At 39.8% G+C, this 288358-nt stretch overlaps 2 protein-coding genes and 1 long non-coding RNA gene across 3 annotated transcripts; 1 reads left to right on the top strand and 2 right to left on the bottom strand.

The window, feature by feature from the left end:
* Positions 1-55746: 55746 nt before the first annotated feature.
* SLCO5A1 (solute carrier organic anion transporter family member 5A1) lies at positions 55747-124563 on the top strand. The gene is made up of 9 exons (XM_066332187.1): positions 55747-56680; positions 88168-88300; positions 94528-94748; positions 101945-102109; positions 105465-105663; positions 113446-113605; positions 117249-117490; positions 120682-120746; positions 121982-124563. The coding sequence occupies exons 1-9, from the start codon at positions 55747-55749 to the stop codon at positions 122425-122427; spliced, it is 2565 nt and encodes an 854-aa protein (XP_066188284.1). The 3' UTR covers positions 122428-124563.
* Positions 124564-132823: 8260 nt separating this feature from the next.
* SULF1 (sulfatase 1) lies at positions 132824-234498 on the bottom strand. The gene is made up of 21 exons (XM_066332174.1): positions 234434-234498; positions 232442-232539; positions 198108-198167; positions 197565-197799; positions 192132-192371; positions 179680-179831; positions 177479-177648; positions 167263-167413; positions 166085-166260; positions 165413-165541; positions 165097-165153; positions 163981-164110; positions 149267-149483; positions 145805-146051; positions 144159-144255; positions 143988-144082; positions 143519-143584; positions 142856-143028; positions 141709-141851; positions 141481-141604; positions 132824-135227 (listed from the first exon to the last, which is right to left on the bottom strand). The coding sequence occupies exons 4-21, from the start codon at positions 197734-197736 to the stop codon at positions 134407-134409; spliced, it is 3360 nt and encodes a 1119-aa protein (XP_066188271.1). The 5' UTR covers positions 197737-197799; positions 198108-198167; positions 232442-232539; positions 234434-234498; the 3' UTR covers positions 132824-134406.
* Positions 234499-255144: 20646 nt separating this feature from the next.
* On the bottom strand, positions 255145-256717 carry LOC136370851 (uncharacterized). Its single transcript, XR_010745251.1, has 2 exons — positions 256484-256717; positions 255145-255237 (listed from the first exon to the last, which is right to left on the bottom strand). It is a non-coding gene; the product is annotated as an uncharacterized lncRNA (long non-coding RNA).
* Between the last annotated feature and the right edge of the window lie 31641 nt (positions 256718-288358).

The raw sequence follows: 288358 nt of genomic DNA, 5'->3' as shown, positions 1-288358 counted from the left end.
TTATTCTCTTTGCTATTGCCAGGTCTATCTACTACTCGTGCAAGAATATTAGAGAAATCTTTTGGTCATACCTTTCTCTGCATTTTCTTGTACTTCTTCGCTCCCAAAACCAATGTTTGTTTTTTTGGATTGTCCTGTATAGAGATAGGAATTGGACTCAGTGATAACCGTGGGTCCCTTTAAACTCAGGATATCCTCTGATTTTATATCTTCCCCACCCCCTGCCCCTCCAATAGTTAAAGAAAGCTAGACCAAGCCAAATAATATAGACAAGAGCAGTACTTTTCACAATAATGGGTGGAGCTACTTTAATGTGAAATCTCTGCTGAACAAACTTTTGGATCCCATTTTCACTGTCAATGCTGCTGCAAGAAAATAATAATAATAATCATCATCATCATCATCATCATCATCATCATAAAAAAAAACCCACAGCATCTACAGAGTGTGCAAGTTAGGTCTAACATACACTTGTAATAAAAATACGTGAAATGGTGGCAATGGTCAATCACTGAGTGGGAAAGTGGCAGCCTGAGAAACAGAGTTGCCTGATAGTTCACAGCTGTCCCAGCCATGCAAAATTCTCTGCTTGCACATTCAGATCATCCCAGGGACGAAAAGAAAAAGTCTGACTTCCTTTTGCCAAGCCTTTTTAAATGTTTAGACCTCCAGCACCAGTGTAGTGACAGATCTCAGGGGAGCTGAGAGCCACAGAAGTGCCATCACTTCCCGGCTCGGTTTCAGCCAGCCATAGTTACACTTGCACTGGCTTATCTATGTCCTGTTTTGACCGTGCTGGCAGTTGCTGAGATAATCCTTCAGCACTGACATATATTCACTGGCATCCTTAAAATTCAGTGAAAGATACTTCTGGCTCTCCTCTCCCTGGCAGGTTCAGGGAAGGCTGTACAGGAGGGAGCATGGGTCAGCCAATGCCTTTCCAGTGCCATTAGCATTTTGTGCAAAAGCCTATAACTCCAACATCGTAGGTACCATTTTCCACAAGAATCCCCTAAATATTTGGAAGAAGGCAGCCCAGAACATAGGTGCCACCAATAGGCCTCCATCAGTATAAGTTTTATTGCTGACATAGTTTAGGTAAGACGGGTGGTGACAAAATTCCTCCCTGAGCAAAAATATTCTTGGTGGATAGTGTTAATTTTGCAACTATGAAGACGTAAAAGAACAGACTGTACATGGCTCTGTGTCTTTGGACAAAATTGCTATCCTTAGTTTGCCCTTCCACAGTTCAGCATCAGTGCATTATTGATTGGAATTAGGAAGTTAATAAGGTTTGGGCTAATTAATCAGATGGGTAGGGACTGGAACTGCACTGCAAGGCTTAATCAAGTCATCAAAGCTCTCAAGCCGTGAAGAAGGTAATTAAAGGAAAAGAATGCCTGTTATATAGTAACAGGAATCTAGGAGAAGACAAGAGCAAGATAGAGAAGCTTCATTTTCTTTTGCACACTTTTCTGCTATAAATCAGACCAAATGACCCGGGTACAGTGCTCAGCTTCCTATCAGCAAATTAAGTTGGATGAATTTATAAATCATGTCAGAGAGGAATTTAGTCCAGCTAGTCTAATTGGCAAGAAATCTCTGTTTGCTTGTAGAAGCTGGGGCTTTTTACAATATCAAGGCCTACCTCAAAACCTCTTACTGCTTGGGTCTGTTATCCCAAGGTTGCTGGATGTGGAATGAAGCAACATGGCTTATAAACCTATTTTTACAAAAAAAAAAAAGAAAAAAGAAAAAAAAAGGCTGTTAAGGCAAAATCAATTATTGTAAAAGCATTGTTTTGTAGCCTATTGAGTAGGCCTTACTATAAAAGGACAAATCTCAAACTTTCTTTACAGAATTACTTTGCTGAAAGTAATCTAAGCACCCCAGAGAACCTTAGTGGTTTCAGAAAGAGGCAGGTTTTATAGCCTTTCTGGTTGTATTTTGTGGCTCATCTCACATTAACAATAATTCAGAAAAGGGTTTGGGGGATTTTTAAAAGGCCATGCAAGAAATAACTAGTAAGGGCCTAGCACATTTATAGTCACTGATGGGTCTAATGTTTTGTGACAATTTGCCACAGTGAGATGAAGTAGCAGGTCACTAACATCCAGTGACAAGTTACGTGTAATTTTACTGGAAATTTCAGAAAAAGAATTTCTGTAACTTATGGTTAGTTTCATTTTCTTGTCAAAACTAAAATTGTCACATTTTAAACCTTTTATTGTAAAAAGAAATAAAATAATATTTGGGGGGAAAATTCAGATAAGTATTTAAAGAACCTGACACTAAAGGATTCAGTTTAATAAAGGAATGGATGAATTTTCATGAGCTGACATTCTCATCGCATGTTCTTACCTGAAAGGACTTTGATTTAAAACTGCCTAGGAAAAAACCAACCAACCAACCAAACAAAAACACCAAAACAAAACAAAAACAAAAACAAACCACCAAAAAAACCCCACTGTAGTAAAACATGCATAACATAGAAAAATTATGAATATTAGTGAGCTGGAAGCTATGTATAGACTAAGTATATTTCAATAATGAAGAAATTATTTGAAATATGCTTTTTGGAATAGAACAATTTAAGAAATTAAGTTCTGTTTGTGTGTCTCTCTCTACATATATAGATATATGTATAATAATTAGGGCCTGACATGTGGGATTCAGATGTTAGTTTTCTAGTCTCTTTTATTTTCAGCTTTGGAGAGACAAAGTCAGACTGAACCTACTTCTGTAGTAGAGGATTAAATCCATATGTTGAAATGATAGCAATTTATGAATTCAGCCTGCAGTGAGTGTTTTGTGTATTAAGGAAAAGCGCTCAGGTAATTTTTCCTATGCTTTTAGATGGAACCGAAAGGGGAAAATGGAAGAGCTGTGGTGCATGTGTCAGGTTTTTGATTTAAGTTGTGTTTTGAGGAGCCGTTTACAGTCAGGAGCACAGGTCTTTAGAATAAAATGAGCCTGATAATGCAAAATCACTGATATTAGGAATAAAATGTTAGTGAAACCAAAAAGGAAAATCCAGTTATCTTCAGTGTCTGTCTGTAAAGAGGATGCTCCATTTAAAGACCTCCTTGTGTTCTACACATGTACACTTTATATGCATTTCTAATCCTATTTGCCTTGGAAAACCGGAGTAAGAACCACAGAGTAACAGTGGTTTTGAAGAGATGCATACTGGAAAATATAACTAAAAATGAAGACATCTTTATGTACATTGCTGACTAACACTTTGGGGAAAGTATGTAGAAAATGGCATCAGTTCTGCTGGTCCATATTTTGAAAAAAGGCTGGAAGAAACTTATAAAGTCTACTGGCTAACATGTTGGTGGAAATAGAGGAAATATATTAATATCTCTTTCATGTGAAATGTTATATCATTTATGTAGCATCCTTGATAAGGTTCAAAGGTAGGAAAAAAGGAAATGAAGCTCAATAAGCTCAAACAAACCTGATATCCAGAAATAATTGAGGTTTCCTTCACATATAAGCAGAACAAGGCTATAAGATAATTTTCATCTTTCTTGGGAACTAATAAATTAATATTATTCAGATCTAAGATCAAAAAAATGTCTGAATGATCATTGATTATATCTTTGAATTAAAAATATGAAAACAGACATAGAAAACTACTACTTCTGATACTTCTTCAAGTTTCCTGCCACCTACATTTTAAGGATTTAATGAGATGAATTTGCATTCAGCATTTTTGTAAACACAGTCCTTGAAGGAATATTTCTAATGTGAGTTTATCAAGTCGTTTTTGGAGCAACTTTTACTACTGCCCGAAAAAAACCCCACCATAGCAATAAATGAGGGCAGGGTTCTTCTTTTCACTGCTTTTTAAAGTTGCTCCGTAGCAATTTTATTTTAAGATTAACAGAAAATATACTTCAGACCGCACTTGCTGCGGGGAAGTAACCCCAAGATTTATGTGGCTGGCTTTAAACTTCACCAAATTTCACTTCATCAAATTTCACATCACCAAGGGACAGTGTGCCCATATCTATGTCTCCACAGCAACAAAGTAGCTGTTTATCTGCGGTAAATGAGGGCTTAATTACCGGCACAGGTTTCCACCAGCACTGGGAAATAAAGTGTTGCAATTGCAAATAGGGTAATTCCTTGCCGGTGTGCCAGCGCCCTCCCGGCTTTAGGAAACCGTGATTTTGGGAGTTCACACTCAGGATTAATTCATCAGGACCCTGATGAGTTTGGTTGCCTAACCATTCACCTTTCCTGCTTGGATCCCAGCTTCCCAAGGACTTGACATCTACTACTGGCTCATCTTTCATGGGTTACTGAACAGCTGGCACCTGGTGCCACCCTGAGTTATATTCTAGACAGCAGTAACACAGAACTGAAAACCTCAACGAACATTAGCAGTCCCTGAATAATCCGGTTGTTTCACCAATTGGTGAGTAACGCTAATGTACACAATCTTCACCCAAACAACCTCTCAAGTAGGGTCAAACTCCCCCCGTACTTTCACGTTGCTCATTTGAGGGAAAACTCCAACAGATTGAATGAGAATTTCAGTAGTACAAAGACTGGAGACAGAGTGGAGCTGTTTTGAATTTCGACCTGCATGCATAGAGAGTAATGCCCCTATGTTCATTCTGCCTGGTACGAGGGATATATGGCCACTGCAAAACCATTTCTCAGGGACTCGGAGAAAAGAAAACCAGCATATGAGGAAACATTAAATTCTGAGAACACCAGCAAGATTTGCATTAGCCGGGTTAATAGTAAAGACGACCAAGAAGTGTTTGCAGTTTGAATTGATCTGAAGGCATGAAAAGGAAATGCATCAAAGAGGAACATGATTGCTGTTGTTGGAAGTGTGGACGGTCTATAGGCAGCTGATACATGAACACAAGCGCTGACACAATTGTACATCATTAATGCTGAGTTTATCACAGTAACACCAATAATTGCTGCAGTCTTCTGTCTCAGGCAGACAGGGCTCAGTGGTGTGAGCTGGGAGAACGGGAAACTTGGAGCAGTGAGAAACAGAGGATTTGACATCAAGGAGACTTTTGATAGAATCATAGAATCACAGAACAATAGAATCATAGAATGGTTTGAGTTGGAAGAGACTTTTAAAGGTCATCTAGTTCCAGCCCCCTGTAATGAGCAGGGACATTAGACCATGTTAATCATTCATTGCAAATTAGCTTGAGAGTCAGCCCTTCAAAACTGGAACCAGTTACTTCTTTCTTTATTTCTTTGGAAGTATCCAGCGCTCATAGCATGGTGTTAATTTTTTTCTCCTGTTCATGCCTAATGATGGTATTTGCTTTTTCCTCCCAGTTTGCTTCATAGAGAGAGGTATCATCTAAGTGATTTGTGAAAGACCATACCCAGTTTTAATAGGGCAGTTACTAATGAAATAATAATTTATTGCTTTGGAAATACTTTTATATTTAAATATGTAAGAAAATAAGTCTGTTATCTTCAGTATTATTTTGTTTTTTAGAATTACTGGGCTCCTAACAAAGTGGAAACTGAAATCTTTCACTGAGTCACTGAGAGTTGGGTAAATAACCCTCTTGTTTGTGAAATGAGGACATAATCCATTTAATCTTTTGTCTGAGATAGGTCGGTTACCTGAGCTGATACCACCTGATATTTCCCTGGAAGTGCCAGTAGCATAACAGCTTTATTGTGGGTCCTTGACAAGACAGTTTTCACTTAAAGAAGTGTATTAGCTCCCCCACTGTCTCTTCAATTGCTTCAAGGGACAGAAACTATGACTGCAGTAACGGTGAATTGCTTGAATGACCTTCAGGAAAGTAGCTATTTTTAATTTTAGTATAAGTATTAGCATTACTGTTAGTATTATATTCCAGGGCTGATATGGACTTTGCAGTTTCATGAAGAAACTTCGTTTTCTTTAATAAGAAAAAGGTTCGTCTCTTAAATTCTTGAAAGTTGGAGAATACAATTTTGTTAAAGCATCTGATCATACATATTACTCCTCGTGCTATTTTCTTTAAGGGAACAATGATATAGTCTCTTACTCCGTCTCTTTATTCTAAATGCTTTAGGCAAAGACACCTTAGTGACTAGAGAGCAACTCCCTTCCTGGCTGTTTGTTAGGTAAAAGAGGATCTGTATTACTTAAGCAATGCTATTGTCCATCAGTAAAACAAGGTATTTGTGCTCCTAGATGCCCATGTAAATGTTGCAGTGTAGTACCTTACAGGTCATTCTTCCCAACACGAATGCTTCAAGTTAAAAAATGGGGTTCGTATCCCCTAGACTCAGTGTATGTTTGAAGGATCACTCCACTGACTTAAGGTAAACCCAGACTGTGGCAGGACCATGGAATTGATATTTGGTCAGTTAAATATTTGGTCAATTAAAACCTGTACTTGGCTCATGTGCTCCAAGTTAAAAGTTTAACTTCCACTCCTGTAGGCTGGACAAGGCATAAAGAGTCAGTCCTGACTAACTATGAGATTTACATCTTCATCGTTATTATCATGTATTTAAGTTCTGTTTCCTACCAGTCATTATTTGTTGTATGTTGATATCATATTAAAAAGATGCACATTATCATTATCTCATCTCTAAGAACTGTTTTTTAACAAAGGTTAACGGTAAATCACTTAGAGCTGAGAAACTTGAAACAGTTTGAAATGCTGTGATTTGTCACACTTAGTTTTGTAAAAGATAGAATGAAGGAAGAGATAAGTTAATATGCTCAGCAGGAGCCAGACTTATCAGAGGGATGTTTTGCCATTCAGTGTAGTTTGATCAAATAAACAATAAGAATAGAAGAGAGGAAGGGAAAGAAGCCAACAAATAAACAAACAAACCAGATTTAACTCACCATTTTTACTTTGGAATGTTATTTGCTGCTTCAACTGCATTGAGAAGATCTTCCAGTCTGTCTGGAATATTTAGTATTTATTTTAGGTCTTACAGTTAGCAAATTTTAAAGTGCCACAGGAAGGGGATACCCTTGGGGTTGAGGATGGTGTACCAATACTATGCAGGGCAAAGCTAGTTATGTCTGAAAGATCCCTTCTGTGTAACAGAGGATGGACATATACTCAGATATCCTTTTCCCCTGTGGGAATGACTGTAAGGCTGTAAGGAAAAAGAAAGGGAGAAAAAGTGTTTAGACTTTTCCTGTGTATAACCTTTTTCCTATTTTGTATTCAACTGTAGTACTAGAGTGAGTTTATCCATTAAGGTGTAAGCAGGACGTTTATAGTGTGATGGTCACTTCTAAAGAGAAATCCTTTATCTTTTGGAATTGATGCTTATTAATGTTGGCCTAATTGTAATCTTAAGCTGTCACTCATTTATTATCTATCTTCAGACCCTTTAACCTGCTTCTCTATTCATTAAAAAAAAAACAAAAGCAAGGCCACTGGAGGATTTGCTTGGTCTAAAACACATGCAACTTCCCAAGTTGCAGATAGCTTTGAGTGTTAATATCCAGCAATATCTCCTATTTGTAAGAGAGGTTGGCTTGTATTAAGTGGAAGTTCTGCTGAGCCACTTGAGGATAGGCAAGCAGGTTTATTACACTGACTGCATTAAACCCCTTTGTCTTCCCTTCTACAGCATTCCTGCTGCTGATATAAGTCACAGTGCTGACTTGTGGGTGTTTTTTCATTCATTTTTAAAGCAATTTTCAATTTGCTTAATGTTTAAAAGCTCAGGTCAGTTCTCCAGTGTCATGCAGAAGATGTGCCTGTGAGCAGCCACATTAGATCAGCTAAGGGAGCAGTATAACCCCGAGTAGGAATAGGAATGAGTGGAGAAGAGAGGGATATCTTACATGGTCACATCCCTTCTCTCTCAGTGATGCGGAGCCATGGGTGCTTGTGCCAATTGTTACTAGATCCCAATGTGCCATTGCTCTTGGGGATTTACTTTGTCAGACATAGGAACCAAACAAGCTGGATTTCAAATCTAGGGCAGAGCACGTTCCATTCACATTGCCAACATTCAGCTATAGCTGTTTGTGGAAATGGCAAAAATGACATTTGGAAATGAGTTCCTAAAAGGTCGCATTTAGGATGCCTTGGGAACTTTATATATATGTTGTTCACTCCTTAGTATCATGGGAAGATGTACCACTAAAAGACATCTTTCTTGAAAAACAGAGGTTGCAAGAACTGAAACTTTAATTTTGTTGGAACATAGTGCAAAGTGATGTATTTTCCAGCTATTCCCATTTTTTACATATTCTGAAGGTCTTTGTGCATAATTTGAATATATATATATATGTATATACATATATGAATACATTTCACTGCTTATTTTTAGGATCATGATATACTTTACTTCTCAAGTTTCCCTTAACCATGATCCAAAATCCACTTTATGGACAATTTAAATGGTAGGAAATACTGCATTTCTGTTTAATTTCAGAAGGATGAGACAGACTCTCCTTGAACCTATACCAGACTTGAGTCAGAGGGTAAGTCAGGATATAAATATAAAAAATGGTTAGATCCTGTATGGAGAATGAAGCACATTTCTGAAAATTCACCCACATTAGACAGAAATGCACAGTGGAGTAAATTGCTTTTTACCTGCATTATCTAAATTTGTGGTAGTTTAAACTTTGAAGGGTTACTTGCTCTTTACAGGTTGGAAAATGTCTCTGACACCAAATCAATGTGATCTTCATGGGGATTTGCCACTTGGCTTTCCAGATCAGAGATATCTGTAATAAAGGCTGGTTAAAAACCCCGAAAATATCTACTACAGAAAATTGCTAAGCAATGTTTCTTCCCAGCCTTCTTTTCTTTAGTGAGGTGAAACCAAGTATTTGAAAGAACAAAAGAAATCAAAATTCAATTTCTTTCCCCTCAAAAAAATAAGTAAATACAGTAAAGAGAGATGTCAAGATCTGATATGATCATTTAATGCACATGAGGTGAACTGAAGGATCACTTGCTACTAAAAAAACCAGTTTTCCTCTTCATTCATGGTTGTGCTTGGCTTTCTTTGTGCTGGTACTGATGATTCTTGGATTCCCTACAAAGAGACAATTTAGAGAGAAGAAATTTTTGTAGACTTAGTATTCACCCATAAACATGGAGCCAAGAAAATGTCACTGATGGAGCAGACAAGAGTGAATTTTGTGAAAAAGTCTGCTCAGAAACTACATGAATAGCAACCAGATGTTTGACAAATTTATTTCTATTATGAAAGAACATAGTTTGAATCACCCAGCAATCAACGGTTTATTTATTCAAAGGAGAAAGCCCTTGGAGGAGATTGAGGAGAATTCTCTTCCTCTTGCAATAGCCCAGGGCTAGTGCAAAGGTGGGATAGAGGAAGAATAGGTCTTCAACATCCCAGTCAAGTGTCACATTAGTGTCCTAATCACTGATCTATTCCTTAGTCTGGGCTGCAGATGTCTCTCCAAATTTCTGTGCTGCAGAGTCCTTTCCTGGTGAGAATTCCTGGAGGGGGGTACATTCCCAGGTAAAGACTCCAACTCCACAAATTAGCATGAGGTTTAAGAAACAAAGCAAAACGAGAAATCCAAAAGTTTGGTTAGAAAATTCCTCAGTGGTTGCCCATTGACACTGGTGTTTTTTGTAAAGATATTTGACAGCTGCTGAAAGGTTGCAGTGATGTCGCTGACCACTCAACATCAACTGCAGAAGTCAGGCAAAAGGAGGGTAACAAGTTCTGTGCAGAAATAACCCAGCCTCAAAACACCTTGACTTTCTTCTCCTGCACATATAAATGGCATGGTAGCAAAACTGTACAGGGAGAACCTTGCACCAATCGATTAATCCTTGACCCATTTTGCTTCTCTAGATAGTTCTTTGGGGACTGACAAGTAATGGATCCAATATTTGGATGCAGTCAACGCTGACATTATGAGAGTTACTAAAACTCATTATCCTCTGGCTGTTTGCTCCCCATGGCAAGGGATAGGATGGTAATTTAACGTCGTTTTAATTAACTAACATTCTAAGTAGTCATAAGCTTGTGCCTCCAGTTAATGTATTAAAAATGGAAACAAAACTCGAAGCTGTTTGTAAAGCAAAAAACTTCAAAATTATGCTACTAGCCAAGCAACTAAAGTTATGACATTTCTCTATTTTTACGAGCTTGCCTTTGGGAGATTATTTTAATTTCACTTTTTCCTCTTTTATGTAATAAAATAATGGTACATTATTTATTCTAATGTAGAAACCATAGAAATGTAGAAAAGTTTATTACCGATTCTGTTATGAGTAAAATATGTACACAAGCAGAGGTTTAGACATCTGGCTTATAACCAGTAAAGAACAAAGTGAAATCAGCAAATTGCTCAAGAATTACATATGGATGCAGATAGGCTTGAGTATAACTGCAAGAGAAAATTCTGCTCCTCCTGGATCTGAAAGCAGAGGAAAGGCTTTTTAGTATGTATAGGTGCAGGATGAGGGATCTGTCTATGTATCTGACTGTGCTAGACACCCTGTGCAAACATTCACCTAAACTTTAACCACTGCAAGCTAAGTACCTGCAGTGAGTTCATTGTGTATGTCCCTGGTGAAGGTAGTCACTGTGGACATCCTCTGGTCCTACCTGGTTCACACTCCTTCTTGGAGTGGGTGGAACATCTCTGTGAAAGTGCCTATTCAGTCTCCACTGCCTGTGGAGGGAGTCCAGGTGAGTGGGCCAGACTTAAAGGAAGGCTTATCTGCTGGGTGGCTAAACCAAGGCAATTCCCAGCCTTGGTGGGAATCCTAGATGGGATTACTAGGACTATTGATTAGACCTAGGGCTCTGATTAAGAAAGAGAAATGAGAAGTTTTCTTTGCTGTCTGTCATAATGCAAAGTCTGTGAGCACACTTCATTTTCTGTAGATTTGTCCAGAGAAAGCATGAGGTTTTGGTCTATACTCACCTTCACTGTTTATTCAAACTGGCAGAGGATTATTGCTCCCTTGGGTCGTTATTTTGCACTTGTGAAAACACACAAATTACATTGCATAAATTCTGCTGCTAAAGCAGTGTACCCAGCTGTGGATTTCAGCATTGCCCCTTCCCCTTAGAGAACAAAAAGCACAGACTGGGGTGACTGTCATGACAGAATGGCTGTTCGCTCAGCACATCACTCCACAGTCACTCCAACATCCTAATTGCAGATATATTGCTACAATGGTGGCAATATAGTAATACAGATATTTTCAGAACAGATTAGGTTAGATGAACATTATACATCTTATGCACACAAACACTATATAATAGAAAAAATTATGAAAAACTTGGGTGGCATTAGACATTCAAAAGTTATCAGGACAGAATATTTTAAAAAGCTCCTGCTTCCTAAATGAAGGTTTTAACTTTCAAGATACCCAGCTTCTGCACTACAACAACATAGGAACATGAGGAACACATGACTATTCTAGTCGTGTATTTCAGATGAAAAGATTCTTACCTCTGCCGACATAACTGAAACTGTTCCAGGCAGATGTTTTGTCTTTCTGGCCATACCCTCTCTTGGGATAAGTGTGACCCTTTAATTTCAAACACGTCTTCTACCAAGGCCAGCCTAGTACTTAACATTTGGCAAGATCCGTGGGATGGGAGCCATGCCTTAGCAAATTTTTGTCCTAAAGACACTACTGATACCTTAAGTCTTAGGCATCACTACCACAGAAATCTTGCCAAGGCTCCTAAAATGTGTGTAACTGCTTTGGTGATTCATTACAGTAGCTAGTTCCACTTACAGCTATGAGCTAAATCATTGGGAAATGAAAACTCAGTCTCATTTCAGTGACTACAGTACGTCTGCAGAGATTTAAACCAGAGTATCACACCCATTGCAGATTAAATACCTCTGTGTTATTTATAAGCACAAATACACTGTTGTTTGTAAATGAGTCTTTGCAAACTTTGGTTTTGCATTAAAAACACACTTTGCAGTCCATTCTGCCTTTGGATCATCTGTCACTGTCTGTCTCTCTTCCCCGGGGCATTCCTGATCCATTCATTGATAAACAACTCATGGACATCAGGGAAGAGAGATTTATCCCTTGGCAAGTACGAACTCTTTATTTACACTGTTTACTGATAGGGCCGCATATCACGGGGAGCATTTTGATATTTCCATGGCAGAGGAAGACTCACTTTATTTAGTACTTTAAAAGTCTCACTTTTATTGGTACTTTACAGTACCAATAAAAAATTCTTTGCCCTTATGTGCAGTAACGATAGATATAATGCATTAGACTGAAACTGGCAATGAAGCTGAAATCCAATTGAGGTCAGTTCTTTTTATATGTTGTTTCTGTTTAAGGGCCTTAAGACACTGCCAATCACCTCTAATTGCTCTAAACAGTCTGCATTAAGTGTGATTACCCTGTTGAATTCCCAGTGTTGTTAGGGTCTTTATTTTAGCAAAAAGTCTAAGCACTTATCAGATCTTCCTAACAAAACACTTTAGCTGCAGCCCAATACCTTAACCCTGCTGTGCTATTGTCTATTTTCAACTACATCCTGTGTCTAACTATGCCATCTTTGATGGATCTATGTAAATAAGGACTGAAAAGCCCCAGTGAAACCTTTTGTTAAATAAATACGGAAATTCAAATAAGGACACAACAGAAATGATTTAATCATAAAGCTTGTGTACAGCCCAGATTTATCCAGTGTTCTTACATAAATATCAGTGAGACAAATGTTTGGTCACACAGGCTTTTGCAATCTAGCGCTTCCAAGAGCTGGAAGATATAACAATAATAATATTCAAGCACAATATAAATAGTCGAACAATAATACAGAAATACAATTACAAATGACAGGACTATTTTAAATGTAGAAGAGGGGCAAGCCTATATGGAGATCTTGTTCATTTAAATTTTTTCTGATGAATCAAAATATGCAAATTCCTGGAGTAGAACGCTGCACTTCACAATGTCTTAATTGATTTTTCCTGATGCCTTGTTCTTCAGTAAATGTTTGCATTGCCATCCTCAAATTTGAGAAAATAAGACAGGCAAGCCTGAGCTTGCAAACTTGATCAAGATAAGCACAAATAAGGCTACAGAAGCTTCAAGTTCATCTACAGCAGTGGTCTAATTTAAGGATCAAGGTTTCCTACCCTGGCTCTCACAACAAGAGACAAGCTGATTTAAAGTCCACTCAAACGAATGCAACAATTCTGGTAGGAGAAATTAGACACATATTATAGATACTCTACTTTACTTGCTGTCAAAGCCGGTTTGGGAGGCTCCTGCCTTGTATGATTTTGGAATTCCTCCTCATGGTGATTTTTTTCACAGCATTGCCCCACAGATCTGCTGTGGTATGCCATGGCAGGCTCTAACCTGCAGCACTGAAAGCAAATTGTGTGAAGTCAAGAGGGGTGAAAAAATGAGAACCAGAAACTTCTCAAGGCCTTTTTGCCCCCAGACAAAATGGCAGTACAACTGCATTCACAGTTTCATATAAATTGTGCAACTGCTCTCATCACGCATCCCTTCTCTGCTGTCATCCTCTGTCTTCAGGGGCAGAAGTTCCAGTATGGAAGAACTTGAAAAATCTCCGGGACAGCATCAAGGTTTGTGAAATCCCTGAGCTATAGATAAGTGCCTTAGCTTAGATCACAGTTGTAACAAACCAATGACATCTCGGTGTTGTGTTTGCTTAGACCACTGGTGTAATCAACAGATGGTAAACTCAAGGTTGTCCTGGGTATTTGGTGGCTCCTGCTGGACTCCATGGATATCGCCATCTGCACTGGCTAGTTCAAAAGTAAAGGACTATGCATGCAGCCGAAGCCACAATTCTGATTGAAACACAGATTTATCCTTACAAATGAAATGTACTTGAGTGCATGTTTTCTAGTTTCACATTTTTAATGGAATGAGTTTGCTTCTTTAATGATTTAATTCAGATTGTGTCTCTCTCATCTAATTTATCTATTGCTCATCTCTAATTTAATTCTACCTACTTACAGTAGGTTCTTCCTACTTCCATTGAGAGCAGGACCTACCTCACTGGGTGTTCACCAGGAGGCCACAAGCTCTCTCCAAGTTCTGAGAAGTTTGATTCTGACTTGTCTCATGGCCTTTTACCCATCAAAATATTTAATGTGGGGTTGCAAGCCTTTACCTCACTACCAACAAATCATCTGCCCATTTAATTTTTGAAAAAGTCAGCATGGATGCATTATTAGTGCTCTTGATTATTAAAAAGAGCGAGCAAGAAGCAGGTATACTGTGTTGTTTTGGTCTCAAACTCAGCAATGAGTGGCTATAATCTATTTTAAGTGTGCTATCAGATAAGATACTCAGTGTCTTCTTATAGTGAGTAGATTAGCACCTTATAAATCAGTAGAGGAACCAGAGTTGGCCGAAAGGTATTGGGAAAACACAATGCTTGAGCGTCCCCTGTCCCAGAGACCTTTCAATGCAAATGGCTGAGATAAGTGCACAGGGAGAAAAAGGAAGTCATGAGACAGCACAGTTAGCTACTGGATGACAGCAAACATTGTTAGTACAGTGGCTTGGGAGGAGCAAAGCAGAGGGAAAGAAAATGAGGGAGTGAAAGAAGGAGGATTAAAACAAAGAGACAATTAGCTCAATGAGGTAAAAATATGCGCACAGTTGAAAATATGCACATCCATACGTCTCTGGATGCTTAGTGACCCACGCTTTGGCTGCTTTTGTGATTCCTTCTACTGCCTGAATTATGTAATATGAGTAAAGTGCATCGTATTTTCTACTGCTTGTAAAATGGGTGTAGAGGTCCATGAATGCTCTTTTTTGCCCTCCTTCTCTCAATTAGTCCTTCCTCTGACTTTTTATGTTCCCCCGAGGAAGTATCTATCCATTGGTATTAGGCCACAGCCCTTGTTCAGAAAGTCATGCCTGCTCACATGGCAGCACTTCGCGTAGTCTGTGTCATACTTTTGTTGTTATTGCTTCTTCTTCTCTTGAGCTATATTATACATGAAGTTTTTTGTTAAAAAACATTAAAAATGCATTATTTGATAGCTTTACAAAGCTAAGATGTATTCAGTGTTTCAGTTCTTTCAATGATTATGTTGCTGTAATCACATTTCTAGAAGGACTAACCTAGACAATAATTTACTTTGTGTCAGATGCCAAGTTCCTTTATTGCCTGGGCATTAAATCCTACATGAAATCAGATGTCATTCATTTAGATGGAATCAAAAACTCTTATTCACACAAAGAATCTGCCCAAAGTTGTGCTCAGGCAGTTGCTGGCTACAAGAACCCAGATTTGTCCTTCTATAACTTCCCACTTCTTGTCTTTTATGATTGGAGGTGATATTAACACCCACCTTGGTGGGCTCATGGTTTGAGAATGGACTGCACAGCTTCCAACTTGAGCATGCAGTCAGATCACTAGTATTGAAAAAATATGAGTCTTTCCTGGCCCTTGGGAGGCAAGTAATATTTTCAGAGTAAAAAGTACTACACAAGGCCTTATTCACATGAGCCGTCTGGTATTACTACTACCCTAAGGATTTCTGACCATGTGGGGCAAAAGCTCCTTTGAGGTTTTCCTTTTGTGTTGGTGTTTATGCAATGGAGACACTCTTTTAAAAATTATTTCAGGGCCTGCAGTAATTTGGAGTTCAGAGATGCTTTAAAAGCTGGTTAGTTCTTCTGAGAGCCCTCAGAAGATCATTAAGTGTACAGAATTTTCTTTTGGCACCCCTGACACCTCTTAGCACAACTTCATGATCTATTGTTCTCATTCCACAGAGAATCTCTGCCCTATGTTAGCACCTGCAGTCATGAAAGAGAAAATAACATTACGTGTTATGATGCTTCTTCCCTGTTTTGCCCTGTTGTTACTTTGTGATATAGCAGGAACTGAAACAGAAGTTGCAAGCTCTGAGTGATCTGCTTAATAAACACTTAGTGTGAATTCATAAGTAGTCCCTGGAGCAATGGTACCATAAGGAGGAGTAAGAGGCGAGTACACAGTTATGATCTCTTCCACCTGAATTGCAACAATGGGGACTAATTCTAGAAATCAAGTGCAGTTACTTGCTACTCACCAAGAGAGCTCACAGTCTTTCAAAACACACCCTGAAGTTATCATGACTTAAAATTATATAATGGACTATAATCTGCCATCTTCTCAGGTTGTAGTTGTTGAATGTGGCCAGTAAAGATTTAAAGTAGCTGCTAACTCTTAGTTATAGGTATTTATATACATATATAAATGAACATATATTTACATGAATGACCAGCTCTCTTTCTCCCTCCCCAGTTCAACCTTAATAAAAAATATCCTTCACAAAAGTAGCTACTAAATAATTCAAAATTAAAGACACACCACAAATTATGATAACTCAGATTCAAGGCTTGTCCACAAAAGCAATACTATGCAATGTAATTATTTTCATTACATTTAGAAAGGAAAATTATTTAAGGTGGAAAGTGTCCCCCCCAGTGAAGGGTTTGAACTAGATGATCTTTAAAGTCCTTTCCAAACCAAACTTTTCTATGATTCTGTGATTAACCAAAGTTATGATGCTAGATTTGCAGACCTTTTTGAACCACTAAGACTAGTTTTCCTTTTATTTTCCCAAATGTCAAGAAGCCTTACAGACTCCAAACATAAAATATCCAACTAGTTGATCAACTGGATTTTATCTACCTTCAAGGAACTTTATCTTATCTTATTAAAAGTGGTAGTTAATGTCTCCCTTGCCTTTTCAGAAATTTCAGTGATGGCATTCAGATGACATGCCATTTCAACCAAAATTCTATTTCTTCTGCCTAAATTTCAGCACAAAGATTTACGTGTATCAAGAACAGTGGATATCAAAGACTGGCTCACTTGTTGGTGTTGAAACTGTAAAAAAAATTCTTCCCTGGCTGAAAATATACTGTGTCATGCTGAAAATGCTAAATGACCCTTCAGACTTTTCTGAGAAACATTATCTATTCAATTAATGGGCCATAAAATGATTTAGATAAAAGACAACCCTGAAATGTCTTTAGAAATCCAAGAGAGGAAAGCTAATGCTATCTAATTTCTTAAACTCTGAGGATATAAAAGGTTTAGGAAATGTAAAACATCACTTGCACAGGATTCTGCATAACACTTTAGGAAACCAGAAACTACAAGCTGAAGGGGAAGAAGAAGTGCAACATCCTATATGCAGTAAAACACACATTAATGCATGAATGCACACTGTCATTTTCCAGGGGCAATGCATTTAACACACTTCCCAGCTGCGATGACTGAGGGAAGAGAAGGTCAAGTTATCTGACCGCAGACTTTGGTCAATGTCTCTGTGTGATCAGAATTAGCACTTTCCTGGCTCCCACAAACCACTACACCAGTACCTCTCACAAATATATGTTTTTCAATCTGTTAAATAATTTATTAGCTGACATGGCTATTATGTCATGATAAACCAGCAACTGTACACCCGTATCGATACATATGCAAAAAAATGTAAAAAAGGAAAAAAAGGAAACCCAAGGATTTAACTTCCATTGTTTTTATCCAACTGGATTTGAAGATTTCATCCTATAGTTGCTCAAGTTGCAATATTATCTCAGCTTTGCAGAAGACTACTTTAATTTTAATGATTTTTTTCTTGCCTTTTTTTTTCCTTTTGTCCTGTATGTTTTCTAGTATAATAATCTGTCTGCTATCAGCTAACCACTTTGCTTTCAACTACACCCCATATGGACATGCCAATGACATCTTCCCTCTCTCAGGTGCAAAGAAATCATCATTTAATTTTTAACAAGTCCTTCAAGTTTTCACTGAACAGTCTTAAGGAGCAGTTGTGAAGTAGAGGAGAGGGAGTCACATGAGCTCCCTATTGGCACACATTTCATGGCAATAAACTGCAGACAAGGCCCTGTGCACTCCAGTGAGCTGTGGTCAGGATAATGTTTTTTATGTTGTTTGGTTTGGGTGACTTAAAATCATTGAACTATTTGAGGAAAACTAATGATTTTCTGCTTCAAAATTTATAGATAGGAAAATGTAGGTGTTTCCAACCAGTGGAAGAGCAATCAGCAGTGGTAAGGAGTCATTGGCACTGTATACAAAATGTTTGTTTTGTCTTCCAGAGCCCTGAAAATATACACTGAATCACACAAGGCCAAGTCAATATAGCTGCCTAGCTCATTATACATATAAAGGCACAAACCAGCCTCAAAGTAGTAAAAAAGATGGAGTTGAGATATTTTAGGCAAACTTAACTTTCATGATTTCAGTAAACTTAATAGAGGTTTATTGCACTAGGAGATAAAACACAGATAAGTAGATTTCAGGTGCTGGATGTCAGGATAAGGAAAGCAAAATGCAAGAAACCAATAAAAATGTGTAAAATGTATTGTAAATTGTAAGTCCAAAGCAAAAAGGACAGTGTATCTAAGGATAGTGAATTTTATAAATAGCTGTTAGCTGGATTTCCAGTCAATGGAGGAATGATGAGGGTCTTCCAATCTTCCACATCCATCCCATGCTGTTGCTGCATGGAGTCCTTGACTGCTGAGTGAGAGCCGGGCCTTTGCCTGGGCAGGAGCTGCTGGGTGCTGCCTTTCCTTGGTAGGAGGATGACTTGGGCTCTTTTCTTTCCAGACACACTGCAGTTATTAGGCAAGCTGCATCAATGTAAGATCTTTGAGGCCTTTATGTCTCTCAGCTTTTGTGGACAGTTGATCAAGGAGTTCAGACATCAGTGTAAGTGAAAGGATTGGCAAAAACAAAAACTGCAGTTGTATTACACCTCCTGCTCTTAAGAAAAATGCAAATATAAGGCAAATAAGAGAACAACTTACTAGCTGTGCCTAGGGATCACATTTTTCTACTCACCAACAGACTGAACCTTCTTATATGTCTGTGTAACAACAGCACAAATTCAGGAAACTGCAGCTCTTGGTACATGGAAAATGATGAAACACGTATAAGATGCGTGGGCTGGCATGCCAGAATGTCCAGCAGATTGTTCAAACCTCCCAGCTATCTCCAGTCCAGGACACAGCACTGCTGCTGCTGTCAACACCTTCTAGGGCTGTTTGCTCCAGATGTGCTGTCATGAGAATGGTGTCAAGCTCCTATGGAGAGATTTCATGCCCTCCTTAACGTGTAGGTGGTAAGATTAGGCTTTGTTAAGATGACTGAGTATTCTGGTAGTGCAGGCCTTGCCAAGGATATGCCATGGTTTCTGTTACTGTGGTCCATCACTAGCTCATGCTGGCTGACTCCTTCTTTGTGCAGGTGCAAACACACCAATGCAGCAACTTTGCCATCACCTATGAAGGCATTTCCATGGATACTGAAGGGACAGTGGGGCAACTGGTCACGGTGTGACCTGACTTTACTCACAGTTTAAACTCTGTAGCATTGTTCCCTCATAAGTACTGTGGTCAAGGAAGCATCCCAAGTTCTGGACAGCAGCCTTATTGCCTGTGCTGTGACCTCGTGAAAGCACTTGGATTGGCCAAGCTGATCCTAGTTAGACTTGGTGGGTTTGCTGAGATGCTGGGGCAGCTGGTGACTTAATAGGCAGCTCTCCTCTGTGCAAGCTACTATCCCACAATGACTTCTTTAATCAGACTTATGGGATGAAAGTGAATAGGTTCTTGGTTTTACAGTAGTGGAAAAACCAAGGAGCTATTCACAGAAGCATTTAGGTGAAGCTACATGTGTTTGGACTAGGTAAAATCCCTTTAAATTTTTAAGGGGGAGCTGGATTTCTGTGGTATGTCAGCTGACTCTTCTTTTTCCCTGGTTATATTAACAAGTAGAGCTGATGAACTTAATTTCTTAGTGTTTATAAAACTCTTGTCAGCTCTTTGAAGCACACAAGGTGCAAATCACTCAAGCCATAGTTGTTAATGCTGTACAGTGTTTCTGCAGGAGTAGGTAATCTGGTTTCTTGTTATTCAGAACAACTAAAGGTCACATGAAAAAAAATTTAGAAGAATCTAGGCATGCTGTTTTGCTTACAGTTAGTCAGCAAGCAACATTTCTGTAGGAAATTGTGTGAGATGTGACTTTTTGATATGAAAAAGCATTAGGCAGATGGAAACCAGTAAATTGTTCAGAGGATGCTGTCTGTCTGTGCTGTCCTGGGGTAATCCTGATAAAGATCTGTGGTGAGTGAGTGCTAGATCGAAACCTTGGCATAGTCTGCCAGGAAACTTGCCCAGATTTGGTAAAAATTGTTTGAATATGAGGTACTTCCAGAGAAATATTTGGGTGTGAGGTGTGTGCTCATCTATGCCATATGTCTGCTTTCCCAACCACTGGCTCCACAAAACAAACCTTCCCTTGGCCCTCATTGCTATGGAAAACCACTGAGAACATGAATAGAATTACTTTACTCACTTCCCTAATTCAGTGAACGGAGATTTTTCTGAGGTGCGAAAGTTCTCACAAAATAGTGAATTAATAACACCCAAAGGGTTTGAGAAAAACCTTTAAGAGGCTCTCCCCTCAGTGGTTTTAGGGCCGAAAACCTGTTCCTCAGTGTCAGTAAGAGTGATATTTGCCTTAAAATTTTGAAGCAGGGAAGCAGAAGAAGAGTCAGGAAGAAACACACAGCAATAAACTTGCCCCATGTACACAGGTTAAAGTTCACAGGGAAAGTGCTGAAGCAGGAAGTGACACTGCTGAAAGTGCTTAAACTGGATGCAGAGGGGAACATAGAGGAGCCCAAAGTGTCCACAAACCTGTGACAGGAAGGCCAACAGGACAGATATGGTGGAAATGGAGGCAGAAAGCTGAAGAGGCACCAAACAGAGGTGGGGTATGAAGGGATTGATAAGCTGGCTGTGTTCACATGGTCACTGCCTCTCACACATATGTAGGTCTGCACTGCCAGTGTGAGAGCTGAACTCCTCTACAGAGACCACTGCTCTCCCTTTCCTGAACTTTCAAAATAAAGTTTTTTGCTTGTTTTTGCCTTTCTTTAACTGTATCTGCACATATACTTTACAATATCCTCTGCTCATTGAAGATAAATCACTGAACTTCACACCCTCATGTGGCAGTTTCAACAGCCTTGGGGTTGGGAGGCTGCGGGGTCTTATGGGACCTAATGTAGGGGTCTAATGGGACCTGCTCCTGGACTGTATAAAGAACTGTGATACAACAGAGGTGCAAGAAGGAGTATAAAAGCTCTATTATATTGGTATAGAAGGTTATGGAGCATCTGCCCTATGAAGACAGGCTGGGATAGTTGGGGTTGCTCAGCCTGGAGAAGAGAAGGCACCAGGGAGACCTCATTGCAACTCTCCCACATCTAAAGGGACTTACGAGAAAGACGGGGACAGACATTTCAGCAGGGCTTCTTGGAATAGGACAATGGGTAAACGTTTTCAACTGAAAGGGGGTAGATTTTTACTAGATAAAAGGAAGAAATTCTTTACAATGAGGGTGATGAAACACTGGCACAGGTTGCCCTGGAGATGCTGTATGTGCTGCATCCCTGGAAACATTCGAGATCAGCTTGGATAGGGCTCTCAGCAATCTGAGTTGAGAACGTCCCTGCTCATTGCAGGAGGGTTGGACCAGTTGGTTTCAGCGGTGCCTTCCAGCCGTGACCACTGTGGGATTCTACGTTTCATGGCTCTGCGGCTGCCTCTCCCCTGGGATCGCAGAAATTCCCGGTCTGCTGAGGCAGAGCGTCCTGCGGGTGTTTTAGATGATGTAATACTTCCCTCTCCTGGCGAAAGGTGGAAAAGCTTTTTTTGGTTTAACTTCGGGAGCACGGGGATGGCTCGGCTGGCGGAGCCCGGGCAGGGTCACCCCGGTTGGGAAGGACTCTGGCACAGCAGCTCCGTGTGCCCCGAGCCGCAGCGCTACGTGTGATGCCTTAAGTTTTAGCTTTCGTGTTTTTCAGATTCTGTGCTGCCTAGGGGTGTAGTTCTGACCCTCACATTAAGTGTTAGTGAGCTGTCTTCACAGAGTAGGCAGACAAAACAAATCTTTTTCCAGACGGACACCAAGGACAATGGTTACAAGTTTTCAGGCCCAAAAGCATAAACAACGGTGGACTGAAGAGAGAAAACAAGAAAGATGGGACTTTATAAGCTGAAGCTGCAAGTGGACAATTAAACCCCAATATGCAAATGGACCAAAACTTATTAAAGTGTGAAACCTCGTGAGTGGTTGTCTGTTTTGTGACCATTTTAAATCCATCCTGGGTGTGGTCCTGGTCAGGCTCTTGTACTGCCCAAGGATTATCTTTAAAGGCTTTTCAACAAATATCTGCTTTATTCTCTAGCTCTGTCCAGTCTCTGTTCCAGGTCAGCCTTCCTAAGGTGAATGCAACACCACAGGTGCTTCCCCATCTCCCCGTGGCTGGAAGTACCGAGCGCTGGTGCCTCTTCAGCGGGGGCACTGATTTTCCTCAGCCTCACCAATTCAGGGTTCAGGTAACAAGAATGGACCACACAAGGCTTTTTCTAGGCACGCATGCAAGCACGTGTTTCAAATAACCACAAATTAATGTTGCTGGATATAAGGCAACTGCTAGAATGTCTAAGTTAAGAGTCAAACAATCAGCACAGTGACACCAACTGAGAAGGTTTTTTTTCCTTCCTGTATTCTGCTCTTTAAGTCAATTTTCAAAGGTACTGTTCTATTAATAAAAAAGATCTTTAAATGGAAAAGGTCATATACTTTCATAAGAAGAAAACAGGTCAGAATGCTGCATATTTGCTTTTTTTCAAGACAAGGGTCTTTATGAATAAAATTAAATCTTGAGACTTGCATTAAACCTGGGGAAATAGAAGGTATCATCTACATTATTAAAATTCCCAAGCTGGTAATTTACACTTGAGGTTACTTTGTCCCTGTCCATTGCCTTGCCTGTCCTCTATTCTGACTGATGAAGGCTGTGTGCACTCTCCTTTTTCAAGACTATGAATGCATTTAACATGCACAACCTACAGAGAGGCTATTCCTGAAATGCATTGCAGACCATTATAGCTTATAATCAAATTCCCTTTTTTTTTGTTTTAATTTTATGGGGAAATATTCTATGCAAAGTATTTTCCATTGCATGCTGTAGAACATGGCAGTCTGGATGAAGGAAGAGAAATTTCTGATTTGTATCTCACTTTTGGAGTATATAGCATAATTGAAACATTAGGCCACAAAAGGCCAGTTTTTATCCCTAGAACAGCAGAGGACTGCTTGGAAACAGAACTCGGGTGCAACAGATATTTGCTTTGGCCTGGAGCCATTCTGCAATGAGCTGAAGAAGGAAGTCCTCTCCTATGAGGGCCTTAATCTAGGATTTGTACCAGTATTGCAGTCAGATAGGCAGTGCCAGCAAGATGCTGAAGGAGCTACTAAGGTTCCAGCCTCCCAGAGAGTGCTGTTGTCCTGCTGTTACCAAGGACTTTCCCAGCACAACAGAGGAATGGACATACTGAGGAGAGTTCAGTGAAGGAAAGCTAAAGGGATTTAAGGACTGGAGCATCTCTCCAGTAAGAAAGACTGAGGCAGCTGGGACTGTCTGGTCTGGAGAAGAGAAGGCTCAGGGGATCTCATCAATGTATATAATACCTGAAGGGAAGAAGAGAGAGCCATGCTGTTTTTATTGGTGCTCAGTGCTAAGACCACGGGCAAGGGGCACACACTGAAACATAGGAGACTCCCTCTGAACATGAAGGAAACACTTCTTCAGCGTGAGGATGAGCGAGCACTGGCCCAGGCTGCCCAGAGAGGTCGTGGAGTCCCCATCCTTGGAGAAACTCAAAGACCATCTGGAGATGATCCTGAGCAACTCACTGTAGATGGTTCTGCTGAGCAGGTGGTTTGGACCAGATTGTGTCCAGAAATCCCTTCCCACCTCAGCTATTCTGTGAGCTTTCTCTCAGAGTCAAAAGGCCTCTGTAAATGTAATACTTTGATCCTTCAGAAATTTCACTATATCCTGACACCATGACACATTTGTTGTAACCATACTGTTTTGGATATGGCTGTGAGCCTGGCAGTTCTGTTTGAACTGGTTATGTGGCAATTTATTGTGAAGGGTCTGTGGTCTCTATATAAGGGACTCAACATACCACTCTTGGAATGTTCATCTTTAAAAAATAATTCAGTCTTAGCTGGCCTGTTTAGTCTAATGTAAAATGTTTTACTTGCAGTATCTGTTTCAATTAATCTGAGAGCTTCCAAGTAACTCTTGCTGAATGTGGAATTCATTATTCACAGATGGTCTACTTTCTATGCAGGTAAAATAGGGTCACTGCATATCTTTATATATTCATTTTTTTTTATTTTGGTGAACATTAGGAATCTAATCCTCTCTGTTCCCAGAACCAGTTGAAGATTTTTTTCTCTCCACTAGATCAGCGTGGTGTGACTCCAAGGATACCTTTGGTCCTTTGGTGCATGACTTCAACAGAAACTTGGTTTGGTCCACTGGCATGGATAACAGAGATATATATGACAGCAGATCTAGAGAAAAAATGTTCATATTCTTCTAACACCAGAGCAAAATGCAGCTATTATGATTTTGAATTGTTGCTCCAAAGTCTCCCTTGGTGAGATATTTCCAGCATCTCTCCAAAGAAGGTGCTTTTTTTTTTTTTTTTTTTTTTTTTTTTTTTTTTTTTTTTGGTAAGTCAGAGAAATTAACTCGAAAGCAATTTCTCAAGTACTTATTTCTATTTGCTGTTGTTTATGACATCCTCCCTGCAAATACCATGTTCTTAGGGCAACACTTCCAGGTGAATTGTATACAACAAACATTCCAGCATTCCAGGTAAGAGAGAGGAGACCTGCTGTCTAAATGGTTCACTGAGAACATTGCTACTACAGCATGGAAAGCTGTGAAAATAACACTTAGCAGCTCACACCCCTACATTTCAGACTTCTGCACCAGATGCCCAACACTCTAGACTTAATAAATGGAAAAATATTACAATAGGTAGCATTGTGTCTGGCGCATTCCTGAATGGTGTTAGTGAAAACACCTTGATTTACACATCTTTCAAGGAAGTCAGTTACTGCAAAGAAACAGTCACAATTAGAGCAGCTGCTGATTTTGTCAACACGTCTTTTCATGTATTCATTTCCTTAGTCAAAGCAGGACAGATTGTTCAAGTATTAGGCTGCAGGTACAACTGCAGCTGGGGTAGGAAAGGTATATTTAATGCAATGCAATCAACTTTCCAGTCTTTTTAAAGAGGGTCATCATTGTTTCTTATCAGTCAGCAGGAAGAGTGGATGAAAGTTCACCAGGTCTTTCTAAAATAGAGCAGAAAACTGGCATTGTTCTCTTCCTCCTATTCTGCTCTGCTCAATAGGGCACATTTAAACATACAGAAGTGTTCATGTTTTTGGAGCCCAGCAAAGAAAAGATTTAAAACAAATGAAATAATGGCACAATAATATAACATGTTGATAGAAAAGAGCTGTCAAGGTAATTAAGACTTGGTTATAGATCAGAATAATGAAAATCACCCAGCAATTAAGTATAGGAAGGGGAAAGTTTTATGGTGAATAAAAACATTTTTTCCAATTTAGCTGTAAACTTTATCTATAAACAACAATTATACTGAATAGCTTGACCAGTCATATGCAAAAAATGCATAATGAAAACATAGAGGGGTTCTGGGCATATTTATGAGCAGGCAAAGAATGAGAATGGTGAGGCAGATCTATACATTCAGTTCTTAGATCAGATAGAGTGTATTAGCAATCAATACACTGTCAAGAAACATGTCTCCTTGGGGCATGTTCAAGATCTCTTTTCTGACTTGCTGTCTCTGGTCATGAACATAAATCTGCTCTGCTGTAAATCTGGATATCAAGTCCTAGGTGTTTCTGTGTCACTGTTTTGCCACATTGGCATTTATCTAAGACCAAATATAGAATAATTGTAGAGATGGTTTTGTATAATATGGCCTTTTTACTTGGAGTGGACTTGCTTGTGTATTCAATCTAAAAAAGGAATTCAGACAAAACACTAGGATATAAACTAGAGCTGGAGCTGGACTACTCAGATATTTCCCTTTCCTTTCATTCTAAAAACCACATATTTTAATTCACAAAAAATCATGTCAGATGATTTACATTTTTGAGACCATTGAGCAAACGTCTCATTAAAAAAAGAATTGCATGTTTACAAAGCAACATCTCAGATTTTTTCTGTTGAGATAAAATTTAATTTAGACCTTGTGAAATTAAATTTCCCCCCATTCTACAATAGACCAAATGAAGCTCTAGCAATGATATAATCATATGGGCGTATATATTCATTTTCCCTCAAGCTTCCCTAGAAGCTTTTGCCCAGGTAGTAATCTCAGATGTTATGAAGACAGGTGTTGTCCAAGGAAGTCTGAACAAAAGAAAGCTGTTCTCTTTACTCACATGAGGATCCCATAAGTCAAAAAAACCTATGGATAGTTGTAGATGAGAACTCTCAGCACTCATATTTTTGACATTGACAGTTCATGTAAGACATAAGATCCAAAATTGTAAGATGTAAGATCCAAATTCTAAGAAAATCAGTTCACTAAGAAAAAGATACCACAAATTTTTTAGCATAAAAAAAATTATTTTCATTTTTACTAAGGGAAAATTACTAAGGGAACTAGTAAATCAGCTGTCCTCAGTGCTCCTTGTGCAAGGCACTGTATTTCAGTGTGGGACTTTCAAAACAATTGCCTTGACTCAAAGCTCAGAGGTCAGACTAGATGACCAGAATCATCTAGAATAGGTGAGCAGGCTCTGTAGGCACCATGGAATCACACCACTAGTGACTCAGTTTTTGGGCTTACCCCAGGGCTGGCAGGAGAAACCAGAGCGAGGTAGAAGGCACTGAAGTATGACTTGTCCAGCTGGGCACTGCTGCTATTTGTGCCACTGTGCTGTTTGTGATTCCTTCCATTTTGCAAGGTTATGAAGGGAAGGTTCTCATCTTAGTTCACCTCTTCCCTTAAAAGTGAGTAGGAGCATCTAGATCCTACAATCAGCAGCAGGTAAATATCTCCATAGGATGTGTCATCCTGTCTTAAACAGAGTGCCAAGAGTAAGATGAACTGCCTTCCTCAATTGCCTATTTCTTTCCACTGATTGACAAAGAAACTCACAAAGCCATCTTAGGCTGCAGCCCTGGCTTATAAATAGATTGAATCAGGTGAGCTAGATCCTCTTTTAGATTGTCCAAGAAAGTCAGGGAGTGACTGTGGGGCACAGACCCTTCTTGCAGGGATTGCAAAGCCTGTAGAAAATACAGACAAAAGTTTGATCAATTCCTGTGGAGGAGAACCAGGTTCCTGACTATAATCCAGCAAAGAGTTAACTGCACTTTAAGTTCCTTCCTCATTAATATTTCCAGAAGTAGCAAGTGTGGTTATAATGCTGTTTTTAATGGTGATTTAAATGATTCATAGCATTTACAAAGACTTTGTTTTGCCATTGCAGTTATTGATTTGTAGTCATGTCTACCACACTACCACTGCCCTTTAAAAGATCACAAAGGTTTTTATTTTTAATGAAAACAAGCTTTGAAAATATCCTTTGAAAACATTTCATTTTCCTTACTGCAACCACCAGAAAATACCCAGACTTTCTAAATGCATTAATTTCTGATTTTCTTGTCTTGGCCTCCCTGGATCACTTGTGTTGTGCAGAGTGGTGAGGATTGTCTACCTGTGCAAGACACGCTGAGAGGCACTGCAGCAATGAGATACAGAACGCCAGTTGAGACAGAGGTGTTTTTCTGCCAATCCTACATGGCTCTTGCACATTTGATGCACAGTGAAATAATTCAGGCTACAGTAAATAAAGTACAGTGTTGCCGTATTAGGGGGCTTTTTTTGTTTGTTTGTGCTTTTGTTGTTGTTTTGGTTTTGACTTTGGTTTTTTCCCATCTCCACAAATGCCAACACAGAGTCACTTCTAGCATGAATTACTGGTATGTATCTGTGTATCATCCTGCTCTCAGCTTCTCAGGACATGACCCAGTCTGAAGGCTATCATTAAGAGCAGATCCTCCCTCTTCACCTCTCCGGAGACTGCAAGAGAGGATTGCTGTTGCTTTTTACGTCTGACAAATAATCAAATCTCCTTTCTGTCTATCAGCTGTGAGGCAGACACCAGCCTGCCATCCAGAAGAGATGCACACACAAAAAGTGCAGAGTTCCTTCTATCAACAGGGGGCAAGACCCGGCGTGGGTCCCGGGTCAGCGTAACCACCTGTTAGAGCAGAGATGTAGGACAGAATCTGTGGTGTCCTTGCGGCGGCCGCAGAAGGAGTTTCTTTCCCTGGGCGCGCTCTGCAGGGCGCAGCTTGCGGAGGGTGGCCCCGGCCCCGGCAGCATGGCGGGGCGCTGCCGTCAGGCAGATGGCGGCAGATGGCGGCAGATGGCGGGGCGGTCCGCCATGTCTGTCTCCTCACGGCCGCGCCGACTGCGTGAGGAAGGTCAGCGGGGCAGCCACCGCTGCGGGATGAGCTTTGACATCCAGGCCTTTGCACGCAGGAACGGCAGGGTCTGACCTTTCTAGCAGCTTAATTAAGATGAACACAGCCTATTTGTTTCCCGAGGTTTAGTTACTGTGACACAACACCGTGTGTCACAACCCTGGCTGCATCGCTTCTCTCGCTGGTTCAGTGGGTGTGAAGGCAGCCCTTGGCTACCCACAGCACTCTCTCCTCTGGGGGTCACAGAGTCCTGGCTTAGGTTTGCCTGCCCTTGCTGGGGCGGGACAGGCGCCTTATGATGCGTTGGGCGGCTTTTAGAGATGCTCTCAGCTCCCTCTGTGCTGGTGTGGCAGGGGACCACAGTCCCGGGTAGGGCCTGGCCACACTGGGCAGCATATCCACGGTGTCCCTTATTGAAGGCGGCATGGAGTCTGACGGCAGTGGGGGACAGTTCTGTTTGATAAGTGCGCTGGAAACACGTTTTGTTTTCCCTTCCACATGCACACCAGTGTCTAGAGAGACCTGAGTGCCACTGCTTCTGTTCGGGTTGTTTCGCCCTGTGGCATGCGAGGGTAACAGGACCACTAAGGGCAGTGGCACCATACAGCTTGTCTGAACATTTTCTTTTGTTGATAACAGCACCCAGCTCTCATAGGTCTGGAGCTGAATGAATGCCATGAACGAAAGTGTGTTTCTAAGTAGAGCACTTGGGAGGAGAATCCGACCCCGTTTGCTTTCTCTGCCCTTTGTCTTTCAGGCAGAAAGTACAATGCTGTTCTAAGGATGACTGCAATGCTGTGGTGATACATTTAAATCAGAGTACATAGCATTACTACTACTGATAATAAAGGTACTGTGTCAGATTCCTTTCTCTTGTAGCGCTACTTGAAGAAAATAATGCCTTCTTCTGTTGGTATGGTGCTCCTTAGCCTGATCCACTCCTAGACACAATTTCTGAAGTACCAGTGATTGCAGTAACTGTTTCTGAGCAGACTGGAAATCAGAGGACAGACAAAGGTTACCAGGTATTAATGTCTGCTTAATGCTGTCACTGGCACTTTTGGTTTAGTGAACATTGCAGACTGGCATACTACAATCTAAATCATTTTTCTCAGGAACATGGGGTTTCCATACAGACCATCTCAAGGTGGCGTTCATAGTAGCTCTTGAGAGATTTATCCCAAAAATTTTTATTTTCAGTGAGTCAGACTGGAAAAGAAATCAGAGGCACTCTTCTACTCTGGTGTACTTTCAGCTCTTTCTTTGAATACATGTATCTACATGTGAAAGCTTTCATTGTCTTAGAAAACATTGATATGAGGCACAAAGACTAAAACAGTAATTTTTTTTTTTTTATACAGACTTCATCTCTCACATCTCCTTTGCTATTTGTCTTGGATCAGCTAGGTTAGGACTAAAATTAATCAATTAGGCATTGCTATTCTCCTCAAGAATCTGAGAAACAGCAAACTGATTGGCATTTCACATCATAGCAGGATTTAACAATCACTAAAAAGTAATTAACAGTGCATTTAGCTTGTTTACACATTGTACTGAAGAAAACCTATGTAAATGTGCTGTTGTTGATGCTACTTTTCAAGTAGGTTTTTATCCAGCTGCTGTTTAATGGCAATACCTCTAAGGTTGTTTTGGGAACAGCTTGATTCAATTCGGATGAGCTGACTGCTGAAATCACAGCTGTACCCTGAGATGCCTGTTAAAACCTGCCCTCACTGAGCACAGCTCCCTGCAGCCATTCTCCTTCCAGAAGCTTTTTCCTTCTGCTTCACACGCAGAGGGCCTTGACCCCATGTGCACACAAGCCTGGGAGGAGGTGGTTGCTCTCAGGTGTCTGCCCTGGCCCTGCACTGATCTGTCTCCAGGAGGCCAGGGACATGCACAGGGCAGCTCTGAATTATGTGCTAGGGCTATTTACTGCAGCAGAGCATGAGTCAGCCCCACACCTACTGAAGATACAAGAATATCCAGCAAAGTCCCTTGCTGCACGAAAGCATTGGCTTATTGGAGACAGACTCCTGCAGTCCTGAAATAGCTCTTCTGCTAATATCCTCCCTTAATTCCCCAGGAGCAGCCAGGGTTATGGATGCTCAACCTGAGAGATGTCTGATACACATGTTTTTTAATAACTGAATGATAAAATATTCAGTAATCCCTGGGACTGCAGTGCCTGGTCTCTAGCCATGACCTAGCATAATTTTCTGAGCAGCTGCCTTTCAGGGCCTGAGGGCTTAATTTAGAATCCATTGAGATGAGTAGGAGTTTTCTGCTAGAACTGGTAATGCTGGATCTGGCCCAAAGGCCTGGATGCTTCACCATCTTATTTGTACAGGTTATCCTTAGGGAGTCTGTGCTAGGAGCATTAACTGTGCAACTGTTATACCATGGCTGGCCTCCTCAGGCTTGAACAAATACGTCCTGAATCTCTTCTTGTATTACTTGGGAAGGAATTTGGGTCACCTGGGAACTAGATATTTGTCATCTGGGAACTAGGATAGAAAAGCATAGGTTAAAAGTCTTGCTATGGATCTAGACAAATTTTGATGCCAAATCTGGTTTGAGCACATCTAGGCAGCATCATATCGTGCAGGACAGACGTAAGAATTTTGGGCTTGTAGCAGATCTATTAATATGCCACACTTCAGCCTGTTTTACTCATTATGGTTAGGCAACCTGTGTTATGCAGTTGATGAAACACAACAGAGTACCACAAAAGGCTGCTTCATGACCTGGGGTAACCATTAAGAGTAACTCTGCTCAGAGGCTTGAGGGACAACTTTCACTAATATATAAATGGTAGATTCCTATATTAGCAGTGAGTCAAAAATGCAGAACAGTTGCTTTCTTATAGTGGAGTGGCCAGGGAGATAAAGGGGATAAATATGTGCACGTTGCAGAAAATCTCCATATCCCTCACAAATGCATCTGTGAGCCCCTGGGTGCAGGGTTTGTTAAAAAGAAGCCCTGGCTGAGTATCTGCAGACATGGATTTGGAGTCCGCATGAGGAAAAGCTAAATGAGTAACTGGCAGAGCAGGGATGCAAAACAGTAAGCAGGGGAGGCAAACATGGGCCTCGCAGTACATGAGGTCTTGTGTCCACAGTGGGTACATCCCATTTCTCAGAGTTTAATCACAGACAGGAAAGAGGGCAGACTTAATCAATCAAATCTGTCTCAGAGCTCCAGGTGGTTTCACTTCACCTGGTGTATCTTCTGGCCAGTGGACTTTGGATCTATCATCAGGACAAAAATTCCCAATTTGAAATTTCCCAGTTTTATTTTCAGCAGTGAATCCTTTTCTACTTTGTTCCCCTGTGTTTTTACAGCAGGTTCAGGGTTATGAAGCCACTGGTTTATTTGTGTCCTTTATTATCACAGCTCAAGTGAATATCTTCTGGAAGGCATAATGCCTGGGATATCACTCACTGAATCAGTCTTGTGAGCTATTGGAATATACCTGCAGCCAAGCACAAAGAGGATTCACAGCTACTAAACACTTTCTGGCTGCTGAAGGAAGAGCCTATCTCAAACGCTGTTGTTGGAAATGAGAACAGCTTATAGGACCAGCTCTGCTGATTTTCTAGCAGCATTTCTGTGGCATTGGTGAAATGCCTTGCCCAATAAACAATGTATGACTAACACCCTTAATAGTTACATTAGAGGCAGTCTCTTCTTAATTGTTTTTCTTTGTTTCTGGAGATGAGTCTGTGGGATTAAAGAAGTGCAGCAAGGGCCAGGGGGTCAACTTTCAAAATTATGTGTGGCAGAACTGAAGAGAGGTTACAGAGGACAAATCTGGCTGCAGCTCATCCAGGTGTTTCTGAATGTTATGAATATATATTAATAGAGTTTCTCTGTTTACTCAATATTTAGGTACTGATGGTTGAAAGGCCAGATTTATAGCTTAATTGATTGACAGAGCTCCTATAATCTCAGTCAAGTTTGTACTACCAGAGAGTTGAAGTCTAAGGAATATATTTGAGGTGTAATTTCGATCACCGCCTGCAATCGATACTCTGAACTTAATGGAGAGATTGTCACTGCTCTGAGCAGAGAGTAAATTCTGCTGTGTTTCTCAGTGACATTGTCCCCCCCTTGAAGGGCAGCAGTCAGACTCAGTCCAAATTCTGCTGTCCCTGCCTAGTCACTGAACCCCTGTTTTGTGAGGGAGAAGCAGGCTCAGGCTGCCCACATTGTGATTGCAGCTGTAACAGGTGCTCAGGAGCAAAGCCATACTACACTCTCCTGCCTCTAATGTTCATCAAGCTGTCTCCTCTGGGAGGTTAAATCGGTAGGCAGGTTTTGCTGGATCTCTCCCAAAGCAGCAATACCATTCTTTGAATCAAATGAACCCATCTTTGAAGCCAACCATCCAAGTTTATCCTTGAGGTAATTTACATCGTTTCATAAACTCAGTCGCTTTTTGAATATTTCCCTGCATCGAGATGTTATATTGCCAATGACAATGGATTTTTTATTTATTTAATTTTTGGTTCTGAATGAAGTGGGAAGTCCCATACAAATATGTTTATATATGACCTTTCTGTAAATTCATGAGTGCTTGCACATGGGTATTGTAACAGAAAATGTTGGTCAGCCTTAGATGGAAGGTTTCTATGTTGATGCTGTCAGTACAAGTGTGTAACACACGCACAGATAGGAGAGGATTCAGCCTCTGCAGTGACTGTGGAGGTGCTCAGCTGTGGTAGTCTGCCCAGAACTTTGTATGTACCATGCCACACAGTGGTAATAGAAGAGGCTACCATGACTCCTTTCTATCCAGCCTAATTACTTACAAAAATGGTTCAACTTTCATTTTTTGTTCAAGAGGTTTTACAGTGGACATAGTTTCCATTGTCTTGCTTGTGAATTTTCTGAGACTCAAAGTGGAATGCCTCTGGGATGTAAATGCTCAGTGAGTGAAGCTCAGGAAAACCTTACATGTCTTTTTGTGTTCTATAACAAAATAAAGAACTCTGGCTAATGAACTAACTCAAACACAATGAATTATCAAGAATCCATTCCCAGCACTTAAATTAGAAGTTAAACATCATTTAGACTGTATCAGCTGGAGAAAAAATTGCTACATTTGCATTCCTATTAACACACAACAAAGTCTGTGAACAGAATAGCAAGAACAGAAGAAGACACACATGAAGCTAGTATGTTCTCCTATCCCCAAAGGACCAGGAGAATAGTGAGATTTATTTTCATGCATTTTTGAACTCACTGTGTTTCTAAATTAGGAGGAATACAAAATAAGTGACCAAAATCAAAGAAATGCTGGCCAGGGACCTGTTCACTATTGTGCCTGTGGCTTGTCAAGGGTGACAGATGAAGCCAGTATACTAGTTAAAAATTACTAATCCATTCGATCACTTGATCTCTTTATAACTCAGCATTCAGTTTTGTAGCCCAGCTCTCAGCTCAGTACTTTAATAGAATGAGTTTGATTTAGTCTGTTTGTAGAATATCTAGCAACAAAAGTGTTCTCAAAGTTATGTAACAAACATGATAGGAACAGCAAATCTACAGCTGAGCTGGCCTGTCCTAAACTTCCTACCATGTAGCCTGGGGCAGAAAGAGGGACAAAATGAAAACACTCTTTGTCAGGCTTCTAGGATGACTTGGAGACTGGTGAGGTCAGGTACTCACTGCCAGTAGAATGGAGGGGAATCTTCCCTCGGCAGGTGTGAGAGAGGAGCTCTAGAGCAAGCAGCCAGCAGCTGGAAGGCAGATAGAGCTGAGAGCATCCATTACTGTGACAACTTGCTTCAGAGCAGTTATTGAAAGGTCCTGGGTGAAGATAGCAGGGAGGGAAGCATCCAGAATATTCTTTTACTACTGATAACCACACAGCCACAGACTAAACAGAGTGGATGGTTTTCAGTTTGTGCCACTCCTGCTTCTGTTTTGCCACCAGCTTGTGCTCTGCGTAAGGAACACAGCTGTTGTGGACAATCTGCGCTGGTGTTGTTTGAATGAGACTGCATTACAGGTGGAAGTTTTTAATTTCTTTGTTTTGATCTGATCTGGCAGCACATTCTCCAGGAAGAAAACATGAATTGTAAGAATTAATTAGCCTTGATTTGAGATGCACAGTGAGTGGTGGTGAAGAAAGCAAAAAGATGTTTATTATTTCATCTTTTCTTTTTTTTTCAGCTGTTCAGATTTGTTTGAGCTTGTGTAGCCCATCTGACTAAGAAAACAAGTCAAAAGTGGAGTCACAATTCTTTTCTAATGCCAAAGTTAGCCAAAGGCATTCTCTGTCATTTTGAACAGACTGGACACATGCAGAATGGATGACTAATGCCCATAACACAGGCTTGATTTCATTTGATTATGTCATTCATAGTTTCAGCACTTTCCCAAGAGAACTTCACTTATTTGTATTTAAAGGGTATTTTTTCCTGAATAGCCATAGCTAAGAAGGCAAAGCATTAAGAAAGAATAATTTCCTTTTGCTGCTATCTATGACAGTGACCTACTGAAGGAGCCATTGCATGGGGTTAGGGTGTAGCAATGTGTTAGGCAGGACTCCTGAGATCTCTTTCAGCCTGTTTTCTGTGACTTTTATACACAGATCGCTTTCTTCTAGGCTGTTTACAAAGATGCAAGATGTCCTGTTCTGGGCTGTGTGAGGGAAAGGAGACACAGCTGTCAGGGACCGGGGGTTGTCTTTTAATTCAATCTTTCTTGCTCTAATTCACTGAAGTATGTTGTTTATATTTGCATGGATAGGAGAATAACCTTATTTGTGTGGATAGGAAAATAACCTTATTTATGTTCTGACAGCCACTGGAGAGGCTGACTGCTTCTTAGCAGAGGCACCAGGCACTCTGTAGCAACCAACTACATTTAAATATATAGCTACTTTACACCAAAAATAATCAAATACATGTAGACAAAGCAGGAACAACAGAGGCAGGCAACTATGCTTAACTCTGCTCAGTCATAATACTATGCAGTAGACACAAAATCCTGATGATTGCATGGCTGGATGTTCTATAATCAGTTCCTTGATTCTCAGTTTCCCAGCTCATATTGCCTGAGATTTGGATAATTACAGCAGTCCCTTAATGTATTTTACCCTTGAATTATTGACAAGTGCTTTCAACCTTAAATCCACTTAAATGTAGAATAGATTTCTGAACTGATCATTATGCTGTCTGGTGTGTCTCTTCCATTACCCTTCAGAGACAATATAGTATTTATATTTATTGAATATTTACATTGTTATATGAAGGAAGTGTCTGAAAAAAACCCTTGGCTATGGACACACGATAAAGTATCTGCATGAGATTGTTACCTCATCTCCTACTCAATTTCTTTTTTTGCTTATTATTTTTATCACATTTAAACTCATCTTACCATTTTCTTCCTTTTAAAATCAAAATTTCTCTTGAGATAGAATTTTGCACATATTTAAAAGACACCAGGCATGCGATAGTAACAGGTACAAAAATAAACCTGACACTCTTAATTTAGAGAAAGATTTGACAGCCATACAATCATGACATTTTTCTGGCTGACAAGGGCAGGATGATTCCTCCCACAGTCTCGGGATAGTTGATTTTGATAAGAGTTGTGATCACACTCAATTTTTCCTAATCCTATACCAATTTTATTCTGGTTTTGATCCAACTTAGAAGTGCTGAAAATTATTCTAAGTACCTATGTTAGGGGTCTACCTGAATCACCTCTTGGAAAAATCATTCTCCTGCTTTGGACTATTGTGAATTTAAGATTTTACTGCTAGATATTTTTAGGTAAAAATGAGAATAATCCCAGTATTTTTGGTGCAATGACCTATACTGCCCTGTCACTGTAAGAAATCACCAAATAAGCACAGTGTGCTTCTCCAAGCACAGCTACTGTTTTAGTCCCAGGGCCCATGGAAAGAACACTTCTCATCCACAAGCTCTCATCCCTGCTCTCACTCACAATCTTGGAAGATGCACCATGGCTTATCAAGCCGAGTGTGGATGTTCCATACCACCTGTGTTCTTGAGGATGATATTACAGTGCCTAAAATACAGTTTAGATGTTCTGGACTTGTTTAAATGTTCTGGACTTGACTTCAATCAGAAGAAGGAAGTAGAGTCAGACATGTGAATGAGCTGAAACTCCAGAAACCCAACAGAGCTCCACAGATGTTTTGCCTGTCCAGCCATGGATCCTCACTCATTAAGATCTTTCTTTATGTGCAAAGAGATCACATGCACACATCTGGCCTCTGCATTCCTCATCCACTCACATCTGGCATAAACTGCTCAGGGAATACCTTGCATGTCTTGCTGTTTCCTGGTATTATATGTGACTGTAATTCTCAAAGCACTGGTTTTAAACCTAGTTATGTGTATTTGATGCTTCAGCAGGAGACATTTATAGAAGGGTGGAAAATGGTCATAATAATAATAATAATAATAATAATAATAATAATAATAATAATAATGATGATGTTCTGTGTTTTAAATCTCAGAAGAACCTGGGTTTAGAACTGGGATCATCCTTCATGCTCAGAAGGGGACAAGGACACTTAAAAGTGTTCTGGTCATTTCTGTGTCATCTAAGTTGTTTTCTGGGAATCCTTTGACAAAGGCCTGAGGGACACTGTGTCTCATTTTTATGCTCATCCATAAATTGCTTTCCTCGCTCTAAATGTGAGATTACATAAACCTCTGCCATTGATGACTGATTGCACCTACTTTGAGAATGCTTTTAAGAGGACATCGGGTTTTCCAGAGATACCAATGATGAGTGGTACTTGGAAAGGAAAAGAGTATTTTCTTACACCAACCACTGCAGATGATTTCTCTGAGATGTTGACTCCAAATTCACTGTTCTGTTTCCTCCCTTCCCTCTCTCCCAAAAATCACCAAATCATTTGAATTGGTAGGCTGGCAACAGATCCATTTAAAATACCACTTTGTCTATTTCTTCTCCCTTTCCAAGCAATGTTAGTATCTGGATTTAGGCCCATATTCCTTAAATGGATGAAACTCTGCACACTCAGCACCACTCAAAAATGCATTTATAAATGGGTTAATCTCTTTGCCAGCTGAGTTTATTTTCAGGGAGCCTCAGCCCTTTTCCCTCTCCTGGATTTCAATATGTACAGGCCCATGTAAAGCCAGTGATATAAATCGGGTCAGCTGTGAGATTAGAGGTGTGGAGGCGAAGCAGAGAGAACATAATCAGTGCCTGCATGCTGCTACAGTGCTAATGACATGGTTACAAGGAGTAACTTTAATCCCAAATGTCCTATGTGCTCTGCAAAAACGTGTCAAGCTAACCTGCCAGGATTTGAGATAAATCCACTGAATTGAACTGTGGTCTTCTTTTTTTTTTTTTTTTTTAAAGTGGCAGATGTGAGTTTAAAAAAAACCAACAAACTGAACAAACCAAAAAAACCTAATTCAAATGCAGAGATTTAAATATAGAAGCTAAACCAGTTTCAGATTTCTGGCTAGATGGCAGATCATCTGACGAGAAAAAAATAATAAAAATACAATGGCAAGAATATATTTTAGAAAACAGAAAGAGTCTCATTATAGCAGTGAGTAATGAAAGATAGAGGAAACACATAATATTTTTGCAGTATGATCATTATCATTCAGATTCTGGCCTTAATTGTCTGCAACAATTGTAATCCAGCATATGCAAAACTGTGAGCTGGCTAGTTGTGCAGTCTCATGCTGTAATTATTACAAGCATAAATAATTAATATTTGGATATAGTATTCCTGGTAGAAAGGTCTTTTTAAAAAATTCTTTCCCAAGGTGATTTGTTATGTAAGTGCACGAATCCCAGACTGGTACCTCTAATTGAATCAGAGATTTCTTCCAAGGTGAGCACATTAGATTACAAAGACAGAAAGCTGCATGGCCAAGCACGCAGGTTGTTGAACTTATTTTTAACCTCTTTATCATACTTGGTTCATCTTTCTTTGAACAGATCAGCTACTAATAGCAACTGCTTTTGGGACTTGTTAACGTTTCTGTAGGATTAGTTTGGATCAGACTGCCAGCCAGTTTAGCCCAATTTTATAACACTGATGAAGGATTTGTCTCAAAAACGCCAGAGCCACAGCTACAGGACCAGGATTTAATGAAATAGAGTAGACCACACATCACAAGTAACAAGGTCCCTTTAGGTATTTGAAGCTTAGTGGATAGTACTAGTGTTTGAGTCCTTCTAGCTTTGTCTTTCATCAGGTGCTTTTGGACTTTTATACTTCAATTGATAGTCTATTTTGGGGCTGCATTAACACTGTTTTAGTGATTTAACATGATTATGTAGTGTGGAATTGTATGGATGATTGTTCTCGTGCTTATGGAATTCATGGCTTAAGGTAATAAGATCTGAGAAATAACCAGATATTTCACTGTAACAGGTAAATTAAGGGGACAATCTTTTAATGAGAGGTTGGGCAAAAACTGTCCAGGGAGCATAGTGACAGGGTGAGCAGATCAGCATCTTCTTGTTATTTCAATACAATTATCAGCAAAGCTTCTGGATAATTTATTCCTTGGAAGTAGATTTGGCAGTTCAGTTCAGTGTAGAAAAAAAATTGGTGGAGACCAAATAAAGCAAAGCTTGGCTTTGGCTTAAAAAGCAAGTTTAAAAACAAAACACATTCTTGGTTTGGTAACATGGACATTTTTGTTACGATGTTTTGCTGTGGAATGGACTTTTTTATATAAAATAAAATAAAACAAAATAAAATAAATATTGCTACTTGAAGTTAACCAGTGTCATGTGTATCTATCATGTGTCCTCCCATGTGTCTCATTCCCCCCTCCTCTCAATTTTAAGCCAATTACACAGATCCTGAAAAAGTAAATCAGGTCTAAGGGCTCAGACAGATCTAGAGAACCTATTCAAGACAAGGATCTTTCCAGCTCTGATAAGGAGCCATACTTAAGTTAGATAATAAGACTAGTTTATTTTTTAAATTAGGTTAAATTACTAGTATTTTCTTCTTTACCGTACATTCTATATTAGAAATTGGTTGTTCCATGAGAATATGACTATTCTTGTAATCTTTCAGTTCAGCCTTGGGAGTGAAGAAATCTGAATTTTATCTAAGTTCACAGCAGTGAAATCCTGGGTGAACTAAGAAAAATGGACATTTTTGTTACAAAGTTCCCTCTGACTTCAGAAGCATCTCACATTTAAGTGTTTTTTTATATCCATAATTTTTTTTTTTTTTTTTGTAAAAGCTGATTTCATAGTCTCCAAAACCCACAAAAAACCTCTTGGTAAGAGGCACTTCCTATCTCTTTTGCCAATCAGTTATGGTCTCCAAGCTTCCTAAAACTGAATTCTACTTTGAACACTCCTTACTCAAAAATTTTTTCTGAATTTCATGTGTACTGCAGAACTAAGGCCCTACAGCTGAAGGCAAATCCCGGTCATGCTCAGGCAAAGGCAATTTCAACACCTGCTGTATGTCAGCAAACTGGTAGCTACCATGAGTGCTTGAACATGATGAGGATGTGATTTTCTAGTTATCTTATGGCTGGGCTCAGAAATCTACTTATTTGACTTTAATTTTTTCCCCATTTCCACTAAGGTTATGCACAGTGGGCAGTGGTTGCAAAGCCTTGTGCACAAGCACAAGATTAATGCAGAATATGTGTATGCAGGTGTAACTAGAGTCCTGAACAGCAGATCTGTGAAGCACATCCTAAATTCCCAAAGAATGCTGCAATGCTTCACTGAATAAAGACAAAGCTTTTTGCATGCTTAATGGTAAATACTTCTTTGGAGAGCGACCTTATCCATCAACTTATTCCAAGTATTGTTTAATTCTGGAAATTGCTGTTCCTTAGAACATCAGCATTACCTGATGCATAGCACATTTTACTTGATCTCTCTACAAATCCCAACAACTTTGTGTTCTTACTTGCACATCCATGGTGAGACTCAGCAGCAGGTCACAGACATTAAGATTTAGGTATCTGAATGCAGCTAACTATGTGGGCACAATCTGTCTAAACTTTGTTAAACTCAACAGGAACCTAACCAAGGCAGCTGACAGACTGCCTGCTGCTCTGAGACCTTCAAGTCACTCTCAAATAGCAGCCTGCATGAGGAGTTACAAACTCCACTAAGTTTGCCTTTGAGCATTCTGCCTGATGTCCTGCTGAAGCTTGGGAAGTCATGGGTCTCCTCTGTAATGTGTGCAACATCTGTCACCTTTGTGCAGTGCTCCCAGGTGTCCTGTGACATGAGTCAAGAGGTTTATCTTCATTGACTAGAGAAGGAATCTTAAACTTGGATTATATGTGGATGCTGTCAGTGTGGGTTAGAACCAGATGATTTTTAGGTCTCTTTCAACCCAAATAATTCCGTGATTTTATGCTTTAGACACTGAAATGTATCAACTTTTAAAAAAGCATTCTTGTGTTATTCATGTAAATCCCATTCAAAAATATTTACATTCTTTAATACTAAAAGTGGAAACAGAATATTGCTTGAGTTTTAACACAGATGATTAAAAATCTGTGCTTTCTTATCACTCACTGAATTGGCAGCACAGCACCAACCGTCTGGTCTTCTAGGGAAGAGTAAGGGCTTTGTATTGCTAAGAGATACTTGAAAATCTTCTCTGTCTACAGTGCTTTGAAGCTTTCTCTATAAATTCTTGACTGAAACTCTTGGATGCACAGATTTTATTGTGCAGGCAAGATAGTGCAGGCAAGATTGGCCAAGTGACACTTGAAAATCTCTCTTTCTCCCAGAGCTGGCAATTCTGATCAAAAGAACCCAATATATGGCCTTTTCCAAAACTAGCAAGGACTATGAAGTTTCAATACTGATGTGCTGTGCATATTCTGAGCTTTAAGAAAGAGCTGAAGGAATATTTTTGCAGCTGAAGGAAAAAAGAAGCTGGGGAAAAAAAATCCCAGAAATGAAAAAAGTTTTCAAAGCCTTGCTGCAAGCGTAAGCTTGCCTAAGATACATCAGTGTGTGAAACATTCATACAGTTCTCATAGTCTTTACTGGTTGTAACATCTTATGCTTTTGTTTGGATGTGCTAGGATGTTTCAGTCTCCAGTAATTTCTGTTCCTTTATAGCCCTGTAGAGAGTGTTTTTCACCTGTTTATCTCCCAGGTATTAAAGCTGTGAAGGAACTGAAAGTGTCCCAGCGCTGGGAATACTTTCTAACATGCATTTCTCTTGTGTTTGGAGGTATAAGAAAGAATACAACAGATCTTGCATGTTTATGAAGTCTTTCTGTATTAAAAAAAACCACCCCAAAAAACAGTGCTTATTAACATATATGTTGTATCAGATACAATACTTTGTTACATCATGATGCCCCTTTGATGATCTGACACAAGCTCTGCTTGACCAATTTAGTTTTGCTCCAAAAGCCAGATTCAGGCCAGCTGGTTTGGCTGAACAGGATGAGGAGAGTACAGAACTGTGCCATCATACCCAAGTGAGGTTAACAGGAACAATTCATCCTTCTGTGGTCTGCACCCACTCCCTTGTGGTGCAGAGACCACACACTCTAGGAGCTGGATTTCCTCCTGCACACCTACGAGGTGACTTCTGGCATAGCTGGCAGAACAGTGGGACAGACCTTTTTGGAAGGAGGTATGAGGAAGGCAATAGGGATGGATAGGAAGAATGGAGGATGCAAGCAAGCTGGACACTAATTAGTCCAGTTTTTTTCAGATTTCTTTAGAATTTCCAATAAAAATAAGAGTAGGAAAATATACAGGGCATACAAAATTTTTTATTTTCTTTTTTTTTTTCCTCTCTAGTAACTAAAACCATAAAGACAATAAAATCCCACATATGAGAAATACATCAACCAAGAAATGGATATAGAAATATATGTAAAGTCTTTAAATAATACATAATGGGCAGCCAATGTCTTAAGTTCTCACACATTTTAGTTTTGTATAAAAATTCTGTTTACAATAAGCAAAACTGTTCAGAGCTATGACAGTGTACAGTATTCTAAGCATTTTCACAAACTACTTGTTGTATGTATATAAAGTAAAGAAAGATACCTGGAGGTCAACCACTGAATTCTCTCTGTATTGCTGAATATAGAGTCTAGTCCATGAACCCAGCATGAATGGCCACATCTAAAACAATTAGAGTCTTAGGGTGGGTTGGATCCCATTTACTGCTTTTAAAAATTTCTTGCCCTGATAAGGGGAAAATGAACACACTTTCCACAACACGAAACTGCAATTTATCATAGATAAAATGGCAATTTTCCTCTATGTGCTTACATTTTCTGTCTTCTACAGCTGTAAAAAGAGTAACTAGCAAATGAGAAAAATACCACTGATATCATGTGAATTATGGGAGCTTCAGCTGATGTCAGTCTACTAATAGATAGGCTTCAAAAGAAAGAAAGAGAGGAAAGAAGAAAGGACAAATTTAAATAATTATCTGGTTCAATATTCTGTTTAAAATCGGGCTGTAAAGGTGTCCATTTAATAAGACAATAGACTTCCTTGCTATGCAGTGTCTGCTCCAATCCTATCTCTATCAGTCGAGCTACATGACCGTAATGCATCACCCCATTTTGGTGACAAAAGTGTGTTTGTGCCAGTAATATTGCAAAGAGGACCATTCTGAAACTGGCAACTCAACAAGAACAGTACTGGAGGACTTAATATGGAAATCTTCTGTCTTTTAATATCCACAGATTTAATTTTGCATTTTGAGGTTTTAAAATTCATAAAACTATTCCTTGCCTTATTCATTTGAGTCATTCTTCAATCTTCTTCCAGCATTCTGTTTCTGATTAATACTTATTAAGGAACATCAATAATAGAAAAATTACTATCTTGTCCTGTAAAATTTGGCATTTCTAATAACTGTTACTATTTCCACAGCTGAATGTCACATGCAAAATACAACCTGAAGCAATGCTAAATTTAAAAATCTTTCTAAAGCATATTGTGTTTCTTTTGCATTTTCATTATGTCTGTGACCTACTATGTTTTCCCAGTAGTTTATTTTAATATTGCTGATATTTCCTTATGTGAAGTAAGCAATAAAGCCAATCTTTCCACTGTATTAAAAAAAAATCTCTGCTGTAGAAGTAATTAAATGCATTGTTGTGCAATATGCCAAAAAGAAGGGCAAATTGGATGATTCAAACATCTGGTTTTGTTCACAAATGCAGTGTAAAGATCCATAAACCTATCCAGGGAACACAGACAGCTTTACATTTAAAAGTCAAATTGACTACCTACAGAAGAGGATCTCTTTTTTCTTATTAGAATGGTCGGGTTTCAAGGTTCTTAACAATGAGGCTCAGTACATATTTCAGGTGAAACCATGGAAACTGTAAGGAGCCATTTTACTCAAAATAGAAATACCACAAATGACCTTGACATTTGGAAGCTGATGCTGCACATTGTTATTTAGATCGTGAACAATGGGCATATTATCATGTCCTCTGTTCCAAAACTGGCATTGCTCACCCAAGAAGGAGCATTTGAAAGCTGGGGAGAGCTCGCACCTCTCTCATGGGTGCAAGGGGTCCCCTGTGTTGAGGAAGACATTTGCTGCAGGTAGCTCAGTGTGCAGCTGCTGGGTGAGCTCTGGGTGATGGAAGCCCAGAAGAGAGCCCGTGAACAGCTGACCTTTTGTGTAACACAGGGCTCGTGGACCTGTGGCTCAGCCAGGTGAGGGACACTCAGAGCAGGCTCCTGAGCACTTAGACTGTGTTGGTGTAAACACCCAGGGTTTCTCTTGTTCCGTGTCCCTGCTTCGAGGCACCCATTTCGAGCCATTGTTTCGTTATGTCACCACAATTACATTCTTTTAAAGGCTTGAGAGGTCTGAGACTCTGCTGCGGGAAACCTCGGGTCAAGATGGTGAGGAAACCGGGTCTGACTGTGTGGGTGTTGATGTGTAGCTACAAAGGAGCCTTAGTCCCAGCTCAGGTGGTGTCAGTGCGGCTCCTGGATGGTCAGACAGGGGAGTTTCCTCAACACCTCTTTTATGGGAATCTTTTTATGGAGATGGGGTAGAAAAGTTGGAAATATGCAGGAAGACATGACAAATTGTAAATGATGAGGCTTGAGAGAGCAGCACTCTGATGAATTCATTTGCACCCAAGGACTAGTTTTAATTCTCAATGAAGGCACAACAGGGGAAACTTCTCCCCTGAGGCAGCTGAGTGTAAATAGCTATGTGTAGAGATAGAATTTTTCAACCTTACATGTCTAAACAATACTAAACATTTCAAAATACTGCTGAATTTACAGATTTAATCTTCTCAAGGATTGCTGGATGATGTGACTTTTTAGTCTACAACTCCTGCATAGCATTCAAACTGCTACCATCTTTAAACAATTGAAAACTGCAAACATTATTTTTGATTTTTGGTATCAAGTCATCCTTCTGGGAGCCATATTTCTCTTCCTCTTTGAATGAAATGCTTGTTGCTGAAATTTAGTTGCTAATCCAAGGCCAAGGAGAGAATAGAGGATTGAAACTTCTCAGAAGAGGACCCCTCCTGACATGGTCCTACAGGAGCACACAGATAGTCAAATACACTACATAAAGAGGTTTCAGATGCACTTCGGTTCTTTGATTTTCAGAGGACAATATAATGGGTTAAAGGCATCAATAACCTGGAGAACAGGTGGATGGCAAAGAAAATCTTACCACAGAATTTTGTGGGACCAGGATTTTACCCTTTGACTTTGGACAACATGTCAGTTCTAGGGTGTAGCTAATACCTAAAAAAAGCTCTTGTTGGATTCACCGCCCATATCTAATTCACAGAACACAAACCAACACATCAGTGGGAATTTCTGCTTGCACAGTGCAAGTAAAAGAGCCAGCACTGGGTACCATATGAGGAAAAAGCAGCTTGGATTGCCTTCTCCAGTAATTTTTATACAGCTCCATTGAATCCACACCCGTTCTTGCAGTTTTTTCAGTCCAATCCTTTCCTTTTATTTGTTACTAGTATGAGAGTAGTTTTGTGTATGAGTATGCCTGTGTACATGCATATGTGCATGTAGATAATAATAGTTTTCACCAGTATTCTCTTCCATTTTGTGCTGTAATATTTCTTGCCAAGATTTTTAATACCTAAAGAAACCCACTAAAATTGCCTTTGAAGCTTCACTTATTTTGTCTTGTCCTTATGCTGGGAGCAACTGTTCCTTTAGGTGATGGATAGGAAGCCCATCTTCTGACACTTCAGATCCAGCAATAATAGCTGCAGGGGCAACCATGACAGATTAAAAACATCAGAGTGAAAATCTGGTTTATGAGCTACATTATAGGAAGGATTTTATTTTAAAACTATTTATTATTAATTTTACATAGTCACTGTATATGCAAAGTAATTTAATTTCATTCACAACAGGTAATGTTGCATTTTGAAAACGAACACACTTCAGCATTTCTTGTAAAAACACAAGCTCTGTCCTTGTGGCACCAAAGGGTTGCTGAGGACTAGTAAAGACAATTAAAAACTCAGTGTTTGTTCCTAGTGACAGTGGCAGGAGCAGTCCCAGAGATATCCTATATGGCATCAAGCCAAGCATGAGAGCCTTCAGGTCACACTCCGCAGTGTGTCCTTGAGCACTGCACAACACCCAGGTCTTAATGGTCCCTACAGACATCTCATAATAACATAAAAAGTAATACAAAACATTTTTTTGCAAGTAAGAAAATGAAATATCACCATCTAGGTGAAAGCAAGGCTGTAGTGTCTTGATTTGGCTGAGAGGACTCCTGCTTGGAGGCAAACTTGGGTCAACAGCCTTCATATACTGCTTGGTCCCTAACTTTTTTGCAAGTTGTATTACTTGTCACAGATATAACAGAGAAAATACCATGTACTTAGTATCCAGGTCAGGACCATATTGCCAGCTGGAGTGAGTGGAGAAAGGCCTCCTCCCTTCACAGTTGTGGAAACTGTATTTGCAGAAGTGCTGAGATCTGGCAATGCTTCACTACTCCAGACAATATTTCTAATGAAAGTATCCCACCTCCCTGCTAGGATTTAACCTGCTAGCTAAAGCTAAAATTAGAATAGGTCTTCTCCAAAATGTCATGACAATAAGTATTTTACAAGTGTCTGTGACCCTAAGCTGAAGAATTGCACAGGCTGCTGACTTAGGTTAGCATATACAGGTAATTATCGTTTAAAGAAGTACTGGAACAATCACCTTCCTCTTCTTGACAGTACTGAGCTAGCTGGATCACATCTGGAGTATGCAGTGGCATCTGCAGTATGACTGCAGAAATTCACTAGGGAAGCCGTGGGACTAGTTTGCTTTTCCCTCTTTGAGAAGGTATCCTTTCAGCCCAACACATATTCACCTGTGCCTTGTGGGGGACACTAAAAATGCCAGTCCTCGTGGGGTGCAGGACACAGCAGATCTCAGCTCTGCTGTGCTGCCTCTCACTTCAGCTCCAGCGCAACAAGGTTCCCAAGTCCCTGCCCAAGTGATGAACAATGGATTACAGTCTGTGTTTATGCTCAGTGACAGCTAAGAGGCTGATCTCAGTCCTACGGGTAGAACAAATCCAAAAGTATTTTCCTGAACCACAGGGAATCACTTTTTCCTTTAACTCACAAGACAATTTGGGGCACACAGAGCAGAACTCAGGGCAACAGTAGGGTAGTCTTTAACACGAAATGGGAGGCTGCAGTAGTTTAAATTTACTGATTGATTTCATAAATAAGCCTCCACAACTGCCATGCCTGAAAGCTTTCTTGGGTCAGCGGCTTCAGAGACTACTGCTTGTTGAAATGAGCCTTCAGAGTGCCTACATCAAAAACATGTTTTTGAGGATAAAAGGTGAATAATGCTTCAGCATATGGTTCCTCTTAAAGCATTTCCTTCAGTTCTTTTTTCAGCCTTATAATAATAAACACATAACTTCAGAATAATTTTGCATGCATTCCTCTAAGAGATCTGCTGGTTTTATTTGTATAGGGACCCTAAGGCTATGAAATATGCCTTATTTTGGGCAAATTATTCTTCCTAAAACCCAACAAAACCCTATTCTCCTATCTGGCCTGTATTTGTTTTGAACATTGGTACCTATTTACCAACTGCTTTCCTTGCTAGCTTTTTGTAACTCCTTTTACACTGTATTGCTTCAGACCAGGTAATTGTAAATAGCTCACTACATTCCTTTCTGGTTTTTATATTCTAGGTAAAGAATTTGGTTTAAGTGTGGGGGTGCACAGTAGCCTAAGGGCTTTGAAATGGCTTTACCATTACAGAGGTAGGTAGGAGAAGAAGCTTTATGGACTTATCTCAGAGTATAATTCTCCTCATTTCAGCAGTTTTCTCCCTTTTCAGGTCTACTGAAACAGGAATGAGCTAGGTTCTGTACTGGCAATTGAAGAATGTTTTTAATATTCTCAGATTTACTGAACTGATTATATTAAATCACATTTTAGATAACAGTGTTTCATGAGAATCTATTCTTATCACTCCTTCTTGTATTACTCTTATTTTTGTGCTACCTTTGTCAATATTCCTCAATGTTCAATTACTTTATTGCTACTCACTAATTAAACTTGCTCATGATTTTATTTAAAGATATTGATTCTGAATGGCATGCACTTTGCCTGGACAAATACTCTTTGTCCTTGTATGAAGGCAGAAGTGCTGGTTCTAGATGGAACACTGCTGATTCCCATCTGCAGTGACTTGCTGGGTGACACCTTGGAGCACCAATTTGGACACTGGAAGGGGCCAGGAAAATGTCTCTGATGTGTCTACCTCTAGACAAACCGTAGATTTACTTAGAAGATGGCATTGAGGTTGATTTTTTCTTGTTCGCTGTTTAATGGTACAATATAGATTTTGTGGCGGGTTTTGTATTTTGTACTAAACCCCCTCCACTTTTAAGTTACTGATGTTTGTAGTCAGGCCACGCTGTGCCCCACTAAAAGCCAACCATGTCTCTGGCCTTGGGGGATGATGACCCAGGAGTTCCCAGATATATTTATGTTCCTGTGTACTAGCTTTTGGGGAGGATATTTTTACTCTCTGGCTTTCTTCCATGTTTCTTCTATTGTGGCACTGCTATTTTGTGATTTTGCCAGTGTGTTTCCCCTGAGAGAAACTAATGATCAGGTGGGAGGAAAAAAACAATGAGGAAATGTTCTATTCTAATATAGAATTTAGAATTTGCATATGAGCAAAGAATTAAAGCAGTTATTTTCAAGTATTTTGATTTTGTCATGTAATATTTAAAACTAGCACATGTAAAACCATATGACTTTAGAGAGAAGAATAATGTTTAAGGTTGGTTAATGTCATAATGCATATATTAGCCAAACATCAGTGCACTAGCTCATAAATAAATACAGAACTTTTGCCAAAGGGCTGTGAAAGGTGACATTGGAATAAAGCAGCAGATGCTGAGAAATGAGAACTTTGTGAATGAGTGAGAGGGAAGTCTAGTTTACTCTTTGTTCATGGCTTTGATCCTAGTTTCAAACAATGCTTCCACAGTTTTGGATGAATGTTTATATCACTTTAAAAGAAGGATGTAGTAGAGGGACTGTGTCTTTCAGGGAAAAGATGTGAGCACAAAGAGTGAAATCACATTGAAAGTCACAGTACAACTCCTTTCTTCCTCTCCCATGTAAATTGTCTGAGTATCTCATGCCTCCTTAATGCCTACTGCTGTGGCAGTAGGAAAAGAAAAGACTTAAAACCAGAGGTATAGGGCTTAGGAAACAATTACAGGCACCAAATGTGTCTTTGCATATATCATCTCTCATCTTATTACCGCTAGGCTACCATGGCCCTGTATACATTCCTAACAAAGTATGTGTTCAATAATCTGGTATATCTTGCTTGTAAATAACTCAGAAAAAAAGATATCTCTGATGATTAGCTGGTGGATTATCTGCCTTTAGATATATCTTGCTTGGGGCTAGAGCGGAGCACTGTGCTGCAGAATGAGTGGTGGGTCAAAGCTGCCCAGAGCCTGTGGTGCTTGAGTGAGGGGTTCCAGCCTGGCTGGCACCAGAGGGGAGGAAAAGGCTGGCTCCTCTCCTTCAATGGACAAAGCCCTCACTGCTTTCCTCAGACCTGAGATACTGCCCAGATGAAGGTTCTGTGCTGACTCTGGAAGCTTCTGCATCACCCCCCTTACCGCTGCCCCACCAGACAAATTCCTAGCAGTCTGACATGTTACAAGATTGGGAATTAGTGTTTCTTCCTGCCCCTGCCTCCTATTTTGTTTGTTAGCATTTATCAATATAATCTCAAGACATTAATGGTATGTATAAAGAGAAAATATGCTTTAGTTTCTCCTTGTGTCTTTTATGCTTTATATTTTTAAAATTTTATTTTATTCTTTACAGTCTTTATGTAAAAAACCTGACACTTATTACACTTCAGTTCATTTTTCAAAAAAAGAGGTTTTCTGTGTGTGCTTGCATAGGAGACAGATATAAACAACTGAGAATCAGGCCCACTTTTAAGATGCTCGCCTAGCTTTTTTAGACACACACACTGGGCTTTCTCTTGAGAAGGAAAGTCTAATTTTGAACACAGTTGTTAAAATTATCTCAAGTAGATTCACTGTAACTTACTTCCTGAGACTTGGCATCTTCTAAAACAAAACAGTAAGTCCTATAAAACCATTGCTATGACTAAGATAAGTGACATGGGCTTTATCTTGCTGCTAGGCACTCAAAGGAGAGGCAGTTACTGGCATGGTGCTGGATTCAGCCCTGCAACAAGCATGGCGTGTCGGAGCCTTCCCAGGCCTCCCTACCACCTGCTGCTTCTGACTGGGCCCCACCTGGTGTAAGCCCTTCACCACCTCTCCATGCCTGACCATCCCTGGATGGCCAACTGAATCCATCATTCCCACTGCCCTGGCCCCACTGGTGCATGGTGGGGATGCTGCCTGGGTGGGAGTGCATGGCAGAGGCAGACTGTAAAGGAGAATTACTTCAGTGAGAAAACATAGTCCTTTCTTCTGTGACATGTACAGTGTTAATACTGATGGCTGTCACCTCTAAGTTCAACCATTATTTCTGAGATTTTTCTCTTTTCTTCCTTTCCCTTTTCCTTATTGCTCTACACCTCCCTGGCATTCATGGTTTCTTTATTTCATTCATAAGACTGTAGCTCATTCTTCTCTGGAGACCAACAAACGTTAATGTGGATGTCTCCCAACAGTATCTGACTGCAGTTAAGCTCATTTCTTGTACTAAACGAGCTCTTTAGTATAAGATCTGCTGTTACAAGTGCTCTCTCTGACATCTGAAATAAAAATAATGAGCTGTTTTCTCCCAGCAGTGAGCTGCCCTCGGGAGTTCATTAGGACACTAGCTTAGGGAAGGTCCCTGAGGAGTGACACTTCTTGTCCTTTTGCTTTATGCTTCCCAATGCTCATGCTCCAGGAGAATCTAGTCCTTTAGCCTCCCAATGCACATACTGTTTTGCTTATTCTTTTACTAATATTGGGCTGGGAATGAAGAGAAGATGTTGCCCAAAAATGGCAGCAGTGTGAGGGGAAGACAAGTGTGTTGATTTATTGCATTTGTGACACTTCATCAAGTGGAAAACCTGGCTGGAAATGTTAAACACTGAAGGAAAAGCAGAGCCATCAACGGATGCCACCCTTCAGCTGAGTGTTTTCCTCTCTTTGTGGCCTGAAATAGACTAGGCTGAGGTACCAGCCTATTCTAGCTGTGTATCGCCAGATTTATGAACCAACATGTAAGGCCTCAAATCTGTCAGCAACTAAAGTGTGACCTTAAAAAGATGGTGCCTTGGTAACTCTGGTACTTTCTTTTGGAACTGATCAGCTCATGAGACCAAGCTGTGGGCTAAGGTCCTGTCCCTCACAGAACAGCAGCTGAGAGGGCTGTGTGAATACTTGTCACCACAGCAGGACAACCCACAAAGGAAGGAGTTTGTCAGCTGGGAACTTAGGAACCCTCAGGATGGAGGGCCTGGCCTGCCTTTCACTAGTCCTGACTTTATGTCTTTCATTAACACAGATAAATCAAAATAGGATGTCAGTCCACATCCCTAATCTAGCAAAAAGGGAACTATGTTCTTTTGCAGTTCTAGCCATAAAGAGGCTGATCTGCAATACCAATTGATTGCTTTGTGCTGGAGAGATATTGTGTATTTTTAATTAATTTTGGTAAAACTTTAAAAGGAGAGATTTTGCATAAGTTTTATACAATTGTATTTTATTGTGAATTTGGGCACCATTGTTGCACCTTCTATAATCAACCTGTAAAGTGAATAGAGTAATACTGATTCCCCATTCGTCACTTGGTGCTTGATGTCCATACCCAACTACCCGTCATTTAAGTATTCAGACACAAAAGTAAGCAAGGAAGTCAAACATTTTAGAACCTGTAGTCAGGTAGAAAAACTTCCCAAAACAAACATCTTCACATAGTCCTAAGAGCAAGTTTCTCTCTTGCCAGGCTTGCCACTGCAGAAAGAATTGAACTTGTACCTGCTCGCAGGCTGTACTGTTTGCAAATGCTGTGAAACTGGGAATGCTGTGCCCTTATATTTTCCCACGGGATTGGAGAATGCTTTTGTATATTTATTGTTATTCTGCTATCTCACAAAAGTTATTGTCAGTTTTACACAACAATGGCTAGGAATCCTAGCACAGAACAAGACCCCAAAGCTGATTAAAAATCACAGAATTGTTTAGGTTGGAAAAGACCTTTAGGATGATTGAGTTCAGCTTTACTCAGCACTGCCAAGTTCACCATGAAACCATGTTCCAAAGTGCCACATCTACATGTCTTTTAAATACCTCCAGGAACAGTGACTCTACCACTTCCCTGAGTGGTCTTTTTCCATGATTCACAATCCTTTTGGTGAAGATTTTTTTCATAATATCCAATCTAAACCTCCCCTGGTGCAACTTGAGGCCATTTTCTCTCATCCTATCACTTGTTACTTGGGATACTGACCCCCACCTGGATACAACCTTCTTTCATGTAGTTGTAGAGAGTGATAAGGTCTCCCCTGAGCCTCCTTTTCTCGAGGCTGAATAATCACAACTCTCTCAGCTGTTCCTCATGAGAGTTTAGCTCCAGACCCTTCTCCAGCTCTGTTGCCTTTCTCTGGACAAGCTCCAGCACCTCAATGTCATTCTTGCAGTGAGGGCCCAAAACTGAACACAGCACTCCAGGTGTGGCCTCACCAGTGCTGAGTACAGGGGGACAATCCCTGCCCTGCTCCTGCTGGGCATAGCATCGCTGATAGAAGCCAGGATGCCATTGGCCTTCTTGGCCACCTGGGCACATACTGGCTCATGTTCAGCAACCTCATGACCAGCACTCCCAGATCCTTTTCTGCCAGGCATCTTTCCAGCCCCTCTTTCTGAAGCCTGCGGTGCTGCGTGGGTTGCTGTGAAACAAGGACAGAACCCAGCACTGAGGTGCCATATATATATCCATTAGACTTACAAACTGAAGTTACTGGTTCATGTACTAGTTCAAGTGCAAAGGAGTGACAGAAGGGATGCTGCCTACCAGGTGAATAACGTGTATGTCCTCAGCGATGGCTGAGTTAGAAGATAGAGTTGAATTAAGAGCTTGTTCTTGTTGAAATGGGTTATCCTCTTTCCTCTACCCCCACGGACCTTCTCTTTTTTCCTCTTTATATTTTTTCAAGTTCTTGTGCTCCTATCCTTGGTTAAGTGATTCAGCTCATAAAACCAGCAAAACACTTTCTTTTTCCTTGGAGTGGTTTTCTGCTGCCTCAGTGAGTTTATTCAGCTTACTGTGCACTGAGGTGAGTGCCAGAGCTGCAGTGATGGAAGAAGTGGCCTGGCCATGGGAAGCTGACAGTGGAAGGGGCAGGAAAGAGGAGCTGCAGTGATAACAACTGCAACTGATAATGAAATAAAAGAAATTGTCATAAGGACCTTATGTAGCAAGACAAACTCATTAGGATGAGTTTTTCAAGAATCCTTGAAAACCCAACTGAATCAAAGGGAATAAAACAACTACAGGCTTAGACAAGCACTAAACTTGGGACACTTTCTTAACAGGAAAAATGTGGTTGAAAACAAACCAACTAAAAAAAAAATATATTGTTTTGGCTATGTTGAGTTTGAGCAGTTGGAGTGTTAAGTGAGTACAGAGTTATCAAAATATCTCTTTGTAAATCTGGATAATAGCTTTATAAAACTTGAAGATGGTATCTTTCATGAATATGACATGAAATGATCTTATTGATCCAGACTATAAATAAGCTAAAAAAATGTGGTGAGTCACTCTTAAATATTTTTTTAAAGGAGGGCAAACAAATCAATGGAAAATCTTCCATCCTGCCATAAAAACCACTAACTGTTCAGAAATGTGTAGGATATTTTGCTCATTTGGTGTATTCCTTCACATTATTCTATGAAAACAAAAGATTACTATCTCAATAGTTAACACTATCAAGCCACAACAAATAAAATAACTTGCAGGACTATTTAGCCTTATCCTGGTACTAGGGCTTTAAATATCGTGACTTGAAAGCAAAACAAACCAGTGCAATCCAAAACACTACAGAAACCTAAAAAGGAGGATTGGGGGAAACTCTGCGAGGAGTTAACTCCAAACTACTTTTCCCATATTTTGCAAGTGCTTAGCAGTTTTGGCGATGGTTTGCATTGAAGACGAGACCCTGGACAAAAACGATCAAGTGGTCAATTTTGCTTAAAATAAATAAATAAAAAAAAATTTTAAAAACATAAGTCCTTGGTTCTTCTCACTTTTCAGCAGACGATGTAACTGAGGTCCCGTCTTCCGAATATTTCTGCCTTTTACACAAGGCGATGCAACACCATCTTCCTAAGCATCCTAAACGCCGCCCGGGGCTGCCAACCGTGGCGCTCCGCCGCGGACTTTCTCAACCACGAGCTCCGAGTTGCAGCCCTCGGCAGCTCCAAGGATGTGCAAGGGCACCGAGCGGGCAGAGCCCAAGGCGTGTCCGGCCGCCGGGCTCTCTGGCGAGCGGGAGTAGCCGGGTAACCGCGGGCGGGCGAGGGCAGTCGGAGAGCATTGGAGCGCCCGGCAGCATCGCCCGGCCCGGCGGGCGCGCCTGCGCTCCGGCGCCCGGGGAGGCGGAGGCGGCCGAGGGGGACCCGGCGTTGGGTGACGGGCGGGGCGGGGGCGCAGGGCCCGGGCCGGCCGTCCCCGGCGCCGCACGCTCGGTGAGTAGCCCCGTCGTTTTAATTCGCGGCGGCCGGGAGGAGAGCCCGGTGCGCCCCGCCGCCCTGCCCGCTGCCCAGCCTCTGGGGGTGGGGGAGATCCGCCGCCGGGGCGCGGCTGCCCGGGTGCCGGTGCCTCCCCTGCCCACCCCTCCGCGGGGCCAGCGAGCAGGAGGCGGCGGGGAGACAAAAGCGGACAAAGGAGGCAAAAAGGCGTGTTCCGCTGCCGGGGTAGGGATGTGTGGGCACCGCTCTGCACCCGGCGGTCCCGGGGGCCACCCGAGCGAGCTGGGCCGGCCGGGTCGGACCCGGGGTGCCGGGTCCCGGGGTGCCCGCAGCCGGCGGTGCCCGGCTCCGGCTTTGTTCCCCTTCCCTCCGCCTGCCGCCGCTCCCCGGGCCGCCGAGTTGTAGCGGAGTATTTATTTCAGCGCATTTATTTTTAGGCTGGAAAATAAAAGGCTTGGCACGGCGACCTTTGGCTGTCGCATCCGGCGCCAAATAAAAGGGTCGCGCTCTGGCCGAGGCCGCCCCAGCTCTTATGTAAATCCATGTGCCGTCCCCAAGGACGCGCGGTCCCCGGGGCGCTGCCGTGATCCAGCCCCCGCCGGGGACGGAGGCGCTCCCCGGAGCTCAGCGCAGACCGCGGGGTCGGGCGGGCAGAGGCCGGGGCGGCGGGGAGGGACGGGGCCGCTGGGGCCGGCACCGCTGACCTCCCGTGTTTGCTCTCCGCCCCGCAGATCGGCAGCAACCCCCTGGAGCTCCGTCACCGGCCTCGGCGGCGAGGAGAGAGGAGGATGCGGGCGGCGGAGCGGGCGGCGCTGCCCCGCGGCGGGCGGGCTGTCCGCGGGGCCGCGGCGGGCGGCTGCTGAGCGCGGCGCCGGGGGCATGCGGCGCCGGGGAGCGGGAGCCGCCGGCAGCGCGGGCGCCCCGGCGGGCGGGCGGCCCCTCGAGCGAGACTGAGGGTGGATGGAGCCACAAAGGAGTTTGGCTGACACGTGCGGCGGGGCGGCCGGCGGCCGCGGCTAGGGCCACCCCCCTCCCCTCCCTCCTCCCCTCCTCGCTATGCTGCGCTCTCGCCGGGCCCCTCAGCGCGCTCGACGCACGGCGGCGATGGAGCCGGCCGGGTTCCTCTGAGGCCGCCGCCGGACCCAGCATGGCCTCGGCGGGGACCCCGCAGCAGCGGCTCCCCGGGGCGGAGCGGCCGGCGGCGGCGGCGGGGGGCCGGGCGGAGGCGCCGCGGTGCCTCGGTCTGCCCGCGCTCGGCTCCCCCCTGGCGGCCGGGGGGGGCGGCGGCCCGCCGAGCCCCGCCGCGGGACCGGCTCCCGAGGCCGAGCGGGGCCGGGGCGCCGCTGCCGCCGCCGAGGCTGCCCGGCCCCCCGCCGCCGCCGCCGGTGGCAGCGGGAGCGTCCCCTGGAAGACGGAGGGCAGCCGGCCGGCGGCGCCCGGCCGAGGGGTATCCCTGGGCCCCCCGCTGCTGCTGCCGCCGCCGCCGCCGGCGCTGCTGCTGGCGGGCCCCCCGGGCAGAGCGTGCCTGCGGGCAGTGCTGGCAGATTCGCGCTTCTTCCTGGTGTGCATGTGCTTCCTGACCTTCATCCAGTCCCTCATGGTCTCCGGCTACCTGAGCAGCGTCATCACCACCATCGAACGAAGATACAGCCTCAAGAGCTCGGAGTCGGGGCTGCTGGTCAGCTGCTTCGACATCGGGAGCCTGGTGGTGGTGGTCTTCATCAGCTACTTCGGGGGTCGCGGGCGGAGGCCGCTCTGGCTGGCCGTCGGGGGGCTTTTCATTGCCCTGGGCGCTGCGCTCTTCTCCTTACCTCACTTCATCTCTCCGCCGTACCAGATCCAGGAACTGAACTCCTCCGTTAGTAACGAGGGCCTGTGCGTGGCCGGCAATGGCACTGCCAAAGAGCAGTGGGACTCGTCGGCCTGCGTCAAGGACACCGGCGGAAATGACCACTCTCTCTATGTAGCTTTATTCATTTGTGCCCAAATCCTCATTGGCATGGGCTCGACACCCATCTATACCTTGGGACCAACCTACTTAGATGACAATGTCAAGAAAGAAAACGCCTCGCTTTACCTAGGTAAGGCAACTTAAGTGCCTGGGTACTTTGAATCCTGAAACCCAGATCTCTGAAGGGCCGGTTACAGGTACTTCTGCCTTAGTCCTGCTGAACAACATCTGTGCTAAGTTTTGCTTTTCAAATGACCTTTTGTAGTAAAATTGCCATGCTTTCCTGTTTTAAAATGTCTTGTGGCGTGGTGAACAGTAGTAACGGGTGAAGCTAACGCAATGTGCCTAAAAGCAGTTGTGCTCACACTGCCTTGCGCGGGTAATAGAACAGCAGAGAAAGTCTTCTTTAGTGCTTTTCAGCACTTGGCAGTAGCCGGTGACTTTTTCAGAAAGCAGCGTTAAAATTTGCCGTCCCCTGTCAAGTTTCTTTTTGTTAACACAGAAGCTTTATATTTCTAAATCCTGGTTGCTGTGCCTTTAGCCTGAAGTCTCTATAAAGTTAGTGTTCAGTAAGCACTTTGAGAGATTTTTAGCATGCTTCGTTTTACTTTTCCAGCATTCATTTGCCTTGAACTAGCAATGAATTTTGACTGACATTGATACGTCATCTGGCATCTCAGAGTTAAAAACCCATCGATAAACCAGGATGTAAAACCTTCAGGGTTGAGTTTAGTTAGGGCAGCTCAAGGAGCACAACGAAATGTCAGTCCAGTCTGGCATCCGTGGCAGGTACAGGCAAGTCTTCTTGATAGTTGTGCAATGGTGGGCACAAAGGGTGTCTCAGGTAACTGGGCACTAAACTTTATTGGAGTATGATCGTGACAGTTTGTGTGATGTGTAAGAAGATTAACTGCTCTCTTACTTTGCATTAGCACCTTACATGCTTCTGTAAGGAATGATCCTCATGTACCCCTTCAAATTCTTTTCAGATAAGGGAGAGGCGCTTAGGGGGCTGGGAGAGCTGTGAAGGGGTTTTGGATACTCTGCATAACCGTTGGCAGTTCAATTTTCTTCGGCTTTACAATAGCCATGGAGATGATAATTGGATGTAAAACTTACGGAAGTTACACACTTGTGGAGTGTGTGTGTGTGTATGCAACTGCTTTACTGAACAAAAGTAGTGATCTGGATCAGTGTTTTTGTTCCTTTTGACCTGTTCTTTGGCAATTTGACTGTTCCCTGAACCGCTTTAAAGCCCTGCACAGTCTGTGTGCAGTGTCTTGAAAAAGCCTGAGGCATTACAGGTTTTTGGAAGGAGAGAGAGGTATTCACTGCATTGCTAATCTGCATGGTGAAGTATTTGTCAAAAAGTGGTTTTTCTCTTTCTTCTCCCATCTGAGAAAGGTTAAGCGGTATGGAAATTAAGATTAACCTAGCATCGACTTTATTGGCAGTATGAAAAAACAAAGCATCTCATTACTCAGGTTACTAAATTGTAGTTTGGAACTTTTGCAAGTAGATGATCTCCCCCAGTCCTCAAAAACGAAAGAAGAAAAGGAAATGGAAATGCTGTAGGTGAGGAATGAAGGGTAAAAGAGGTGAACGGTCAGAGAGGCGGAAATCTTTCTTCAACAAAGGGGAAGGCAAGGTCAATGGGGGGAAATCCTTACTGTGCAGGAGAAATGATGCCTACCACTGATGCGCTTCTAGCACAGGAAATAGTAATGAAGTGACTCAGGTAACTTTAATTGCAGCGAAGTTAACAAAGGTAAAAGGCACCAGCAGCTGGGTAGTCTCCATGTGACCCTGTGCCTGCTAGGCACTGAAGGCAGCTTTGATCTATACTGGGAGGACCTTTATAGAGTCGGAGTTCATTTTTAGTGATTCAGGAGAACAAAGATGAGTACACTCAGCCACAATATATGTGAAAAATTTATGCCTGTAATTTGATTGTGACCACAGGGAAAACTAAAATTAACACAAAGTGTGTTTAGACATTGAATAAAAATGTACTATCAGCTCCAATCAGCCTTGAAGCTACTCAGGGCTAGAAGCAGTGTTGTCTGCTGTTGGAAATCTAGGTATTCTCTTTTTTAAATAGTGTGGAATTCTGAGGAAACTTTTAACTTCTTAACGTTTAAATATTTGCCTCACTTTAGATATACACCAGTGACTTTTTGAGGGGCAGGAGCAAAATCTGAGGTTTTTGGGGAGAGGAGAAAAAAGAGCACTGTATGGCATGTTGATGTGAGCAAACATATTTTGGTTGGATCTTGTCAATGGTTTGGAATGTTGCATGTCCTTGAGGAGAGGGATTTGTGGGCAGCAGGCAGCCCAGCCAGGTGCAGGGATGGGATAGAAGTCTGGGCATGGCTCTGCAGGCCTGCCACCTCACATGCTATGTTATGCAATGCCTGGTTCTCCCAAGTCGTGTGATCCTGTTACTGGGGAGAGCTATGCAAGTGATGTCAAAATGTAAAATGTATGTCTGTGTGTTGGCATGAGCTAACAAAAAGTCTTGGAGTGGGCCATGGTAGTTGAGGTTTTAAAAAGAGAAGAAAGCCCAGGGGAACAGATCCAAATCACACAGATACATGTGTTTGAGTGAGGACAGCTTATTAATAAAAAAAGCACTCTCTTAACACAAAATGGAAGGTCACTAATATGTTTGGTCATAATCATGCAGATTATGTTTGCATTCTATGTTTTTCTTCCAAAGGAAGATAAATATATGTGTGTGCACCTGGTGGAAGGTTTACTGAGCTTCAGAACTGATGAGCTTTCTGACCCTGCAAGTGTGCCCACTAATAGTAGTTCAGTAAAGCCCCCCCTTGAGTATCACTAATCCTGATTCTGCAAAAACTCACCTTATGTGGCTGTGGAAGCTATCTTATTTATTTTCTAAGTTAATCCAGCTCAGGGCTCGAGTAGCGATAGCATATCCTCTTAAGTGTAGGCATGCAAGCTCAGTGTGGACAGCTGTTTTAACATTCCTGGCTGGAAGTCTTCCTCTCAAAAAAACATATTTGATGCTTATACGTAGTCTCTTGGCTGCCTACACTTAAGTCCATCTGTCAGAATGGCACAGTGCCAGTTTACAAGGTGCTGTGCTGTTTGTAGTAGGACAAAGGCGGCAAGCAGGGATGTGTATTTGGGCTGCCCGCATAGCAGTGTGTGAGCTCTTGTGTGTGGGATGGTTTTTCCTTGTGAAGCAGTGTCACCTTCGGGTCCTCCTGCCCCTTAAACTTGACAATGCTTTGATGCTCTGATGCTAACTTTGAGAAATGTGTGACAGCAGGCTTGAAAACAAGTCGTGATTGTAACAGGTGCCTAGGAAATGTAAGAACTGGTTCCCTTAATCACAGATAATCCAAAAGGGAAGTTGCACACTGTGTAAAAACTGGGCGGTCACTAAGCGGTCTTTGTCTTCTCCAAAGTCTCTCCCTTCTTTGCTCAGCTGTACTGTGACATGTCTGTTGTCAGCTGCCTGATGTGTGCAGGTTCTTCTTTTAAGTATTTATCCAATTAAATTAATTGCAATTCATTTTGAAGTTGAATTGGACTTCTTGAGTCTTGTTATGTACTCTTGATGGTGTATCTGATACTTGTCAAATTCTAGCACTTAAAACACTGTGATTTTTCTAAGTGCTGTGGGTTTTTTTTTTTTTTTTAGGGATCCAAGTGTTTGTCTTGCATGTGAGTTTGCCTTGTAATTATATCAGGATTTTTAAAAGCAGTTTTTTAGAGTTAAGTGTGGCACTTAGAAGTTTTATTAGCGGTGTTACAGTGCCTGAATAACTTAAATATTTTTCTTCTTTTGCAAGTGGATATTGTTATAAAAAAATTGATTTATCCTAAAAATTGACATGTAGACAGGCAGTATTAGGTTTTACAGAAATATTGTATTAATGAAAGTATTCTAGCATTCAGGAATGGCTTTTACCAGTACCAGTTACTAGTGAATTATTAGTTACTAGTAATTACTAGTGAACAAATCACTGATTGTGCTAAGGATGTTTTATTTCAGTTTCCAGAATACTATAGGCTGGTTAGGATATGATATGAGAAAAATGCCTTTAATTTCATGCAGCCTTTAATTTCATGCGGACTGTCCCTAGGTTTTGGAACAAGCTGTAATTGCAAAATGCAAAGATAAAGGTTTTATGAGATAATGGCTAAAAAATTGGATAAACCTGTGCAAATGGGCTTGGTTCAGATAATGGCTGAAAGCCAGGGAAGTAAAGTCATTTCATAACCTGGAAAAAAAAATTAGACAATTTTCAAAAATATTTTGACTCCTGCTTTGTTTTCATGAGGATTGTTTGTGGGTTGCTGTTTCTAGGATTAGGTAAACCATTTCACTATGACTGTATTCTGTCTGGAAAACTCCTCCCTACCAGTGTTTTACAGGTGGATGTTCTGTGTACCCCTCATGTCTTTGTTACAGACTTCCCCAGAGTCCTTATATATATATGTATGTATGATGACTGTATGTATCATGTTTCTAGTTAAATCTCCCCCTATATCCACATCCCCCTTGAAAGGAGAGGACAGGAGGGATAGCTTCAGATCAGAAACCCACCCCCTCTCCCTACTGGGTCCCAGGGCATAGCTGAGCTGCGAAACAAGCTAGATCTCTGTAACGTGCTGTTGCTTGAATGTTGGCACAGGAAGCACTGGATTTTTGATCCATTTTGGTCTGGCTGCTTCTGGCGTTATGGATGTCCCTGGGAGACAGGAACTGGAGCCCACTGGGGGGCATCAGGTTCTTTATGTGGGTGCTACAAGGTCATTGAGGATTTCTGAGACAGTATCAACTTTCTAGCTGAGCAGAAGGGACCATTTAGAAGCAGGGAAACAACTGACCAGCATTTAATTTTATTCTCACCATTCAGCTTATGACTGCTTTTGGTTTACTTTTGGAATATGCTTCCTGCTTCCTGATATCCAAAAAGGCTAGTTTCCTACAGGCTTTTCTCAACATTGATCCCTATAGTTGGTAAACCCTACAGAAATAATACATTTATTTTTACAGTATGCCTGTGGGGAGGCAGATTTTTTGAATCAAAAATTGAGGCAAAAGGGCACGTTCATCAGTATTTTTTATTTCTTGCTCTATTTTCCTTGTCAAGGGGAAGTGTGCCGAGCTTATTTCTCAAATACATGATTTTACTTTCTCTGAGAGAAGGCAACATCTTGTTTTATGCAGAGGCAAGCACTAAGACTTGATCCATCAGCAGTCTGGCACAGGAGGGGATTGTCCTCCTTCACTCTGCAGTGGGGCAGCCTCACCTTGAACACTGTGTGCAGTGTTGGGTACCACAATATAAAAAAGACATTGAACTATTAGAGAGCAGAGGAAGGTGGTGAAAATGGTGAAGGGCCTTGAGGGGAAGCCATATGAGGAGCAGCTGAGGTCACTGTGTCTGTTAAGCCTGGGGAAGAGGAGGCTGAGGGGAGACATCATTGCAGTCTACGACTTTCTTGTGAGGGGAACAGAAGGGGTAGGCACTGATCTCTTCTCTGTGGTGACCAGTGACAGGACCCAAGGGAATGGCTCGATATTGTCAGGGGAGGTTTAGGTTGAATATTAAAAAAAAAAAAGGTTCTTCACCTGGAGGGTGTTTGGGCACTGGAACAGGCTCCTCAGGGAAGTGGTCACAGCCCCAGCCTGACTGAGTTCAAGAAATGGTTGGACAATGCTCTCAGGTACATGGTGTGACTCTTGGGGATGGTGCTGTGCAGGGCTTGGAGCTGAACTTGCGGACCCTTGTGGGTCCCTTCCAACTCAGCTAATCCTGTGATTCCATGAAATGTGTGTGTGAAACACACACACTTGTTTTGTTTGCGGATTCAGCTGGCCGGCAGTAGTGCAAGGCTGAGCTCCCTGTGCTCTCAGCTGGGGGTAGGGAGCATCCTGGGATGCAGGTGAAGTGACTGCAGCTCTATTTGTGCTTATGAATTATACTGCTTTCTCCCACAGATGATTTTACACTCAGAGGGTGCAGTATTGTGCTTCTCTGGCACTCTGTAGCATCCCTTTTTTTTTGTTAAAATGCTGATGAGGCAGCTGGCACAATTCCTGCACAGTTCCTAATAATTACTTACAGTAGCGCTGTACAGTTTTATTGTCCTTTCCTATAACGGAGGAAATAGAAAGATAGATTTTACTCTTCTTCTTCACTTTAGTTTCTTACTCCATAGGTGGGTTGATACTTCTTTTTCATACTGTAATCCTAGATATCATTTTCTTAAGAATTTAGTGAGGCTGATTTTTTTTGTCCGTTTAAGCAATGTGTACATACAGTGAGTTCAGTGAAGAGTGGGGGGCAGCCTTTGCTCTGAAGTTTTCTGCCTGCAGGATTTAATGTCGTGAGTGATATATCTTCACATGCTCTGCCAGTGTCGTGTCCCTTAGGGATGCATTCTGTATCTCTTCAGTTGTGTCCTTGCCATGAGCTATGGCATTGTTCACAAGCAGCTGTAATTGACAAAGCATCCTTTCCAGTAACTGGCAAAATGCACTTAGTCTTCTTAGGACTAAGAAGAGACTTAGGCACATGCTTCCCTGATTGTTTGTTTCTCTTTGTATTAAAGGACAAAAACTGGGTTGGATCCAGGGGTCTGAAACTCACTGAATTCCGAGGCCCAGTTGTTTCCCTGCTTAGCATTTGTCAGAATGGTTAGCATTTTGTTTCTGAGCTTGGCAGTGCCCTTTTCACCTGCTTGAGCTTGGGAATAGTGTTTTCTTGGAGAGCAGTTCCCTTCTCTGTCAAGCTCTGCTGCAGGGCTGGTTTGTGCAGACAAGTGTCTCCACCTGCTGTGGTCCGGCAGCAGCTTGGAAACCTAGACATGAAAGTGGCCTTTAAGTAACAGCTTGTTTGTGGCTTTTGCCAGGAACTGAAGGCTTGGGATCTAGTGTCTGATTACCTGGGGGCTGGAAACTTTAGCTGTCTGCTGGATACCCCAAGTGTTTTCTAAAGGGTCACTGTAACTACTCATGTTGCAGGTGGATTAGAGATGCTTTGTGTTTCATCCATTTTCCCTTAACTTTCATTCAGGCTGCCTCACCTGGGAGGACTTAATTGCTGTGAAAGTGCTTGTGCAGTCAAAAGAGAGGAGACTGGATTTCTCTGTACTGTCGTTCAAAGACACATGGGTTTCTGTCTTGGTTGTGCAGGAAATACAGGCCATTTTATAAAAATGAGCCTCTGCCTTCTGTTTCATCCTGAAGGCCAGCATCTAAAAATTAAGATTTTTAAAGTAGATGAATGGAATTTATCCATGGTTTTTAAAAGAACAGAAAACTAACTCAGTCATATTAAACTTTCATGCTCTTGTTTTAATCCTGTGATGTCTTTTTTACCCTGATAGCACTTTAAAAACCCTCATTTCTTGTGGAGAATGAACTCAGTTTTCCTTTTTTGTTGTTTTTACATGCCTTTCTTATTTATTTTGAAAACAGTTGAGAATCCATCATGCAAAAATGGCACATATTGCAGCTGCTTCCCTCTGGCAGTTTTTGCCCCTCTTGACTGAAAGGTCAAAGTAAGCATTAGCTCTGACTTGGTTGCTGATGGATGGGGCAGTGCCACATGGACTCTGAGGGCAGGGCATGCTGGTCACCTGTCTTTCTGTGAATGGTCACCAGAGCTGTTGGAATTTCAGCTCCCAAGTCCAAGGGTGTCTCTGCAACCCCCTCAGCAGCTACCAGGAATGCTGAGACTTACTAGGGCTGTAATCTGAAAGCTCTGAAACGACACAGTTGGAAGAGGGAGCAGACTGTTGGCTTTCTGATTCCTGGTGTCCATGCTTTTATTCAAGCACCGTGGTCCTTTCACCTGAACTCGGTTGGACAATCCGGGCACATGGGATGGAGCTAGCAAACTTAGGATAGCAAGTCAGCTCTGCAGTGTGCATGCAGGCTGATTTCACCTGAGTCAGCCAAATCTATACTCAAACTCCTTCCAAGTGCCCAGAAAAAAATAGGACATTTCCTGTGATGGGAACAAATATATCAGTGCTCAGCAGCGTGGAGATGTATGGGCTCTGTCCTGCTCTGCTGCTGAACAGTTTGGGCATCTGTTGTGCTGTCACAAGGCCAGAAATCTAGACACTGCCAGCATTAAGGAGAGAGCTAATGAACCTGGAGCTTTCAGCTGCTCTTCTTTTCTGCCACAAGGAATTTGTTCTTACCTGAGAAATCAGGAAGTGCAGATGCAGAAATTCCAGTGTTATTTTATGCTGCCATTAGACCTGATAATCTAATCAGAAAATACTAACTCCCATGTAGGTAAACAGCTTACTTGGCAGCAAAGACAAATTACACCAGTGAAAAACATCATGCTCTGGTATGAATTACATTTTGTGGTGAGTTTGAAGGAGATACAGTCAGAAATAGACTCGTATATTTTTCCTTGTAATTTGAACAAGCAGGTAGATGAATTGTGTCACGTGAAGTGTTTGCAAAGCAGTATTGCATGCCCACTAATTGTATGCTCCTGTGCTGTTCATCTTTGATTCTCTTCCCCATTTTCAGTACAGGTTTCTTTTCAGCAACTTGCTTCCTTTTCATTAGCTTGCCAGGATATTTTTTTAGTGCTTCCACTTCTTTCCTTGCTTATATTGACATGAACACTTTACTTATATTGCACCATGCACAGTAGGACGTCAATCTGGTGGTTGCCCTCTGTACCTTTTGTCTTTGATGTTAACTGGATTAGAATGAAATCCTCAGGAGTGTCTCAGCAGTGATTTTCTTAAAATCCAGTTGGTCTGAAATCAGCTACCAGCTCTTCAGTTTCTTGAATTCAGCAAGCTTTTATAAATAAGCAGTGCCTTTCCATATTTACCTGTTTCCAGTCAACTTCTTCAAAGTGACAGAAATTTAATCCTGGTAGGGTTCTCCTGTGATTGATTGTATCCTTCTCTTTCTGTATAAATTAAACTCTTCAGTCAGAGTATTTCAGATAATGCATATATTAGCTGGTATATCTTCCGATACCTTGTGATTTGCTATTTTATACTTGAGTTGTAGTTTACTCCAGTGTTTGTCCTGGATTTGTTCACAGCTATTAACTTCAGGTGTCATACAGGCACTGAAAGTTGCTGGTGTGCCTCTGAAATGAAGTGCTTTCAATCACACCTTGGTGCCTGCTTCTCCTTTTTACATTCTCTGATTAGATTAAAATCTGAGTACCCTGACCTCCCCAGAAGTCATTTCAAGTAACACATTTTTGTAGATAATCCAAAGTAGAGAGGGAAATAGTGAGCTCTGCTGTGGTGGCTGCTAACCTGTGATACTTAAACAGAATCTGTCAAGCAAGTCTCATTAGTATCTACAGATATCTAAAGGAAATACTCTGGAAGATGTTATCTGACATTGCTGTGCATTAAGCTCTCCCTGTACTTGAAGAGAAATTGCTGTATTCAGCTGAGCTGTTAACTCAGTAGATTTTGCTTTGTATAACAATTGAAAACACGACATTTTTGATCAAAAGTTCCAAACAAATCAGCTCATAGGCTCAGAGGTCAGACCCATGTGAAATTCATGAGCAGAATAACCTGTGGATGCTGGTTAGGTGGGAACTTTCTGCTGAAAAAGCCCCAAGAAAAGCGAAGGAGGAGGTTAAGTGTCAGCAGCATGGGGCTGTCAGTGCCCCTTTTGTGTGTTCCAAGGCAGTGAGGGATAAAGCTAGAGTGGACTCTGATCAGGAGGCACCTGCCAGGGACAGTACCTGGAGCCCATGGGAAGGGCTGAAGATGCTGCTGTAAGTGTCTGTGGAGTGCAGGAAAGTCCCTAACAAGGCTGGAGAGTTCTGGCAAAGGAGAGAACTTTGCTTCTGCCATGCTTTACTTCCTCACAGAGCAGTATTTTCCACTTTTGCCCATAGTGCCTCTCCATGCCATTCATTAGTGCCTGCCATTTCAGTAACTGGAGTTTAAAAAGTAGTAGAAAAATAGTTTTTCATTTTGTGATTTTTTAAAATCAAAATTTATGTTTCTTTTCTGCTTATTAATTCATGCCAGTGAGGGAAAAACAGATTTAATAACGAGCATAACCTTCTAGAGTGCAAATAGCTTCAGTAATAATCCTCCCATTTAAAAAAAAGTTTAAAAATTGTTACATAATAAGAGAGTCTGTAATTGTTGTAAATATGATGGGTATTGTTAATCAACTTGATTTAACACAGCTGTCTAGTGACAGAAATAGTGAAGGTATCCCTAGGGAATTTTTATAGTCACAGGAGAAAATAGCACATGAGCTTTCTGAGTCTCCAGTATAGTAGCGCTGACGCACATCAATGTAGGCATTTATCTGATAAGCTATATAATTTGCCTAACATAAGAATTTAAAAAACGGTTTCTTCTGCTAATTAGCATGACCTAGGGAAAGAAGTGGGATTTGGGGGTTATCTGAAACAAATAACCGTTAGTTTGTTACCACAGCTGCATTGTGTTACTGGAGGAATATTAGTCCTGTTACACAATGGGAGTGAAAAGACTGAACTCAGCACATCATCTTTGTAATAAAATGCCATACTGTAAATAATTTTTCAAAAGCATAGCTGAGGACTGAATTGATGCTTGAAGGAAGAGTTGTACTCTCAGTTATAGTTCCTAAGTGGCTACTGCACTATTTTGATACATGGAAGTTCTATACTATTGACCTCAGTGACTGAACTCTTTAATGAGATTGTGATTATAATGTCAAGGATAGAGCTGGCTGGTGTGAATTTCTTTGACTGCAGAAGCAAAGTAGGCAATAGTATCCATGTGTTTACTCCTATGGCTTCTCCAGAACCTCTTACAGGGGGGAGATGAGCACTTTGCAGATTGCCCTCTGCATTTAGGAGTACCTCTGTGACTGAACCTATGGAGAAGTATAAAAAAAGGACCTTTCTTCATTACCTTTTGCTTCTTGTCTTACATGATGTTTGTTAGCAATTAATTTTTGCTTAGATGGAGTCTCTTATCGTTCTTTTTGACTTTATGGTTAGTTGTACTAGCTTTAGACACTCAGAAGTAAGTAGGACACAGACAACAAATAGGGATGCATGTGGCCTTGCAAAGCAAAATGAAAAGAGTGGTTAAGGCTACTGCCCCCATGCATTTGTGATAATTAAAAGAAGATCAGCCTTCTATGAGAAATGTGGTAAAACTTATGGACTAATATTGGCCAGGCCAGCTAATGGAAAAGAACTTGAAAAGAGCTTTTAAGTCCAGTGAGTCAGAAGCCTTGGGTACATATATGCCTTCTCATCTTCACTAAGGATAAGAGATTCAATTTACCAGAGAAAAACGGAGGAGTGTATGAACTAACATAGTTTTAAGAGTTCCTACACTGTCATTAGAGCAGCTATTACTCCTTTCTGTAACTAATAATAAATTTTAAGTATTTGGATAAGGTGAAAGAGAGCTGCATATCATCAGATAGATCTAGAATTAACTTCCTTTTATGCTTGTTTCCCTCTTCGTCTTCCTCTACATCCCCAGACTCCAAATTTAAGTCCTGCAGAAAGAAGAGCCTACCATAGGTCTGATGCAGTGCCACACTTTCAAGAAAACTCCCATGGTTTTATTCTCAGATTTATATTGTGTGCTTATAATTACCTTGAATGTTACGGAGATTGAGGAGGGGTTCTATCACATGTCGCATTTTCAGGATATGTGAGAAGTAACACCTCATGGTTTGCCCAAGTTGGCATACTGGTTAGTGTTTCACTGACTGCCAGACCAAGGCTGACCATTTTCCTCTAGGGAGAGTAGATGTAACTAGTAGAGACAGTGAGAGGACTGATGAATGGTTGTGGTGGTAGAAGAGTTTGCTAGTCATAAGGTTTATATTAGCAGGTAGGCATCCTACACTGTGGGCCAGCTGCTTTTTGTTTGGATTGTGCCTGACAGGAAAAAATGGTGCAGTATATTAGGAATGTAGTACATTTCCCATCTCTAGTTTAATAGGACTCTCAGATCAATTATTTGGTGGTCTGAGCATTAGGATTCCTCCAAAATACAACTGCGGGGTTAAGAAACTTTTCTGGTGCTGGATTTGTCCCAGTTTTCATGGTGTTTTTGGAAATATTAGAAGAATTAGTAGCATAGCATTAGAAAAGAAGGGGTAATGTAACCCTTATGACTGTGTCAGAAAGTTGCTGGATGCTCTTTAGGTCTGCTGTCTGCTGCTTTTCTGTTGAATCAGGATAGAGAGTGTGAGGAGCAAGGTTGGTTACATTTATGTGTGGGGGGCCAAAGAAAGATACAAGAAATCTGCCCTTAATTTACTCTGTGTTGCATTCCCCTTAAAGAGATTTCTTGACTTTTTTGCTTTTCCCCCCCTTATTTTCTTGAGTAACAAAATGGTGTGGAGCTCAGGAGCTGACAGCTGGTGATTTTCTGATGTGGGAGATTTAACTTGAAGAATATGTGTGGGTGTGATACAGCCCCTTGGTGATGGGCTGTATACTCTTGTTATACGTCGTGCCAAAATAGACAGTAATCCTCTTAACGTGGGATTGTCAAGTAAGTAATAATAGAGCACAAGTCAGTGTCATCAGTTCCCAGATTTTTTTTATAAACATAATTATTACTCATATCTCCTAGATTCTTTAGTACTTAATCTTTATATTAAGTAAGTTCTTCTTCAAAGTCCTGCAAATGTTGTTTTACAATAGTGATGTCAGCTGCTATCATCACTTTCCTATTCATCTTTCTAATTGATGCTCTTGCTTTAAAAAGGCCACAGAGATTTTGAGTTTTATAATTCAACTCATTTCCTAATGTGAAAAATTCAAATGAAGAAAAAAATTTGAAGATCATTTTGTCTGAATAAAACATTTCAATTGTCTTACAAGGAACCCTGAAAAGATCTGAAGCAATCAGAGTTACTGTCTGCAGGCTGTTCATGCCATTTAGAAAACATGAAGTTGGCTGCTCTGCAGCAGGGCAGACACAATAAGCTGTGCTGGAGGAGAGACACAATTAGCTGACAGCGAGCACAGTCAGAGCAGAAAGGGAGGTCTGGAGGTGTTTAATTAATACTAATGCTTTTGTGCTTACGAGGTCCAGAGTCCTGGCCTTGCTCCTGTGGCTCTCAAACCTGGCATCTAGTGAATATTAGATTTAGTAAAGCTTTCCAGAAAAGTTAATAAATTACAACTAACTGTGGCACATTCCCCCTGAAGGTAATGAGTTGCACCTCATTTGATACTGAGTGGGAGCATGGTCTGATCTGTAAAGCTTTTTCATTTGTAAACAGATAACAAGGTCTCTTGGGAATTTTGTACTACATTTGTTTAAGTAATCTGAAATAATGGAAAGGCATGTACTTTATTAAACATTTTTCAAGTCACCAAACTAATTAGGGGAGAAATGAACTATTTTTTTTTTCATTACAAAAACAATTTTGGGCAGGTATAATTTTTATTAATCTGAGTTTAATGGCAAAACTACTTTTGATGGAAAAGTGTTTAGCCATCAGTGTATACTTATTTGCATAGATTGACATTTTGAGATGCATTTTGCTATTTAATTCTCAATTTTTATTCATTTCAACTTCCATTCATTCTTGAGTGGAAAATACAAGTAAAATCCATTTTGGTTGAAGGTCATCTCTCTATGTAACTCTTGCTTCTGTTTTCTTCTAGTACATCATTCAAGACATACCTGAGGATTACTTTTTCCATTTGCTCCTTGTGAGAGCAACCAGCTCTGTTGACTTCAGGCTTACGTGTTTTTATATTTATAAATGTTTCCCTTATGGGTTTCAGCAGTGTGTGTTAATAAAAGGATGATCTCTGTGATGATTTATTCTTTGTGCAGGAGCACCAATATAATCCAGTTTGAGTTGTAATCTACAGACTTTAGTTTTGGTTAGATATCGTCTGTGTTTAAATATACATGTGTCATCTCTTCTATTAATGGCTATCTGTATAAGCAGCATTTTATGTTGTTTTGGGAGCAAACTTGGAAATCACATTGCAGTTAATATAGTGTTTTATCACACTAATTGCCTGTTAGTGCAGTATTTGTGTGATTAAAGTATTCTTATTGTACATTACCCTATCACCCAAGTCTTGCATAACAAGGTAATTAATTTACACTATCTCCAAGGAATAAATGAAAAGTACTGGATGAGGGTCACAGCCTTTGATAATTATTTATGTTACAAGAAGAAAGCTGAACAGAAATGCTTGAATTTTCCCATTTTGATGGGAAGTGCATAGCTTTTTCAATCCCATTTTGATTTTTAAGTGCATAGCTTTTTCTTTCCTTTGTCTTCTGAGGCTCTCCAGCTGAACATTGTTACTGCTGAGGTAATAGCTTACATGGTACATAGAATAATGGAATCATTTAGATTGGAAAAGGAATACCTTTAAGATCATTGAGTTCAACCTTAGCTGAGCTTCCTCATTGCACATTTTTCAGTGGAATATTTCCTCTAGACGTTTTTTCTCCTCTATTATTGCAACTGTTTGAAACTGCCACACCATAGCTAACAGTTACATTATCCATTGATAAGCTTTTTACACACTTGTAAATACAAATTTTCAGGGTAATGTTGTAATGAATTGTAATGCATTATTCATAAATGTGGTGCTGGTGTAGAATAGAAGCCAAATATAAAAGCCATTTGGTCTTACACAATATTAAGTATTGAAAATGAATGATAAAGTGATAAATGAAGAAAATATAATAGGGCTAATAGACATGTTTCCTTTTCTTTCCTTTGCAGTAGGAGTTTCCCTGCATTTTGGACAGACAAGCAGACATCTCTGCAGGATCCTGCCAAACTCGCCTTGTTCTCTCTTACCTCAAACATTTCATTTTCTTAAAACCAGGAGAAATTATATTCATGCCAAAGTGTTTGTAATCTGCTTTTGGATACTGCAATGATGAATCTGATCTAAAAAAATAAAATAGTGTAGAATAACCTATGAGATTAAATGCCGTTCTTTCACTGAGTAGCATGTGGGGAGATGGATGTTACAATCTGATAAGGTATGTGTTGTGATTCCACATACATTATTCTTCCAATAAAAGGGCAAAGAATTTTCATTTTAAAATGAATAGAATAGGAAGACAGAGCAACGCATTCGGTTTTTTAGAAATGGCAATAAATCGAAGTAGAGGATCCTGCAGAAATGCCATCCGAAAAAGCTGTGTGAATCCACAGGAGAGGATACACACCAGTGCTAAAGGGAGCGGTGTTGAACCCCACCAGTGGAGAAGGGCTTGTTTTCAAGCCTGGCTTTTCTTTATCCTCATAAATGAAGCTAGTGAGTCTCTGCAGAGATCAATATCTCTACTGTCACAGGGCTACTTGTGCATGTGCTTTTAGCTTGGTTTTATTTCATTTATTATAAATGCAGGAGGGAGAATAGCTTCATTCTTTAAGATTAAGACTCGATTGTTTGGCCTTCCTTACCTTTTCCCTGGCCACAGATAGCTGAAGTTGTATTATTTGAGTGATGACATCCTTGGCTTGTGGCATAGGAGGATCTGTGGGAAGCTGTGCACTGGTGCCATACCAATGAAGGACTTTGGAAAGGAAATAAACAAACCAGTCAATAGTAATAACTAAAATATTTTAGAATTGTTGCAAATGTTGGTTCCTAGAAGAAAATCTCTACAGAAGTGAGTCACCTTTTCTTTTTTTCTTTTTTTTTTATTTTTTTTTTTTTTTTTTTTTTTTGAGTGGAATAAAATAACAACAGTAAACATAGCACATAAAACGTATGACTCAGGTGAGCTTACTGAAAAGCTAGGTGCTAAATAGCTCCACTAATCAGTGCTCCTATTGTCCATGTAAAAGTCTTCAGGATATTCCTGAAAATGGGTAATAAGGAGAAGGCGGCTGTTTTCTAATTTTGCTTCTTCCTGTGACAATTTGAAGGCATTTCATTGATTTCTGTGGATTTTTTCCCTGTATCACATCAATATAAAGGAGACCATGGTGTGATCTAACCTTTTTACTTCTTCTTTTCTTCTAAAACTATGCAGATAATTTTCAGTGCATCTTCTGAGTCAGTTCTATAACTGAAACATTACATATTTTGTGTGATTTTATGGAAACAAACAAAATTACTGTGTAAGTGTCAAATGAAATATTTTCTCTTGGGACATTTGTAAAGGTACAACAGAAATGAATGGATGTATTCACAAAAAATGGCTAGGAAAGGCAGTGTCCATCAGCATTGTGCTAAATATCCTGAATAAAAAAGCCTGGAGTGGTACCTCTGAATTGTTCCTGCACTGGAAAAGGAGATGCATGCTGTTGTAGTTACCTACACAGTTTCACAGGTATGAAACTGAGAAGTAACATTTTAGTTTGGTTATTCAACTGGGTTAGCTATGAACAAGTGTCTGATTCTGCTGCTGCGTCTCTGCTGCTGCTGTCACTGCACTGTTTTGATCTTTCCGTTGCTAATCTTTTCCCAACAGTTTTAGTGTTTGAAAAGCATAATGCTGTGTTACTCTCATTTGTCTGTTCTGAAAGAAACATTTGACTGAGTGGTTTATTTTATGAGTTAGCAGATGGTGATTTAAATGCTTGAACCAGCAAGAGCCTTGGTTCTGTAAGCATGTCTCTGGCTCAGAAAGTCTCCACAAAGCACTTACAAAGTGATGAGCAAAGTAGCTGTGGTGTTTGGGAGCCCAAATGGAGCAACCATGATGTGTTTGAGAAAGGTGTACACAGTTTTGGGGTTAGAATTGGCCTCTAGGCAAGGACATGTTGCTCCAGTGTAACATGCAGTGTGACCTTAGGCGTGGAGCGCGTGAGCTGCTTGGTGGAAAGGGAAATTGCTGTGAGAGATCACAAAGCTGAATTTACTGTGCCATGTTTTCAGTGTTTTGAGTCCTGTGTTCCGTGTATGGGTGTTGACATGATACACTTCATAAAAGCAGCTGAAGAGCTTCACCTGCATAAAAGTTTACAGGAAATGAAGGTCTGTGTTTCTCAAAAGGTCTGCAAAGACCCTTTTAAAACTTGTTTTGTTTTGTCTGGGCCATTTGTGGTGTGACTATAGTGTCAACACTGATGGCAGAAGTAGACTTGTAATCTTGGCGTGGTTTCATGGTTTTTAAAATTTTATTAGAGACTTGCAAATTGAATTAGGGATAGGCAGGTGTCAGATACAATTATCTGTGTAATGATATAAACATATGGATCTAAGCTGTTCTGTTAGCATATATAAGTAATTTTTACAGCAGTTTTAGTTTAAAGGAATGTGATAGATTTTTGTTCTTGAGGCAATTTTTTATTGTAGACTGTATTTTTATTTGCAGAATTTGTTAGAAGCAAGTATGATTTGAACAGTGATTGCAAATTTAAGAGCCTTCTTGCTAGTGTTGCATTTGATTCTTTTAATTTTAACATTATGTGTCTCTCCTAGGATGACAACCAGTCATTTTACAAGAGACAAACAAAGGCTTGCACTGCACTTCAAATGTATGTTTAATAAATATTTGCAAGTGCTCTGTTGAAACTCAGTCTATATTGTCATAAATTAATCTCATTACAATATAGTTTCTTAAAATGATCACTACAGTGGATAACAATTGCAGTTGGGTACGACATGCAGTATAGAAATGTAGTACATGCTTTATATTTGCTCTTTGGAGGAGTACTAGGTGTTTCAGTTTTTAGTGATGGACATTTTTATTGTCTATGAGCCGTGGGCTTCCACTTGTTATGTTGGCAAATTCATCAGTATGAATCTGAACATGTAGTTAAGGATCCAACAGTGTGTGAAGACATGCCTCTTCTGTCACATGTTGTGGATAACTCCCATATAGAGTGGAAAGATGCCAGATCAATTTTCATTAGACTTGGAAAAGCTCTGACAGCAGCAGAGACCACTGGTAACACTTGCAATCATGGTTATTCCAAGCAACTCCGATATCATTCCTTGAGGACCTCCCTGTCAATCTCTTTCTCTCTCTCTGTCAGAATAATTTAATAACTGAGGTTAAAATTTCCCAAGGAGACTAAGGAAGTCAAGGAACCTGACTTTCAGTGAATTTCAGTGGGATTTAGGGCTCAAATTGAATTTTCTTTGCAAACATAAGATTAGTGTTTCAACAAATTGCTTTTTGGTGGTAAATTGATTGAAAGCTGTGATAGTTTGCAGATTGTGTACGTAAGTATAATCTTCCAATTGAATCTTCCTAGTGTAAATAACTGAAAACATGTTCCCTATGAGAATGTGTGCAAGTGGACAAAGATACTAGAAAGAAGAGGTCAGTGAGTTGCTTGAGTGAGCAAAATCTAAGTCAGGAAATGAATTTAATTTTTGTTGGTACTTTATATGCTATTTCCTGAGCCTGCCTGAGCAGTGTCTATGTGTTCAGTACGAGCTCCAGGTCAGATTTTCTGGGGTGTGCTTGCTCTTTGGTGCTCTCAGAGTCACTGTGGCAGAGAGGGATGCCCAAGGGTGGCTCAGGACTGCCTCAGGGTTCCTTGGCTGCTGCAGCCACTTCCAAGGCCACCAGCCATGCCGGGACTGTCTCTGGTAAATGCTCAGCCGATACATCTGTGAAATGGCAAAGTGCTCGGGGCAGCTCTGGCCCTTCCCTTAGCAGGGTAAGGCCTTTGGAAATGTCTGGAGGCAGCATAGCCAGGAAGGAAAGGTGAAGAGGTTTCTTGTCTTATGGCATCCTTCTTTGCAAAGGATGAGGTCTGCAAAATCTACTGTATTAGAGACGGAAAGAGAATTGGTGGGATAATTTCATGCTTTATTGGGCCACAAAGGACTGTTATGTTCATTTACTCTGACATCTGTGTTCAATCAGATTTCATTACAATGTTATCCCTATCCAGAGCTCTATTTGTATACAACCATATAGCTTAAAACAAAGCACTCAGAGAGAATCTGCCATGTCCCTAAGAATGTAATAGGGTTAACTATTTTGTTAAAAAAGTTACTGCCATGAAAGTGTGTCTGAAGTTGGCGGAAAGTCGTAACTATGTAGCCTCTAGCCACTGCATTTTTTATGTGTGTGAAAGCATCTTTTACTATTGAAGAATAAAAGTATGCTTAATCTATTAATCTAAGTAGTAGAGAAACAAAGTTGTCATGTCTAATTCTACTCACAGAAGAAAGAAAAAGCCAGAGTGAACAATCTTTTTTTTAATTGCAGACTAAATGAAAGGATATTGGCGATTTTCTCTAAATCATGTCAGCTGAATAATTAAATTACCCAATTAGTGAAAGTAGCTTTAGCTGATTAGAAGTTTTTCAGATTTTGTAAGTCAGCCATATATGGTGTTTTGAAATATTCTTGGAAAGATCCCTGTAATATAAATAGTTTTCTCTTGGAAATGCCAACACTACAAGTTAGTAATACTTCTGTATTTTATTAACATATCTTATTGGAACTGGGAATCAGCTGCAAGTGGAGCTGTAAATCACAGTGACAATTTATATCTTAAAAGGAAAGACAAATTTAGCTATAATATTAACATTCGTAATAGGAGAACTTTTTGTTAGAGTGTTTTTTTTAAAGGTACACGTGGTGTTTAAATGATGCCATGTAATAACACTGATAAAACTGTTGTGATGGCCTTGCTCTGACAAATTATGATGTAATTAAATCTTGATTATAGGGGGATAGTGATTTAGGGGTTTTTTTGTGTAGAGAAAATTTTTTGGTTTTGATCATATTGAAATATTTAACTTGTATTGAATTATTTTGATCTTTATGTAGGACTACAGATTAGTATTTTAAAAATATTTTTTTTGCTTGATACATAGACAAAATCAAACCAAAGCAAAGCATGTGAAACACATTACTTATAATGTCAAACTAAAATTTTTTTGCAATTTTTATTTTATTATTGGCATTGCATGTCAATATCTACCTTTCCTTATGAGGCATACATTTGTTTCTTTCTGAACTTGACTAAAATAGTCTAAGGAAATATATTTTCAGAATCATATTTATTTATAGAATCAGTTTGTTACTAACAAATTATGACTTTCTGTACAAAAGAAAAATATAAATTTATTTCCTGTCTTTCGGTTTCTTAAAAAACTGTATTCACCTCTCTTTTTTGTGACTGTCTGCAATCTCAATTTTATTTTCTGATTTCTTGAATGAAATTTGAATTTTCTTCATTTTCCTTGATTTCTTGCTTTTAACAATTCACATGCCTTTTTCAGATTTAGGAGGATCTTTTCAGGGATCTGCAGCAGTAGCTCGGTGCTTCTGTATCCTATTTCAAGGGACTGTGTGAGGAGTGGTAGGGTGTGAGGAGTGTTGGAGAACAATTTGTTTCTCCATGGTGTGGCACCCATTAGCTCCTTAACCACAGGGAAGGAAGGATTTGCTGGGGCACTGCTTGATGACATTTTTCCATAGCTGGGAGGAAGTGATTCAATTTGGTGCTACAGCAAGAAACTCTTTTGTCCCCAAGAAGAACATGGAGTTGAATGAGCTCTTATGTCTATCTTACAATCCCTCTGTGGAAAACAGAGGGAGGCAACCTTGCTCAGAACCCAAAGGTCAAGTTTTCTTTCCATAATCAAACATTTCACCATAATTCCAGCTTCATGAAAGTGCCCAAACAATGTTGTTCCTATGAAGATAAAGACCGTATTTTGAAGCTTTGGAAGTTTTAAAAAAATAGTAGTGTTGTCTTTTAGCTAAAATAAATGGTCTGCTCTATAAATGTTTTTCAGACTCTTCGACGTGTAATTATATTTTCAATATTGTCTCAAACATGACTATACAGCTCTGCATTTAACTTTGCCAAATGGTTAATGTATTTTTTTATTGAAGCTTTTGCAGCTTCCAGCCTTTCTGAATGTAGAAAAATAATTTTTTAGCAATACAATAGATGTTAAAACTCACAGGGTCATCTGCAAATTACTGGAATAATGAGCTTTTGCTTACAGGCAGATTTTCAGTCAGATATGAGTAATGAAGTGTAATTACTGTTGTTTCGGTTGAAAGATGAAAATGTAAGTGCAATTTACAAAGAAAATAAAAAGAAATGCTGTGTGCCTTGCCCTTTTTCGCAGTCTGTTAGTGAGAGGTAGCGAAGGGAAAATGATCACCAGCATTTTCAATCATTAACCTATACCTCCTAGGCAGAAACCAATTTTTGAAAGGAAATTAATTCTGAGGAATATGATTGAAGTAATTTCCACCTTTTCTTCTTTGTTCACTTGTCTTGCTGGTAGGACAAAGGAAAAATGAATATATATATATATGTGTGCTTACTGTCAGCACCTAACCTTCCCTTTCAGTAGATATTTGGTCTATTTCCTCTACTTCCTCACATTTTCTTTCCTAGGCATGAAGAACCTGGCTTTGAATAATGATGAAGTATAAAAGAATGCATGTCAAACCTGCCTCTCAAAAACAGATATTTGTGTGCCATTAGATGGTTTGTGCACAATAAAAGCCCACATCCATAGACACTGGGTATTTAGTGTGTATAGATTTTGCTATGGAATAGGTACTTACTCCTGGTTCTTCTGATGGTTCATGATGGCATACTCTTAATATCTGGTTCCGTGCCTGATAAATTTCACTGGGCTCTTCCCTGCTTTTCCTCTGGGGTTGATACATTCTCCCAGCTCAGAGATGAGAGGACCAGAGTAATACATTTCTGTTGGCTTGTGCTCTTAGACTACCTGCATATACTGTAAAACAAATAAAAATAAATCCTAATAGAAAAACTCTGGAATACTCTTCTAGGCTGGGTTCTGCTGAGTCTTGTAGCTATGGACTTTTTCTGCTGTGATTTTAAATTTGATCTCTTTTTTCCCCCCCATTTTCTTATTTGGAATCTACCTGTTGAGGTCTGCTTGAAGGCCAAATCTCAGCTTTCACAGTTTGATAATTTTCAGTTACAATAGCCTGAAGAAAAGGGGATGACATGCAAGTGAACAACCCTGCTCACTCTAGTGTAGTTAGAAGTAATGCTAAAGACATGAAAATCAGTTTTGAGAAGCTGAGATCAACAGAGTCTGTAAGCACGTGCCTGGATATAATCTGTAGTGTAAATAAAATGTGTATGTGTAGCCTTAGCTGCCGAACTATTAAAAAAACCCCAAAGTCAAGCAATTAAAAGGTGGAGATGAAATACTCCCATTTGATGTGACCTTATGGAAAAAATGGCAATGAGTCAAGAGGCTGTTTTAGTATCTTAGCCAGCCAACATCTTCAGTGTCCTTTTAGTAGGAACACCACTGAGTATTAGTGCAAAAGTGCCAGATCCTGCCTACTTCAAGGGAGAAATCACACTGTCTTCAAGAATACTCTTAATGTGAATGTTAAATTGAGTACTGTGGATTTAGCTTCCAGTGTTTGAGTGAATGGGAAATAATACAGTGAAATTACCTAACCAGTTATTAGTTAAAGGTTTTGAAAGTAATTTGTAGTAGCTTGCTTATGATTTAATTAAGAATAGTTCTATTCAGTAAATAATTTTCTGTATGGAAATGAACACTACTTCTATGACATTTCATTGTTTTATTCTTTGGAGTAATCAGAACTTTGGGATGCTGGCAGACCAAGAATTCAGAAGGGTCTGAAGAGTCACTCTGTAAATGTCAACATAAATGGTCAATATCTCTGTCTATTTGCCTTACTATTCACAAAAGAGAACATTTTTAAAAAATGTGCTCTTCTGAAAACTCACAGTTTGGTAATTCATGCCTTGTGAACTTCTTGGGATATGTTACCTTGTGTTTATAACACAACATACCAACTTAAAATAAACTTAAAAAACTTGAAGATGTGGAGAATTTTTGAGAGCTGATTTCCAGAAAGTTAACAGCCAAGAGCAGAACTGTGCCTTCTGTCGCATCTCTTCGGACATTCTGACTCTGTTTAGCACAAGTAGTGTGTGCTGAGTAGTGTCTGAGACCTAAATTTCAGTAACAGTACTTTTCCATATCGAAATTTGCTATGTATGGAAAAAAATTTGGGAGTTTTAAGAAAGATCACTCACATATTTAAGCAGTTGTTGATGCTTCTATTTAAAATAAATTCCAAACATCTGTTTAGGTTACCAATGCCTTTGACTTCATGGAAGGACTATCAGAACGTCTTTGTTTGCAGTTTAGGTTCTAATCATGCAAGTATAGATGTATTTATCTTTGGTCATGCAAACAGTTCACATCAGTGAGGACGACATATGCTTAAAGTTAGTTGTATGTGTTTTTGGAATACCATCATCACCAGAAGATTCTTCTGTAAGAATTGGTTTAAGAACTTAACAAGTTGATAAAACCTGATTTGCTTAATTATCCAATCTAAGAATTTCTTTGTGCATGGTGTCTAAATTCAGTTAATCTCACTTGTAGGAAATTGCACTCAGAAATTGCTGCCATTCTCACTAACGTTTTTCAACAGACATGTCGTTTTCGTATTTACTTGCTAACTGCAAGTTCTTGATAATGTTATCAGCAAATGTTTATTTATAGGTGAATATACTGAGAGAAAAGACAGATTTTGATGAAAACGCCCAAGTAATATTTGTGTGTCCCAAGCAAAACATTTGTCTCTAAAGAACAGGACAGTCTCCAGCTGCCCCATGGATTTCTACTTCCACAGTTCTCAGGTTTTAGGAATAAAGAAATAAAGACTCTCATTTTAAGCACTGGTGTAGTTTTCCTTGGGGCACTCATTTCTCTAGCCAAGTATCTGTAAAGCTGAAGTACCATGGTACAAGTATAAACTTTTCTTCTTTTGTATTTTCGGTGGTTTTGGATTTTGGATTTGAAGCACATTCCTGGTGGTATAACCAAAAGACAAGTACTGAGTCTGTGAACTTTTGGTGTAAGTTAAATTGCTTTGTAGGCACCGTGGCTCTACAGCACACGGTAATGACTTGGAGCAGCATTGCAGTGACAATGTATGCAAGAAGTACAGTTTGGGACAGACAGCCTGTTTTAGCTTGCTTTCTTTGGTCTTGCTTTCCTGTTTTTTTTTTTTTATGGATATTGTAGAATTGAATCCAGTGAAAATGATCATAAAGTTTTAGAACATGACCACAAATTTTGAATCCAAAGCATAAAGCAGCTTAGCTGTTTAAATCAGGGAATGATAACTATTTTAATAGAAATGATATCTTAGCTATAAAGGTGTAAGAGAAAAGTAAAAATCTGTCTCTTTTCATCTGATGTCGGCAAGTCACTTAAATAAAATTGAAACATTTAATTTAACTTCCAGCATTTTTAATGGGGTGATAAGCTGGACCATTTATTTTCTTTTCCATGGTAGCCATGTAAAACTATGCTTTAGTTATGTTTCTCTGTAAATTTGTCTTTCAGGTCTGTGGAATCTGCTAGTTAAAATAGTGACAAATATATTCTATACAAAGATCAAGAGAGGCTACTGAAGTAGTTTTGTTGCTCTGTTTATTATTTTGAGTGGAACACTGGATCTGAGAGACTATTAAAGTCATGGTAACACTAACATGTTCTGAAAGGAAGTGATTTAAAGATGTGAACTGAACATTATTATCTGAACCGCAGTAATGCTCAAAGCATTGTTTTTTCCTGAGCAAATAACCACATTAAAGAAAAAATCCTAAAGCATGTATAGATATGTTTGACTGTGCGTTTGTGATGAAAAGAAGGAAATGAACCAGCTTCCTGACTTAAAACCTTTTGAGAAGTCTGCCTGGCTTCTGCTCACAGCTCAGTTTTGTGTCCTCAGGCTCAAAAGTGGTTAAACCTTATGTTTCTTGGGGTAGCTTATGTGTGGGTGAAATTCGACAGAATGAGGTAAACATGCCTTTATGAAAGGGAGCAATGTTTCTTTGAAAGCTCCTTTATGCTCGATCCTTGCTATCCCGTCACAGTGCTGTGGCATAGGAGGAACAGGGGAAAGCTGGGACCTGTTCCTCTTTGAAACCTCTGCCTATCAGCTTTGCCCTGTGGAGAAATCAAAACCTGCTCTATATCCTAGAGAAATAACAGGGCTGCTCATTCTCCAGTGACAGCGTAGTACAGCTTTCCAAGGAAATGTAGCACTGGGGAGGATGCTGTGGTACCATAGCATTGTGATGCTTCTTTTGCTTGCAAAGTCCTAGGTTCTAACCCTGCAACTATTTTTTAAACCTGTAGCCCTTTAAATTTCTTGACATGTAAATATTCAAGATTATATGAAGTTCATCTTGCATTTCTGTTAATGCTCAGTCCTTAGATTTTAAATAAGTAATCTGTAACCACCGGGCTTGTCTTGAAAATTCATATGAATGTTTTCTTTTTGTTGTTGTTTTTATTCTTCTTTGTGCTGGTCTTTCAGGAGAGTGTTGTTCAGCAGATGGGACACTGAGTTATTGCTTCAATTAAGTGAATTACATTTCTGGACTTACTACTCTACTTCAAGACTATAGGGGATTAATTTTGTCTTTTGTATCTCTGCTTTCCAGTCAGTGTCCTCATGCTAATGGCAGTTAAGATTTTGGAGTAAAAATTTGAAATCTACAGATATAAAAGGATTATAATTCTATGCCACTAAAAAGTATCCTGTAAAAATCTATTAAAATTGCTGTACTCTTCTGACAGTAGCAAACATGCATATACATACTTGTATACATATATTTGATATACCTTTGGAATGCATCCTTTAGCTTCTGCAGAATTTTGCAAATTCTAAACTTGTATTGAAAATAGAATAAAGGTCAAATTCTGCTTGTCTTACACATGTATGAAATGAACAGTTGTACTATGGTGATGTGCTGCCAAGATTTGGACAATGGAGTCTTTCAGAAGTGTTCCTCCTCCTCCAGTGATAACTCTGTGTGGTGACATGTGTGTGCACACAGAGGGGATGAAAGTGAGTGAGCAATGTATGCTCTTTTGTTTTTACTTTTTTAACCAAAGTGTGGTTTTTAGAACCCAGAAGCCAACCTGTTGCAGCTCATTAATGTGTAGCTGGTGTTCCTTTAGGCACAGTATGTGGCTTTTGACTTTAATTTGTACTAGCATGGCTAATATAAAGAGGCACAGTCAAAGGGTTCACATATGCATTCAAAGTTGTCATGGGGACATATGATATATATTCCCATATGCAGAGCCTACTGAAGATGTCTTTTGGTGTGATTAGAAGAGGAAAAAGGCATTCACAACATTTGTATAATCTCTGTCTCATTGAATTTGGTAGTGTAGGTAGATTTAAAAAAAAAAAATCTTTGGCAATGAAGTTTTTTCATGCACTTGATGTTTACACAGAGATTTTCAGACCTGTAGAAAATTAAGCTCATCTTATTGTAGTCAAAAATACTTCAATAGGCTGTATGTAAAGTTTTCCCCTGTTGAACAAGGACCTCCTATGAATAAAGCAATAGACAATATAATAATTTTGTCAAACGTTGTCAGAATGGCAGCATTCATTGCAACATGTCCCAGGGTAACTTCTTTGTGGTAAAGAATGACATTGTTTAATCTCATTTCACATGGATCAGTAAATTCCTCATGTAACTAGGTTGCTAATTCTCTGACTTCCCTTTTCTCTCCCTTCCAGCATCTTAGCTGTGATGGCAGTTTATGGCTAAGCCTGGCTAACCACAGCCAGCTGCAGTTTTCAAACTAGACCACCTTGCTAGTATGGTGGAGAGCCTGAGATATGCCTTGCTGAGGACACGCTCACTGAGGCAGTGAAGCTCCTCCAGTACAAAGCCTCAAGGAGTTAAAATTGCCATGGCTAGATATATTGGGTGAAAATGGGCACTTAACTAACTCTCTCTGAACCAGGATGTTTTTACTCATCTGTGGTCTGTGTCAGAGGTAGAGCTATGATCTGAAAGACCAGGTTTGGGAGGGCTGGGAAAGGCTATCCCTCATCACTGGAGAGAAAGTACACCCAGAGTAAGAGATATGCTTGGTAACAGAAACAATTAACCACAACACTAAGATCTTTGGAGAAGAGGGAGACTTTAAAAAATCCACAGGGTCTTTTTCTTTGAAATTGTCTTGTCTAAAGGCCGTGTAATTTTAGTAAACCAACCTGTGCTTTCCTTTGAATCCTACGTGACAGCAGCAGCAGCAGCAGCACACTACAACAGACTCCTGGGGAAAAGCTTTTGCTGGGTCTAGTCTGAGCTGGTTGTGTTGAATGTCATGAGTTCTCAGATGGCTCTAAGTCACCCTGAGATCAGCTCAGTTGGTTAGAGCACGGTACTGTTAATGCCAAGGTCATGGTTTTGATCCCTGTGTGGGCCAATCACTCAGGAAGGTGGGTGGCTTCCAGCTCAGAATATTGTGTGGTTCTGTGAAGTTGGGTAGATGTGAGTGACCTGCAGATGTGCTTTCCTAGAGAGACCATTGTTCCCACAGAATTGTAATATAGCTTGTCAGCACTGAACGTGCGTGGCTAATGCAGGAGCTCAAAGGGGTGCAATCCTGCATTTCAGTGCAACCCAATCAGGAGAGATTCAGATTGGTGTTGTAGGCCATATGTCTATACTAACAATAGTTTCCTCCTTTTATCTGTTGAAGATGATTCATGGTTTGAAGTAGAGCTTTTAACTCATGAAATGTACATCATCTCTGTTTTATCATGGGAAAGGACATATTACTGCTGTTTTACAGCATAGCTTTTTACAGCCTAGAAATAGTAAGGTAGTGTGCAAATCTAAGTACCAGCCAAGCTTATGGCTGTGAAGTTATAAGACAAATTCTGTATTTCCTTAGGTGTAATTTCGAAAATCATCTGGATACTGTGTGCCCTGCCTCAGCGTCACAGTGCTCCAGCGTGTCCCCTGATAAAAATGTTTGTTACTTCCATTGAAAGGTCTTGGCTGTCACATCTGTGCAACTGGCTATATCAAGACCCCAGATCATGGCCTGAATTGGGAGGACCAAAAAGAGTTAGCTGAAATCTCTGGCAGAAGGCTGAAAGGAAAGTGGTTATACATCATCTACATGTTTTTGAACCTTTTTCATCCAAAAGCTGGAGACCTTCTAGTGATCTGAGTGGAAAAAAATCTGAAAGCGTTCTCCATTAAATTTTTTATTTGTAAAGCAGGTACAATTTTGATGACACCCTTATTGAATCTGTTACCAGTTTAGTTCGCTTTCTATATCATCCAGTAATCCTGGTGGCCTACTTTGAAATCAAAAAGTCTTTATTCCTGAATATAGCTGTGAGGGCTGTGACCAGAATTTTAAGAGTCCAGGACCCTTGAGTAGCCAGGGTGGCAAATGGAGCTGGTTTGCCCTTCACTTCCACAGCAAGGTTTGAGAGTTTGGGGCAAATTCTTTCAAGTACCTAATTTTGATATACTGAAATGTTATGCTTGTCATGCTCTGTTTAGTCCCATCTATAAGTCTAAATAATTTTCTTGCACTTGGTGTCCGGTTTCTGATAGTGACCATCATTAGATGCTGAAAAAGATGCTGCAATGTGTCTTAAAATGGCAGTTTTAAGAACTTACCTGGTGATGCTTCCTTCTGCCATTGACCAGGAACATAGAGGCTCTGTGTTTTCTGAAGGACTCAGAAAATTACATTTTGCCTGTAAGTTATATTAAAAACAAATAACATCTTTAAGCCTGAACAGCATATAGTAATTTTAAAATACTACTGAAGCTGTCAACAGGATTTCTTCTTCTAAAGGAGAACAGTGTACAGTGTTACTTTTATCTTTATTGTGCAATGTCTCTGCTTATAAAGAAAACACTCTGAAGTTTCCAGGTGTACAAATACCCTGTTTGAGTAGTGATTTGAACCTTAAGCAGTTGCTGCATTTGGCTGCTCTCAGTGGTGGAACTAAAGCTGAATTAACACAGCCTTAAATATTTTTCTGAATACTTAAGTGAATGGATTAGGTCAGTCTTTTACTCCCTTTGTGTTTCCTCTCTAAAGATTTTAAAGATCTGAGTTTGCTGTAGTTGCCTGAATCAATTTTCCAAGCAAACATTTGTAGAACAAAATTTATTATTGGTTGTGGGAATGTGAAGATAGTTTTTTGTTCGTTGGTTTTTTCCTCCTCATGATGTGAATTTTGCAAATAGCAGTTGCTGTGGGATTTAACTAACTACTTTCTGCTAAGGAGCAGAGTTTCAATGTCTCATGGAGCATTTTAGGCATACAGAGAATTGTTTGCAATCAATTCAGTAGGGAACATGGCTGGAATAAATTTAAATAGTGAACACAGTTCTAAAAACCATTTTGTGAAAAGGACTTCAGCAAAATCTATTTCTTCAAAATCAGTTTCATAAAACCCAAAAATTTGTTTACAAAAAAAAATTACTTAAAAGTGATAAAACTCTGTAACCAATTTGTGGTCTGGCAGCATTTTTTAGTATAGGCAGTTTTACCTTTTGTGGTAGCTTTTGTGATTTTTTTTTTTTCTGCAATAAGGCTCTCTTTTTACTTGTGAGAATGCTCTTTTTCTTCATTCTCTTATTTCAAAGCGTAAGATGGAAATGTACAAGTTATTTGGGGTTAATCAGGCAGATTTAGTGATTTCTTTTGGCTTATTTTGTCTGTGAGATATAATTTACTGTAACAGGTAACATGGAAACTCAAGCTGTAACAACTCAGCTGTGCTTCTTCAGCTGCTGCAGTCAAGGATTCAGCATGTCTGATTGAGGATGGGACCAAAAATGATGCAGTCTGCATATTCCTGTTGTGGACAGGGACTAGTCGAGTAACCATCTGGATCTAGAGAGAGAAGTAGATAATCAGTTCTTTCATGTGCTGCTAGAGGACCTGCAGCAGCTGAGTTGCTGTGCTGGAGCCTGGGTTTCAGTGGTACAAGATTTGTGAGTGGACAGCAGAGACCAACCCTTCCACCCCCTTGCCTTTTATACTTACAGTCTGACCATATGGGAAGCAGGGCAGAAACATCTTAAAAGAAATGGGTACTGCAGGATATATTAAGGAATGGAAGAGATATTGTAGAGGATTGGAATAGAGTGGGATGGGATGGAATGGAGTGGAATAGAACAGAGCATTTCAGTTGGAAGGGACCTACAAAGATCATCTCTCCCAGCTGCCTGACTGCTTTGGGACTGATCAGAAACTAAAACCTGTTACTAAGGGAATTGTCCAAATGCCTCTTAAGCACACTGGTAAGTCTGGCAGTGTTTCTGGCAGTGTTCCTCCCTAGGAAACCTTCTGGGGTGTTTGACCTCCCTCTCCATAAAGAAATATTTCCTAAAGTCCAGTGTAAATCTCCCTGGTGAAGCTTTGCACCATTGCCATGTGTCCTGTCACGGGATACCAGAGAGAAAAGATACAGTGAGTAAGGATCCCTCCTCAGGAAACTGTAGAGCAATGAGGTTGCCTCTCAGCCTCCTTTTTCTAAACTAGAGAAGCCTCAAACCCTCAGCTGCTCCTCATAGGCCATTCCTTCCAGCCCTTTCACCAGCTTTGTTGTCCTTATCTGAAAACATTCAAGGACCTTCACATCCTTAAATTGTGGTGCCCAGAAGTGCACACAGTGCTCCAGGTGAGGCTGCACCAGTGCTGAGCACAGTGGGATAATCACCTTCCTTGAGCAGATGGTGATTCTGTATTATTGCTGATGCACCCCAGGGTGGGGTTTGTCCTGTTTGATTCCAGGACATGCTGCTGATTCTTGCTGTGCGTGCTGCCAACCAGCACCCCCAGATCCTTTCTGCAGGGAGGATCTCCAGCCACTCTTCTCCCAAGTTTATGCTTGTGCCTGATTCTCCCAGCTGCAGAATCTGGTGTTTTGACTTGTTAAACTTCTTGCCGTTAATCACTGTCCAGTGCTCCAGTCTGTGTGGATCCCTCTGCAAAGCCTCTTGTCCCTCCAAAGAGTCAGCAGCACCTCCTGGCTTGGGATCATCAGCAAATGTTCTAATGATGGATTCAACTCCTGCCTGCAGGTCGTTGGTAAATGTCTTGAACAGAACTGGCCCTAGAACTGACCCCTGGGGAACACCACTGGTGACCAGTTGCCCCCTTTGAGCTCTGCCCTTCAGCCAGTTCTTCACCCGCAGAGCCTGCAGCCACTCCTCCCACAGCTGGACAAATTGTCCTGGAGGATCTGTGAGGGACAGTATCAAAAGCATTACTAAAATACAGAAAAAAACACATCCATCACATTTTCTTCATCCACTGAGTGGGTGACCTTCCCATAGAAAGATAAGTTAGTTAGAGCTTTCCTTTCATGAACCCATGTTCTGTCAGTCTCTGAAATATGAATATTTGATTTTGTAAAATGGACCATTCTTTTGTACACAGTATTAGACAAATGGTAACTAAATTAGAATGTTGTATTTTGCTCTTTGATTACAATTTTTATTCTTTGCTTTTCTGCTTTTCCTTTTCCTTACCATTAGTTAGACTTTTTTTTTAAATTTATATGTTAAATGATTTTGATTTGATTTAAAGGAAATGTTACCAAATAGGAAAAATTTTATGCAAGTCAAGTATACTTTCCATCCAGAATACCAAAATAGTGTATACTTGCATAATTGGACTGAAAAATGTACAGAAAGCAGTAATCTTCTTACTAATACGTGACGTAGGCAGAAGTTGCTGCCTTGGTTGCCTTGAAGTTTTAGGGTGCAGAGCTTCTTGTTTAAAGAAGTATCATTTGCTGTGTGATTTCATGTGTAAATAAATAATGAAGCATTAATTTTATTGATGTATGACTGACCTTTTATTTCCTCAGCCATCATGTACGTAATGGGAGCACTTGGACCTGCAGCTGGATACTTACTAGGAGGACTTCTTATTGGTTTCTATGTTGATCCTAGGACAAGTGTGTATATTGACCAGAGTGATCCCCGATTCATTGGAAACTGGTAAGGATCAAGAATTTTTCAAAACCATTCTCTCAGTTGCTGCTAGGTAACTAAGACTGGTTGGAAGATTTTATCCCTTGAGGACTTGTTTAAGGTTGTAGAAGGAGGCTGAGGAAGATGATGTTTCTGTTGATTTCGAACACACTGTTGATTTTCAAACACACTGAAACAAACTGATGTTTCTGTTTATTTGAAACACACTAAAGATGATGTTTCTGTTGATTACTATACGCTAGCCTCTGACAGAGAGGAAAAGTTTGCCACAGGAGTGCATAGGAACAGTGCATGGAAAACTCCCTACATTTGGCTGTTCAGGACTATCCCTGACCAAGGTGGGCACTGGCTGACAGTGCTCATCACAGGGATGGCAGGGCAGGATATTGGTGTTGCAGGTGACCATGGACCATCTCTGCTGCCCACAACCAACCCCTTCCTACTGGAAGCTGGATTAATCTCCTCTTTGGTTTTCCAGTGGAGGCAGTGTGAAACGCTGAACTCTGCTGCCCAGATGAGAAACACTAGACTTTACTGGTCCTGTTCCAGGTGAAGGAGATAGGATGGAGTCAGAACATGCCCTTTCCTATCGTTTTTTCTCAGGGTGATGGCTTGTGTTTAGGCAGCAGATGCTGTAAACCATCACATTATTCTCTAACAAGGAGTAGGCTTCCAGCAGCACTGAGATGTAGCAGCTGTAATTGATAGCCGATGTCTTCAGGTAGCGTTTGAGATGTGGCCTCTTCAGCAATGTGTCTTTGAGGAAGCAGGTCATGAGGGGGCTTTAACTGCCTTGTCTGAGATAAATCATAGATCTGCTGTGAAGTTTTCATGCAATTCCATAAAAAAACTGAAGTTCATTATCGCAGGAAGAGACCTCTGCTTTGTAGATGTAAGGTGCAGTGTCAGTTCTTGTGCCCTGGGTTAGTGTTTGTCACTGTGCTGTTGCAGTCAGTCTGTATCTGGTTCTCTTTATTCTGCAGTGATCTTTCCTGACAGTTTGATATGAAAAATTCTCTCTTTGGAGTCTTCTTAAACCTTCAAAGATTTAGTCTTGCTTTATTGGTCTTACTTAGTCCAAGAGCATTGCTGCACTGTTTCGTGGAATTTTCAGCAAGAGAAAGGCAAATCTGAGTGCTGGCCTTGAGGTTACCAGCTCCCTGATTTATCTACTGGCTTATCTCACAAAAAAGATCTGTTCTGTGAGTGTGCAGCAATGTCAAGATTTGGACTATTCTAATATAAAAGATCAAAAATCAGAGCAAAATATTATACATTCTTTGTAAAACTATCTTTTTTATTTTTTGTGTAAAAAAATACATATTTTTAATGACATGTCAGAACCGGTAATCAGCATCTGATGAGTATTTTTTGACAGAAATTGCAAACAGACGCATAAATATATTTGTTAATTGAAATCAGTGGAGCTGTATGAATGTGGGATAAACTTTTATCTATAACACAACCACTGATGTAACTGAGGTTTAACTCAAACAGCTTCAGCAAAAGTAAAATAGCCAAAGCAGCAAAGTCAGTACAAGTTTTCTTTTTTTATCTTGTTGATTAAATCTGTAGTGTCTGTCTTTCCTTGATGGGTATTTCAGATCTTTTTATTTCTTTTTCCTTTTTAATTATGTCACTTCTTTCTCTCTTAAATTTTGGAGGAGGATCAACTGATATCAGGTCTCTGATAATTTGTTCTACAATCTATGGTGGCCTCTCATAAAAGTTTAGTGGCATTCATAGCATTTGTGTCTCATTCTCTTTTCTCTTTCTGAAGCTATGTCTACCCATTTAAAAAAAGCAAGACTCCTACAGTGTGAAGGTTAAACTCGTGTCCCTTGCTACTCACTAAACTGCTTGGTTGCAAAGAATTCTGGAAGTGTAGACTTTCATTCCACTGAAATTTATTTTCTGGGACTCTGGCATTTTCTCCTTGCAGGGAAGTGCTGCATAGTCAAGTTTATTTTTATTTATGCAGTCTAAGAATTTGAAATGTAAGAGTAGCCCAACACTTACTTCAGCTGACACACTTCAAAAGTATGGCTATATTGAGATAATGTAATGGAAAGTCATATATGAGGTTTCTGAGTCTTGTTTACTTTGAAGTGAATTAGTGTCTTTGATTCCTATCTTTTCTTTATTATGGCTCTAAGGTTCCTAATGCAACTTATTGCGGGATTCAATTTAACAATTTCCATTGTTAGAGGAGGCACTGCTTACAGACAAAATAGTGAATATAGCAGCTATGATATATGGCTGAAATAAAAGCAATTAGCCTATTTTTTTTCCTTAAGCTGTTTCTTTCTAGGATGTATATTGCAGGACATGTAATTTGGTTTATCTTTCGTGCAACATGGTAAAGTAAAATGGTTATTTTTTTGAGGTGATTTCTGATCTGATTATTCCTTGAGTTTCACAGAACTTGGATTTCTGCTCCTAGGTTTTGCACACCTGGGGTTTCTGTAGGTGCTCTGGGCTAAATTACAAGCCAGCTGTCTATGCTAGCCCATCAAATGTTTGAAACTGTTTTTTATTCAAATGTGGTAACTGTAGAGATATCTGTTAGAAGTCATTCATCATGTTGTTGTCTTTGAGAACTGTTAATGTGCTGTATAGGGACCTCATTAGTTGTGGAGTAGCCCTTGGCGGTCTGTCAGGTGCTTTGAATCAAATTTTCTTTTGCTGACGCTATTCTGAGTGCTTTCCTGGTTCAGAATCTGTTTAATACTTGGATCTTCCTATATAGTCTTTCATCAACATTCCACACAAGAAGTTTAAAGGAATTCCTTCAGCATTGTCTGGTCCTTCCTTAGCTTTAATTGCTTTATTTGAGGTCCTAGGGCTTGTGCGGATGCCTTTGAGGTATTCTTCTGCATATTTTTTTCAACTTTAGAAGACAGAAAATCAAGGGCTTTTTAAATTAATATAGCTCCTGTTCTGACCTCTCAATTTCCCATTGTAGGTGTCCTTATTATTTTTAATACCATCTTTTGTCTGTTTTCCAATTCTTTGATATTTCTCCAGGGAGTTGTGAAGTGTAGATGGTGAGATAATTGTATCCAGTGCTGCATTTGTGACATCTCCAGCATTTGGTATGCTGTCATAACGGTCCCTTTGGATTTGAATTTCATCTTGTGCTACGTTACAGGCCCTGTCTCCTTTGCTGTTTCCTCCTGTGTGGGTGGTTGCAGATTTCTGCATATTATTGCCACAGATTGTTTCTTTGATCAGTGCCGTTGCAGCTTCTGCCTTTGAGATCCTGAAAGGGATGTTGCTACATTTTTATACAGACTACGGATTTATTCCGTCTGACAGTGCTGACTAATCCTCCTAAAAGTCTGCTTTCTAATCCATGTATGTTATCAGCTAAAATGAATGAATAGAGGATTTTCTGTTTACATAATATCAAAATTAGTCAAAACTTTCAGTCACTTATATTTGCCTTGCAAAAGCTTCCTGTAAGCTTCTAATAAAAATAGTGTTACACATGGCTGTTTATCTGCTGTTTGCCTGTGTGTAATCACTTACCACACAAAGCATTGCATATTAATTTATTTTCATTGAAAAATAAAGTTCACAATATCTTTACATTACAAATATGAGGCCAAATGCTTTCCGTTTCCTGTGCAAGTAATCCTGTCTACTCGGAATTTAAAATGTTTAAAGTTTGAATAAATGTATAATTAATAGTGTAAAGGTAGTACAAATATATGTAAAAATTGTTCTTGCAGTGGGTTTGCACAGCAAGGTTTTGGTAGCAGGAAGGCTACAGGAGTGGCTTCTGTGAGAAGCTGCCAAAAGCTTCACCTCTGCCTGAGAGAGCCAATGTCAGCTGGCTCCAAGAGGAGGCTGGCCATGGTGGAGCCCATCAGCGGTGGTGGTAGCACCTTTGGGATAACATATTTAAGAATGAGGAAAACAAAAAGGCATGTACAACACCAGCAGCAGCCAGAAGAGAGTGAAATGAGAATATGCAACAGAAACAGCTCTGCAGACCCCAGTATCATTGGAGAAGGAGGAGGAGGAGGTGCTCCGGGATTCCCCTGAAGCTAGTGGGAGCCTTTCATTGCATTTTCTCTCGCCTGTCCTGCTGAGGGTGGGGAGTGATAAGAATGACTTTGGTGGGTACCTGGCACCAGCCAGGGTCAACGCACCGTGATTCTGGAAATTTGATTTGAAATGAAAAAGCCATCATTGTCGTGGTTGGATATTACAGTAACCTGGTTGACTTCACTGGAAGTTCCAAATACTAGTGTACATTTGTGTGGTGGATTGGCTTTGGCTGGCTGCTGGGTGCCCATGAAATTGTCTCATTCCCCTTCCTCAGCAAAACAGAGAGAAAATACAATGGAAAGCTCATAGATTGAGATAAGGACAGAGGAAACCCTCACTAATTACTATCATGGACCAAGTAGACTTGACTTAGGGAAATTAAATTCTCACCAGTTCGAAACAGAGTAGGATAGAAAGAACTAAAAAGAAACCTACAAGCACTTCATACCCACTCCTTCCTTCTCCTAAAGCTCAGCTTCTCTCCTGACTCTTCTACGTCCTCCACTGGAGTGATGCAGTGGGCTGTGGAAAGGGGATTGTGGTCAGTTTGTAACACCTTGTCTCTGCTGCTTCTTCTCTGCTTCAGACAATCTTTTATTAACTGGTCCAGCACAGGTCCTTTCCATAAGGAACAGAATGCTCCAGCATGCAGCTTCCCCCATGGGTGCCATATTCTGCCTGAAAATCTACTCCTGTGAGGGCTCTTCTCCACAGGCCACAATTCCTGCTGGAGCCTGCTCCAGTGTGGATTCTCCACAGTCTGGAGGAATATACCATGGTCTTGTCCTGGGCCTACAGGTGAATCTCTGCACCTGGAGCCCCTTCTCCCCTTCTTTCACCTTGGGTCTGCAGGGCTGTTTCTTCCATATTTTGTCACCCTCTTCACACAGTTGCTTTGCAGTATTTTTCCCCTTTCTTGAATAAGTGAACACCAAGGTGCCACAAGCATTCTGATACGCTCAGCATTGGGTAGTGGTGGATCTGTTTTAAAACTGGCTGGAGCTGTCTCTGTCCAGCATGGGACAGCTCATGGTGTCCTCTCACAGAAGCACCCATGCAGTCCCTACCGTGCTATCAAAATCTTGCCATGTAAACCTGGTACAATGAGATGAGTCTGTAGTGAAAACTGCACTTCCAGTATGTAAGAAGAACTTTGTGGGTGGATTCTGAAGTTGTCCTTCTTTATGGAACTAGCTATGTTTCCCTTAGTCTTTCACTGCTAAACCTCAGAGGAGAAATGATGTTATCTGACACTCTGCTGTGAGTGTTCTGGCTGCTGACTCGAGTTAACTCTACAGAACTTTCTCATGCAGCCCTTTTGCCCATCTGTAGTGCTGTGGTGAAGTCTGTGAAGCTTTTTGGTTGCAGGAAGGCTGCAGGGAGGACAGCTGTATGTGGCTGAAGAGCTCTGTTCTATATCTCACACGTTGTCCCTTCTGTGGGTATGTGCCAGGTCATTCTCTGAGAGCCAAGGGATCATTTCAGGGTTGTTTTTATATCCCATATTTAAAAGACAGAGGGAGAGAAGAGGAAATGCTTTCTGAAGGCTATTTCAGGTTGCAGTTGCAGAACAGAGTTTTGGGCAGGAATTGTAGCACATCATTTGTTTACATTCAGGCTTTGGAAACTCTTTGGTTGTAAAGGGAGAGAATTGGACAGTCAGGGCAGTGAGAGGTAAGCACTGGAAAGCAGAAGAGATTAGCCCTGATGGGCTAATATATCAGGACATTTTATCTATCTATCAGGACATTTTATCTTCTCATGACATGGATAGCTTTTTCTGTGTTTTCCAGAGAAATACAATATTGCTTTACTGGGAATTATCTCTGAAAGGCTAAGTCAAAGTGAATATCTAATTCTCAGCACTGGGTACTGAAAAATTACTGAAACTGAAAATTTGTGGTGACTTAAAGCTGACACTATTTAATAAAACTTGGTAGATTCTGGATAAATACCTTTCAGTAAATAAGCCAACAGAAACAACTGATGAATAAGGAATTTACTGCAGTGAAAGTTCTCCCCCACTCCAATTCTTTACTCTAAGTGTCAGTTTTTCATACTTTGCAAGTCTGTCTTTCCAGTCAGTGCAGCCTCTAACAGTAACTTTGATTTTTTTTTTTTTTTTGTTTCATGCAATGTGTTTGTTTTTGTTTCCATTCCTGCTTTCCTGGCATTAGGTGGAGTGGATTTCTCCTTTGTGCCATTGCAATGCTCCTTGTGATATTCCCCATGTTTACCTTTCCGAAAAAGCTCCCTCCTCGACATAAAAAAAAGAAAAAGAAGATGAACTCTGATGATGTTTCAAGTGATGATGATGTGATGAAAGAGAAAACAAGTAGCAAAACAGAAACAGACAGTTCAGTTTCTGCCTCTATGGGATTTGGAGAGAATGTTAAAGGTAAAGTTTGTTTTTATTTATAAATGCTTTAGATTTTGTGTAGGGTCATCCAGGATTGTGTAAGGTAATTGAAGGCAGTTTTGACATCCTATATTTGCTATTGTGTTTTTGCTGTTGAGATTTTAGTGGATACTCATCCTCTAAAATGACAGGCTACAGCAGTGATTGTAAGACATCAATTTTCTTGTTGCCATGTGAATTTGTGCACCTTAGAGTTTGTAATTGTCACACTTGCTTTATAAGCTGAACTTCATGGAATAAAGTGCTCTTCTACAGTATAAATGAAACAAGTAGAAGAGATTCTTCTTGTGTATGTGAGTTCAATTACATTCATGCATTTGGGTAAGTTCATAGAGAGAGATTATTCTTTTCATATTCCTTTCCTATTTGGTACTGCAAACTATTTTCTGAAGGCTAAGACAAATAAAACCTGTGCTAATTTTGAAACAAAAAGAGATCAAAAGATGGACAAGTAGTAAAAATGTTTATTTTTTTCAAGAAGTAGGCATTAATATAAAATCTAACAGTAAGTAATAATCATTGACAAATTGCCTGGAGAAGAAGGGCAGTATTGCTACAAATTGATTATTGTGAAGCATATAGAGTTTAAATTGACAGTACAGATTTGTCATAAAATTGAGTAGTATAGGACAAGAGTGAATGTGCCTCAATGCCATTGTGTTGTTAGTGTTGTTGTGTCCTGCTTGGATTCTAAGATGCAAATGCTGCTTGTGCCATTTCATGGTAGCCTGATAAATGCAGTGGGACTAGGAGAAACTATGAAATACCTATTGTATTGTCAGACCTAATTTGAACTCAAAATTTTAAGTGTTTGTTGAAATAGACATTAGTGTTACTTGGATGTTAGTCCAGGCTATAATGATTGGCAGATTTTTTAATGAAACATTTTTATGATCACTCTTTATGCTGAGTAGACAGGGCTTAGCAAAACCAGCTGGTTTTAGACTAAATCCAGTGTAATTTTAAGTTATGTTTGCACACCTACATATTAATTTGCTCTGTATTACATTTACACTGATTCTCTCAGAGTACCTAAAGTTACTGTTAATTTCTACAGAAGTAAAGGAAAAAGAAGATAGCAGAACTTTCTTGGTGTGACTTTATTAGCTTACAAATCAGCTTCTTAAGGCAAGCAAACCTCAAATATCAGATCTTTCAGACGTGTTCTCCCTTTGTTGGCAAAGTGGTTAAAAATGTGGTGGAGAAGCAAGAAAAGCATGTTCATTCCTCCTTTGAAGACTAATTTTCATATTTGTGAGTCTCAATTCATAATATTTTCTCCTCAATCCACACAACTAGTTGTGGGTTTTATTTGCCTTCAAACCTACTGGCCTCTGATTTTGGAAGCAGTTCAGGGTTTCTCCTGTCAATATTTTCTCAATAACAGGGGAACTGGGGGAGTCTAGTCTTTGCTGGACTCCTTCCTAAGGATGGCAGGAAATGTCACAGCAGAGACTGCTTCACCCTTGGGCGTGCCTGGTGAAGATACAGGTGTACAGATGAACTGCATCTGGGTGAGTTTGCTGATGCTGGTTCTCTGTTTTGATACACAATTCACCTTCCAGGCCATGCTGTCCCTACAGGCATAGCAGGTACAGAAAAAACCAAGTATTTGGTTGGGAGAATGTTTTCTAGGACTTTTTTTTACAGAAATAAAAACTTCTGTATGTCTCATTTTAGCATGTGTTTCTCTGGTATGTGTCTGCCTGGATGTGTAACATACATTCTAAAAAGTTCTATATTACTATATTAACGGAGCTACCAAATTAGAGGTTTTACTATACAAAACTAGTTTTCTTTAGAGGAGAAACTTCACCATGCAGAACAGTGAAAAGAAACATGCCAGAAAGATAGCAAGCTAGTTGAGATAAGCAGAAAAAGTATTTTGCTGTAAGCTGATAATAGCTTTCTCATTTGGTATCAGTTACCCTAGCAAAGAAGCCTGCAGCAGGAATGCACTATTATTTAATTATTTTTCCAGTTTAAGTGGGCTTTATGGAGTAAGATCATGCCTCAAGCTTCTCAGCTGAGGTAATTTTGTTTTTAATGGGAAGGAAAAAAGGATCATATGTGTCTAAGTCATTTAGCATTGCTTCTTCTGAGATGCAGTGAACATTTTATACTTTCCATTGAATTTCAGAGCTTCATTTTTATAGCACTATGGGCAGAAACTCCACTTAGGCAGTAGCCAGGAGACTGTTGATTTAGTAGGTCATATCTTCACTTCTGTACTAAAAAATATTAATGATGTCATAGACTGCCATGAGAGAGGTCAGTGCCATCAAATCTCTGAAATCTATGCAGCTTTGGTAAGGAGAGTAACTGTTTTGTTCTTCCAGTGTGATGTCATCTTACCTGGGAAGCCTGGCCAAAATGATTTTTGCCTTGATGTAACTTGTCCTAATTTCCTGATTAGTTCTCTAGGCAAATGAAAAGGGATCAAAAAGTCATGATTCTTTTTTCTGCACTGAATGCCTGTATAGGCAGAAGAAATAAACCTAAACTAGCTCCATCCACAAGTAGCCTCAAACTTCAGTGACTGAGCTTTATTTTGGCCCATGGTGGAGCTGAGATCAGATAAAAATACAGATACAGCTTTGCTTTTTCACATGTTTCAATTTGCAAGGGCTTGGAATTCAGTCTTCTCTTACTTATGTTTTAAGTAGAAAATGAGTTGAAGAATGCTTCTGAGTCAGGTATTAAAAGTATTAAATAAAAGAGTAAGTAGGTCACAGGAGGAAGAAAATTAGATGTAGTTTATTGGGAAAAATAGAGGTAGTGTAGATTACATAAGCTAGAGGAGTTTTATAATGAGGAAACCATGGTTCAATCCCATATGTGCAGATACTACATGAATCTGAGCAGACCAAACTACAGTTTTCATTTATTACTGAGATACCCTTAGGGTTTTGTACCATGGAAATTGTATCTGCAGTCCCTCTTTCACTTACCACTGTAATGAAACTTACTGTGCAATTGAATAAAGCAGCAGTGTAAAGAAAGCAAATGTATATATTACTTAAAATAGACTTATCTAATCTGAATTTAAAAACTAATCTAATTAATTACATGTATTTTGTAGCCTTTGGAGTTGTTTTTATTTTGTTCCTGTGTACTACAGCCCTTTCTTAAATGTAGAATTTTCCTGTCTGCCTTCTCACATCTACCAGCTGTTGTATGCCTTTCTCAGTGAGTTCCTGTGAGGGACAGAGAAAGGACAATAATGATTGTCAGGGCATCAGCAGAGATAAAAGAAACTCCTAAGAGGCTTGTGGCTGCAGGATAAGCCCACTGAAGTGCTTTGTCAAGGATCTGGATTGGAGTTTCTGTGCTGCCTGAAGATCAGTTGACAGGGATCAGAAGAGGAGGAGACAGTGGGCTGTGTGTGGGGCACTTGGTGGGCACTGTGAATGTCAGAGGATTCAGCAGACCATGGGCTGCAGATCCTGCAGTGCCACTGACCCTGAGCAGGGTGCTTCCCTCTCGTCCTTTCTTAGGCTGTCCTGAAGAGCTCAAAATAGAAAAGATTGGCATAGCTCCATGCAGTGATGAGCAGTGCTAACTGGAGCCTCGAGGCCCTGCTCTAAAACAAGTTAAAATAAGTAATATTCATATCAAACTGGTTCTGAACTCCTCCTCTCTTGATGAGGTATTAGGGGCTGTTCAATCACCCAGCCACCACCCAGATGCTTAAGGCCTGTCCTGAGAGTCGAATGAGGTTGTTTAAATGGTGTGTGAGTTGATAAGGAAATGGTAAAATACCATTCCAGAGATTAGTGATTAGCTCCATGCAGGAGATGTTTGACGTAGTTGTATGTCACTTTGCTAGTTTCTATTCTGATAAACAGACCAGAAATTCTGTCTCAAATCTTGGCTCTGCTTTGTACTGCACAAGAGTGGAAGCTGTCCCTGAGGCCTCGGTGTGGAGCCAGCCTTCTCCAGAGCTGCAGGCTTGGGCAGTGCTGTCCAGACTGAGAGCACTAGCAGAAGGGAGGTCTTCTAGCTAATGTCTGCCTCACCCTTACAAGAAACTTTTCTGATGGACTGCAGAAGGACAGTGCTGTAGACTGAGACGATTATAGTCATTGAACAGAGATAAAAGAAACTATATTAAATGTTGAAAAAGGAGGTGAAGTCAGAATTACTTCAGTTTTTATTGAAATTCTGTTTACAGTGCTTTGCTTAGGGAAATATTTATGAATACTTGTATTACTTGCAGATTTTTCTTATGCTTTTCCCTTACCATGAATCAAGCAGTGGTCCAGCACATGAGTGAAAGAAAAATTAATAGTTACCAGAGAAAAAATACTGTCAAAGATCATGAAAGGAAGACAATTGCCAGTAGACTAGCAAACCAGTCCAGCAAGGCAGGTTTCAATCTACTCTTAGTTATATACTAGGGGATGGGGGGGAATGAGATATTAAAATTTGAGTTACTACACAGAAATATAAACATGTTTGCAGCCATGCTAAAAGATTGTTTTAGTTCTAGGAGTGTAATTGATGGAGGTTTATTAGTTTAGATGACAGAATGAGCGAAATTGCAAGTTCTCTAGGTTTGTTTCTGATGCACATTTGCAAAAACATGCAATGACTTTTGAAGATGTCTTTCCTAAAAATTAAACCTGACAGGTTTAATAATGGCCTTGGAAGCAAAGCCCAGGCCTACGGCTAGCCACACAAAAGTAATTTGACATAGAAATGTTTTAATAGCATGATTGATATGTAGTACAGAGGATCCTTTAAGTTTTTAGCATTCTTGCTTTTTACTACAGTTACTGTGGTTGAAAGATAATTAGCTACTTAATAGTACCTTTTTATTATAGTTTTTTAAATTCAGAAGTGTAGTGTAGATGCTGTCACACAGGGTATGTTGGTGATCATGAGAGGAAATCAGGGAAAGTCTAACTCTGAACGTGTGTTTTTATTTCCAAGTTTCTTACTATATAGCAACTTTCCCTTGTATACCAGACAATTACTGTTTATAAACCACAAAGATCAACTCGTAAGAGCTCCAGGTGGTGTGTATTAGTGCGGCATGCAGAAATAAACTCTTTATTTCATGCCAAAATTTACAGTAATCAGCAGAGTTGTTCTCTGAAGAGCCCTTTACATGGATGTAAGGGAACTTGTACTTATTCCAAGACACGAAGTTTTATCTACTTAACAGTAGAAATCCCATTTCAAAATCCTAATTAGTTTTGAAAGGAATAATGACCTTTAGCCTGAGTGCTCAGATGAGATGACTTACACCAGTAAGTAGGAGTTAACAGAAGTACAGCTCTACATACAAACATTGGGGCAAAATGTTCATTAGCTCGGCAGTTCTTTGCCAAATTAATTCTTTAGTTGACTGAAAATTCTAAAGCAGACATTTTCCTAAAGCTCAATTTTACCAGGAAGGGCAGCCCTTACCAGGTATATGAGGTCTGGACCAGAGTCTTTGAAGTAATCGATTTAGCAAAGATGTTGAGTTCAGCCCTTGGCCAAGAACTACCAATTCATTTCTACAAAGAGCACTCAGTTCATCATCCTAATAAAATAGTTTTTCCCCTCTGTGATGATTTCTTGTTTTCTCCCACATTTTCGACCCAGGTGAGCAGCTGCTATTAAGTAGCTCAGTTTCCAACAGGACCAGTCCTTTTTTCTGCTTCTTGATTCCTTTCTCACAGCAGCATCAGCATGGTTGTAACTGCTTGCTCCTGTTGCTTCTATTGCAAAATGCACCACCTTTTTTTTTTTATTTAGAGCTGTAGATAGTAAAAAATATTAAGATTCAGATATATGAGTGCTTCTTAATATGATTTATTCATTAGTTACTTCCACCAAATTTTGTATTTAACACTTAATATGTTTCTTCTTAGATGTAGCAGGAGAGCATTTGACTACATTAAAATTATAAACCCATCACTCATAAGGAATTCAGTATAAATTTTGACAACTGGCATAAGCTAAGACTGGGTGCAGTCGGACGGCTTAAGTGCTAATTTGCAGCTTGACAAGTTTTGTCATGACAAGTTAAAATCTGTTTGCTTTTATACAGATAACTTACTGGAGTCAGTGGAGAAAGTGAGACAGATCTTTGTCTTGACAACTTTTAACATCAATAAAATTCTCACTCATGTTCTTGCTCAACATGTATTTCTAATGGGTGCTCTTGTCATGGAATTCAACTGGCTTTGGTTCAAGCACTATTCCATTTCTGTACCAAGTGAAAAGCAAATGAAAAAAATCTGAAGTATAATAGGTTACATATAACACTTAAGAAAAAATTGATATTGGGTAAAAAAAGCCCCAAGGGAAAGAAGACTCATTTAAAATCACAGCATCTAATCTGAAAAAAATTAAGTGCAGAATAGGGGGATGATAATTTGACATCATGCGGAACTAAATTGAAAGTATATGTTTAATTTAACTACAGTGCTGAATTTCATGGGGGTTTGGTATTTGATTCGAGAATAACTGCAACATCTATGAATACTTTTTCAATTTAGGTTTATGATGTACTATCATTCTTAATTGATTTCTTTATCCCTTCCGAGAATATTAATTGAGTTATATGTAAGGTAAATTGATTCTTTTATATCACTGATGTAATCTTTTCATTGTGCTTTGTCTGTGTCATTGTAAATGCTTTTAAATCATGTAGAAAAATGTTTAACTAAAAATATTTTGGTTCCCCTTTGAAATTAGATTATTATTACCCCAGCTTCCCAAGCATGGTCCTTGAAGCAGAGAGTAATGGGGAGTGTAGGATTTTTTTCCTCCTATGGAGTGCAAAACTCAGTACTGTCAGTTCATCAGTGTGATGTGTTATCTCACAGAAAGTCTCAAAACAAGATATCAGAATAATTCCAAAATCCCTACATTTTATTGCTGTTTTTCTTTCTGTTATGGTGTCTGTTCTTTCAGATGTTTTTCTAATACACAGCTCAATTGTGTTTGTGCCAAGTGGGACTGTGGCCCTGAGCAAGGCAGTGAGATGGGATCAGAGCAGGGAGCAAGGGCTGCAATCCCAAGTATGCACTCTCCCTTCTGTCTAGCAAATGTACCAGCTGCTAGCAAGCCGTTATTGCCAGTCTGTCTCAAAGAAAATCAATTGGTTCTGTTTCAGTTTGCTTTTGTTTCTCACTCATTGTTTATAACATTCGTTTGTCATTTTTGTCATTTTATAGAGCTTCCAAGAGCAGCTGTCAGGATCTTAAGCAACATGACATTCCTTTTTGTGAGTTTGTCATACACAGCTGAGAGTGCCATTGTCACAGCTTTTATTACCTTCATTCCCAAGTTCATCGAGTCACAGTTTGGCATCCCAGCTTCCAATGCCAGCATCTACACTGGTAAGGCATTGCCACGTAGTGTTACCTTGCAAGGTTGGCTTTGGCTAATGAAATGAGTCAGTTAGGAATGAACCAAAAATGTGTGTGTTCAAACATGTGATTTGGTCCAGCTTTCTGCATTTGGTTAGATATTCAGACTATTTTTTTAATGTTTGTTATGTGTATTTAGTAAAACATGAACCCACTTATATGTTAAAGGGCTGGATTTTTTTGTTGTTGTTGTTGTTGTTGCATAGGCCTAGAGATGTTTTCTAATTTTTTGGTGGTCTCCAAGGGGGAAAAAACGGACAAATACAAGCTAGAAAAACCATTGACATGACTGCAATTTGTGTGCTTTAAAAGATCTCTTAAAACTGTTCTTATTTGCTATGAATTTTACTTCCTCTTTGATCTTCAAAATATCTTTTTCTTTTTTTTTCCTTCACTAAAAAGTTGTTGATTTGTCCCATCCTTCAGTTATCTCTCTCTTCCAGAGAGGTGGTTTTCTCCTTATCCTTATTGGGACAACAATCTAGTCTAGTCAGAACTCCCCAAATTCTCTCCTACCTGTCATTTCAGGAGACCCCTATCTTGCATGTGTGGCACCTCCCCTGCTGTACCAATGTACAGCCATGTCCAACTTTTAACAGAACTATAGACCACAAAATTTTAAGCTTCACACTGCTCTGTGACTGTGAGAGGTGAGAACTTGGCTTCTAAAAGAGGTGAAAATATTGTGCAGAATCGGGGCCTGTGTCATGCAGATGAGTTTCCTTCTCTTCTAGCTGCATCAAAGACATTTGTCTTTATAATAATAATTTAAAATTCTCCATAGTGCTTCTCATGTAGAATAACTGCTAATTGCTTGGCAAGCTAGTTCTTTGTTCTTTGTACTTCCAGACACTGTGCCCTAGGAGTGATGGAGTGCAGTGAATTGTGGGGACACAAGTGAAGTATGGGGTGAAGCTGCCCAGGGGCATCTGTCAAAAAAGGACAAGAAGTAGCAGAAGGCACATAGACCTCACATGGGAAGAATTTGTCGCTTGCAGTGGCTGGAAGAAATACAAGGAGTTTCTAGTGTGGGGAGGGGAAAAGTCAGAGAAGCACCATGTGGTGCTTTCTATTTGAGAGTTTCTGGGATGAGATTTTCTTCAGGGCATGAAATCTCTGTGTTCTGCATATAAGGAGGAGGCATTGACTCATAGGACAGTGATGCTGTCTGAAGCTTAGGGTAGCTACACACACAGGAGTTTTACTGTAATGAGTCTTGGTGGGATGGCTACACCATAACTTACTTCATTCTCAGAATAAACCAGAAACATTCTTGCCAGAAAAAGTACTCAACAGCCAGTTCATTAAAAGAAGTAAAACTAGTGTGACCTTGCCCAAACTGTGAAGTTATTGACATCTGTTGTTTCCCCTGTTACAAATTGCTTGATAAAGACTATTATAATGAACCAGAAGAAGAAGAAGAAGATTAAATGTATCAGGCTGGATCAGGCAACAAGGACGAGTAAGCACTGCTTCTACAATCCCAACTTTAAAACCTAGCATTGAAGTCAAGAGTTAGTAATTTGATAAATATTTTTTGTAGGAGGAATGGGAAAGGGAAACTTGGAAATTCTGTGTTAGATTGCTGCTGGCTAATAGCGTAAAAGACAAGACAAGTTCACAAATTCTCTGGTTAGTAAAAGAGAATTTACATGTTATATACATTATACATCTATGCTTAATACACACATTGCCAGCTGAGTACACGTGCTTCCTGAATCTCTTCCTGTAAAGGTTTTACTGGCAATTTTTTGTCTTCTAATCAGCAATTCTTTAATTAAATCTAAATTTCTTTTGGTGTTAAAACAACCCTGGCATTTATCATCATCAAAAAACACTATGTGCCGAACTTCATGTCTTGAACTTGTGCAGCTTCTACATTTAATTTTTGCTCTTGGAAGAAAGGCTGGTTTTGATTCTGTGAAGACTTACTGTTAAGAATCTTCCTCATGAAATATTTTCTTCTATACTGTCATTGCTGATGGCAGGATGATTAAGGTACCAGCTGTTTTTCCCTCTATTCTTGCTTTTACAATCTCAACATTTTGATAAATATAATGTCCCTTTCACCTTTAGACATATTAGCAAAGAATGAGTGTGCTTTGCAATAGTCGTAAAGGTATTTGCAAGTGATAGTCTTTCTGGCTTCTTTAAGAGAGCACCATCTGTAACAATTTGGATTATAAAGTTCAGCTTCTCTGTAGATGCAGCTGCCAAAAGTAGTTCAAATTCCATGTTTGTGTGGAATACATCTTTATTGGCAAAGCCTTTAATTAAAGACCTTCTCACATGTCAGTGAGAAGCAAAAGATAAGGGAAGAAAAGTGGAAGACATTTGCTGACTTTACCACTGCCTCAAGACCTGACAAGTGGGGACAACATGGTGATGTGTTGCTGAACCTTTTAACTGCAGCAGCAGATCAGCAGAGGTTTCATAGGCATGTCTTTGTATCTTAAACTTACCCTAATTCTATTGTCTTAACTTTTAAAATTGTGTTAGATCTGTTTATACTCTACATATCTGTGGAGAGATGAATTGAAATGCTGAGGTAGGAATCATGGAATCATAGACTCAGGGTTGGAAAAGACCTCCGAGATCATCAAGTCCAGCCTTTGACCAAACACCACCATGTCAGTAACCATAGCACCAGGTGCCACTTCTGGTCATTTCTTGAGCACCTCCAGGGATGGTGACTCCACCACCTCCCTGGGCAGCCTACTCCAATGGTTCACCACCCTTTCAATGAAGAAGTTCTTTCTAATGTGCAACCTGAACCTCTCTTGGCCCAGCCTGAGGCCGTTTCCTCTTGTCCTGATGCTAGTTGCCTTGGAAAGTGCTATTCAGCATTAAAGTATCCAGAAGGCAGATTTGCAGCCAGGCTTGGGTGTGCACTCCCAGGTGGCCAGGGTTCTGAGATCCGGCTTGAGGTTAGCATGTGTGCTGCACTGGAATTAATCATGAGAATGGGACGTGGGAGATTTGTTTCCAAATCTGGATTTGTTCAAATTTTCAGTGGTTAAACTGTACCTATATGTAGCCCTTCTCCCCATTCTAAAATAAATACAAAACAATGTTTCTGCTTCTAAGTACAATAGTTCTCTTATAGTGTTTTGGCTGCTGCTGATATGATAAGGAGGCTTTTATAAATTCTTTGACAACACTCCAGAGGTTTGAAAAGTCTGACTCAGTTTTCTAGCAGAGAATCAGACAATGAGATCTTAGTGCAGCGTTTGCAGTCATCTAATTATGGAATGAAACCAATATTTATGTTTTATGCTATTTCTGTAGGTCCTGTTCTAATGCTGTTCAAACTTTTTCCTTGCAGGTGTGATTATTGTCCCAAGTGCTGGTGTTGGTATTGTCCTAGGTGGCTACATTATAAAAAAGCTGAAACTCGGTGCAAGAGAGTCTGCAAAGTTGGCTATGATCTGCAGTGGTGTATCTCTGCTGTGCTTTTCAACACTCTTCATTGTTGGATGTGAAAGCATTAATCTAGGGGGAATAAATATACCTTACACAACTGGGTAAGTATCTTGGATGATTATCTCTGGCAAAACCAGTCTTTTCTAATAAGCCTGATCTAGAAATGTAAAAAATGCTGATAGCTGATGTACTGAGGAAGCCACATGTTCAGATAAGAATTTAGTGAGTATTGTGGTATAAACATGTGCTGTTAGTGTGTGACCCTTGTTTTTCACATCTGGTTTATAATGCAGTTTATATAGAAACTCACCTTTTTGAGGGGTGAGAAAATGGGTTAGAATGGCCTTCAGTGATACAGAAAAATAAGAATAGTGTCCTCTGTAGATTACTTAGAATTTACTTAGTGTTTCAAAATATTTTCTGCTCATAAAGATTGTGAAAAAACTAAGTGAATTATGAAGATTATTTCTGAATGGGTTTAGTAATTACCACCTTAATAAGTATTTTAGGTCTACAGTCCCTGTTTGAGAGGAATCACTTGGGCATGTGCTATCGACATTAGTGGTGTGCCCTGCTGAACCCTTCACTAGCCTTCCAGTGCTTTTGGGATCATCATCAAGGCAGCAACTAGACCATATTCCCTAAAGTTGTGTAGAGGATGAAGAGGACTGCAATGAGGAAGAAGGTGTGGATGTAGGAAGACTTGGGAGTGAGGAATCTAGGCTGTGGCATGAAGAAATGCATGGAAGGGCATAAAAAAAAGGGAAAGGATATTTTGAGGGAAGGCAGTGTGGTAAAACTTCAGACTTTTTCACTGGAAAGGGATTCCACAGGGGGCTGATCATGACCTTTTATTTTGTTTCTTACTTTGTACATGATATTTTCCTCAAAATTGCTGCCTTCTTGTAGCTAAACACAGGAACAGAGTAAGTGTTTCGAGAGTGTGAAGCCTGTCTGAAGCAATGTTTTTTCCCTTTATTTTTACATCTGAGGCATGTCTGCCTTTTAATTATGACCAGGTGCTGGTTATCAGATCCATTTGTGTATTTGCTTTTAGGGCTCAGCTCTGGACTCCTAATATTTTGAAGAGAATTAGACTGTGGAGCAGGAAAAGAAATGATGAAATGGAGAAAAAATACAGTGGGGCAGAGGGATAGCAAGTGAAAAACAAAGAGGTAAAATGGGAAGCAAGGGAGGAAGAAAATAGGCACTGTTTACACAGAGAATGTTTTGCATTGCTTGTTGCTGGGTGTTACTGCACTGCTGTCAAACCTTAATGCTAGAGCAATGAAAACCAGCAGCTGAAAGCCAAGAGTTGATGAAAAGCTGTTACTCTTTTGTATTCCTAAGACCTAGAGTTAAAGCTTGCTACTGAGGAAGCTGTCAGTAGAAGGAAGTAGCATGGTGATATACCTTCATCTGAGCTTAGTGGGCTGAAGAAGGAGAGAAGAGGGATGGGAAGGGGGTGGAATGCTTGGAATGTCCACCTGTTGTTAATGTTCATGACAGCCTGTGGGTGTAGATGAAGAAATGAAAATTAATAGGAATGAAAACATAAATTTTAGATAGGAATTAGTCAATTTGTGTGGCAAGTCAGAATGGCCCTGCTTGACTAATGAGAAGCCTGTGACTTTCTGTACTTCTTCTGAAGAAGAAGTCCCATTTGATTTAAATCTATTTCTAAACTGAAGACAAAGTCTACTACTGTCATGTAACTCATAGCTTTCATTCTGGAATTGTAAGAGTATCTATTTTTTAAAGTAAGTAGTAACATTTGCAGTAATACATAGCATCAATTGAAATAGGCATCAATTCACAGCTGTTGTGCAAGTCTGCAGTAACATTACTTCCTTCCCACCTTCGGCTAATTGTTCTTAATGAGAAAAGAGGTGAGAAACAGTAATGGCAAAATCCTCACACCTGTTGATGTACTCTTTGAACTCAGTATAAAACTTGTATTGACTGTAATGTCATCAGAAACTGAGAATTACCAGCATGTCACAAAGTTTGGTTAACGCAGAGATCAAGTCCACGTTTATTATCAAAATGATAGTAAAAAGGCAACACTACACATAAACTAATCTTGACTATCTGACATGATAAGCATTTTCTTAATCCTCATGATCAGTCATTTGATAGCTTCAAATCATTTACTTAGTAGGCAACTCTTTAACTCAGCCATCAAAGAATGTTGTTTGCCATGGAATAGAAAAAGCATGCTTTCATTTTGAGTTTAATAACCCACATACTTCATTCTCTACTTTGACTGTAGTGCAGCATAGGGATGTCACAGCCAGTTCAACAGGCAAGATTGGGTAGGGAAAACAGTAGAGCTGCCTGGTTTGAGTTAAGTACATTGCATGATGCTCTACCCTAACATGGCAATGCCAGGTCTGATATCTGACCTACCTGCACTGGCAGCAACCCAGAGATCTCAGATGCATTGGGCAGTGAAGACATACTCTGCAGGATAGTTTCTGGACAAATATGTTCATTTCTACTGTTTATTTTTTTATACATTTAAACATACAGGAATTTTTTTTGTGAACTGACCCATAAACCACTACAAAAGAGAGGGACGAACTAGGTTTCAGTTAACATAGAAGTATGTGCATACCAGTACTCAGAAAAGTAGGCAATGACATTCATAGTTCAGTATGTTTCATAACTCAGTATTTTTCTAACTGTCCCAGCTGCAAGGAAATGGATGGGACCTGGAGGCATGCACAGATTAGAATATATCAGAAGGGATTTTCTGCTGTTTTATGTTGGGCACAAGCAGTTTTGCTGTTTTTGGCGCGTCAGCAGCGTTTCTGTTCTCAGGAAGATCAAGGGCACCTCTGTATTGTACATCTCAGCATTTTAGAACCTATTGTTCTGTGCCCCAGCCTTGTTCTGAGGACATGTTTGATATTTGAATTGCAGCAGAAGAAGGCTTAGGTCAAACTACAATATGGCATCCCTCCTCATGCACCATAACAGCATCCAGTGGGAAGTCCTGAATGAGTGAATGGTCTGGACAAGAGTCCACATGGCTTTTAAATATTTCTAAGGAGGGAAGCTCGACAGCCTCCCTGGGCAACCTTTGTCACCACCCAGTCACCTTCACAGTGAAAACTGTTTCCTGGTGTTTGTAGGGAACCTCCTGTATTTCAATGTGTGCCTGTTGCCTCTGTTCCTGGCGCTGGGCACCACTGAAAAGAGCCTGGCTCCATCTTCTTTGCATTGTTCCATCAGGTATTTATAGGCATTGATGAAATCGCCCTGAGCCTTTTCCAGGCTGAATAGTCTCAGCTCTCTCAGCTTTTCCTCAGATGAGAGATGCTCCAGTCCTTTCATCATCTTCGTGGACCATCAGTTGTTGCTCTCCAGTGCGTCCATGTCTCTCTTCTACTGAGGAGCCCAGAACTGAACCCAGCACTGCGGGTATGGCCTCACCAGTACTGGACAAAACAGAAAAAGCAGAGATCAGCTGCTTTGTTATTTTTCAGGCCTGTCTCTTCCATGTATTGTCATAGAAGGCAGCTAAAACAGCCTCCATGGTGAGCTTACTCATAGTGACAGATTCCTGGATTAGTTCAGTTCCATCTCTCACATTTCTGATATGTAATGGATCAACACAGACTCTTTTTGATTGCTTTGTGTTGTTTTGGTGCAATTAAAGTTTAGTTAAAGTGTACAATTGGCTTACTGAAGTATTTCACATTAAAAAATATTTATATTCTTCCTCTTGTATCACCAGTTTGAGTTTCTGTTATTCTTGTGTTTATTTCAGTCCAATCAGCCAGTGGTATCCCTTAACTTGAAAGCAGTGACTAATTGGATCAGAACAATAACAACAAAGAAGGGATCCAGCTAACACAGTGAGAGGGTCCCTTGTTTAACAGCTACGCAAAAATTGCATCATTGCAGCAATTCCAGCTGCTTGCCAACAAGGAGACTGCACATCTCTGCCATCCAGAATGTCCTTCAATACCAAACCAAAAATACTGCTATCAAATTAAGATAATCCTTTTTATCATATAGCCCAATATTAAGATTGTAGAAACTATGTGGTGAGGTTATCTCCTTCCCTTAGTATTTCCTCGGTCCTATAGGTTACTACAGTGATATCAATAAAACCATGTGCAAAATCAATTATTTGTTTAAATGGTACCGATATATAGTTTGAATTCCTTTTTTTTAAAAACTGCATTTCATTTAAATTATAATCTTGTGGGAAGAGGGTCCACTGTTTTTTCCTCAGTATATGTTCATTGACTGCCAGTACAGTGATGTTTCAATCCAAGCCTGAGTATGTGAAATAACAGGTCACAGCTCAAAAAACTCCAGGCAATAAATCTCATTTTATATTTTCCTTTTTCTCACTTTACTCCTATACCACAAACTTTCCCTGGACTAATAGCTGGAGAGAAAAACACAATTTAGAAAAAATATTAGAAACTAGAGTCCTTTACATTATTAGTCACATCTAATAAAGGTCTTCTTTTTAATAGCATTGTGTCATGGAGACACAGAACAGTCTCCCTGAGAAGTGAACAAATGCAGTTTGTCAGATGGGGTTCTGGGTTTTGTCCCAGCGCATGTTTAGCGAACTTACAGTTGAATCTTATTAATGGAAGGAGCAGCATCATTGTTTGTAATTGGAAGAATAGTTCAGGAAGTGCTGTCATCTGGGGCTGGTTTCTGTTTGTCTGCTCATGCATGACTGCTGTCCTTGGCAGGTCAGGTGCAGCACTGTTGCAAGTTGGCAGTATCTGCACCTGCTGAAACAAGCAGAGCAGCTCTTTCTCAGACATCCCGTGTTTCCACAACAGTTGCTGCATTGAAACCTGCATGCTTTCTCCATGGATCAGCTCATGAGCAGGACATGCTAGCTTTGGTGCAGCCCTGAGAACCTGCTCATAATGGCTGATGCAGGTAAATCTGTGATGGGCTGTGCTGTAATTCAGGGATAAATGCTTTGTTTCCTTTGTGGAGAGTAGGCAGCCTTCCAGTGCCAGAAGGCAGGATTAGTAGAATGGTTTGGTTCAGTTTACTTCCAGAAAAATGCATACCTTCCAGAAAAAATGATTTCTTCCTGAAAGAAGTGTTCAAAAAGCTGTTGTAGTATGTGCTGTATGGTTGATTCCATATGATGAAAATGGGGTTACACTGACAAGTGTTAGTAGAGATTTCATGTCCCCAGCATCTGAAACTCCATCATCCTTCATTTGTTTCCCACCACTGAAAGACGAGTGAACAATGAGTGAAGAGTGAACATAATAAAGGTGAAAGCATGAGCCTATTACAACTGTCTGATAATGAACTTTTGGAAATGCAGTAAAGAGGTGATTTTGTGTATTGACATGTTCTTGAAAGGATAAAAACCTCCAGACCTCTCTCTGTGCAAGGTATTTGCTCTAAGCAGCAAAAAGAAGTACCCCAAATAGGCCTTACAGTGATATGTGAGGACAAAAGGTGGTGAAAGCTGGAGAGACAGAGCTTGCAGTAACTTACTAATTTGAGCATATTTGTTCAGTGTATCTGTAAACTTAAGTCCTCTTCCAGGACAAACAAAAAAATGCCCATGAGATTAAATTATCGCAGTGGTCTCAGTTCAGTTTCCAGTTTCATGCTTCTCATTTCTTGCATGCCTGATTTCATTCACCTTTTTTTTTTTTTTTATTTTATTTTAAGCTGATTTCCTAACCTCTGTGTCATGGTAATGTTCAGCAGTGCAGCTGAAGTGAGTTAGCTACGAAAGCAGAGCAGGATGGGTTCCTGAGAAGAGTTTTAGGTGGTGGAGGGATAAGAGATCAGAAGAATTCTTGCTGCAGGGTGAGAGAGGTTGGAACCTGAGCTGTGCCTTTCCCGGCAGTCTGGGCTGTCCCTGGAACTGGTCCTGTGCATTGTGGCAAAGTCCTGTTGTCAACAAGAGCACAGGCACAAGGGTCTCCCAGGCAAGTTGTGGAGTCTTTCCTTATGCCAAGTATTCAGGCATCTGGGACATCCAACTCAGCAGGCTGACTAGGATTTCACAGAAGTCCAAAAATGCTGCCTCTCCCGTTGGTGTGAAAGCCTTTTGTCACTGTGCTGCTGAAATTTGTATATTCTTGAGGAATGTTTTGGTGATTTGGTGGTTTTTTTCCATTGGAGAAAAAGTTCTGTTGAGAGATTACTGGAAAAGTCAGCCCATTGCTATATGATAGCATGTATGCCCGTTGCTGCATACTGCTTACTGAAATCCAGCGGGATATAATATGACAAATTTCAGCTGATAGCTGAGAAGGTGACAGAACCACTACCAGTCCTGGGTATTTGACTTCCTGCTCAAGCTGCAACTTGTTTCTAAATGTGTATCTTGTTTGTTTATGGAGCAAGAAACAAAACACTCAGAAAGGCTTTGGTTAGCATCCAACTAGACCATGAAGTGTAAAGTAGTTTCAAGAGCTAAATTTGTGAACCTGTTTTGTGTGATCAGAAGACAGTCAATAAATATTTGAAAGCTACTTAGTAATATTTAATTTTTTGCAAAAGTGCACAGCTGGGAAGACGAGCATATTCAGCAAAAGCAAATGGGGGTGTATAAATCCAAGAAAACCAGTCAAGTGGAATGCTCTGAGCAGCAGTTGTGCTACTGAGTGTCACTAACAACAGGTGAGGTGACACAGCATGGGTGACAGTCACTGTGTGCAGAATGGCCCTGGAGCCAAGGCTCTGGTCTAGTCAGGGGTGGACAATGGGAACAGAAGAACATTGGTTGTGGTCCCTGGGGTAGCTGGGATGCTGTAAGTCTGCTGCTAGTTGTTTATCTTCACAGTGGCCTTGCCCATGCATTACAGACATGAACACAAGCCAACAGCAGCCCTTGTGAGGCTCTGCAGCATGGCAGTCTCTGAGCATGTGTACAGGATCTTGAGGATGCAGCCACAAACCCAGTCCAGATTCCATTCAGTTCTTGCCTGGCTTAGGAGGTGCTGAAATTCCCTGGATATCTACTGATCTGCTCAGACCAGAGGTGCTTGAGGTGGTTTTAAACAGCAGTGGCCATTGAGCAGTACTGAGAGCAGGGCAAACAAAACAGAACAGTTAATTCAGTATAACACTGTAGTGCCTGTTGTGGAGTGGTTGTGCATTCCAGTGTAATTTTCAGACATTAGTAGAGTTACCAATTCTCAAGGACTAGTGAAGTGAAGTAAGCTACTGTTTGCATGTTGACCAGAGGTCTCAAAGACAAAGCATAGATTTGTGTAGTTTTAGGGGAGCCATGTATGTGCAGCTGCCTTGACTCAAAGATGGGAAAGAAGCATTTGAAATATGTCCAAATCCATAAAGGATTTGGGGAATGGTCTAGGGAAGCAGGCATTTACAGACATTCAGTAAAAGCAGAGCAGTCTTCCAGATCTAGAGAGCTTCCTGTAGATTTCACGTATTTGTATAAGTAATACAGGCATTGTTTTCTGAACAGCTGTTGGTATGTGGGAAAAGATGTCTATTAGTTCACATTAGTTCACAGAATCCTTACATATTGTCACTGAGTCTTTCATTAGTAATCAACAAGAAATTACTGCAGCTTAGAATAAACATATAAAGTAGTGGTGTCTTACTGCATAGAGGAAAAAAACAACAGGGGAAAAATACACCTATTACCTAGCCAAATATGATACAAATTTTTAACTTTGGTATTACTTCTTTTATCGTGTTTTTAGTTAATGGCAAGGATGACCTGGGTGTTCTTCTAGATTGTTTAAGTCACATACATAACCTGTAGTTAATGCAGTCTCTGTCTAAAAATCAACTTTTAGTTCCAGAGTTAATGAGTAGGATATTTGCTCCCTGTGTACAGGAGAATATGGATATCTGTGCGTGCTCTACTAGCATGTTCTTTTTCCTTTCTTCAGTCCCACTCTTGCCATGGCCCACAGGAATCTGACTGGAAGCTGTAACGTTAACTGTGGATGTAAGATTCATGAGTACGAGCCTGTCTGTGGATCAGATGGAATAACGTATTTTAATCCTTGCCTAGCTGGCTGCATCAGTGGTGGTAACCACAGCACAGGGGTAAGTTTTTCACCCACCATCCACATACAGTCCCCGAGTAGCCCCTTGGGACCAATGCAGATCAAAGACTTCTCTGTTCCTAGCTCGGGCATCCCTCCTCTGAGCTTCAGAGAAGTTCTCTGCAGGTGACTCATCATCTCTGAGCCTTTCCATGATTTGAAAGACTGGCAATGCTGTTACTGCATGGTCCCAACTCTTTCTTTAAGGAGACTTTTCTTCTAAAGGAATTCTAACTAATTTTAGTTTTGTACCAATTTGAGGTGAATCCTCCAGCTGAGTGAGTGCAAATGCCATGGGATAGGGAGGGCTAGTGTTTGCCATACAGACCCCAAAGACCTTGGTGGCAGTGACCTGCATGCCTGCTGTTCCTGCAGGGCTTGGAGAGGGTACCTTGAGTCAGTGTCATCTAACTCAGCTTTCTGCCAATGTAGGCAGCCATGTCAAACTGTCTTCCTTCAAGCTCAGTCTTACCTTTTAGAGAAGTGTGGGTTTTTTTGTGATTCCCTCTCTGAACTGAAGGAAGAACTTAACTCTTCAGGTAGTTGGAAGTGTTTTAAACTTGTGTTTAAATTTAGTTAGGATTTGTTTAAAGTCAGTGGTGTTGGTTTCAGCCGCATCATTTTGCCCAAGTCGCTCTTGCACCTGCACCAGTGCCCTGATAGGTCTATGGTTTTCTTGGCTAGGTAAAGACTGCCCATGTATTCTGCTCTTGTAAAACAGTTTGACCAGTCCCATGGCCTTTTTCTAAGCCTCTTCCAGGCTAAATGAAGGTTGGCATCAAACTCAAGTAAACAGAACTTAAAAAGATGTTAATAATCCACTTTCTTTCTTGGAAATATATTGCTTGTTCCAATCCAGCATTCTAGTTATGCTTGAACTGGAGAAGGACATCCTGCTGTTAAAACCAAACCATGGAAATTTGGCAGTTCCTAGAACTGGGCACAAGAAGACAGTTGAAAAGTAGAATCTGACTTAAGTATCAACAGAGCATTATGGTCATATTAGTTTCCTTAAAAAATAAACTCTTAAATTTTTCTGTTACAGAAATGGCCTTTAAAAAAGGATAATTAAGAAAGACATGAAGTAATATAAACATTGATTTTCTTAGGGCTTGATTGTGCTTTCCAGAAAGTTTGCTTTAAAAGTATCAGTACTCCTGATTTGCAGTCATGAGCCAGCCTGTGCAGCAGGAGGATGTTAGGTCCAGCACTGTGTTTTCTCAGATCACCTGGATAATGATCTGAAAAAGCATGTTCATACATAGATGCCAGTGAGAACAGATTGGTTTCCCTTTTTTTTTTCCCTTTTTAGATTATCTTGCTGGTTTTTAGTAGAAAATTGTTTTGACCAGTTGGAAAAGCCTGCAGTGTGGGCCTGTGGTTAGATTTCAGTGTCTGTATAATCTGATTTCTGCATTCCTGGATTGAGACATAGGCTTGATCTTTGTTGCATTTCACGTGATAGCGAACTGGCACTATTCATTTATTTAGTAGGGAAATACACTGGGGGTTTGTGCTCTTCACTACAGATTTTGAAACATACTATTGCACCTTATGATTTAAGAAAAGATGTTTCATGTCCTGAAGTTTTAACTCAGTAGCTAATGGTGAATAGGGCTGACATTGCTTGGAAAAGGCATTTTTTTGGATTAAATAATCCTTTTTCTATGGTACTTTTAAGTACAACAAATGTAAGTTAGTGCCTCTGTATAACACAACAAAATGTTGCTAATGTGTAGTATTTGGATTTAAATCTGTAACGTAGAGTGTTATCAAAATTATCCATTTAAAAGTTTGAACTAAGAGGAAAGGTTACCAGTGTACAGTTCATACCAAGTTCATACAGTTCATACCCTGTTTTTTATATATATATATATCACACACACACATTTATCTATTCCTATATTCTTAATATTTCTGTCATGGTATGTCTGTCTCATTTAATACACAGACTTAGTTTCATTGGTGATGAACTAAGATTTGGTAGCAAAGAGGTCTAATTTCTGTAGGATTCCTATTTGGCATTTGCATTTGGAAGCAGTAAGGAGTTTAGGGTGAGGCACTGTAGAAAGAAACCAGGTACTCCTGTGATGTTAGAGTGGAGTGCTGCCTTGGGAAACCAGAATATGTCATGGGCTTTGTTTCTAAGTGATGTTGGACGAGTCAGTTAAGCAAAACTTTTCCCCGTTGGTCATTGGTCTTCTGTTCTTCACGTTCTGGATGATAAACATGAGCAACAACCAGAAGTGCCACTTGTAGATGGACTGCCTAAATCTGTATTTGAAGGCATGAAAAGTTACATTTAGAATTTATTTAGTTTGGTATAATGGAAAATGTTGTAAAAAAAATATTCCAGTTGTCTCAAATTAGTCACCCATGTTTGTGAAATCTTTGATTCATTTCAGTCACTTAACTACAAAGTAGAGATAACATCAATACCTCATAACTGTTTTGAAGATAAATGACTCCTTTTTGAAAAAGTTAAGCTATAATAGTGAGTGTTATAGAAAATCCTAAATGAAATATGAGCCATTCCATCTTTGTAGTAGAGATATTCTTAGTCTGAGGGAAAAAATACCTGAAGTAAATACTGGATAAACAGATACATTATTAAAATGTTCAGCTAAATCCTATGGGAAAAAAAAGTGTGAGGCTACATGATGGCATGGATGCATATAAAGGTATACATTAAAATGACAATCAGCCATGATTTGGATATGTCTTGATGTCAAAGTACTTAAATTCACTGTCTTAAGATGATTTTGTAACTTCTGTGCCTCTCTGGTCCAAAGTTTGATGAATGCAAAAATTGAAACAGAAATCTCCTTCCTGTAACATCACATACGTCCTGACTGGTTCTGTAGCACTGGAATATTCTGATCTGCTGCACACTCCTTTGCCATACATTAGATGAAAACAGAACTATCATAAATGTGAAAGCGGGTTATTTCTGATCTAGCTCTTCTTCCTCTTGTTCAAATGACAGTCATGTTCGCCTGTGAAATGCTACTTCTTTTCAGTCTTTTCATCTTAATATCATTCTCTTTGTCCATTCAGGAATCTCTCAATGAGTCCTCCAGTCTCACTGTTTTAGTCTCTGCTTTCCCTTTATTCTCTGTTTTTGCTCCTGGATCTACACCCACATCCAGGTGGAAGATCTGGGCTTCAAGTACAAAGTGTATTTTGTTGCTTTTTGGCCAGATCTGGGTAATCTTCCATTAACATGGCAGAAGACACTGCCCGAATGTGAAAGTCAGCAGCTTGCTGGATTTTAGAATATGACATTGTCTCTGCTGCCTGAAGAGCGTTTCCTCACATTTTTTTGTAATACAAGAGAAACAATATTTTTCTCCAGCCTGCCTGTCAGAAGTGATTGAATTTTTTTGTCAATATTTCCCAAATATATTCCAGATTTTTTTAAAAACTCAGACTAAATAAAATAATAGAAGGCAACCTCACCACAGAGAGTCTCGGCCAGATTTAAAATAACTTGGAGACATAAGTTTGCTTGTGCTTGGAGTAATGATACTCAAGGCAGAAGATTCTCAGTTGAGAAGTACCACAGGACTGTCAAATGATGCCTCTTTGCAATGTCTTTTTTACATATATCTTTCACATGGCATTGCTCTTTCCTGCCCTCCCAGGTGAGGAATTACACAGAATGTGCCTGTGTGCAGAGTCGCCAGGTGATCACTCCGCCGACAGTGGGCCAGCGCAGTCAGCTCCGGCTGGTGATTGTCAAAACCTACCTGAATGAGAACGGCTACGCTGTGTCTGGGAAGTGTGATCGAACCTGCAACACACTCATCCCATTCCTCATATTCCTCTTCATTGTAACCCTTATAACAGCATGTGCTCAGCCATCAGCAGTCATAGTGACACTCAGGTGAGAACTCAAGCTATGGTTTGTAAGTACTTTTGCCGTGTCTGCTATTACCAGTGCTTGTTAAGATTGTGTGTCTTACAAAAGTGAAAAAAATCCTTGTGTAGCCTTAAAAAGCTGACAGGGATAGGGTGAAATCTGTTTATATTTAGAATGTGTAGTAGATGATAATCCACTTTAGGAAATGTGAAGTGCCCAGTAAATTCCAGATGCTATAAAGAGAAAACAAGCAAAACATCATGAAAGAAAATGATTACCCCTGCAATGGCTTGAATTTTCAAATGCAAATGAAAAATGTTAGTACTTCAAATTATCCATTTCTCATTCTTAAAACTGCTCATTCCTGCCACAGGCCTGGTTTTGAGTCTTCCTTTTTTATCTTCACAAGAATTTTGAAGCTGTACTGTGGTAGTGGTGTTACTGCAATTACTCTAAGGATAGAGAACAACACAGTCTTTGTAGGAAAAAGGCAGTGGCATTCATTTGTCAATTTGAAAAAAAAGCATTCATATTTTTGGATTGGCTTTTCCCATCTCTGCCATCTAATTTGATAAACATAATCATTCCCTGTAACATCTTTGTCCATTTAAAGCATAGTTCCTATAAGTGAAGGTCTACTAATTTTTAAAGAAAACAGCTGAAAAATGTAATATGGTCTACTGCGAAAATAAATTTGTATTTGTTTAATCTGTGTTGCTGCTGTTTAAAGAGAAGGAGGAATTAGAGGAAAATTATATAACTATTTACTAGAATTTACAAAGCATATCCATAAGCATTGGTTCTGCTGGTAACAGGAGGATGAAGAATAGTTTAATGTCTGTTTGGTTTGGGATCTGAAGCTGAAGAGCTCAGAGTTGAAGAAGTAAGTTCTTTTCAGATGAAGATGAGTTGGAAGATAAAAAGAAAAACAAAAAAATAGTTCAGTTGGAAGGCACCTACAATGAGCACAGAATCATAGAATCTGAAGGGGTTTGAGGGGACATTAAAAATTACCTAGTCCAACCTGCTGTTGAGGACAGGGACACCTTTTCTAGACCAGGCTGCTCAGACCTCCATCCAGCCTGACCTTGAACTCTTTCAGGGACATTGCATCCACAGCTTCTCTGGGCAATTTGTTCCAGTGTCTCACTACCCTCACAGTGAAGAATTTTCTCCTAATATCTAATCTAAACCTACGCTTTTTTGGTTTGAAGCCGCTGCCCCTTGTTTTGTCCCTACATGCTCTGGTAAATACTCTAATCATCCAGTCCAACTGCCTGACCACTGCAGGACTGAGCAGAAATGAAAACCTGTTAGTGTGGGCATTGTCCAAACACTGACAGGTATGAGGCATCAGCTGCCTCTCTAGGAAGCCTCTTCAAGTGATTGAGGTACTCTAAAGAAGCACACCCAAAATGATCCGGACACAAATGGACATCCTGTCCATGAGACCAGGTTCAAGCTGATCTGAAGTAAATCCCTACAAATGCTTGAAATTCTTGTGGTGTTCATGTCAGGTCTCAGCACTAGCTGTTTAGCTGTATTAAGTACTAACATAGATATTTTGTCCTGGTTTTGTGTAAAATCTGTCTTCAAATTGAGCCTTTTTTTACACCTGTCTTGTGTCTTTTATTTCTGTGAGAATGGTCCTCCCAACCAAGAAGGTTTTCCTTCTGGTAGTGTTGTTTTTAGAGCTCCATTCTTATATTCTGGGACAAATTTAGACCCCTCTAAAAATAACAATAACGGCAAGTCATTGTAATAGGTCATGGAACTTCGGAAAGCATGAGGCAGGTCAGGACTTAGCTTTGGTATCCTTAGACTCAGTTGTGAGCACAGTTGAGAAACCCTCTGGCAGGAATCTTTGTCTCACCCCCTCCAAGGACAAGCACTCTATTGCTGTCATTTTCTCAGCTGAAGTGGCTAAGGTTTATGCAGGAGCCTGCTGCTGACACAGGGAGGACTGTGCTGTATCACATTGAGGAATTCCACCTTCCAGTTTGCTTTTCAAAAGCTCCACAGGTTGGGTGTAAGGATCCCTGTTGGGACATTGAAGCCAGGCACTCAGGGCTGGACAGATTAGAATTCCAGCTGCTCAGCATTACCTCAACTACCGCATGCACAGCACCATTATAATTCAGAGACGTTATAATTCTGACTTTATTCCTTCTATCTCTGGATTTCCTACATGTAAAATATTAGTAATAAAAAAAATATTGCCCTTGTATTGCAATTAGCAAAGGCAAATGAAAATCAGTATTGCAGTGAACATCACAATAGTGAGGTACATAAGGGACAGCTCCAATGGGATTTTGTAATGCTCAGTACAAAAATGGGGACCAAAACACCTGAACAGTGAGTGACACCTGCTGTCTCAAATCACATACTGTGCTTTGTGCATTGGTCAAAGCTCTGTGGTCCAAGTTGGTTCTCCAATTCCTTAGTTTCTTGACTTCAAAACAGGATTTCAAAGCTGCATCCCTTTGACTGCACACTTTCTGTGTGTTTTTATGTGTATTTCAGTGTCGTTAGAAGCTGTCTATCTTAAGATCTTTAGATTAAGAATTAAAAATATTTTAAAATCAGTAGATAATTTGTGGTTTACTAAAACTGTAGTTGCAGAGTGGAATTTTGTTACTTTCTGTTCAGTCTTTGTAAGCTTGATGTTTTTGCTTAGAAACCACTGGAAGGAATTTTGTATTACTTGAATTGAAAAGGTATTTAAGGAGTCTGTTGGGATATTTGTACTGAAATTTTTTATAAAGTAACTCCAAAGATTTGTTAAATTCAGAAACTGAGTGCTGCCTTCAACGATTTAGTTATCTACTAATTCTAATTTACCTCAAAATATTAAGAAAAATAAATTAAGACATATGAAATAGTAGAAATCTATCTTGAGAAGTTTTGTGTGGATTCTCTAAATTTCCTTAATGTATATGGATCAAACACAGGTAAAGAAATGTGTTTGGATCAGGCCTTACACAGGTAAAGAAAGGTCAAAAGGCATGGCTGAGATTTTAATTAAACAGGTCCAGGAGGGGCTGGCTGTATTTTTTTCTAGCAGTAGGAGTTAACAATAGTAGAAGTTAAAGAGAAGAACTTCAGACAAAGATTTTCTATAGCTGAGAAAAAAGCCATGAGGTAGAGCCAGAACATACCAGGATGATCATTAATTATGACTGTTTCTTCACTGGAGTTTTCTGTCCACCTGCTAGGTCTGTGGAAGACGGGGAGCGGCCCTTTGCACTAGGAATGCAGTTTGTTTTATTAAGAACTCTTGGTAAGTCTTACAGTACCTCAGCATTTCCATAAAGGCAATGTTCAGCTTAAATGCTCCATAAAAGTATTAAAATTCTGTAGATCTGCAACTAATTGCTTGACTAACTGTATTAGGAACCTAAAATAAATAACTTCTGAAAAGATGGCACCTGAAAATGTGGTTAATTTGCTTTTTTTGATTACTGACTTTCTAGAACAACATTGTTTCACAGAAAGATAAAGTTTTAGTTTCAAATTGTACTTAATAATTAATAGTTACTAAATGTTATTTCATAAGGATTTTTTAGCTTTCAAAACCACAATTTTGTTGCTTTCAGCAATAACAATAGTTTTTCTAATTTTTAAAATAAGCATTTGTTACTTAATGCCTTTCTTCTAATATTATTTAATGTCTTTCAAGTGTTTCAAAGCAAAAATGGATAGATGTTAAAAGTCTTTATTTTTCAAAACATTCCGTTTCAAGCTCTTGAATTTCTAAAATCTTGCCCATAAAGAGCACTCCAGGTGTTCAGCTACTATGAAATACATGACCAGAGCAAGCAAGGTCTATTCGAAGAGAACAAGAGAATCCCATATAGCTACATCTTCAACTTTTGTTTGAGGAAGGATATTTCATCTTAGAGATGTTATGTTTCTGGAGAAAGCAGGAGCATTCACTGGACTGCATTTTTAGCTGTCTTAGAATTTTAAGTCTGTTTCTTGGGAAGATCTATTCAAAAGGACATTTAAAATCTTAATGGTCTCACCCCTTACATCTATCTTCAGTAATATTTTGTGATCTTCAGTGCTTTTCACTTTAATGTAAAAACAGCACCTTTCCCAGCTCATGGGCAAAGGATGTTCAACAGGTAGTGCTAGGTATTGATATACATAATGTGTAATAGGAGATAATGTATTCACCTATCTTCTTGAGGGCAAAATTGGGGTTTTTTTGGGGGGGACAGCTCAAGAAGAGCTGTCTAAGGAAAGCAGATTGAAGTACCTGTTGTAAGATACTGCTGCATTGGCTTTGAATTCTCTCCCATTTGTGATAGGAGTAATTTCATGTATGGAGTAAATAGTATTGGTGGGAAGATTGGCTGGCCGGTTTTCCATGTTTTCCATTTCATGTGAGAACAGCAGTGTAGAAATCGCAAAAATGTTCAACCTACACTCTTTAGCTGGGGCATATAGTTTCTTTAGAAGTTTTCCACAATATGCTAACACATACTATTTCTCTTGCTATTTTTGTTTCAGCTTACATTCCCACTCCAATTTATTTTGGGGCTGTTATTGACACCACGTGCATGCTTTGGCAACAGGACTGCGGCGTACAAGGATCTTGCTGGGAATACGATGTCACCTCATTTCGTTTTGTCTACTTTGGGTTGGCAGCTGCTCTCAAGTTCGTGGGATTCTTTTTTATTTTCCTGGCCTGGTATTCCATAAAGTGTAAAGAAGAACAACTGCAGAGACAGAGTTGGAGGGCTTCGCCGGTGAACACTGTGAGTGAGATGGTTGGACAAGCTGGACCCCAACAAAACTATGCACGGACTAGATCCTGCCCTACCTTCAGTTCCCAAGGAGACATCAGTGTGGCACAAGGAATGAACTGCTTAGCACAGACCTACCCCGGCCCTTTTTCAGAAGCAATAAATTCCTCAAATGAAAATGCATCGGAAGAAGTCACTGTTGAGATATAGACCCCTGGCTTGGTAATGTAATATTTAGTTTTGTTGGTTGGCTTAGTTACGGCGCCTTGTAAAACACCTGTGCCTTCTATTTTTAATCTAAATGTAACACGTGATAAAACCAACAAAGCTTGATGCAAACAACCATAATGTGTTACTGAGGGCTGGATACCTCAAACCAACCCAAGTTCTTATTTCTCCCCTCCCAACAATGGAGTTTTAAAAATTGTGTTTGTAATTATTTCAGATGTGTCCATTAAATGTCCATGCTCTGATCTAATATCATTGTAAAGTTGAGGTGTTATGAACAGCAGAAGTCAGTGGAAGAGTGACAAAAACTCACACTGTTGATGTCTAGACTCACAAAAATGCTTAAATGTATTGTCAACTTCATATCCGCAAACTGTATTTTTAATAGATGAGTAATTACTGTGAGTTCTGCTACAAAGCACAACTGAACTTATTTAAACTATGCAACTTATTTGGATAATTGTATGTGCAGCAAATTAAGTTTAAAGCTTGCTTTTAAAGACCTTACTGCAACTGAATTTGAAAGGGACTATTTTCAGGTTAATCATTAAATGAAAAAATAACGTCAGATTTAAAGTACTGTTAATAACATGTCAAGCCATACAAGAGTTATGCATCAGGTAACGTTTGCAAATGTTGAGTTGTAACATCTTTATCCTGTCAAAATGTGCATTAATTTTCATAATTGGGATGTAGTCATTCTTCACAAAGTATATAGGATACTGTAATGCTTGAAGTAAAAAACTTCAGTATTGCTTTATAGTAACGTTAAGATGTAGGAATCATATACACATACCAGAGCAGATATGTGCATATTTCTGCAATGTCACTTGGATGGCTGTTACTACCACTAAATCCATACCTTCCTGAAGAAGAAAGCAGCTGGTTATAGCTTGGTAGGAAGTTTGGCTGTCCTTCAGAATTGTGTGCCAGTCTAGTTCAGCTTCAGTGGGGAAGTCCCGAGGGAGAGTTAATGGCCTCATCTGGTGTCTGGGACCTGGCGGGTCCCCGGCAGCCAGCGGCAGCAGCGTTCAGGCTGCAGGAGCGAGCAGAGGAACCCCTCCAGGGGGCTGTGAGCAGCCTGCCCACCGTGGTGCCAACTGGGAGGCTCTCCCTGGCACTGCCAAGGACTGAGCACCCTGACACCCAGGGCAGCTCGCAGTGGGGGGCTGGCTCAGACCCTCTCATTTCTGCCACACTTGGGCCTCTCTGGCTGCCTGGTGCTGGGCGGGCTGGTGGGACAGGCCTGGAGGTCCTGACTGTGTGGTTTGTCCCACACGTCTGCCTTTCCTTTTCTCAGCTTCACTGAAAGCTCCTGTGAAGGCAAAGGGCGAGTTTGTCTCTTCTTTGGCCCTCTGAGTGAAGAGCTAAGAATAGAAATTCTCGGCAAGTGTGGACTCACAGGAACTGATGTGGCCTTTTGTTTATTCCAAATTACTGTAGTGTGTTCTCTCCCTGGGAGATGCTGAGACTTTCTAATCAAATGTGCTTGGCATTTCATTTCTTGCTTTGGAGGCTTTATAGTGCCATGCTCATGAAGTACTAATGATGTCTCAAAGGGCAGAAAATTATGTTGGACACTGGGAAGTCAAGGCTGTATTGTGCCCTGCAGGGGGAGTTTTAGAAGTGTAGGAAATTAAAAAGCAGTCTTTTAAGAGGACTCAGTGATAGGCTGGTTTGGATTTTGCTGAGAACTTGTGTGAAAATAAATAGGGAAGAGCAGAGCTTCTACATATTTTTGAACAGAGTTATTCCTGATTTAATTTTTCAATTTAGAACATGTGTATTGATCAAATATTATATGGAACCAAGTCCTTCAAAATAAAGGCAGTACTCTCATTGGCATCCACTGAGTTATCCTGGGAAAAGGAGATTTCCCTCTCTGCCTTTGCCAACTGCCTTTTGTCATCACCTAAATCCTTTTGACCAGCACATGGGACTGCCCATGGGGCTGCTTGTTTCAGAATGTCTCAGTCCATTTATGTAGTTTGTAACAATTCTTACTCTTCCTAGCTGAAAACTCTGATTTTTCTACCCCACAGAAGAATATTGTTTTGATCTCTTCCTACTATTCTGTCCATATTCACAGCTTTTTTGGGGTTAGGCCTGAGAATGTCTTTTCTTTCATGTAGCCACCAGATATGTGTCTTCAGCCATCACACACTTCCTGAGATAATTGGCATCTACACTTCTTGTCTTGAGAAATAAATTTCCTTGGCTCGAAGGTGTTTGGTATATATATATATATATATATATATATATATATATATATGTTATAGGAGATCAGAATAGATGATAAAAATGTTTCCATTTGCTTCAGTCTCAAGTGCTTGTTCCACCAAGATTTGTCTACCATAGCAAAAATTGGCAAAGTACTAGGACAAAGTGTAACTGCAGCCCAGCACTCATCCACTTTTATCACTTCACCATTTTAATAATCACAGGGAGAAGTGAAGAGTGACAATCTTTTCAAATACCTCAGAAACAGAGAATTAAGGGAATTGTAAAAGACTGAAGATTAATCGTCTATCCTGATCTCTTATATTTCATGCCTTGTGTGCTTCTGTTCCATACAAAAACTGAGGGAGAGCAGATTAGGATTGTCAGGAACTAATGGCCCTGATGCCAAAGAATGAAAGTGATAAAAGTGACACTTCTGCAGCTGCTGCTGTTTATGAGCTTTCAAGAGATTTCAGAGCTTGTTGCAATGGAGAACATCTATTTTTTAGGATATCCTGACCCTTTGAGCTCCAAGAACATTCATATCTCCTAAATGGTTGAAAAAGTGGAATGTAGAAAGAAAGATGTTAACTTCGGAAATACTGAAAAAGCCTTCTATATATACTTTCAATTTCAATTTTTAATTAGAAATAATATTTTATTTTTTCTTTGAGAATTATATGCAAAACAAAATGCAATTCCTTACTTTATAAACATTTTTTTCCTGGTTTTGGGTATAGATAATTTTAGCCATGCAAATAAATTTCTATAAAATCAATTAAATCAGTGTCCTCTGAAAGAACGAAAACCCAAACTCTGGCCAGTTTAATTGATTCCTGAAGGAGGGTTTCTTGTGAGTAGTCAGTCTAAACTAAGCCAGTAAAGGTATGCAGGGGAAATATTTTACTTCCTAGAAATGTCAATTCCAGCATTGTCATTGACTGGTATGTGGGCTGAGAGCTGCTGAACAAACACTGTGTTGTGTGTTCTGTCACTGCTGGAGGAAACAGAATCTCCAGACATTGAGTGCAGCCCCTAGCACCCCTGGTCATGGTTGACACATGGTGCTAAACTGACTTCACAGGAACTAAAAAAGAACTTAGTCTGTCATCCAGTGAAAGGGCCAATGCTGTCTTCCTACTGTGAGATGCTCTCACCATAGAACATAAAATTCCATTAAGTTGTAATTTTTGCCACCTTCCCTCTCCGTCCACAAACAGTTTGGTAGCAGTAATACAAGAAAAGGTGAAGCAGGTGTCGTGCTCACCCACAGGCTGCTGTGGGTAGTAAACCCAAGTCACTGCCTGCAGCTTACTAGCCAGTGATAACATGGAGCAGCAACATCTGGTGATGGTCAAAGTGCCACCATGCCCTCATAAGGATAGACTAAGTCCCACCATTTGGTCCTGATTTTGAGTGAGGAACATGAGAGGAGAAGTAGCCCAAATATATGGACTTGAGTGAACAGGTTAATTGTCTCTCCTTAGCTTCCCATTCACTATTGTTTCCTCAAAAAGGAGAAAACTTGAGAATGGATGCAGCCATGCCCTTGGGTGCTTATGAATGCAGAGCCCTCAGGTGATAATTTGTAGATCTTTGCAGGGTGAAATGATCTGGAGAGAGGGGCTGTCCATGTTTCCAGGTTTAGTCAGAAGCCCTCTGGTTTTGGTCACCCTTCTTCCCCTTGAGCATACTGGATAAAATATGGTATAATTTGGAACCAATGACATTTTATAGCCTTTCAGTACAGTGTGAGCAGCTGCAAGAAATTTTGAGTATTATGGTGCAATTTGTATTTATTTGGAAACTCTCAGTTCTTTGGCCAGCCTATATGGCTTTAAAAGTGCATGTCATAACATGCAGTTCTTCAGAACTTACTGTTATGTAAGTGGAGGCACAAATCATTAGACTCATTAGTAGAGGCACTAAGCATTAGAAATGTACATTTGAAAGGTCCTAAATTAATTACAAACCCTTGAATATAGTGTTTTCAAAAATATGGGGGGTTTATATTATTAATTTGTAGTATTAGCTATTTATTCATTATGGCTCTGATCCAGCAGAACACTTAAATATGTGGGTAAATTTATATATTTAAGTAGTGCACTTGTAAATAATACACATATGTAACTATGGAACTGAATCCTGTCTGCATTCAAGAAGAAATTCCTGTATCCAAAGAGTATTTCTATGATGAGTGTTTCCCCCATGGATTCAGTGATAATTGTAAACCAGAACAGCACAAAGTAGCACCTGAGTACTCGACTGTGGCATTCAGGTGTGGCTGCTTACATATCTGGCAATGGAGGAAGGCTGTCATTTTCAAATAGAATTCAAATTCAAAATATTTTGTGGGAATGCTCTAAGATACTTTCTCACTCTTTCTGCCTTTCATTTGTTTTTGTCTGAAATTTCTGTCTGAAAACTTGTGTGTTACATGAGGAGATAGATTAAAGACAGACATGTTTCTGACCTTAGAGCCAATGAAATTGCTCAAGTAATGCTGTAGACTCAAATTGTGCCCTTTCATGGGATTTTGACCTGGAGGTTCAGGTGACAAATTGTCAGTGTCCCGCACAAAACGGAGCAGAGCACCTCCTGCTCAGTGAAACTTCAGAGAGCATGTTTGGGACAGGGCTCAGCACCTTCTGCACTGTTCCTGCAGGTTTTCCCCCAAAATGCCTGAATAATTGCTGCCTTAGTATACTTTTCTGTGCATGTGATACCACAGCTCTTCATGGTGTTATATTGGCATAAAACTGATGATAAATAGGTCCAAAGTGTCTTACTGCTATTTTGGAGCCGGATTCTTGGCCTCACCAGTCCAATTTTGAGGCTGAAGAATCTAGGCCATACCTTGTGTTGGAAGTTAACAAGCTGGTGCTTTAGCAAGTGTGTGTGAACTAGGGAATATCAAGCTTTTTTAGCTTTTAAACTCTATTCACTGGTTATTACTACTATTTTTGGAGATGGAAGACAAAAAGCTTCCTAAACAAGTTGATCTTTTTCTGTTTTCTCAATAATGTGTTGTTTACAATGGCTGAGGAGATGCCATGCTGCATGCTTCAGAATCTGGGATCCTCCAGCTGAAGCCATCCAGCTGTGGTTGTTTTCCAGGGGCTTAAAACACCTGGTAACCAAGATTTACCAGGACTGCGACCTGCATCATCATTGCTTTGGACAGAACGTTTGCTACTTATGGATTAAACCTGCAATCAACACATTTCAGTTTCTTCACATACTGGACTTGATTCTTTGGACATTTCCATCTCCTCAGAGTGCTTAGAAAATGGGCAGTCCACATCATGGTGGTAGACTTATTCTTTGGTAGGGAATTAGGGCTTTCTTCTTTTTTCTTTTAGCATCTTGTTTGACAAATAACAATTCCAAAAGATTGCTTGTAAATGTTGTCACAGAGTAGAGATGTGGAGCCTTCAGTGTGAGGAAGGGTTATGGCTGGGCTTCACATGATTTGTCTACTTTACACTGAGTATCACTAATACATGTTACTCTGTGGCCAAAGGTTTGAAAGCCTACCTGATCCTCAGGAAAGAAAATTTTCCTGTATTTTCCTCATAATTTATTGCATAAATTAAGAGGGAAAGTTAACACTACCCATGTCCTGTGGCCATATCAGTTACATTAAACTGCAGTTTTTTAATAACTACAGTTAATAATTTTAGCAGTCACTCCTCCAGTCCTTCAGTTCAGCTATTTTTTTTTATTGATACAGCCTGTTAAACACAGACCTGGCTCTGCAATTTCAAAGCAGCTCCAAAGTTTTTCCTGACTTCAAGTGTTACAGAATAGATGCTTATTTATCCAGGTTCCATTCTATTCTTCTAATTATTGCATTATCCATTGTGTGCATTGTCTTTTTTATTTTTTCAATCTCAAACCAGTTGTCACAATGTTATCCTATAACTGTGTTTTGTTCTTTATATAGAATAGGTGAAAAGCTGTGGAATCAATGAAGGGCTACAAAAAGCATCCAAAATGTTGTTCACCTTGAGGAAGGGTGAGACAACTTGATAATCTCTGGACAAAAGACTAAACAACACTGTGGTGCTAATAGGTACTGAAGCATTTTATGATGTATTCACACTATGGCTTAAATGACATATTCAAGGCATGTCAGTGATGCAACTGCATGTGTTTCTGTTCCTAAAGTCTGAAATGCTCCAACAAAGGCAGTGTTTGTAATTCCTGGTGGGCCAATTCCTACCTAGTTCTTCTTTGGGAAAGTAATTTTAGGAGTCTGTAGGATTTGGCCCAGCATTGTTAGGTAAAGTAAAAGCTACACAGACCACGGAAGTCTTGTATAGAATGTATTCAGTCTGCTGTAGCATGTTACTTTATTTAGTTGCTTTGTTTAAGCAGGGGCTAAAAATACATTCTGTAGTAATGATAAGCAACACTGGGCTAAATTCTGGAACCACTTAACCAAGCAATATTAGCAAGCGTTTGAATTAAAATGAGGATTGAGATCTGAAATATGAATGTTCTTTCATGGAATACCAGAAAGAGAGGGGTACAATAAGAGCAAATTCTATCTCTAGGAATGGAAACAGGTCAAATCTGGTTGACTTTAAAGTGAGCTGTGATTTCCAAAAGTGGGGTATGATTTTAAATCTTGAAGACAAAATTTCCATTTTGAATTCTGAACCATTAATTTTTTTGTGTTATTGTGCCTGGGCTGCTCATGCAGGGCAGGTGTCTGTATTCTAAATAGCACTGAAAGCAATTTAAGACGTTTTTAAGAAAGAATTTAGGATTAGCAACCGACAGGACAGAAATTTTTCCTCTGTAAACTCCATATTTGAAAACTTAGAGGGGAATTTCCAAGCAAAACAAAAAAAATACGTAAAAAATGATCCAATACTGAGTTTCAGTAAGAAAAGAAAAAAAAATTTGTGTCAGTGAGATCCACAATTGAGTGGAGGCTTTCCTGAGAGAAGACCTGTTTTTTTCACGAGCTGAGCACATGGGAGTTTGGCCCCTGGCTGCAGTGCATACCTCTACCAAATGATTTGTGCAGAACAGCAACAGTCTGAGTAGTATTGTAGGAGCATGGAGTGGGCACACTGCCTGTAACTGTTTAGTTTTTAAAAAACTCATTATTAAACAGATGTGTAGAGTATTAAGGAAATTTGTAGAGTATGTCTGATGGTATGAGTGTGTGGGTGCTGTGGTAAAAAGAGAATAATTGGTTTATGCTGGGTATTTTTGCATACTTTAGGCTCCTGTATGGTTTTTTTTTTAAATTTATATTTATTTCTCAGCAGAGCTTAGAGTAATTTTAAAGTTATATAACCCATGATTTAATGAAACCTACTGTAAGCATCTGTTGTAAACATGTGTTTACAAAACAAACTCTTGAATACTTGATACTTGGAAATAAAAAATAGCATATCATGTGTGTTGATTGTGTCCAGATCCTCTCTGATTTCAGAGTAAGACTTGCACATTTTCATATTCCAATACATATAACCACACACAAAAACCGTGTCTTTCAGATCCCCCTGCACATCACCAGTGTCCAGAGCTGTTAAACCGAATTAGATTTGTCACACATCCTCGGTGGTGCTGCCGGTCGCAGGCTGAAGAGGCGCAGCCCTTGGTGGCGCTGGAGGCACAGGGAGGGCTGCAGGCTCCAGGAGAGGCGCTTGTGGCGTGCCTCTGACTGACACCTGCAGCCTGAGCAGCTCTGAGCACACTGCAGGCAGTCCCAGGAGCTCAGGCTGTGACTGCATCCCCTCAGGTGTGGCACCTCATTTCTGAAGTTACTCTCTGCCTTGTACCCTGTTTACAGAACATTGGTTCTTGCTGAAAAATGATGTCAGAGCACACAGACAGGATTGGGGTTTGCTGAAACTAAAGGGCATCCACGGCTGCCCAGGGCTCAAGTCTAGTCCTGGCCAGATCTTCCTTGGACAAGACTTGCAGCTCTTGGCTTCTCAGCCCTGACTGTTCTACACAGATCCTCTCCAACTGTGCTTGTGTGACTTCAGTGTAGACAGCTGCAGGCATCTCAAGGGATTTTTGTTGGGAGAGTGGAGATGGTCTATGCTCAGACCTGCCCTCTAAAATACCTTCCCTCAACTGTCAAAAAAACCTACAGGTGACTGAACTCCAGAAGGATGCTCTGATCCAAATATTGTTTGTTTGCTTGTTGCAAAGCTGCTAGTATGCATTTACCTCAGTAACAACAGGATTCACCTACAAATAACAGCTCCAAGTCATGTCCCTGCCCATGGTGGTGGTTGGAACCAGATGATTTTTAAGGCCACTTCTGACACAAGCCGTTTTGTGATTCTGTGTCTAGTTCTGGAACTGAAGCACTACACATCTTTGCTCTTCTGCAGTCCTTTTGGTTGCTAGGCAGTCTCTGAAAGTGTCTCACACTGTCCAAAGATGTGAGGGCAATACTTGCTGCATTATCTTAAATTCCAGATGAAACTTTTTACATAACATTGCTACCTCCCAAAGATGTGCAAATTTTAAAGTTCTTCCTGTCCATCTCCAGGGGCCCTTCAGAAAGTAATGAACTATGTGCTGCCTTTCAGAATAGACACATCTCTGCTGCTCTGTGATCACAAAAAGCCACAAAGGTCATCCTCTTGGCCCTCCCCCATGTGAGGAGCACTTGCCAGATTTAGGCTCTTGCTTCATTCCTGAACCTGCAGCTGCCTGTGAAAGCTTCCTGACAGTCACACCATGCATTGCTCATGGACTTGACTGCCTCAGCTATGGGACAAGGAGTACTGTGCAGAAAGAAATTCAAAACAAATAGGGACAGCAACACACTGCTTAGGCTGCATACTTAGAGATATGACAGATTTTGGCCTCTTTAACTTGGTTTAGTTTTATATTTGGTGGATGTTTCCAAGAGAGCAAGAGTCAGATCTCATTTTTGTCTGTACTTCTTGCCTACAGAATGAGTGTCCTTTGTACTTTCTTTCCTCCACACTCCTGTAAGACCTGTAAAAAAGGCTGCCACCTAGTTTGGAAGGTAGGGCACTGTTTAGCTGATAGTTTAGATGACTGAGTATTGTCCTAGAAGAAGGAAAGTAGACAACTTTCAAACTAATAAGATGCTCTTCCATTTTCTGAATGAGTCCTTGAAGCTCTCAGGTGAGGAGGAAGGACAAGTAGGGTGAATCAATGGACCACACTATTGCACCATTCCCTTCTCTATCTCTGCCCCAGCATTAAGAGAGGAAGCACCTTGCTTGGTTCTTTCAAAGAACTGTACTTTCAAAGAGTGTAGGGCACACTGTTGTTGCTGGATAATTCCCTGCACAAAGATACAAGAGGTGGTTGTCTGGGACCTTGCTTCAATTTGCCTTTGTCCTTCAAGTCCTCACAAGCTGGCTGGCTCAGCCTGCTCTGCACCCTGCTTTGAGATACATCCTATGCTTGCTAGTGTGCTTTCAGGGCAGACTTCTCTCAAGGCTCTATCTGACATTGCAGTGGCTGCTTTTGGAACACTTGGATTCATCCACTTTCCTGATCTCTGCCAACATCACCTGTAACTTCATGTCTGCAGGAGCATCAGAGTCCCAGGACTATGTAAAAGAAAGAAGACTTCAAGAAGCACAGATTCAGAGGCTGAGTTTAGGTATGAAAGTAGTCTTATTCACAGGGCACTGGACAAACACAGAGTTCATGTAAGAGGGAGTTTACCTTTAAAGCTAAATTCTTTTTCATGCTGACAAGAAGACCCAAGTCCTGACTAGGGATCTGTGGTTCACTCCTGGTAAGCACTGCGTGTCTGGTCTGCAGTGCTTTGCTGTTGCAGGGACAGCTGTGCAGGGAGGAGAGAAAGCAGCAAAGCAAGATGTGGCTCCATGAAACATTGCATTACTTCTGGGAACTGCTGGTTGTGCAGCTTGGTGCATGGAGTTCAAGGAAGAAAGGACAGGATGAATTTGGAATTAAAAAAAAAATTAAAATCACAGCCTGTCTTAAACAAACAAAAAATATACATTACTCACATCTCCAGGAATAATTTATACCTAACAGAATGCTGTGTGTTATTTTGTTGCCTGTTGCTTTTAATGTGGATGGATTCTTAAGACTGAAACTGTAAACATTTTTTTGAAATAAAACCTTATTCAGGAGGAAGACCGGATCATGTGGACTTCTCTGAAGCAGGTAAAGTAAAACACTTTTTATTTCAAGAAATATTGCTTCTAGACTTTCCCGAAGCCAGAATTGTACTATAAAAGTATCACAGAAATATTATACAGTTTAAAAACACAGTTTGTATCCTAGTAACTTAAAACCTATGTACAAATAGCATCATTCGTGACCATAAATACGTTTTTCTATCAATCAGCCCATGACACATACATCAGATAAAGAACTAGTAATTTTAACATATTTACAGAGTCCATCAAAAAGATGCTTTGTAAAATTATTAAAATCCTACTAAAAGAATCTCCTTTTTAAAAAGTTTCAACTTAAAATACAATGTAATGAATGTAAGTTTAACCTGCAATGCTTGCAATAGCCAAAAAATATTCGCTACACTAAATAACATGTAACAGGTAGGAAACACACCCGTGAGTTGGACACTGTGGAATTAGGTCTGTTTGAGGTAATTGTCTTTTGTTGCTGTTGTGATAATTATTTAGAAATTTATATAAAAAAAGAAGTTTTAAGTTTTGAGTAATACAGATTTTCAAAGTCATTTTTGTATTATACTTCATATGATTTAATGTTTGGTAAAGTTCAAGAAAAAATTTAGAATACAACAACAAAAATTGTTACTAAACTACTATTTTTTACCCTCATGTGCCTTTTGTCTAAAATAATGGAAACCTATCCTGATTTTATCATTCCCTTTAATGCCTGTTCAAAACAAAAAAAGAATTTAAGACTCAAAATGATAATTCTTTCAAGATATTGCTCAGAATAATATAAATCAGGTGGGGTGACAAAAACATTTATGTACTGACATAAACCTTTCTACTGGTATGAGCAAAAAAAAAAAAAGGTCAGAAAAATTAATGGAATTTTAATACTGACAATATCAACGTATAGGGAAACAATCCAATTTAAACAAATCCTTGTACAGTTAACAATCATTAGCCATACCTTTCTGAGAGTAAATTTAAAAAAGCAACAAAAACATGCAATATTTCTGCTAAAATAATATTTGAAGAGTCTGTTTCCACAATCCATGGTGTTTACCTCTTTCAGGTCAGTCTATTTATTGGTTTCACAATTTCCTAAGACAACAAGCAAACTTAAGAAACTGTAAGGTATTAGATGCATAAACGGTATGGCATACAGATTTTAAAAGTGCATTTTACTTAAAAGCATGGCATTAAGAATTGCCAGTGGTTAAAATAATTGATGGAAAAGACATTATGCAGGCATACTGGGTGAACTGAAACACTCAGTCATGGTGGGATCATTTGGAAATAGAGAAGGTGACTTGGACATCCTTTTCGAAGAAATACTTTTTAGCTTTCAGAGAATGTGCTGCTGCATTTGAAGGTTAACACTGTTTCTTTTAAGGGAAAACTGGAAATCTTGCTTCCCAGTGTGGAGAATTACAGTGAGAGCATGTGCATGTGAATAAAAAAAACTGCACCGAGACAAATACTGAACTGGGCTCAATTTAGCTGCAAAACGTATCTACAATAAACATGGAATGTCAGTTGTCTTGATTACCTTTATTAGTTTGCTAATAAGAAAAAGGAGAACTTATTTAAGAGTTTACAACTTGATCTAATCCAAGGAGAGTGGAGCTGAGGCACTGCCTTCTGCGTTTAGAATTTGTGAATTTTCTCCTGCAAGACTTTGTTTGGTTTTTTTTAAGAAAGTTCCTTCTTCCTGGCTACTGACAGGTGAATCTCTAATGGATATGTTTACAGTCTGATGAATGAAGGGTTCATCAGACCTCATGGGAAGATACATTTGGTCTTCAAATATATCTTCCACAGTGTCACTATCCTGATGAGTGTCTTTTTGAGGAATGCTGATGGGCTGTAACATGAAGCTATGCCGGGACTCCAACTCTATCAAACCATTTCCACTGAAATCCATATCAAAACGGTCTGATTCTTTATCCTCCATCCATTTTTCAGCTGGATGACTATTTCTCCAGTGTGCATCATTCAAACTACTTCTCTCAGGAATATCGTTGTTTAATTCAAGTTTCCTCTCCTGACTTAAATTCACCGTGCTCAAAGCAAGGGCTGCAAAGTCTGTTGGCACAATAAGCTGCAACTCTTCTGCAGTCAGGCCGCTGGACTCCTCAGCAGAAGTCATTTCCACCAAGGTGAACGGCGTGGAGGATTCATCCCCGTTGCTTCGAGCAGTGTTATTATCCTTGTCTGGTTTATTTTGCTGGTAGTAACTGTTCAGCAGTGCAAACATTCTATCTACATCCTTCAAGTAATTAGTCCAGTCAGCCAGACTAAGTCTAAAGTTGTGTCTGTATTCATATACACTTTCATTCACACTGTACAAGTCTTCCAGTCCTTGCCAGTCAATGTCGCCAGTGAAACTGGGCAGCTTAGCCTTCCCATCCATCCCATAATTGTCCTCTGTTGAAAGAAAGAATAAAAGTCTACTGGTGAACACTATTAAAGGTGCAAGCAAAGCGTCCATGTGTGATTCTACCTCAATTGGCTTGAAAGCACCACTGTTCGTAATGCAGGTAGCTCAAAGTGTAAGACACTCCACCTCTTCTGTCATCAGATAAGTGGTTCTGGCCTTGGATATGTTCACAGCCCCTGATAAACACACAGCAAGAACTACCTGTCTCCTGAAACATACCCGGGCAGAGGAAAAAAAGAACAAAAACTGGTGCAATGGGGCTTTGTGATGGCATTGAGAGATAAGTCCTTCCTCTGGTATTTCAAGGCAGGAAAAATGTTTCAACACACAAATAATCCATTTGCCTTTCTTGAGCTCTCCAGCAAAATAACCCGATAATGGTTAAGTATAAAAGAGGGGAGGGACTACCTCTGAAAGCCATTGATGACCTGAACTTCAATGCCCACATAAATTTTGTTTCTGGGTAGCTTAAAAAATATGGTCTACAAACTAACCAGACACATTTTATTTAGTAAATGATAGCCAAAGGGGGTTTTTATGTATTTTGTAAACATTCATTTTAGTTTACATGGAGCAATTAGGGGAAATGGAGACTGTAAAAAATTGGTGTGAATTAATTTATAGGACTACACCACTTTGTAAAATAGTGTTAAAATATATACAGAGAATCTTCTTAAGGTTTTGGGTTTTTTTTTTAATAAAAGCTTTCAAAGAAAATATTTAGCAGCCTTTTCAAATAATAAGTCTGAATAAAGGGCACAGATATGGGTCTCTAAGTTACAGTGGAGCTGCATTTTTTATTGATCACAGCCAGAAAGAAATGCAAAGACACAAAAGAAACCCATTTCCAAAATATTTTAAAAATTCACTGCAGTGACTATAGAGACTTGGCCTGTGATGTGAAGCTCATTTTATACTGAAAAGTAAAACTGAACAGCACTCTTGTATTTAATTCACTGGGCAGACTGAATTCACTGGAAACATTTTATCAGCAAGGTGATCTACAAGGAAAGACGAATCAAGCAATTCAAACGTTCGTCAGGAAAAGTGACAATTTTGCCCTTAGAAATGATATTGCAGGCAATCTTTAGAAATTAACTCACTGATAACGATTTTTTCTCTTCATGAGAATTTTACAGGCAGGTAGGCTAGTAGCAATTACTGTAGAAGTTCAAGTGGCTCCAGTCCAACCATGTGAACTGAGCTCAAATCCTCATCCATATTGAGCCCTGCATCCTCACAGATGGTTCTTGGCATCTCCATTAATTTGTTTGTATTTTAAGATGCTCTTTCTAATTTTTTTTTTAAGTAGCACAGAAGACACAACTTCAGTCTATCATAGGTTACATTCTTTGCTTCTTACTAACTTGAGATTTCACAGTAAAATAATTTTTCCAATATTCAGTCCATCATATGGAAGACCAGAAGAATACCGTTATGGTCAGAAAAACCCCTTGAGATTGTATTACAATTACTCTGCTCCCACCAAAAGGAGATCACTTTGCTTATTTGAAAACACCCAAATCTTTGCTCTTAATTGAAAAAAAATTGTATCATAAAATTTAAGTGTTTTATTTTTTTAATATCAAATTATATATATATATATATATATATATATATATATATTTGCAAACATTTGACAATCTTCCTGATACAGGAAGAAACAAAAGCTTTTTGGCTTTGAATTGTAGAATAGCTATGACAGAAAATCTTCTTTCTTTCCTGAAGCAGACAAGAGAAATGAAATAATGGCATGGCCACATGAGAGCCATCTTTGTAAGTCAAATTATGGATAATTTGTTTCCTGAAACAAAAGATAATTAAATACCACAGAGATTTCAAGAAAGGAGATTTATTATTCCAGTGCTTAGAGGCATAAAGGGCCCAAGAAAATATCACGGCAGGGGGCTGCTTTTGCAAGGAATTTAGTCACTAAACTCTAAGATATTAACAAGACTGCAAATGCAACAGTATTTAAATATTTAAAATTTTTCTGGGTGGGTTTTTTTTGTTTGTTTGTTTGGGGTTTTTTGGTAGGTTTGGTGTTTTTTTTTTTGTTTTTTTTTTTTTTTTGTTTTTTTTTTTTTTGTTTTGTTTTTTTTGCCAAGTCAGAGCCTGTATAGGAAAACAAACTGCTGTAGGGACAATCAAATAGGTTGGTATGTAATGGCAGGAACTGAAACAGAAGTGACTCTGTTTGACTGGTAACAGGTTTGGGGACAGACTAGAGGATTGGGGGCAAAGCAGGAGCCATAAAAGTGCATTTGGGCCCAGGAGGGTCTCTGCTGCCCATCCCCAGCAGTGGGACAGAGGCTTGAGCTGGGTGGCAGGTTGGGCAGTGGGGAAGTCTGGGGACCAGTGAAGAGGAACAGGGTTTCTGAGGAGGCTCAGCAGCAGGGGCTGTGCAGGAGTAAGATCAGCAAGGAGTTTGCAGCGTTCCTACAAAATAGCTGAAAGTCTGAGTCAGAGCTACATGGTCCTTCACTCTGGATCTATTTTTTGCTCTCTAAATGTGGCACTGTTTCTGCAGTCTCAGAGAAGTTTCACAGCTGGGAAGGCACTGGGAATTGTTCCATGATCTTTATGTCACACAGAGGAAAATAGCTTGTTTGAAGACAGAGATAACTTGTATTCATACATATTAAATAAACAGGGAAGCAAAGTCTTAAAGTCCTAGAGCTATTTTGGTTGACTGAGCAATTACTTCACAGTTTAATTCCACAACTTGCAGTAAGCATGAAAAGTTTCCCACTGAAATTAAAGCAAACAGAGGGAAGAGGAGAGAAAAGAAGAGGTTTTTCCCCTGTAAGAAATTTTGTTACAAATAAGTAAGAAATGGGAAAGTGCAGATGAGTTGCTTTTGAGAAACAGCATGGCAGTGGTTTCCTTGACCAACTTTTTGGAATTTCTCGGCTATGACATAGATCCAAAAGAGAAAAAAATTATTGCTAGCTGTTCAAAGCAAAACTTACTCATTTTTTATGTTGTTGTTGTTGTTTGATTGTTTGTCTGTTCATTTCTAGATCAAGTTTAGTTAAGCTTTACTCTGCATTTATCCTACCCTGGCATCCTCTATAATGCCATCTGTGCCTGTATTATCTCAAAACTGTAAGACATTTGAATATGTCTCCTTTGAGACTAAAGACAGGTGGGTAAGATCATATCCTTGGTGGCTTTGAAAAACTTCAGACAAGTAGGAGAGGAGAGAGGAGGTTCACACACCCTGTTATCAACCACGCTCTGTCCATACAGGGCAGAGGTGACAGCAGTTCTTCCCTGCTGGAGCTCTCTCCCTTTGTGCAAAGCAAACAGTATTACATTGGCTATTTCCACATGGGCCTGTTGTCCCAGAGTTTTACTGCAACACAGACAGTGCTTTATAAGTCAGGGCATTTTGAACTGGAAACAGGTCTGAGTGGAGAATCTACATGACCTGAAGGAAGCCTAAGGAGCACTACAGATGACTTTCCATTGTTATTCCATTTGTTCTCTGCAGCCAGCAAAGAAAAGATCCTCTAGTAGATCATTGTGATGATTTCTGATAAATGGGGTTTGTTAATTTTGTTTGTTTGTTTGTTTGTTGGATATTGTTTGAGATGAGAAAAACATTCCACCAAGATGAACCAAAATTAACCAAAATGTTCAACCCAGGCATCTGTGAAAATCGAGAAACTGGGTGTCTGGAATGTCATGGCACAGAACAATATTGCTTGTGTTACATTATACCCACTATTTATCACAGTAGCGAAATGTTTATTGTATATTCTTTGGTATCTGAAGTTAAAATGTTTTTGTTGCCAAACAGTGTAGGAAGATATAATTTATAGATTAATCCTGTATGCTCTACTATTTCACATAATCCTACAATTCAAAAATGCTATTTCTGTTAGATCTGAAGTTAAAATGAGGAATGCAATGAGGAATGCTTACTTACAAGGACTCCTTTTAACGAAAGACTTACAAGCATAATTACAGGGATTACTTTCTATCATTATAGCAGCTAGTTCCCACCAGGCTGTAATGAGCAATGCAAGCAGTGGGATACAAACCAAACGAAAGCTTATCATTTTCCTAGATCCCAAAACTATGCAGTTGAGAAAATACAAAACTGGCTGCAAAAGAAAATTTAGCTGCTTAAATTGGAGATCTATACATTGAAATACATTAGCTTAATTGTTCTCTGACTGCTGGAAATTAATGACAAAGTTCTTTTCAGAAGACTCTGTGAAAAGGGTCTTATGCAGATTCGTATACCTCCTGGACTCCCTTGTTTACTTTTCAAGTAAGCAATGTATATCAGCAGCTACTCCTCCAAAGTATATAGAGATGAAAATGTATAAAACTGATAAACTGTGAAAAGGAGTCCAGTCTAAATACGACACCACAGATGTTAATCTGTTTTTCACCCTGAGAACAAGTACTGCTCAATGAACAGCAAGTACAATACTGTTAAGACCTGCAGATTTTTCAGTCTCTTTGGGTTTTCGCTTTGTGTTTGTCTGGTTTCTCCACCAGAAGACACAGGGCATGATAAACATTTAGATACAATAAGTATCCTTTTGAACAGAAAAAAACAGCTCTTTTTCAAAGAGCTATCTGGCATGTGTTCCTCAGGTTCAAGTGTTAGGTTTAAAAAACCTCTCCTGGTGCTTTTCCTCAGTTCAAATAATACAACCATTTAAGGAAATTTCATTTCATGCTTGTCTGATCTGTTCTCAGCCCAAAGGAGCTTCATCTTTCTTCTTAAATTGAACTCTCTCATGCTGGCTTCTGAGCACAGGCTGCTCATATTGAGCACTGTTTTTTGCTTAAAGCAGTATCTGCCAACATTTCTGAAAGCCAGTGAGAAGATTTTGCTTTGCTTCCATAGGTTTGACTAGGTTCTTTGTACCTCAGAAAGCCTTTTAAGCATACTTAGTTTACATTTAAAAAGCAGCAGTGAAGACTTTCTAAATAAAACCAGAAAAACACCTCCAACCCATCCAAAATCAACACGATAACACAAGAGTAACCCAAAAGAGGTGATTCTTTCTGTATAATTTTCCTTGGGCAAACATCTAAAGGAGTACAGGCATGAAATACGAGCTGTATGAGGTCTTGCTACGACAATGAGCTACGTTAAATGCAGAATGGTGGATCTAAAAAACAATGGCCAAGTTTCAGTGTAGGGGGGTTAGAAAATGCATGCATCAAAAGCTATGCTGTGTGCAACATGGCAGGATACAGACATTAGTTGAAATGGACTGGAGTCATGCAATTATTTGGAAAGAAGCTGCTGAGGAGAATAAAAAAGTGTGGATACCTGTGTGGATCATAGCTTCCTCCATCTTTATTTCCTGATATAGGAAAATACAAGAGTAACTTTTGTTAGTGTTTAGAACTTGTAAAACCATTCAAAATGTAGTTTTCCATGCACAGCATCTAATTCCTAAAAAGAAATGTACTGGGTTAAATAAAGACAGAGCTGCAGTCCAACAAAGATTTCCTGGAAGTTTTACATAAAAGAACTGAAAACCCACAGGTTTTCAAAAATAATAAAACCCTCAAACAATTAAGATATTGTAAAAAAGAGAAACATTTGTAGATGTAGAAAGAGATACAAAGAGGCAACACCACAAATTATGTAGAATGGAGCATTCCTGTGAAAAAATAACAAATCACAATGTTCAATCAACCAAAGTTAAGTGCAATGAATTCCAGAGACTTGAAGTAAAAATACCAGCTTTGTTTTACTCAGAGATTCTTGTAAAGAAATGTTGCTTTCTTCAAAAATGAAGGAGACTACCGGTGATTAGAAGTTCACAACGTAAACTCTCAGTTGTGGTAAGGAACCTGAAGTTGTTTACACAGGCAGACAGCATTTGAAATAAACACAGGAATTAATAACTCCCCTGATACTGGGAGACAAAAACTAATGAAATAAACCCTGCAAGAGAGAAAAGAGTTATGGTGGTGAAGATCTGCATGCGGCTGTTATTGACTACCTCCAGTAACGATTTCCCTTCTGCAGCATTTCTGTCAAATGATGGGTTTTGCCAACAATATCTGTCAAGAATAACCTGTGCAGGCTTGCAAAGAAGCCTCCTGGTCATGCAGATGTGAAGGACTGGTGTATTTGGGTAATTCCAAATTGTTTAGAGCAACACTTAGGAGAGTGACACTTCATGGATACAATTAGAACTTAAGTAGATGAAAATTATGTTAATAAAATGGAAATGAACACTACTATTTCTCTTGTACCTGTTTCAAGTCCCTTTGGCCTTGGATTGCACTGCTTGTAACCTTGACAACTTCGCAGTTCCATGAGCTGGATGTGTAATTGATTCAAAATGCCTCGTTCCACTGTGTGAACCGTATTGGTCAGCTGAGAAAGAGAGGAAGAAAGGGAAATGATACTTGTAAACAAAACTTAAGGAAACTCTGGTGGACTCCAGTGAATAACATTTTGTAATAGGGAAAGGGGTTTACCTGATAGGGATCAGTGTTCATATCAAAATATTCCAAGAAGCCAGTTGCAAACTCACAAAACAGAAAATTGTGGGTGTCATTAACTGTTCGCAAACACCAGTAAGTGTTGTTATTGGAGCTTGTGCAAGCACAGAAAGAGCCCACTGTAATTAAACAAACAACTTATTAGTTTTCTGTCAAAAATAATATGCTTGTTTCTTCCACCAGTACCTTTAATCACAGTCGTAAAATACTAGGATTGCCTTAGGTTTTCATTTAGATTTATTTAGACTTGGGTACTGTGACTAGTGAACTGTGTCAATGTTTTGAACAGACTTAATAAAATGGTAATGGTATTATAATACATTAGCCCTTCTTTAAACAGTGAACTGTGTCAAAAGGACATTTTTTACCCCATGACAGTTGTTGGAGCACTCCTAGAATGCACAGCAATATGAGAACTCTTTTCATAACTTTTTGTTACTCCATAGTTAAAAAGAAATTAACCAATGTAATTGTTGTCTTTAAAAAAAGCCATGCATATGACTACTTTGGGAACATTTTAAAATGCAAAGTACATATTAGCAGAAGTCCTAGTACAATCAGAACAGATTATCACTAGGAGACAATTTCTTTCTCCAAATCAAAAGTTGTTCTTAGCAAATTTTCAGCTTGGAGTCAAATATGTCATAACTTCATCATCACCTGATCTTTAAATTTCTGAAAAGTTTTCAATCACTTTTCTTTCTCCATCATCACAAGTGAGAAAAATGCTGTTTGTTAATGCTGAATACTGAGAAATATTTATGTCTCAACAAGATAGTAATCTATACACCCTGAAGTTTAAAGAGACTTAAAATATCCTTTACCTGTAATATTTTGTTCATATACACAAGTGCTATGCACTTGTGATTTTGAAAATATTTTAGCATATGAAAAGTGGAATAATGGGGAGAATTCATAAGGGATAGTATCTGCATTTTGATCACGGTAAGTTGTTTATTATACTCTTTGAAATGAAAATATTAAAAGTAAAGTAGACCTTTTATTTGCTGAAGTTTTTGACAGCATTAAAGGTCAGAACAGTGTTCTGATTGCATGAAGTGGAGAACCAGTAATACAGCAGAGGAAAACCTAGACCACACTTGCATTTTGACACAAGACTCACAGTTCCAGAATGGTGCTGTTTGCCAGTGGTTGTTGTCGTGGGTAAAACACGTCAGCCCAGGGAGGCTGCACTCATCTCCCTTCTTCTGGCGCCTTTTCCCCTTCCGCTCCTTCTTCCTTCTCCGGTTCTCTTTGAACAGCTGCAGTTTGCCATCCACCTCCTGTGCTGCTTCTCTGCTCAGAGAGGAAGTTGGGCATGGCTGACTAAGAACAGTCTCTGTTTGGTTAACAACAGCACTAGCAGGTTTTTACATCTTTCTGGATTTTATAAAGGTGGAAGAATGAGAACAGGACCTTCTAGCTCAGCTTCCCCAGCTGTTAAGATAACGTGGTCCCTTCAGCAAGCATGAGAAAGGATGCTTTGCTGCATTTTGGTTTTATTGGATTGTTTAAAAAAAAAAAATTGTTCAGTTTCTGATAATACTATTTTCATCCTTTTTCTATCAATAGGTTGAAGAAATATCCATAAACTTTCACAAGCTGGTGCAAAACTACTGAATGTTTCTTGTGATAGCTTGTTACATGTGACCTTTTCTTCCCCTCACCTCTCTCCACAAAGAATGCTACAAAACCCAAACCAAAAAACTCCCCAAATCCCCAAAATTACATTTATCCAGTCACCAAAATGTCAGCTGTGAGAATGAGAGGTTAATAACAGCCTTACTTGAAGGGATGAAGATGACTCTTGAGTTTGTCTTGGGCCTTCACCCCCTTCTCTTTGTTATAATAGCTACAGGGAAAATTTTTAGGAATTAGTAAGTCATGAAACTGTTTTCAACACAAAACCAAAACAGAAGTATACTATTGTTGACATTTTCTTAAGGAACTATACAGATTTAAAATTTTCACTTAATTTAAGAAAGTTATGTCTGTGCGATCCTATGCTAGGTTATAGCAGAACTGCAGCTTGATTCAAACACGTTAGTAGCATACAAACATATTTAATCTTAAAATGTTATCTTCTTGTGGTGGTTCACAGTAGCTTCTATTCATATCTAACTGAAATTGGGGCCTACAATAGTTATAACTATCAATAAAGTTATGGGGTTTTATTTTCAATCTCAAAATCCCTGGAAAATGTCTAAGACTTAGAAATCAGAATAGCATTCAGTATTTAGTGCCACCTCTCTTACCTCTGTTTACTACAATCACATTCATCTGGTTTTCTTCTTTTTAGGTGTCCTCTAACTTCCCTCAAATTTTTAATTTTGTCTTGGAGAGCTTCGATCTGCAGAGAATATTTCTGAGTCAGAATTATTCTTTGGAAAGGTAAAGACTTCACAAGATTTTAAAATACCTCTTACCTCCTTATCAATGTAAGCCTTGTGATCCTTCCAGGCTCTGGCAGACTGGTACAGCTCCCTCTCACAGTGAATGGTGTCATTTGGAAGAATGAAACACCTGTGGATGAGTTTAAGAAACACAAAAACGAAGGTCAGTTATCTCCCAGTTACCCTCCCATTTTTTCTCTTTCTTCCAACATTCCTAATCAATTATTTTTTTTATATTACGTTGGTAAGTAAAAAAAAACTCGACAAGGTCTTCCTCTGTTGACTTAATAGCAACAATTGCTTTTATGTTTTCTCTGGAAAGCTCGTCATCCATGACAGATGGTCTGTGCCTGCTAAGCAGAAAATGCAACACATTCTTAATCAATAAGAAATGAAATTGAAACTGAAGTAAAAATCTGTTCAGAATTTAAAGCCTCTTGTTAACCAAATGTGCCATTGTTATTTAATCACCAGCTGCTGAGAAATACATTCTTCTTCCCACATGAATGTGGCTCATCTTTCCAGCATGCAGAACACTCAAGAAGAGAACATACAGTCAGAGGGCTGAAGATCAATATAATTGAAAAAAGACCAAGAAGAACAAAAGTTGGAGGAAAAAGTTCAAACACATGGTTCAACAAAAAGTCTACAGAGCACTTGAGTTAAGAAACAGTGCAATGATAAAAACATTTACAACTGTGTTTGAAAAAACAGCTCTACCTAGAGGAAGAAAAAAGCACAAGAAAGACCAAGGCAGTGGACTGAGACAGAAGATCCAGCAGAAGGCGGGCTGGGCTTTCAAAGTCCCCATGCTGACAAACAGAAATTCCTTAATTAGAGAAATCTAACTTTATAGACAGAACTTTTCTTGGGTCCTTCTTCATCAGAACCCTTCTTCTAATTTTTGAGAAAAATTAACAGAAAAAAAGATGTAGATGCTTATCTCTTCCAATGTTATGCTATTTTGGTTTTTTTTCTTCACTCAAAGAATTCTGGAAGTAATACTATTCTGTAAAGGTCAAAACACCTCATGGAGAAATAATAATTTTTCTGGAAAACTTTTAAAAGTTCTAATAATTCCATGGTTGGGAATTATCAGTGCAAGAAAGGATAATTTTTACTATTCAAAACTAACTTTCGTGTTCTCCTAAAAAAAAAAAAAAAGAGAAGAAGAAAAGAGATAAACTCTATTTACATTTTACATGTTTGCCTTTTTATTCAGATTTACTGTATAAGCAATACACTACAGATTTAGTGTATTAGAATAAGCAATTCTAATTCTAATCTTAGCTATTGCTAATGGCTGCAAACAACTAAGCATTAAGAAGCATGATGTAGCTGATCTAATCTGTCCTCATGTAGCTTAACAGAGTGATTGATCCAGGGTGATTAACAGGGTGATTAATAAGACGTATATTTTCATACAAGGGATTAATTTCCCTCTGGAGATGCCTACCCCTCCCTAGACCTAAATACCTAAACTAGAGGCCTACATTTAAAATACACATACTAAATATAAATTATTCCACTTCCTAAAGAATATAATTCATGTATATCTAAAATCTATTATGTCTGTTTTTCAAGTTCCTAAATATTGTACAGAGGGAGAAAGAGTACAGTTAGAAAATGAAGGCTTTGTTTTAAGAAACAAAAACACCATGGAGAGAAAGCAATCATACTTGTGTGTCACTCTGACAGAGCTGGGTTGACCTATGGCATCAGTGCCATCAGCGACCATCGTGTCACGAGCAGCACGAGCAGTTCCCTCTCCTTCTTCCACATTTTCAGCATTGTGACGCTTGGTGATACTCCTGGTCTTTAACACCTGCAGCTCTTCTTCTTCCAGATTTATGTCATATATCTCACCTTCAAATTCCACAGACAAGGACCGGGTTTGGCGAGTGTGGACAAATCGAGGTTTATATTCTGACACAGAAGAAACATTCACAGTCAAATATTCATATATGAATAAATATATATATACATATTCTGACACAGAAGAAACATTCACAGTCAAATATTCATATATATATGTATGTATATATATTTATATATATATGTATATACATGATCCCTGCCATGAGCACAAAACATATTTCAAAGAGAAGAATCCTGTTCAATAAAACCAATTTATTTTTTCTGTGACTTTACTGAACCTGATACATTGTGGCCCACACTTCCATGAGTAACATGAAATTTCACTTGCTTCAAGGTTTGCATTTCATGTAAGTCTGACCTTATGCCACAGTTAGCATCTGTATCTTTGAATAAAAAACAGTATCTCAGAAATCAGATATCTAGAAAGAGACACTAAAAAACCACAAAAACCAGAGAACACAGGATTAGAAACCCCTTTAGAAAAGGAAATAATTCAGTACTGTGAAACAAGGTCATCACCTGTAAATTGGCATGTGACATATTTAATGTGTACTTGAGAGTAAAAAAAAAAAAAAAGTTAACACCTTTTCCTTTTTAAAGGTAAGAATTTAGAGGGTAAGAATCCATCAGATATCAGTATTTGTACATATCTATAGCTACATATACTTTGACATGTATGTAATCTATATTTATGTATGCAAGGTATAGACCATCAAGAAGTTGCTGCATTGCAGAGCTACAGTGAGATTCATTCTGTCACTTCTACCCCTTGAAAGCTCTGAGCTTAGTAGGGTTACAGCTCTTTTAGTTATCATGTATATGAGTAAGACTAGTTAAGGCAATTAATTCTTTTGAGGGGTCTTTAATTTCAAGCACAAGAGAACCTCTCTTTGGTCTCATTCTGAAAGTCATTACTTACACTTTTCACTTCTTTTGCTAAATGCACTTGATCCAAACCAAGGTGATCAAGCTGACAGTCAATACCACACCAAAGCATGTTCTGTCTAGCAAGAGAAAGCTCTAGACATACAACATTAAGCTTGTAAAAGGTCAGTTGCAGGGCATTTCCATTTGTTGAATCTATGCTGAGCACACCCATGCCACCTAACAATAATTTATCCAGCAGAAAGCAGCAGCTGTTAGAAAGTACTGCCTTTGGCAGGCAGCATCAGATCTAGTGAAGTTTTTATGTTAGTGTATTTGAGAGACTCAGGCTGAATATTTCCTGCAATCTTTTAAAGGAGAAGATAGTGAACCTCATTGAACTTTTTATTCAAACCACCCTGTCCTAAACATTTTCAGCAATCACCTGCTGTCAGGTGAAAAAAGTCTCAGGCAAGGCAATGAAGACGTTCATCTTCATGAACAGAAAAGCTAGTTTCAAAGCATCTTTCTGGCCTGTAACAGTATTAATCTTTAATAAAATTAAGCAGAAAGATTCACAAGGTCAAAAGGGACAATTTCTTGCATTTAATAGTCTCTGATGATATTGCTTAGTAAACAAGTGGCTGAAAGGGTGGAATATATAGGCATCTCATGCATGCATCATCTAAAGACAAACCTGAATCAGTAATTCCCTTACAAATATTTCATCATTATGAATCTTTCCCTGTTCTAGTCAGAGGAGTGTTAAGGCTGATTTGGAGGAGGCAGAGAAGCGAAGAGGTGTAAGAATTTTGGAAAGAATTAAAGCACAACAAAGCAACTTCTTCCAGTGCCTCCTTCAGATGTTTTCCAGCCTTTCCCTACTTTCTTTCCCCAAGTAACTTGCTCCAGTCACAATCTCCTTTCAGCCCTTGCTGATGACTTGGCGGCAACTCTTTCCAAGGTACACAGAAGTTACCTCCATGCAAAAATATCACTTGAGGGAACATTCCCCAGTATGAGAATCACCCTGGCAGTGTGTGGCATGCACACTTTTCAGCAGAGCTCTGCCTGTACACACTGTGAGGTTCCTTAGATCATACTAAACAAGTGGAAGAAATTAGATCAAGACAGTATTCAGGCCAAACAATGAGCTAAAGACAGACAATATTGTGGCTGAATGTACAAAGAATACCAGGGATTCTTGTTCACAATCTCAATGTGAGGGGCTTTAAATCAGGAAATATTTTTGAATGATACTGGCATTATTTTCTTACTTCACAGACATCTGTGCAGCACCTTCTAACTTTTGCATTTCTCATACAACTTCACTAACATCTTGCTTTGAAGACCCATCTTCATTTCATTCCCCAGTCTTGTACTGTAGTTAGAGAGCAGGAGAACATAGACTGCTCTTCAACAAATTCTAATATCTGCTTCTATTGCTACAGCTACAGAAATTCACCGGCATTGCTGGGCAGAGGGAAGAAAAATCGTGCTCTATTTAAAATAATGGCTTCTTTTGTATAAATCATTAGGAGAAACTAACCCGAGTGCTACAGTCATAAAACGCTCCTGCACAGTGCCTTCAGCCCGCGCTCCACTAGAGGACACTGTGATCTCACTCGTGTCCCTGCGGGCATCCCGCCGCGGACGCGCAGGGGAGGCAGAAGGGAAGCGGGAGCCGAGCAGTGGTTCAGTACCAGAGCAGCCCCGCAGTGCCTCGGGGAGCAGATGTGTGCGGGGCATCACCGAACAGCGAATTCTGCCTGAACCATGCAAGGAAACACTGTCACGGGCCGCCTTGGCGAGCAGCGGCCCCAGATCGGAGGCCAGCGGGCTGTCATGTCTGAGCTGCGCGGGAGGTGGCACCAGAGCATCACCGCCACCAGCACCGCTCCCGAAGGCTGTTCCCCGCCGTGGTGCCAAGGATGAGTGTTGTGATTGCTGCTACCAGAATCACAGCACGGTTTGCGTTGGAAAGGACCTAAAAGAATACCCAGTTCCAGCACCCCTGCCATGGGAAAGAAGACCTGTCACTAGAACAGGCTGCTCAAAGCTTCACCTAACGTGGAACACATCCAGGGATGAGGCATCCACAACTTCTCTCGACAGCCCTCACAGTATTGAATTTCCTCCTAAAACCTAACCCAAACCTACCTGCTTAAAGCAATTTCCGCTTGTCCTATCACTAAATGACCTCGTAAAAAGTCCCTTTCCAGCTTTAGGCCCACTTCAGGTACTTATTACAGAGGCAATTGTGTAGAACCTGACTACCAATTACGGACATCTTCATTAGACACGAAGGTGAAGGCAAGAGCATATTGGCAGGAAAATGCTCTGCTAGCCATTTCCCCCTGCTCTCTGCCTCAGAGTCCAAGGGATCGAGTAACACTTACTTTGCACATTAGGGTTTCTCAGGAACTGTCTTTGATTTTTCCTTTGGGCCCTGCTGTTCCGGTAATCAGTGTCTCCACAGTTGCAGTCTTTGTCTTTAGCGCCGTAGCCCCGGGAGTGAAGGCTGCGCGCTCTCTTTCTGATGGCCAGGATGTCGCTGGGCACCTTGCACTTGTGAATTCGCAGTTTGCCAGAAGCATCCTCTGTGCACTGCCACTTCTGCGGGAGAGAGACGTGAAGATGATTTCCCAGCAGCCTTCCAAACCCCTGTTGCTTTCAGGTAGGCAGTAAAAGCAGACAGGTAAATTTCTTTTAACATTTAAGCAGTCCTTTAAATAGCAAACTGAGAAGGGAAACATTTTAGGGCACAAATTCAGTCAGTCTTCACAACACCTTTCTCATGCTGGGAAACATAAGCTTGCACGAAATTACTTCAAAACTGCATAAAACAAACACCCAAACAAAACAAATAATTATATACGTATATATATCTGAATGAAGAGTATCTAGACTACACACATCCCTGAAAAGAGCAAGTAAGAAGTCTTAATTTACTGAGTCAGCAGAGTACTCAGTGGCAGGGCAGTTTTCACCAACTCTTTATTTTCTTTGAAAAAAATGCATTTTTTTCTTTGTTCCGTGACTTGGATTTTCTAGCATGATTCAGAGAAAAATAATAAAAAAAAATCCTCAGTTCACAGATGAAGAATGGGTTCAGTTGTAGAGTTTTTTTAGAAAGAAAAGGACAAATTCTGGATGTAATCTATAGGAAAATGCATAAACTATTCCCTACAGCCAGCAGGTGCAAGCAAGTGGAAGAACCTTAGGGACAGTAAACAAGAAATTAACTTGGATAAACTACTTTGGATTTATAAGTCATGAGATTTGTATGAGACTTAGGAGGAAAAGCCCTGGAAGGAGTACCTGTAAAAAGCATTGTATGTGTGCTGAATATCAGAGCAAGTGTGGGAGAATGAAAGGAAATAGATTTTTTTTTCCCCGTTTGCCTGCACAATATCTGTCTGACTTAATTATCAACATCACTGAACCAGATGGAAGATTCCAGGTGGATTTTTCCAGTGGATCCCATCACCTTCACATTTCAAATTAAAAAGCAACTGGGACTTTAATTTCCTTTCCACATCACACTGTCTTAAAAAACCCTAAATGTTATTTAAAAAAACCAAAGAAATGGGTAGGTGCTGAGAGATCAGAACTCCTTTGCTCATATCCAAAGCTTGCCATACACGGCACAACACACTACATAAAATAAGAAGTCTGTGAATATTTTAAGTCATTGGTAGTCTGAATAACAAAAAGGAGAACTAGAATTATCTATGTTTATTTATAATTTCAAGGCAACCATAAATGACTATTACTCAGTCGGTTTTGTTCACTTTTGCATCTTAAGTCACAATGGCCAGAGTTTGTACACAAAGCACTAAGCTTGGCTGGATATTGCAAAGAATAAAACTAAGTAATGCTATTGGTAACTGGAACGTTTTAGCTGCAGTTTCAGTGAAGTTTCTCTGTAATGTGTCCTTTTTTTGGTTCCCATGACTGAATAGCTTAAGTAGCTTTCTCTTGCCTCATTAATAATAACAAGACAGATGGATGCTGGTCCTAATGGAGTTGCCAACCTAATTTTTGAAATGGACACTAATATCAGATCATACACATTTCGGTAAGTTCCATTAACTAATGGCTGCTCTGGACTGTTTTGGAGATGGTGTCATGCTGACTGAAAAATGGCGAAAGAAAACACAGCCTCAGGTAGATTTTCTGGCCTGATAACCTGAGGAACGAGCTGATGTGGGTCTGAACAACAGCACCATGAATGCACTCTCTGGCCTAACATGTGGGCTGAATTAAAAAAGGATTCCATGCTGAGATCCTCCTGTGGATTGGCATGACTCTGATCTCAGAACAGTAAGGCATGTGTAAAAGGACATTAATTTCAACAAGTCCAATAGCTGGCAGGGAAATTACACTTGTGCCCAGACTTTCAGTGTGAAGGTACATCTACGAGTGACAATGTAGTTTTCTACAAGAAAAGGTGTCCCAAGAGCTGTAAAGCTTTGCAGATTTTATTCTGCAACAGCATGTGCTCTCTTCCTTCTGCAGCAAGAGATGATTGCTAAAGGATAAGAGCTGACTGCACCACTATATTTCCTGTGTTTATTGGGTACATGTTACAGTTATAAACATATGGCACTAGTTTTTAAGGAGTCTCAAAAGCAGCATTTTAAAGTAGAATAAGTATTCTCTTTGTCTAGCATTAATCATAGCAGGAGGCTGTAGGAGTGGCTTCAATAACCTTTTAGATCATTTTAACAGTATTATGACTAACACTGAAACAAGACGCTCTGTGTCTAGTACAAGTCAATAATAGTTCCCTATTTAAAACAGGGATTAAATGTGATTCATTTACTCTTTTATTTTTCTTTTTTTAATTTAACTTTAAAAAGTGTCATTATAAAGATGCTTTAGAGTTCTAAGATGGAATTTTCAGTCTAACTTTCCTGAATCTCTGCCCATGCCAGCGTAATCAGGCACTGAGCATGCCTTATGCAGTTAAGACGTAATGGTCCTTCTGCTCATTTTTAGATCTATAAAATGCATTAATGAACATAAAAGAAGATTCTGACTGAATGCACTGCCCCTTCCCCTGTTTTCTACCTTCTTTCCCACTTCGAATACCAAACTGTTCTTTGAAGCTCAGGATTATTAATTTTAGTTTCTAGAACGATTTATCCATCAATTAAATAAACCCATTAGCATATATACAAACTAAATATGTCTTCATTAAATTTTAATTTGTATATATTTTCTTATTTCCCCCATGTTTATCTTCTTTCTTACAGTGATATTTCACAAAAAAACCTAAGACAATCTAACAGCTCACTGTTGCCATAGGAATATAGGATAGTCCTTGCTTCTGGCTGCATACTGATTTAGGGACCCCTGCACTGATTTATTCTCACCTTGGTAGGAGAGAAGAGAACTAACTCAGAATTAAAAACTCTAAACTAACAGTAGAGAAAAAAAAACAACAAGTGCTTGACATTTGGCTGCAATAAGCTGTTATATTGTTTCAGTCATGCTGTGAAACTTCATCTGTGTCAGCCTTTTTCCTTGTCATTGACTCATCTTTTCCTTCTTTCATCTCATTTCATCACCTACCCTCCAGCAAGTATTTCCCTCTCACCTCAGCTCCCCACATTCAGTTCACATTCCTCCTCAATTTAGGTTCAGAGGGAAAGCAAAGGTGAAAAAGGATCTTAAATACTTCCACACCAGTGGAGCCCTGAATCCCCAGACCTGAAAGCTGATGGAACTTAACCCATTGGGAGGAGCTTTGCTAGTTTACAGCCACCCTGAACCAAGTAGGGTTTGTTCTGCATACGCACTCGGAGCTTTGGCTGGGTTTCTGAGTGCTGGCTGCCAGCTCTTCCCAGCACCTTCCCTGCCCCCATCAGCAAATTACTAAGGAGCTCAAGAGAGGCAGAAGTGTAAAAGGACTGAACAGCTAAGGACTTTGGGTTTGCCTTGTTGGAAAGAACCAGGCTGAGGGAAAATGTCACTGCTCTTCACAGCTCTCTGAGGAGGGAAAGCAAAGAGGGTGATGTGAATCCAGTGATAGGATCTGTGGGAATGGTTCAAAGTTGTGCCAGGGGAGGTTCAGACTGGACATTAGGATGCATTTACCAAGAAAGTGGTTAAACACTGTACAGGCTTCCTGGAGATGGGGTTGTTGCCCAAGCCTGTCAGTGTTGAAAAGGTATTTGGAAAGTACTGTTAACAACATGCCATGGAAGTGGCCAGGCAGCTGGACTCAATCATCATTGTAGATCCCTTCCAATAGAAATAGTTCTATCCTATCCTATTGTGCTGATTTAAGCTGAGGTTGAGTTCACTTTCTTCATGGTGGCTGGTGTGGGGCTGTGTTTGGGACTTTTGCTGAACACAAGATTGACAATACAGAGATGTTTTTGTTATTGCTGAGCAGGGCTTACATAGTGCCAAGGCCTCTTCTGCTTTTTCCTGCTGCCACGCTGGTGAGGGGACTGGGTGTGGCTGGGGCTTGGGAGGAGACACAGCTGGGACAGGCAACCCCAACTGACCAAAGGGATTTTCTGGGCCATAGGCCACAGGACATCGTGCTCAGTATATAAAGTGAGAGGAAGAAGGGGGAGGAAGGGAACATTTGGAGCCATAACCTTTGTCTTCCCAAGTCACTGTTACATGTGATGGAGCCCTCTCTCCCAGAGATAGCTGAAAAACTGCCTATCCTTCGGAAGGGGTGAGTGAATTCCCTCTTGCTTTGCTTGTGTGCACTGCTTTTCCTTTCCCTGCCAAACTTCATGTCAACCCATGAGTTTTCCAGCTACCTTTCTGATTCTCTCTTCGATCTCACGGGTGTGGTAGAGATTGAGCAGCTGTGTGGGCTTAGCTGCTGGCTGGTCTTAAACCAGTATACCTATCCTATCTTAATCCTAATCCTATCCTATCCTTCAGAAGTCAAGCTGCCAAACCTGAAGCTTAAACATGTAAGCACCTGAGCCTGTTCCTCAGTGTTGAGGCAAGCACAGCAACGGTGCTGCAGCAGATTATTTTCCTTGGATAATGGCACTGGCATGATGCACTTCTGGGGATAGAAGTTTGCCCTCATAAAGACATTTCAAAGACTAGAGGGTAGCACATGGGCTGGTTAAAAGGGATGGTTTGTACTCGGTGGCTTTGCTTTGCCTTGCTACTGGCATGGCTCCAGTTATGACTTGCAGCTACATAAGGAAGACAACTGACTTCATAGCTACCTGGGGTCTCAATTTCCTGGTATTAATCAGTTGTGCCACAGCCTTAAAATTAAGTCTATTTCATTACTGATTATAATTAAGGCATAAAGCTATACATTCAGAATGAATCATTGTGATGTGCTCCACTGTAAAAAGTTACTAAGGCAAGATTTCAAATCAGCTTTGTGCACTTAATAGACTGTCATGGATTTGAGACAGTTGCTGTGCCCTCATATAGAGGGGAAATCAGTTAGACAAGTCATAAAAAGTGTCCCAACAGTAGGCAAGCGAAAGGTTTCTATGAAATGTAAACACCTAGTATTTGCAGTAGACATGTCAGTGTTAAATATCTTGTCAGATTTTATCACAAAGTTATGAAACCCTGAAAAACATGCAACCGGAAATATAACACAGCAGCAATATTTTTACAGGTGCTTTTTCGTTTTTGTGATGTATGACTGACTTCGAGTATTATTGCTCAGCCTAGGGAATGTTAAGATAAGAAAATGAAGACTTCATGAATTTAAACCCGTCCTCAAGATCTCATTTCCCTTTTTTCCTGTTTCAAAAGATATGCTCTAAATTTGAAAACAGTTTAGATGGAAATACCATCACAGGCTGAATACGTGCGTACCATTTTCCTTCATTAGCACTAACCAGATCTGGGGGAGTGCCAGGGGACTTGATGCTGGATAAAGAGTTTGGTTCAGGCCTGGGCTACTGCAATCAGAGCTGTCTTGCTTTTGCTTTCTCTGGGCCATTAGAAGAGACCATGTCACAATATATTGAAAAGTGCCCTGTAATTAGTTGTCTATGGTAAACAGCACAGAGTAACAGCAGTTCATTTCTGCTGAACTGGGCCTGAATACTGAGAAATGTTTGCTAGCTAAGGTCATGTCCTCTATGCATTCCCATAGAGCAGAGCTGAACCCTGGTCCTGACCAAGGCTGCTAAATGCCCCTGGAAATACTAATCTGTGTTATTTCATCTCAGCAGTACTTCAAACATTGCACATGAGTGCAGCTGTTTAACAGGGATGGTTTGCCAGGTTCACTCAGGAAATTTGGAATTGCTGCATTTTTGTGGAAAAAAAAATCTTCTCCATTTTAGAACTGAGTCGATACTGCCTGTAAATGGCAGATCCCAAGTTTTGTACCACTCTCTCACAACTGAACCACTTTCTATTGGATCATGCTCCAGAGTCTGACAACATGAATGCATTTAAAGGCAGTTATTTATATACAGCCTTAGCCCCTGAGTGTTCCTGAAAAATGCAGTGGTCAGTGGTTCGACAGATAGGGAAGAAGTTTGTCCTATAAGAACTGATTTAATGTGGGCAGAAATGTATGACTTTAGAAATACTTCCAGAAAAATGCACAGGGACAGAACTGGAGGAAAAAAGGAAAGAAGGAATTAATCAATGGATAACAGAAATAACAATATAAAATTTGGCATTTTTGAGCTACATCATAAGCTTATGAATAGAAAGAAAGAGAAAATTGCTCAGGAATTTTACGGACTACAAAATTTTGTATTCTTGCTGTACAGACAAGATTGATTTTAAGTGCCATGGTTATAGCAGTTCTCTAGTTATAAAAAATGCATGAATTGCATTGTCAGCTCTAGAAATGTAGGCACCTAGGTCAAGACAGCAAATATTTCACCTGCACAGCATTCTCTACCAAATCTATTAACTTGCCTGTAGATACAACTCAACATCAAGGGACTTCTGTTGTTATCCAATAAATGTCCACTCTCAGGTACAAAGAGGACCCAAAGAAAAGGATAAATTTAATCCTTTAACTATAAATAGTAGTGCCAATAATATTCTGTTAATATTGTGTCACACACATTTAACTTGCAGAGGACTTAGTTTATACTCTGTTTCACTGGATACTTTAAAATACAAACTGCAAATAGAGTACCTCAAAGGAGTACTACAGAAAGTGTTAAAAATAATTCTTGCATAAACTGTGTTTTCTGTCTTAATGTTTTTGGTACATATAATTACTTTTAAAAAGGTTTAAAGAATTGGCTTTACTAAAAAAGGATGCCACTCTACCAAAAAGGCCTTTCTATTAGAGAACACCAGTAAGATGATAGTGAAAATGTTGAACACAGTCATGCACAGAAAGAGATAAAACCGGTGAATCCTGTGATCTTCCTGGAATATCTCTGGATTTTATCCACAATAGACTTCATACGTCTAATTAAGAATTACTTGAATTTAAAGAATTGTCAAATCTGGGAAGAGCTGCTCTCTGATAAAAACTTAAATATTTAGGCTGAAATGTGAACTATTTAGGCTGAAATATGAAACACCACGCCTTGAAAGATTATTTTTAGAGATAAAGGAACTTATCTTCATATTTGGTTTCAACTCATAAACAGAGTGGTATTTTAACTAGAGGTATCATAATTTCTGGCAATTCCTACGAATTCTTGAGCAAGTAAATAGCAGGCATGTTTCTGTCAGCCATGAGGGATGACTCTGCAGGGTCTAAAGTGAGGAATAGCTACAAGAACTGTTCACAAAAGCACTGAAGTATGCCTTTAGTTTTAAGTACATAACTGGTCCCAAAAAAATGTGCTTCCAGTTAAGCCCGTGCACAGATGCTCCACTGAATTATTACTAGGATGGGGTATCAATGGGGAGATGGCAAAGAAGAGACAGCTCTGAACCAATGCTCTGGTAAAACAGGTTGATCACCAAGTGCTTTTTGACTCTTGAAAGTATCTGGGGGTTGTTCTGGAATCTGGAGAATCCATGAGTGATGTTAATATGCCATAGCAAAATTTTAGTTGAGTTTTAGTGGGTGCTCAGAGTCTGGCTGTCAGTGACTGGCCAGCCATCTGACACTTCTGGCCAGCTCTTACCAGCGTATGTGTTTTTATTCATGCTCTGCAGCTGGTCCTAAAGTTGACCTATACAAATGTATGGTCTGTGATATTTATTTTATGAGAACATAGATACTAGAGCCAAACCAGACTACACCTAATAAGCCCCATTCTAATTTCCTTTACAATATTATCTGTGAGCTGACTGATGGCAAGTGTTCTTTCAGTATGAGAAATAAACGTGCTTATGACTGAATGCTGATATGATAATTTGATAAATATGAACACCAATAATAAAATTAAATTCTTATGCTAGGTTTTTAGAGGGTGAAGAATACATGAGAAATAGGAGTACAGGCTAGAAAACATGCTTTTTGGATCAGAGCCAGAAGAATCTTGCACATTCACCACAAAGCTGATGTTTGGATTCAGTGACATGTCTCCAGTGACTACCCGTAAAGCCTTAGATCACTGTAAAATACACTGAGACCTAATCTAACTAAAATCTCACTGTACAGTCTTCAGGCATTTTCTCCAAATGAAACATTATTTCCTCAGGGTAGTTTTGGGGTACAGTTCCTCAGGAGGAAACTCAGTATTATGTGTGTCTAAAGCTGAGATGCGTGAAAAGAGAGCACAGGGAAGGTGCAGCGACAATGTTATACCTGTCTAGCGCAGTGTGAGCTCATGTGCTTGCATGTCATACCAACAAAGGCAGCAGGATGCATTTTTCTGTTCTGCCCACTGTCAGTGCTCATTGGAGCTGGCAGAAGGCCATGGATCTTTGCAAGTTTCAGGCCTTTGCTGTTCACAAACTGGCAGGTAGTGTCGAGCAGATGGTAGGAGATGTATGCCCATAAAATAAACATACCCATGTCTGGGTTTCACTGCTGAGTCATCCAATCTAAGGGCTGAAATTTTAAACACAGTGCTTCACAGTCCTTATTTTGGGAGGGTGGTGGTTTTTTTTTTTTTTTTTTTTTTTTTTTTTTTTGGTTTTTTTTTTTTTTTTTTTTTAACCCCATTGGGAATATTTAAAAAATAGATTGTGCCTTGTGTAATTTTTCTAAGAGGACAAAAATGCATTTTTGGCTATGGATTTGGTACTGATTATAAATAATGGATTGAGCACTACACTGGAGACATCCAGCCTATCAGTCACCAGACCTCATAAGGTAACTGTGATCTGGGAAAGAGTGTTAGGTCCCAGAAGTCAAAATTATGCCTCAGGAAAATTCCTATGACTCAGACTGGAGAGAAAAAGAATAAATACTTACGAATTAACTCAACTCCTTAATTACACATTTAGGTAAGGGAAGAGAGAAAAAAAAAGTATAAATGAAAACACAGTTAACCTGGTTTTATTTGATATTTGCTAAGTATCCAGAAGAATTTCATGAGTGAGAAGATGGAATGAGTTCAAGAAAAATAACCTGCTAGAGGATTTAAGAGCAGCTTGCCTCTAAACCTCCTGAACTAACATATATTCTTGTCTCAGGTTATTCCAGTGGAAAGCTGAGAAGAGATTTGTGTCATGATAAGGTTGTATTAATCCAGAGAAACATTTGTTCACATGTTATTTTTTCTGCTCTGCTGGAAAATTAACAAAGCTTTATTACAAGTTGACACCAACTGATTCCCATTTAGAAACAAAAGTAGGGTTATGCTGCAGATGAATGCTGCAGATGAATAAATATTTCTGTATGGTATAGCTTGTTACTGAGAGGGTAAATATATATCAATGAAATATAAAAATACTCTGCAAACCATTTAAGTGTTAAAACCCATCAGTATCCACTGCTAAACCAGCTGGGATCAATCAAGTGACCTCAGTAAGTTACAACATGTAAACTGGTGACAAATTTGTCATATGAACTACGAAAGAAACCTCTCGTTCCCATCATAATTTCTTGAGCATTCTCATATGTGGAGATGTGGAGGGACTGCAAAGGAAATGTCTACCCTTCTCCAAGCCCCAAAGCTGAGCAGGGAGCCCATCAGCTCCTGCTCCCTTTGCCAGGCCTGGTGTGATGGGACTGCCTGTGCTTTGGGTGAGCACAGATCAACAGCTGGGGCAGGGCAGGAGCTGAAATCTGGTCTATATCCAAATATGACATGGGCAGGTGATCCATAACTCACTTACAAGTTCATAAAATTAACAGCACTTCCCAAGTTATGAAGCTGAGGAGGAAGAAGAAAACATTAAATCCTCAAGGTCAGGTAGTAAGCAAGCAAAAAATTAAGCGCATGTACTGGAAGGAACATCTGGAGGTCATTTAGTTCATCCTCCTCCTCAAAGCAGCGACATTATTAGGTTTGGATGTATTCTGAGATGGACTTTCCACAGCCTCTTTGGTCTCTAGTTCCTAATCATATTTGTGGTAACACTTTTTCCTGTGTATCTATGTAGAATTTCCCTTGCTGTAACTTGTCTTTGATAGCCCCTGTGCGGTGCACCTCCAAGACATACCTGGTCTGTCTTCTCTCTAATTAGCCACTGGTTAATCAAAGGAAACAATTAGCTCCTTCCTTTGCCTTCTGTTCCTCTGGCTAACCAAACCTCTGCCCCTTCTCAGTACTCCCACCCCATCTCTGGGGTCCTCCCCTGGACTTGCTCCAGCTCACCAAAGTCCCGCTGCTCATGGAGATCCCAACCCGGATGCAGCGTTCCAGGTGCAGCCCAGAGGCACCAGGGAGAGGTGAGTTCTCACTTCCCATGACCTATTAGCAGTGCTCTTGCTAATGCAGCTCAGCAGGAGCACTCCTCTCCTTGGCATGGACTCACTGCTGACCCACGTCAGTGACTGCTGGAACGTAACTCAGGAGTGAACACATCCCATGCGCATCTCAGTTCTGAGATGTTCTCAAGGAGGTGGGTGAACATTTGGAAACTGTCCTCCCATAAAAGGGGGTTAGGAAAAAGCAGCAAGGGGACAGTGATCTACAATGAAAGTGACACAATCTGTCAATGGTGCTAGAAAATTTAAATACATTAAAAAATAACAGTGAAAGTATTTTATATCTATACTTAACAGATGTTTAGTACTTTCTCTTCACCAGCCCATTTTTTAGGTTTATCTATTTTCAGATACACACTGGACATAGAAAAAATAAGAATTTTGAGAATTTAATTTAAAAATTATTATGCTAGGTTCCTTTGGTTTTATTTCTTTTAAAGAGAAAATAAGCTGAAGCAAGTATTATCCTGAGTACCACATCTTTGGAGGTTTTGGAACTAACAGATCTCAGGATCGCACCTCATTTTAACAGAGGAAAAGAATTTTTTTTCTTTTTCAGCTTGCGTTCTCCTTTTCAAATAAACTACATATTGACAACAGCAAATTTAAATTAAGAGCAAGCTTTTAGTGGTGTATTAATTCCCCAAATGCTTATTCTTAGTTTCAGACATTTAGCAGCAGCTTCCCACAGACCACCAATTTCACTATCTTAGAATCTGTCAGCAATTACTCATTCTGTGAAAGTAATTTTAATTTAACTGACGTTAACTGCAACTGATTAGAGTAAACATAGGAAGTATCATAAGCCACCATAATTTAAATGAATATTTTATTTCTATATATGCACCTATGTAATTGAAATAAAATATACAAATTTCAAAAGATAAAACAAAGATAATTCATGCACAGAAATATTTTCTGTTTTTTAAGAGGTGCAAAATGACTAGAGCAAATCTGCTGCAGGGACCTCATATTAAACTGTGATGGCTCAGAAGTGCACATTGGAACACGTTTGGACTAAAGTACATTTATTTGACCTACTATATTTTTTTTTTCTTTAAAGAACTTCTCTACATGGCAAAATATCCTGCAGACACTTATTTCACAATGCCTCACTGAAGTTCCTATTAGTCCAGTTTTGGTCCTTAAGTTCACACCTTACCTATCTATTCTGTGCTGGCTTTCCTGTGAGCACCACAGGTAGTCTGTCCTTGAGAGAGAAACTGGCCTTGCTTCCCAGGGCTGGCATGAGGGGAGTGGGAGGAATGAGTCTGTGCCCCATGGGCTGAATGAGGATGTTCCACTCCTCATGATGCTCTGCCTAACAGAAGTTTTCCGTGGGCACATTTAACTTCAGCACCCCTGCAAGAAGTTTTCAGGATGTTGGAATTGTCAGGGACAGCCTTGATCTGTATTTTTAAAGAAAATGATGCGTACACACCAATGGCTGTGTCTGAAAATTGGTCTTAAAGAGGTCAGTTCAACCTGTCCTTCATCCAGCTGTGAGAGATGGCTGCTGGGCTCTGTGGAGACAGCATATCTTCAGCACCAAAAAGACCTCGATGGGAGTTTGTAGGTGGGAGACCCACTATCAAACACTATTGCTCTTGTCAGCCTCAAGTCAGCTTCCTTGCTGACTGAAGCCCTTAACCCTTTGATCAAAATGGGATGCTCTACTGCCCTGGGCTGAGAACAGGGCTGTGAGCAGTTTCCTACTGTTTCAGGTGTGGTATCTGGTCAGGACACTTCACCTTTTCTATTCATATGTGGAAAAGTAGTTATTCTGAACCCGGATTTTGGCATAAGAGGCAATAAATATAAGGAATAATTGCAAAGAAAACATTTTGTTACTTTAAAATGAAACATCTTAGTGTCTAACAGTCTAAATTAGTTCATTGATCTCCTTTAGTTTTTATAAAGCATTCAGATTTTCAAATTTAATCTCTGTTTATAATGGCAGCGCTTGAACTCCTGAAAACTTTGCCCTTGGGTGAGACTGCGATATTGTGTATATCCCTTCAAAAGCGGCTGCATTTAAGGAGCACGTGTGAGGTAAGAGCTGCGACAGAGGACCCGACCGAGGACGTGACAGCCAAAACATGGATCCAGTCCAATGTGTGATTAACCAAGAATGACTGTAACCCTGCACGGCACGGGACGCGAAGGGGACAGGCAGCACGGAGCGTTTCTCCAGGCGGGCTCTCCCTGCCCCGCGCCCGGCCCGCACACCGCACACCGCACACCGCCCGGCCCGCACACCGCACACCGCACACGGCCCGGCCCGCACAGCGCCCGGCCCCGAACACCGCACACCGCCCGGCCCCGAACACCGCACACCGCCCGGCCCCGCACACCGCACACCGCCCGGCCCCGCACACCGCACACCGCCCGGCCCGCACACCGCACACCGCCCGGCCCGCACACCGCCCGGCCCGCACACCGCACACCGCACACCGCACACCGCACACCGCACACCGCACAGCGCACAGCGCACACCGCACACCGCCCGGCCCGCACACCGCACACCGCACACCGCACACCGCACACCGCACAGCGCACAGCGCACACCGCACACCGCACACCGCACAGCGCACAGCGCACACCGCACACCGCCCGGCCCGCACACCGCACACCGCACACCGCACACCGCACACCGCACAGCGCACAGCGCACAGCGCACACCGCACACCGCCCGGTCCGCACACCGCACACCGCACAGCGCACACCGCACACCGCCCGGCCCGCACACCGCACACCGCACACCGCACACCGCCCGGCCCGCACACCGCACACCGCACCGCACACCGCACACCGCACAGCGCACACCGCACACCGCCCGGCCCGCACACTGCACACCGCACACCGCACACCGCCCGGCCCGCACAGCGCCCGGCCCCGCACACCGCACACCGCACACCGCACAGCGCCCGGCCCGCACAGCGCCCGGCCCCGCACACCGCACACCGCCCGGCCCCGCACACCGCACAGCGCACAGCGCACACCGCACACCGCACACCGCCCGGCCCGCACAGCGCCCGGCCCCGAACACCGCACACCGCCCGGCCCGCACACCGCATACCGCACACCGCACAGCGCACACCGCCCGGCCCCGCACAGCGCCCGGCCCCGCACACCGCACAGCGCCCGGCCCGCACACCGCACACCGCACACCGCACACCGCACAGCGCACAGCGCCCGGCCCGGGGCGGGCAGGCCCCGCGGGTGGCAGCGGCGGCAGCCGGCACAGAGGAGGCTTTGTGCCCTCGTCCCGAGCGGCCCACCGAGGCCTCAGCCCCACGGCTGCTGCAGGCCGCTGAGCAAACATCTGAGGGGAAAGCGCAAGCGCCTGCCTGGGAGAAATCACCTCACACTTCTGAGGGAAGGTGTGCGGGGATGGGGACGGACTCCAGGGACGGCGAGGCAGGCACAAGCCACCGCCTGGGGCCCCCAGCGTGTGCCCCAGCTTGGCTGGAGGTGGGTGTCAATGAGAAGGCATACAGCTCGCTTACACATCTCCCCAGAAAATCCATCTTCACGTGTTACCATAGGTATAGCATTAATGCAGGATGGATTGAAGAGAATTTGGAGTCAGAACCACTTTTCTTAATTTAGCTCTCTTCCTGTGTGTGCACTGCAGAGATGCAGGTGTAGGCATAGTAGTCAGGGGTGCAGTAATTTCTGTTTTTATGAGCAGGCAATTAGACTTTTGTATCAGAGTCAGGCATAATACTGAAATCATTAAGGCTGCAGGAAGGAAAAGTAATGCTCGGGTATGGGTTATCACTGCCTGAATCCTTACAGTGACCAGAAATAGGGACTGTTTCTGGACAAGGGGACCTTTCCATTTAAAGTGTTTCAATAAGTAATAAAGGATGATGATTACTAAGTATGCTGTTCAGTTGTTCATCCGAACAAATGAAATCACGTGTAGCCTTAGGACTAACCAGCTTGCTTTGGTAATTCTGAACTAGCCCAGTGAGTATAAGCTTTCACAGCTCAAAGATTCTCTCCCTTATTAACAATTATCACTGAACTAGCTTGTGTATTTATCAATACACATGATCAAAAAAAAAGTAATCATTTCATGTCATGTCTGAGCACAGACAAAGCTTTATTATAAGCTTTGTACTAAGCAAGCAAAGAACCAGGTCTTCAACACTTTAAATTGGACCATTGCTTAGAGAAACTTGTCTGCTTTTCTTTTGCCCGAAGATATTAACAAAAGCGATTTTTTATTTACCTTCCAAAAGCCATACTCAAATTCTTTTGACCCATAGTGTATATTGGGTCAAAAATGCATATTTCCCTGTGACACCCAGAAAACTGCAGTTACTTGTGTCTTACCTGTCCTGGTTGTTCACAGGCTGTCTGGTATCTTGCTTGTCGGCATAATTCCTTTACTCTCTCATACTTTGGTAGTTGATTAGACTGCTGAGTGTTTTTGTTGGGCTCCTCTTTCTTGCGTAGAAATTTGCTTATTAAAAAAATAAAGTGGAACGTTTTAGATACATTGTCTTAAGCCCTAAGGATTCATGTAACTTGAACAACGAAGCAACTTGAAGGTTTAATGTCTTCTCAGGGAAAAAAAAATCCCCACATTTCTGTTACTGACTTTCCATGTAGGTCACATACTGAAAAAAAGGTTCAGATGGCTGGCTGAAAATTGCCAGAAGATAAATAAGTGCTGCTAAAATATGTCTAACTGGTACAGTTCAGCACCATTCATACATAAATGGAGGTTCTTTCACAAAGCAAAACTCTTTGAAGCAATACTTTCTTGGCTGGAAAACACAGCTGAAGACACAACAGGACTTTCATACTCAGTACAAGCTTGGCTGTATCCTACATATTACGATGTGTCTTTTATGCACTGCTTTGCAATACATCAGACAACGTTTTCATAATCTGGAAAGTCATAAAGTGCCAGAAGGAAATTGCTGTAAAATTTTTACCCAGAGAAAATTTTCATGGCAACAACTGGCAAGGTAAAGGGGTATGAAGAGTTATCAGCAAAGAGAGGAGCAGTTATGGTCATGAATCTCAACTACACGTAAGTCTTAGCTGGAACAAAAATGAAGAATGCTTCTAATATGTGATGGAAAATACAAAATCAGGTGATAGAGGATTCTACACAGCTGGATTTGAAACAGAGATATGGGAAGAAAATTATTCAGATAATGACAAAACAGGGCACAAGCACAATATTAGGGAAAGATGCTAGGAGAATCACCAGAAAAGCATGCTTTCAAATTTCTTCAGAGAAAGGGATATGGGAACACAGTAGATTGCAAAGGCAGTGGTGGGAAACTAGGAAAAATGTCATGCCTGTCAGTTTGCTCGCAAAATTTACTGCTTCTCTGACCATAAAAAAGAAGAGGAGGAAGCAGAAAGGAAAGCATGTGCAAGGGAGTGTTCCCAGCAGGCAGGCTCTCCCAAAACTCTCTCACCCCTAATAATTACCCTCTTTCCACTAGAAATGTGTCACGCCAAATTTTGGTCTTCTTGTTTGTTCGAAACCTGAAAGTAAAATAATAACATTTACTGCTGGCACTGAAGGACGCCACTGTAAATGTTAACAAATTATTTTTGCAAAAAACAACTCTGCACTTACATATATGTGCAATTTTATAGATCTACTAAAGAGACTCTTGAAATGGGAAAGCTGTGGTCGTTGCTATGACACAGCTCATTTTCACAGAATCTGTTTTTCCACTCAGTTGTTGATTTACTAAGGTGTTTGCTTCTGCACTGACTAAAATAGGATCTTGGGACCCACCTGTTTCCTGGTCTCTCCAAGTCTAGAAGCTTTAGGACAGATTTGCCATCCATATCTGGAGGTGTGTCAAGGCCTGCTATATCCAGAATTGTTGGAGCAAGATCAATATTCAGAACTATCTGTGGCACTCTGCAAATCAACAGGAAAGGTCAGAGTTGCCATGAGTTCAATGTGTAAGTCTTCACTTGGAAATAGAATGATAATTAATGCTTATCAGACTTTGAAGATGTGAAGCTCTACAGAAGTGCTAAGTTTAGAAAACTCCCTTTGAAGTCTACAACTCAGAAAGATAGCCCAGTACCATGGACTGACATCACAAAGGAAAAGTTAAGTACAATAAAACAAGGAGGTGCAGCAGCAACACTGCTCTTATCTCATTGACAATGAGGGCATGATGCTAAATGACAGAGTGAGCAGTAAAGATAAGCACATCATTTTTAAAAGCAAAACCCAAATCTAACCCTACAGGACTATGCATTACACATTTTCTCATCTGCTTTATAAGTTATTCATAATATGCAAAGTGAAAAAAGTGCCTCTTTATGAGACTCATTGCTCTGCAATAATAGGGCATCCTTTATGAAATGAAACTAGACAGAGTGATAATTACATGCTCTCCGAAACATTTTACGTTAGGCTCAACAGCTGTGCCAGAGACATAAGGGAACTTACACTGATCCCGGCTCCACACTTGGACCACGAATAAAGAAAGGAACTCGAATATCAAAGTCATATGGCATTGACTTCCCCTTGACCAGTCCAAACTGCCCAATATGGTATCCATGGTCAGCAGTGTAAATAATGTAGGTATTCTCCAGTTCTCCCATCTCTGCAAGCATTTGGTGTAACTGCAACCCAGCACAGAAAGAACTCCAATTTAAGTGTAGCAAAACATGTTTTGTGCAGAATCATGTATAACCATCATTTATAACCCTTAAATATACAGGACCAAACATGGCATCAATGACATTGACACGGATTCTGGGGACTGGCATTTGTACATCTTGCCTTTACCGTGCTGTGAAAAAATCAATGTACCAGTTCAATTTCACACTTGACAGAGGGGACAATTAAATACCTTCAGAAAATTAGAATAGGAAAAATACGGTAATAATGGGGTAGTTGCCACAGTATGTCCAATGTTCACTGTGCACTCAAACACAGCTTGTGAAAAAGTCTGCTACAGCTTTAGGGGAAAAGGTACTCAGATTTGATTTACTGTGCTAGTCTACAACTTTCTCATTCCTTACAGTTGTGGGCTTGGGAAAAAGCTGTAAATTTTTATTAAAGTTTAAAGAAATCTCTCTAGGGGAAGATCTTTGGTCATGGTGCTTGATTTTGGAACAAAAAGTCATACAAAGTATACCTAATAGTTCATGTATCATGTTACCTATAATTAGCAGTACACTGCATTGCCTGACTTCTGCAAACACTTGTAGACTGACACCTGAGTTGCTGATTTGCCAGTTCCCAGATTTCAACTGAAGGACAAACTGTGAAGGGAGTCTGTGAAATGAATAGAAGTTGTCATGCGTGCACCTGTGTCTATCCATGTGTACACACAGGTGATGCATCTTCTGTTAACACCAGGCTTCAAACTAGGCCCAGTGCTTTTTTCCTTTAAAAAAGCCCAGTATTTTTATGACCCAGCAACTGAAAGAAGAAAGCCAGGAGCTTGGCCTCATGTTGCAGAGAACCAGAATTCAATTCCACCGGGAAAAAGTGGCATAATTCCTCATAGTACAATGGCTTTCCCCAGAATGTGGTCAGTGAAGGTAAAGAATGAATTAATCCATTTAATTTTGTTATTGAATAATAAGATTGTATTCACAGCAGTTTCTTGCACTCACTCTTTCCATAGAGTCATCGACTGACATCAGGGTCTGAAGCCTTTTGCGCTGCAAGACATTGGTAAACTCCATGTGGATTGGCAGCATGGGCCCCGTGTACTGCATAATCCAGTGTTTATCCATGTTTGGTGCGTAGTTATAGCTGGGAGTGCTGGAGGAAAAGAACAGATTTGAAAAGTTTTGCAGTGTGACAGACATCAGAGAGAGGTGGGAACTCTTCCAACACAGAAATAGCCAACAAACAGTTAAATCACAAATTCCATGTGGTGCCTGACAAATATCAGCAAGAATCACATCAGTGGCTTCCAAGATTCATTGGGTCATGTATCACCTCTTCAAAATATTTTAACCACTTGCTTTCCAAGCTTTCTTTCAGACTCAAAGACCACTACAAGTTCCATGCCAATATTTGGGATTTGCCAAAAAACAATTTCTCAAACAAAGCTGTAATCATTAAAAAGGCTTATCTGAATGATGCATCCCATATAGGTAAGAAAAAGTAAGGAAGTCAGAGATCAAAAATGACTACTTACTTAATATTAAGGTATTTCCTTAATATTCTCTGATAGTTCCAGTAGAGAATTACCTTTACATAAAAGCCAAAGAAAGGTATTTTTCCAGTGGGATAAAGAAATTTAGTAGCCAGTATACAGAATACCACCAGTGTTACAGTAAGTTCTACACTAAATATTATTCAGGCATTATTTTCAGTGTGAATGAAACGCACAGTGCATTACAAACATAAAATGAATCATGAAAACAAAATTCAGCTAACACCACTACTGACACTAGTACTAAGAAGAAGTATGACACGGAGTCCTACCTAAAGCAAAGAATGATGCTTTAGGAGTTTGCACAAACATCAAAAGAAATATTTAAGAGCAGTGTTCTATCTACAGGCAATGTATTTTGAAAGATATCCTATAAGAAACAAGAATATTTTCCCAGAGATATCACCTTGGGAGAAAATTTGTGGCAAAAAATGTGTCAAGTAAATTTTCTCTACAGAGAAACATGTTATGACAGCTATCCATCAGTCTTCTTTTTATGCCTAGCATACCTAACAACTACAAGGTGAAGAGAAACCAAGCAAACCCCATGTTCCATAATGATTTCACCTACATATGAGCAGTTGCCTTCTCTAGAAAGAAGGAATCTAGGCTTTGTCATTTTCATTAAGTTCTTTGGGTTTTATTTTTCCCCTATGTCTAGTACACTGCCATACATGTTACATGAATAGCAGCATTACATTTGAAAATTAGACATAAAGAGAAAGTGAAAAAATGCTGTTGTGTGATTAATTTGATTCTTTTAATTCTCTTTTCCGCCTACAATAAAAATGCAAATCAGTTTTAATTTACTGTTTAGGTATTGAAAATTATAACATGTGCACTAACAAAAGACACATTTTTCCTGCTGAAATATGTATGTGTACTTGTCTTTTCTTAAAACAAACAATATCAGAATATTCTGTAACTTAGAGTCATACCTTTGACCAGTCCTTCACTTAGGTTTCATTTTTCTTTACATGGTTGTATGTGATCCCAGAATGGTGGAAGCAGTAGATTGTTATATCAGATATCATATGTATAACCTTTAGCTACATACTCTGAGGACAAAAATCAGCTGAAAGGATAACGTAGTAAACTGATAGTCAACTTTAATCAATTAGTAGAGTCCATATTTTAACTGGAGAGCATTATTTGAGAACTTAGGTAGAATTTGAGAAGTATGCCTTTAATACACACAGCAAGTTTTGACTAACCTACTTAATCATTACTCTCAAGGGAACAGAGAAGTGATGCAACAGTATCACAGGACTTTGATAGAGATTAAGAAGTATGAAAAGGTTAGCTCCCTACTGAGCCAAGACAAACATAAACTAGAATTCCTTTTCTGTTGAAAAATCTTTCATTTCATGTTGAAAAGTCAAAGTTTCTGCAATTTCCCATGGCTGAAGTCTGATTTTTAAAATGAATACTGTCATAATATGAGTAAGATTTATTCCAGGAGCACAGCCCTCTGTATTGCTGGCTAGCCAGCAGTCCCAACAGAGAGAGACCCTTGAAGAAGCAAGTCTTAGGAATTTTGTCACCTACCACTTATCAGTTATCAGACAGAAAAGAAGGATTCTTTCAGTGCAAATTTTTCTCTGTTTCCTTGGAAGTTTGTCAGACAAGATGCTTTCCCATGAAAGAGCTCATTTTTTGATTAATCAGCATTTCCTAGTAAAACCCTGGAGTATTTTCGGTGGGGTGCTGAGTGCCTCAGGCACAGAGGGATGAGGTGGCTATGACCTGCGCTCAGCCAGCAGCGCGGTGACAGCCTGCTGCTGTGCCAGGAAGGAGAGCCAGCTGCTGAGGCAGGCTCAGGTCTAATGTTCCCAGGCTATTGTGAGCCACCTCCTCCACATAATGGATAGTTTTTAAAAGCAGCACTCAAGGGTTTAGCAGGGCAGTTAAGACCTTTCACAGACACTTTCCAAATGCATTTTGAATTTTCTGGGTGAGAAATGCAGCAGGCAGAGAGGGAGGAGAATTTTCTTCCCAGACAATTCAAGGAACAGGAACGTTCTGTGAAATATCCCGTGTCAGTGGCTGATGGATAAATGTGTAACAGGGGTCCATAATGTCAGAGAAAGAGTACTAAGAAAGAGACAGAAAGGAATTCCAAAACCCCGCAGCTTGTATATGTTCCCAGTGTACCTCTGTTTGTTGGGCCTTACACAAATCTACCAGAATGGCACTGGTTGCCAGGCACAAGATCTGACACTGCCCTCAAATCTATCCACCTTGGGTTTTTTGGTATAAATGTAACCAGTCAACCAACCAACCACTGCAGATGTAAATCTTAGGGAGTGTATTGCTGACTTCTGAAAACTTTTCCATGTAGACAGACCTCTTCTTGGTCAGTGATAATTTTTTATCACATTTTTTCTTGAAGCAGCTGGAGATGTTCAACTAAATTTCTATTCTTCTGTTTTTGGGAACAATTTTGCTCTGTATTGACAAGTACTGCTGTAAAGTAACACTGTCATGTACACTTCCTTGATTCCTCTTTGCACTGGAAGTTTGAAGTTGAAGACATGTGCCATGTCTTCCATGGCCTCTTAGTCATGGAGTCCATCTTGTGTTGAGTACATTAGTTGATCCATGGTCAGCAGACAGTGCCAGGTAGCCCATTATTTTCAGGTTGTCCACGGCCTCTAAGTCTGGCAAGTCGTGACTGTAATACTTGTCATTCTGTCAGAATATACTAACTTGGGCAAATCTAGATTGCTCTGTTGTTCACTTCTATTTGTCCAACACACTCTGTGAAGAACTTAATATAGAGAGACCACTTGGCACTCACTCCCTAACAGATCTGTTATGGCACTGGAAGACATTAGATTCATAAAATTTTGAATTTGTAACCCTCCATTAAACTAGAAAAGAAATCCAAATACTTAACAATAACAAATGCCGAGCACAGGCACTTTCCTATAAACGCATACTCAAAATGAGGACATTTCACTCTGAGATTTTGTAATCAGTCACCTATGTGAATACCTTTACAGAGAAATTCACAGTGATAATCAAGTGATCTGCAGACTATGGAAAGAATAAATATTTGTAAGTGGTAGTGCATTGTTGAAGAAAGATTTTCCACAAAATCTATAATTTATTTGTCCGTAAACGTCAGTTCAAGTAGATACTTACATTGAGAGAAAAGGAGTAGTAGCAGCAGTCCCTGCTGCAATCAAAAGGCCTCAGTAACTTTTTGACAACATATTTACTATATTCATATATTTAAATTTGAACTTCAAAATTAAGAGTGCATCTTATTTGGCTTTTAAGGTACCACAATAACTTTAAGTTATGCAAGAAACAATTAAAAATACCCAACAACCCAAAAATTGGATGCTTGTACTTGGGCATCTATTAAAATGGGGTCCCCAAACAAATAATTCAGAAACAAACTTCACTAGCTTCTACTAGTAACTGAACTGAATTGTCATATTCAAAGAAATAAATGGAATACAGCCCTTTTGCAAGTCATTATTACGAAAGGATATTTTACATTAAGAAAGGATTGGGAGAGTACAGCATGTTTTAAGAGCTTCAAGAATTTAGCAGAACTTTCACATTTGCTTTCTAAAATTTAATCTAAATATATACATGTCTCTAACAGATGGGATAATGTGGAAAGAAACAAGTATGTTTCCAAACATTTGTTCAATTGCTCATAGTAAAAATCTGTGTTTGCCCCTATTTGCAACCTCCTAATTACCTCCTGTTTCTACTCAACAAAAGAAATTATGTTCGAAAAAATACTGCCTAAAAATGTTGAATTTGAATAATTCCATAAGGTTCTCAGGGAGTTTTATCCCAAATGTGTTCTACTAATCTTCTGTTTGGATTGGAATCCTCCAGTTAGTGAAAATAATACAGTATTTAGATGCCCCAAGAACACTTTCATTTCATAAAAATAAAAGTCAACAATAAAATAATGCCTCTGGTAAAACTGATTGAGAAAAATGAATAGTTTCTGTACAGAATTAGCACCTCTATTATTCTTTGAAATATGATTAGCAAACATGGCATAAATGGTCATGTTTCTTCAAGTAAAAATAAACAAAGGAAGCAAATTCTTTGTTTCCAGGGAAAGTAGACTTACAGGTTTAGACACTGTTCTTGGAAAGCAGGAAGCCTGGGCAAAATTAAAAGTAAAAAAAAAAAAAGACCACAATCAGTGGCCATGGTCAGTATTAATGTGAAGTTGAATTTCACTACTCTGGGTCTGCTTTTGCTGCCTTTTAAAAGGGGACTCTTTTAAACCCAGTAATATTTATAGATCTGAGTATGTGGGCTCTGAAAGTTTCACTCCTGAAGTGTAACACAACTGCTATATTTTACAATAAAGAAGTGAAACAGTTGTTGCCTGTTAAATACAACACCTCTTTCATTTAGGAAACATTATTTGTTGCTCCTGCAGAAGTAAATTGTGCAACTAGAATATTACTTACGTTTCTATTTCACACTATTTCTTCTTGTCTTGTTTAAAATCACATGTGACACGTGTGATGATTTTGATCATTTATCTCTAAGTCAGGAGTCCAAGTGGGCCTTGGGCCAGTAGTGACATGACACTGACATGACAAAATTTATTACTGATGCAAATGAATGATCCCACTCTGATGGCCCCGTGTCCACATTACAAGAATTGCCATTGTTACTGACAGATGTTTGAGACTTGACTTCAGTGATTCCAGATGCAGCCACCTCACATCCCAAACTCACACTGAAGACTGCTCTGGGGATCCAGAGCTACAACATTTCTTTTGAGGCTTCATTACTGCAGACACTCTGCTACCTACACACCTGGTATATCAACACCTTTCATGCCATCTTTAAACAGGAATATAAACTTCTGTCTTTCATATCACCTGCCTTTTCTTAGTTTGTGAAAGCTTTGGATCTATTCCAAGACAGATCAGATTCCATTTCTATCTGTTCCTTCTAATGGTTCTAGCTTGGCAATAGGATTGCTTCCAGGTAGTCATAAAATCTGGCTGTGAGTCCTGCTGCCAGCCCAAGTATTTTAACTCAGCACAGTCAATAATATTTCAGATTTCCATTTTTTACATTCTTCAGTAAACCTGCCTCCTGCAGACTTTTGCTTCTAAATGTTTGTTTACTTCACAGCTTATAAACAGCTTAGGTCTGACTCACAGTTCCCCTAAGACTGGTTCACACTGGAAGGTAAAGGGAAGTTAAAGTGCCAGAGGTCCTGAGCATAACAGATAATTCAGGCTTTCATCAGAGCATCCTTTGAGTCAGAGCTTTCCTGCTCAGCTGTCTGATGAAACAAGATTGTCCTGCAACATGACTTCATATTTAACAACAACATTTCCAAAGATCTAACAACCCTGATCCCTAACAGATGATCATTACCACAGCAAAAATCTATGTATTGCTTTCATCTCATGTAACTTCTCTAGTCCCATTTTCTTTCACAGAAATAATGTCTATGGATAGTTATAGTGTATGCATTAGTATGATTTATTTTCAGAAAATATATTACTCATTATGGTGATAGCAGCCAGGATAAACCTTCAGAAATATTTTTAGATGTTAAAAATAGGACATACTTTATGGAGAGAAGTGGGAGAGTGGAAAGGGAGATGGATGCTTAAAAACAATAAAGAGTCTGCTGCTTCCAGTATGATGTAGTTTGTGTTTAATTTTAAACTGGAGTAAATAAGAATTAACAGGAATCACTTAAAAGTAAACAGCATACACGTCATTACTGTTCTTGTCTTTGTGAGACGTTCCTTGCCACTTGAGAGCCTGTTTCTGCTGAGGAGGGCAGGGCTGTAACATAATGATGACATGTAATTCTTCAGTTTCTTTTTGTCTTTGATGTATTTTTCATAAATCTTAAGGACTTTGCTGCTGCATTCATTTGATTTTATTCTTGCCATGTTGATAAGTGAGGAAATGAGACCAATAGACGCCCACACTTGAGGGCAGAACTCTCCCTGAACTGGAGTATTTCCTGCCATAGACACTCCCTTCTTTATATGTGCCAGTGGAAAACTTCTTCTAAACAAACTTTTGGGTCGCTTTTTGATGTTAGTTTTGTTTTGTTTTAATTTATAGAGGCAGCATTTCAATCTTTAGCAGGCACTTTACCAGCAAAGAGACATCATCTAATTTAAGGGTCTGCTTCAGCTACTGTTCTTTTAAGCAAAGCTTCTCACATGTGGTTGACAGGCTATCTTAATCCTTGGTTTGTAGGTATAACCTTCCATCTCAGTTTGTTAAGCCAGCAAGCAGCTTTTGACCTGGTTTCCCTTCTTTGTTGGAGGTAGGCGTTACAGTAACATGATACAGCAACTACATTTTTAAAAACAAAATCCAAGGTCAGATGGCTGTCACCCAAGGTCAGAACGAAAGAGATTCAAATGGTGCTTGACCACCAAGGAAGAAAATCTAAGGGTTAAATGTTCACATTACACAAACCTTGGCAGGAAGGATTTTATTGTTCTTGTTCTGTTTTCATTGCGAACACTGAACATTTCTGTGAGAACTGAACTTCTCATATCTTTTAGAGCACGTTGCTTATATTTTTGATAGAGAAATCAGTTGGAATCTTCAGCCACCCAAACCCAAATTAGCAGTTTATCTTCAATTTGTCTCATTTCTCAGTCTGCAAGCTGAACTTTAACACATGCAGTCAGTCAGTGCAATAAGAAACACAAAACAAACCAGCAAGGATCTCCTGAGGTCACTGGAGAGAAAACTCTTTGCAAGAAGCATGCCAAGAAACAACACCAGAAGAAAAGAAGCAGCACAGCTGAGTGCTCTCACAAGTAGCCTAGCAGAGCAAGGTATTTAGACTCCAGGAGTCTACACAAATAAAAATTAATTTTAGCTAAGATTTTGCTTAATCTTTGCAGGCAACATCTAGCCTGTATATATATAGCTATATACCTGTATACCTGTATATAAGGTGGAGAGGCAGTTAAAAATTTGGAGACTAACTAAAGCCTTTTGTTCTACCAACACAAGATAGAAAACAAGCAGGCTGAAAACACCAAGCAGTAGAAAGTGTCAAGAGCATGATAAACCAAAGCAAGTTCCTACAAGCACTTGTCAGAAGACAGGGAGCAAGGAGCCTAAAAGGAGTTGCTTTGGCCTGGGGAGAGGTAGGATGAGATACAATGATTCAGTGCTTTTCTTCCAGACACCGTCCTCACAGCTAAGCGGAAGGAGTTTGGATCCTGCCCTCCCGTATGATGGATAGTCCCCCAGCAGGCAGGATGGCTTGCCTGAGGCCATGCAGTCTGTGCCACTAAATGGGAGGCAATCTGCTGAATGGGGTGAGAACAAATAAAGATAACTCTCTTGCAGTGAAAAGCGGCAATTGAAAGGAGACGTGGGAGAAATCCATTCAATTTGATATAGTGACTATTCATTATTCTTCACAGAATGGGAAGCAGGGGACACAGGTGGCATAACCAAGCTCCAGGTTCCGAAGAAAAGAAAAAGTAGCCCTTTGTCCCCAGTGCACGGAGTGACACTGTAGAACTTGTTGCCACAGGATGGTGGGGCTGCCACCAGAGTTCAAAAAGAGATCAAATTAATGCAAAGAGAGTGGGGTGCACTGAACTGGATGCTTCACCTAAAGTGGTGACTTTAGGGAGCTAGAAAAACAGGGGAAAAAAGTTTGTGGTTTTAGTTTTCCCCCTTGCTCCACCATCGTTCCCTGCTACTTTCTCCTGGAGCATATAATTCATAATTAGTTATTACATACTTATCTGTCGTTAGATATTTATTATTGTTAGTTGTTTACTATTGTTAGATATTTTCTGTTATTGAACACTTATTATTAGTGGATATTTAGGATAGAGACTCGACAAGGAAAAGGCCTTGTGAAGCCTCTAAAGGGGCGGAATGATGCCTTAAGTTTTAGCTTTTGTGTTTTTCAGATTCTGTGCTGCCTAGGGGTGTAGTTCTGAGCCTCACATTAAGTGTTAGTGAGCTCTCTTCACAGAGTAGGCAGACAAAACAAATCTTTTTCCAGATGGAGATCAAGGACAACGGTTACAAGTTTTCAGGCCCAAGAGCATAAACAACGGTGGACTGAAGAGAGAAAACAGGAAAGATGGGACTTTATAACCTGAAGCTGCAACTGGACAATTAAACTCCAATATGCAAAAGGACCAAAACTTACAAAAATGTAAGACCTTGTCCATTTTTGTGACCATTTTAAGTCCATCTTGGGTGTAGTCCTGGCCAGGCTCTTGTACAGCCCAAGGTGTACCCTTAAAGGCCTTTTAATAAATATCTCTTTTATTCTCTAGCTCTGTCTAGTCTCTGTTCCCAGTCAGCCTTCCCAAGGCATCATGAGAACATTCTTTCATACAACCCAATATAACAGGTTTCATGTATTCATGTCTACCTTATTTACCAACCAAAATCTCAACTTCATTAGTTCCCTATTCGGGTAGAAAACATTCCAAATATCTAAATAACTACAAAACGTTGCTGATTGGTTTGCGTTATTTGCAAAGTCTGGTCTCAGGAATATGGGATCATTATAAGGTCAAGGAAACTGGCATATCCTAGAAAGTAGCAGTCAATGAGAGGATAAAAAGATGCAAAACAACAAAAATGTAACCATGTGCCATGAACAGAAAATCTCTTTTTGGCCTCAACTAGTGATCAGTTTATGCATGCAGTTTATGCAGTATCTGCTACTCCTAGAAATTTTAAAGTATTTGATGTAAATTGAAAAACCATCCTGGTACGTGGACTACTGCAGAGTGTCCAAAATACAATTTTTTGACCAAGGAGCTTTCCCATTGTCTAATGATTATGCTCATTTTGAGAGGACAAATAAATGTACAATCCAGCTGAAATATTTTATTAAGATTTTTTGTGATTTTGTTTGTTTGTTTGTTTGTTTGTTTTTGTTCTGTTATTTTTTAAAGATATGCAAAGACATTTTTTCAGAATGAATGGAAAGACTGGTCTACAAACTCATGGAAGTCACAAGTGCAAAGGAAATCTTTCATAGCCTTTCACTATAATGAAAAGGACCCAGAATATTCAAGGTAGGAAGCAAGATGAGGCATCCACAGATGTGGACTATCCATGGATTTTTACCTGAAGTTGCTTTTTCTTCTACAAAAAGATAAAGAGTTGGGTTTTTTTATTGTAGTTTCATCAGCAGAAAAGATTAAGCATGTTATTTAAAAGTGCAGTCTGATAGGCTATTTTTGCAATCTGCCAGTATCTAGTCTATAAAAAAATCTGGTGCACTCAAAAGCTTCAAAAGGGTGTTTTTACTCTCAATACATTCAGTCAGAGCCCAGGAAGTGCTTATCTTAGAGGAAAACGAAGGAAGTAGTATCTTTCCAACAGATCCTGACCTGTGTCTACATATTTTCAGGGTATTGTAAGAAGCTGCCCTTACAAAGCCAAATACTGACCTTTTAATCTCCCACGACTTCCCAGGAGGAAAAGGGTTTCTCTCTGCTTTAATAATGATCAGAGCTGTCACTCTCCCCCGCAAAAGGAACAAGCACAGCAAAAGAAACAAGCAAACGTTCTCTGCTTACATGAATGTCTGATATTTGAATTCGCTGTTCCTGAGATGTCTCCATAAACAAATCCCTCGCAGAAGCAGATACAAGGAGCGGGTCTGGCAGTGTGTGATTTTGACTTACATGTGCTGTGAAGCATTGGGGTAGAGCTCTGAGAACTGCGGTGCAGAATCCTCGGGGCCATGGGGTGCAGCGTGGCTGATGACCATCATTATGGGCCTATGGGGATATATCCTCTTAGACATTCTGAAGTAATTAATGCTCTCATTAGTGATTAGGTCTGTGAAGTAGTCCTGGAACATACGATTAACACAAAGCAAAAGTTACAAAGTGCATGATTAATTAGATCACATACTATCATGTTATTATGTTATTTTTCAAGTCCTCATTAAAGCTCAGATCAGGAAGTAAAAACATACCATCAAAGAGATGTATGATTCAAGGGAGCATAGAAGAGACTGAGCAGTGATTACTTTCTTAAGCAGGCAGTGCCACATAATATGAGACAGTATTTTGCAAATCAGATACAACAGAAAGTATTAAGTAAATTTGATTATCAGATTTGGTAATATAGTGCTAAGTAACATTTAAAATGACAGACTGTACTGCCAAAGATAGGTTTCTTAAATTTCATTGGTAAAACACTTCACAAGGTAATGGCTCCCAAACAACATTGAATCTTAATCTGGTTTTGTGTTTACATAAAACTTTGTTGCAAACTCTTTGTTCAGACTACACTTTTGCATATGTACAAAGTGGAAGGCAGCTACAACAGGCAACAGATTGCAAAAAATCTTAATCAAAGAAATTGCAAATGAGAATGCAGGGAGCAGTCGAATTCCTGTGGGCTCTGTTCATTTAATTGTGCAACTTTAAGCAGTGCAGCTGCTGAGATTAAGGTTGTGACTTGCTAATAAACTGGCTTAACCCACAGCTAAGGTGGCAAATGGAAGCCTACAAGGAAAAGGGAGGAAATGGAACTAAGAAAAAAAGATGAAAACTTAAATTAAACCACCTGCCACCTTGGAGTATTCACTGTTGGCCTGGAGGTCTAGCTGGAGCTTCATTGAGAAAGTGCTGAGACAATGTTTGTAATTTCAAGCACTTTGAGGCATGACTAATCTTATGTTGTGGATTCGAGGCCCTGAACAGCTGCAAAAGCAGAGCCTGAGGGACAAGGTCTGTGTCGCATGTCAGTGCTAGGACAAGCCAACCAGCTGTGACCTCCTTGCCCACCCGCTCCCTGTCCCCCTGCCCCTTACCCTCTCCTGCAGCACACTTGGAACACGCACAGTAGCCCTGGCTGCTACAAACCCTGCAAGCCTATTGATTAGCCAGTGAGTGATCCTTTAGTTTACGAAATGGATAATGAGTGTAAGGCACCAGGATTGTGATTAATTTCTGGGTTTGTGGCCTGTTTGAGTGAAATGTCTGTATGACTGCTCTCCCAAAGCATCTACTCCTCTCCTGTTTCCCTGTTTATTCTAGCTACATACACGGGGTGTATAAGGAATGTATAACTAACCAGTATTCTATATTTTTTTTTTCGTACTCTGTATAAATATATAATCAGTATAATGTAATTTCTAGGGATGGGAAAATCAGAAACAGGCGTCACTAGCTTCCAATAAAAACTCATTACATGGGTCAGAAACCACAGCTGCAACATCTGTATCATCTTCCTTGAGCTACAATTTGAGGAAATTCCAGATTGCTTTCTGCAGGCTGGACTGTCTGAGATCTGCCCTCCTAAGCTGTTCCAAGAAACTTCATGGCAGTGGGCAGGTCACCTTGGCATACTTTCCACACTTTGTCCAGAGCACAAACAAGCTCTGAACTTTTCCAGTGGCCCTGTTCTTGCCCTTATCGACTCTCATATCCGGAGAGTGACACAACAGGCTCACAGCCTTTTTTTGGTGGGCACTCTATAATGGAAAATAACATTTACCAAGCTTCTTCTGTGGGTAATAACTAACTGGCAACACTCAGCAAACTTTAGGGTTCAGTAGTGAAAGGGGCACAATTCTTTTCAGGAAAGGTTTTTATTTACTGTTTGCTTCTGCCACCAAAATATCCCATTCTGCCCAGGACAGGGAGGGAGGGGAGGAGGAATCACCAGGCTCCATTGAAGAGCCTTGGGAATATTCTTCTGTTGAGTGATTAGTATTCTCAGGTGGCAATTGATCTGCAATGCCCTGGAGAGAAAGTGACATCTCCATTTTGTGGTTGTAGCTGGTTAATTAATTAATTATCTGGTTAATTAATTATCTGAAAGTTATTTTTATGTGGATTAATCATGTGGCATTTATGTGTCTGGAAAATACCTTTGCATAATCAAATCCGTGCTTCTCTTTGTTACCATTGCGAGAAATGGTGTAATTATAGAAGCGAGAGTTCTTCACTAATCCAACCCACTCTCTCCACCCAGGAGGGATGTAGCTGCCATTGTATTCATTGAGGTATTTCCCAAAAAAAGCTGTGAAGTAAAAAAAAAAAAAAAAGAACACACGCACGCATGAGGCTTTACAATCCGAGTCTTTTAATCTGAGTCAAAAGAACGTATGAATGAAGAGAAAATGTGTTAGAATGAGTCAGACTTGCTTTACCAAAAATCTTCCTTTTATAGCTTAGAGGGTTTTGAAATTAAAATAAGTCATTTCCAGAGTTTTATGAGAGTTGAAAGCCTTTGTGACTCTATATTTTATTCTTAATCTTTAGGAATCTAGTGTTCATGTGAAATATTTTCAGGGTTTTTTTTAGAAAGAATATCTTCCTCTTGGTTTCCATTTGAATATGAAATAAAAACTCAGTGCCCAGAGGAAACATCTGAGAAACACCTTGTGGTTTTAAGCAAGTCCTGTGATGTTTCAGAGCTTGGCTTCTGACTTTTGAAAGTTCAGGCTTGCTATCCTGGCTGCATTTGCTGGTTTGATAAAAGGTCTGGGAAGTACAGATCTCCATCCCATTAAGACATGTTTGGGTAGAGGAAGAAGGAATCCCTACCCTGCTTTGCTGCCACATCATCTCTAAGGCAAAACTTACAAAGAGGCAAAGGCTTGGAGGACAAAATCCTCTACCTGGCCTGCCAAACTCCAAGTATGTTTTTCCATTAGCTCAAGGTTACAAGTCAGAACCCACTCAGACTGAAAATTTCAGCCTTTGCTGTAGGTTTATAGGTGCTCCTGCCAATTCCTCTGGAAGGAAGTGGGAAGAAAAGCAGCCTCACAATGCAGCAGGCTCCCAGCTATTTGGGAATTATGGATTGCCTATGGCAAAGATACACAGACACCAAAAGCCAGCCAGCTGCCCTTGAAAGGGAGCATTAATGCTGACATGGGACCCTGGCAAATGCAGCCACGTTGCTTCTAGGGAGAGAGAGGTGTGGGAGATCTCTAGCTGCTTGTGTATGGTCTGTGACCTGGACAGAATAGTCAGTTTGGAAAGGTCCATCCTGCTTTTCCACTGCCTGGGAATTGCAGTGACAAAACACCTGATCAGGTCTGCAGCGTGGGTTTTTCAGGATTTATTATTTTCAGTATTATTCCAGTTCAATCCCAGCAAGCTACTGGTCTGTCTCAGTATCTTCACTGTTCCTCCTTTTAATTTTCTTGGGGTTTACAAGCCCCTGGAGGGTCACCTGTGCCACCAGTGCTGCTGCCTGTGTCCCCAGCAGTGTGCACACAGATACTCTTGGTGCCCACAAAATTAGACACCACTGAGGAGGAGGGAATGACAGAGACCTCTCCCTTTCCAGGGACAGAGCTCTTCTGGGTGATAGCTGTTCCCCTATCTGCACCCCTCACAGTGCCCAGCCCCTGTCCTTGCTGTCAGCACCAACTCAGCAGTCAGGCCTGTCTGCAAAGAGCTGCTGCCCTGAGATGCTGTCCTTCCACTGGGCAGTGGGGCATACCTTGAATCCCTGCACTTGTTTCCTGCTAGGAAATGAAGTCACATTGGAAAACCTCACATCCACCCTAGACACATTCAATCTAACCAAAAAAGCACATTTGTGGAAGGGCCCAAATAATTCAGATCTGATTGATGTGGGCATGGTGAGCTTCTTGCGAAAACTGGTGGAAAAACCAAAATGTTCATAATTAAGACTTTTCTCACGCAACATAAATATGATGAAATTCAATCAGGGAACTGCCAAATGAAAAAAATGTAACCAGAGATTTCAGTCCTATATAATGTTACTTTCCTATACCATGTGGAATGGGACATATAAACAAGTCCTACAGATACTAGACCAGGCTTCCAAGAGCCACGAAGAAAGCAATCCAACCTGTCTCCTTTTTTATCCTGAGGCCTACCAGAAAGCAAGAACTGTGAGGTGAAGAGGGTGACATTGGGCAGGGAATACATGCCCATCACTGTCTCCTGGAATGGAAACCATACCTCTCATCTAAGGCAGCCAAACTGGTTTAAACTCTCAGTCAGATGTCATGGGAAAGTATATGGGTAAAGAATGAAATACTGTGAGAAGGGAAACCAAGGAAAGAGGAGAAGGGTAAGGCAAGTCAGAGAGACAACAGTGAAGAAAAGTACGGGAGAGTGACGTAACTGAGAGAGAGGAAGCATTGTTGAGCCAAGCAAAACCAAGGACAGTCTGCGGTTAGAGGGGAAATCTGAGGTCAGCCCTTCCAAGTGCCATCCCAGGTCTACCAGCAGCTGCTGTACAATCTTGGGAAACTTCTGTGTGCTGTGCTCATCAGTAAAGGGCTCTACTGCCAATCTTTCTCTCAAAAAACATCAGAGGCTTTCAAATTGTGAAATGGAAGTTATGAAAATTTATCATATAGGATGGTTTGATTGCCCCATCTATTTTAAGATTGACTCACTTAGAGACCTGGACTCTGCTATTTAGAGTCTTGCCAAACTTTAATCATTAGTGGTGATAGTTTCCATGCTATCTGAGTCAGGCTGTATTTTGCTCTATGGAACCTTTTAGCCAAACAGTTCAGTAATTTCCAGGAAAAAGACCAGGGAAAAAGAAATTGTTTCACCCATTTAAAAATAATTGTCAAACTTTTCTCTAAGAAGTTCTAGCGTCTGTAGGTTTTGATGTAGGCCCTTTGTAAATAACAGGGGTGGCTATAAAAATCTGTCTCAAAATGACCAAGCTCAGAAAAACTGTAACACCCTGATGATTATTCCACCTTCCTACTTTAACGTCACAACAACACAATCAAGTGCTCCTTTATGGATTTGAGAATGTTCCCAGAATTTAATTTTTGGCATTAAAACAAAAAGCCACCATCCTCTGTCCCTCCTTCTTACTCTCTTTTTTTATTTTCATTACCTGAGAGACAGCCACCAGCATAAAACAAACAGATGAAATGACCTGCAGCATAAGGAAGAGAATAGATAAACTGAATTTGGGAAAGGATGGCTTGGAGCTGGGGAGGGCAAATTCATCTTGGAATTTCCTTGCTTTAGATTACTTAATTTTCTAACTTCAATAATGTTTTGTTAGATACCTTCTGGGCCCCTGAGCCCCATATTTCAGTGCATGTTATGAGACTTCAGACTGACAGCCTGAACCATTCACCTTTGTGTTGGTAATGATTCAGTATTTTATCATAAAAATAATCTCAGTGCTGTCAAGATTTAAGCAGCTCTCTGAGTGACAGTTTGCAGAAATAGATGTTTGCCCCTGCTGCCGTGTAAAGCAGTTCCCATGTCTAACGTCTAGCAAAGTCCTGAACACTAGAAGAAACAGTGGCATCATATTTGCCAAAATGCTTTAACCAAAAATGAATTATTGGTCATAAGCTCAAGAGGATCTGAGTAATTAGACAGATGAAGGGAAAAGCCAGGCTTTTACTGAAACACAAGTCCTTGCACTGTGTGGTCTTTTGAGGACTACTGAGAATAGAACAGGGTAGAATTGAGTCAGAATTAACAGAACCAACAGTTAGTCAGAATTAATTGAGTCAGAACCAGCAGTTAGTGTCTGGCCCTTCAGGCTCTGAATGAAGACAAGTGCCAGAGTAAAAGGAAAGCACAGGAGTGTCCACGGGACGAAATAACAATCAGCAAGTAATCACCACGGGGGTCCTAGTTGGTTTTTTGTTTAACCAGAGGGTTGTTAATACGTAAAGCACTATGGAATATGTCATAGAACTGCCCAGGAACTGATACTGTGATATGCAGATGTCTTTGCTGGGTCTTTGCATGCTTGGTTTCTAAAGCCAACTCCCATCTTTAACTTAGCTGTGGCCCAACACTTGCTGAATTGCCCAAGCCTGAGAACCGACCAGGAAGCCTCAGCTTCAGAAGCCACTTGTGCTCAGCAGTTTGAGTTTAGGACACCAATTCTGCTTGTAATTAGTAAAATGGAAATTATGACTCAGTGGGTAAAAGCCTCATTAAAAAGTAATGCCATTTCAAGGGACATCTTTTCATTATTATGTGTAACGGCCCCCATAGGGATAACAGGAAAGATAAATGCTTAATTTTGCATATTAATAAGAGAATTTTTATCTGCATTCTGGCAGTTTTGCTAACTGTTCCCAGGACACATTGTTATTTTCTAATCACATGTAGTGTAGCTTAGTATATCAGAATAATTGTATTCTGTATTAGTATGTTCAATTATGTTTATGCAAACAACAACACATGGTGTGGTGAACAGTTTTACAGACATCTATGTGTCTCTGGAGGGGCTGCAGAATATACATGTCTGGTACTTGACATGAACAGATGCCTTAAGACAAGGTCTTGTTTTCCCTTTTACAATTAGCTAATGATTCCTGTACTGGACTGAGAGATCCAGGGGAGTGCAAAGGGTGCAAGACAAATAGAATTTGATCCAGAGGATCTCTAATACTTACAGCTGAGCATGATTCAAATTCTCGTAATTCCCAGGACTTCTTTCCCCAGCACTTTTTACAAGCAATTATGACTAATGCTTACAGTATTACACAATAGAGTTAGTCCTCTAACTCCTGTCAGCATTAGTGGATTAGTGCACAGGTGAACTGGGCTACATCTACTAGTGAGACATCTCTGCACTTCCACAGATCAAAGGACATATATTATGTTTTACACTCTTGTTATGTGTTGAGGCTTACGGGAATGTTTCCGAGTCAAAACAAATGCAAACCTTTAAAAAAGCCACACTGCAGAAAGGTTTAGTCACTGTGACCCAGACAAGAGCTTTAAGTAGACAGCCCACTTCCTTTAACAAAGTCCGGAAACCATTTACAGGAGGTACAAGGCACTGTTTATACGACATTTAAGGACACAAACGCAATGATTCTATGCTTCTGTGGACAGAACCCAACTTCCGAATCATTCCAGTAAATTCCTCCTTGCTTTCTTCCCATTATGCAAGCCATAGACTCAAAACCTAGAAATTTGATTTTTCCCTTCTGTTGAAAAATTGCAGAGGATTAATGTATCACGTCACTGAAGCACAGAAAGCCAGCTCAGTACGCCAGCACTGCCTAGGAAATGAAATAAGCATTGTCCCAAAAAATATGGTGAGGAAACTGAGGCACTGAGAGGTTAACTTTCAGCTAGATCTAAGTCACGTAGGAAGCCTGTGGCATTGCCAAGAATATAATTCAAATTTCATGGTTCCCAGTCTTGTAACTTAAACGTAGTAGAAAGCCTCAGGTTTTCTACTTTTTCTCCAGCTTTGTGGGTCTTTCCCAGTTGCTGCCAGGTTTACCATTGCAACCAAAAAGGTCATTAAGGATTTTATAACTCAGCAGTTGCAAAAGGCATTACCCTATAACTTGATATAGCAATTGTTAGCCTGGGTGATGCCTTTAACAAAGCCTGTATTATGGGCCAAGCTGGTAGCACTTTCCAGTATTGATGTTGTCTGACACTTCTCATTATAAGACCCTGTTTTCAGCTGCTTATAACTCTCTTATACTTGGACTTAAATTTTCCACACTGGATGTCTGCCTCAGGCTGAAATTTTTGAAACTTTTTAGCCCAAACAGTAGCCATCTTTGAGAACCGCAGCAATGGAAAAGGAATTACGCTTAACATCTGAAAAAAATTATGTGAGATTTCATTTGATATCACTTGCATGCTCTGCACCGAGAGCAGGAGTTCTGTGAAAAGCATGATGGACTCTCTGTCAAGGAGCCATCTATTAGAATCCTTTGAATAAAACCCTGCAATTTGCATGTGCTGGAGATCTGCACACGTCAGGACATTTATTCCTTTGTCCACCTGTGAGTGGTGTCAGTAGGTGGGAGAAAGTTGATTGAAATGCAGGGGGCAGGAGGTGACCTGATAAGGACAAGCAGTCTGGGGAGCGATGGGAAATCCAGCAAAGGAGCTGAGATGAGGGGAAGAAGCAGTGGGGGCTTGGAGGCCCAGGACTGGCAACGTCAACCAAGAAATGGGACTCTAGTGCAGAAAGGAGAAAGAAGCTGATTGACAAGGCGGGCGGGAGAAGCAGATTTGCTGATCAGGCTGGAAAGCAATAGATCGTTAATGGTAAGCAGAGGGAACAGGACATGTCTGTCAAGAACTGACTGGACCTGAGAGAGGGAGGGAGGGAGGGAATGACTTGAAGACAGACGAGCAGAGAGACAAGGCTTGGAGCAGAGGCCAAGGTGACGTCTTCAGGGTCAGAAAACTGAGCAGTGGACACTGCCTAATGGGATAGGATGGAGGGAGTCAGAAGTGCTTTTGGTCAGAGTGGAGGGACCCAACAATGTCTGAAAGGACTCCTGAGTCTCACTGGTTCCTGCCTTTCATAAGACATCTGAAAACCTGTAGCAGCCAACCCAGCCCCATATAAGTGATAAAACCCCACTTTGCTTAATTTCTCAGCAAATGAGCAGTGGAATGTGGCAGATGGGATGTGAGACATCTCATCCTTGCTGATGTGGATTCCAGCACTGTGTCTTTTGATAGGACTAGTCTATCTTTTTAAACCAAGGGAATTTCACCCTCCATAAAGTGTTATGTTGTTAAGTAGTCAAAGACTATAATTTCGCCATGTGAACAAGAGATGTAATGGTTGCATAGAAAGTGTTCTACCCAGATTTTCCTAAATTAAGTGCTTAAATACATAAACTTGCTAAAAGTCTTTTAGTGTATAGTTTTCTGTGCGATATTTAATAGCATAGAATTCTGCTTTAAGCATAAGTAGGCAGATATACTGTGGTTTTTGATGAGGTCCTGGACAGAAACCAAAAAGTTTCACTTCACATGATACCACAGAACTAGAAAATCCTGCATGTTATCCTTTTGGTCTTTTTCCTCTTCTACATTTCACTTTCTGTGGACTACGTGCATACATTCACATTTCACTTTCATTTATACATTTTTTCATAGACAGAAAGTACAAATTATTCTGAAAAGTGAGACATATTTTAATTGCTTAAAATATTTACAGATTAAATTGTGTTTGATGTTTCAGAATATTTCATGCCAATTAAGAAAGAACCTGAGAGTTCTCTCTCTCTCTTTATTTTCACTTTAGAAATAATCTGAAATCCAGGATTTATTCTCTGCTCACTCATTCCCACCCCTGTATCATAGCGTGCCACCCTCTCTGCTTTGAAAGGGTGCATGAGGCAGGATACAAATTAGGTCACTGAAATGATGCAGATTAAAAATAGCAAGTGCTGGCAGTGATTCGTACTGCAGGGCTGTGAACAGGAAACACACTGGCTTTGCCTCCAGAGGAAACTTACTGTCTGCCCACACCTTCAGGAGGCATAGCTTTTGCTCTCTCTGTGAAAGATTAACATGTCCCTGTGTGTCAGAAGGCTGTGCTGCACAATTTAAATACTCCTTAGCTTTCAGCTTCCTGTCATCTTGGTGCTTTATTAGTTCTTTGTTCATTACACTAAGAAATGTACCCATAAGTGACAGATGTCAATGGACAGGCTGACATGTGCTGCTGAACACATCAGCCAGTTGTCAACTAAGTGACCATTGCTGCTCATCACTGCACAGAAGTCTGTGGCTAATGTCAAAATATGCCAGATAGGGGCATCTTGGTGTCACTTCTTAAGTTTGGAGTTTTACAGATGAAGCTGTTTAGGAATTAACATCTGAGCTGCTTAACTTTGCATGTTACCATTTTTGTCCCACAAATGACATCAGAACACTCGCATGCATGAATCTTGAATGTTATTCTAATCTGTTGATACATCTGAGCAAGAAATAAAATACTGGGAAATACATCTTCCCAAAGACAATTCCAAAAATTGTAAGCAGATGATTGCCTAATTTGGTGATCCCTTTTCTTTCAGGTGGGATTCCATGAAGGCAGAGCCTGGTCCTGGGTTTGGCACGGCGCTGTGAGATTGTCAGCAGCTGCTGAGCAAAGGCAGAGTCCTGCTCTCTCCTGCACAGTTACACTGGCTGTGAAGGGCTAAGGAGAGAGAGGATTACAGAGTAGTAATTCTACAAAGTAACATTAAGCAGAGAGGGTTTAGAGTGTGTAGGTGTGTTAAGTCAGGGTAAGAATTTTAAACTTCTACATTTTTTTACATTTGCAAAGGAATGAAACGTAACAGCTGGTAAAAATGTAAAATCCTGCAGTATGCAAAGTATGACCCAGAACTTTACTTATTTATTTATTTATATCCTTTGAATGTTGGCTGTTCTCATATGATGGTTTGTCTTCTAAAATACCAAGATTATGCTTGGCTGCTACTCAGTTATTAGGATGTAGCACAATCCCCCTTTCCTACTAATAAAGCCAAGGTTGCACTTCTGGGGTTTTCCTTTGTGTTTGTGCAGGTGAATGACAAAGGGAACCAGTAACAGCAAGGGTCACATCTGAGAGGCATGACTACATGCTGTAGGACTGGGACAGAGCAGTAGAAGATAAAGAAATTATCAGACTGAAAGAACAGCAAATGACCAGCCAACACTTTGGACAGCACAATGCAAAATCTCTAACTCCTGCAGTTAATAAATTCATGAATTAAACTTCTGAAGGAAGTTCAGATGAAGAAATATTTACATTATTTTTACATTAAAAACTACAAGATAAAACAAAATTTCTCAAGCTTTTCTCACAATTTCAAAAAAAATTTGAAAGTGAAGAACCCTTTTTCCTCTCCAGTGTGAGTGCCTGGATCCTATGTAATAAAAACAAATGTCATCACTGAAACTCCCCAGACCTGCTTTGTTTTCTCTTTCTACCTCTTTATTGTGTGCCTTCCTTGCTATGTCCTACAAATTCAAATTTAATATTACCAGTTTTGTGAACAATCAAGAAGTTGTGCAGTTGGTTCATTGCTGCATTAACATACAGCTTGGGAATAAGGGAAACTGCAAACATTGAAATCTCCTTAATAGTTTTGGAAAATTATAATTAGAAGTAAAAGTCATTTTGGTTTGGCAGTGTTATTTCTGAATATGGTCTGCCCTACTACTGCCCAGTATTGTTTCAGAATGCTGCCTGCCCTGCTAATGTCCAGCACAGTGTCTGCCTATGATTTAGCACTGACACACAATCTTCAAAAAGGTATGTTTCCATGAAATGCAATGTTGCCCTTAGGTCACGTCAGAGTAGAAGAATAAAATGGAAAAAGGAAAGAAAAAAAATTTCTGTCCTTTGCCAGGTTTCCCCAGTGGGCTCTAATTATAACTGCAGTTTATTAGAGCACGTTTCAGACTCACTTTAAAGGGCCTGCTGTGCTTGTGTGGAGTCCTCGTGGCTTCAGCAGAACTCCCCTCATAACAGTCTGCCCACATGTGATCAGTTGTAATAGAGAAGGCTTAGTAAAGGCTGCTGCAGATTTAGACAATGGATGCTTTATAGATATTGAATATTTGGAGCGAACAGAAGCGAGGACATTATAGAAACACTCTCCCAACTCTGTATTTCCATTGACTTATATTAATTTGAACCCATGTAAAAAATGTGTAAATTCTCATTATTATAGAGGACCAGATTGGACGTATAGTCTTGTCCAGACTGGATCTCCTGGTCAGATGCCTTACCAGGACTGTCACCAAACTGTGACTGGCTTGGGTCATTCACTCCTCTTTCTGTGTCTCAGTTTCCCATTGGGGAGATTACTGATTTACTGTCAAAGCATGTAGAAATGCACAGGATAAGTATCTATAACATCTGCAACCTCTCTCCACAGTTGTCTCATTTTCACTCCCAATTATTCTTGACTCCCAGGTATTTTTGAGTCATTATAATTTTACTAAACTTTCTAGCTGTGAAGTGTAGATTATTACTTGGCTAGCAGACTTTCTGTGACTTTTTAATAAGGCAACACTATCCTTGAAAAATGTATTTTAAGATCTGCTGTTAATTAAGCTACTACCTCAAAAAAAGAATTGTGGGTTAATTAAAAGGTAGGCTCATCTTACAAGGAGTAAAAAGATAAATTTTTGCAGCCACAGTATTGTAGGATTGAGCAATGTACCTCAGTCAGAACTGGAGATTCATGCAGGTGTTTCCATTTATTTCCATTTTCTTCTACTCTTTTCTGCCCTTTGTTAAAACTCACCTATCCTGACAGTTTTAGGACTGATATTCTCTCTGCCTGCCTTTGAAAAAGTACTTTTTTCCTGTTCCTTTCCTTTTGACCCCTTTTTCCTTCCTATGTAATAGGGTCAAGTCTGCATTTCGTAAGCATCTCCACATGTCTTCATAACACAAGGCAGTGCAGAAGATATGCTCAAAGCCGTGTTTACCCTCAGAAGGGCAGAAAGGGCTAGTGACAGAGCTGTCCAGTTTATGTGTGAAGCACTGAGCTGTGCAAAGCACAGATGACAAACCAGTAAGATACTAATTTTTTAAAGTATACTAAAGCCAGGTCCCACACGAAGCAGCCATACATCAAGCAGAAAGGATTTTTGAGATATAAGTCATGAGATAAAACTTATATTTTAGGTCAAATTCAGCACTTTTTCTAACAGCGATGGTCAAAGCCTTGATGCTGACCTCTGCTCAGGCTCTGTACACTGCTGTACTCAGATGGTAACTTCACTGAGACCAGCTAAACAGAGACTGGAGTACTATTCAGCTTATGTGTCAGAGCCAACACCAGGTCCAAAAAAGTTAAAGATTTGTCTGGTTTTGTTTTTAATACAGGAAGCAGAAGTTCTCCAGAACTAGAGATGCAGAGAGACAGAAGAAAAAAGAGTGAACTGTCTGTGTGGTGAAGAAAAGATAGCACAGAGGCAGATGAACTTGAGGCACTGGATGTAGCAGCTTTAAGAGATTTAGGACTAGCAGACAGCATGGAGACATTTGCCAGCTCTATGTTTTGAAAGCAATCCCTTCTTGTGCTTAAACTGCGGATAGAAACAAGTTTCTTTGCTGCCAGTTACATTGTAAGGAAGGCAGCTGGCAGGAGATCTGTGCCTCCTTGCTCTGTAAAGGGGAGTCTTTGTAGCTGAATGACACTTCTGGACAAATTGCACTCTGACGACCTCGCACAACTCCGGTACCTTGAGAGGGGGAAGTCAGGCTGGAGCCTAACGTGTCTACAGATTCAATCTTTGGGGATAGGTGATGCAGAAATGAATCGAGTTTTACATCAAGCTGAAGCACAGATGAGAGGAATAAGAAGAGCTCTTTGTAGACAGGAAAGGATCTCCTGACTACGGAAAACCACCAGGAATTTACAAGAAAACTATCAAATCCTACTGGTGCACAGTAGAACAATCCTTCTTAAAGGCATGTTTCTATTCCTTTTCAGAAAATGCAAATGAAATATCACCCCATGGCAAAGCTTAAATTATACCATTCACCTTGTTCTGCTCCCATGACAGTCCTTGCACTCCTGTGAGGTCTTTGGCACCAGTTCCCAGCTTGGCCCTGACATCTTCTTCCACAACTGCTAGCAGCTGTCCACAAGCAGGACGTAATACTGACCATAATCACGTCTGGAACTGCCAGTTCAGACCCACAATGCCACTAAAATGCACCTCTTTCACTGTAGGTGTAACTGCCCAACAGCTTATTTCCCACCTGGGACACCCAAATGTGAAAATATGCTGCTTCACTACCAGTGGGTTTCTTTACCTGGCTGTTACTGCAGATGTGGACCAGCAGGCAGTACTACCTTCCCTCTCCATAATATTCACAGCCAGTTTGGGACAACAGTTGCTCCTGTTGTGGTTTAATCCCAGCCAGCAGCTAAGTACCACTCAGTTGTTCTCTCACTCCCCACCCCCTGCCACAGTGGGATGGGGAGGAGAATAAGAAAGAAGGTAAAATCCAGACTGAGATAAGAACAGTTTAACAATTAAAATGAAATGTAATAATAATAATAATAAAAATAATAAAAATAATAATAATAAAAATAAAAATAATTATGGGAGACAAAAAGAGAGAGAGAAATTAACCCCACAAAAAACTCCCAAACCCCCAAGTAATGCACATTAGAACTGTTCACCACTCCTTTAGAGCAATATCCAACCAGTTTCCAAGCAGCACTCGCTGGCCAGCTTTCCTCCAGTTTATGTACTGAGCATGATGCCCTGTGGTATGGAATATCCCACTGGCTGGGTTAGATCAGCTGTCCCATTTGTGTCCCCTCTCAATTTCTTGTGCCCCTCCAGCCTTCTTGCTGCCAGAGCATGAAAAGGTTTTGAAAAAAGTTTTGACTAAGTATATGCCCTACTTTGCAACTAAAAACTTTGTTGTCCTATCAAGATTATTCTCATGCTAAATTCAAAGCACAACACTGCAGCAGCTACTAGGAAGGAAATGAACTCTATCACAGCCAAGAACAGTTTCATTTCAGGCAGTGTTTTAAGAGTGATTGAATATGTCACCTTCACTTTAAACCAAAAACTTTGCTTTGCCTCTTACCTGTTCTGTAGCCAGTGTTATTGAGATACACAGCAAAGGTACGAGGCTCATGAGTAGCCTGCCATGAGGGAGAAGAGCAGTTTTCGTTGTTGGTGTAAATGTTGTGGTTGTGCACATACTTCCCAGTCAGCATCGAGGAGCGAGATGGGCAGCACATCGGGGTAGTTACAAAGGCATTGATGAAAGAGGCCCCTCCATTCTCCATAATCCTCCTGGTTTTATTCATCACTTGCAAGGACCCTGCAATGAGAGGTACTGATCATCACTGTGCTGTAAAAGATAGTTTGAATACATTGGCTGTTATTATGCTATGAAAAGTGAAGTATCAGTGATTCGCTCCCCTTTGAATATCAGTGTGCTTCACTCTGTAGCTTTGGTAATTCTATGAGAAAAGATCACATTGTACTATACCAACAAAAATATTTTTAAGGATTCCAGAAAGACGGAATTATTTTTTTTTTCTCAGACTTCAAATCAAAGTTAAAATATGGACTAATTTAGAAATAGAGTCAAAGCTGTATCAAATTTGTCGGTCAATAGTTCTTCAAATGCAGCTGTATAAAAGCAGTATGCTACACAGACTGAAATATTAGTCAATATGCCAGTAAAATACATAGAATACTGAGATTGCCAATGAAAATGTTGATACTCTTTCGGTTTTATCAGATGACAGAAAAAAGAGAAAAATAGAGTGGAAGGGAGTAAAGGAGTGAGTGAGAGACAGAGGAAGGAAGGAGAGAATTCAGTAACAATTTTTCTAAAGGAAAGTTTCTGTGGACACAAGATCAGCACGTCTGATTCTGATACTGAAGCACTGTGCTCAAAATCAGTTTTTGGGGCAAAAAATGTATGCAAAAAATTGGCAAAATGCAGCACCTTTCTCAAGAAATTGTGCTGTTACTGTTTAAAGAACAAAGACAGTTTTTGCATCTTTCAAAGCATCTTCATGAACTGCAAGGAGAGAGAGGCAAGGCTTGCAGATTTCCAATTGCAGAAAGGCTAAGCAGTCCTGGATAGAGTCTGTCAGTATTTCCTGACAGCTGTTGAAGTTTGTTTAATTTTTTCTTCTTTGGGTTTTTGCACAGCTGACTGTCCTTTACATTTAAATCTGTTGATTCCTCTGATACAACAAGAATTTTTCCCGATGGTTTTGCTTGTGTTGCTTGAAAATAATACTTAAAAAAATTACAAAGCAATTGCAAACCTGCCTGTAAAACCATAAAACTCCCAAGGAGACTCAACTTTAGGCTAACAGGTCAGTGCTGAATATGAAGGCTCTTATGTAAAAAAAAAAAAAAAAAAAAAAGGCAGAAGCAGTAGGGTTTTCAACATTTCATTTAAAATGCCAGGGTCTCTGTCCTTAAGGATACATTTAATACTGTGTATGAAAGTCACCATCACTTTGGACTCTTTGTCTTTCATAGCCCTTATTTTCTAAATGCAGAACATCTGTATTTATGCCGAACCCCATGTGCTTAGGGATATAGAAAAGTAGAAGAGTAACTGAGAGGTCCCTGAACACAAAAGGTCTCCATTTGCATGAGTAGGAGCATTTCACTGAATTGTTAAGTAAAAGACAAATGAGAGATCATCCTTGTTCTACATGCCTTTTTCTTGGATCCCAGACTGACTTTATAGTTTTTGTTTTGCTTTGCTCTCACCAGAACTCTTCCATTTTTGAAAAGTCACAGTTTATTCCTGAGAACTCAGCTGCAAAGTGCTTTGAGGTGCTCCACTAAAAAGTGGGCTATTCAGGTACCCTAGTGCAAATAACTGCGGCAGAGCTGATCTGCACTTTCCTGCCCCATGTATTATAAATGAGTAGCTGTTAGAGTGCTTCCTCATTCCTCCAGCTGGTCAGCCCTCTGCTCTTGCAAACCTGCTGTTTATGACTAAGTTTTCCCTCCAGGTATGCACTTACTGACACTGATAATAGATTAAACCCCTCTGGAAATTCTGGAACAGGCACTTCAAAGCAGGTGAGACTTCCTCATTTGGAAAACAAAACACAAGCAGGAGATAAAACTTGCTGATATAAGTTATAATCCTTTGCTGTCTGTGGCTCTCCTCACAGCTTGTGTTTTTTTACCATCTGGCCCACAGTCTTCAGGGCACATGTACTCAGGCGCTGTCTGTCAGCAGGACACTCGCGCTCTACATGATCGATTGGGGAGCACCTGAGGGGAACCAGATATATAGGGAATGGCCACTTTGGACACAGAAGTTAGTAAGTTTTGTCAGACAAGAATTTCAGTGCCATTTCTCAGTCTATTCTCATACCTCAAGAAATATGCTTGACAACCAAGGTATCAAGTCTTTAAGGTTGCTATGGATTTTCGCCACGGGTGGGCACCTCTGTAAAGGGATATCTAGGAGCCACTCTGTCTTTATACGGGTTGTATTCAAGGCCCCAGGAAGGTAATGGACTTTTTCAGATCTCAGCACATATCCCCATTTCTTCGGCTTATGTTTTTAGGGCTTTAGTTCTAGGGAAGATGGAAAGCACACCAGGCAAATTATGCCTGATGGGATGTATCTAGACAATGCTGTGATCTCTTTACCCAGTGCTCAATTCAGTATCTGGTTTATATAGATTTCACTGGGTGGTGCATTAGGCTGTAAAAAAGGGTCAAAAACACTGGAACTACCAACATACTCATCAGTTTTTACTCCTTTCTCACATTATGCAAGATACTTTTGACAGTGGGGACTATAAGAGTGATTGGAGTCTCATATTTTGAGGTACTGATGGTTACAAATAATAGAGAATTGGAAGGACAGGGGAAGAGACCAAAAAGCAAGCAAAATGTTGGACTGAAGAGGATATGAGCCTGACCCCAGTGGGACCTGGGGCCACTGTCCTGAAGAACCACAGCATGTTGCCTGCAGGAGGGGAGAAGTTCTGGGTTCTGGGAACTGGTGCTTTGCCTTGAGCGAGATGCCACTTCACTGGGAAGTGAGTCCTTTACCCTCAGTGCACAGTGGCACAATTTAAGAAGTAAAATACCTTTTGAGTCCAAGTATTTCCTGAGTTTCTTCAAGTGCTGTGGGCCAGGCTGCTTCCCACAGCTTAAGCTGCAATCCACCAGCTGATCTAGAATAGCCTTCCTTCTTGCATAGATAGCTGGAGTTGTGGGGAAATTTGTTGGTTTTATCTAATAAAACAAGTGAGACAGCAACTCTGCTGAATATCTTTGCACTCAAAATGCAAAACTCAGGAGCATGGTGGAGATCAATAGGAAGATGTGCATATTCCTATGGCATGAGCACTAACTAAATGCCAACTCCCTGCCTCTTGCAAATTTTACTTTGGATGGCTCCTCTATATATCAGTTGCACTCAGTCAGATGAATATGTTGGTTCAATGCTTACACAAGCTCTGGAGACAAATCCTTCCTAAATGAAGTCTATAATTCATCTTACATGCTTTTATGTTAAAGCATTAATTTGGAATAGCTTTTAGAAATATTTGTGCTGGGAATACAGTAGCAAATAATCCATATTGAGCAACGTTCGGTGATGTGATTTTTGGATACCAGTGCCTAAGTTTTATTCTGTTTGTGGCAGAAAGTGTTACTTCCCATTGACCTTTGAGAAATTTAAGACTTTTCTCAGGAATCAGTGAAGAGCAAGAGGAAAATTCACACATGGAAAACAGTTTGGCTTTATTTTTCAAATAAGCAGAATGATTTATTAGCAGAAGTGTGAATAATGCAGTACAGTAAATCTTGGGGCTGAATCCTGTTTCCTGTGAAATGATCTATGAAAAGGGGAAACCTGTGTGTTCGTTCAAGGCAGTGGGAATGCACACACACCCAGACTATTGCTCAGCTGCCTGCTAATAGGAGCCAGAATGCCCTGTGCACATTCAGAACAGCTTTCAAAGAGAAGAGCTCCACAGGATGAACAAAGTGACTGGCCACATCCTTCCTCCTTTTTCACCACTCGCAAACCTTCTCGCAAGACTGAAGGCAGCAAGTTGGTAACCCTGTGTTCAGAGATGTGTGTCTGCCGACCTACCTTCCCCAGTGCCCTGGAGAGAGTAGGCTCTTTCTGACCACAAAAAGGAAGACTTGACTTGACCCTTTTAACAAAATTTTTCAGAATGACTCTATCAAGAAGAAATGCACTCCCATTGTAAGAGCTGTAGACCAAAAATAGAGCTGGGAACAGCTATTCATTATACAGCATGGCTAAACAGAGCAGAGGTTTGAAAGATTGAAAAATAAAAAAAGATAAGAATCGCTCAGATCTAAGAGCCTGTGTTTGGAGCTCTGCTGCATAAAAGCACCAACCCTCAGTCATGAAATACAGTTTATTAATTACCTTCTAAGTACCCCGAAGGACTATGAAATTATTACTGCATCATGGCAAAGACTAAAATCCTAACAACCAAAGAACTGCTTTTAGATACAGACCGTATTTTGTCTACAATCTTCTGTCTGAAAGTATGTGATTTTAGAACAAATGAAGTTTACTGGAATGAAGCATTTTTATGTCTCAATGTCACGTGGCATTTTGTCTAGAAATTCACTAACTCCTATTAAAAATATGTCTCTCATTAAAAAAAAGCTAAGAATGCAAGATTTCATTTCAACTTAATTTGCCATTTTTTCACTTTTTGATCTCACAACCCAAAGTATTTGCTTGGGGCTAACCTGAAATGATCCTCTTTCTCTCCTTGATTTTTCATTTTGGGCAGTGAACCAAAAAATCAGTTATATGCATAACTATCATTAATATCTTTCTAACTTACTTAATGGAAAACATTGAAAGGCCTCCTGGAACATCATCTACGTGCTTTAACTTTTTCCACCCTGAGAAAAATACGTGAAAATCACTTCTGACTGGTATGTGCTCAGATTTTTTGTGTACTTGTGAAAGCAAAACTACCAGGCTTTCATACATACAGCACAGTTTTTAAAGCAGATGGATTTTAAACACTTCAGTAATTCATACAAATATTAAAATTACTAAATCCTGTAACTAGACCAGTTTGTCTGTGTGGATAAGCATTTTAGACGACATACATCCCTGTGACAAAAATGTGGAGATAGAGACATACACAGTACTGGAGGAAATGCTAGCCTCATAAGGCTCGAATTTTTAAGTGCTACAAAAAGTCATAGAGTGAGAAAAAGCTTTTGATGGAAGTTTTTTACATGTATGTCGTTGCATGCATTATTAAATAATTTTGTTGTACTGATTAAAGCCTCCCATGGTGGATTTTGATAAGCATATATTTCCTAAAGTCTATAATTAAATGTGATGAATGCTATTAGATAATATTTGTTAATTCATTTTCCAAACCTATCCCACATTCTGATACTATTCCAGGACCAGCAACTTCTCTGAATTTAAAGTTTTCTGTTTGGCATAAACCACTGAAAGACACATGACAAAATGTAGTAGCAAACAACATTTGTTTCTCACCTAGCTCCACATCTTGATCATCTGTGAGGACAAGGATGATATTTGGTCTGATATTTTTTCGTTCCTGCTGCACGCGTCCTCTGAACCTCGGGGACTTGATGGTGGAACAGTGACTTGTCAGCATTTCAGTACTGAGCACTGCCAACATGAGTGCCCACCAAGAAGGCTTCATAGTAGTTCCAGTATTTCAATGAAAAGACTGATCCAGAAGTTTCTGAACTCTAGTTTTCAAGATCTGTAGGAAAGAAATGAAATTCTGTTCAAGCAATAAATAAACTTCCAGTCATACATTGAAAGGATGACACTTAGGGAAGTCAAGCCTGACACATACCATTTAACATGATTATAAGTCATATTGTTGAATGAGAGCTTTATTCTGTCATTTTCTAAGAATAAACTTGGTCATTCTGCAACTATGCTCTCTCAAATAATTTTTGCTTGAAGTCATGCCTGCATTTTGTATAGACATGACTTCTGGTGAGTTCCCCTTTCTCCTACACCCCACAATTCTTTTTATGCAGCTTGGCTCCGTACGCTCAGTACCTGGGCACAGTGAAAAATTGCCAGGATGTAGACGTCTTCAGAACATCTGTAGGAGGAGCCCTGCGAGAAGGAAAAAGCAGAAAGCTTGTCAGTTAGAGACCTCAGTACTGTGGCTGAGCTTCAAAGTCTCCAGAACTGTTTGTTACAGCTTCTTTCTCTGTCCTGAAAGAAAAGAGTAGAAAAAATTGCATTCTCCATGACTCACCTACTTAATTTAATACCATACCTACGCAGGGTTTGGATGGCACCTTGGCTGCTAGAGATAAAGGACATGTATCTCACATCATCAGACACAGGTGCTTTTCCAATATTTATAGTCAGATTTATAGTGAGATTCTGAGAACAAGCATTAACTTCAGCATATGACACTTGGCAAGCACTAACGTTGTTTTAGGTTAACCCACCTGCATGAGAGTCTAAACCCTTAAAAAGCAGAAGAGAGAGTATGGCTGTCATTTGCAATCTGCATGGGATCACTGTGTGAAAAGTCGTCTTCCCACTGACAAGAAAGCTCATATTAAATGACAGTCCATATGATCTTACCCAGCATTGTGAAAGAGCACAACCGTCCCTCAATCAATCAACGACAGCGCCGGGCGCCTCATCCATAATGCACAGTACCTCTGCCACAGCCTCGTCCTTGATACTCCGCTTCCAGACTTGTCTCAGTGCCTTATCAGAGCCCTCTCTCCGTGCCTGTCACTCAAACAGCCTTGCTTTTGTAAGACCTGCTGCAAGCACAGAGGCTTGGCTTTGCTGCAGCACATTTAAACCTGTGACTGAAAATGACTGATTGGTCTGGAGAGGAAGGGGCAGCCACTTACACTTTGACATTTTTGGCATTACTGACTGAAGCTCTGCAAAACCCGTCTGCAACACAAGGGAAGGGAGGGAATATCTGGGGGCAAAAAGGAAGGGGGTGGGAAAGAAATCATGGAGTCATGCCTGTTCCCTCCAGGGTATTGACCTGCCACATACATTTCTTCTGGTTTTATTCTGGGACTGTGGATAAAAGCACGATGATATGGGTCAATTAAAAAAAAAACCCTCACAAAACCACCCAAGCCCAAGAACGATCAAGAAGTTTGCCCAAGGGGAAGACTGCATGGGAACCACGGTGCACCTTATATAATTAGACTGGAGCATAAATCATGAGATCTGTGCACCCACACCTGAAACTTCAGACATGCAACATGAGCCACAAACAGATTAATAAACAGAAATAATGAGAGCAACGCAGAAGACAAAAGGCCCCCCTCAATCACTCACCTAAAAATGCGTTAATAGGGAGATGCTCTAAATTTCAGGGGAAGAAGCCACAGCAGAGGGAGGGGATGGGACTTGGTGCTGGACTGCTAGAAAAAGGATCATGTTCTTGTTTCCACATACACCTTTTATTTTAAGCTTCGCAAGCTAAACAGTTTCATGCTCCTCACTGTGGCAGGCTGTAATTACACCAGAAGAGTGTGAATGTCTTTAAAAGGAAAATCCAAGTGTCTGTGGCAGAGAAATCTCGTCTTTCATTGTCTCTGCACCAACCAACACTGCAGCCTTCTGCTAACATTACAGCACTGCAAAGTCAATACAGGGGATTGCCATCGAAGAGCAAATGCTATTTCAGCAATTACACAACGTTCAGACAAGTACCTGGAAGTCTGTAACAAGTCTGGATGGACTTTTAAAAGTAGTTCCATTTCCAAATATATGTTCTTAAGTCACATAAAAGCTGACAAGAGCCCCAAAGACCCGGGTTACTGGAGAAGTCAGATTTCTCCTGACAGACACCAGATACATGCTCTTGGTGCAAAAGCAGAAATACAATGTCACTAGATGTCTGATCTTTAAATAGTGAAACTTTGACTCACATCACAAAGCACGAAAGGCTATGTGAAGTGAGACTCAATGTTTAGTTTCTTACCTCAGTTGTAGGGCAAACTTTTTCAGACAGTGTTGACCCAGAAAGTGCAGTCATCCTGACTGTGCTGAGCAAACACTGGCACCAACGTGTTTGAATAATCCCCCACCGTACGAAACTGCAAGTTCCTGACAATTACACCTCAGTGCTAATAAAATTTACAAGAATCCAAATGGACATTAACAAGTATTCTTCATTTCAACCTGTTTGGTCTGTACTAGTTAGTTTTTAAAAAATCCCTTTCCTCTAGCATGTTGCAGGTACCTTAGGCAGGTCTTTGCTAGAAATAAGAGAATGAAAGTTTTTCTCCCTACTCTTAACTTTTTTGTCCTTGATGGATAAAGGAAAATACCAGGACAGACCCATACATATAAAATTAATTATTCAAGTTTCATTGAATGGTTCTTATATAAGAGCACAGTAATGCCATGTTTTGTTGCTCATATTTCAGTTTTGCATATGGCAAATCTTTATTAAAAGGTGATCTTTGACAACTTGTCCTTTTACAGCCTGTTTCCCTGTCCTAGAAAGAAACGAAGTAAAGAAAACTGTCAAAATACAAGATTGATAGGGAAGACAAGGCTGCAATATTTGTGTTGCATACTGGCTGATGGCATATAAGTGCCCCTGCAAATACTGCAATTTATCTTGAGAAACAGACAAAAATAGGAGAAATTCTAAAAAAGACCTTTTCAAAGTTACATGGGAAGAAAACTGTAATTTTTTTTTTGTGTTGAGAAATCAAGATGGTCCTACAAAATGCTTTTTTTCTAACCAAATAAACAAGTGCTGAACTAACTTCTATATGGGAATTTTAGAGCATATTTTTGTTATAGAAGATAACTATGATAACGAAATTGCAGTTAGTAAATAAATGAAACCAGAAGAATCCAAAGAAACTATTTTTTTTTCCACAGGAGTGGAAATGCATAGTTTGCAATAACCTTTCAAGGAATAAAATCTGAAAACTTGCATCTTCAGTTGCTTCTATGCGGCTAGTATTATAACATGCAGTTCAGGGACTTATTGTTGTGGAGAATTACTTACCTATGAAACTTGAATTACACTGGCAGAGCACTGCAAAGAAAGGCTACAGTGGCACTTGGCATGGTGTGGCATAAAAAACTACAAGAACTTTATTCCTAGGTCTCCTAAGAGAGTATATTTCAGTGACTTAGAAAAAAGGCAAAAGGCAGAACAGTATCTTTTGAAAGTTTCTAATTTGTTACTCATTTTGATCCAGAACTGTTCAAGATTTTTCATGGCATTGACTGAAAGTGCTTCGTTTGGAACACAACAAAAGGCAGCCAGTATTCAAAAAAGAGCATTTGCCACTTTGTTCTCATGTTCACATTTTCACTCAGTTCACTTAAAATGCCATTTTGTGTTTGGCCAATGAAAGTCTGTCCAGAGTCATGCACTCTGTTTATAAAACAAGGCACTGAGTATGCATATGAATATGTTATATGCTTTAAAGATATATGAACTTATTAATATTTAATATTATACAAATGTATCTTCTACATATTGTCTCACAGGGAATCTAGCTTACAAGAACACATTTCCTGTTTGTAAATCTGACATCAAATGTGGGGATATTGAGTAATGATACTGGACATATGTCCATCTCCAATACCATGTGCTATGCAATGACACACATCAGTTATTCATGGCCAAGGGGTAACAAAGGGCAAACAAATTTGTCTTCTCTGCATTAGAGTTTTCTTTTGAGCATGAACATTGAGGCATTGTATTACCCAAAGCCATAGGTTAAGGCCCACTGTCCTAGTGGCCTTTTTTTCAAACAAAAATGGATCAGACAATAATGGAAACAGTGGTAATAATAACAATAATACTAGTAATAATGTGGACTGTAATTGTGGAGCTTAAGAATCACAGAATCATTAGGGTTGGAAGGGAACTCTGGAGATCACCTAGTTTAAACCTCCTGCTATGGCAGCACAGCCCTCAGGTGTATCAGTCACTACCCTCAGTTTTGTATCATCAGCAAACATGAGAATGAGAATTCTGGCTTCTGTTCCCCAGATATTAGTAATAAATATGCCCAGGGAATAGAGAATGTAAGGTATCACAGGGTTCTTATACCAATAAACTTCTAATGAAGCACCTATTTGTGTTGTGTTCCTCTTTACTATCCAGTATCTTACAGATTTTATCTCTGTAGTTAGATTTCCCTGCCTCCATAAATTGACATAGTTGTATGTAATTAAGATACAGTCCACAAACAAATGTTTTGCAACTTAGGACATTTTTTTAATTCTCTGACAAGTGCAAGGAACTTGCACAAAAATACATCAAATGCATGGAAAAGAAGCAGAAGGCCTTCTCATTGCAAGTGTTAAATTGCATCGTTTTCTTTATGCAAAAGATGATCTTGGATAATTTTTTCTTATAGGCTTCTCTGGTAAATAAATGGATAAAATCTCCCAAGGAAACAAATCCTCAGATATCAATCACGCCAAAAAATTAAGCTTTCTTTCTTCACCTCAAGCAGAAGAGCATCTTCCTCTGTATCTTACCTCTGACCTGTGGACTTGACAGCTTTGGCTTTAATGACATTTTTTTACAGTTATATGATCCCAGTGTTCTCTCTTTCCTTAAAGCCAGACTTTCAATAAGCAAAAGAGAAAGACAAAAGACAGCCAGAAAAGCTCCCATAATTCAGAGTTGGGATTCTGCTATTGTCAGAGTTTCGTAATTTCCAGTATGACCTTGGAGATTTGTCCCATTGCTGGGCACCTCCTCAGCATAATTTCAAAAACCTGCGGGTCTGCCTGTGGTGCCTGAAGCCACCATCAGTGGCATCATGTCAGCTGGAGATGGCTTCAATGATCCATGGCCCTAAAAATGTCAGATTCTGGGTTCACACCTACCACGGTTAGTTGAATGCTTTAAACTGAGATGTGTCCATCTGACATTGCTGCTGTATTTGATAATATTTTGCAAGCACATAAACTCCAGGGTCACACAAATGCAGCTTCTGTGAATCTTTGATATTGTGTTAAAGGGTGATGGACTGCTGGAAGTCTCACATGGTCTATGCTGTGAATCATAACAAGTGTGTGGCTTGAGACTCAACAAAATTAGCAACTTCATAAGATTAGTAATTGCATGAAGATTGTGCAGACAGATTGAAACTACATAATAAAAGGTCAGCGAGGCGAGATGCTCATCTGCACCCAGCAACCTAGTAGTTCAGAGGTCTTAAATCTCTCCCTTAAATCATATTGCCTTGATGACTAGAGGGTTGTAACACCCTACAACAACAATAACAACTCTCACTTTCACTAATACAGTGAAGCACTTCAGTGGAAAAAGCTGTTGACAGATGACTGTTTTAAGTTTAGCAATGTTAAAGCTCTTCTCACATTTTACTCTTCTATCTCGTATTGAAAGGCAAACACTGCAATCTCAGACTACCAGGCACGACCGTGTAAATCTGCAGGTCAGTTTCCTGTGGGAATATTGAGCCTGCAGCCATGGGAAACACATTTACAGTACAGCAGCAGTCAGGAAAAAGCAAGATTTACCGTTTCTTCTTAAAGGTTAATCCCCTAATCTAGGTTGTAAAGTACAGGATTTACAATGAACACGAAGAATGTAGTTCCTATCTGGGTCTAATCTAATCATTATCTATTGGATTTCCAACACACTTAACTAATCAATCAGGTATCTTCTCCCTCTTCAAATGTAATCTGTGTATTCTAATGATGGATCCTCAGTGCCTCAGGCTAGACTAATTTAAAGTAACTATAATTTAAAGTAATTGCAGGTAGAGAGAATCATAACCTTATATTATGTTTTTACATTGTAATTTTGCTAACAGTTACCGACAGGAAAGGAAAAAGCTTGCAGTGACTTGAAAGTGTAATGCAGGCTTGCTAACCCACTTTTATTGCTTTGTACAGGTTAAGGGATATTCTTAGTAGGTAGAATTTTCCAACACTTCATCTGTTAGGGTGAAACAACAAATTTCAGTAACATTTTAAAAATATACAAACCAGTATAGGAGAAACGATCTACCTTTGAGAAAAGAAAAATGTGTATTTCATTTTGATGCTGCTAGTAAAGCTGAACAAAATATTAAAGAAAATTTAAATTAATGTTTGTATATTAACTTCAAATCTGTGGAAGTTTCGAAACAAAATTCCCACATATTTTTCAGTAAGGAGAATGCCCATTGCTAAGTTACAAACTTCTAATAATTTACAGTTACCGACATTTATTTCTCATCATCTGATTTACTTTGTTTTAGAATTTCATATTTCAACACAGTCAAAGAGTGCACTTGTCATGCAAAAGAGCCTGGTATAATTGAGCCAGATGACGTGCCCCACAAGTAAAATCAGCCATTCATGAAAGCTGGTCACCAGAGGCCATTTCAAACAATGCACATTTCAAAGTAATCTAAAGTAATCCCTTTTTTCTACTGATTTGGTTTCCAGGCAGTCTTAAGCACATGTGTGCAGCAAACAGGAGGCTTATTAAAACCTCATGTTATATTGGAGGCAATAATGCCATTGCCTTGTGATTGAATTCCATGTCTGTTAGTCTTCAAAGAGAAGGGAAAAAAATAAATTAAATTTATATGCTTATTAAACATGAGTGTCATGATACGTGCAGTTTATTAGCACTTGCTAAATAATTAAGACTGAGAGAGATAATTAGATGTGCACTAGGCTCCAAGCAGGCTTCTGATATCAGATTTTTTTTTTTTATCTTTAAAGGAAGTGGCTTTTCAGCTAGAAGGTAATATAATTACTAAAAGACTCCAATTATTTTTCAAATATAAAGACTAAATTCTGTGTATGAGGGAATCTCAGGTAATTTTGAAATTCCCTTTTAAACCCACATATTTTTTGTTATAAATAGCCTAATGCTTCACTTGCTAGCTTCAGCAGTGTGGGGCATTATGAAAATATACTACACAATAATACACTGACAATTCAGTGGTTCAAGTAAGTAGTTAAGTAGTCTTGCTTTGGGAGATCATATCACAGAGGTGAGCAACAACAACACAATTTGCACATTTCCTTAAATTCCTGTTTAAGTTCCCTGGCTTTAGAAACTGTGCAAGATCATAACTTTCCACATCTCCTCTGGAGAGAAAACTCTTCATTTAAAAAGTTTGCTGTCTAGATATGTTTACTTCCCCTCAAATGTCTGCTGTCAGAGGGAGGGGTTAGGGAGGTGGTGCCATCACGGGGGTGGGTGGTCTTGAGGGGAAGCTGAGCCTAGCTGAGAGTGGCTTCTCTGGCCACTCTCCTTGCTGACTGCCCAGGGGAATAAACAGCAGCTCCAGAGGAGTTTATAAGAGAGAAGGACTGAAGGGGGAGGAATTGCCTGTATGAATCTACACAAGTGTATGTCTGTAAACAGGGAACATCGCCTGTATTTTCAGGAGAGGAACTCAAACTTATTTCTAGTTGTATTGTCAGAGGATAGACTACTCAGAAACACTGTATGACTTTATATAGATGCCAGCCCCTGAATAGCCAGGGGAGTCAGGCAGTTCTAAGTGCTTTTGGAAAACTTCCTCCATTATACCTCAGTGCAGAAAGTAAATTTATTTTTAGTGCCAGCACTTTGTGTGCTTAGATACAGTGAACATGCTCTTGTGCACCTAGGTCCACTAGAGATTGTATGTGGTGTCTGTTGACTTTTTCTTTCACTTTCAGGTCTGGACTCCAAGACTAATAATTTTTTAAAAAATGTAATCCCATTATATTAAAATGAGTTTTACTTTCAATAAGTTCAGACTGAATTTAATAGGACTAAGATATGCACCAATGCCTCAGGTCCTGAGTTCTGTTTTTAAAGCAAGATCTCTCCTACTACACTACTGCTTTCTGTCAAGCATTTTTTCCAGTCCTGGCACAGTATAAATTCTTCCTTCAGTGATATACATGTAAAAGCTCCTTGACAGGCCAAGAAATGTGTTTTCAAATAAACTCCTCCCTGAAAAACCTAGAAGCCAGCCTACAATTAATAGTAAACAGACAAAACAAAACAATCTGTTACAAAAAACAAATACATGCTTTGTATCCTTTTCCATAAAGACTCCTCAGCAAAGAAGATGCATTGACTCGAGGCACTGCTGACAACACCACCACTCTGCCATCAGGCTTACTTTTAATCTCCCTTATAAGCAGGAAGCCCTTGGAGTTCCCCAAGCTCCATTTTCTGGTGGTACACAAGGCAGAGCCCCAGCTACCAAGAACATAGGGGACAAGTGTCTGCTACCATAGTAATCCTCCCAGTCCTCTCGCCTCCCCTCACCTCTGTCCTACAGTCCCCACTCATGAGCACACCTGAGTGTGCTCAGGGGGATTTGCAGAGTGACCTGTGGCTGACCCACCATGGGAAAACCCAGAAAACCATCTACACATCATCCTGTTCTATCAGGTGAAAATGGTTCAGTATAGGAATGGCAGCAAATATGAGCAAGGAGTACAACTGATGGATTTTACTGCCAAATCAGGTGTGTGAGACTTACTTAACCTCTGATATATGTTCTGCTGTGCAAATGAAATAAGTATCTTGTATTCAATAGGACTGCTCAGCTCCTTAGAACAATTTCCTGCAGGCTCTTCATTCCTGGTGCAACAATATTTTAAGATCTTTGGTATTTTTATTTCAGAAAACATCTAAGCATCAATGGTACATGAAGAAGGGCCAAAATGTACAAAGCATCAGAATACTGGCTTTCATCTGAAAACTCGTTTATAAAAGCCTGAAATTAGAGTCACATTTGCCTGTTCAAGGACAGAATATACCATATACAGCTTATTTGACTGAGGAATACCAATTATTCCAGCCTGAATTCTGAAAATCCATCCTCAAAGAGCTGTCTGAAAATAATCTCCTGTCTGAGATCTAAAAGACTCAAGAATAACTTACTGAAATTATTCTGTGAAAAACTTTATCTCCGAAAACATTTTGAAGGGATAGTACATATAAATGCACCTTCATTTTCCTAGGGAAAATGCCTGGGGAAACACTTTCTTCATCTTTCAAGTACACATACAGGTATTTCAATTTCACAGTACTGGCTTCTGTAGATGACAGAAGAGTTGTAAAGCATGGAAGATGAAGCCGAATATATTGAGGCAAACATTTTTTTTTGCTTCCAATGCAGTTCTTATTAAGCAAAGTTTCTATTTAGCAATGAAGAGACATGATTTTCTACCATCTTTATTTTTTACAAACATAGATAACTTTATATATCTTTGTATATCTTTATATATCATTAATTGTAAGCCTGCTCATGAGCTAGGATTCTATTCAGGTGCTCAGCACATACTGAATAATTTTTTCTAGGAGTCGTGGAGCAGGCAGTCCATCTTATGTCACAACACATTAGGCACAGAGAAGGGAATAGGGGAGCAGAGATTGGTAACCATTAGGGAGAAGATTCTGAATAATGCAGCATGGATCAGGAATGCCAAGGACTAGGATGTACAGGAAGCCACTCCCAGAAAATTGAGAGGAATTAGAAAGGCAAAGAATGGGACCATAGTGTTTTTCTTCACATTGTGTAGGGAGGAATTTGAGAAGCATCTCATTTTACTGTGATTATTGTGGAGAAACCATCCATGTTTGCTTTACTGGATCGTTGGGTTTTTTCCCCCTAAATGTAGATAAACTGTTGTCTCATAAAAAGGTGTCTCATAAACTGTGTCAATAACCCAATTCAGGAATGTTTAGACCAGTAGAGAATCCACTCCTCTGTCCTTAGCAGGCTCAGCTGTGAGGTCAGACCAGGCTACTCAGGGCTTTACCAAGTCAGGTTTGAAAACCCCAAGGGTGGACACTGCCCAAATGCTCTGGAGCCCTCTTCCATTGCTTTAACTGTTCTGAGGGTGAATTTTGTTTTTCTTTATACCCAGTCTGAACATCTTATATTTCAAGTTATGTCCATTGCCTTCTTGCCTTGTCCTCCTGCCATGCATGATTGTCAAGAATGAGGCTCTGGCTTATCAGTGACCTCTCTCTAGCTGGACGCCCCCAAAGCTTCTCTTTGCTCCAGGCTGAACAACCCTTCTCCTCTAACTTCTTCACACAGGACAACAACTCCAGCCCCCAAGCATCTTGATGGCCACTTGCCAAACAAATTCCAGTTTATTGATGTCTTTCCAATGTTAGAAACCTAGAACTGGACATACTACTGAAGACAATCCTAGAATTTAGTATATAGAAGCATCAAGGAGCAACATCTGTGGCTGTCATTGCCTGTAAGTCTGAGACTCTTTCTATTGGCTTTCTGTTCCATTTATTTCATCACGGTACACAGTTTATAAGGAATTACTGATATTTGTCCCCCTATTAAAAATTCTTAAATGCTAAAGGCTAAATTTTGTTTCTCATTCAAAGGAACTAGCCCAAAAATTCAAGTTTTATTCTTGTCCTTTGAAATGGGGAAAAGTGGTCTTTTTTCAACAGAAATGAAAACTAATCTAATTTTTTTTTTCTTTTGGTTATTCTCTTCTTAATAAAAAAGTTAAAGCAGTTGGAACTCAGAAAGAAAGTACAATTTTATGTATGAGAAAAGAGAGATTTGAAATACCCAGGCCCCATGTAAATGCAAAGAGCACAGTTGGAATGAAACAAATGATCTCACTGGTTTCTGATGAGCTGGGTGGTGTAAATGTTTCACACTAACCACACTGCACACTCATAATACAGGAGCTAATTCATCTGCCATGAATACATTCCTGTATATGTTGTCCTTTAAAATAAACAAGCAAAAATGAGTAATTTATTGAGTTAAACGAATAGTTTTCCAGAGGGACCCGTTGTGTCCCATATGACTGATTTTAAAGTATAAATGAAGGCAGCTTAAATGCTATATCCTCTGTCTCACTATGTGAAACAGTTACTGCTTTAAAATATGGAATTTCAATTTTTAACACTGTCAACAAGTTCCCATTGTTCCTTAAAATATCTTTTGGACTGATTATTCGTTTCTTGGAAGACTGAAAAACTCTAAACACAGGGCTGCAGATGGTGAATCATGACAGTTTTCCAAAGTCTCTATTACATTGCATTTGCAAAATGTGTTTCTTTCTAGCGTTAATTTAAGGAATTTTGATGGAAAATTTATAACTGCAATAAAGTATCTTTATAGGAAAAGTCTCCTAGAAAAGAAGTCAAATTATAACCAGCTCTGCATGCATTAAATTTTACAAATACTTTTTATATTTCAATATCTTAAAATTTACCAAAAAATGTATTATTCTTGAGATGTCATGATCTGTTAGCCACACAATGACTAATGTGCTTTCCGGAGTTTTTCTACCCTAGAAATTAAATTATTAACTTGCATTTTTTCTCATAGAATCTTCCCAAAAGTATAGGTTACTCACTGAGGCAAGCTCTGATCCTAAGTTCTTACTAGTTGATACTCTGAGACTGAGGGTCACAGTTTTTTAGATTAATACAGACTCCAAACAGCTTCCCTCCAAAATTAAAGGTGCTTTCCATGGCTTACAGAGCAAACAGCATCTCTTGAACTGAAGTTTCAGAAAATGTCTACAAGGAGTCATTATCCCCATTATTTTCTGCACAAACATTTCCCTTTGCGGCAGAAGAATTCAGAACTGAACATTAACATAGAAAAATTTTCAGAGTGAAAATGCTCTGTAATTGGTGTTTAGTGTCCTGATGCATATCTAGAGACAGCAATTTGCACATAAAGAAAAGCACTAACACTGTTTGGTAAAACCAATTACTGTGGTGGTGGCGGTATGCAGAGAGGCACCGCAAAAGACTTCCGCATCACAGAAAGGAGGGTGCCCTGATAAAACAGCATCTTCATATGTTTGTTCTTTTATTTAAGTTTATAATGTGTTTTTATAAAATTTGTGGCTTTCCTTAGCACCTCCTTTAAAATCAAGGTGCTTTTGAACAGATGAGACACCCAACTTTGAACAGAATCCCCTCCCAACTTTGAGGATGTGGGTGACAGCACCAACAGAGCAGAGACCACAACCCACACTCGGTCTCCTCCTTGCATAACCCCACATTCTTATTTTTCTATTTTATTGAAAGCTCCTAGAAACTTATTTTTTCCCCAGCCTGGTATAATATGGTCACATTATAGATGTGTTTAAATTTGGTCAAAAATATACCAAACGTTTCAGGGTATGAAGAAGGAGAAAGAATCTGAAATGAAAAATGCATTGCGTGAAAGTATCACATGGCACCAGCTTAGGTTTCCATTATCTCCTACATTTAAAAAGCTCTGTTGACCTCTGTCAGAGGCATTTATGTTAACACTGCAATGATTTGTTAAACTCTTGCACATTTCCTCACTTGATTTGCTTTACTAAAACTAGGCCTTTATTACAATATTGAGTTACATATTCCACTTTTCACAGGGTAGAGCTGGGAAAGAGATATGACAAAACGTCTGAGTGTTGGCATCTGTTTCCTACACCTGCTAATGTAATTCCTGTGTATCTGCAAATGAAATCCTCCTGTGTTTCCAGTAACTCCTATGAGCACATTTTCAGGCCACTGAGTGGGCCCTAGGGCCATGGCCAGGAGCAGGCAGGCAGGATCTGGCTTTCTGTCCCATCCTGCCCAGCAGCAGGGCATGAGGACTGCACAGTGGCAGCCCTCTGGGGATGAGGACAGGCACAGCTGTGCTGGGAAACCCCTTGGGGGAGCCTAGGGGGCTGAAATGGAGTCCTATACTGTGGGCAGTATATATGTGGGGAGCCCCGGAGGGCTGGAATGGGGTCCTGGGCCATAGGAATGGAGGTGAAGGGAGGGTGGGCTGGGGCAGGCAGAGCCAGCAAGTGACACACACACAGGCAGCAACAGGATCAGTTCCAAGTGGCTGAACAAGGATCTATCTGGCTGAATGAGAATCAAAACCGTTGCCTGTAACTTCAGGAAAGTTGCCCTAAAAGTTGTAGTGGGTAGCTACATAACACCAGGAAATTGTGACAGGTAAAACCATAGAATTAGCTAGTGCGTGTGCAAAGGTGTAAACAACAACAACTGTGATTCAGTAGAGTGTCACAAATCACCTTTACCAGCATGATAAAGAGGAGCTTATTTATTATAAATTATCTATCTCCTATGGTTTTAACATTCAGTTCAGCAACTATGCAAAATAAATATCCATTGTTAACAGTCAAATGATAGAGGTTTTAGCTTACAGGTGAGGACACAGTGGGAAGGCAATTTTAGGAAGCAAATAGCCGTAACCAAGTAGCAAAGACCTATTGCTAATACATTTTCTTTTTAGCGTGAAATTGCTTAAAACCAAGGCAGCTGATTGACTAGTGTGAATCAGATGGATCTCCTAGACTGCTTGATGAATGTCACAAGTTAGCATCTAATACCTGCCTAAGGCTTGAAAAACTACTCCTCATGCCATCTGTTATGGAAATATCCTGTTGAATAGGACTTTTGGACAAACTTTTAATCTGTCATTCTCTGTAAATGATATACAGAATATAATACTTCCAGTATTTTTTCATGTTTTCTTACATAACATCTTTCATATAAATTCCTTTATTAACCATGCAAAGAATTAGTTAATTGATTATCACTGTTTTCAATGCAATAGCACTGAAACTAAAAGGAATAAAGACCAACTTGATTACTCTGACTCCAGACTAAGCTTTTTGCATGCTCCAGAGTGTGAGACTCAGATGGAAAACCTTTACTTTTCAATCTGAAAACAAATTTCAATACAATTTCATGGTATGGAAAGAAAGAAAAAAAAACCCAAAAAAACAACAACAACAACAACAACAAACCCAAAACAAACAACAACAACAAAAAAAAACCAACAAAAAAAACCAAAAAAAAAAACAAAAAAACAAACACCTGGAAGTCTTTTGTTTCCATTGCAGAGTGAAATAAAAAAATCTGAATCCTTGAAAGCTAAACTGTTGTCCTCTGGCCATCTCTACCCTTAGTGTAATATATAACGCAGATCATACATCTCTATAATATTAAATTGCAGGAGTCCTAAGTACAAGGCCTACCCTAAAACACAATGATATTATGACTGAGGATGCAATACCAGACAGACTTTCCAAAACCAACACCATTCATTAATTTATGTTGGATGATGACATGTTAAGCTAGACTGGACTATGAATTTGGATCCTTGATGATTATTCAGGTAAGACTCCTTGATGATATATTCATGAACTTCCATTCATCAACCCTGCATTTGAGCTAATACTGTCTTACACTTAATTCATCTCCTTGTAAAATGATCACACATTATTCAGAAATGATTAAGAGAAATGATAAGCTGACAATGCCATATTTAAGTGAATGTTCAAAGTAAAAGCGTAATTTTACTTACTGCTCTGTACTGTAGTAATGTGAGACAGACTGTGTGACCTGGTTTCTTCTGGGATAGAGTTAGTTTTCTTCCCAGTAGCTGGTATAGTGTTGTCTTGGCATTAGTACCAGAACAATGTTGAGAGCCCATTTCACATTTTCAGTTGTTGCTAAGTAATGTTTATAGTAAGTCAGGGGCTTTTCAGCTTCTCATGCTGAAGACAGTGAGAAGGCTGGAGGGGCACAAGAAGTTGGGGGGGGACACAGCCTAGACAGCTGACCCCAGTAGATCCAAGGGATATTCCATAACATATGACATCATGCTTAGTGTATATACACTCGAGGGAAACCTGGCTGGAAGCTGCTGCTCGGGAACTGGCTGGATATTGGTCATTGAGTGGTGAGCAGTTGCACTGTCCACCATTTGTTTTGTGTATTCTAATTCTATTAGTATGCATGTCAGTGGTATTATTATCCTTCTTTACAGACTCATTAACTCTCTTTATCTCAAATCACAAAATTTTCTCTCCCATTCTGATGGGAGGGAGTGCGCGAGCAGCTCCATGGGGTTTAGAAACTGGCAGGGCTCAAATCATGACACTGTATTTCCTCAGACATGTAAGGTGTGCATTACCTCAGGAGCTAAGTAAGGGAACTTGAAAAGATTTACTGGTATTTACCTATCTACTAACATAGTTTTTTCCAGACAAGTGTATTTTGCAATCTTCAGCTGTGTTATTGTTCTCTGCCATATATAAATATGCAGCCATCAGACCTTCTACATTTAAATCCGCAGCACTCTCTTTGAAGACAAAGTGAATTTAAATTGCATGATCTATAGGGCATTCAGAGTTCAGTAGTGACAATAAGAGTGAGGACTAAAATGTGCTTGCTGCTGTATTGTGGGCTATCTTGGTAGCTGCATCCTGTTAGATGAGCATGTCACCTCCTGCAGCAAATGCAGCACACCTTGAACAACTGTAAGTTAGCACAGTTATGTCAGATGAATTTGCTGATCCCATAACCAGGTTATTGGTATTACTTAGCTACTTTGTTCCCAGGTTCCTAGACTAGGTGCTGCCACAGAGAAAAGTCCTCACAAAAGGCTTATACCTTAAGGTGAAACACTGGGTGACATTTGAACAGTAGTTACCATTTTTTGGGATTTTTTGTTCATTACTGGCACAGGCACATGTAAGATGTCCTGTTCCATTCCAGCATTTATTTGAGGCTATCTAATTTTTCTAATTTGAACCTAATTTTTCTCAAGTGCCTTTCCCCTGCCCTGGAGCAGGAAAGGAGTGTAAGAACCCAGAAGCAGGGTTCCTTACCAGAAAGAAAGCAGTATCTCACTTGGGAAGAATCAGGAGTGGCCATTCTAGTGAAAATGTTTATTAAGTATCATTTTCCCAAGTCTTATCTGTACATGCAACACACCAAAAGTTCAGTAAAAGGAAACTTGTGATCAAGTAATCAAAGCTTTCTCTACTTCCACAGTCAATTATTACTGATGTTGTCATCTGTGCTGACAGTGTAGGGTCTCCCTCAATTTGGGAATTATTCTGTATTGAACTAGCCAGTGGTTATGATTCATAAGAAACATAATAATACTTTTCTTGTTCTTTTTATTAACCAGCCTTCTAGGGAATTACAGCTGAAGATGGGAAACACGCATTAGTTAACATGCAGTCTTCTTTATTTACAAAGCTTTACTCAATTCTGCAATTTTCCTTGGATGCTAGGTGGTTAGGTATTCAGTGAATAACTCCTGCCTTTTCCATTCCTCCAAGAAAATCGCATAATGTAAGCACATCAAAGCCGTTGTTGATAAGGAATTAGCAAGGGATCACCCTGTGGAGGGTCTCCCAGTCTATGAATACTACTAATAAGGTAATAAGTATGAGAGTTTCCTCAATATGTAATTGCTTACTCTTCATCTCAGCAGGTTTTTCTTTACCTAATCATCAGCAAAATAACCCATGTAAATCACAGAATAGTGTAGTTGTTTGATCAGTCCCCTTCTTTGTGTTAGCCCTTTGATATTTAACCTCCCATTTCAGCCAGCCTTCCAAGGATGTTTTCCAGAGAAACAGTATGTCTCATTGGATGCTGTATTAATCATTTGGGGAGAAGGTGCATGTTGCTAGGCTGGCAGTAAGTGTATGCATATGAAAGCAGGGCCGGTTGTGAGTCACAATGAGTTTCTTCTGCAACAGACCAAGAGCCCTTCATCTTTATTGACCTAGGGAGCAGGTCAGATATGATGGCTGCTATAACAAAGACATTTCTTCAATGCAAAAATGCCTTTGCAGTCACACCACCTAATCAGTCTGAAAATCTCAACTTTATTTGTCCTTAAAATAGTTCAAGATAACAGCACAATATGACAGGCATGCTAGAGGAAAGGCTAATACTCAATCTTTTCTAGGCCATGACAGACATGCAAATTAAATCTTACTGGAGATTGTAAGCCTTTTGTCAAACTCTAAGTAACTTCTCACCTACTAACTAAAGCAACAGCTAGCTCCAGAAGAAAGTAACTTCACCAGATAAATAAAACACTTTGTCTCTGTTAGGAAAAAACCCCTCAAAAACCCCAAGGAAACCCCCAAACAATTATACAAAGTTGTTGTGGTAAGCAATGGGCTTATAATGTCTCTTTTTACTCTGCAAACATTTTCTTTTTTCTTCAGCCAGCTTGTAAGAGAGCAATCAAACTGCATGCTACCTATAGCATGTTTCCCTTATTTTCTATGATCAGGCACATGACAGTGAATTGTGTGCAAGTGGATGCTGTAAAGTAGTAACTTAGGATCAACATGGATTCAGGTAAGGGATAAAAACTTTCATGTGAATCACAACAAAAGAAGGATAATACTTTCACCATTTTCCTATCATAGTTCTCCAGGCTTACCTGAAGGATAAAATTTCTGAGGTCACCTAATGGAAAATTAATACCCTGACACTTATGTATGTGTTATGTTGTAGGCAAAAGCTTCATACTTCAAGAAATTAAAATTTAATTTTATATGACAATTTCAAAAGAAGAAAAATCTAAGATAATTAATGAACTTTTCAACAACACAATAAGCTCGTACCCACTTATGGGAGAGATACATGACACTGTAAAACTGCTCAGAGATTAAGGTTTGTAAGTTGTGTGGCAAATATTATAGGGATCTTAGTTTCTATCCTGTTTCATGGGATGAAAAGGAGCGTTTAACTGCTTGGCTCCTGCTGTTTTTGAATGAAAATCCAATGCTTCATTAATATTTATCCCTTTTTCTTCTAACCCTACTATACATGCTCTCTTTTGGGAGTTTCAGGAAAACCAGCAATTATCACATCAAAGGTCATCAGTCCACCAGGGAAACTTCAATCCTTAACTGGTGGAGAATTGCTGCAGCTTTTGCAAACATCTCAGATCAGCCGAGCAAGTGTTTTCCCTCCTCCCTTCCCTCCTGTGACTCTTGTTGGTTTTATTTAATCAGCTTAGAAGACCTCCTTCGTTTTTCTGTGATGCCATACACTATCCTAGACATCAAAAAGATTTTTATACTGCTGGTATATTTATACAGAGGGAATAAAAGAATAACAATGATGATTTAACCATACTGCACAAGAGGTCCAGTCTGACACAGTCTGAAAGATTCTGCTTAAATTTTCCAAAATATGTTTTTGTTAAGGTCCGTTCTAAAATTATTTGCAACACTTTTGCTTACTTCAATAGCAACAGCAGCATTAAGAAAAGATGGTCTATCTGGATGAAAATGACAGAGATGTTCAATGTACTGCCCAGCAGAAATCTGAAGAATCACTGAGAAATGAAGACTCTACTCCTGCCAAACAGCAAGTGTTACATAAAAAAGATGCCCAAGATAAATCAAGAAACTGTTTTCAAAATAACATTCTTTTAAAAAATAATAAATTCTGTGTTCATGTTACTTATCTTTTGGCTTCCTAGCCTCTAAGATTGTGCATTTTGAAAGTATTTTTGGCAATCCTAGGTACCAAAATGTCTTTATTTCTTTCTTCCAAATGAGAGATAAGTTTTCCTAGAATCATATGATGCCAAAAAATGAGATGTCTGATAAAGGAGAATGAGCTGGCAGTGCTAAAAATGTGGTTTGTTCAGGATTGAGGAAGACAGATCTGATGACACATAATGGGAAGGGCACCACATTCATCTGTGTTTTCAACCTCATGGGAGAATGGATGACCAAACATCATTAATTCAGAGTATTACTTTTTTGGATTCTCATATGTTTGCACAATGAATTGATTTAGGTATGTAGGAATCTTGATGCTAATCAAAACACGACTTCACTGTCATGTAGCCTGCTAGCTTGGGCAACTTATCTCTGCTAAAACAGAATATCATTCAGTGCTTAAAAAATAATACCAAAAAAATTAAAATATCTCTCAACAAAAGTGTCAGGGAATACTGCTCCACTTTGTTTGAAGTATCATTTCTTTTTGACTACTGTTTCTACCTCTGATTCTTTGTACAAATCCTATAGTCATGTTGCTTTAAGTCTTTTCTACTTTATATATGAGGCTGTGAATTTGCTTTCAAGATATTGTGAAGCAAATCTGAATAATCTTATCCAATTTACTTTTTAAATGTAATTAGTTAGTTTGTTTTAATTAAAAATTTAACTCATGCTCCTCAGTGCCTCCCTTAAGGACAGAGAATCAGAGGGAATACTTTCATATACCAAGCCAAACCAGCTGTATGTTTCTGAAGCATGGTTTTCACTTTTATAGCATTGAAAAGTTTTAATTCCACGTTTCTTTAAAAGAAAAGCTAATCTCACATCTAAGACAGTGAGAAGCCACGTAAGAAGCCACAGAACCATAGGAGTCTGAAATTTCAGCCCTTCTCTGTTCTGCAGACATCTTACCAAGATATGAGCTGGTATATCCCTCCTGCATGAGAGAGTTCCCTCTTCATGAAACTCCTTTAGTGAGGATCCTGTCCTTGTACTCATTTTGATAGGGCAGAAGGGGAGAAGTGGGAAACAGGCAGAATTGTTTCTTCTCCCAGGCAAAAGAAAGCTGCTGTCTTATTGTGTGCTGGCAAGGCTGGAAGGAATGGTATTGCTACAACAGCTTTACACCATGTAATTGCCTTAATTTCCTTGGACACCTTGCTATTGCAGGGCCCCTCTACAATTAATGTACTTAAGGTGAATACAGTAATGTGTTTTTCTGTACCTTTGCATTACTGCACCTAGTCCTTGGGTATTTAAGGGTTCAGTGCAGTTGGTACTGCAGTTGGCACTGCACTTGGCACAAAGTAAACTCAAGAATTAGCTAGGAGCATTTTTTTTGTATATAAACGGACTTTGTTAAAAAGTGACATGAAACCAATGAACATTTGGTCTGTTCAAATATCTAAAGTGACTAAACATTTGAACTTGATGTCAGAACATGAATATTTTCACAGCAAAATATAGTGTACTGAGGAATTTTGCCTATGGCTATGGTATGAATGAACTAAATCATCCCATTAAAAAGACAGATTTCTTCAGTCTTCCACTGATATAGTATAGCAAGCAAGCTTTCATTTGAGCAGTGAAATTTTATTGTTTTATGATTGGTATATTTGGTCACACTGGTATTATCAGCTTCTTAATTCCTAGTAACTGCTCTGTTTTTAGCTCTGCTAACTTTGGCACAATTCAGACAGATTCGGCAAAGAGAGTAGAAAGAACCTGCAGAAGCAGCTGAAAGAGTTTCATTCCAGTGGATTGAAAGTTCACTCATGTGAGCTGAAAGGAGATTTCCAGGTAGGAAACCATTGGATAGAGACAAGAGACACACCAAGGGTCTGTCAAGAGAATGCTGAACATGCTGAACTGCCCTGAAGTTAGATCCTTAAATTTGAAAATGACAGTTGAAAACACAAAGACCTTTTTAAAAAAGTTTCTGCTATTAAAACAGTGTCACTATTCCTCTTGGATAAAAATTCACTACAGCTATAAAACCCCTTGTCCCATCAAAGCTCAGCTGCAGCACTGTATCACGTGTAGCTATGAGCTGTTAGAAACACACTGAGGCTCTGAAGCTGCTGCAGAACTTTCAACTCCAGGAGAGTTACAGCCAGAAAGGATGTGCTAACAAAAGCTGCTCTAGATGCTGTGATAAGCACTGAATTTCATCTACAAAGAAATGGTTCTGAACATTGTATTAAACAGATTATGTTTTCCTGAATTACAGTTCTGGAACAAAGATACCTTGAAGATAGATTAGTTTGCTAGTTAGATACATACACTTAAAACTTCTGAAGCTTTAGGGGAAGATGTGTTTTCATGAAAGGTTTTCTATTTCCAACAGGCTGAGGAAATTCAATTGAAGAATACAGTATCTGGATTACATCACTGTAAGGGCAAATGGACAAAGCACATTGAGGTTTGCATTTTAATCAAGTTATAGTGTGTCTATACACTACCACAATCACAGTGAAACAAAAGCTTCATGTGAAATACAGTATTTTTACTTGCTGGCCCCTGGTACTGCATATTGCAAGACTGCTGCTTGTCTAGACACAAGGCTGTGACTAACTGATGATTAATTAGCTTAACTTATACTCTCATCAAATTCATTACTTTCCTAAGTAATTTCTTAAATGACTTAACTCATGTAGGCAAACTTGGACAATTATTGATATAATTCAAATTATTAAACACTTGTAGCAGAAAGGCTCAAAGAAGTACAATCAAACTGAAATCTTACCAAATGTGAAGTTTTCTCCAGGGTCACAGGCAACAGATTTTTCTGGCTCCACAGAGCTTTCAGAATCTGTTCCACATGGTGTGTTTTTTGTCCTTGTTTTGATAAGGGAAGACTGAGGGACTTGCCCGGGCAATTAGCAAGGCACGGTTGGAACTACCTGTATTTATGGCAGTTCCCAATGCAGACAATACTGACAGTAATTCCCTTCTCAGTTTAAGCAGTGCCTTAATTCTGCCACTGCTTACATTAAATGCTAGGAAGTTTGGATCAAAATCTTGACTACAGTTATGATCTAGAAATAGTTTCTGTATATGATTGTTACCATCTGGGTCAACAGCTTTGTGTTTTGTCAAATATCAGTCACAAGTGGACCAGACTTGTGAAATGAAAAACAGGACCATCCCAACAGGACCATCCCAACAACACTAATTCACCTTTCAAATTGTGAGGCTCAATTAATTAATACTTTTAGAAAGTTCTTGATGATAAGTTGCTATAGAAATCAAAAATATTTGCAGGCCATAGAAACGTTTTCTTTAGCACAATTAAGATATGGTTACATTTTCTCTAGTTATGTCTCAGTCTTGTCTGTGTATCTTAGTTTTCCATTGTCTAACAGAATGTTTGAGGTTTCTGGTGTCATTTATACATAAGCTGATGTTATAGTTTTAGAACATCTGCTACTTGAAATAGGACCTTTGAAGGGAAAAGTAAAAATACAGAAATTAGCATAAAGTCATAAAGAATCTAAGTTTTGAATGATCCAAAAGTTTATTGTTCAGAATTCTCTGCTCTTGACAAAATAAAATCAAGGGCCTCTGGAAATAACTTTATTGGAACTGTCAGCCTAGGATTGATGCAATGAAGTCTCCTGATGTGAAGCACATTTTAAAGATGAATAGATATCTTTAAAATGGATTACTTGTTGACAACCTAAAAATATCTATCCTATTGAAACTAAATAAGCACTAAAGTCCCCTCAATCTGTAGCTATCTACAATTGACTTTTTTGATTGAACACAAGTCCATGCAACCCTTCCTGTCACTTAAAAAAAGACATGTTAGTTGAAATTAAATAAAAAAAATTTAAATATCTAAAAATATATTTTAAAGCAGGAAAAAACTGTCTGAAATCTTGTAGCACTGTGCCTCCTCTAATAAATTACAAACTCCTCTTCTAGAAAAATGGACCATGGTTCAGAAGCAATTGCTTCAGTCCCACCCTGACAGACCCCTTGTCACCTGTCAGATGGATTGCCACCAAAGCCAGCTTCACTATGGGTTTGTCCGAGCAGCTTTGAGGCAAAATTAATAAACCCCAGCTGGATACAGGTCAACACAACCAGTCTGTGTTTTCCAGGGAGCTGGTTAACTATGGAGCCAGATAAGATTTATATTATCTGGCTTATGATCTCCAGTTCCATGGAACTCAAAAGCAGCTGTACTGATTATAGAGTTGAGATGCTCCTGGAAGGACTTTAGAAACATTCATGCAACTCTCTGCTTCAGCTGGTATCTGTGGCATGAATAATCTGCAACACAGGGATAATTAAGTGCTGACTGTATCCTGCTTCTGAATGGGGGCACAACCAACATACCTAGTGAGGGAGTGCTGAGACAGAAAAATTCAAGAGCTTTGAGCTGAAAAGAAATTCAAACCCTTCTTTATTTCCAGGCTGTCAGCAACTTGTTTTGTACAGAAAAACAAGACTGAATCTTATTATTTAAAGGAAGGTCAGAGAGTCAGATTCACCTTCATGCATGGGATGAAGCATGAGAATCTATGAATCACTTCAGGTGTGTTTTGACCTCTTGTCAGTGCTCCATAGGCCTTGGGCTGGGCCTCTCTCATGGTATGAAAATGGCCCTGAGGCCTTCATCATACTTAGTGCTAAACAACTTCGGAGTGTTCTTACTTTATGGTACTAATCATTATTTGGAATTGTTTAAACTCTACAGGAGTAGCTCTCTAACTTCTGGTTTTAGTGTTTTCATTGGAAATTAGCAAATGTAATTTACTTATGTAATGCTTAATGGGAGTTAGCATTAGTAACCTTAGCTTACTGACCACCCTGAATATCTTCAATATGAAAATAATAATCTAGACTTACTTGCCTCACAAATACAGCATATATATCACTCCTGTGATAGGTAAATAAAAAGAAGTTAACTATGCTCTGGATTTTAATTACATCTAATGGTTACATAACAGAATAGGAATTTATTCATGCTAAAATCACAACAGTTTTAATTCAATCACTCTTTACTTCACACATGTGTTTGCATCTATTTAAATGATTTCACAGGATAGGATTCACCTCTGCACCACTAACATCCAGATTTAATTCTCAAAATGTTGGTAGGTTTTTCAGCTCTTATGACAGTCAGAGGACAATCTAGTCTGTACAGTTAGGAGAACCTGGAAATTATTTCACAGTCAAGGTGCAGCTCTCCAAGCTCTACTGGCTGTATTGACTCTAATGCTATTGCCTATAATGGGAGTCCAGATATTCACATCCTATTCACAACCTACGTCTAGATATCTTGATCCAACCCAGTAGATGAGATAATTTGTGTAATTTTTGAGATATTGCCTTACCCTTTTTACAGAAAAGATATTGAAAAGCACAAATTTGAAATATAGGATATAACCAATTTACTGTACACACATGAATGAAAGTCTCCCTGGTGATGCTCCTTCAAGTTGTATGCAAAGGCACAATTATTGTACAAGTACAAAAGTGACAAGGGGAAGTCTGGGGACAGTTTCATAAGTTTTCATGATTTCCCAGCATGTGTCCGGGGAAGAAGCAATTGCCACTACAAAACAAGGCTAGAAGTTACACCTTTGTCTTCATCTATATCTTCCTACAGGTGCACACTCACATATATGTTTTATGTTCCTTTCTAATGCATGCATTTAAAACTTAGTTCACTTATTTTCTCATAAGGTGAGAGAAAACGTATTAATGCTTTGCAATCTGCAGTTCAGATGAAAATACAGGATTGTATTCAGAAGGAAAAATTGTAATCCTGAATTTTGTCAATGCAAGCAAATAAAATGCTGTTGCCGTTGGAAGAGTGGCACTGACATAAGACTACACTTGCAGTACTAAAAATATTTTTTACTGCTTTTCCTTATGCTTTAGGGAAGCTGTGCCTAAATATCCAATGCTACTGTGAGGGAAAGCATGGCCAGTTTTGTCCCCCAGTATTATTTTACTTTCTCCTGAAGCCTAATACATGATGGTGCTCTGTTCCTCTTTCTGTGCTCAGCTGTGCTCAGCAGCCTCAGAGAGATGTCCAGATCCCAGATTTTGCTATGAAAAGCTTCAGGGCAAACTATATGGCATTTTTCAGATTGTACTTAGTCTCATCTTTTTGCTAATTATATTTCTTTCTGCCAGTTTTACACCTTCTGCAACTTTCTACAGACATAAAAATGGAACTACAAAGAGAATAAAAAGGAAAAGGTGAAGAGAATGAAAAGTTTAGAGTTATGGAAACTTCATTAAGAAAAAATGTGACTAAATGAAAGAGAGAAAGGAGACAGTGGAACAAATGGCACAGATGTGAGAAAGGCATGTCCATGTACAAGTCTGTGCTGATCAAGCTAATCAGGTTCAGTTAAACCCTTGTATAGGCACTTCTAGGAACTGTGACACATATACAAACAAATTAACAATCTCTGTCAGTACTTGGGTCACTGTAGCATAAGCCAATGTGCTTTTCAGCAAGTAGGCAACAAATCACATCAGTGCCCTTTCAGAGAAACTTAGGGGCTTAACTTCACAAGAGCAATTAAAATAATCCATACCTATCCTGCTGCACAGCTTAAGATACCTCAAGTTCTTTGGAGACCTAATGCTGGGCTTCTGGGTCTGCTCAGTTGTCACCCTGTCTGTGTTGCATTAATTGCTTGAGATCCTGCCTTTTAGCTAAAGCTGTTTGGGAGATGCAAAACAGGCATAATTCTCCAAAGGACTCCAATTTGTGAGGCACACGTTCATGGAAAATTCATGGGATGCTGGGGATTCATTGGAAACTGGAAGTCTCAATTTCAAGGGTTTCTCATCATGATGACATCTGGAGCTCCAGCTCCAGTCCCAGGAGTGTTCCTCAGTAACCAGGCAATGGTGACAAGTTAAATACACCTCTCCTAGGAAAATGGGTCCAGGCAAGATCCATATGCTGGGGAGCAGGAGGAGGGGGGGTGATTAATTCTGCAGTTTAGATCACTTAATGTGGTGATGGGCTGCTGGCATTCTTGAGACACTTCTGCTTCTAATCAAACAAAAATTTTGGGATAACATAGAAAAAGCCTAAGAGCAAGCACTGAGACTGAGGACATGACTTCAGGCTCCAAACATCTGTTTCTCAGAGAAGACTGCCTGTATCTGTGTTTGTGCAAGAGACAGCTATCTGGGAGATCCATCCCCTTGTCATCCACTATAAGCTGTTATCATTTCCCCTTGCTCAGATCTCATGCTGAGAGGAAAAAAGCCTACCCCACAGATTGTAGGTGTCAGATAATACTTAGCAAATTCTGTTCCCAGAGCCTTCTAACCTAAACTCCCTTTATTGCATTTTGCCTTTGAGAACAAAACTTTTCTCAAAGCACTCTTCACCACTCCAATGCACAGGAGAAGTCATGTGTACTCTGTGACTGTTTGGGAAGTTTCAGGCTCCCATCTGAGTGGCTTAATGTAGTTTTTGATTACCTGTTAGAGATGACTCACAACATTGTGTAAATCTTGGTATTGTTATATGACTTATTTTGTCACTCAACAACCCAGGAAGGAGCCAGGAAAAGCAGCACTTCAACTCTGCTCCTGAGTTTAACTATTTGATCAGGCTTCCTTCTTTAAGAGTGGTGCTTGCAAAGTTTCACAAAAGCTGTTGTTTTTTGTAACTGCAATTGCAAGTCTAGTTTGACCTATGATACCTAAACATATTTTAAAAGAAAAGTCCTTAGGGCTAAATATATAAATGATTCTTTCTTTTTCTGATCAAGAAGAAATTTTCCACCCATGTAAAAATTGTTTGCTACTTAGCTAAGGGCATAAACATTCCTTTGGGAGGTCTAAACTAAATGAAGCTATAGATTTCAGAGCTGGAGGTTTAATAATTCCCTCAGCTGTATGCTCAAAGGCACAGGGCCCTCTTGGGCAGAGGCTACACTTTGCCAAATTCATTGAATGAAAGCTAAGAAGACCCTGATCCACTCAAACACAGAAACAACTTGTCATTACTTGCACTGTCAATACCTGAAAACATGTGACCTTTGCTGCTGGCAAAGTAACATCTTATAGCCCAGAGGTACATCAAATGAGCTTAACACAGAGTCAGTTTGACACTAACATTAATCTGGGGCTTGTGGACTTAGGAGAATCACAAATTTTCTTTTATAGCTTGAAGGAGATCAAACATTTCCCCTTACTGAAATAGTTTTTGAGTTTTCACTGCAGTTTTAACAGCATATATTATTCTACTACTCCTTAACCCTTGTTTAGTTTCCTAGTATCCATAAAATTACACATCACTGAAATGGCTGCATTTCAATGATGGGTGAATTGATTCCTCTTGTTTTCATATAGTGAAATAACCGTGCAACCTGAAAACGTTTTACTTTATTTATACCTACAGAAAGGACCTGTCTACAAAAAGAAAAAAAAAAAACCCAGACAGTGAAAGATTAGACCCAGAAATCTCTTATGCTGCTTTTTAGACAGAAAGTGCACCTATTTCGAGTTTGCATTTTAAAACTGATCTATAGAACTACTTTGTAGCTATTCAATATACTGATCAAGAATGCACATAAACTATTATCCTACACTGAAAATTCAATTTACAAAGTGATGCTTTCTTAATCAGCAATATTTGATTAGTGAATAGCAAATTTAAAACCAATGCAAGAGCAAAACGAGGAGTCCTCCAAAGATGGAGTCCTCCATAGATGTCTCCTTCAGCTGTTACAGTGGTGATAATCTAATGAGTAACTCTATATAAGACATCTAAAATTTGGAGGCAGAAGATACTTTCTACAGAAATATGTCTATTGTAGCCTATCTACCTTCAGTAATAGTGATTTCTAAGGTAGAAGGTATGTTTGTAAGCTTGCTTGCAGAAGCTATATAGCTTTAACAGGGTCACAGTAACCAACCAGAACCACAAAAGACATGAGACCTTTATGATACTGGTCATATGACAGAGTTGCACATTAATGAATATCACCACAAATTTTTCAGAAGTCAGTAGAACAGTAGAGCTGTTCTACCTTCAATATATTCCTGGAATGAGACAGATGCACTCAGCTCTCTCTTGTCACCGTTTTTTCCACCTCTAAGTATCACTGTATTGTCTATTCTAGTTAAAATCCTTTGAGTTAATAGTCAGATCTTTGACCATGCTGTATTTCAGCACCATGCTTCACCTTAACCTCTCTTTATTTTAATCCTGGTCTATGTTGTCTGTGTGATACAATATTCCAATATTCACATTGGAAGAAAAGTCTCAACAGAGGCTTTTCTCAACAGACCCAGCAGAAAATTGCAATGCACCTGAGAATCAGACCATGCATTCTGAAGTTGGTATTATATCAGTTGTTACTAGACAGAAGGAAAAATAAAAATCACTGCTTCCACCCCAAAATATTCTTAAAACACATACCTCCTTTCATATGGTTAAAAATTCATCATGGTCCTGATGAGTACTTTGAGGCATAAAATACATCCAACTATGTTCTGAACATGACAGAATATAATCCTTCTGGAATTTTAAGTGTAACCTAAGCATTAGGCTGCGCAAACAGGGGGGGTTTTATGAATTTATCTAAATCACAACTGAAATTCCAAGTCTAAGTTTTCATAGAGAAACTGTTTTCTTTTGATGTCTTACGACATTCTGGATTATTTCAATAGTTATGCAGAGTTTTAAATATTCAGGAATGCCCAATGTACATGATGGTTTAATTTGGTGCCATTTAAACTACGAAGTGGGGAAGGCCTGCTTCCTAAAAGAAAAAGTTAATGTGTCTATAAGAACCTAAAAACGCTGGTAAAGAATGTTTTCATTTCAGTTACAATTACTGTGCCATCATATCTTTATTTGCTTTCAATTTGTTGCATGGTTGAACATTGTCACTCAGTCATGTCTCTGACTATTTATAGATATAAATTTAGTGGCTATAAAGACCTGCTTTGTTAATCAGTGTTTATATTTTATTGCCTTAGTCATCTTAACTTACATCTCACAGGATTTCAGAATCCCATAGAATCTCTGATCACTGAGGGGTCTGAGAACGCCTTCAGTGGGAACTGCTGTGGCCTACAGCTTCCAGGATTAGCTCCTGGAGATAAAGATGCTCCCTGTGTGATATGTGGCTGTTGAGTCATGAAGCCTGGGATTTCTCTGCGGCATTTATGAGCATCCTATTACTGCATTACCCAAGCACTTCACAATTTTAAATGTATCTGCCCTGTGAGGTGGTGAAGCAATGTTTTCCCTGCAGCATAGGCTGCAGTGCTGTCACACAGGAAGTCTTGCTCGGAGCGAGAAGGTGGGACTAGATTCCTCTACATACCAGCTTATTCAACTAACTAGGGCACCAGTTTTCTTATTGCACCAAAGATGTAATGTAGCACCAAAGAAGCTGAGAAGAGGATGATATCTTACTTAGAGACCCTCGTACATAGACTTCTCTCTCTCCTGTGTACACACTCCTATATATTAGGAACCACAAAACTGGCTGGAAACCAGCAAATTTTTCTTCCACATGAGGAATAAAATGTGAAACGTGGTTGAATTCTTCCCCAGAAGAAATTTGTTCCTTAGGTGAAAGCTTGCACTTCACTTGTACCTGATATAATCTACTGTACTACTGACTTCTGAAAAGACACAAACCTACTCCTACTACGTGTGACACAGAAAATAAGCCATTTTTTTCTTCCTTCTGGGAACAGATTGAGGAGGCAGTAGGGAAAATTATTACAACTTGAGGCAACAATAAGAAATGTTGTCTTATATCTGTAAAACAGCAAGGCAACAACAAATGGTGGAAAGTTTTACCATTAGTGTTTCTTGGCCCTGAGTCAGTAAGCTGCTTCACTGCTATGTCAATAGCACATATACTTATATAAACACATGTCCAAATACTTTTCTCACTGCAAGTAGATTTAAGCAGTTGCAGATATATAATTCTTTTCTGGATGTCCAAAGAAGTCCTCTGTGAAGAAATGTCAGGCTTACCCATATACCTCATTCTGTAAAGCATTTACAGTTTTAATATATATTACTTTATCTCACCACTTATGTGACATTAGGTTCTGCCTGTTTGCATGGTTTTGCTTTAACAGTTTTCTTCTGTCATTTTTGTCTTAATATGTAAAGTCACAAAAGAGTTTCCTTTCTGGTATTTTTTTCTTCCTTTCCCAGACTATATCATGTGATCTAGTTCCCATGTGAACCTCCTGAAGATCAAAAGGCCAAGTGCAAAGTCCTTCATGTGGATCAAGCACAGATATGGACTGGACAGAGAAAGAATTGAGAGCAGCCCTGAGGTAAAGTCTTGGTGAGTTGGTTGACAAGAAGTTCAGCATCACCCAGCAATGTGCACTTAGAGCCCAGAAATCCAACTGTACACTGGGCTGCATCAAAAAGAAAGTGGCCAGCATATGGAGGGAAGTGATTTCACCCCTCTACTCCACTCCTGTGACACCCCACTTGGAGTGCTGCATCCAGCTCTTGAGGTTCTCAACACAAGAAGGACATGGAACTGTTGAAGCACATCCACAGGAGGGCCATTAAGATGATGAGAGGGCTGGAGGAGCACCTCTACTCTGAAGACAGACTGAGACACTTGGGAGTTACGCAAGTTGGAGAAGAAAATGCTCTAGGGAGACCTCAGGGCAGCCTTTCAGTACTGAAGAGCAGGAGAGGGACAATTTAGAAGGATGTGTAGGGATAGGACAAGGGAGGATGGCTTTAAAAGATGAAAGGACCAATTTAGATTAGATATTAGGAAGAAATTCTTCTCCATGAGGGTGGTGAGGCACTGGAACATGTCACCCAGAGAAGCTGTGGATGCCCTATCTCTGGAAGAGTTCAAGGTCAGATTGGATGGGGTACTGAGCAACCTGGTTTAGTGGGAGGTGCCCCTGTGCAGGGTGTGGATTTGGATCTAGATGATCTTTAAGGTGTTTTCCAACCCAAAGTAGTCTATGATTATGATTCTATAATAATTAAGATAAAAATTTTTATAGGACTACTTTGCATTTTTGCAAGAAAAACATTGAGATACTTCTGGATCGAGTAACTGGCAGTAGAAGTGTATGGCTGAAAAAGTTCATCTTTAAATGTTCATCTGATGGGAAATATTTGGGAGGGGGTAGAGGAAAAAATGACACGTATAACTCTTCTACAAAATCCACATTAAAAACATTTCTTACCTAAAATATTAGAAGTATTTTTATCAAACTACACATGTCTTATTCTGGTGCCCTTGCATGGTTATAGTTCTCCAGTAAGTAATGACTGATACGTGACAGGAAGGAAGTGACTTGGTTCTTACAGGAAAAAACCCACCACCTAAATGTAGGAAAAGGTCCATAAATACTTCCAGAGACTAGCAATTTGACAGCTCAATCTTGAAATCCTAAGAGCAAACTTAGAAATAAGTTCCTGCCTGCGTTTTGGAGCAGGTTGGGAAGGAAGCTATTTGGATCTCTCTTGCTCTTGCCCGTGTCTCTGCTGCCGAGCACACGGAGCGCTCTGCCCACCAAACTGCTGACCGCCTGTTCCTCATTAAGGCATGTGGAGCACAGAAACACGCCAGTGAGAAAACCAACCAGGCAACATAATCAGCAGCTGAGAACTCCTTCCCACTAAGTAGCAGGAGGAAACGAAGGAGAAAAACCTCATCCCTTCTCTTTGCATCTCTACTGGTGTGAACTAATTTAATAGGGATGAGCAGCCACAAAGGCGAACAAGTTAAGTGACATGTGGTAGGTTACAGATATACTAAAAACGGAGCCAAGAATCTTCATTTTCACAGCTTCTAAAGGGAAAACTCCGAGATCACAGACTTTCTACTGTATTGATAGTCTGTAAAAAAAACCCTCCTTCTAGATCTTAATCAACAGTGTATATAGAGAAACATGGGAAAGGCTTATGTGTGAGAGTGTGATGGGAAAGAAAACCAAATGGAAAAGGCTCTTGTTTACCAGGTCAGATCAGAAATGTGATGTAGGCAAGAAAGTCAAAAAATGGAGAGAAAAAGAAGGAGCAAATCTGTGTGTTTTTCTAATATCTCATTTTATCAGCTACAAGTATTGTAGCTAGAAATCATTTACCCTCATGCCTTTAGGGGGAACTCCCTTTATCTTTCAAATAATAATCCCCTTCTACATAATCCACTTCTTCTAACTGAGAAACTTGACAACATGGGAGGAAAAATAATCAGTTTTGTTGGCAAAAGTGGAATATACTACTCAGAGAACTAAGGTCACTGATGGTAGAGATCACAAGAGGTATGCAGAAGTGACTAGCTTCCTGTCATGCTTGTTGGCAGATAATCTTTCTGTGGGTGCATGTCTGAACTTGTATAGGCATGCAATACAGAGATGCACCTCTGTGTTAGAGGAATTTTCCTAAAGAACCTCCCTATTTTTGATAGGTATTTCCATGTGACCTTGCAGCAGGAGAGAAAGAAAAAAGCCTCTAGACAAGGAGACGAAGACACTTGACAAGATTCTGGCTAGAGGAAAGCTGATTACAGATTCAGCCCACTTAGCTGCATCCTGTAGACAAATAATAACGAAGTATCACAGCACAGAACAAGGAACCCTAGGAAATTACTGTGGATCTGCTGTACATCTGCAAGCAGGACTCTCAGGACCTTGCTGATGGGCCCTCAGTGTGCACACAGTAAAATGAAGGGTGATGCAGTGAACAGCAAGAAAATGTTACATGCTCTAATGCTCTGTGGGTCTGTTCCTCAGCTTCCCACAGTCTCCTAGCAAATTACTGACTGTTGGGATTTTTCTGAATTATGCTGTGAGACCCATCTGACCATCCACCCAGGTCTCTCTTGAAGACACCACTAGGCAGCCCATAACTCTTGACCTCACGCAGATTCACTCTCTTAAGTCCTGTAACATGCAAGCCGCTCCAGATCCCATTGCAAGATCGTGCTCATTTCAGATGGAATGGACTGAAATGGGTTTTTCAAGCTCTTTCACTTCCCAAAAATAAGCTGGGAACCCTATATACGTATTTGGAACTGGGACTGAGGATACATGTGTGGGCAGTAATGAAACTACATTTCCAAAAACTCAGACCCCCAGGGTTCAGTTGAATTCAATTTAACTCAAGTTGGCTCCTGGAATGTCAGTGGATAATGTGCCAGGAAAGGCTCTGCACTGAGAGTGTCATTAATAGATTATATACATAAGAGACATGATTTTTAATCTTCAGGTCAAAAATTTGCCTTTGCATTTTTTCTTGGAATCTTACAACTATTTTATCCATGGTGCAAGGGATAACACTTTGTTTCATAATAAATATTCTAAAGGCACTCCTAATACTGACAACTATTAATTACATTTATGTATATTCACAGTTGTAGGGTCATTCTATGAGACACTATGACCCTAAATCTGTAGAGAAAAGGTATTTTATAAACTTTTCTTGTAAAATCTCTCTAGAACAGCAGATGATGTAGTCAATGAAGAGTGAACTGCTGAAGTTTTGCACTAGATAAACAATGCTCAAGCTTTAAAAAAAAAATAAATTAACCTTTGGATCTGCAAAAATTGTTTGGAATTCTTCCAGTATAACATCCCTCTTAAGATTATTTGAACTTCCTGCCTTTGGTAGACTGGGAACATGACCAAAATGATCATTTGTCATCTCATTGAGTAGGACTGAAAGGCATGGCAAATAATAATCTGATCCATTCTCTTCACCAAGATCAAGCGCACTCTTCTATATAATATAATTTCATAACTTCCACTTCTGTGGAAATCTGTGGCATGCATTTTCTTGGCCTTAGTCTGGTTAACCTCTTCAAGAGCAACCTAGGAAAATAATAGATAAGCCTATAGATAAATATAGTAAAAAATTAGATAAAGCTGGGAGAGAAAATTAGGATGGAAATTAAGTTAATTACTGGATCACTGGTATAGGACAGCCTGGATATTCTGATATAATGTGTGCAAGAAAATAATATCTGCTTTATATAGGACCATTATGCAGCCACACATCTGGAGGGAAAATAAAGCAGACTGAATAATCTTATGTTAATTCTAGTAATTATGAAACATTATCTGAAGATCTGAAAATTTAGATATTTTGTAATTAAAATAAACTATGAGCTAACATGTCAGAGAGTAACTGGTTCCAAGAAAATCCCAAAGACTTGCATGTGAAATAAATTTGATGTATACCAGGTGTCTTTCACTGCTTGCAATATCTTAATTTTAAGTCCAAATTTACCTCTGCCACACATATACCTGCTATTAAATCACATGCATTTGCAAATTGTTTAGCCAGAAATACTTTATGTAAATGAGGTGACAGAAAATAATATAGCTGAAGGAAAAAATGAATCTCAGAGCATTTCAAACTTCCTGCTCTGTGTTCTGTCATGTGGCTTTATATTTTTATATGTTAAACTGAGATGTATGATTTGATACTCAGTCTACTGCCATAATTCCCACATCACGAGGTCACCACACAACTTGCTATGAGTTCCACCTAAAAGTCAGCCAGACCTTGAAAGCATATAACTATCACAGATATTTTGGAATTGCTTTGGCAGGGTCATATAAGACAGTTTGCATAATGTTTTTTCTTTACCATGACCAGCTGCATACAGTGAGATTAATTTCAAGTTTTCATAATCGTCGCATTCACATAAACAAGGAAAAATTCCAAACCATTTTTTTTTTTGCTTAATGTATATCTTTCCCTGCAGGAAAACTGCATTTTTATCTCGACATAACTGAAGCCTATTAAATATTCCTTTTCGTAAACTCAAGACAGACATATATTTTTTCACAGGATATTATTCAATAACCACAAAACATAGAATTCATGGATGTCTTAAACATTAGAAAGTTAATAGTAGCAAGCCTCGGATTGAAAAGCTATCTGTGTAATCATTTACTGGGTTACTAAAATGTGAAGGGTCCTTGGGTTAGTCTTGAGCCTTTAAAGTTTGGCAGAATAGAACCTCCAGAAGATTTACTATAGCTTAATTATTGACCTGATATAATACTTAAACTATGTAGCACAAACTGATGGCATATTTGGTTTAATTAGTTACTGAATACACATATCACTTTTGTACCTTTGAAAATTTCCTGAAGTTAATGTGCCTTGGTTAATTTTCATAGCATTGGATAGAAGTCTGTATGTCTTGCTCAGTGAATTAATTATGGGCAAAACCTGAAAAAAGGGGAGAACACATTAATACTTATGACTACTAGGAGTCACACAGTTGTAACATAAGCTCTGTTCATATTTGGTTTAGAATTTGTTTGCAAAATTTAACTTACTAATTCCTATTTACTTTGCTGAATCACTCTGCAGAACCAAGTTTCTCCACATATAATTACCTCCCTTGCAATTTACCATGTTGCTATAGTTAAAATAATTGAAACTTAGAGCCTTAATATACCCAGATTCTAATGAACAGTTCAAATATCTAGATGTCCATCACTAAGTTCTATAACTTGTCAGGATATTTTCTGAGAATATGTGCAATATTTTAACTGAAATATCTGTTTTGGAGATATTTGTCTTAGCTTTCATAATGGTTAATTTGTCCTTTACTAAAATAAGATAATGTTGAAATCATATATAAATCAGCACAAATTATTTCATTTTGTCTTTAGGCATCTCAAAGGTAGCTACCAGTATCTGCTTTGTTAATCTGAATTCCTTGCTTGTCTTCTTCCTTTGATAAAAAACAACTGGCTAATATCTACTTTCTCTGCTTCTGAACTGAGCTACTATTAAGACTCTAGATGTCACAGCTGACTTCATTCAGGAGGAGGTTTCCTTGACAGAAAAAAAGAGCTTTGCTTCATTTATTTTCGTGAACACAGGAAATATTTCGTTGATGTGAGCCATAGTCTCAGTCTCAACTAGGCACAAGCTTCTGACAGAAGAGCCATCACCTTCCCCCACCGTTCTGGCAGTGAGTCTCCCCTGCATGTGTCAGCTCCTGGGGCTGAGGGGAGCCAGGTTAAACAACTAACCTGTCCAAGCACTAGCCATGCTACCCAAAATCATTAGGGCAAACCAGCAAGCAAGATTCTTTTTCAGATGGGTCAGCTCTTTCACTTGGCTCCCTGTGTTGTCACACCAGTCCCAGTGCTCTCCTAAGAAGGGAGGAGAAGCAGGGGTCACCACACCAGATGTTGGCACGTGCAGCTTGAAGCCCCCACCTTGAACACGGGGGCACTGAAACCACCAGACAGTTCTTTCTTGCCTAAAAGTCAGCCCATCAGTTAAAAGGGCATCTCTCTAGACTTCCTCTTCCTCTGAAGTCCATGTGTCAGTCTGTCTGCTCCCCTTCTCCAGAATCTCTCTCCATCTGGTGCACCACCCTTCTGGGAAGAACATCTGGCCCCTGGCTGGCCAAAGCTTGTGCACTCTCGAACAGCTCAGAGGGCTGACTTTGGTTCTGGCACAGTCATTCTTTACTGTTCCTTACAGCTGTTTGGGGGGCAGTGGCAGAGAAGTCTATCTCTTCTGAGGCTGGGGAATGCAGTTAGATTCTTCATTTGAGAATTTCTGAAAGGTCAAACTGAACCTTATTAGGAAGGCTCTGGTGACTTGCACAGACACCAGCAATGCGAACAATGAACACAGATGGGGAGCATTATTTCAGTCACAGCTGGGTACCTGGGACCAAAAAAAAAAAAAAAAATCCCAGGAAAACTGAGGCATTTATAGCTCCCGGGGAATGGAGTGGGAGGAAAAAAAGAAAGAATGAACCCTCCCTTCAATAAACCAAAACTGGAGATAGTATAAATCAAAATTGAGGAACCTGAAATACATACAAGCCTAACATGCTGCTACAAAATGTAATGTAACCTTTTCTTCTCTAATGCAGAACAGGTTAATACAGTGGCATAAACAGTGGACTCATTGTCTCAGTTAATTGGAAAGGATTGTGAATTTAAAATCGTCAGTTTTTAGGCAGCCAAGACTGTGAAGGTCTGAATAAGTTTAAATCAAAAGCTGCCAGTATTTGGGAACTTAACAAATTACCTCATAGTTATTAGTGTGCCATAAATAAGTACCTGCAGTATTATGGTCCTCTAAATCTTACCTTTTTCTTATGCAAGAAAGAAATATTATCATTATTTTTCCACTCTCAGTTCAGTCTCTTTTTTTTCTGTAATAAATAAACCAACAGAAAATTACAACAATTTCTAAGCAATAAACTTAATAATATTTTGAAAGAAAAAAACCCCAAACAAATCACTCTACCTGCACATTACTTCTAGGAGCAAATCCCAGCACAGTAAGAAAAACATTGCTTACAGGAATGTTTTTTTGAGCTGTCCCATCAACTTCACTGGGACCACTGTCTCAAATTTCAGCAGGGAGCAGTTACAGCAAAGTACATTGGTACTGCAATTTTCTCCATTTATAAATAATTCTTTTTCTTATTCAATTATTTTCTTGGGAAGATTAGACTGGCAGTATACAGCATCTACAGAGGGCAATAGCTCTCTAAAGCTGCTTCTGCAGGTGCAAAGCAGAAACCCAGCAAGACTTATTTAAATTCCAGCCAGTAAGTTCAGTGAAGCCTTCTTCCTAATAAATCAAAATAAAAACCAATGTGCTGTTAGGTTTTCAGTTTGGTAGTGGCTTTGAAAACCAGTAGGTCTTCTGCAATTTCACCTTGAAAATTTAAGCTCAGAGCCTATACTGAACACTCTTAACGTTTAAAAAATACAGAGGCATGAAATAACTAGAGAGGTGAAAATAAATGTTATTGTATTACATATTATGTGGCTTTGGATCTCCTTATTTGAAAGACCAGTTTGTCCAGCTTTTAATAATGTATTATTTTTGTTGTTTGATTTTCAACTTTTCAGCAGGGCACTACTTGCTAGGATAATCAGACTGAAGGGTCTCTTTGACATGGTCACTAGCTACTATTGAACCTTTTTGCTCACCATTAATGTCATATAAAGTTATGGGCAACTAAAGAAGACTTGTCTTTCTCTACAGATACCCTCAGCATTCTTGGGCATGTACTGCTTGGGCTGAGAGGTTAGGAATTAAATAAGGCACTCTCACAGTCAATGACCCTCAACACAACTTGTCTGTCCCAATGGCCACACAAGCTCTCCTCTGACCACATCAGAGAAGCCAGCAATGCTCTGCCAACCTTCTGAGTGCCACAACTCCTAGGTGACTAGAGATGGATGAGTGCACCAGGGCCCTTCCCACAGGAGCTGGCTGAATGAACAGTAGTGTTAGAACAATTTTTTTTCCCCACAGCAAAATCTGTGATAAAATAAAAGGCCAAGAAGTCAAAAAAAGACACTTTTTTTCACTTACTGTATTAGCTAGACCAAGCCTCATGATGTAAGGAAATATCAGCCATCAGCTACAGTACAGGAGGATGTGAAGGAAGGATAGGTATGCAAATACTACAAGATTATTAATTAATCATACTCTTCCTTCAGTTTTAAAACATTAATGAGGTCTTACTCTGTTTTGTTACTGTTTCTTGTTGTAGCTACATGGAGGGATGGGCTGTGATGCATAAGGCCAGATTTTTAGCCTTAGTAATGTGAGTACAAATCCCACAGAAAGGGTGGCAGTGTAGAAGTACCAAAGGATGAATTTTGGCCCTTAAATTGCTGCTAAAAGGAATATTTTTCCCTATTATTGTTGTTGTTATGGGAGACAAATTAAGCAAAGAATTTTTGGGAAGGAAAGGTCTTTCTAATGGCCAAGAATGTTATAACAAAGAAAATAAAACAAATTATTAAGATTAAACTAAGCTAATAAGGAAAACAATGGTTAGAACAGCATATTAAACAAGAAGATGCTTAAAAAAACATCCTCACACAATTTGTGCTCACACTCAGTAAGCTGACTGCATGTGGACAAGAAAATCTCTTTTTTTTCATTTGTAAAAATATCTTCCTCTTTCCCTGAGAGAGATGATTTTTTTACTATATATGCATTTTTTTGCTCACTACTTACTAAAGATGTTAATTTCAAGGACATGATAGGACAAAACCAAGAATTACCGAATTGCACCATCTGGGGTGAAACACTGGCTTTAAGAATCTCTATCTATAAGCACAAAAGAATAAAAATATCAGATGATGAAACACACAGATGATGAAATAAGCCCTTGAATGATATATAGAAGAAGAGTCAAACAGCACTGAAATCACCAGGAATTTACCTAAGTAGGCACTAAACAAGTTCATATAGAGCAGAAATATTCATATGGAGATGGTAACTACCATTGTCAAAGTTAACAGATCCCTGTTTTCCATATTCATGAGCATATGAAAATGCTGTGCTTTCCTGCAGGTGTACAAAAGAGTTCATTATGACTTAGCTTTGGAGAGGAGGTTAGACCATAATTTTATTCTACAGAAAAAGGATTTCTTTTCTGCTTTAAATACTGCTGTGTTTAAAAAAATTACATTAGAATTTTCATTTTTCTTTTCTTATTTTTATTCCTCAGGTTTCTGTGCATCATATACCCCCAAAATTCTTCATCTACATTTTTAATATAGCCAGGAACCTTGTCACAACACCATTTCCAAACTGTGGTACAGATGGAAACTTAACAGCATCCCATGATGAGAAAGACTTACAGCACACTGTAATAAATAAAATTATTATTTATTGTTTCTGCCTTTGAACAGCAGGAGTTTAGATACTGCCAGATGGCATATTGTTTGGGAATTTGGGGGAATGCAAATGCATGTGTGACACTGAGAGAAATCCTCCCTGTATAGCACAGATAACCCATAAAACATAGGAAAGGTTACTTTGTGCAGGACTTTTTCCATACCTGGGACATATTGGTGATAAAAAGTTCTCCAAATCATTTCAGAAGCGGTAATACACGGTTGTAACCATCTCCTAGGGCTGCAATCATCTTATGTAATTTCACAAAAGAAGCACTGTCACAAAGCCCCTGAGGAAGACCTGAAGGACTGCAAGGGAGTGTTGTGTGTGATTCACTTCATCTCACACAGACCTAAATTTATGCACTTAATTTCATGCCAGAAGGGAGGTCTTTCAGTAAACAGCAAACTACCAAGCCTACATCTTCTGACTCAGTTCGAGACATGTTCATTACTTCCTCAGACCTGTGATATACAAAGAATGTCCTTATGCAGCAGCTTCCCGTTTCACTCAGAAACAACTTCACTTCAGTGGACAACTCAGTGATCTCTGTGTGCATTTCCATATCCATAAATATTCTGTATGTAAGTTAGAAGAGCAGGATGATTGCAGATGTATCTCACTTAAAACAGAATGACCTGGAAAATATTTCAGTGGCAGACTTCACAATTGCCAATAAATGGACAGCAGAATCCAAATCCAGTTACCCAATACTTCTTTTTGCTGGACCATCTACAAGAATGATTGCAGAGGAGCCTGAGGAACCACAATTTATGCAAGCTTTGAATTTTCTTCTGGCTTTGTCTTTCTGATTGACTTCAGTAGGAGGTATTTCTGGATAAGGATATAACCTAGTATTTCTCAGAACTGCACTCCATTATTGACATGTAAGGGACCTTCAGTGTACACAGAGCTCTCCCACTGCCTGGCACTGTTATCAGGCCACGTAGCCTTGCTCATAATAGATTGAGAAGATAGAGTAGTAAAAAGGCACCAAACGTCAGCAACTTATGACCTTTATTGACTTCAGCACTCATTCAGCAGTATTGCTATGGCAATGGAAACATCTATTTAAAAAAAAAAAAAAATCATCAGCCTATGAATGTCAATAACATCTATTTCTGCATGCAAAACAGTATAGCTATAAATTATCTCACAGGCTTTTAGATATACATAGCTCAGTAGGATTATCTCAGTAGACGAATTTATATGCATTTTTGATCACTTACTGCTGAAGATGACTTGCTACCAATATGCTGAATATACAAGGAGCAATTCAGCATCAGTCATTAACTGACTACTCAAGCCCATTTCTCGGTGAGAAGGTACAGAAGAAAACTACTTGCTGTCACCTCTTTGAAGAGCAAATACTGCTTTTAGCTGTCGTGAGCAACCTACTTAAATTAAATAAAATTAAGCTACATAAATATTTTTCTCCTGAAACAATTGACTTAGATAATTTAATTTTCCACTATTTTAGTGGATACAACTAAAAATTATGGTAGCAGTGGAACATTTGAAAAACATAGTAGCCTGATGCAGGAATCTATTTTGCTACACTGAAAAAATGCTGGCTCACAGGATTCAAGTCTGCTTCCCTGTGCTTTGCTAGCTAGCTGGTGACAAAACTAGACACAACTCTTAACTTCAAGTCAGCAAATGGGAAAATTCTGCTTTCTAACATAAATATAGAAAACAGAACCAAAAATTTGAACTTTAAGAGTATTTAAGTAAAAATACAATAAAGCCAACATAGTAGGCAATAGAAATATAAAAAACACTCTAAAATAATGCAAAAACATTAAGTTCAATATAACTTTATGACTTTATACATAACTTGTGATTTTTCTTCCTTCATACCTGAATTTGTGTAAAACATTTTACAATGTCTCCTTCTCTACAAACCTGAAATGTGTGGATTTGATAGATTGAAAACTTGTTGGATAAAGAATTAGCTGAGTGGTCAGACTTGAAGGGTTGAGGGTCAGTGGCTTGATGCCCAAGTGAATAGCAGTGAAATGTTCAGGGGTTTGTATTGGGACTGGCACAGTTTAACACCTTTGCTGGTGACAAGGACAGTGGGATCGAGCGCACCCTCAGCACATTTGCCTAAGACACCAAGCTGTGTGGTGCAGTTGACACCCTGGAGCTGGGGATGCTGTCCAGTGGGACCGTGACAGCCTTGAGAGGTGGGTCCATGACAAACTCATGAAGTTCAACAAGGCCAGGTACACAGAGCTGCATCTCCACTGAGGCAATCCTGGGCACAAGCACAAGCTGGGCAGAGAATGAACTGAGCTCAGCCCTGGATAGAAGGAATTGGAGGAGCTGGTTGACAAGAAGCTCAACATGATCCAGCAATGTGTGCCTGATGCCCAGAAAACCAGTTGTGTCCTGGGCTGCATCAAAAGAAATGTGTCCAGCAAGTCAGGGATGAGGATTCTTCTCCTCTACTTCCCTTCTACTCTGCTCCCATGAGACCCCCACCTGGAACCCCCAACACAAGGAGGATGTTGAACTGTTGGAACACACCCACAGAAGGGCCACCAAGATTAGAGGTCTGGAGCATTTCTCTGAAGACATGCTGGGAGTGCTGGGATTGTTCAGCCTGCAGAAGAGAAGGTTCTGAAAGGACCTTAGAGAAGCCATTCAGTGCCTAAAAGGGACAAGGGCATGTAAGGGCAGGACAAAGAGTAACAGCTACAAGCTGAAAGAGGGTAAGTTTAGATTAGATACTAGAAAGAAATTCTATACTGTGAGGGTGGTGAAGCCCTGGCACAAGTTGCCCAGAGAAGCTGTGGATGACTCATCCCTGGAAATGTCCAATGCCAGGTTGGACTGGCATTGGGCAACCTGGTCTTGTGGAAACTGCTCTTGCCCATGGCAGAGAGTTTGGAACTAGATGATCTATAAGGTCCCTTCTAACCCAAACCATTCTAGGATTCTATGTGCCTATGATTTGTCTTATTTGGCAAATATACTAATATTGAATAGAACTAAAGACTTTGGGGACATTCCTGTTATCATTATTCCAACAGCATCAATCACTGAGGAAAGTGGCAAAATATGTGTCATCTTAGAAACACCAGAAAGGCAACAGAATCTCCTTGACATAGCCTTCTATACAACCATTACAATTTTTCAGGGTGTAAAGCATTCCCATGTTTCTAATATGCAATTGTGAGGGCAAAAAACTTAATTTGCATTTGAAGGGATGTCTATCTTAGTTTAGGTATTTGGAAGACCTGACAGCCACAAAATAGACTTAAAATGTCAACTGATACTCAAAATACATGAAGGGGGAGGTGAAACAGGAAATTTCCTAGATGTGACTTGATGAGAGTTAATGAGCCCTCAATTATGTGTGTACTTTCTTGGTGGATAAAATATGAACGTATTACTCTCTTTGCCTTACTGTTCTGGCAGATTTTTCAGCAGCAAAATACAGCTTTTTGTTTAGCAAGAAACACAACCTACTGACAAGGTTGTTTCAAACAGAAAAATAACTCAGGGGTCTTATAAAGCAGATTTTCTCATATTTCAGTGCTTAAAATAACAAAGTCAGTGTGACTTGAAACTTGACCACTCCTTATCACTTTCTGAACATAAAGAACAATGTCACTACAATCAATTAATCAATCAGATGACCTTAATTTAAAAATTTAAGAAGCAATTGAAGAAAGTGCAACATGAAGGTGAGGAAGGAGGGAAAGAAGCCTACTAGCTGGAAATTTGCCTGTCTTATTTGGAGAAAGCACAAGTTTACCAGAAAAAGACAGAAAAGAAAATAAATGTAAATAATAAATCTCTTGTGTTAGCTCGTTAATGTCTGTGCTTTTTAAAATTTTTATTAGCTTTCCTTTTTTTTTTTTTAAGAAATGTGGAACCATTCCATGGACACAACTGAGCTCTGCCTTCTGTTAAGGGTTGCAGCACCCTTGAAGTTTGAAATAATTTAAGCGGTTCTGTTGTGCTTTCAATTCCCCCACCTTCTTTTTTTCTTTCAGTGGATTGAAATGTGACCAAATAGCAGCATGACTGTGAATGGAAAAGATAATTCTCACACAACATTCTTCTCAGTGCTTTGGGGAAAAAGCACACATACAAACATATTTGCTGATGTCTGATTCAAGATGTGAAAAAAAAGAGAAAACTCTATGAGGCTTTTTTTTTTCTGAAATTGGAAACACACTTTAAAACTCTCCTATGATTTGTTTTGTTTAGGCTAATTATGACTTCTGCTTTATGTTGCCACAATAGACACTAAACATTTGCAATATATTTACTGAGATTAAAAGGATTATGGGATGAATTTGTATCTATTACGCCATTAGCCTTAAGCAACACTGCTTTAGTAATCAGTGAGAATGTATTTTTATAAGTCAAAAAGGTGATTTATCAGTGTAACCAGACATTTTGCATTCTCAATACATTACATAATAAAGAATATTAGCAAATTTTGCTCTTTCGGAAAGAAAATACTCCTTTGTTGAAATCTTATGTTGCTGTATTGACAGAGCGTGATTAAAGATGGAGGCAAAAACCTCGTGGATTGGCTGAAGTATAGCTTGCACTGCCTCTCTCATGTCTTTGCAATTTGTTTATTTTTATGTCCTTACAATGAACTTAAAAATGGGAAATTCCTGAAGTAAAGTATGTCCAAAAGAGTGAAAGCTACATTACATATTCTAGTGTTAACAATCAAGGGATTTACTTCTGTTGTTGTGCCTCCCACGCGTGCACAGAAAAAAACATTCACTTTCCTTATTAAAACATGATGGTGGAACTAGTTCTTACTAAGACCATTTTTTCCACATCCTACTCACAAAATCTAAATTAGATTAGACTCAACAGCCACATTGTCTCCTCTTCCAAGGAGAAGGGGTTTTTTTAAACATCTATGTATCTTTTGAGTTTCTCCAGCAATATGAAGGACTGTGAAAACTCTTAGCTCTAAAAGCTATTTTAGATCTTAAAAATTCATGCCTACTTTTTTTCACACAGCTTTTCTTTTGTATATTGTTAACTTTTCCTGAAGTCTACAGCCAGAAAACTGGTATCAGCTTCTCTGGACAAGTTTACTAACCCTCTAACAGAGTCAGCACAAAAGGAGGCCTATCCCAATGGGAGAGCTCCCCAGTGCTTCTTGTCCATAGCTTGGCATATAAACGACCATTTTAAAATACTTCAGTGTGCATCAAGATGCAGAGTAGCTGAGGAGATGCCGTGGAGCACATTCATCTTTGTTTGCAATGGGACTTCTAATTTCCAGGAGATTAACAGAGCAAGAGCTGAGAGGACAGGTTCTGAAATCTCCCTGAGGCATCAGAGATCAAGGATCAGTGCAGAATAAAGATCTGCGTTGAGGCTCCAAGCTTCAAGTAAGGAGTCTAAGACAGCTTTTCATACCCATCATCTTGAGTAAAGAGTAAACCTAACAAGCTGGACACTTTTGCCTTGTCAGGACTTGTATGTCTAAATTATCCTGCTCAGGAATAGACAGCTTATTCTCTTCAGGAAGTTACAGGAGGAGCTCAACCTTTGTATGGTCAAAGCTCTTGTGGTACAAAGAACACTGCTAAAGAAACCAGAAACATCCTTCAGATGAGAGTGGTCACACATGTCTCTTCTGCAGAAGAACCTCTACCACGTGCCTGTGGGGCTCCAGTGTCACATTTATTTGAGGAATGCTGAGCCAATTTCAATATATCCGTACAAGCGAGTTTGTACTGGTGCAAAAAGTCAATAAATGCCACTGTAGACAAGCTGTGAGTTTCAGAGACATTTACAGATTTGTGGTGATGACTGCTATTACATGATGGTTACCTATGACCAGTCACAAAAGGATGGATAGGGAAAACGCATGGATAAAAACTGCGTAAGACCATGCTTGCTAACAACTCAATTTAGCAAAAAGGTCAAAAAGAGCAGGACAGTAGCCAGGTTTTAAGAAGCAAATGTTGCTCAAGTTTAGGTTATTTTGAGTCTTTTCAATGTTAAACCTTATTAACAAGTCTCATATACAAGCATTCTCCTTTACCACGATCCTATACAGAACAATGGAATTTCTTTTCACTTTCTGTGAAAACTGTGAAAACTCTGTGAAACAGATTCGCTGTGAAACTCTGACAAAGATGGCTCATGTGTGCACTGAGCTTCAGGAAACACATATTCCAATGGGTGTATGGTGAAGGTGGTCACATCACTTGCATAATGGATAAGTCAATAACTTACATGCCAAACAAAGTTCTTACTAAAAAAGTGTTTCAGATAACTATAACAAGAGAAATCAAAATTTTGTTTCCTAGATTACTACCAGAGGTTAGTAGTGTTCTTAATTAAATGCCTGGCATTGAATGAATTGAATGTTCAGTGCTATTCAGAAAGTAGTTAAGCTCAGAGAGCAGAAAGCTTTTTAGGGGGGCAGGTACGAGCAAACTTAGGTAGAAATCAGGCTAAAATTACACCAAATATCCTCTAAACTAGGGTGGCTTGGACTTTGTAGGTTTTCAGTTGATAAATTTCAGCTCTGTTGGTTAACTCTTTACCTGACTTCAAACAAAATTTTAAAATAACTTCATAAGGACAATACATGCATCAATAGGACATATGCATATTGGACTAAAATTAGATTCTTATAACTGTCAGTTCTAAAGTTACAGAGACATATAAGAAGCACCACTATGGAGAAGCGACAATAAATTATGGGAAGAAGTTCCAGCCACATAAAGATGAGGGAAGGCAGAATTTCTGGAAAGCGGCAAGATATTCAGGGGAAATAATACCAATAATACCAAGGCTAATAAGGTTTCCAGACTGTAGGGTGCAGTTGTTTCAAACTGATCTATTTTAGGACTCAAAAATTTAAAGTCTTCTTAAACTTCTGTAGAAGGCAATAAAAAATCCATACTGAAAATAAAGTCTAAACTCTAAGTAAAAATATTGCATAGTTTTAGTTTATGTGTTTTAAGTAATAGTCCTCAACACTGTTCAGTTGGACTGCACAGCAAACCACTGAATTTGAGATATTCTTTGAAGGAGATCTTAAAGAGGTCTAATGTGGCAGACCTGGCCAAAACCAGGAAGAACACCTTCTCATGAGAATGTGTTTTGGAGAAATATTTCTCTTGCAGTTCACTGTGACTGGAAGATCCATTGTGAGCTAAGAACAACTGCACATATCACAAACTATAAGCTGAAATGAATTCCTTTAGTGTACTGCTTTTTATAAATATCCAGTTTACTCAAAAACACTGAGAAGTCAGGATGAACATTGAGAATAAAATTTAATTTAATGAAAACAAATTGAGGGCAAGTGTTTCAAGCAAGATAAGCAACAGTCAGTAAGTTAGACAATGACACTGAATTGGTGGTAGCAGTGGATCTCCTCAAGACAGCACTGATACAAGGACCTAGTTGGGCTGGAACAATGGGCCATCAGGATCCTAATGGAATTCAGCAATGACAGACATGAATTAGAGCTCATTAAACAGCATCTATGCTCGATTTTTGGGCCTACAGTACAAAGCCAGCTGTGATGAACTGGAGCAGGAGCAGTGAAGGGCTATCAAGATGTTTTAGGGATGGAGTATTTGCCCTGCAGTGAGAACCTGGGGTTGTTCCTCCTGGAGATTAGCTGGACGTGGTGGGGCTTTAGAGCAGCTGCCCAGTGCCTGTAATTAGGTTATAAAGAGAGAGAGCCAGGCTCTGTCAGGGGTCAGCAGTGCATGACAGGAATACAAGAGATAACAGGCATAAGCTGAAACAAAAGAAAGTCAGACTGGATATAAATCAAAGCAAACTTCTTCCCTGAGACAAAGTCAAATAGCAGAACAAGTTGCCCAAGACACTGTGCACTCAATATATTCTGGGGATATTCAAGATTCAACTGGATAAAGTCCTGAGCAACTGGATCTGATCTCATAGCCTAGTTTTAGCACCACCTGAGACCTCACAAGGTCATTTCCAATCTGAATCTTCCAGTGTTCATTCTGCAAGTACATGAAATGTTGAATACATTTGTGAAGGGTCTGGTTGAGAGTGTCGTCACAGGAAAGGTTTACTTTCCTTATTCTTGACAGAGGGACAAAGAATTGGCTTGAGTATCCCCATTCAGAATATTTAAGGATGGACCTTGAGCTAATCCTACAGTTGTGGTTTGTGAGGGCAAAACTTATATCGAGAACTAAACCGTGAAGAAATTTTAGTGTGAAGATTGGCTGATTCTTTCCCTGCACTACACAGTCAGGTCTTGCACTATCACTACACATTATTGTGTGTCTTGTAACAAAGACACAATGAACACAATTTGGTGTGACATAACAAAAGGAGGCATCCCAAACTTCAAAACTCTGCAATGTTACTACTGAGACTGAGGGCAGGAGATTTCAGACCTTTCTCTTCTCCTCTCATGAGTGCGGTACCTAAAGAACATGACTGCCTTTCCATTAAAAGCAGTGGTGTCCTGAGGACACGGTTTCTGCTGTCTCTGAAACTTTTTTACAGGGTGATTGAAAAAGTCTTTTGGAAGCACACCAAGGACTGAGACCCCCTAACTAGCCAAGAGCATTCTGTTTCACTCTGTGTGTGGTAGTAGGCACAAAAGATGCCCAGAGAGAAATGGAAAACATAGCAATATTTCTAGATTTTTGCAGAAGAAATGCACTCAATAAATTGCAAATGCAGCAATTCTGTTCATTTTTTCTCAACGACAATAAAGAAGATGCTCGGGAAGGAACCCATTAACCAAACAGATTTTTTCCCAAGATTTGTTAATCTCTAGCAAGAGAACTGACAAAATCCTCACTAGCAAAATAGAGCTGGAAACATGAAAGAAGAAGGCTTGACACTTCATCGTCAATGCCACCAGCTATTAATTTCTCTCTGAAAATCCAGTGTAACAATTTTGATTCAGCAAAGATGAATGGCCATAATAGGGAAAGTAAACATAAGCTGTGGAAAGTCTTTCTGGTTAAGCTGGAAAGGCTGCAGCCAAGATATTTCCCACTTAGCCTTCATCAGGGAAAGGGTCAAAAAAGGCCAGTGTGTTTAAGCAGGGCACAGGATGGAACAGAACAAAACTTCCTATGAAAAAGATTAGGTTCACATTTTTTGGTCTTCATTAAAGCTATTCCACATCTCTCCATGCTTTCGTTTAAAGCAGTTTCTTGACAGCACTGAACACAAGATCTTAAAATATCTTTTTGTCAAAAGATAAAAGTGTAAATGGAAAGCAATTTGTGTACTGTACACAAAACAGGGAAAAGTATAAAGGATGCATAAGAAACAGAAAAGAGAAATAATACCTTTAGCCTTAGTGAATTATATAATCAGTGGTATGCAAGGTAACCATCTACCCCGTGTACTTTCATGTACATGTACTCTAAGCTGAACAGTTACCAGGGTATATGTGGCTTTACCAAAGTGGGAAATTTTTGTTTTATATGAAGCTTCTAAGGAAGAAAGAATTTTCTTCAGGAACTACAAGAGAGATGGAAATTATTGTCTACAGGTATGTAATTTTCAAACTGCTTAGAAAACAAAATAGCTCTGCTTTAACACTCTCACCTCCCTGTGTCCATTACAGCAACTACAGTTACTGGACAATAGAATATAATCCATGGTAAATGCCACACTCAGGATTTCTCCTAGAAGAACTGATAAATATAACTTTGAGCAGACTGATATGTGAATGGATCAACAATATGTGCAACAAGCACACAGAAATGCTGCTGAGAGAGAAAAAGGATGTCTTTTCGTTCCATCCTCCACTCACCAAATCTGCTCTGCCTTTCTTTGGGATATCTATCAGTCATGATTCAGATTTCTGTTCTGTCTGTTTTAGAAGTTCCCTACTCTCAGTCTAATATGTGACATCTCTCTTGCCCTATACTGTCAGCATGGCACTTTCTTGCCCACCTCAATTTTCATCCTTGATTGTTCACTATCATTGTTCCTATTAACTGTATATATATGTTGGCAATTCAGGATGAAGTGGGGCAAAAATCTTCAAACAATGACAGTGGCCCACACAGAGCTTTGAAGATAAGGACTGAGGCATGGACTCGTCGTTTCTTAGCAGATGTGACTCAGCAAGGTGTCTGGAAGAGACGGGTAAGGCATGCTAGGAGACCTGCTCTCCCTCCCTGTGTTAGGCTCTCATCCAAAATAACGGCAATACTTTTTTTAGAGATGAGCTGTTTGACAGTTGGGTATGACTTCAAAAACCCAGACTCATAAATACATGCATTACTGAGATCAATTCCAAACTGAAAAGCCCAGCAGATTCATCTGTTGTAAGCAGAGAAACACAGCAACTTTGCCAGCCGCTGGTGGCTGGAGACTAAAACAAACCAGAGAATAGTTCAAATAGCTACCAGAATCAACACTCTGGTACTCCACATGTATGTGTCTCTCTTCCACTGTCATGGCAGCATTACATGGTAGTTCAGGCTTCAGAACTGAGCCATGATACTGCAGCAAATGCAGAACGGTTGAGTTACTGTTGTTATCTGAATGGTCTGTGACTGGAGGGCAAATACCCTTGCGGGAAATGAAAATTTGTTCTGTGCTGTATGTTGCCCTGGGGCTACCAAGGTTTGTGCATGAATAATCTCCAGCAGAGGAGTGAAGCAGACAGGTCACTGCAGCAGCATTACTCATCTGAACTTGAGCTGCCAATGCCCATACTGATGGCCTCATTAAAGTGTACGTGGTATGTAGGAAACAGCTTTATTCAAAGCAGCCTTGAACCAGCACCCAAAAGCAGTGTGATAGGTATATGAATATGATTGCAGAACTCCTTCAACACAGATTCAAGCTCCTCAGCAAGTGATTCTCTCCAATGACCCTCTGGATTTCTTAACAACTAAGGATTCTTACACCACATATAAAAGGAGGAATGCACAAAGTACACAAATATTCTCACACTGTAAATACTCTGCAGCTACCAGAAAGAGCAGTGAATTCTCCAGCCTTACATACAAGGTGCACAGGGTCCTCAAAACACACAATATCAAGATACAGTTGCACAATGTCACCTGTCCAAGACAGCATATACATCAGTTCTACTTAGCCATGTCCTTGTTTTATCTGGCTTTTGTAGACTACTTTGCATGTTGGCAACCACTATCCTCTCTAAAGGTTTCACAGGATTTGATAGATGTCCTCTTTGTGCTATAGATATCCATGGTACCCAAGGCCAAAACAAATAGCTGTAACACAGACCTATTTCTTGAGACATAGAAATACTGCATCTCAAACACTTCACAAGTTGATGCTATGCAAAACCGTGCAAAATTTCTGGAGAGTGTTTGCAGAGCAATTTATTGAAAGACAAAACTGGATGTGAGCTGCAAAGGATGGAAAAAGTCTGAAAAAATGGTTTATCTCTTTCAATACCTCTCTGTAGCTGCACACCTTCCTGTGTTGAACTGCTATTTTTTTGAGGATTCTGGTGATCCCTGACTATGCATATCTCAAAGTCTCTTCATTTTGCCCTTCCTCACTTCAGAGGATCTCTGCTTTAGAGGATTCTCCATACCAAGCTGAAGGAAATCAACCCCCAAATTCAGTGGCCTTTTTCGATTAGGAGTTGAGTTGCAGAGAAATACAGCACAGGAAGCCTTTCTCTGTAAGCCCGTACACTGCAATGGACTGAAGTTTACAGTGGTATTAAAAATACCAACCTCCTACTGATATAGAGATAAAAGAAACTACTGGAATTCCTGACAGATACTTGTTTTCACTTCAGAACTTCAGCAGTAGTCTCAGTAAATCCTACCACCTCCTGGTGGCCAAGCAGACAGTGCTCCAGTCTCAGTTCATAAACTGGCCCTAGATGTATAATAGATAACAACAAGGTAAATTCAAGGTAAATATAGCTAAAATAAAATAGCGGGGAATGACACCAAAGGAACCTTTGCTCAATATTCCTACAAAGGTTGGATTAATGCAGAATTCTTTACTGTCACAAAGTCACCAAAACCCAAATATTATTCTAAAATCTATGATTCTTAGCATTTTTGCAGTCCTTGGGGGAAAAAAAAAAAAAAAAAAGTGTTACTTAAAAGGCATCCTGTGCTGGTTATTTACAGGATGTTCAGTTTATTATTGCACTACTATTCTCTAATTTGTGACTGGCATGCCCCTAGGCAGTCAAGTCAGTGGGAGATAATCTTCAATAGATTTAGCACAGGTAGACCCAGAAACATGGGTCCTGAATGTTTTACTTTTCTCTCTTTCTTCTTATTCTTTGTCCAACATCATAATCCTCTAAGATAATTCATTATTCCTCATTGTGATTTTACTGCTTGTAGGCACCATCACTAGCATTTCTGATTCTGCTGAGCTTTTCTACCCCACACACCTTTGAAAAATTCTTGAAGTAACAACACTGAGTGATTTTTAAAACATTTTTCTGTAACCTATATAATTTACATTCACTTTTTAAATTTTTTTTTCCAGCATAACCCAGCAATAAAGGAGGTAACACTGTAGTGGAGTACAGTGTTCCATTTCTACAGTCAGTATCAAAATTACATTTAATCTTAGTGTCAAGATCTCTTCAAGTGAATAATTTCTCTGGGGGTCAAATGAAAGACCTGCTTCATGCATTCTTCTGTGCAAAGTCTAGGAAACACTTTAAAGAGCACCTACACCTTGATGGAGGAATTAAATCACAGTTGTTTAAATACAGCGTTTATCCATGGCGTTGCTCATCTGTGGGCTAACCAAGAAACTCAAGATGATATCAAGTTCTTCCAGGTTAAGCTCCTTAGCAATCTTTGCAAAGCAAGCAAACTTCATCCCTACATATGGAAAGAGGCAGGTGCCTTTGAAGATTTACAGAAGGAAATCCTGCTTTCCTAACTGCAGTGCCTCGAGGTCTTCAGGGGCACTCTCTTCATTGATCAGAGAGGGAACGTGCCTTTAGGTAGCTGCTGTATAAGTATTTAAGACCCAAGGGGCACCTTGGCTATGCAGGCTGGATCCCACCCTCAGAATCTCATTCACCTTTTTAAAGCAGGAGCTGAGCAGGCATTTCTGTTTCTTTCCTCTTTTCTCTCCACATCACTTATTAGCTACTCCCCCAAAGCCTAGTTGTTGGGTTAGAAAATGACCAGAAATGGTAAGAGAGGACTTTCCATATTCTGAGTGTCACTGCAGCTATTCTCTAAATGGGTTGTACAGATATCTGGGTATCTGTACTGCTCACAGTCCCCTAAAGCACTGGCCATGTTTCCCCTCCTCACCCCAAGCCACCAGCTCCAACCACTTTCATTGTTCCATGGGGATCCTCTGTCCACTTCCTGAGATGAACCAACTCAGTAGGCAGGCAGCCAACAGAACTTCCCACTGCTCTGATGAGTTCATTCAGCACTCCAGGAGGTGAGCCAAGAGCCAAACCTGGCACAAGGAAGGAGATGGGAACACACTGCTGGAGGCAGAGGATGGGAGGATCAAGGATGGGTTTCTCCAGGGCAGCAAGCTATTCTACTGTCTGAGAGGAGTCAAGAAACCTCACCCTCTGTTGCAATAAAACCTCTTTAACAAAATGGGAGTTATCAGACGACCGATCAGAAATTTCAGGGGGAACTGATTACAGTAAACCTCAGGAAAAAAAGTTGGGTTGTTTTAATTGCCAGGCACAACATGCACAAACCCACCTTGTTCACACAGCCTGCATGCATTTACATAGGGAGATTTGGGATTTCTGTTAGTTTCCTTCATGTTTCTGGAGCTGCATGCAAGCCAGCTGTCTCAGCAACCAGGAGGATTAGGTTTAAAAAACCAGAAACCAGAGATCTGAACTTCTCACGTTATATCTTGACTCTTACACTTGAAGCTTTACAAAGAAGGCTAAAAATCTTCAGACTACTGATAAAAGTCAGGAGAGTTGGCAGTTTTGCAGACATTTACAGGCTTGGCAACACTTTTTTCTGTTTTTAAGTGAAAACAGACAAAATAGCGCACATGGTAGAATAACGAACATCTTGGCACATTGCAATTACAATGCTGGAACAGACCACTATTCAGTTTTAATAGATGCCTTTGAGAAAAACAATCCCCTGTGTTCAGCTCCCTGTTACATTTATTCTCCAGAACTCTAGTGCCAAAAGCTTCCCCATCTTGTCTGTGGGCTTTCCAAACAGAGTTCACCTCCTGTGAAGCAGCACAAAAATACAGCTGCTGTCAAGCAGCTCCTCTCCTTGCTAAGATGGGTTAGAGTCACATCATAGAGAAATGGCAGTATGCAGTGCCATAATTACATTCAAACCAGGAGAGGATTTTTTTTTTTTAGAATACAACATCATTGACTTTCTCGTCTTTTGCTCCATATAGAAATTCCATGAAGTATTCTACGAATAATCTAGCACTGATCTACAGCCTGGATTTCTCTAGCCCAGTACCACATCTAGAAATCTGCCAGTATATATTCCAGCAATACTGCTAAATTTGCAGATATAAATACTACAATGCAAGCTTATATTTAACTGCTAGTTAATTTTTTGCTATGAAAGAAATAAAGAAAAAAAAAAAGGAAATCATGATAAAACTTGGGTGTAAGGGTCAACTATTGCAAAAAATGTTTCAGTGTAACCAAACCACCAGTGATGGTTATTACTGGGAAGGTTCAGAGCACACAGTAACAGATTAATAGAGCACACAGTAACAAAGGCTTACTAACCTTTTCAGCAAATTCTGAAAATGGATACTAAAGTTCTGGGAAAATTACTGGCACTAAATCTGCTGCTTGCATAAACCATAAGATGAAACAAGTATTAGTTTTATCAGAAAAAAAATTCTAAAGACACTTAAAATTAAAATGGAATTATTCTCACCAGTTAACTTTTGAGTATGAACAAGCAATGCTAGACAAAGATCTTGCAGGGGCTCTCAAAAGCAGTCTACTGACATAACTGAAATATGCTAAAATAATTCAGCTAAAAAGAGTCTGATTTGGCTATTAATTCATTAATTGCTGTGCTGCATTCTGAGGTGACACTGCTTAGAGCCTTGAGCCTTTCCACTTTACAGCGTCCTCTCCAAGCACATGACAGCATTGAACTTGCCCTTCTTGGTAAGAATACCAATGGATTTACTGCACTCTGATCATATGGTAATGATGAATTAGTGTTGGAGCAAGAAAAGTGAAAGACAAAAAAAATCCGAGAGGGGCTGGAGAGAATATGACACTGCTGATGCAGCTGGAAAGGCAGAGTGATGGCTTAAGGCTTGTTAAAGGCAGAAGCAGAATGAACTTGCTGCCACTGCTAGGGCACAGCACAGGGGACTGTACACTCTCCCACTCCCTTCCACTGCTGCTTTCTACGCATGGCAAACTGCTCAGGGATAAGGTCTACAGGTAACTGCAGGGCAGGGACAGCCACAACTCAATGGATTGTTCACTATGTACATACTTCACCTCTACTTCATCTGTAGAACACCTAGTGCAGCTCTACCTGTGATGGAGGTGTTAGGAAACTGTAGTGTGAGGGAGGCAACTGTGTCTTACGGGTGTCACAGAGCTCTCTTGTGAGCTGTGCCATTCAGTGCCTTCTGATTTAATATCCTCAAAATCTCCAAAGATGGCAGTTCAAATTTAAACAGGCATTCTGAAAAGACACTCTTGATCCCATTATCAGTGTCGTGGATGGGATTACAATGGGGGTGGTAATGGTGGAAATGTTTTAGGAGAGATCTAGTATCAACAGCAGGAGTGGCCACTAATTGGATTCTTTCTGTGTCACCGCAGAGTTGTCACGGGACCCTTGCTCTCTGTTGAACACTGCAGCTCTCAAGGCGCTCAGAAAGGAGCTTTCTCAATTGTTATCACATCAGTCTGCCTTCCCACTCAAACACAAATCCCCCAAAGCTCTTTCTAAAGCCAAGGAAATCATGGAACCCATGACTCCCATGACATCTGCAACAAGTGTCCTGCCTCATCAGTGTGAGAATGGGCCCTGACATTACATAAGGCTCAGACTCCTGATCCTGCATGAACATTTAGCCACACACACACACATATATATATATATATATAATATCAAGTGCAGGATGTAGGTTAAACAAAGCTAGATAAAAAAAAACAAAAAACGCAAACTGTCAAAATAGTCTGCAATAAAGTGTTTCTAGCCAGAACAGAATTTGCAAATATTTCAAAATATTTTTTTCCATAGCTGTCTAACATCCATCGAAGTGTGGATTTTATAATGGCTTGCACATTTAGGAACAATGTCCCCAGCAACACAACATTTTAAATAAGCAGTTTTTATGAGTTCCTGACTGGAATAAGAGTGGTTAAAATAATTTTCACACTGTTACTTGCAATCTCTAGGATACTTCTGGGTTTCTACATGCATTTTTTTCCTAACGACCTCTAATTTAGCCTACTTTTTGAAGGTGCATTTACATGCCATTTGGAAACTCACCAAGGGTTTTTTTTTTTTTTTCAATGTAAATTACAGCAATCATAATTAATTTTTTTCCTCTGAAACAGAGACAAAAATCAATGAAAGGCCAAGGAGACATGCCAAGAAGCAAAAACTGAAGTTGTATATTGTGATGTAACAAGCTCACCCACCTCGATTATAAAGTGCTAAGAAGAGGAAGCCCCTGACAAGCAATAAACTGACACATAATTAAGACAATTCAGGGCAGAACACATTCTGGCTGGAAAACATTTTTTTGTGCTCGAACTGCTCAGAGCAGTGTGAGAAAAAAACCCAAAAAACAGGGTGACATGTTGAAAACTCTAAGAAGACAATAAGTATCCCACCTAATCTTCACTAGCTGGGGGAAAAAGAAACACACCAGCTTTTGTGCAGTGCAGGTTGCCTCACATCACAAACAGAGTTGATAGTACAGACATGCCTGGTATGTTCAGCATTCCATATCAAGCGAAGATGAATTAGCCGCAACAAAAATGTGTTACAGCTTTCATGCAGCAGTTTATGGATTTTTTTGTACCTCTGGAATTTTTTACCTTGAGCATATCATGGAACTTGTACTGTCTCAGATCTTTTCCTAAGATTATGTTTATCTCAGTGTGAGGAACATCTTTGTGAGCTCTGAACACTTTTACAGCTGCTAGGATGCTAATGGGAACTTCATGTGTGTACCCAGCACAAGTGCTCTCAGGAAAAAAAAAAACGCCAATGTCAAAGGAAGGTATGTAGAAGTCACCATAAATATGTCTTTGAATGTTTACCATCTGGAACACTAGATTACATTTTGACAAGAAGCTGGACTGCCCCGTGGGCATTGTCTTTTAAACAGCCCCATCATTATAAAGGAAGGAAAAACATGATTTGCTGTTCCTAGTTTTTCAGCAAGATTTTCTGGCAGTGCTAGAGAAACTAGTTTGCTTTGTGTTTTTTTTTGTTTTTTTTTTTTTTTCCTTAGTAAAACAATACCAAGTTGGGCATGTGTAATTAGCTATATGCCCTTTCTTTAAAAAAGCATGGTTTCTTGTAGATCATCTGATCTGTGATCCAGTGATACCCACAAAGCAGGATAGGTTTCAGTTAGGCAGTGACAGCAGCAGGCTCTGCAGCTCACAGTGCTGCATCTTAGCTTTGCTGAAAATCTGTGTGCTGAACTGGTGCATTGAGCTTCTCACAGGACACACTGGGAGAAAGAGGAGAAATCCAATATACAAGATTTTAACGTAGAGCTATAATGAGGTTTTCCTTTGGTTTTGTTTTTCATTTGAAGCTTGTAAAAGTTTCCATCACTTTTCACAATGAGAAAGTGTAGACTGAGAGAAAAACCCCAAATGGTCAAATTTATTCACATAAATCTTGGTCTGGTTGTGCAGTGATTTGGGGGCTTTAGCTAATTCTCTGTTTCAAATTGCTGTGGATGACTTCTGAGGACATATTCATACTAAAGAGTGTGTTTCAAAATACAAGCTGAGAACAACCTGTAAAGAGGCCAAATAGTCTGTTCAAGGACAAAAAGTTAACATAAAAGTTGGTTTGAGGCAAAAATACATGTGCAACATGAAACATGGGTTTATAGGCATCATTATACAGTTGAATACCGAAATCACAAAGCACCAGCTATAAATCCCCTTGCTCAGCCTACTAAATGGATCTTATTTCAGAGCACATTATATACAGTATTATATATAGAATATCTCACCTGTAAGTGGTGAGGACAGTGTTAGATTTCTTTCGCAAGTAGGAGGCCAATAATTCATAAGCACCAGAGCTATGTGACAGTTACTGTGAAGATCTGTTATGGTGCAAAAAGGAGCAAATAATTTTGTTACTCTGCACAGAAAAACAGCATATACATACAGCAAATTTTAAACTGAACACCCCCGGACCAAATAAAAGGAAAGAAAATCCATCCTCTAATTTCTCCATCTAGATCATTTAGAATAAAACAATGAATACATCTTTTCTGATAAGCTAATATACTGTAATTAGTGATAACATTTCTGATTTAGTTAATTTGCTGGGCTTCCCACACTCCAGACATCAATGAACTTAATAGCGGAATTAAATGAAAATGATAGCAGAGTACTTCCATAACTAATTTCTAATTATATTTCTGCCCCTCTTCCTTCCTAAACATAAATTTTTGCCTACTTCCAATTAACACTTCAGATCGCTAGTTTAGAACCTATAAATATAGCGAGTCTTTAATGATCCATTATAGTGATGCTACTTAGTTTTCAATGACTTGTAAAACTTTCACAAACAGATCTGCAAATGAATTACATCCATCTGCTCTGCTGCAGCTGCAAGAGCAGCATTACATTGTACGCTGCCTTTCCCCACTTTCCTGATTTTCTCTTAACTTTATGCCCGTGTGTAAGCCAAACCATCTCGATGCCTATTATGAGGAGCCCAGGCAGGTCTCTATAAAGGAGTCTTCAAACTTTACAGACATCTCAAACGCACTTTCAAAACAGTCTGGTTTGCCTCCCAGCTGAGCCCCAGACAGGCTGCACGCCGCTGAAGCATCCTGCTCACAACCTAGGGAAATACTCTGCCGCGGCTCTTTCTCCCGCCCTTGCAGGCAGTTTCCACGGCTCGGCTGGAGCACGGAGGCGTTTGCACCCGCGGACTCAGCGGGTCCCACCCGTGCCCGGCTGCCGCTTCCCCCGCACCGCTCCGGGCACACACGTGTGCGCCGAGCGCGGAGCCGTGCCTGCGGGGGGAGCAGAGGAGGCACCCGCAGGGCTGGGATACACCGCTCCAGGGGAGATTTTCCAATCTACACCTCGGAAAGCGTGACCTTAGCGGCGTTAAGAGCGTTAGCTCTATGAAGACAGCCAAGCATCAGGCTGTGCTCGCTGTTATCTGTCAGCCGTACAATAGCAGCATTGATAAGGCAGCAGCAACTGGCTTTGACAAGTGTGCTGTGCTAGCATTCCTCTGAAAACCGTGAAGAAAAAAAGGAGAGAGAGAGAGAGAGGGAGAGAGAGAGAGAGAGAGAGAGAGAGAGAGGCATGAGGTGCCTTTTACTTTACCTGAACAAAGTGTGGGGTTTTATTTTTCCCTCTGAGCTGCTGGAAACGATTCTTCCCGTCTCTCCCCCAGAGCTAGGTATTTCTTCTTTCGCTTGCAGCTCACACTTGGGGAAGACCACACAGCTCCAGCGAGGCTGCCTCTCTCCCCTAATCCCCACTCGAGTGTGATGACACACACTAACCCCAACCATCTGTTGAAACACGTCCTCAAGCACTCAGCACAGTGGTGTGTCAAGACGGGCTGCCCAATCCAATCGCTGGGGTTGGGTGGCTCTTAAGGAGCTGGAGGCAGAGACAAGGGCAGAAACTATAAGGCTGAGAACTCTTTAGCAAAGTAACCTGAGATTTTGAGAAAGGGCTGCTATTGAAAAAAAGAGCAGAAGGGGGAGGTACTCGCGGGAAGGTAGAGGGAGTGGATTAGTCTGGTGGCCAGTTGTGTAACTTCTCACAACTCCTTGTATTCCCAAGGGACCGCTGGAACCCCTTCGCAGTGGGATGCACAGACGCACAAGAGCAACACTAAAATGTATTTTTTTTTTTTTTTTATGGCGGGTCTATTGAGGGCAATCTCCTCCGAGAGACGCCTTTCTAAAAGAGATAAAGGATGCAGTTTGAAATCCTGATAAAGTGCTACTGCGGGAATCGTTTGCACGGCGATGTGACATCTGCATCCCGAAATCCCAACTCCTTACCGTGCCGCGGTTACCCCGTGGCTGCTTCCAGCCTTCCTGGGAGAACGGCGGAGAGAGGCTAGAGGAAAACCGGGGCGAGGGGCGAAGCGGGGAGAAGAGGGGACATCCGAAGAGCAAATATTTCTGCCTCTGCACACAGACATCTGCGAGTCCTTGCCCCGAGCCCGCGCCTCCCGGGACGCGGGGCGCCGCCTCTGCTCCCCGGCGCGCTCAGCGCTCGGTGGCCCAGCGGCACACGCCGCTCGCCCGCCCGCGGCTGCTGCGGCCCCCGCTCCGCGCCCGCGGCGCTGCTCTGACAGCTCCGGCCCCGCTCCGGCCCCGGCTGCCGCCCCCGGGCCGGGAAGCTGCCACCAGCCTGTTGCTCCCCCCTTCCCACCCGCTTCCGCCACCGCCCCGCAGTGTCCTGCGGGATGCGGCCGCAGCTTCGGGAGCGCTGCCCTTCCCTTGGGGACCCGTCACCCCCCTGCCGGGGCCGGGGCTCCGGGCAGCGCCGCGGCAAGTCTGGACTGCGTCTAGTCTGTACCTCAGTTTCCCTCGCCACAAAGCAAACATTATCACATCTTCCTCCCCCTCACGGACACTGCCAGGAAAAATCCACTAATTTACAGAAGATGTCCGGGAAGGATAGATAAGGGACACAGAAAAGCTGCTAAGTGCCAAAGAAACAGTTCTTTCCCCTCCCTGTAATAGGATAGCGTGGAAGAGAGACTTAAAATCTCAAGGGTTTTTACCTCATTACCAAGTGCCTGACTTGACACTTGCATTAAATCTACATTTCACATTATGACAGATGCTGTGTTTTCTTTGAACTGAAAGGGAAGGACGTTGTTTTGGCATTAAAAGTTACTCTGAAAGTGTTAACATCCAACTTGAAGAAAGGTTTGCAATTGTGAAAAGACACACTCTGCCCAGCTATATGAAAGCCATATGAGAGTCTTGAAATGTTGATTTGGCTTACTCATTCTTTAATACCTTACACAAGCCTGTTTCTCAAAGACTAGTGGCAAAGTGAATACTTAATAAAATGTGAGATTCAAGAGCTGGGGTCTGAGCCCAGATAGCTGTTAGCAAAGCTGGCCTGGAAAAGAAAGGAAAAAGAAGAAACTGTAGTCACAACTGTATTTGACTAAATTCTTCTCCAAAGTGATGATACAGTGTCTGTTTCATCCTATTACTGTGAAACTGCTATCACAGATGTTTGGTATCCACTAAAACACTACTCCCTAATCTGCTAATTCCAGATAAATAAACAGCTGAATAATATTTTCAACAATAATATGTGGTGAAGTAGAGATGCAACTACTGTCCCTGGGGTATTGTAAGATTCCTAATGTTGCCAATTATATCTTCAGGGCAAGGGTTTGGTTTGATTTTGTTTCATTCTAGCAGACTGTGGTCTGTAAACAGGCTGGATAACCTTACATACTCAAAAAGCCCAGGAGACTTTATTGAGATCATTTGCATTTTCTTTAGCCGTACTTCTTACCAGTATTGTATAGTAACTGCATTAAAAATTTATAGTGATCAAAGATGTGCAGTATCAAAAAGCCCCTCAAATTGTGCTGCATCATCCTGTGTACTGACTTATTTTCTAAAATGCAGCTCACTTCACAGATGGTCTATTTTTTGTTGGTCAGATGAGAGGCAAATTCAGCAGAGTTCAGCCTCTAACCAACATGAATGACAGTTATGTGCATACAATTATTTTATGTTTCAATGTGTATATGCTTACCCAATGTTGTGCATTATATCTTAGTATATTTATACATAAGCAAGTTACTGAGTATCTGTGTGACAAACAGGCCCAGATCTCAAGGGTTTTTATGCTGTGTAAATCAGGGATGCCTCTGCTGATGCCTGTCAAGTCACAATACTGTACAATTGAGATCTTTAAAAGGTCCTCTAATTTAGTGTTTTGAATGCAGACACACACCCACACCAACATTTCTCTTCAAAGATTCTGCAATGACTCGAAATACCAATTTTCATCTTTATAACCAACGTTAGCAATAGCCCTCGAACATCACGCATGATCATGTTTGCACTTAAAAGCTACTGCTGATGTTGCGGGATAATTTAACTGCTACTTGTGTGACTACAGCCAGATTTAGTTTTCTGTAACAGCTTATAACAGACTTTTCCACCACTTCTCTATGCACACTGCCATCTGCAAAGAGTTTAGGTTTTAAAGGCTGAAATGAAAGCTGCACTGGAGGAGCCATACCCGAAATGCTGTTAAAATTATGCATCATAAAACAGGTTCTCAAGTTGACTGTCAAACCCTTGAACTCTTGCTAAGGTCAGGCTGCCCCCACTCACATAAGACTTTTAGCAAAGTGAATAATGCTTTATGCAAATAACTCAAGACAATCCTAATATGCATGATTAATTGTAGGTAATTGTGATACTGAGAAATAGTCACTCCTGTTTTGTTCCCACAGATAACATGTCCCTCACATAATAGTTCCAGTTGGTTTCCATGGTAGCCAACAGCATCTTTAAGCCAGGGTACTGAGGTTCTGTCTGTGTTGCCTAGACTTTATCCCACCACCTTTTCTCCAGCACAAACAGCCTTGGCAATTTTGTGTGTCAGTGTGAATAATCACTGCACATAATCATATAAGCACATAATCACACACATGCACCTCTGCTCAAGAATCTCATGTAATTCTCAACACTGGCATTTTCAGCTCTCAAAAGTAATTAAAGGGATTTTTTCCTGATTCCTGCAGCAACCTCAGTCTATCTCTCCTGCCAATATGAATGGAAGATGACTTTTTATTTCCTTGAATCATTTTACGTGCACCCTGGATTCAATTATTTTTGAAGAGTTATATAGGAACCAAAAGAGGTTCTAGAACATGACTATAAATTCACAGACAAGTTTACTGTTAAATTCTAGCTTGAAATATACTCATGCTCCTGTTGAGTTTCAATGATATCTCATCGATAATGAGATATAATAAAAAAACCTGTATTAGTTAATACAGGTTTTTCAACTGTATTAACTAATAAAATATTTCTGTGCAAATATTCTGAATTGCAAAGAAAAGCTAAATAATTAAAAAACAATTTTTATTTATAAAGATTCCAGAAAATAACAGGTTCCAAGAAGTACAGAAAGATATGCTTCTTCATGCGGAGCACAGTGAAGCCTTGGAGCTACTTGCTGCAGGAGGTAGTGGGGATAAAAATTACATGTATTCAATGGTTTGGACAAGTTCATGGAGAAAAAAATTACTCACAGCAATTAAACACAAATATATAGCTTCTGGTACAGAGAATCCCTGAATCACCTGGAGTGGATCCTGGACAAATATTCTGTGCTTGTCTTATTCCTACACTTTGCCCCAATCACCTACTATTTTTCATTACTGGAGGGTGCCAAGCCTAGTATACCTATGACTTAGTGCGGCATACCTGCTCTTTCTTTCTTAAAAAAATTAACCATTGCCAGTTTGAGGGCCTCATGGAGGGTAGTATAAGAGAGATTAATTCCTTTTAAGAACTTCAGCCAAGATTTTTAGAGGTTGGCTCATAAATCCATGTTCAGGAATCTTGGTAAAAAGGGTCTGATCGAAAGTATTGAGTATACAGCAGCTGGTAGTGAAGCCAGCAGCTCCTTTTCTTTTTCTCTATATGTTGGCATTCCAAAGTCAGACATAGGCTTATGTAAAATTTGTGAGCTAAATCCCAAACAATACTCTGTGCAAAACTCTGCTTAAATGTTTCTTAACCCGGAGTCACCTGAATTCCAGAAACACATGGTTTTTAAAAAGTGTTTCGTCCATGCTGAAAGCCCAGCACAGTGCAAGACTCAGGAGTCAGGTACCCCTTCACTACAATCATCTAAATTGCTTCAGTGGCCTCTCATAACTCATCTTGAGAACTCATCAAGAATCTAACTTGGAGACCTTTGAGTGGCATTGGTAAAGATCAAAACCCTGGCCAGAAGAAAGAAGAAATAAATAATATTTAGGACATGCAACCATATACCTGCTGCGTAGCTTTCTTCTCACTGCCCCTGCTCAAAGCCATTCACCTTAACAGAATATTCCAACAGTGATTATTCTGTGCAAAAAACTATTGGAGTTAATGTACAAAAAATATTGAGAAGTTTTGTGAGTTACATACAGCACACACAAAAATGTAGAATTCTGTATCCTAGAAGCGTGAATGTTAATCTGGGTATCAGAACAATTTCTATATTTTCATGGGCCTATACTTGTACTCTCTTTCATGTATGAAATCATACATGTGCTAGCTACAAAAAGACTGCTTTAGAAAATGCATTAAGGGCATAGTTCCAGAATCAGGATTACCCGCCTATGCATAGTTATTGTGGAATGGAGGAGTCTAGACTTCTTCAACTTTTTAAGGAAGCTCTTCTGCCCTGCTCCATCTTCTCTGGAATGGAATCAGATGGTATGGAAGTTATGCCCAGCTACAATTTGTCTTAGGTTTGCAATACTAAAAATAGTTCCCCTGAGGGGTAACCAGAAGAGAGGATAGAGTGCAGGTGAGCCAGACAAAAGATCATAATTGACTCAATTCATCACTGGGCTTTACAATTTGTCAGATTCTTGTCATCACTATCACTTGCCTCCAGAAGAAGATTAATGGTTGAAATAATTGTCAGTCTCAAATTTGTGTTTCTTCACTTACACCCCCTCTCTAAACACTTATGCTTTTTGGTTACCATTTCTTCTAAGGTAACTCCCTCATTAGTGGTTGCATAGTAATTCACTACCAAACAAGATCCCTGCAATAAAAAGGCACGTGTCTTACCCTAGCAGAAGGGCTGATTAGATTTGTCATAGCTAAACTTTTCTTTTATTATTATCCCAGAATTAAATAAAGAAGATGAAAAAAACCCAACAAATGAAAACCCGGTATATTTGTCATGTCATTCTTAGGGAAAAAGAAAACAAAGCCAGCAAAAGTTTTTCCAAGCTAGAGCCTAATATGACGACTTAATGCACCAAGAGAAGCTGTGGTTCTTCCCTTCTCAGCTGCCAGCTGGCCAAGAGTTTCAACTCCAGCACAGTAAACAAGTGATCACTGAGTCTGGGAAGAGTTCAACACACCAGACAGCTGGAAAATAGGGGCAAATACAGGCAGGAAAATCAAGATATTTAACCAGTCTGCACAAGGTAGGTGATCACATTCTCAGCAGTAGTGAACACACCAAGGAGAGAGTATATTTGGAGTCTATAAGGCTTTAAAAGTGTGAGAACTCAGAGAGCAACGTGCTCTCAGAACTTGTGCCGACTTCACGTTTTTGGACAGAGTTCAATTTCATTACTGAAAAAATTTGAGGTAAACCATCCAATACTTAACAAAAATTGAAAAAATGCCAAAAATTTAGAAGCCAGAATGTTTCATAGCTTTAAATGTTAATTATTAATAAAGTGAGGACCAGTGGTCATCTCACTCTTACACAATTATCATCTTTGCTCCTACTTAAAATTTTCAGCCTGAAAAAATTGCAAAAACAGAGAATGAACTATTTCAATGACTCAACGTAAAACTCACCAAAATCAGGAAAACTTTAATTATGAAGGTTTAATATTACTCTTCCCCCTCTGAATATGCTTCTAATATTGCACATAATCAAGGTACCACTTGCCTAAAAAAACAACTATGTTCATGATGTTGTTCTGGACAGAGCGTGGGAATACACATAGTTTAACATACAGATTCATTTTTTCCTAGAGAGTCAAGTAAGCAACAGCCCCTGTAGCCCTTTTATTTTTATAACAACAAATCCCATAACAATTTAGGAAAACATTCCATTTAACCCTTTTGTGATCTCATCTTAGACACAATGATAAGACTATTTGGGAGCAGAAAGAGCAGATATGTTGCAGAGCCAGCTATACCTCTGTGTACAGACATTTTTGTATAGTAGAAGGGACTTTTCAGTCTCACTTCCTCTGTTCTCACTGAGAAAAGAGGCCAATATGTTTAGCTTGCCTCACATATAATTAACTTCAGAGTTACACCTGCTAAGACAATTAACCTCAAAGAAATTGGCATTTTATGTAAGGACATAGAAATAAACAGGTAGGACAATGCAGCCATAATGCAGCTGGCAGATTGATTCAAGGTTCTCTTGATCATAAATCATGACATAGTCATAACACCTAAAGTAAGTATGTACCAAAGTCATAATGGAGTTTTATGTCACCAAAAGAATGATAAAGCAATATTCATTGCATGGAGAATACATTTGCTGGAGTCAAGTTTTCTTAGAGTTGTCTTAGGTGTAGCTATGCTACACGGGCGTGACTTAAATGCCAATACCCATCCATAAAAGAGTATGTGTAGACATGTATAGCTAATGTTGGTTGTTAGAATCAAATATATATGTATATAAAACATACATACATTTACACATGCTAAATTTACTAAAGTTTTGTTACTGGGACTAAATTAGGGATGTCACAGATTGAAAGCAAAGTAAAACCATAATAAACCAATATATTTAGAAACATGACCTATGGATAACAATTCAAATGTAGCTACTCTAAGAAAAAATAAGGGGAAAAAGAAGGAAAAAAGAAGGAAAGTTACCATGCCTATCCCACCAACCCAAGCCACTTGCCATTCTTTTTGTAGGTGCCAAAATCCCATAAGTTCCTCACTCTACTGCCAAAACCTCAAATTCACCTCCTGAAAACATCTATGCCTCACATCCTGTGTCAGTAAAAAAATTTAGAAAAAAAAAAGAATTGTAGAGAAAACTGAAAAGGTGAGGACTCAGTGAAAACTGAAATGTAATATTGAGAAGGGCCAAGAGAGAAGAGTTAATGTGGGGTGGTGAGCTGCTGGAAGACATTATGATTACTTTGCGGGTCAGAACTATCATTCAAGATGTATAAAAAAATCCCAGTAACAGGTGTAGGTTCTCTCTTGGTGTTGCTGAGGATGTTCAGTGCTAATGGAGTTCTCATTTCTTTCCAGGCAGAGCTGGTTTGGGCAGAGTGAGTGGTACCATCTAAGGGTTCCAATGCACAGCAGGTTTTTCAACTGCATCAACTAATTTTTCTTATGTTCTCCAAAGGATAGGCAAAATTCAGTACTGTAGCAGTGGCAGAAGGATTTGGGGGAGGAAGAAAGGAAAAAGGCATGGTACCTTGTAGAACAAGAAGGTATTAGTCAAATTTCAGAAAGCAAAAGAGGCTGAGGGCATTCAAGCTGATTGGCAGGGAGTTAAAGGGTCTCTAAAGAAAGAGTAAAGGTTTGGAGGGGCTAGGAAAAGGTCCTAGGGGAACATCCATCCTTGAGCCACTGCAAGGAGGTTTTCATAAAAGTCAGAATTTGAAAAAAAAAACAACATTGGGCTGCAGGGCCTGCTGGATGTGTCATTTCTGAAAGGCTGTGTGTCAGAAGAGAGATTCCTGACCCTTTTGCTGCTCTGTTCCTCTCTGTATTTTCTCTTAAACTGTGGCACAGGAGGATCTTGCTCTTCATCCCCATGGCTTCCCCTTTTCTCTCACAGTACCCACCACTCTCCTCCACTGCCCTTTAGCACAGCAGCCACATTCCCTCTCTCTCCTTAGACAGTCCCATGGCACTTCCCAGACTGTGAGCACTAAAGGGCAAGGGACACAGGGGAGAAGAAAGAGTCAGGACTGAAAGAGACAGAATGGAATTCCGTCTGGAAAAGCATTTTCTGCTTCTGATGCCACCATGGGCCTGAGTACCCCTTCAGGCCTGCTTTGGCTCTCCCTGTCCATACAAAACCTTCTATGGCAGCAAAGGAAAACTCCTAACAGAGAGTCTCATCTGCTGTCCTTAGGCTGTCTCTTACCCAAAATCTCCTGTCATGGCAAATGTAATTATTATTTACTCTCAGTGGTAATTTAGGGCACTGAATCTTTTCCAAGCTCATGTCAGTAAAGTTGAATTTTAGAGGGACTGGAGCAGGAAGCTGTGCTATTTGCCTGGCTGGTTTACTTTGTTTTTATTTGAATTCCATATTCGGTTGAAGGGAGGGATAAATATTTTCCCTCTTCATTCTGGTATCAATGAGTAGGAAGGTAAAACTGGTTTTGGTTAGACTAATGTAAAAGGCAGAGCTGTTCTTTCTCCTGTATTATCCTAAGGGATTCAGCATATTTTTTATAGTTGGCTCATTCTCTTCCCAAGGCTGTACACATAGTTCTAATAAAAGGACAGAAATGCCATTTTGCAACTAGTTTCGAAACTTGTTTTTAATCTGCACTTTAATAAATCCAAGGCCTTTCTAACATTTTCTTCAAACTGCATCCTATCAGAGAGTCACTGAAAAATCAGAATTTGCAGAAGAACTGTGGTAAGGGCTGTTGTTTGACACTCCAACAATTGGCCCCACGGAGGTGGCTAGGAGCTATACTACAGCTGCAGGTGATGCAGCTTCCAAGGACAAGTTCACATCCGGCAAAAACCTCTGGAAGGAAAAATCCATCCTTTTCTTTCTCTCTGCTCACACGGCTCTTGTTCTTGCTGACTCCTTTCCGTAAACATTAACCAACCACTTCGGTGGTTTTTTGAGTGGCTAAATTTTACTCAGGTTTAATCAGACCATGAAGCTACAAAAATACTAGTGCTGACACAAGAAAAAGCACAGAATCATTGAGCCAAGGGATAGGTAAAATAAGATTCATCTTCCTTCAGAGACAATCTCATCTTAAATGGGCTCAAGTTGATCTTAAAATCAAATTTTAGAACTCACAAACTCAAGACAAGTCAAACTGGAGAAACTTTGCAATGGCCACCTACTCTGGGATGGCATTAGGAACAGAAAGTGTTCTATTAATGTGCAGTTGTCCTACTATGGGATATGAGCCCTGCCCCTGAGATGCTTAATTCTCAAGAGGCAATCTTCAGATAACAAGCATTATTTTTAGGTTTTAGACCAGATGCTATTTAAACCTGTTTCATCAACAATAAAAAAGTTTCAGTGGAGTTGAGCTTGATTTCCTCATGATGATAGACTGACTGAAGTAAGAATGTCTGCCATGCTTGTTTGAGACACGAGGAGGCTGACCTTTCCTGTCAGGAAGATAGCTTGACACAGGAACTCCATAAATAACCTTCTCTTTTGCTGGAGGTGTATTCTGCCAAAGAGTGCCCTTTTGAGGACACCTTCTTTGGTTCTCAAGAAGGCTGAGAGGGTATTTTCCAGATAAATGAATATGGAGGTTTTTAAACCCACTTGTAATGGTTTTTAAACCTGATTACACCTACTGTGTGCTTTCATGACTTTGCTTCATAGGTGGTAAAGTGGCCTACCTGAAATTTCTCAGAAGAAAAAGGAACTATATTTCATATATATGTAAATACATATATGTATATATACACACCATGTTTTATTACATTTGAGATTTTTCCTATTAGTTGAGAGTCCCTGAGCAAAAAAAAAAGGCTTTTAACCTGTAGTTTTTTCAGAAGCAGCTGACAGCCTGACTAAGCTCTGTGCTTTTACAGCCTCTCCCTGCAGTGGGACCAAGCAGACAGATCATTTCACTGAAATAAATCATGCTTACCCTTCTACAAAAATTCCTTTCACACAAACCAATCCACAGCTAAGTTTTAGGATAACAGTTCCTGAATCATAAGTAGCAATGTGATGGCTGATCAATAACTGTGTCACAGAATGAATAAATAAGGATATGTCAACAAACGACTAATTGCACATCTCGATCTCTGCCTATCTTGTGTTGATGTCAAATCCCCACAAGTGAAAGTGGAGGAATTCACTGCCTAGTTTAGAAGCAATTTTGAGCTAGAGATCTGATCTGCTGTCTTGTGATCTTTCTTAGGAAAAACAAGAGAAGTATTTTATCACTGAGTGACACTAACCATTGGCATATCATCAGGCTTTTTTTAAACCTCTCCACTTCTGATGGATTTCTTATTAAAATAAAACTTGGTCATTTTTTATTGGGACAGCATAGTTTCCTGCAAATTTTTTTTATCCATTCAACTGCTATTCCCAAAATTAGCACAACGTAAGGCAGCCTGTGTTAACTCTTTCTTATGCTAAACAGCCCTTGTTAGTTTAACAGAACAAAAGCTTTGATTGTAAGTGCAAATATGTGTGAGAATCTAGAGTCAAAGCACATTGGTGGCTTTTTTTTTACTGAATGACTTGCTTTGGTGCAAGTTTCCAAATAAAGATTTAATTGCACCCACTTGCATCAATTACAATATCAAAGCACATAAGTTATAAAAACAGAAGGTGCAGACACAATGGCTATTTCAGAGTCTGTTTTGAAAACAGATTAGACAGAGTTATAATGATCATTTCTTCAAAAGAATTTAGAGATTATCAGAAACAGAACAGACTGTGGATTTTAATTGAAAACTCACTCTAAATTGTTTGTATCCCTCTACCCCAGCCTGGTCTCCTTCACAGCTTTGAACAAAATAGTTAATGAGTGGGTTTAACAGGGGGGATTTGAAACCTGGAGATAAATACAGTTGCAGTACCCAGTTCTTAATACTGCAGTGCCTGTGGTACCTTTGGGTGATCTCATTTCCTGCACTTACACTTTGACGTAATCACACTTAGCACCTGTACGTACAACTCAGCAATTCATTCCAGAAGCTCAGACACTCTTCATGGGCCCCTTGGATTTGAAAATAGCTATCTGTACCTTTCCAAGCAGAAATCTCACTCACATATTCTTGAAAACCCTTTGTGATTCTGAAATTTCCATTTCTCCTTCCAGAGAGTAAAAAATTAAGCAAAAAGAAGAGAGCACCTTTTGTATTTTGACTATTAATAATCTCAAAAACATTTGTTTAGATTGTGGAAATTCCCTGGAAGGTCTTCTTGATAAGTATTGCTTATGCACATACAGTGCATATTAAAAAGAAGTGGCATCAGTGATGCTTTTGAGAAACAGGCTGATATTTCAGCCTAACCTAGCAAAACCAGAAGTGTTCAACTAATGTAGCTTAATAGTTGTTCGATCAAGATATGAACACACATAAGTTCCTCTACATATTGATTGTTACAAAGTCAGGAATATATTGAAAGATATAGAAAAAGTTGTTATACTGATTGATAGAAGGTACTCCTTTATGAACATGATGTGTTAATTAGGTTACATAATTTTTACTTATGCAAACATTGTATTTTCTGAGGTTCTTTATTTCCACAAGCAGAATGACATTGCAGACCTTCCAGGGAAGGCCCTTCATGTACCACATTTTCTGAAGACTCTTTCATTGCAGATGAATTTGGATCATTTTGGCAAAGCAAGAGTCACTGTAAAGAGTGCTTCTCATTCCAAATTAAGCCTCACCTCTTGTCCATAGGGTGAGGTCTGGACCATTCAGATTCTTGCTAAACAAACAGATTTGATTTCCCAACTGTCCCCAGCTCCATGCCAGGGAAAACCACTGCTCTGCTGTCACAGTCTCTTCAGCTGCTGAGAAACTCTTTGTTGGCCTGGGGCCCCACTTCTGGGGCACCCCAGTTTTATAAATGCAGAAAACATCCTCTGTGTCCATATAGTACTCTTGTTGAGTCTAGCTCTGCAAAAAATCTTTCTCAGTATTTTACGAGACTGAACAAACGTTTTGGAAAAATAGTTGCCTCCTGAAGTTACTTGACTTCTGGCTCTTAAACTTAGAGCTGATTTTTATCCATGGTTTCTGTCATTGCAAATTTCTCTGAGGGGATTAAGCATTTTAATCAAACTGACATAAAAATATTCAGTGATACGTCCATTGCATAAGTGATAATAAAAATTGAAATATTCTAAAAATATCAGCTAATTTAGAGTATCAAGGACTCCTTCAAGGATACTGAAGGATTAGCAGTCACAGCCAAAGATAGCCAGGTGGCCAATTCAAAGGCATTAAAAAACCTCTCTGAAAAGTAAAAAAGCACTGTGGTTTTACATCAGATTGTATTTCCATGTAGTTCTGTCACTGTCTTTTTTTATATAACAGGCAGTCTCAGAAACAACTTTAGCAATCACCTACATCTCACACAGGTACAAATGCTGGCCTGACAGAAGCTGGGATGGATGTGCTCCCTGCAATCCGTGTGGAGCTGCTTTGCATCCTCTGGCAGGCAGGGATGGCTGCTCTGGCACACAGCAGCAGCCGGTGGGGGATGAGTGCAGGGACACCTCTCACAGCAAAGCTACTGTGAGAAACACAGGCAGGAGAACTTCTCCAGTGCATAGGGTTGGAACAGCAACATATTTTGTTCATGGTACACTTATCCCTAGCGACTTGAGTTTCAGACAGAAGAATGTATCTCCCTGTATAAACCTGTTTCACCTACTGTTGCAAAGAGGAAGTATGCAGGTTCCCCAGATAACAAGAGCCATGATGACATCTAGCAATTTCTCCTAATTTTGGTGCATGGCAAGAAAGCTAAATGGATGTCAGAAGTAGGGTGGTGTGAAGAATGGGGTGCCTGACATGCTGGTGTGTGTCCTCCTCAGGGTTCACGAGCGAGTACATCGCATCTAATGTTGTCACTAAGGTCACGACTTCTAAAAATTTCACTTCACTTCCATACTCACCCCAAAGCATGTCACTATTGCTTCCTGGATTTCAGATGCAATGTTTTATCTTTGAAAAAATAAACAAACAGTGGGAGAAGGATGCACTGTTTTAGAGATAAGGTGATTGAGTGTCTTAGAAACCTTTAAACTAAATAGCAGATATTCTACCAAATTATCTATTGGGTTTATTTACCTGGTATTCTGAGGCTGAGAGGTTTCAAAGTCAAATGACTGTAATGAGCCTTTAAAATCCATATTTGGGTAGATAAACAGATTGTGCTGTTGTCTCCATCTTGTAAGGAATAAGTAAATGGCTTCCAGGAGTTGAGCAGTCACTCACTCAGGTAAAACAGTCAGTATATTTACTCTGGTAGATATAAATATGAAGTGGGAATGAGAGTTAGCTCTGGGAAAGACCCTGGCATAGAAGAGTCACACACTTTCTGCCTTTAAATTTTAAAAATGAGCAGTGGAAACAGTTGTCCCATCCTCCTGCTCTGTAATGCTTGATTTTGCCTTTAAAGCATACAACTAATGAAACTTAAAGGAAAAGTATCTAAATTAATAAAGGCTATTGGCAGAAGAGGGAGAACATTTTTGGGCTTCAAGTTGAATAGAAATGAGCACAGAGACACTTTGCTAACCAAACTGTGCAGTTAACCTTAAAGGCTGTGAGGTGCTATGCCTAAAAAATGCATTGTAGAGGTTTTCTCATTTTACAGATTTAGGGACAAGCCCAGCAGGACAGCACTGATGCACAGCCAGGAGATTACTCTGAAATCACACCACAACTACACGCAGAATTAGCATCACAGTCCCTGGGGAACAGCTCCCTTTTGGTCAAAGTATTTTACAGATAGGTTGCCAGGAACTGAAATCCAGTGGAAACAGCAGTTCCCAAACTAGGACTCACCCTCTCTCTCTTTCTGGGAAAGAAGGAGGGGTATGAGAGGTGGCAGGGCTGCAAACTGAGATGAGTGGCTGTAATCCTGAATGCTGGATGCTGAATGAATTGGGGAGGAAAGGGGAGAGAAGGGTCATGAGCAGTAGAACTCACTTGGGAGAGGGGCACAGGAAAAATAGTTTGGGAAATGCAGCAGAAGCCTTTTTTTTTCCCCAAATCCCTCCTTTTTCATTGTTGCTTCCTTGAACAAAAGCAGCCCATGCAAAGACAAGGGCTTAAAACTAAAAGGCCTGACACATATTTCCTCGTCTCAGTATCAAATTTCTCCTGCGATATTTACAATTCTTATACCATAAATAGAAATGCTTGAACACAGAGCTCATTTCCTGGTTTCTCAGAAAATGACATCCTCTTCCTTCTTGCCAGTTTCCCACATGTCTCCGTGCTTAATGCTGGTGGCCTGGCCCACCATTGTGCTGGTTCTCTTTTCCAGCAGCCACAGCCTCACATTCAGTAACCTTTGCCCTTCCATTTGATCAGTGCCAAAATGCCACCTTTAGAGAATTAACGTACCAGAGAAAATGGAAATACGAAGCTCGGCTACCCGTCACGCTGTTATCTCATCCTATTTTCACTGAGGTTTATTTTCTGGAATACACCTGTTGATTTTAAAATCACAGAAGATTTTCTAAAGGAACTGGATCATCTGAAGACTCAGGATCTTCTTAGAAGCAGAGCCCCTTTTAAAACTGAATTTCTATCAATGTGGTAAATTTGAGGCAGAACAACTACTTACTGAAGAAGAATAGTACTTTACCTGCAAGCTTCTTTGAAGTCTTCTTGTCATTACTAGAAATTTCACTGAATTATCTTCCATCCCCCAAATCAGCTTCCTGCTGACACAAGACAGCTTCACCTTCTTTTTGATCCTACAAGTGAAGCCATGTGGAAATGATTGAGAGTGACGTCACAAATTCAGCATTATGATTTAAATTTAGGATCAAGCAGAAGGAGGGGAAAAAATTACACGCATCCATGATTACTGTGTTTGGGTCATTCAGATGCAGGCTTAAAAAAATAAGGTATTGTCTCAGTGAATATGGAATGTACCATGGAACTTTTTCATAAGAACTATTCTTTGCCTTCATATGTGTATATATATTCATACATCAATCTATCTATCTATCTGTAGATATCTATCTCAAAAACTTTCGCTTCTTCCTGAGTCTTTCATTGTTTATTTGGCTTTTTGATTGCTGTTGTCAGTACCAGAGGTAATAGTATTTCAGTGATGCTGTATGTAAATAAATTTTTAGACCTTTCAAAAGGAGAAGCATATGTTTCCATAAGTTCTGGGCCCCTTTTATCCTCACAAATGTAGTACCCAGAGACTGAAAAACATCAAAACCACTGAGTTTAAAACACTCACCCGCAATTATTACTGATTATTGTAAAATTCAGGTAAGTGGAAAGTGACCTTTTTAGAATAAGCATTTATAGACAGAAAAATTTTAATAAGTAAATCAAGAGTCAGAGAAGATAACTTGAAGGGACAAACCTTCAGGCAATCTATATGTTTAGCTCATTACAGCTAAGAGGGGACTGGCCAGCTTTGAATCAGGAGGTCACCAGGAAGAAAGATTCTCAGTTCCCCAGCAGAACTGGGAGCAATAGTAGAGGCTGGTGCTGGAGGTGGAATGGCAAGGTGGTACATTCATGTTCTCTGAGCTGAAGTAATGCTCCACTGAAACTCCCTACCACAAAAATACCATCTCCACATGTCATGAAGAATACAAGTGGCCTCTTGTAGGAGACTTATATTAGTCAGATTAGTTGGATTTTGATTTCTTCTCTGATTTTTATTGCATTCACAGAATTACAGAATAATTAAGGTTGGAAAAGACATCTAAGACCATAGAGTTCAGATCAGAGAAAGCTGGGAAAAATGTGATACATGGGATTGTTTTTTCTCTTTAAATTGTAGTAATTTAGAGAGTTTGTGGGAATATTTTATTTTATCTTATTTTATTTTATGATATGTTATTTTATGCTTAAGCCAGAGGTCACTGGCATCTGAAGAAGAGATTTCAAGAAGAGTTTTATGTCAATATGAGCAGTGAGGGTTGAGGCTACAACAGAGAATCCAGAAGCATCATAGAGGGCCCGAAAGTGACATGAGACCTATACAGAGAGTTCAATTCTTTGAACTTTCAAGTGAGATAATATGTTTTCTTAATAATATGTTTTCTTCAATATCTCTCGCCACCAATGAATAATGTTAATCTCTAACTTCTGATTCAACAGTAAGCTCATACTAAAAGAATACAAATATTTCTCTGTATGTGAATACCTAGATTCAAATCCACTCTCTGACTTGCAGTAGTCATTAAACCTTTATTGTACCACACACACATGCCACCAGCAGATAAATGAATGAGACAAAAACGTTCAGCCTCAAGCCTCATTTCAGTGTTTAAGCTTTTCCTTGCTCCTCCAGGATATTTATGTCAATGTCTTAATAAGGCAAGGACAGCCATTTCCATGCCTGAAAACATGTGCTCAAACTCAGGAAACAGTGCATGAAGTGGGGTAGGACTCATATGTTTTCTCAGAGGGAAAAAGTGTGGTAGTTCTTTGTTGTGCACAAGCTTAAGTCTGCAGTTAACTTTAACAAGCAAACAGATATCAGCCAAAAAGACAAACATATCACAAACTAATAAAGTGGCTTTGGAAGCACCTGTTTTACTAATTCACAGCTGATATTGTTGCTAAAATGCAAAAATTTCCTCAGATTCGGTACTGTAGAGCACAAGGTGATCTACACTTAGAGTACTGATTAATCCATCTTCTTGCAAGTGTTTACTGCCTTCCCAAGTTCTAGTCCTTTAATTTGATCATTAAAGAACTGAAACTAAGGTGTGGTCTTTATGAAAGCAATGTTTCCAAACGGAATAATTTGGCAAAAGGAATACAGTAAGCACAAGTTTAAAAAAAATAAAGATATGTATCATATATTATTTATGAACAATAACATGGGTATTGGTATTAGTGTCACTGTTTAGTAAATATAAAAGATGGCATGGAATTTTTTTTTTTTGTCCCTTTCCAGGCACCTCTTGGTACCTTTAGTTAGAGAGATTAGAACCTGTCAGTCTTCAGAGAACCTGTCAATCTTCACGGCCAGAAGCTGGGCATAGGATGAGGACCCTTCTTGACCTGTGCTAAGCAAACAGAAGCACTTTCCTTGCTGGAGTTGCAGTCCTCTTTCAGTGGGAAACCATGGGAATTTCCATATGGTGTCAGCCCACAGCAGAGCATATATTACTTGCAGTTGCTTCTGCACAATGAGAAGTTTTCTGGAACTTAAAGTCCAGGGCCATCTTTGCTTTGCTTTAAATCACCATGATGGCACCCAGGCATCATTCTTTGCCACCAGTTTTCTTCCATATCTACCCTGGTTTTCTTAAGCTTATCAGATCATGTGTCTTTGAAGCACCCACCTCATTGTACATCCCACCAGTAGCCTTGAATCTAACTGAAACTTAATTTGAGCCATATATTTTCTGGGAAAGAAATTCCATACTTCTTTAAAGGCATCCAGTGAAAAAGAAGTCTCTGAACTTAGGCATTGACTTCAATGAGGATTTTGCCCGCGTATGCACAGCAGAACTGAGCTATTAACTGCTGATAAAGGAGTTAGCTCTTTGAAATATGTTTTTTACTTTGATGGTTTTTCAAGGAGGAAGTTAAAAGAATTTAAAAGAACATTTAGATTCAATGATCAAGTATTCAAGGCACTTAGAAGTTCTCAAATTAAGGTGTCATTTAATAAGGCGTGGGTCACATACAAGTTTAAGAACATAGCTGGGGAGAATTCTGAAGAGAATTTTGAAGTTTCCCAGATTTTCATAATTCTGCTAGTCATTTGCCTGAGATTTTATGTGGTTTCAACAGTTTTGGTATCATCTATATGGTTTTATATGCGTATTAAAAAAAAACAAAAAAAGGAATATTGAAAACCGGACAAGACCTTGCTATTCCCCAGGAAAAGTCTATAGCAGACCCAGATTCCCTGCCTCTTAAATAAAATTAAGGACGATATCATGCTGTTTGTGGAGCAGCTACCAAGGGATGCAGAAGAAAAATCTACTACGATAGCTATTTATTTCTTAGCAGTGGGATGTTCACAGCTATTGCACTTCTAAAATCACTTTTCTATTTCTAAGCTATCCCAGTGTTCTTGTACTCTTATTGAACTCATTCATTTACTTTGTTTTGCATGTTTATTCCTGCCTCATTCAATATCTGCAGCTTCCTGTATTAGGTTGTTTCTTCCTCCTTCCTCTGGATTGTGGCAGACAGGTGTGAAATTAATGCACAATCTTTTTTCAAGCCTAGTAAATATCAAGTAATGTCAGGGGAGATCTGCACCTCCCTTGCAGCTCTGGGAAGGTACACAATCGACTCAGTTGACATATCAGAGCTGTATGTGGATGGAACATATTCAGTGCACTGGAATTTTTTGCAGTTCTGCAGTTTTCATATATCTATACCTCAGCCAGTTGTAGACAAATATTTAAAAATATGTAGAGGAATAAACCATTTTTATTCTTTGTTGCCAAGTTTAGTCTCTCATTTGGAATATTGTTTTGTATAAATAATTAAACATTGAAGCCAAAGCCATCTGGATTTTTAGACCCAATGGTCATTACATTTCTCTGGTCTATTGCTCACATCCGTGTTTCAAGTTGCACAGCATGGCAATTTTTAAGCTGGCGTAGTAGATTTCAGGTAAATGATGTAACCAGCGGGCTTTTCTCGTGTTTCCATGAAAACAATTCCAGGAGATCATTTGTTTGTTCTAATGTCAACCAAGGAAATTTCACATGTAGCCTTGAAAAGTGTACCTTCTCTAAATACAACCAGTATAGGCTAATATTAGTAGGAACAGATTGAAATAATTCTTGTCACCTTAACAGAACAATCAGTCTTTACTCTTAAATGTCTGAAGATCTAAATTAAAATCCTTGTCTCTTGAACACTTGTGTATGTGGGTTTATTCTGCTCCCACTGAGCACTTTTTTCTCCTCCTCTTTTCTACTGCTGCACACAACAAGATTCAAGTTCTTTATAAAGTATGCCATATTGTAAGACAAGAAAATGGTATACTGTGGCCATCTGTGTTTGTTCCATGATAAACAGGAAGGTTTTAAGCAAGTTTTTTGTAGTTCAAAGAAATTTTCAGCTGAAAACACAATTAATCTCCTGATGCTGGTGACATATAAAGTAACAGAGGATGACCAGTCTCTGTTCTCTTTTGGACACATGTAGGTGCCATCTGTAATGCTCAGCTAGCTACTGCTGTGGGGAAATCAAGAGCAATGATCACCTAAAAAGTGACTGCACTATGTGTGGCGTCACCATCCCTGTGCACTTTGGGGACAGGCTGGCTGATCTCTGGGTGTGTCAGATGTTGTCAAGCATGGGAAGAAGCAGGCTTTTGCAAGGAGAACCTTACAGCCCTGCTTATCTTATTTGAGGTGAATCTCTCTGAACAGTGGGAAAGGGAGAAGGAGATGAAGGGAGAGGGAGAAAATTAATCCTATACATCTCATTTTTTTACCATTTGTTTCATAAAGAGATGTTAAAGCACAAAACACTTGACTTTCAATTTTTATACCACACATTCTTTGGGAAAAACATTGCAAGACCTACAAGTTTTGGGGAATAATGTAGCCTTATCTGGAGAAAAGTTGGTCTGTTTATGCTGTGTTTTGTAACCAACCACTAATTCCCTAAATTAGTTTCCAGTTAACTCTCTCTTTGTGTAAGTATGTAATGGGCTGCTGAGTCAAATATTTTACTGACTTCAATTTGTGCTAAGTATGCTAGTCAAATGCTGTGGTGATGTGCATTAAATGAGTTGCAAAGGAGTGATTGAGTTATGCAGTCTCCCCAATGGACCGCTAATAAAAAACTTTATACCTTATGAACCATCATAACTCTGTATATGCCACATGAAATAAGGTATTAAAATGTTTTAAAGAGCCTTAAAATTTTTATTGGTGCTTTTTTGGTATTGCTCCTCCCATAAAGCTGGACTTCCTTAATTAGTGAGGACCTGTGCTCAGGGGAAAAAAAAGTGTCTGAGAAATATTGGACCCTTTAAATTTTAAGTAATCCAGCTATAGTTAGTTTCGCTACCATACAGTTAATGAAGTATTATTATACCACATGGCCATCCATCCTAGGCAGAGCATTCATACAGGTTAGTCAGCACATCCATTTGGGATTTCTGATTTAATTTCAAAGAGAATTAGGTTCTTGTTTCAGAGGAATTATATGACTCTACCCAGGATCTTGCTGCTCAATAAAAGATCACTGCATACAGGAGCGTAATTCTGTATATCATAACAGGAGCCATTCAAAGTGCTGCTGGCTGCCAATGGATGGATCATCAGTGTTCTTGTCAGAAAACATTTCTCACAGAAAAAAGCACTTGTACATTCCAAATAGTTTTAAACTTACAGAGGAGCATGTGAATCTCATGTCCCAGAAAAATCAGGCATGTTTTTTTGCAAATGTTGACTTCCCTACCTCTGGTAGTTTGGCTCATGGACATGTGCTTGAACAGAGCTCTGGAGCTCTACTCACTTCCAAATGAGGCCTGGAGCCATAGATGTCTGTGAAGATCTGAAGTTTAACCCTTTCTTGGTGCTGAATTTTTCTGCCTTGGCAAATACGCACTAGAATTCATAGATTTCTTAAGGTGTACCAAGACTTAATTATGCAGTTTATGCTTAACTTAATGCACAAAATTTATGACCCTGAAACCTACTAGACAGTTTCTGTTTTAGAGGTCCAGGACTGGAGTAAGGAGTGGTCAAAGAGCAGTGCCAGCCCCTACTGACTGGGGTGAGGCTGTTGAACAACTGGGAAGTTTTAGCTAGGACCACCTCCATGGCAATACCCTCATCCCACAGGAGCACTGTTGTAGAAGCTTCTCTTGTCTCTGACCTCAAAGCTTCATCTCAACTGTGCATTTTTTCATATATTGGTGACGCAACCTAATGTTACAATCCTGTAAATGGTGTACAACCACTATGTATTTAAATAAATGTATCTTGTTCTTTTCTTTGCTGAATCAGCAAGCTGCCATGGTTGCTCTCAATAACAGCTGCTCAGACTCCTCTTTCCTTCTGCCTCCAAGTTGTTTTCTTTGGCTAGACCAGAAAGGCAAAATCAGAGGAATGGGAAAAGGTACTCTTTTTTTTTTTTTTTTTTTTTTTTTTTTTTTTTTTTTTTTTTTTTTTTTTTTTTTTTTTTTTTTTTTTTTTTTTTTTTTTTTTAACAGGGCACTCCTAATGCTTTTCTAAAGCTTTAAATTGCATTTAATGTCTGTTGCAGAGAGCAAGAGACGACTTCTCATGGCTGTGTCTGCTGCAGACCCTGACCCACTTTTAGGGCTGAGATGTTACAGAAACGCTGAAGTGTCACTCAGGTTTCCTAGCACTGCCATTTGAAAGGCATCCAGATAAACCTTGAGGATGTTCTCTTGCTTTGGACACTACTGCACTTCAAAGTACCTCCAGGGAAAGATACTAGGACAGCGGGAGCAGGACTCTAAACAGCCCCATCAGAGGCTACACCTGCACTACAGCTGGATGCTGCTGCAGAATACCAAATAAGTTAAAATCTGCTGCTAAGAGAGGGGTGGTGCTTACTGCAGCAGTGGGACACCAAGACCTGGTCTATTTGATTGCTGCAAGAAGTACTTCCCTGATATCAGTAAGAGAAGACCAGCTCTAATTTAGGTACATACCTCTGGTTGCAACACGGTCAGTAACTGAATGTCAGCACCAGAGAGTTGTTTAGCACAGGTCTATTGCTCTCTGAATATCTCTGTAGGAAAAGTAAACTCAACAAGTTTTCTGTGCAGATTATGTTGAAGTTAGACAGATTTTGCACCCACTAGATCTGTGGAGAAGGACCTTCAGGCTAATCTAACTGAAGCTGTCAAATTTAACTCATAGGATATCACCATATTTTACCTCTGCGTGTAAGGCTTGTTAATAGTTAAAAATCAGGGCCTGGCATGAACTACCACACAATTACTTCATGTATCATTGATGGTATAAGAACAGAAGTAAAACATTTTTTTGTAGCAACTGAAATACCAACATGTATTTTTAACATTTGTTGACTTGGCAATAGTGATGTCAATCCCTCAATCCGTGACTTTGCACTTATCCAATATGCATCAGGGGAGCATACATGTGCTTTGAAACATCTGCATCACACTTGTGGAGAGTCAGCTGGACGCTGACATTTTTCTATATGCAGTTCATAAGTTTTCCCTTGAAGCCTCTTCCAGAGACCGTCTTTAAGTCAGAGGTGAAAAGGAGAATATGGTCTCTTCAAAAAGAGTTTAGAAATGGCTTCCTTAGTCCATAGCATAGCAAGAAGCAACACATCATACAGTTTTTTAAAACTGAAATAACCCTCACTCAAATAAACACCCATATCCTGTTTGCAGGATAAGCCAAAATTTTCTTTTTCTTTGTCCCAGATCCAAATTACTCATCTTTTTTGGAGGAGAAAGAAATGCTATACTTAAAGTATATGTTCTCAACACAGTGGCAGATTTCCTAAGAGGCTCTTTTTTCAGGCCACTGAAGCTGGGCAGAGCATCATGTGGTGGGTCTTCCCTGCCTCCAGCACACATTCCTTCTGTAGGTTCAAGTGATGCTAAGCTGACATCACTTCCTGAATGCTCTCTTCTGCTCTGCTCCTTTTGCTGTCTGGTTCTCTGCCTCTTTCCATCTTCATCTCTCACCTTCCTCCCACACTTGCCTTGTGTCAAAGCCCGTTATCCAAGAGATTTAACTCATCAAAACCAGGAGAGAAATGCCCATGTTTTTGCTGTCTTTCTTGTCAGCCTGGGAAACGGAGCAGTCTCAGCCAAAATGCTGCCAAATTGAAGTGATGGGAGAATGTGGCAGAGAGAAGGCAAGGAAGGAGATCTGTGAGAGGGAAGCAGGGCCTTCCCCCTTGGTAGTGTTAAGAAATGTTGTGCCTAACTCCACTTCCTTCAAGTCTGTCACAATCAGAAGCAGCAGTGAGGATGGAATCATGTCCCCACTGGATTTCACACACCTTCTGCTCCAATTCTTTAACCATGAAGAGGTCTCAGTTTCAACAAGGAGCTGCTAACTGAAGACACTGTCTGAGTGCCCAGGAAGCCCAGGAAGCAACAACATTTTTTTTTTCAGTGTTCCCTCTAGAGTTATTTGTATTTCACAGTGGCTCCATGGAGTAACAAAAATTTCTAGATAAAACACCACTGATTTTTAAGTGCACACCTGAGAGCAATTACATCACCCTTTGCTTCTAAGTTCCCTCAAAATGCCACACCATCCTAGCTGCTTTTTTTACACTGCCAGTACCACAGGGAGCAAACAGAGCCATAGGCATGACAAGGCATATGGAGACATGACAAGGCATGTGATGAACTTACCATCACCTCCCATTTTTAATGCTGTAAATTCAAAATGACCTCCACCATTGTTGAATATCATTTGGAAAGGCAGTGCACAGTTAAATGATTAATCATATCTGTGTTAAGGCAGAAAATCTGTCTGTGTCACCTAAAATCCTAATTATATGTTTAACTGCACAAGTATAGACAGCAAGAATGTAGATACCAGATTACACAGCATCTATTAATACATTCCAAGTCTAAACTAGAGTTGCCCATGGTCCTGCAAATTATAAAATAAGAATGATTGTCCTTTTTGTTACTTTCTTTGAGAACTCTGAGGTACTTCAGGGGAAAAAAAAATAAAAGTAGTGAGCTAAATGAAATCATTTTATTCCAGCTAAAATGCACCACAAATGGCCACAGATACTTACAGATACTTGGGAGAAAGCCCCAAAAGGAGAAAAATCAATTTAGGAATCTTTTGTAATGAGATTTGCTAGAGAAGTGTAAAATGACTTCCACTTCACAACTCTCTATAAAAATATGATGGGTTAAAGTTTGATAGCTGGCTGCAAAGTGACTTCAGTGCTTTTCAGGTAGCCTGACAGTCCATAAATAAGATTTATAAGTGTTTAGGCACCCCAGTAAGTCCAGGTATCCTCTGATTCCATCTCAAGGACCCATTTCATGCAAGATTGCCTTTCCTACATTAGACAAACTTAATGTCTTTATGAGGCTCAAAGTTCTGGTTTTCAAGGCCTTTGGATATTTGGAGATCCTGTTGACATCTTTGGCTCTTCAGCACTGGCTGTCACCACATCTTTCTCCCATTGTGGAGCTGTCAGAATGGCTCTGACCCTCTGTCAGGTTACGCAGAGGGACTACAGGCTAAGTGGGTAGCATTGACAGATATGCATTGATCTGGCTGGCAAAGTTAAGAACTATTTTTAACTTTTCATTTTTAATATCCACAAAAGAGTAAGAAGTGAACTGGAAAGTGAATATCCTTCTCCACTAATCTTAAGGGGTTATACTCCCCGAGATATTTTCTTTTTTGAAATGTGAATACATACATTTGGATGACTTAGCTCATAATACCCCATATGTGAGCTCAAAGTTGAGATCATCAGTAAAGCCATTGTCCATTAAAAGTGTCTAAGCGCTTTCTTGCTTTCTTTTGGCACCTGTCCTGCTATAAAGTACCTTACCTTGAAGTAATCTCCCTTTTACTCGTGGGGAACACCACTTTGTCTGGGAGGATGGAGTCACTCAGAGGGAGTAAAAGCAGTACCAAAGCCTATGGCCAGCTTAAGCATATTTGTATATTTGCATATTTAAACAGAGGAAGGAATGGAAAGCATTTCCCCCACCCCCCCTTTTCAGTGGCTGTCATTTTGAGCATGGGTAGAGGTAGGATGAGGTTAAAAGTTCAGGAAAAAGAGAGAACACAGAACAACATCCTATGCATTCACTGAAACTATGACAAGGGGGTTAAAACTCTTCCCACGTATTGCCATACACAGTACTCACCGCAAGCAGTCCCCTAAACTGTCTGGCTGTGGTTACAGCTCAATTCTGAGCCAGGAATGGGGGAGGACAGTACTGAGCCCAGGCAGGCTACTGTGCTTTCAGCACGCTTTTCTGGATGGATGAGACCTGGCATTCCCAATTAGGGCAGTTGCACAAAGCGCCGGCCGAGTTGTGGCATTGCCATGCAGCCCAGCTCCACAGCGCAGGCTCCCACTGGCAGCTCCAAGGTAAGGACTCTGCACATCCTGCCCTGAATTTGGGTGCAAGAACCACGAGAGAATTTATGCTGATTTTCTGTACACATCTCCTCCTCGCAGGGAAGTGCACATGGGGATCTCTGTACAGCACCACATGGAAAGAATATGGAAGGACGACTGGTTTCTCCAGGCTTGTGAGAAGCTGCCATCAGAAAGCAATATTTCAAAATGGAAGGAATGAGTAACAGCATCTCAGCCACAGCAAGCACAGTGTCCCAGCAAGGCAGGGAGATGCCTGCCTACAAAGCCAGCAGGTATTTGAGATGGCTTGTAGTGGAAAAGGGATCGGCTTTTACTTTGCTTGTAATGGTCTTATCCTTTATTCTGATGCAGCCAGAGTAGATTTAATAATGCTCATCAGAAATAACAAGTGATTTCACACAGCAAATTTTGTTTGTGACCAAATGACACTGAAACACAGAATTAGACAATTAGTTATCCCCATATTTGCTAGCCTTTATGTTCTGAGGTTAGAAATAAAAGAATTAGCATACATTGGCAGCAGTGGAAGCTATATCATACATTCTGTAGATTCCTAAGTTTCTACATTCCCATTTCCAGCAGCACAAACAATAACCCCAGAGCCCCTGCCTTTTATTTCTTCTTAGTCTGTTTGTGGGGAAATAATTTTTGATTTCAGTTACTGTCAAGGATTTGTATAAGTATCATAATTCACTGGATTAATCTAATCCTTATCTCAAAACTTTGCATGGTAGTACATAGCTGCTGCCACTCAGTGCCTTCTTGCAGCTGTTAGGAAAACTGCTCTGGGCTCATGAATATCACCAGCTTTGTGGATCACTCTAAGAAGCCTCATATTCTAGAGAATTCTATTAAAAATAATTTGATCACTTTAATCTACAGCTCCCCACCTGCAAACTCCCAGATTTTAGTGAGCACTTTATCTGTTACACTGCTCCCTGATGTCTTTACCAGGTAGAGAATCTGCTAGAATTATAAAAAAAAATTTTAAAAAAATCAATATTATTGAGGTTCTGTGCATTGATAAGGGGAGATCTGTCGTACTGAAATAACAACAGTAAGCTTCTAACAGGTGCTGTCATAATTGTTCCTGCAAGCAAAGATCTAATTCATATGATAATCTGTCATCGTCTGGCATTTCATCCTAACTGGTTTTTAATGCTGTATTGATCTCAGCTTCCATAATTGGCCTCTTCGAATAGTTCACTTTCTTCTTCACAGAGAAAGGAAAATGCAGGTTTTGTTTCTTTCAGTGTCTTTTACTATCTGGTATATGCTGCCATGGAATTTAATTCTCTGTAATTTAAACTCTACAAAACAAAACCTAATCCAGAATCTACATTTCTGGTGTCAGAATAAAATATTGTCAACTTGTGTTTGATCTTAGGTAAGCCATGCTTTCTTACTCGAGAAAATAAATAATAAGTGAAGAAATTGAAAGGCTTCAATTTTCATATCTTTAAAAAGCAATGGTTTGATTACTTCATACAAAGGATGTCATTCCCCATAATATCTCAGTTGGAAAAAAAAGATAAAGTATTTCCCATTAAAAAAAAAAAAAAGGAAAAGAAAAGAAAAAGAGAAAAAGGAGATGCTTGCAGGCTTTTGTGACTATCTTTCTGAACAGTTGTATTCTAACCTATATAAATCAGCAGCCACAGATGCAGCAGCTAAGTTAACAAAGACGTATGGTGCTCTGTGACCCTCATCATCCCTGTGCATCTGAGAGCAGAATTCAGAACTATAAGGTTACTGCGAATGTGGAAAGTGGCAGGCAGTCAGCTCTTTCACCAGACTTAGCAAAATTGTAAGAATAAACAAAAAGTAAAGTAAAAACATGTAACCAGTACTTTGCACATAGACGGGGGAGAGAGGAGAATTTTAGGTCATCTAACAGCTAATGTAAACTACAGGGTGGATTCCTTCCAGAACTAAGCTTGTGATTACATTAATCACACACACTAGAGCTAATGCTATACATTACACTCCCAGGATTTCAGTAGTGGGTTAGAGCTACAAAAGAGGGAAACAGTCCCCAATATTGGGCACATCATTAATAGAAATAAAGAGCAGGAAAATTAATGCTGAAACAGCCAGTGGGCTGAACACCCGGGAAATAGTGAGTGAGCAATTATCGGTTCGTAATCGATGTGACCATTACCCTCTTCTCTTTTACAGCACATCTTTTGCACCTGGCACTTCAGGCAAACAGCAGCTGAAAGAGAACTCTGTAATGTGTCCATAATAGACTGCTCCCCTGCCTTCAGAAGCAAGTGGCCATTTCAATGGCTGCAGATGTTTGTGCAAGAATGGACACTGCTCGGTACCATTCTCTGCTAATGCCGGAGTCCTTGTAGTCAACAGCTTGAGCTCTTTAATTCATGATACAGTCTTTTTGCTAAAAGGTCTCGAGGAAACACTGATAGCTTCTGCTTCAGATGTTCTCTGCAGACTCTGTAAGGGATGTGGTGGTTTAGAAGGTCACACTTATGTCCTATATTTACTTACAGTAAAGGCCTTCATTTTATTTTTCTGAGTTTGCCTGCCTGAATGGATATGCATGTTAGCTGTGTAGCTTGCTGAATTCTGAACACAGAAAAAAACTCCAAGTATGTTATAACTGGTTCTCATTAAACTGCTAAATGGAATACTAAAAGGTAGCTTAAAATCAGGTGCGTTTAATAAAGTTATATTTGAATTGGCACATGCATGGGTCCCATGTGTTTTTCAGTTTGCTAGTGTTGCAAGTTTATCATGTGTATTACCTATGCTTAAATGTTACTTCACTCCAATAAAAACAGGCATCATTTAAAATTTCTCTCAAACATTGCTAAGTCCATGACCCAATTCATTAGCTAACCGTTTGAGGCAGCCTAACACACCCATTGAATTCACTGAGTCTTGGAAAGCGATTTATGCCTTTAGATTCGATATGGGTCTGGAAGATTAAATAAAACCACACAGGGGCATGGAGATTTTCTGTAGAAGATGCATTTTTAGTTTGTACAGAAACATACAGAGCATTCATTCACCACATTTCACTTTCCTTCTTAAACCTGCAGAGGTTCAAGAAAATAAATCACAGGGAGGAGTTTCATCAGTGTAATTATATAAAAATTCCACATAGAAGAAAGCTGTGTGATGAGATCTGTAGTAAGAAAGAGTGTTTTCATGTTTCTTCATGGAAATTCCTTTGAGAGAGAGAGCACAGACACCTCTGCGGCAAGCAGACCTCTGAGTCTCCCAAGGACACCCTGCCCAGCCCAGGAGGGGAGGTGGAACCCATCCAGGTCTGGCCTCTTCCGATTCTCCGGATGTGCTGTTATGACTCAGACACGGGCATGTCCTAACTCTGACACAGATCCCAAAACAGATCAGTATCCCAGCAAGACTGTGTTATACTTATTCATAACCAGACAGCCTTGGGCATAATTAATTGTCCCTGCAAGTCTGGGGACACTGCAGTCCTCACATATGATACATCTCTTGAAACAGAAATATTACAGATTTGCCTCACGCTGCCCTTCACACTCACAGTCAGAGAAACCACTGCTCGGATCTGGGACTTCACCATACCTCCACAGAACTTTGTTTGGTTGCTTACATGGAAACACAACAGTAGGAAACTATTTTACGTAATTTAACAGTGAGAAAGAGAGGAAAGGAGCCAGCATTGTGGGATCATCCAGCAGTCTGGACCACCATCAGGTTGTGCCTAGAATAAACTTTGGCCACCTCTGCTTTACGGAAGCACTAGTATGCAACATGTTTCTACCTTTCTTTATTCATGAAAGAAATGAAGCCAAAACAATTTATTAGAAAAAAAATTATATAGAAAATCTATAAGAATTAAATTTATTAGCAAAAAGAATGTGGATTGTGATCAATAATCATGCCCACGGTAAGATAAATTTATGCTTGCAAAGGCTTCAGCAGATGTTTTTCATTGTAATGGCTGAGATCCAGAATTTTTCTACATTCTTATTTTCTTTCCTCAAACTGCAATAAGACTAGAGGTCACTTCAAATTCTTTTTGTGTGTGTGTGTGTTTTTGTGTGTGAAAAAAAATGGACATATGTAAAAAAAAAAAAAAAAAAGATTCCCTCTAAATAGGAAAATAAATCAGAAATACCACAAACCAGGACAAACTCAGATTTTCTGAGTGATGCAGACATTTGGAAATAAAAGCCAGCTGAACTAGTAATTTAGAAAACATCACAACTTCTTTTGAAGTGAGATTTCTCAATGAGGAAAGCAACTTCTTTGGCTCAATGAAGGTGCAGTGGCACCACCAAGCTCATGCATTTCCCAAATATTTTAGAAACCCATACAAACTCATCCAAACCAAAAAGGAAAAAATAAAACAAGATATTTGACTCACAAACTAGCCACTAAATGTCAACTGGTTACAGAATGCTCCACCTGCCAAGGCTGAAATCTAGGACAAAGATCCCAGAGGGGTCACAATCCTGCAATTCCTACTCAAACCAAAGGCCTATTAGTTCTAACACTTCTCTTAAAAAGAGAGAAAATACATATATTATGCAATCATTATAGAGTAGAATATTTTTTATGAAAACAAGATGTTTGTGGAAGGTGCCAGGCTGCTAGTCCTAGAAAATAGAAGGCAACTGTAGCTGAGGCAGAAGTAGGACTTGCTTGTTCATCAACCTGCTGTGACCTGAGGCCAGGACAAAGAGTCCAGTCTCCCTGCCTGCTTAAATCCTGGGCTTGGGAGCTTTCGTAGCCAGCAAGGGTGCTAATTAGAGTCAAATGTGGTGTTGACACACGTGTACTGGGAACCAGGAGGAGACCAACTTCATTTTTACAACAGCATCACACAGAAAGAGGTTTTGGTTGGTTTGATTTAATGACTTGATTAGAATTTGAGCTGGTAATTTACAAGGGATGGGTGTTGTATCCACTGCCAGTCCTCTAAGCCAGTCAGCTTTGTATGGGATCAAATTTATATAATAAACCAGACTCAGCAGTGTCATAAATGAGGGTATGAATTTTGTGCCAAGTGTAAATGAGTAATAAAGTAGTTAGCAAGTAGTATGTCTGTACACTGATTTGGCATTCCCTGTGTGTGCAGAAGCAATTTGGTATGCTATGGGGACAAAATTCAGTCCTGGCATAAATCAATGGGACTCACATCTATTGAACACCAGAACTGAAATAGGACTCAAAGGCATTTTAGACAGCATAGGAATTAGTGATAGAGGGGGGAAATGTGAAGGGCATATGGATGTGAAACAGCACAGGAGTGGAAAAGAGCAGGAAAGAAGCAAGGAGACAGGAGTGTAGAAGGTGAATAGGACTTTCTCTGTTCTATTTGTTGTTCTTTTTCTTCAATTGCAACTTGAATATATATTTTTTTCCTCTGCATCCAAACTGTATGATAAATTTGGGAAGAACTTGGAAACACTCATAAGCCTTTTAATGATCAGTCACACATGATGAGTAACAATCATTCAGGTCAGTTCTGAACAAGATCCAGAGAGCTTTGTGGAATTTCCATCTGCTTGCCTCAAAGACCTACACGGGAATTTGGCCACTAAGTGTCCTCGAAGCCACAGCGAGCCACTAGAGGTGAACTGAGCCCAACACATACAGATTTCCACTCTTAGTTTTCCACAGCAAATAGACCCCCAACTGATAAAAGCACAGTGGCTCACGCACTGAGACACATGGAATAAAGGATAATGCAAACCTGGGTGAAAACAGTGGACCACTAAGATGTAAGACTGGTAGCTGAAAGCAGGCATGGTTTTACCAGGTGGCTAAGATGGTCCAATTGCAACTCATTTTGCCAGGCACAATAACAGCGAGGGAGAGCTGCACGTCTCTGCCTCTCCCCACTATAAACAGAAGCATTCCTAGCAGTGTTGACTATTGCACTGCGCAGGCCTAGAGCAGACCAGCAAACAATGGTGTATGGTATTGCCTAACAGGTTCCAGATTATCCAAATAGTTTCTAAGTGGGCATGAGGGAGCAATGCAGAAGTTCTGCAAATTGTCACCACACATTTCAGACATTTATAAGCTCTCAGGTGTTGATCACAGTGGTTTATTTATATACTACATGCACTCTGCTAAGGCCCTTGGCACTAGCAGGGAACAGAAAGCAGCTTTTTTATTTTCTGGTAAATTTTGTTTCAGCCTTGCTACCGGTTTGAGACAGCAAGTTTCCATATTTTAGTAAAATCTTATGTCACTTTTGAACTTCCACTATGCAGACCTCTACAGGCACTCATTTCATCATTATGTATAAATGCATTTGGATTATCAAAATATTCTATGACACAATTTCTGAGGCTTCCAAGGGCAGAAAACAATGCAAGTTAGGATAAGGTATAGGTATGTGAAATCTCTACTGTCAGCAAGCTGTACAATTTCACTGCACTTTTTTTGTGCACATCACCTGCATTTTGTTACTAAACCCAGTAGGATCTAATTTACTGTATTCAAGTCACATTTAAATTTGGTATCACAGTATCTGAAAATATTT

Source organism: Sylvia atricapilla, chromosome 1, assembly GCF_009819655.1.
Source record: "Sylvia atricapilla isolate bSylAtr1 chromosome 1, bSylAtr1.pri, whole genome shotgun sequence".
In the NCBI taxonomy this organism is placed as follows: domain Eukaryota; kingdom Metazoa; phylum Chordata; class Aves; order Passeriformes; family Sylviidae; genus Sylvia; species Sylvia atricapilla.
Note: the sequence above shows the minus strand (reverse complement) of the source record. Positions and strands in the feature narration are given on the sequence as shown.

Bases quoted from the DNA above. Each gene is read 5' to 3' on its own strand.
- SULF1 (XM_066332174.1), bottom strand. From the start codon at position 197,736: ATGAAGCCTTCTTGGTGGGCACTCATGTTGGCAGTGCTCAGTACTGAA. The intron at 149,484-163,980 runs GTAAGACACAAG...TCTCTCCCGCAG, and splicing joins CCTGTGAACAACCAGGACAG to AAGTGGCAGTGCACAGAGGA. The intron at 141,852-142,855 runs GTGAGTCTTGTG...GTTTAATTACAG, and splicing joins AACAGCACCATTCTGGAACT to TGGGCTCTTTCTGTGCTTGC.
- SLCO5A1 (XM_066332187.1), top strand. From the start codon at position 55,747: ATGGCCTCGGCGGGGACCCCGCAGCAGCGGCTCCCCGGGGCGGAGCGG. The intron at 56,681-88,167 runs GTAAGGCAACTT...TTATTTCCTCAG, and splicing joins AAACGCCTCGCTTTACCTAG to CCATCATGTACGTAATGGGA. The intron at 88,301-94,527 runs GTAAGGATCAAG...TCCTGGCATTAG, and splicing joins CCCCGATTCATTGGAAACTG to GTGGAGTGGATTTCTCCTTT.